Consider the following 227,842-nt stretch of genomic DNA (forward strand, 5'->3'; position numbering starts at 1 on the left):
CAGGATCCAGGTTGTGTTAATGCTGGCTCACTCTCACGCTCACTGGGATACTTGGAATACAACGGAGCCATCATTAGGGTCATTAATAACACCTGTGCTTTTCCCACTATGCCTATTCAAGGGGAATTCAGAACAGTAACATAGCAATTTGATGGACTGTTTTGTACAAATGTTTATAAATAGTTTTTCTTATGCTCTTATTTCGTTTCATTATCACACTGAAAATGCATATGCAACAAGATACCGTACATCCAATTACCGCTATAACAGTATTGTGGCAAAGCATGCTTGTCTACCTGAGATTGTATTCTGTTAATTAAAATCAAACTTGAATTCAGAACTGTGTTTATTACGAGGAGCACATGAAGGCAGCATTAGTAGTGACGCAATGCATGGGCGTGTTGTCATGGCTGTGCACTGCAAAACCTTTCAATTTAGTACCGTAAAATACTTATTTGTCCTAAAACAAGCCATGTCAGGGTCGGTGGCGGACAGCGACATGGACATATATTTCACCTCAAAGTGAACACTCCTGACAAAGGCCCGGTAAGTAGCCTCAACGTAATATAAGTTGTTTTTATACCAATAAAGGATGGCCAAACATGGGTTAGCTAGCTAGCGTCAATGTTAGACAAGCTAGTAGTACGCAATAATCCCACCGCCCTCCCGTAGTATACAGCCTTGTAGCATTCCATTCTCTATTTAATCAAAAATATTAATAGCTAGAGTATTGTTTTATGTTATAGCATATTTGTGGTTTATGATGCATTTACATGTGACCCCCCCCAGCTGGGTTTCACTTTCACTGGAGATTAAACGTGTCCTAATTTTAAGAAACTGACATTTGAGGTGGTTTTACGTTTGAATAAACCTGAGTTTCGTGTAACAATTAGCTACAAGTATGCTCTCTTTGTTTAGTGAAATGCCCTTCTCAATTAATTTGACACATTTTGAACGAGGTGTGACAACTTCTCAAAATTACAGAATAGGTATTTTCTAGGCTTTCACTAGACTAGCAAGTAGGCTAACTCAGGCAAGTGGGGAGTCATGGTTGTGTTACTGTACTGTCAGCCAAGTTGTCAGTCAGTACCATTGATGGTAGAAGTACTTAGATGTTTTTACTCAAGTAAATGTAGCAATAATAAATTGTAAAAATACTTTGTAACAAGTAAAAGTCTTGCATTCAAAATGTTACTTAAGTAAAAGTACAAAAGTATCAGTATTCAAATATACTTAAAGTACCAAAAGTAAAACTACATTTTATGCGTAATGGCCCATTTCAGAATTGTATTAAATGACTGGATTATGATGTGTTAGTGTGTTTATCACAGCTGTTACATGTTGAGCTAATTTAAATAACATGTTATACTGCTGCTGAACATCATAACCTATTATTATGACAATATTTATTTAATCATGGATTTATATGATTTATTAGCTTGTAATCTGAAAAGTAACCAAAAAAACTTAACCCACGATGACACAGATGTTAATGCTGTCAAATAAATGTAGTTGGATAAAAAGTACAATTTTGGCTTCCAAAATGTAGTGGAGTAAAAATGGCATTAAGTGAAAATACTCAGGTAAAGTACAAATACCTTAAGATTGTACTTGAGTACAGTACTAAAGTAAATGTACTATCCACAACAGGTCTGTACTTTATATTTTGTTGGATGGTAGGAACTGTTATTGTCACCTGTATGCTAAAAAAGTCAACCATTATAGCAGCAGCTGCCACACACACACACACACACACACACACACACACACACTGGAACTACAACTGGACATAGTCAGGATTGCTCTCAGCCACACCTACTTGGTAACAAAGTTTCAGTCATCTGCTGTTTCTTTGTCTTGTTGTCCACGCTTGGCTCCTCAAATCTTAATCACAATAATTAAGCGTGAAATGCTTCCTGGCTTACAACACAGACATGACTTGTGTTTTAGAGAAGCAGAGGTGAACAGCTGATTGCAATTGAGAAGAAATGGGGAAAATATTGTGGGGGAAGTCTCAAGGTAAGAGTTTTAAACACTTGGGATAACTTTTGGTCAAGGGTTAAGTCTGTGTTGTTAATTTGAAGGTACACTGTGTAAAAACAGCCTTTAGTAGTGTGGGGCCTGTTTTGATCTGTTTGTATTTTAGTGCTTTCCCATAAATACTTGGTACGCATTTGTCTCCACACATGTTTCTTTTTAGCAGTTTAAGGCTGCAAGGAAAATAACTTTTACACAATCCTCCATACTCTATGGATAGGGCATATTTTAAAAGATGTATTCAAATAGAATTAATGGACACCATAACTAAAGACTAGGTGATAAGATAATTTAAGCTTTTATTGATCCCCAGAAGGGAAATTGTGGTTGTTTCAGCAGCACAAAAACAAATAGTAAAGAATCCATCTTTTGGTGTATAGCAGCTTTTGGTTCGACTGAGAATGTTAACTGTGTTTCCAGCTCGTTCTTTAAACATGTAGTGTGTTTATGAAGAAAATGACCTGACTATAATTTAAAGGAAAAAAAGGCATTCCTGGCTGACAGGTTGGCATGATATTCCAACGTGGAGCTTGACAGCGGCTGCCTGTCACCACAGTGAATTGATGGTTTTTAATGTAATCAACATGCATAGCCGCAAGCCGAAACCAATGTTGTTGACTGATGAAGCAGGAAGCAGAATGTTTGCCAAATAGCCAATGGCTTTAAGTGTGATCATTTTGTACTAGTCAACTTTCCAGTCATTTCTCTTGGGGTGGAAAAGCAACCTGAGGCACTTGTATGAAACAAAATAACATGTTTTCGACACAAGTTTAAAGTCTAAGAAAACAACCAGTGATATTGATTACATTTTATGATTATGTATCAGAAAAAACCCTTCATATCCATTTTATCTCTACTGGATGACACCGATGGCCAATATTTTGTTGTTAAGCTAAGGTATTTGGGGCATTTCAAAATGTTAGCTTAAAGGGATGGCTTGGATGTTTTGAAGTGGGGTAGTATGAGGTAGTTATCCATAGTGAGTTTATAACCCGGTCCCACAGTTAAAAGAAGTTCTGCTTGCTTCTAGTTTGGAGAGGCAGACAGTAAGGACTGGGGGCAGCAACATTTTAGCCACATTCAAAGGCCAACCAAATAAACGCAAAATCTTGAAATTTTTCAGTGTGTTACTTTGAGACCAGACATAGACCTGCACACTATGGAAAGGGGACAAAAGCCGTTATATGCAGCTTTAGCCAAAGCCACCAGACTTTATTGACGAAAACTGTAACTTTACCTTGCAGGGCCCAAGAGTTGCTGCTTTATCACTGCCTTCATTGGTTAGTTTGTTTGAGTTTGTGTGACTTTGGTGATTTTAAACTAACAAAGGTCAAACAATAACCCTTGATTTAAAATGTTTATAAAAGGCCCAGTTTACACTAACAGTCATGCTATGATGTTGGATGTTAGAGGGACTGCGATAAATGCAAAAGCAGATCCCTCTGTTTGAACTGAGATTCTATGCATATGATTGTTTTCTTTATACTATTTCAGTCTTCCTAAAATAAGATGTAAGAAATCTAAATATATCGCCTTGCTTACAAAATCCAAATATTCAAATGCAAACCCCTGTATCATGATGCGTATCATATGGCCAATGCACAGCCCTAGTTTCCCTACCAAGATCTTCCCAGCTGGACTGAGGATTCAGACGAACCCCCTCTGGCCACATGCCAGTCCTGTAATAGTTACAAAGATGACAGTTTGAGTTGCAACGTGTTGTGCTGCCATGAGAGTCAGCACTTCAGAGTCATCCGGTTTAATATAGACTGAGTAAACGTCATTGATCTCTGTGAGAATATTCGGTGCCTGTAGCAGCAGTTTGATAGAGGAATGGTTCCAGTAGCAACACCTACATTTGAAGCAGGAGTTCAGATTAGATTGATGTCGTGGGGTAGAGGGTGACATGTTGAGTGTCGTGTGAATTCACAAGGATTTTGCCATATTTTTCGGTCTGATGACTGCCCTCCTTTGTATGATGTAGACTAAAAAGTCCATCACGCAGACAGCAGCAGCTTTGTTTACAAGACGGTGATGGTGGTGTAATAAACTTCATTATAAACCCGTGTCTCAAACACTTCCCTAAGCCCCCCCACGTTTATTCATTGGCTACCGCTCATGTCCTGGCTTCACCAGCTGTACATCCATGTGTGCCAGCCAGACGCTTTTTTTGGCTTCCATATTGGTGGGGTCTCCCACAGCTGTGGACACATTAAATTAGACACATTAGAGCATTGTTTAAGGATATTAAAGCATTTGGACACACACACACACACACACACACACACACACACACACACACACACACACACACACACACTCCCTTTTTCCTCCTACCTGTGTGAGCCTGCAGGAGACTCTGGTATTGCCAGTTTGCTACTAAAAAGGAGGATCATGGCGGGTGCCCATTCATCAAAAACCTGTTCCAGCCCTTGAACCCCCCTCCCGTGCACACACACCCAAAAAAAAAAAAAAATACAACATCCAGACCCTCCTCCCGAAGCATATTGCCCCTCCCCCCCTTCCCTCTGTCCTCTGCTTGTCTGCTCATTGGCAGCAGAGCGATGCTGTCCCAGCGCGCTATCAAAGAGAGGGCTGTACATCCTTATGTGGAGCTTGATGCGCATGTGTTTGTACATATTGATCAGTAAACACAGTGTGTCGGCTTAACATGCGTGTTACTGACACTTGGTGTCCTTGGTGATGGGATGTAGCGTCAGAGGAGTCTAATGCGGAGCACAGCCCACTGGCCTGTTTTCATGTGAGAGGAAGGGGAACGTCGACCTGAATGCGGCGCTCGTCGGGCAGCCGCTCTCCCCGGCCATCCTCTTCCCTCTCCTCTCCTCTCCGCCTCCTTCACCCTGGTAATCCTTGCTGACACGACCCACAAAGGACTCAATGCTGGCTGCATCCTCCAGCATCAGGGCTCTCTCCTCTCCCTCCTCCAGTTCTGATCCGTTACAGTCAGCCTGTACAGCAGCAGGACGCTGTTTCTGTAGAGCGGCTGTATATCACATCTCTGGAATACTGGCCTGGCTCTCCTCCTCCTCCTCCTCCTCCTCCTCCTCCACCCCCTGTATCCACTCCTCCTCATCCTCGTCGGCAGGTTCATTCAGGGAGTGCATCAGAACAGCGCTTCAGCCCTGAGGAGGCGTTTTTTTATCTCACTGGAAGCTGGTAGAACCGCTGGTAGCAGGAGGTTGGAGCTGCTTCCTCTCCTTGCCTATTTTTGTCGGCCTCTCTATTCACCATTCTGCACATCAATATACCAACAGGTAAACCAGCTAAACAGGACATGCTTTATTTATCAGGAGATGCAGTTTCCGTCTTTACTATTTGGGTAATCCTAGCACGTATTTCTTGTTAGACAGTGGAATCCATGTAAGGATGCTGTTCTTATTTTAGCATATAGAGCAGCATATTCTTTTTTTCGTCAGTTGGGAATCTTATGAAAATAAATTAGATAAGCCATGTCCTTCATCTTAAATTAAATATGGCTGCTTCCAATAGCGTTTTCAAATGAGCTGATTCCACTGTCTCACAAAGGTAATAGGATCATGTGCAAACACAACACGGTCGGTAGGCAGCCAGTCGCTATGCGTTCGTGACCATGCTACTACAATTGTGCCACATGTCATTGCAATCTGTAGTAAAGCTAGTGACGTGCTAAGCATGCAGGCATACATCTAGCTGCCGACGCTATCCCTGTTTGTGTAACAGACTGGTGACGATCGAAAAATCAAAAAATATTGTGACCTTTGCGTAAGGTGATCTGACAGTTGTGCAATAGTTTTGGGTTTAACATGTAGATTATTTATTGGAGGTAGCCCAAATACAACATATATTTTGCCCAGGCTTATTTGAGTAGCTATCACAGCATAAGGTGCTTGATGCAGACAATGCCCACAGTGCTGTGAGAATCAATATCAAAAGGATTTTATCATGGACATGGTAGTGTAGATTCAATTAAGGTGGGTGATTGCGTCGCTCAGATTACTTGATTGACGATCATCTTCAGGCACTGAATGAAATGATCCTATCCAGGAGCAGAGTAGATGAGACTGATTGATATGTTTGAGTCTGGTTAATTAAAACAAAATATGATAGAGAGCTCTAAGGGAAAGTATGCCCTCATTTCTGAGAAATGAATAGGGATAACAGCCAGGAAAACAAGTGGTGGATGTGGCCAGCAGCAAAACATATTTTTGAATCCTAAAAAACCCAATATATCTTTAAGTGTATTATATATTTTGTATTTTTTCCCAGCGTTAACTTGCAGTCGGTTTCTGACTAAACTGAACCTGCTATACAGTATATGATATTTTCAAAGCCACCAGACACCATTGACAAAGACAGTACTGCTTCATTGTGTTAGTTTACTGGTAGTGCATGGTAGACCATCTACTCTTGTGTTCTGCTTGGTAAGATCACTGTTTTATCAATGGAGTCTGGTGGCTTGGGTGAGGGCATGAATAAAGACTTCGGGTTAAAGCAGAGGAAATATTGAACTATCGCATACACTCAAATAGATATCAATTTTAGGTGTGCCGGGCCCCTAAAATAAATATGTATTGCTGTTGCCCTTGTCCACAGCAATACATTGAATAGCTTTAGTGCTGTTTTCCTGTTGGCTTCCGTGTCCCAACCACCATACTGTAGGTATATACTCTCACAAAGTATCTCAAATATCACTCTTCAAAACATTGGAACTATCCCGTTTTTGCGCATGTCACTCAATAATGACTTCTGAAATAATGTACGACTTGACATGTAACACAGGACTGATTTACAACTGTGTTAAATAAGCTCTTTTTACAAGAAATTAGCCTTAGCAAACCAAATAAATGTAAAGCTTCCTCCCACTACTGATTATGTCACATGATAATGCCCCATTATTATACAAAGTGATGTAATTACCAGAAACACAGTCCTTTGTAAGATAAGCACTTTGAATACCTTTTCCAGCCATGATGTTTATTTAATTCATTTTTTAAGATAAGGCACCAGGCAGACCTTGAGCAACATCTGTCAGACACAAAGAAAAATCTAGAACTACATGTTCCAAAACAAAGGGCAAAGTTCACAGCAAACCAAATACTGAGCCAGGAAGGGTTCACTCCCCCCTGTCAGTAGGATGACTGCTGCATAGTGCTCAGGACTTCAGATGGTCCTGCTGGTTGACCCGGGATAGCAGCATTGCAAAGCTTGCGATTCCACAGAGAACTGGAATCCTACAGCTTTTAACATGTTCAAAAGTGGACTTAAGATCATTGGGCGTGAGTATGCTATCCCACAATAATCTGATATGGTAATCTCAGCACAGTGTCATTAAACGTACAGCAAGTGCTTTTATGGCGCAGTTCCACTGCAGCGCGGAGCTCGCTTTAAGCGTGCCGTGTCGTGCCGTCCCCTTTTTTGGTTGTGCTTCCACTAGGCCTAGTTCCGGCGCGGCACGGCGCGGGGCCACTTTTTCACCTCTTTTCTGGCCCTAGAAAATTGTGGTTCTATCGGGGCCAACAAACAGGGCTGAGTCGGGCTGAGTATGCTAAACTAGAGAGAGGAGCGCTGGCAAGAGGGCTAGAACTACAACAAGATGGACATATTTGACCGTGATTTAATTGTAATACACGTTTCAAAATGATGCCGAAGTAACAACAGACTGATACCGGTTAGTAAAAACCATGAATTAATGCTTTGTCAAGTCTGCAGACAGACGGCAGGCGAAAAACCTTTTAAAATGCGTGTTTTTCTAGATGGAGATTGGCTAAGCTAACGCAGTATATGCTCTGACCGTCCACACTCACAACAACGGCCTATACAGACATAAATAAAGCAGCGACTGTATTCACCATGACACAGGCAGTCTGTGGTTTGTACTTGTTTAACTTTTGTCGAGTTTCTGAACATATATAAGGAGCTGTGAGCTCTGAGTGCTAACAGCTAACGGCTGTGTTGTGTTTCTGGACTTCTCATTGAAGATGACGTCACGGCTCCGCCTACACTGCGTTACTATAGTAACTACCCCAGTTCCTAAACTGTAATGGAAGCGCAGCATGAAGTGAGTCGGCCCTGTTAAGGCCCAACGCGGCCAAGCCGTACCGAGCCGTACCGAGTGTGGCCGAGGCCGACCGTGTAGTGGAAATGCGCCATTAGAGTATCGTGGGTTTGCTGTGGTTTTTGTTGAAGGCTCAGGGGATAACGCTTGCTGATAGGAAGATTTCTGCTGGTATCAAGTTGCTTTCAAATCCGTTGCCATTAAGCTTGTAAGAATGCTTGAGGACAAAGCTGACGACAAACATGTGAAGATGTTGACGTTTCTTAGATGCGATCATTATGAGATATTTTCCACGGTACACAGGGTTTGTTTGACCAGGATTTGAGAAAAAGAAGCTAGGACAAGCAGAAGCCTGAAATGGAAAAATTGAAAGTCTAATTTTAGGCCTGTTGCCCCCTCTGAAGAAATCTTTGTAAATGTGTTATTTACTCCTTATTGATTTTCCAGAAAGCCACCAGATGTTTCTGACACGAACCAGTTCCAGCAGGCTGTTTCTCATTTCTGATATTAAGGGTAAAGCCCGAGAGCCTGTGCTAGGATTGAACTTTGCTTAGCGTTTAGGTCCAGTGGAAGTAATATGTAGAAATCTGCACAGGCAAACAGCCTCTTCTTATTAGACATTAGAGAGGATATAATCCAGTCACACCACGTGTCACAGGACACAAGGCAAGCTTCTGCTGCTTGAAAATGAGTCTCATTGTTTTTTATCAGTGTGCAGATCCGGGTCTGCCTGCCATGCTGCGTAAACAATTATGAGATATTTTATCTGCGTAGTGAAACCATCAGCCTTGGTAAATAGCCTATGCCCATGTGCCCTATGTAACACTACCTTACTTAACCTGAAGCAGTGACACGTGCGCCAATATTGACTCTTAAACATGTTGTTTAATCACGTCCAACCAAACAGTCTGTGATGCACAATTTCTCAGGACTGCACCTGCACGATTCGCCATCATCTCACAGATTCATTGTTTTTTAATGTGCACATTGGAAAACATACTAAATCCCATGTTTTTGTAGTGTATAAAGTATGCAGTTTGATTGACCCTTTCCAGTTGGTACAAAATGGTACAATTCATTATGAACCGTGACTTTTTTTTTTTTATATATGGAAATTACAAGAACAATAACGTTTTCTGATTATAATTTGATCTAACCTAAAATATAAAGTGTTTTGCACTATAATCGCCAACAGTATATGGATCTCTAAAACCATATTGATAGCAGTTTACAGCAGCAAAATACTTCTACTTCATGGAAATTGCATAATATTCTGGAGCAGTCTTTGAGCATTTGTTTACGGTGTGTGTTTATCTGTGTTGTGGCCAAACGCCTGTCTGGTTGTTTGTGTAAAGGAGGTTGACGTTGCCCTCCCAGATTGGCCCTCAGCAGTGTGTATGACAGAAGCCAGCCCATCTGTTATTGCAGGCAGAGAGCAGTAATACTGCTGTCTCAGCCCTCAGTGATCACAATCTGTAAAACTGTGATTTGTCCCATCTTTACGATTTCCATCATCTGATTTCTAGTCCAGCTCGACTGAGTCCAGGTTACGCTTAGTACTTATTCGGGTGAAATTGCTTTTGTTGTTATTAGGGGTCAAATTTGATGATACAAGTCTGAACTGCAAGCCTTTGCTGTTACTGCAGATAACAATTTCATATTAGATATGGAAATGCACAAGTAAACACATAAGATTGAAGCTAGAGTCCACAATGTTCAGACCACAAGTGTGTGTTTTTGTTCCCACAAATGTACTTCTAAAACATAAAGAACAGTCGCATTGAAAGCTTTTAGAAAGCTTTGTGCTAGGGCTGCCCAATTCATCTGAATGTTATCAAGATTGATATACCAACTAGGACAATATCGAAATTGCAGTAGGCGATTTACCAAATATGGGAACCATCTGGCTGAAGTATCGTGGTGCTGCAAAGAAGTCCCGGCCTACAAACGGTATTCTACAGAATCCTACTTAAAATCCTTGTTTGGGTACAGACCCTTTTTAAAAAAACACACCATGATCATGTTAGTATATTTTTCAATGATTATTTTTGAATATCTTTCTGAAATGGTCATTCTCTCTTATATTACAAATCATATCTCAATTGCCATATCACTCAAAAATAATCACAAGTAGCTATTTTTTCCAAATCATGTTCTTCCCTATAGAACTGCTGAGTTGCGATTTAAGTATGCATTACTTTATACATTGGCGGCCCCACATTTTAGAGGCAAGAGCTTTATTGGTAGTAATCACTCTCTGCTGTTTAGGATACAACTTTTGGATTCATTCTTATTTTCTAGCAGTGACCATCTGTCAACAGAACTCACGTGCAATGGGATTTAGGAAGATAAGAGTCTTTTTTTACTTGATGTTTTTGCCAAATGCAGCTAGAGCTTTTTTCTGGGGTGTCCATATGTACGTGGTGTTGTATAGAGGGAAAAAAAAAGCTTACAGTAACACTAAGTGTCCCTGACTCTTGTTGTGTAGGTACAGTCATCCCCCAAATCCCCTGTGTTGCATCTACTTGTCAGTACCGGTCTTGGTGTACTCAATAGTGATTAGATATCAGTGTGTTGGTGGTGTGGGTAATGGTGGTGTGGGTAATGGTGGGTGTGTGTTTTTAATGTAGGCGGTAGGTTCTGTTTTTTTTTCTTTGTCTGCAAAACAGTTCCTCAATCTAGGATGCTACATTGTGGTCATACTTTACCGCAAATATAAAGTGAGCCTTTTTAGGTTGTGGGAATTATTAAACAAAATACCCTTCCCATCTTGTATTGTTTTTAGGTCAGAGAGAAATGCATTTAGATTGTATTGTGAATAACTCGTACACCAACTTGGCTATTCTTCATCCATCCACACCCAGAATGCTGCAGGAGCTGCGTGAAAGCCTGTGACAGCTCCTCAGTTTGCATGCTGGAATGTCGGATGATTGGCCAGGATATTATTTCCGTGCATAAAAGAGGCTAAGCTGTCATTTCTGGACAGAAAATGGAAGTATAAGTAGCCAACTTCCCCTCCTTTTGATCCCCTACATCCCATATGTTTTCCTGCTTAAGCAGATGCCTTTAATACCCAAATGACATTGTAATCTTGATAAGCGTGCAAGTGTAATCTCCTCCGCATTACAGACATCTGCCCGTCCTATTATTGAAAGTTTGAACCCTGTGCCTGAACCATCAGCCTTTAAGCTAAATAATCATATCGGATGAAAATCACCACATAAATGCAGGGTATTTGCCGATCTTAAGGCTATATTTAAACAAATATGGATTGTCTTTAAAACAATGTTTACGTATTGAAATGTTTCCTGTCTAAACCATCATTTATAGATCAATTATATCAACTTCCAACACTGATATCCCTGCCCTGCTATTGCTAGAAAGTGGACATTGGTGTCAATGTTTGTGAAAGATGTATCACTCGTGTTTTTGTCCTTTACACTACACCATGAGTCCTCATAGATAATCCAATCTGTATGGGTTATTATAATACAATACAGCAGGACACTGTCTTTACAGTGAAACGCAACACAAATGTATTGGATACATGTCATGTGGATACCTTTTAGGATGTGTGTGTGTGTGTGTGTGTGTGTGTGTGTGTGTGTGTGTGTGTGTGTGTGTGTGTGTGTGTGTGTGTGTGTGTGTGTGTGTGTGTGTGTGTGTGTGTGTGTGTGTGTGTGTGTGTGTGTGTGTGTGTGTGTGTGTGTGTGTGTGTGTGTGTGTGTGTGTGTGTGTGTGTGTGTGTGTGTGTGTGTGTGTGTGTGTGTGTGTGTGTGTGTGTGTGTGTGTGTGTGTGTGTGGTGTGTGTGTGTGTGTGTGTGTGTGTGTGTGTGTGTGTGTGGTGTGTGTGTGTGTGTGTGTGTGTGTGTGTGTGTGTGTGTGTGTGTGTGTGTGTGTGTGTGTGTGTGTGTGTGTGTGTGTGTGTGTGTGTGTGTGTGTGTGTGTGTGTGTGTGTGTGTGTGTGTGTGTGTGTGTGGTCATTATAGTAGCAGTGGCGTCCAGCTGCTCTCTCCAGCAATATGCCATGACACACAGCGAGGCCTTCAGTGAATGATCCACCAGCAAAGGGAGAACACAGCTCTGAAATTAATGAGACATATGGCGTGTTGCTTTGAGTCCCTCATCAGCCACTCACAGACTTGTAGTCAGACACAGGTTGCGTGATTCCTTTGTCTAAAAGGCTGTGGAAATAACCCAAAATGTACCATTGCCAGAGTAATGCCTTGAAATATTTATTGCATTAAAACTAAATTTGGACAGTGCAATATTCGAATTGACAAAGTATAATATTTGATGAATGGCATTTTGAATGATGGGCTGCAAAGTTATATATATTTTACAATGAGAATGATGAATACAAATCAATCCCTCCTATATCATAATTGCGATATCTGTCAAAATAATCGAAATTAGTTATTTATATCGTGTAGCACTTATCATAACTTTAGGGTTGAAACCCATTCCTCTACTTTATTGGTGAATGCAGTATCTGTGACTTTCCTGCTTTTAGTTTCCACATTTTCATTAAACTTGCATCTCTTCTTACCTCCAGTGACCCCTGACCTGTTCCCGGATACACCCCTGGTGCCCTCCCTGCCCACAATATCGTCGGCACGGGCCGGCCCCGCCCCTCAGAAGCCGCGGAGGCGCAGCAGCAGCGGGAGCGACAGCGCTGCCAGGCCCCGGCCGCTGCGCCCAGCCCCCAGGCCGGGCCCGAGCAGAGGCAGCATGGAGGTGGGCATGCGCGTGGTGCGTGGTCTGGACTGGAAATGGGGTAACCAGGACGACGGCGAGGGCCACCTGGGCGCCGTGGTGGAGATCGGGCGGCAGGGCAGCACTACTACACCAGACAAGACGGTGGTGGTGCAGTGGGACAGCGGCACAAGAACCAACTACCGCACTGGCTACCAGGGCTCCTATGACCTGCTGCTCTATGACAACGCTCAGATCGGTAAGCTAGAAAGCTAGGGTTATTTGTTTTTCAGATTTGAAATGTTAAAGATGCGTGTGTTTCAAAACCTGAAAATAGATTTGGTTATATTACATGAAAAACACATTTCCAACATTTCCACCCAACGTTTGATACCCAATACATTTATGCAGCCTATATTTTCAATTAATTTGCAGCTGCTTGCATGCTCTTGATCACAAAGACATTTTCCAGTGAGAATTTGGGACCTTAAAATTAGCTCTCCTAGAACCATGCCTTAACCTTATCAGACGTCATTGTCTTTGAAATTTGACTATAGGGTTTAAAACTCTACCGAAAGCAAAGTTAATCCAGAATTTCCAAGCACAAGCTATCATCTATTAACACGCACACACTCGCACACAAAGCCCATTCTGAGTAGGCATCTCAGCCTCCCCCCCCAAGTAGATTTCAGATCTGTGGGAAACACTGGGCATGGTACGTATCTCTATACATTAGCCATTAAGCTCTATACTGGACTCAAATGACACATACAGTAATGCAGGGCTCATTACCATTTTGCTCCATTTAAAGCAAAACTATTCTGCCTCAGAAGCTTGCCCTTCAGTTAATGGAGCGCAAGAAGAGAAGGGATGAGGGGGTGGGGGTATTTTTGTCATCATGTTTGTGCCTTGGCTCCTCCACATCCCATGATATGAGCCGCTGTGATAAGTAGTGCGGACATGACGTATGCCTTCACTGCTTCACTTGCACTATAGCAACCTCAGCCATGTTAAATTCATAGCCCCACTCACCTTTCTCCAACAACCTCTCCTTCTCCTGCAGGCGTGCGTCACTCCAATATCATCTGTGACAGCTGCAAGAAGCACGGCATCATGGGAATGCGATGGAAGTGCAAGGTGTGCTTCGACTATGACCTGTGCACCCAGTGTTACATGAACAACAAGCATGACCTGAGCCACGCTTTCGAGCGCTACGAGACAGCGCACTCCCAGCCGTGAGTACTGCACTGCCAGCACAATTGATCCTCATTTAAATTCTAATTACGGTGTCGTCCGTCACAATGTCTCCTCTTGACCGGCTTGCTCTATTCAAATCCAGTTTGACTCATAGGAGGTTAGACCTTATTAGTTGTATCCTCCAATTAACTTTCATTAATCTGGCTACACTGGCCAACAGCATCATCAGCTTTTCCACTTTTGTCTGTTTGATTTGCTGAGTTTCTAATGGTGATTTAATAATATTATCAGGGTTCATTTCCAGATGACAGTCATTTTATAAATGAATGGCTCGCCCTTAAGTCGGTTTAGGCAAACCACACTCGCCCCCGTCTTGCTGACTCTTAGTGTCCTACGTATCCTGCACTGGAGTGACTTGAGTTCTCCCTTTTAGAATCCACTCTTCTGCATCAGTTCACAGTAAAGCTCCAAACTGCTGCAGGCACCGTCTGAATGTCAGCTGGATGGCCTGTTCTCGTTTTAACGAGGTGATATGTATGACCCAGATTCCTCCTATAGTTCAGCCCAGTCCAGGTCCTATACGGTTCCATTTATTTTCCTGTGCTTGCTGTCCAATGAACTGTGCAATTGTGGGTAAGATTCAAGACTTGCTACTCTTTAGCTTAGCTTTGATTTGATTAAATATTGTAGTAAGCTATGACATGCAAAAAGGGTAGTTATTGTCTTCTAAAAAATGTCCAACCATGATTTGATTCAGTCAGGAATGATTTGATTCAGTCAGGATGAGCTACTATTTATATAAGAAGCAACATAGAGACAGAAGAGTTAAACAAATTTAAAACTGAATTGTTACAGCTCCTTAACATGACTTCAAACTGGCATCCTTGCTATCAATTTCTGTGATTGCATTCTCAATAGATATGAGAAACGTCTTTGCTAAGGCCATTTCAGGTTAAGGAGTTTTAATGATGTACTCTGATGGTTGGGGTGGAAATGGAGCTGCACACCAATTACACCAATTAGTTAAGCATACTGACAGGAGTTGGAATCTCATTTAGTCCCCTACCTCAGTTTCTCTTCACAAGTATTGATTGTCATGAGTCCCAAATGTTGGGCTCAGCAGTGTCCTTCATTATGGAGTTGTTTTTTTGGTGGAGCGAACACCTGCATGTAACCCTCAGGTCAAACCTGGCCTTCCCTCTGTGGACAATGCACAAATACTCATTCATTCTCACTGAAAACGTCATTGACTTTGGTCAAATGTCCGCTAAGTCACTAGCTAATGCTATTGCTAGCAAGACTAGTTTGGTACATCCATAATTAATGTTGTCAAATTAACTTGAAAGCCAATTCCAAAAATGCTCGCTACAGCAGTGTAATCATATTAGGAATCATAATAGCAGAGCATAAACTGAAACTAGCTTTTGCGTCCATAAACTTATTAGAAAAGTGTTTAATGAGGTAATAAATCAAGTGGGAAGCAGGGAAATGTTCTCATTGACTTCTATACAAACTGACTTCTCTTGGCAACCTTGGTGTTTCAACCTGCTGGCAATCAAAAAGAATGCAGGTTTAAAGCTGCTTTCAGAACATTTCCCCTCTGCTCACCGCAAGCAAGGGCCAGAGTCTTGGCAGCTGTCGGTTTTGTTTCTATGGTTCCCTCCCCTGTAGCCTTGTGTCACTTCTGGCTACATCACATGCAGATGATAACTAATTTGTTTTGCTTTGAAAGGTCAGACGCAATCAAGGCCAAAGTTGAAATAGTTGTACTCTTTGCTCTGCCAGTCTAGGGGCATATCTCCCGCCTAGTCAGGTGGCACTATCTTTCCATGGGAAGATAACTGCTATGGGCATCCAGATCTTTAATCTGAGTTATTTAAAGGTTTGTACAGTAATCCAAAGTAACACGTTAGTAAGATAAAATTGTTAAACTTGGAAAACTAGAAATAAGTCATCAGAAATATCCTACTTTTTCTGGGGTAATATCTTCGTACCATTGCCAAAATCGTATTTGAAAACTCAAACTTACTGTAAGAATTTGCTGTTTGGTAATCTTACACAGTCTGTAAACATCCTGTTTCACAGTGTGTGACATTGGTTGAGGTCACAATAGGAGTACAATGTGTATCAAATTACATCTACACAGCACATTCATTTAGTTTAGCAAAAGCTCATTTAAAATGAATCACATAAAATGCCAATTGAAAGTAATTTAAACCTTTGTTTCAGATAGATAACAATTCTGTATGAAACTCACAAGGTTAAGATTTGAAAGACTATTGTTGGACACCTTTTAATGCTACATTTCTTAAATGGATAAAATACTAACATAATTGTTTTCACTAATCTAAAAGATATTGAGAAAATGGATCCTCTTTCGTTTGTCTGCAGCCCTTCTGAATGGATTGACGTCACTGATAACACACAGGGTCTGTCTCAGTTATTGCTGCCAGGGAGATTATTTTAATGGAATCTGAAACATGAATGGTATACTGAAGTCCATAAGACTGGGACTCATCTAAGGTCATTCAGACAGCCTGTGAATAAGATCTTCAAACACAACTATCTTCTGTATATCATTGTGTAATAATGACTTTTTTAGACAGTGCTTAGGATGTGGGTTTAGTGTGCATAATTGACCCCTCTTAATGTGAAAGTTCCTTCTTTGGTTAATGATACAGTAGTCTGTCCTTTCGACAGACTTCTTTATTTGCTGCATTTCCTCAATCATTGCTTTAACTTCTCCAATATGTGGCCTATTTGCAAATATACCCTGTGGAGGTGACATTAAATAACATTTCAGCTTTAAGAAAATATGAACTATTACACATTAGTGAACAGATTTGATTTACTGGGTGAAATTATTTTGAAACGAAAGACTTTGAATGAAATAGTCCTTACTGCAAATATATAGGAATACATTTATAATAGTTATTTGATTCTGGTTAAGCTAGATCTTAGTTTTCAAACTCAAAGGTTTAAAATTAAAGGACATCGTTTTCGGTAGTGATTAAAAAAAAAAAAACATGACTGTGAATTGTGCGGGACAACAAAAATAAATCGGGGCCCTATTCTGTATTTTGGGGTTTTCTCTTTCCTGTAGTTTGTTATAAAGCTTTTAGTGCATTTAAATAATCAGCAAAGGCGGAAATTCTCTTTAAAAAATAAAGTTCCCTCCAGAGGGCGTTTCTCTAACAATATAATTCACTGCTCATCATATTAACATGACATTTCCAATTCATACCACATGGTCTTTGCTGTGCTATCAAATACATATTTGAATAATCTCAGGGAAATTGAGTTGTGACTGTCCCCCTGCAGTGGGACGCAGCGTACATGTGGGAGAACATCACGTGAAAGTCACTTCTTTCCTGGTCTGATGAGTGAAATAGAGGAACACTTAAGAATATTTGGTGCTTAACACAAAGTGCCTCTTTATATCCAGACCACGCTGACCCATATTTCACTGACAGCATTTCAAAAGACTCATTTATAATCTGGTAGTCATGGGACACACTTGACATTGCCTTCGAAAGGCAAATTTAGCCTGGTTTCATAATGAGTGGGGCTCGTTGTTTCAGCAGTGATTTATTTGAGGAGACCGGGGTTTTGGCTCAGCATAGTGAAGAGGGACTCCTTTCATGTGGACCAAACATCTGCGAGGGGTTTAATGGCTTTAAAGCAGGGTGGATCTATTTGTAGTTTGTAGACATACTTTAGGCAGGAAGTTAGTCGGGGTCCTGAGGGCACAATGGGAAGTTGTCAACACTATAAACTGGTGCGACTTGCTTACACTCCATCACAAACATGTTGTGAGCCGGATGGACCGTGAGTGGGTGTCCCTTTGTAATCACAACAGATTTGACTGGATTAGCTTGTTGACATTCTCAGCTGCGGAGGATTAGCAAATTAACATTTTCAACTTCCTAGACAACATGCATTGGATAAAAGGTTTTGGATAGGAAGGTGTATTTATAGCAAAGCATTAAGCTGTGTATTAGTGTTACTTCATTTGACTCTGTTGTGTGTTGTATCTACACGGAGTAGAGCATTTTTATTACCATGAATGTTTAAGATATACGATTTAAATCGATGTAATGCTATAAATGTAGTGTAGGGCTGCATTAAAAAATTAGACATATTGATTAATATAATAATTACAAATATCTTTGATTATATATTAATCGTTAAAGTGCCAAATTAGCAAAACTAATGCTGTTTTGATTTTGTTCTGCTTTCGGATGTTTTATATACTATTTAAGTGAATATAATTTGGTTTTGGACTGACGTTACTGGATGTTTTAAGACTTTGAGCAACAGTATGGATATTTTTCATAATTGTATAGACCAAAAAGATGTATCTAGAAAATGATCTGCAGCCCCTATGACATGTCACGCTGTAAGTGGCTGTTCAGTGATCTCAATGGCTTAAAGGTTTCTTTATTTAGTTACTGAGTTTACACAACATTGAGACGTGTGTGGTTATGCTGAGAGTGCTCAGGGCAGCATATGCGTGTACCATATGTTTACGATGAGATGGTTGGTGTGCAGCTGGTTAATCGGCTCCACACAAACGCCACACAGAAAGTTCCAGGGTATATATCCGGTCAACTCAATTCCTAATCCTTTTCCCTTCTGATCAAGCTACACTGCACCACCTAAATAGAAGAGGTCAAGTGTAGTACTCACGTCCAACCCAACGCTTCTTATATCATCCCGAGTTTTCCAGCACTTTCTCTGGAATTTCTAAGCTTGTTTGCAATATATGAACGTTTAACTCTCGTTTTCACTCACACAACTGCTGTCCTCCTGAATGTTTTTTAAAACATTTCATTCTGTTGGTACGTGAAGCGTCGACTAAAGCACATTTGTTAGACATTAAACAATGAATACATGCTTAAAGTGTCCTGAAAGGGAACTTTATTCTGAAAAAAGACAATAATCCTTATAAGCTTTTTACATGGCTAATGAAAATGAATATTCCACTAATATTTACAGGCAGGTATGCATACCCCAATTTCCTACCTTTTCTATCAATTTAAAAGAAGCTATGTTTTTCCTTCCGATCAGAAATGTGGGCTATTCTTTTGGTTTGTGTCCAGCTCATAGAGCTGACCGTAAATGGGCAAGGGGCCACTTTTCACAAACTGCTGTAAAAACCGGGTGACATTTTTAACCACGGCCATCTGAATTTTAAGATGAAGCCGTCAACCATCATTCCACTCAAAGATGGTACCATTATAATAGCCTAACCAATTAATGTGAATTCTTTTTTTCTGTTCCCTCCCTTTTGATTTCAACAAATAAAGCTTAATTCTGTTTACTTCACTGCCTCTCAAAGGGTAAAAGTCACTTGTCTGACTGTTGACCCAGCCGTTATGTCAGAAAGTGGCAGGTCCTGATCCTGTCTGGGAGCACTGTTGACATTCAGCCAGGCAGGATTAGAAATCTTGATCCCTTCAAAGAGCTGCTGTCTTTTTCGGAGTAGCTGCACCAGAACACGTGTCAAACACTGAGGTCATCTGTCTGTTTACACCCCATTTACCACTGATATAATTCATCGATCCAGTCTTTGGAAAACTATTTTTCTCTTACTAAACAGCTCTTCATCTTTCATTATAGAAAGTACTACTCTTGGTATCTTTTAGAGTCAGTCCTTCATGTCTGAACTTAATCAGGAAATTGGCACAGGTTGCTACATTCACTCCTTGACCCTTAATACTACAAGTTCAGGAAGTCTGTTACTGGAACTAGTTGGCCTTATCACAGTTGTTCCATTTATCAACTAAAATCCTTGAAAAGGTCTTAAAACCCAGCAACAAAATTAATGCATTGAAGCAATGAAGGAAAATATGTATACTTATCAAATTAACCACTGTTTTTTTATATATCTCTATTTATATTTCTCATATGACTGCATCTACATGCGCTATACTTTGCCCAGTGGTGGCCTGCTCCCTGATGGATCTGCTGTCAAGGGATTAGGCTCAAAGCTCTGTTTACAGATACACTCTCGGCACCGACATGTCAAAGCCCAGTCCCATGCTAGGATTTACTTTTAGTTGGCTCTAAGAGTCAAACGTCCTTCTGTTTTCTGCCAAAGCACCCAGGAACCTTGAATGTTTTTCCATTGGCGGGGGATGAAGTTAGCCAAGGCTAACTTGATGCAATACCCCGGCAGACAGACATGTGGAAGCAGCAAAGCCTCTATCAGACTCCCTGAGGACGACAGCTCTGACAAGGCTCTTCTTCTTTTGATCACACTGGATATTATATGACTTTGAGTCTTTTCAAAAAGCTGTTTGCCTTAAATGGAAGCCGGGGTTTGATCTCGTCAAAGTATGGGAATAGGCAGCTCCTTTGCGCCAAGATCTGATCAAATCTTTACCATAAGGTATGTCAGATTTTGAGGAAATGACTTTGTCTTAGATTGCCTGAATCTTTAATGGAAATGTAGGCTGTTAGTCAGGGTGTCGGCAGCTATGCATTGGTTTCCTATATGTTTATTTTGAGTTGAGCTTTTGACAGACGGGAAATCCCATTGGAAGAAATACTTTGTCTTAACTACTAGGTATTAGGTCAGGTATTTCCTGCTTATCTCTTGACCACTTGTGGAAGAACTGTGCCTCAATAAACAAAATTCAGCAAAGTAATGAGAAGTTGGACGTTAGGCAGAGGACACACACATGATAGGGGGATCACATGAGACAGGTTGCACTGTGCTAATAAGAGGAGAAAAAAGGCTGATTCACGTTTAACAAAACTTTAAAAAAAAGGTTTAGTTGGTTTCAAACATTTAGGATAATAATTAAACAAATGAAAGATAAACTTTAAATTGGATTTATGATTGATAGACTACATTTATTCTTAAAACCTTTTTAAAAAATCGTAGAATCTGAGTCCTTAATACTGACAAATGAATTATGAGGTAAATGCATTCACATAGAAATACTGTGATACTGCTTTTTCTTTGCTATTTCATGTTGTGTTGGTCTTTTTATTATTCAAATATTTTTATTGAGAAGAAGCATACAAGTGTAAGCAGTAGTATATATTCTTTGGGGTGGAAATCATGCTTCCCTTTTTCCAACATAGAAGACAAACATAACAGCCTGCAAGAAATAATAAGGAAGAAAAAACATAGCATGACAGGAATAGCATGATTAATGCCATACCTAATCATTGTGTTGGTCTTTTTAATATGGATTGTGTGACAAGGGTTTTCATATAAAGTCTCAACATTGTCTTTGATGGTCTGTCGAGCAGTTTGATCAGCTGTGTCTCCGTGCTCTTATCGCAGAGTGTGCTTGGCACAGAGGCAGAACCTCCCACGGATCATCCTCAAAGGAATCTTCCAGGGGGTCAAAGTGGTTCGTGGACCTGACTGGGACTGGGGCAACCAAGACGGTGAGTGGTGTTTGTGGGGGGGAAATGTTCTTAACCACCAGCTCTGTCCTGCTAACTCAGCAGGCCCCCCTACCTTCTCGAGCATGGAGCTGTATACCTCTTCAAAGTGTTTCTCCATCCACAGCCTATAATAACATCCCAACCTCACGTCTCATTAACCCGCACTATGTCCTGTTACTTTGTGTCTGCGTGCATTTATATTGCCTGTGACTCATCTGAGTCTGCTCCACAGATGTGCCTGTCTGAGTGTCCTTGTTTCTGTAACATGTATCTTCTTTGTTTCTCTTTTTCCTGTGTAGTGGCATAAACTGAGAAGCCCATTCACTTAAAACACAGTCTACCCTGCAAGTGTTGAGAAAGTAGAGAATAGAGATTGCGCATTCCTGGCTTTTAAGAATGTCTGCAGTCTACACTGTTGCCATTTTGAGACAGCCTGTTCTGCCTGATGTTTAAAATAGTTTTAATATTAAAGCGCTCTTCCACATTAGTGAGCTAAATTCCAGCCTTTGTATGTTCCCTTTAGGGAAATAAGGAATGCTACTACAGTATTTCTTCATCTTTCCCGGGTTGGGTTCATCTTTGTTTCTGAGAATAGCAACGCTTTTCTTTTTCTGGGCAAGAGCGAATGAGTCAAAATGTCCTTTTGGTGTCTTTGAAATCATTGCCCTGGGGTTTGGTGAAGTCACTCATCAGGCTTAAACTGTGCGTGCGCTCTGAGCATGCTCAGAAACCCCCAGCATGTAGTCTTACGGGTCACTGGTTTAGCTGGTGTTGTGGTTAGGAACTTTAATGGCTTGAAAAAGGGTTTTCTTGCATTGTTAAACCTGATGTAAAAATATTTAGGTTGATCCCTTAATTTTGACTTGATGCTATTGAAAATTGGAAGTGAGTGACACTTGTCAGCTTATGTCTCTACAGGGGAGCTGTTTCTCCCACACCTCTGTGTCTGTCTTCTCATTGTCTCATATGTCTACATTGAGCTTGTTGTCATTTTACACTGAATAATTTCATGTTTTCTCTCCTGATCCAAACACATTAACTTCACTCTCTGTCTCTGCATCTAATCATTTTTCCTTCTTTAAAGAGCCAATGTATTTTCACTGCCTTAATCTTTGCTTTTCTCCCAACAATGATACATTATTGTTTCTTGCACATTTGTCTGTGTATGTATGCGTGTGTAGGCGGGGAGGGTAAGGTTGGGAAGGTAGTGGACATTCGCGGCTGGGACACGGAGTCCGGTCGCAGCGTGGCCAGCGTCACCTGGTCTAATGGCACCACCAATGTCTACCGAATGGGCCACAAAGGAAAAGTGGACCTCAAATACGTGTCTGATGGTCAAGGAGGATTCTATTACAAAGAACACCTACCAAGGCTCGGTAAGAACAACAGATTCATGTTTCAAAAATATGATTTTAAGTCATTAATGACTCAGTTTTATAAGGGATAACACCGGATAGTTAGGAGTATATTGGACATATATCGGCTTCATGAACAATCTGATTCTTGTGCGTCATGTCATTTCTCAAGTTTGGACCACACAAGATCGTGGTTAAGTCCAAAATTCAACATTTATTGAAAAAATAAATCAATAAACACGACATGTTTTTATCTCTCTTGAAATATTATTTTTCAATCCATATTTGTTGCTGTTTAGCGTTAACAAAAACGGTTCACTGTGGTCAAAGAGAATGCAACTATACAGTATAAAAGAATCAGTCTAGATTCACAATTAAAAATATATAATTGTTCTTAATCCATATTTTTTATAGGGAAATGCATCATAAAAAAGCTAACAGACAGGTTAAGAAGTTAACCTTAATTGACAAAAAAATCATTAAGTCCATCCCTACTTCCAACTGATAAGTGCAGTTCAGCCCTCCATTTAATATTCAACCCTAACATAATTTCTCTGTACTGTAGGTATACAGAAAAACATTCTAAGTGACAACCTGTTTGCCCTATTTTCTTCTAATTATTTGACGTATTTTTGCTTGACATTTGTAAACATTACAACAATATGATGGAATGGAACAATTATAAACATGCTACCTTCAAACCGAAACTTTTGTTAATGTCGGCTTTGTAAAACCCTTGTAACTCTTTATAACAACGCCTGTCCATCCAGGAGAGCACGCAGAGCTGCAACGCCAGGAGAGCGCTGAAGGCCACTCCTTCAAGCAGGGCGACAAGGTCAAATGTCTCCTGGAGATGGAAATCCTACGACAGATGCAGGAGGGCCATGGAGGGTGGAACCCCAAAATGGCAGAGGTATTAAAGTCTTCCCTTCTGCCAGAGAGAGAAATCACACAAACATATTAACAAAAGAGAGCTTAACATAGCTCCCTGAGGAGTTCCTCTATAATGAAAAGTACAACATGAACTTCCCCTATTTTTTCCAACATGCTTCAATGAACTCTTTGTACTTCACCAAAAATATTTCTACAAATATTCCCTCAAACAATCATAACACACGTGCCTCTCAAGCCTGGTATACAGAATATTTATATAAGTGTCTCAGATGGACATTGGCGTGCAACAGAGTGAAAGGAAACGGAGCGTCCAACTTTCAAATCACAGCTGCTAAAGGGAACATTAAGGTCACGGGCGTGCACAGAGACACCCTGGGTGAAACGGCCTATTTGTGTTTGCAGTACATTTGCCGGATCGGGACTATTCACAGAATTACTGACAGAGGCGATGTCAGAGTCCAGTACAGCAACAACATCCGCTGGACTTTCCATCCTGGGGCCCTCACCAAGGTATAGTTACAGATATGAGGATCTCACATGCTTCAGAACTTCAGTTTAATTAGACTTTATCTGGATTATAAATATGTTGGTAGTTTGGTAACAATTTCTCCATCTTTCTTTCCACTAGGTGAACACTTTTGGAGTTGGCGAACTAGTAAAAGTATTGGAGGACATCGACAGTGTGAAGAGACTACAGGCTGGCCATGGAGAGTGGACAGACAGCATGGCTCCTGTATGCTCATTTAGCCTCATTATAGATGATAGCCTGATAACACTAACGCCGCATGGTGTTTCAGCGTTAGTTATACTGTAAAGGCTGAATTCATGCTCTCCTGGGGCAGAGGTGTGGACTTGAGGCACATGACTGTGACAAGAGTGTGACTGAATCTTTAGACTGAGGTCATGATTACTTTATAGCTGACTTTACAAAATAAAAATAACTACTTTTAACTCGATTGTAAGTAGAATAATAGGAAAGATAACAGAGCAGGAGAGGGGAAAACATGCTTGAATGTAATACATTTAAAGATGGAGAAATATACAAATGCACAAGCAACAAAACTTGAGTAATCTCTGAAATGTTATAGTCATACATTTGAAGAATATATAACAAATTAGAACAACAATTTTATTTTTGATGATGCTTATCTCTTTTGATATTACCATAATTTGTTGTTGTCCTAAAATGACCCTTATATGTTGTACTTTCACACCAATGACTCATGCCCTAATTTGGACTTAAGTCTTTTGACTTGGAATGGCCCCAGCAATGATTCATTATTTACTATATTTATGTAATTTTCTAACTGCTACTAGGAGATAGACACTCAACCTGAAAATCATTAACATGTAAATTAAATTAGATGGTTACTTGTTTAGGACATGAAATTAAACAACATTTTATTAAAGTTTTGACCTGGCACTTTGGACGTGCATGTCTGGATGTGCAACTTGACTTTCATAACTAAGACGTATCACTTGCAATAAAAGGACTTTGTCCCACCTCAGTATTCTGATATATTTATGTTACCCCTTGTCTGTGTGCATGATGTTAAATGTGCCAAAGTAAAGCCTTCATTTGGCTCCCTAAGAATTAAAAGTGAACTACTTCCCAAAAAGCGTGTGAACATCTGGAAGTAATCAAATTTAAAGATGCTTCTGTGAATTCAGCCTGGTTATTTGTCAACCTTCTCCATTGTCATCTACTATTCTACTCTTTCTTTCTCACCCACCCATACCACATCCACCTTACTCACTGTTTTTGTCCCTAGGTGCTCGGCCAGGCCGGGAAGGTGTTGAAAGTATATGCGGATGGTGACCTTCGGGTGGCGTTCGGAGGCCAGACGTGGACCTTCAACCCAGCGTGCCTCACAGGCCAGACGGTGGAAGTGGACGCCAACCTCATGACGGCCGAGAACCCCAACGAATCTGGAAGTAAGGCCTCTGCCGGGACGAGGGGGCTCATCTCTAACACTCCAGCTCCGGCTTTACCTTCTGCGGGCATTTTCTCATTCTCCCCTGTCCTCATTCCAGCTGCATGCTTTCACATTCAGGCTGTGGAAATGGTCATGGCCATTCCCTGTCCATCTGTTTTTCAGCAGTGTGTTTATGGGCTGTCATTTTTTGAAGTGTTCTTCTCTCTTGCATGTCATGATACTGCATGTTGACAGCGAGAGGCTTTGGCAGCACGTCATGACTAAATCAGCTCTGTGCATGTGTTCACCTCAGCGGGTGGGAGCTTGGCAACAGTGCCGTGTGTGTGTGTGGTCAGATTGGGGGCATTTTGACTCATTCCTGTGGTTTTGAATTGAGCTCATCTAACCTGTCTGTCTGCTATTTTAGCCCTCTGGAAGACTTTTCGACACAATTTTTATAATGTTGTTTTAGCTGATTTAACTTTATTAATCCTTTTGTCTCTCTTGTTTATCCCCCTTCTTTCACAACATCTCCCCCCTCCCTTCACCTGCCTATGTCTCTGTGCAGGTACAGTCATATCGGTGTTGGAGAAGCTGCTCTCTCAGTCCACGGAGCAGGACAATCCCAGCCGGCTGGTCATCGAGGCAGCGCACGGCAGTGCCAACAAAGTGCGGGAGTTGGTGCAGAAATATCCCGACAAGGTTAGTGCACCCCTACTCCTCTCTGCTGCAGTCCACTGCCCGTTCCAAGAGCTCTTTCTACCGGGACACCAAGACTGGGGGCGGGGAATTTAAGGGCCAGAGTGACATAACAGCTCTCATAACAGACAAACTCTAATGTATCTTTAAAGTATTGACTCTTTGACGTTGTAACGTCACTGAAAGAATCTGCAACTCCTCTCACAAATAAAGTTGTATTTGTTATGTATTATTATTATTATTATTATGTAATTTACTCTATTTATACATTTAATCTACAGAGAGAAATAAGGACACTATGGCTATTTAGGATTGCTAAATCAAGATTAAAATTATATGTTAGCCCTGTAAAAAAGACTTTCAGTACAAGTTAGTCACTGAAATAAAGGATTTATTTTAAATTTAGACGGGTGGTAATATAATAGTAGGAGTTGGCGATAATGTTCTTCGACCAAAAATATATATTTTTTATAATAAGAAAATTAAAGTGTTGCTTTCGTGAATCAACCATATTCATTTTCAAACTTACACTATTATTTAACTGACAAATTGCTATGACCTACAGTTGGTTTAAAATGTTTTACAACACGCTTATAATTGCCTTTACATATGACTTGTATAGTATAATCTCAGATGATTTTTTTTTTTATTCATTTGTGAGAAAAGTAATTACTTTTATGTTTAAGACTATATTTCTACCTGCTGATGACTGCACTACTTATTGAGATTATGTATTGAGTGTATGACCAACGTGTTGATGTTCACCTCTTAATGTCCAAGCTGTCACCGCCTCTCATGAGTCTTGCTCCACCTTTGTGTTGCCGTCAGGTGGATATAAAGAACCAGGGCAAGACTGCACTGCAGGTGGCTGCTCACCAAGGACACATGGAGGTGGTGAAGGCCCTGCTGCAGGCCAACAGCTCCATCGAGGTTAAGGATGAAGACGGAGACACAGCATTGCACTACACTGCCTTTGGGTAAGGACACACACAGTTTTCTTGCACACGTTTGAGTTCGTACAAAGGTTCTCCTTGTGTCTTAAAGAAGACTTGCAGACTGACAGATTTACAGTAGAGCTGTCTGTGTCTTTTCTTGTAATGTGATAATCCATTCACAGAAGTGACCGCATTAAAGTGTTGCCTAATCAGTCAGCTGTGTCTTATCCTCTCCTCACATTACCATATACTCGTGAAGTCAGCATTTTCTAAATCTCTTCAGGAATTAACACTTGCAGCAGTGGTGCACCATGCAAACAAAATGGCAGTTCTTAAAAGGGATATTACTGTCACTTAGTATGCAACCCTTGAGCTTTGTCCAGGATTTCAGAATAGGCATTTGAGATTTCAAATACTGGTTTGAATGAATTTGAATAGAGAACTGTTTGGAAATATTGAATCACAATAAATATATAACAGTGATGATTAATCTGCATCTTTTCCTATTTATTCTTCATCTCCGTTTAGTAACCAGGCAGATATCACCCGGCTGCTGTTGAGCAAGGGGGCAAATGTCAACCTCCTGAACAACTCCATGTGCACGGCCCTCCACATAGCCGTCAACAAGGGCTTCACGGACGTGGTGCGAGTGCTGACCGAACACTCTGCTGATGTCAATCTCCAGGTGAGAGGCCCTGACATGCTTCTGATTGGCCTTTCATTACTATTTTTCGCAATACTGAACAAATACTAGTGAAGATTTAAGTGTTTGATTCTTATTTTTCCACTCCTTGCATATTATTTATCTACATTAATTGGCATCTGTTGATTCTGTCATTAAAAAGTTACAAACCTTGAATATTCACTCAAGCATTGTAGTGTCTTAGTAGGGCATTTTCCAGACGGTCTCACATGCCTGCAACCATACCCCGAATTCACTAACAGCTTATTTTTTCTGCTTGAGTACTGTGTCTGCTCATCTAAACACATGGAGTGAAAGCCTAGAGGTTTTTTGTTTGTACTCTACATAATTAGAATGAACTGCAGCATCCATTACACTCTTAATTGTCTAGATTTCAGCCATTTCATTTTAAACAGTAATTTAAATGTTGCTGTGTCATGTCTCAGCATGACTAACAAATAGGCCCGGATATCTCGTACTGGCTTAATGTGTGAAAGTCTCTCTTACTAGGCCACTTTAAAAACCAACTGTTTCTCCCCCAATCAGGATTCATATGGGGACACACCTCTCCATGACGCCATCGCTAAAGATTTCCGCAATATCATTGAGATCCTGGTCTTGGTGCCCAACATTGACTTCACACAGCAGAACCATCGAGGCTTCAACCTGCTGCACCACGCTGCCCTCAAAGGAAACAAACTGTGAGTAGAGCATACTGTATGTCCAATGGCCTGAATCTCGAGAGCAAAAGTACCTGTACTAGCCCGTGCGTTTAGGCCGATCTAGTCTCAGTGAAATGAATGAAGAGGGAAAATAAGCGCAACACCCCATTAATTAACATAGGGGGCTATAAAAGGGGTCGTACTGGGTAGTTGATTTAGCTAAAAAAAAAAAAGAATATGCTGTACAGACATCTCTTTCTCACTCAATGAGAAAAAGTATTTTTGGGCCCATAAGTTGTAGTACCACCATTTGGCCACTAAATGTTGCATCAACGTCTGCAGACTTCCTGGGAGCTTGTCACCCAGGTGCCTAACATATAATAGGAAGTGACCAATGAAATCTATTGTTAAAAAAGATGTATCAAATTTTAATGAGAAGGTTATTATTTATATTTTTATTAGGGCTGTCAGTCGATTAAAATATTTAATCGCGATTAATCGCATGATGTCCATAGTTAATCGCAAATTAATCGCACATTTTTTATCTGTTCTAAATGAGGAATATTTTTCAAGTTTTTAATACTCTTATCAACATGAGTGGACAAATATGCTTTATGCAAATGGGACCTCTCTCTCTCTCTTACACTCTCTCCCAACCCTGTCTACTTCTTTGCACTGAGCCAGTTGCTCAAACAGACAAGCCTGTTTAAAGTTGTCGGCGAAATGCCGCTCCTCTGTCTTCATAACAGTCAAAGCATGAGACTGAAGTTCCCACCTAGGGTCAAAATAATGCGCTGTGATGTGCAGTCGACACGTTGGATGCGATCCGAATTATCTCGCACAGTCCCTCGTCCTCCACAATGTTAATTGTCCTGCAAGCTGTAGCCACTGCCACCCATTTAGCTATCGCTGTCGAAAGCTTGCTGCTCGTAGACGCCGTGTCCAGGCGTCTCCCCGGCAAACTTTCAAGCGTGGTCTGCCGCAAGCGAGCGGCAGGAGCGGGGCTGTCAGCATCAGCTGTGTGCTTGGCTTGCTGTTTAAAACACCTTTTCTTTTAACTTGACAGCCCTAATTTTTATATTAAGTCACTTCAATTAAGTGGAGATCTTCTTGGGGTCATTATCTAGCAGGATTAGTGCATTTATAGTACTTTCGTAATTACTACATTTTGTGGTTTTCCCATGGCAATTTTTTTATTTTTATTATTGCACATTTGTAAGCACCATTTATAAAAAAGGTATTTTTACATTCTTAGCTATTGAATTACAGCCAAATAAATACTTTGAAGATGTCTTTTCACTCTTCTAATGAGCGATAGTTAATTGTATTGCGTGTTTACACCAGACCTGCATTTGTGGCCTTGCTTTTGCTTTTTCCCAGTGGCCAATCGCATCATTTCAGCGAAAACACCCTTACAGTAGGTCCAAAAAACATTTCCCCCATTGAACACATAAAGAGATATTTGTTTAGTTTAGTTTTTCTAGAAGTCTTGGTGGTTTGAAGGCATATATTTGGCGTTTGTTCAAATGAGGACTCAAAGGTCAACTCTCAACAAATATCCATTACAGATAGAGAGCTCATCTCGCACACAGCTTCTGCTGCTGTCAGCAGGCTGGCTGCCAACTTCAGGGGAAAAAATGCACAAAATATTTACTTTTGCATCCTGGTTCCCTGCTGATGGACTTGTTCTTCCACATTTAGTGCAGGTATTTTCCATCAATGCAGGAACAGGGACTCAAATGTCAAATAAAAAAAGGTAAAACCAGCGAAGACCTACTTGTGAAAGCTTTTCATGACTTGTTGGGAGGTTGTTTGTTGAAGCACTTTTGAAGAGGGAGAAGGAAAACACATTTATTTTGGGGGAAAATATCAAACAAAAAATCCTTTCGGAAATTGCTTACTGAAATGAAGACCCCTCAGTGACACTAACAGGGATCTGATGAAGTTTCAGCTCAGCCATTTTCCACAACACTGAGGTGAACACCAAGGCTGGCTCACTGACACCTGGATGTTTCAAAGGCTCCGTTGTCTTCTGACTGTGTTGGTTTCGCCTGGTAAACACTAGAGGTGCTTAATCACAATCTGTGCCTTGATGCCGCACTGAGCAGACAGGCAGAAACACAACTCAAGGTTCTCACAATGATAAGGTTTCCTCCCCAAACACAACTCTCTGTCCCACATTCCCCGAATAGCCTGGAAATGTAGAGAGAACAAACTAAAAGTGATGGATCCTTTTGGACTCCATTGGACTCTTTTGTTTACTTCCATAACATAGTGACATCACTATTTAACACTAGTGCTTCTATTGGCTAGCGCTCAAACACATTGTATGTGAAAGGCTAAGGGGCGGGACATATCTAAACGGGTGACAACAGAGCCGGCCAGCTAACCAATCAGAGCAGACTGGGCTCTGGTTTCAGACAGAGGGTGAAAAGAGGTGACCTTTTTGAACATGAAAGCATGTAAACATGTCTCAGTAGAGGCACAACATACAAATAGAACCTGAAAATGAGCACAATAGGACCCTTTAACAAACCTAAATGTTATGTATTGGCCTAAACATGTTATATAATTCCACATTTTTTGCAATTTTTCAAACCAGCATCAGCAGTTGTGCACTTTGCACTTGGATATGCTATTTAAAGACTGTCTGCACTATGCAATGACCTGCATTGATTATATTATATATGTGTATTGTTTTATTCAGCATCATTGAATCATTACAGAAAAATGCTTTGAAAACGACCGTAAAAAAAATATGTATGCATTTTTTTCGAGAGGACATTTTATCTGAGTTATTTCCACTGCAGTCAAGGTCTTGAAACCAAAAAGGGTAATGAAGGTAATTCTGTTAAAATCATAAAAATAGAGTGACTATTTAGGGATGATATTTTTCTCAGTGCACACATTTCGCCTGACCGTGGTGAGGTTCCTGCTTCTTTGCTCCAGGGCATTTACGACCTCAAATGAACTTTCCTTCCAAAATTATAACAAAGCCATGTAATGGAAAATTGTCCCTGGCTCTTTTTAAAGAGGTGCCATGAAGGAAAAGGAAGCCGGAATGAAAATAACACACAGTCATCACCATAAACCCTCTCCCTGAAGCAATGCCACTTCATTTAGGGTTTCAATTAGAGATTTTTAAAATGTGTTTTATGTAATTTTCAGGCTGTGAGTAGATTACTATAGCTTTGCTCCTATGGTCATTTGCCTGCGGACTTCTACTTTTTCCACTCTGTAAGGTACTAAACCAGTGAATAATGACCATAAGTCAATCCACTTTTACTGCAAAGGAAAGCTTTATTCCGCCCTCCAAACTTCTCCTAGCAGTGACCCACATTTGCAGAATTGTACACAACTTGAAAAAGATCCTACAAAAAAAACGTTTTACTTAAGTAAAAGTAGCAATACTTAATTTGTAAAAGTACTCCGTTACAAGTGAAGGTCCTGCCTTCAAAATCTTAGTAAAAGTATAAAAGTATCAGCATCAGAATATACTTAAAGTACTTGTAAACCCATTTAAGGCCCATTTCAGAATTATATTAAATTAGTGGATTATGATCAGTGGTTGAAAAAGTATTCAGATCCTTTACTTAAGCAAAAGTAGCAATACATTAATGCAATACATACAGTCTTACGTAAAAGTACTAATTCTGCGGAAAAATTGCCTTAATATGTGATATATTATTAAATATATGACATTATCTGATATATTCATATTGTTGCATTAAGAAGCATTTTACTGTTGTAGATGAGCAACATTTTCTTTCACAAATTATCAATGTTAAGAACTTTTTGCGATATATTGTATAATTGTACTTTTTTGTACCTTAAACAGTTAGTACAAGTGTTTAATTCTTAAAGATGCATTATGTTACAAGTTAATCAATTATTTGAATACAAAACCTTAACCTGAAAAGTCACTAAAGCTTAATAAATAATACAGTGATTATTCAACGTAGTGGAGTAAAATTATATTATGTATTAAGTACAGTACTTGAGTATATGTACTTTGTTACTTTCCATATGGACAAAAGCCAACTGAGCAGGGTGGAATAAAGACAGCGGACAAGCGATAAATGTAAAGAGAGAGAGGAGAGAAGGACGGTAGTGGGGGCCGCAGTAGACGAGTCATTTAATAAATGTCCGATCTGTTCTGGCAAGTGTCATATGTGGGAGTTCAGGCTGCACTCCCCAGCATTTATTTAGCTTGACATCAGCCGCTGCGCCAGAAGCAGAGACACAGGATTCACAGTGTTCAGGACTGGCTTTGGTTCACCGGTTCCTTCATATATCACCGGCAGGACTACAGTACATTTATACAGCACAGGTGCTGCGCGTCTGTTGTCTGTATGTCCTAGTTTGTTCTGTCTTGAAAACAAATTGTATTGGATTTTGGGAAGGAATTGGGTTAAAGCTAAACACCTCATTGCTTTTATGTTGTATTTACATTAGACCAATCTTTGTCGAGTCAGTTATAGTTTTACTTGTTGTGCTTTTTTATTCTTCCACTGTTTTTTCCAATGTACACTTTTTACCTCTGCCTTATATTTTTCCCTTAGTTAGTCTATTGATGATTTCTTTACTGTCCTTCGCTTTGTACGTAAAGATCATCCTCAAAATGTAGGAGTGTATTTGTTCGATGCACCATTGTTTAAACTTCCTGCGAGCAGCTGTTGTTTTTTTGTGACAGATAGATGAGAATGTTTATTGGCGTATTATTTATTTATTGTGCGGAAATGGAAAAAGAGGGCTAGAGGCCATGTTCACAAACGGTGCCTGGGAAAGAAAAGAAACAAGGCAAGCAGCCAGATTTCCTCTGGACTTTAGTTTGACAGAACAGGCAAAGGATAGTTAAGATACTGAATATACCGTTTTCTTTTTTTTTTTTTAAAGAAGTGGCTTGGATTTCTCCCTTTTTCCTGGTAGCTGGTTTTCTTTCACCAGATCCCTTTTAGTTTCCCACCAGTTTCATTCACTCTGCCTTTCTGTGCTTACTCAATGCGTTTTGACAGTCCAACGTAAACTGTCTGACACACGACAGATAGATTTCACAGCATACTCACTCGTTTAGCAAATTATACACAACATCAAAAGCTTTTCTTTTTCACTTAAATCGTGCCTTTGAGAGTCAGAACAGTAACTCTTCATGGTACATTTCTTCTTCCTTCTTTTATCAAGCTTTGATCTGGAGGCAATTGGCAAAATGATACATGATACAAACTCCCAAAAATATCCAAATGATGCCTCCAGAAGAAAAAAAAGTCCCTAGATGCCCTCTGGCTGATTTGTGTGAAGTCATGTTAGTAAAAGAACTGCCCCAAAATGTCAGCCTTAATATGAATATTAATGAGTTTTTGGGATTAATGCAGAAAGACAAGGTGTAGTGGACACAAAGGGGACACAGGTCTGTGTTTGTCAAGGGTGTGCTCTTTAGCTAATGAAGAAATGATATTTCCCTCCATCAATACCTTCACCACACACACATACACACACCCACGGAGCTGCATTGCAGGTGCAAATGACCTCTAACATAATGTCTCCCCAACAGCTTTCATGCTTAGTAATACACCCAGAGGAGATGCCCACCATCATGCAATAGAGCAGCCTTTACCCTCCCTGTCCTCAGTATTGTATTTTAAATGTGTCTGCATTCTGCTGCTAATGAGCCTGTGAACACTGTCATTTTATGGTTATCACAATTAAAGCTGCAATATAAGTGCCCCGTTTTTTAAACTGATTCAAAAATAACTGCATTTATCAGGTTCCCTGTATTTATACAATGTAATATAGAAACGATAGCTCTGAATAGATGCATCATTTAAGACATTGATATACAACTGCCATTAAGTTAATGATTGTGTTATTAAGTGTTTATGCTTATAAAAGTTATGTGCAGAAACGATTTGTTATGTCCCAAATAACAGTTTTGTTATGGCTATAAAAAGCGTTCTTTTTTTACATCCAAAGCTTCTTTTGATGTTTCAAATGAAGGTTATTGTGGTTATAGTCAGAACTATAATGTATGGTGCTGTAAGATTGAAACACTAATAGATATGGGTTGAAACAGAATAATTCTTAAGATAAAAACAAGTTGGGATTTGTTTCTATACATTTTGACTTTGATTTTTTGGGAAGTGTTTTGTAACAATCCTAGTCAACCACCACTGGCATCTAATTCTACAGATGGTCCAATACTAATAATATTACTGTACCCTAATGTATTACTGTAACAGAATAACCAGGTTTAAAAGAACAAAGAAGAATCTGCACAGAATTCAAATGTTGATTTAGTATTTATAATCATAGTTATTAATTAAGCTTTAAGGTGGAGTGACTTTTTTTACTTTAAATAAGAGGTATAGTAGGTAGGACTAGGGATGCCAGCGATTATTCGATTATTCGATTATTCGTTACAGTCTCCATAATCGAATATTATTTTTAAAAATCGATTTTATTAATATATTTTTTTATTAATATTTATGTTTTTGGTTTCAACCAAAATATAGACTAATGCTAATAATAGTAATAGTATTAATAATTGTAAATGACCATTGATCACACCACCAGTTTGTTTTACTGTAAACTTGGAGGAAGCCAGCAGCGCAGAGTGCTGCAGCCTGGTACACACCGACCCCGCCCCTCCCCTCTCCGTCGTGGAAGGAGGCGGTTTCCTTGAGTTTATGGCAAACGTGGAACCAGATTACAGGGTCCCGGGCCGTACTCTTATCAACTGTCTCAAAGGTGTCGATAACCACCGACGGGTGGACGGCACTCACAACTGAATCCTATGTTACCATAACCTGACATTATATCGATAGTGAATGGGAGATGAAGAGTGCGGTTAATTTAGCTGAGAGGCTCCGCAGTGCTCTGTGCCCTCGGAAAGGGTTTTTTCGGCGGCAGGACTAATCCTTAACCGGCTGCGCTCTCGCCTACACCCATACATACACACATAAAGTAGGCTATTTATTTAATTTATTTCAATGATGCTATTATTAATACTGTTAATACTGAAGAGCCCTTTTGTACCATGTACACGTTCCAGTAAAAGAAAACAACGGAATACCATTTGTCAGTGTTTTTTTTTCCTCCTCCCCGGGGGGGGGGGGCGATTAATCGATTAATATTCGCCAGGGCTGTCCGATCTTCGATTTTGGTCATGGTCAGTTTCTGGCATCCCTAGGTAGGACATTGTCATAGTTACAGTTACAAAATTGTGCATAACAATTACTAAGAAGAGAGCCTTTTAAAATAACATTACATAATGAGAAGTTCTCAGGAAAATTCACATACAAGGTAAACAATTTGACTGAATATCTTAAATACTCTTGTATCATTTGCATGGAAAGTGTTTGCTTTTTCTATGGCTGGATTTGCTATTAAGAAGCTTGGATTGTATTATTGCTCTCAGTGATAAGTTATTTGTTACTCATTGGGTATGAATTGCTTTGATGTTGTGCAAGCCAGTTACCGAGCAATGCCTTTACATTGTTTAGTTTTCTACATCACTAAGAGGTAAGTAAGTAGCTGTTCATGTTAATCTGGGAGTAGTGAGCATCCCTTGTGTTCTGTCCAACCGTCTGTAACAAAAACCGACACCAGCGTCATCTTTTGACATCAGCATCACCAGTGTTTCAAAACAGTGAGCCCAACAATCCATAGAGAGGTTGGGTCACATCGCTCCGAAGCCTCCGTGGTGGCATGCCAGCTTCCTAGGTGCTCACTGAGCCTGTCAGCTTCAATTTCACACGTCATAAAGCAGGCCCAGCTTCAGAGCAGAGGACCACAGTGCTGCCCGGCCTCACACTGCAGCATCAGCCCGCTGCAGGAAACACAAGACAAGCTGCAATCACTTCATCAAATATCGTCATCCCTCCTCAGTTTAAAGAGAACAGACTGCTATCTGACCAAACTAAATGAGCACCAAAGCATGTTTAACATTTTCCACATTAAGAGATTTAATCGTTTAATGTGTGTTGGCTGGGAAGTTGTATTTTGTTGTTTAACACAGTGGTTGAATACTGGATATGATGATGGCAGGCTCAAAGGATAACAGTGATGTGCTATTTAAAGTGTAAAGCATGTGTAACTCTTGGGGTAGGGGGGGGTTAGTTGTGCATCAGGAGATCAGTTGGCTAAGTGAGAAGAGGCTGCCTGTTGTGCCTTAGTGTTCTCCTGTTAGATCGGCTTGTTAACACTTTGGCCCCGGCTCCACGGGAACCCATACGGCAAAACGCATCGGAGTAACGCAAACGCAACCGCAAAAAACCTTCCGCCCACACGCAATATACACCGGATTGTGTCAAGCTCCATGAGACGGCTCCGTTTACATCCAACCTGCTCCAAAAGCTGCAGTACATATGCCGAACCTGTAGTGGCGCTGTAACTTCCTCCACAAAAGCAGCAACTTCCTCCACAAAAGCAGCGAAGAAGAATGGTTGTCATGGCTGCACTTCTGTTTATTCTCCTTGGTGGGGGCCGACGGAACCGGGCAGAGTTTTTCGCCGGTCAACGTGTGTTAAAGTTTAAATCTTCCGGACAAAATTATAAAAGTGCCGGTCAAAGGTCTTCATTGTTATTTATTGAGCTTTAAAACAAATGAATAACGACGATATAATGATATATAATCATAAAATACACGGAGCCTGTCTCTTTTTCCTCTCTTCTGACAGCGTCAGTGTCTGTCTCATGCAGCAGCTGATCCAGTAATGAGTGACCCGACAGTAAAAATAAACATATTTATAACTAGTTTAGGTAGTTTGAGAGGTAATTAAAATAGCTAAGGGTGATGATCTGACTTGAAGTGTGTGTTTTGCTCCCGCTGCATCACAGCGGGAGGAGCTGCGTGTCTCCGTCCTGTCAGATTAGACTTCACTCGCGTTTATGTCCATATCGAGATCAAGATAAATAATCTGAATTCAGTGTACAGTGTACTTTTGCGGGGGTAAGCAGCAGAGGCGGGGAGAGGCGGGGCTATTGCGTCGTCATTATCAGAAACGGATGACCGTATAGGCGACTCCACGGCCCCGTTGGACCCCCCAGAGCGCTCCGTTCCCAGATCTATCCACCTTTGGACCCGTTGTCGTTTGCGGGGTCTGTTTCTACGTTTCTGTTACGGCGTCGTCGAGCTTAAAGGGCTATACGCATGAGAAATATGCGGATTCAACCCGTTTTCGTCCCCGTGGAGCCTAGGCCTTTAACAACAGCTGCGTCTCTGTCCCAGATCGTGTCAAGTACACCGCGACACAGAATGATGTGAGATATTCACATACAGTCTGCAGTGTGTTCTCCACTATAATGGATCTATGCTCGTGCTTTGCTTAAATTGCAAAAAATTAAAACTTTTCATCAAGGACTTTTTCTTGAAATCATACCTCAGTTACTCAAATTAATCCACAGACCTTGTGAGCACTTTCATATATTTCAGAACCCTTTTTTTATTCTCCTTGGCACTCTTTCTGGTGAGAGCAACATTCAGCAATATTTTTAAATTAGATGGTCCAGTAAAAAGCACTGTGGTTGGCAACTATCACAGATATAAATGTTCTTTATTTAAGCTATGAGCCTTGAGGAGTGTTGTGCACTCTCCTTAATGAGTGTTGTTTTTGTTGTCCCGGTTGCAGGGCCACAGAGAAGATCCTGGGCAGGGCGCGGCAGCTGGTGGACGTCAAGAAGGAGGACGGCTTCTCCGCGCTGCATCTGGCCGCACTCAACAACCACCGCGACGTCGCCGAGATCCTCGTCAAGGAGGTGAGCTGCAGCAGAGTCCTCTTTAATCTAATTGGATACTTTGCTTAACTGTGATCTTATTTGTTTTTTAAGGACAATTAACACAAACTAAGAGAATTTAAAGGTCACGACTTTTACGTTTCATTAAGATCAACTCGTCTCAGAGGCTTTAAGAGCAAATACTGGAAAGAGACTGAGAACGATGGTGTGATGAAGGGGAAAAGGAAGTGATGAAGGGCAGAGTCAAGAGGGCCCAAAAAAAGAGGACATTTTTAATGCATATCATACTAAACTTATTTTCTTAGAAATTATGAAGTAAATGAAATAATATTATTTGAATGTGTCATAAATAGAAAAGTATGATTTGCTTAAAAAATGTTCTAAATATATATTAGTATATTAAGTCATAACAATTAAATATTATAGTATGTTATAAAAATATAATAGTTTAATATGTGATAAATATATAAAGTATACTATGTCATTGAAATGTGATAGTATTTGATGTAATTTCAATATAATAGTACAATATGGCGGTACAATTTGTACCCACCATTATTTTCAACCTTTCCAATTTAAATAAAAAAGATGATATACATATTTCCTCTCCTGTCTCTTCCACAGGGACGCTGCGACATCAACATCCGTAATAACCGGAACCAGACGGCGCTGCAGCTGGCGGTGACGCAGGGCCACACGGACCTGGTGCAGCTGCTGGTGTCCGAGGGCGCTGACGTCAACATGGAGGACGAGGACGGAGACACGGCCATGCACGTCGCCCTGCTCCGCCCGCAGCTGGCCAGCGTGATGCTCAGCCCCCCCGTGGGGACCAGCAGCACCGAGGAGCCCAGCGAGGGGTGCTCCTCCACATCGCTCTACTGCAGGGTGAGAACCACTCTTTGTTTTATGTAACTAATGTTTTATTATTTATTTCTATATGAGCAACTAGATGTATGTATCTTTGGTCTAGCTGGTTTAGGGGAAAACTGTTGTTAAAATGTCAAACTGGCAGTTTTACATCATATTACTGAAAATACAGTATTTATACAAGAAATGATATATAAACCTAAAAAAACGTAGCATTTACAATTGACTATTCGTCGCCCAAACTTGCTGATGATATATCTGTCTACATTTACAGACCATAGCAAATAGTATTCATTTGATCTATTCAAACCTTAACTGACGTTATTCTGTTTGAGTGATGCTTCACCTTTGAACTCTAGGTATTGTTGGGACAGAATGAGCTGAAAAGAGACGACACAACTTTCAAAAGACCTGAAGGTTACACATACTTGAGACTGTTGAGGATCTAACTACAAACTGCATAGGTGGTTACTAAAGAGCACAACAAATCAAACACTAAAGGAGTATGTGAACATTAAAAGAGAAGTAAATATAGACTGAATGAAGGATAAACAGACACTAAAAAGCGGGTAGATTAGGATAAGAGGTAGAAAAAAGGATTAATGCACTTTAGAGACTAAAAGGAGCGTAAATAAAAGACTTAAGGGTTAAGAGCTGACCTTATATTGAAGGAGAGAGGGAATAGTAAACAAAAACAGAGGGAAGGAATGTAAAGGTGTTTAGTAATTGTGTGCAGGGTCAATTTAGGATAAAGGAGTTAGTCGGCTTTAGCAGGTACATGTAAACAGAGGATGAATGTGTAAGAGAAGTCAGGTAGGATTTCTCAAAGGTCTGGGTTAACTGAGGACAGAGGACATTGTTTAATTATGTAAACAACGCAAGAGAGAGGGGTTAACTGAGGAGAACGTCATTAAATAAAAGTGGTATTAGTATATAAGACAAAAGAGTTTGCTTTGTACTGCTTTGTTTTCTGGAGAAAAACCAACACAATTATTTTTTATATCCACAAGAATTTAAGCTATAAGGTCACGACTTTTACGATTCATTAAGATTACCTCGTCTCAGAGGCTTTAAGAGCAAAAACTGGCAAGAGACTGAGAACGATGGCGTGATGAAGGGGAAAAGGAAGTGATGAAGGGCAGACAGTCAAGAGGGCCCACTTAGTGTTGCAATGTAGATTTGGCAAAGACAAGCTCTCGACAATACATTTAAATTTAGAAATACTGTGTACACACACCATGTCAGTCTCTCCCCCAGAGGATGTCTTGAACTTTGATATGAACACACTTAATTAATTTGAGCATCCCATGCATCACAACTGCAGTCAACAACTAACTAGTATTGGCAGCGTTAATATTTATTAAGGCAAGCAAGCATAATGAATCATAAATGCAGCTAAACAAGCTCTAAATGAAAATAAGGTATGCATGTGATTATTAATTGGAGTTTAGTAACATTAACCTGGATTGAATAGATGTTTGCCTCTTGGGTTCAGCAGAACAAACTGTAAACACAACACTGACACACGATCGCCTTATAAAATCCCTATGGTGAATAATATCAGGTTATTAAGCTGCTTTAAATGCTTTACTTTTTTCAACAAACGTGTCTGATTGCTTTTTGGTGCTGAGCAGGTCCCATACAGTGGGTACATCTCAGGATGTGAGTCATAAAACCAAGACAAGAGGCTGAAAGCCACTCAAATTCTGTGTCAAGCTAAAGTTAGGTCATTTTTTTTGTTAATCATAACCAATTGGATATTTACATTTGAACCGGGATTATTGCCAAAAGTAAGACATGTAGCAAGAAAAAGGTAATGGTACGATTTACAAATGAACACCTTGTTTATGTTTTCTGAAGCTTAAATGCAACCACCAGAGGCCTGTACTACGAATCCAGTTCAACATACCCTGGATATGTTTGAGTTAGCCGGTTTACCTAATCCAAAACAAACGCGCTCTCGCTAAGCGGTCCTACGACGCTGGTTATCAACTCGGTAACTCAAGCCAGGGTTTCTCTCTCCGGCTGAGTGCGCGTTCACATGAAAGGGGCGGGGCTAGCAACATTTGACCAATCACAAACATGGAGAAGCGTACTGACAGCTCAGCGTCATACTTGCTGAATGAAAAGTGAACTATAATATTAGACATATGAAGAAGTTAAACTTTAAACATCCATGACTTAAACACTTTATCCAGGATCAAAGCCACATAGCTGCACCTGCAAGGTGAATACAGCTGGTAAAAGAAAAAGTGTTTGAATGCGTACATTAACAGGTTTATGAAATCACTGCCCCGTCCAAGACACGAGTGGATCTGACTTTAATTACATTTGACTCGAGTGTTTCGTCAACTTAATGTGTTGCTTAAAATAATACTTCTGCATACAGTATGTGACACTGTGAGTGTTGCACGGCCAGATACGGCTCAAGAAGCTGACTCAAATAAGGAAATATATGATACATTATGATGTGATATGATATGAATGATAATGGGACACATCGACGTCTGCACTCACAGTGCCGCGGACTGTACGTAATGTTACTCTGATGCGGTTACTTATGTTGTGGCAGATATTTAAGTAAGCTTTCTTAACGCTAATGTTATAATAGTCAGATTGCTCTGAAGATGGGAGGGGATATTCTATTCATTTTCACGTTCACACAGTCAGTTGATTTTGGCCGGCCGTCTTTCCTGCAACGGCAGTTTTTCTGTATTTCCTTTCTCCTGTAATATGACTTGATCGCTTTAAACTCCGCACACGGAGCTCTGATTGGTCAGCAGGCGGTGCTTTCACTGAGTTGATCTCTTATCCTGGAACCAAACCTGCTCCCGAGGAGGTTAGCCGTTCAGCATTAGTTACCATGGAGATCTAGCCCGCTAAGAAGTGAACCAGCGTCGTAGGACCGGAAACCCAGAGTTTTCCCTGAAGTTAGCTCGCTAAGCGAAAATCCGGCTTCGTAGTACAGGCCTCAGGAGAAAAAAGCTAGTGTTAAGCTATCCACATGACTCTTTGTCAACACCACTTTGCCAAAGGTATATTTTCTGTTATAGAAGGTTCAAATCTCTTAAACTTTCAACTAAAACACTTTTTTTTTTAAACCCATTGACCAGTAGTGCAGAAATGCTCACTGGATTTCAGGGTTGAGGAGTCTCTCCTGCAGCATTTTACAGAGGCACCTCTCACAAAGTACATAACATTTTGACTGATGACAGTCTAAACTCTAATATCCTACCACCGCTTTAATTTCCTTCATGCTTGTCAGAGAGTTTACAATAACTCATTAAATATTCCTCATTAAGATACCTTGGCTCCATGCGTTTCATACATCATTGTGGTTGATATCATTGATCCAATAAAGGACGTCCTTTGCTGTTGACATGACCGCAAACACTGCAGCTGTACTCAACATCCTGGGCATCTGCCAAAACAACACACACACACTGAATGCTCACACCCACACGCCCATGAAGGTGGCTAGACTGAAGTGCCCGGCCAATGTTGGTCACTGTCAGCAGATGAATTATTGGGGAATTAGTTTTTCCGTGCTGATTAGATTTAGGTTTATGGTTCGGCCTTAGCTGGCCTGTGCTGGTTTACTACAACTTCCCTTTTGTTGCTCACTAACAGCTGTGTCCTTGACTTAGTTCTCAAAGTATTCTTCTACCATGTACAGTTATTTTCAGCCTTAGCAAGAATACCATTCTAAAGCTCTGCCTCAAAAACGTCTCTTTTTTTTTATTTTCCATCCTCTCTTCCCGTTGTCATCATGTGTATCCACAGCTGAGCGCTTCAGGTCTTCTGGGGAATACCGAGCTGAGTGTTGGCGCAGCTCTCGCTTGTTTTTTGGCGCAGGAAGGGGCCGACATCAACTACGCCAACCACAAGGGAAAGAGTCCCCTGGACCTGGTGGCAGACGGCACCATGATGCAGCTCATCAAGAGCTTCTCTGAGAAACACAGGTACACGTCAGGAAGAGAAGTGCTCACACTCACAATGCCTTTGGATATTATTACTGAATACACTGGATTATAAGCCAGAGTAGGGTTCGATTGTGCCAACGCAGTACTGTATTATTAATTCAAAGTAAGTCAGAAATCAGATTTTTGCAGAAATAGTTTGTTTTGTGAGAAAAGAAGCCTGTATTCATCTTCAAAGACAGAATAAGCTCATAAACATAGTGAAGTTAGATAAATCTGTATGCGTTGTTATAGCTGTGTGTTGTCTGTCAGGTTGCAGCGTCTGCAGGCCATCACATGTGGGCAGGGTCTGAGCAGCGCCAGCCTGCGGCGGGTCCACACCACGCCCAACACCATGACCAACCTGGTTCTTCCCAACCTGCCGGGGCCCAGTGAATGCCTCATCTGCTCCGAGCTGTCTCTGCTGGTTCTCTTCTGCCCCTGCCAGCACAGCGTGGCCTGCGAAGGTGGGTTACGTTAATGGCAGCAGGGCCGCGGCTATCAATAGGCAGATAACTGACTTGTGTGTTCAAAGGAAATATACTGAATAGGGTTAGGGTTAACCCTTTCCTTAAGAAAACTTTTTATATATATTATTTTCTGCTTTACTGTCTATCTTGGATGTTAAATAATGTGGTGCTTTACGTGTTGTAATTTATTTTTGATCTCCTGCTGACCTGCATCTTCTCCAAACAGAGTGCGCCCATCGAATGAAGAAATGCATCAAATGCCAAGTCACAATCACCAAGAAAATTAGACAAGGTAATGAGAATCTTGTATCCTCTAACCCTCCTCTTTCATCTCAGATGTGTAAGATAATAAAAGTTGAATGAAATTATGGAAGATTTTTTGTCAAAACAGTAAAAGTCTTCTTTATATACTCCTATTCTGGACAAAAATATTCTATATTATTCCTTGGCTTACAGCATTGTTTTGAATGATGTAAATTATTATCTGCATGTTCTGTATTGTTATTTATGAACACAGTTGTAATGCGGACATCTCAGAGAAGACTTCAAAAATCTTTGTGATCCTTGATCACCAGTCGTCAGTGAGAGGCAACTTTGGATGGTAGATTAAAGCACCTGTGTCGAGGACGAGCCACCAATACAATTGTCTGGCATTTTGAGTCATACTAGACCCATGGTCAGGTGCTGTTATATGTGACCTTGTTATCTTTGAAGCAGTCCCACAGTGACACAACGGGACAGCCTGCACAGATTTATAAATGTAACTTCTGTTGACATTGGAAAACAATATGACATCACAATTTATTTAGCCAATGCTCTTATCCAAAGGAACTTATAATCGGTGCATCTAACAGTGAAGATACAAATAAAAAGTACATTAGCATTCAATGAGTCAAACCATTGTATGTGCTACTGCACTGGCTTTAAAAGGCCAAACCCTAGCCAAAAGTGCTTTAAACTGAAGTGAGAATTTTTTTTGATTCATTATTGGCCAAGGTGCAGTCTGAACAGGTTGTTTTTTCAGTATCTAATGGGAGATGTGTTACCTTTCTGCAGTCCTGATATCAATGTTCCCCAATTTAAAAGCCAGGATACATGTACAGTAGCTAACAGGCGTGTTTTTTCAAAGTGCACAATAATCTACAGTTATTTTCCAAATCTGTAAACTTCATCGCTCTGCCATCCCCCATATTGACCCCCCCTCTTCCCCCACAGACCAAACGGAGGTGGGCTGCAGCCCCGGCACGGAGAACTCGGAGCAGCACAACCTGCTGGAGCAGCTGCAGTCCCGCTACCGGCAGATGGAGGAGCGCATCACCTGCCCCATCTGCATCGACAACCACATCAAGCTGGTCTTCCAGTGCGGACACGCCTCCTGCATCGACTGCAGCGCCGCGCTCAAGACCTGCCCCATCTGCCGGCAGACCATCCGCGAGCGCATCCAGCTGTTCGTCTGAGTGACCAACCACAGAGGGGAGAGAGTGGGAAACCAGTGACCTGTGTCTGCTTGTCGCACCCTCCTGCTCATCCCTCTCTCCCCCCCCCCCCCCCCCCCCCCCCCCCCCCCCCCGATTGAACACTTACTCAGCCTGTAGGTTGCTTCTCCATAAGAGACACTGCTGAGAGTCCGTTCTTTGTTACATTCTGAGTAGTTTCCCTCTCAGATAATTTTTCGGCGTCAGAACTGATTGTTCCGCCAAAACCCGACGGGAAGCAGACGTCGTGAGGCCATGCTGCCAATTGTCTGTACTTTAATTGGTTAGCCATGAGAAAAATGTCCCCCCCCTCCCCCTCCTTTACCTCTTCTTTTCCCCGCCCTGTCTCTACCTCTAGTAATCTGTCCTATCTTTGCTGCTTTAAGTGGATGTCTGTTGCCCATCATCCTCTCTGGCTGTCTGGCCTCCCTTTTGTTTACAAGGCTGCGCTGACTCCTCCGTCTCCTCGTGAATTATGTTTGCTCTCATTTGTACCATCTCTTAATAATCAGTGTTAGTCTCTGCAGAGGGAGTTGGTATAACTAAAGGCTCTCTATATAGTCCCCCGACCACTCGCCTGTATGCAAGGGGAAATACACACTATATATGCATGAATATATGCATATTGTAAAGCTGGAAATGACCGTGTCGTCATGGGTGATTTGTCGTCGTCGTAGCTTTTATTTCTCTCTGGTTACATTTGTGGTTTTTAATGTACCGATCAGTACAGGCTTTTATTTATGTGTGAAAGGTGGTATTTCTTAGTAATGTCTTTTTCTTTTCAGTCGGTGTTTGCTTGGCAAAAATGTTCCTTTTTTTTGGGTTTCTACTGAACTTCACCCCAAGCCTATGTCCTCTACTCAGGGTATCAAATCATTGAAAGCACTTGTGATATCCATAACAGGTTAAAGAGCCCCCCCCCCCCCCCTCCCAATCCCCCACACACATTGTTACAGAGCTGCAGTGTACCAGATCATTTCAGTGGAAGGTCACTGAAAGAAAAAGGTCATTAATAAAACCAACAAAAGTTGTGCATAGTGATTCCAATTCACTAAAGCATCAGTTTATTTCTCATTAGTCAAATGAATGTTTGCAGAAAGGCAACAATTGTCTTCAAATAGAAAAGAAAGTTCCTGAAGCTTCCCGGTCAGCTTTGAAGCATTGTGTTATTGTCTGTTATCTGACTGGCGTAGTGAGCAGCGAGCAGCAGTGACTCTGTTCAGTTATTGATCCCTGACATGTAAGATTTAGAATCCGACGGGCAGAAACGTGACATTGTTGTGTTGCACCTCGAGTTCCCCGTCTCCCCTCCCCACGGAGTCATTTGAGCAGAACCCCTCTCTCTCCTCTGGAGTTTTGGATTGTACATCACCTTCATCCTTTCTAATGTTTTGGTGTGTTTTCTTGAAGGGCTTATGCATATAAGAAAAAAAAAAACGTATCTATTTTAATCGTTATTTAATTTTAATTTTCTATAATAAACATCCGGAGACAGGACGTTTTTTTGTCTTCATTAGATCCCTCATTTTTGGGAGAGCCAATGTTAAAGATGTACATTTGAATGTCGGGGAAGAAAAATGTATCCTGTCTAACTCTGCCTTTTTTTATGTGTAAAGAAAAAAGAAGGAGCCGGAGAGACGCGTTTACCGCATATTTTACTTTGAGGAAAGAACTTTTACATCTGTGCCAAATCGCATGAGGATGTGCATGGGCATGCACGCCCGAATTTATCTAGACGCACTATGCTAAATGCCTCCGACCTCAAGGGAGGGTTCAATTATTCGAGCAGTGTGAAGTAAACCCAAGGCAAACAATAATATTTAATTTAATTCAAAATAGTTGCTCACTGGCAGGGGCGCCCGCCGCCAGGGATTTTGGGCCCCATGAAAAGATATCACATTGGTTACTTAAACATTTTATTCTTAATGTTCTAAAATAGTTTGGGCCCCTGTCAGTCACGGGCCCTTAGAATCGTCCTAACTTTTCACCCCCTTACGGCGCCCCTGCTCACTGGTGTTAGAGCGAACGGTGTTAGCATCCTGACTTTAGCCGTCATGACGAGTGATGCTCACATCCAAAATGTTACCAGTCCCATATTGTTTGGAGCTTTCTACAAGTATATATATTTATATTTTGTGAGACATCAAGGGGACAAGCTTCGTAAAGGAAATTGTGACATTTTAAGGATTGTCCATTGGTGTTCTAAATTGATGGGTTTACACGCAAAGGCAATAATGTTTTAGAGAAGCAGTGATGTTTGAGTTCTTTATTTTTCTCCCCTTAAGGAGGTCGCTGTGAGGGCGGGAAACCATTTCTGTATAAAACACTATAAAATGTTACTATTGGTGTTTGTACAGTTCAGCTCTTGGAGTTCTGATGTTGGCCTTACTGTCCGTTCCTCTGTTGATGTTTTTTCAGTTGTATTCTGTACAAAAATATTTTGCAATAAATATGGAACTGTTTTCTAAGGACTTCGTGTTGATGACTTGTTTTTATAATTATTCAGCTTTTTACAGGATGTTCGCACGTGACATTTTGAAAGCGACTCAAATGTAGCACCATTGCAGATAAAATCTTCGAGACCTGAGTTTTACTTTTCTATTGCTCTTAAACTCTTCCTTGAAAATGTTTGAGTTTTAGACTTTTTTGTGTCATGTAGCGTGAATCAGATGTAGAGAGATTTTAGATCTTGAAATACAAGTCTGCCAATATATTTAAAACCAAGAAATGTTTTAGATCTTTATTTTATTGACAGGGAAAAGATAAACAAGTTGTAAGATATTTTAAGTCTCCTAACAAGTGTCCTGTGGCATGTGATGATTACTATAAATAATAAAGTAAAACCATTAAGCTTTGCTCTATAGGGAGTTGGGGAAAGAAAGACACACTTTCTGAATTCCCAGAAGCATGAATATTAATGTAGAAAGATTAACTTGAATTTCAAACAAGTGCACTATTAAAATATGTCACATTCACCCCCCTCCCCCTGAGTTCAGGTAAACAAGGTGAACAGGTGCCTGGTCTCTCTGCACGTCAGTTAAATGCTGCTGTGTGCCACTTCTTAGTCCTAATTGTCTTACAGCTCACATGGCTTTATGACTCAGCGCTTTACCCATGGCGTCCTCTCTGAAGACAGCATGACAGATTTGAGCAGGGGGTGTCCCATAGCATAGTGCCACTACAATCTCTATCAACAGATTGTGCTTTATAAGTTTGCTTTATATGTCAACGTTTTTCCAAGGTAAAATGACATTTCAGTATAGCTTAGACCTCATTCCTTGTATAAAAGAAATATTAAAAAACACAATTATGCAGATTTATGAGTTTACCCTTTTCACTATCATTATAAGCAATTGTCTGTTTTTATAGTCAAATATAAGCCTCTAATCATTAAATGTTACATAATCATACACAATAATTCATTATCACTGTCTTAAAGTCCTTTTCATTATACAATTTCACTGTTCTAAATGCATCCCCTTTTAGTGGCATTTGTATTCTGACTTTGTATTGGAAGTATTTATTTTAATACTTACAACAATTTCACAAAGAGTTAAATCAGCTCCTTTTAAAAAAAGAAGAAGATATTTCTAAATTTAACAAAAGTGATGTTGGCAGGTAAGACAGTCCTTTATTAAATCCACTTCGTGTGTCAGAGTAGCAGAGCTTGCATTGAAAGGATGGGATGAGAGCACCATCTAGTGGTTTCATGAAACAAAAGTGATAAACGTGATTTCCTGTTGTGTTGACTCATAACATAATCTAACCAACCAACAAACAACATTTTGGCAAAAAACACAATGATGGGAAGATTTTTTTGTTATGAAGGGTTGTCCATTTTGTAGCATAATTATGACATGATTTATATTTATACTTTTTTCTTAAGTGGAATGTAAAGTGAGTGACAACAGCTCCTCAGTCTCAGGTATCCTACAGGGGGCGCACTGGCTCACCAATCTGCTCTGTGAATGTGTGCTGAGGCTGCCTCATTTTCCTTGTACACAGGTATCAACATGTACTGCCCTCCTGCTCATTGCTTTCACATTAAGACTGACAGGCTTTTGATCATTTCACCGATTTATCTCACATTTCCCCTTTAAAGGGGACCTATCATGCAAAATGCACTTTTGTACGTCTTTTATACATGAATATGTGTCCCCGGTGTTCCAGGGAACTCACCAAGTGTCAGAAAACACAACCCTCTCTATTTTCCTCCATACCCAAATCTCTAAAAAAGGGGCTGCAACGGATCTGATAAAAACTGATCCAGATTTGAACACTGTCCTGACGTCAGGAAAGTGGCGCTACGGCTATTGGGCCAACTCTCCACCTATCAGGGGAATGTGGGGTTGGGCCACGGCCGGCCATTGCCGCTCGAAAGCGCTGGAGACGCTGTAGTACATATGCCAGGCCTGTAAGTGGCGCTGTAGTCTGCCACAAAAGCAGTGAAGAAGACTTGGTTACCATGGTTACCCTTCTGTTTATTCTCCGCTGTGGGTTTCTTTCTCCCTCCCCGAGGCAAGCGTTTGCTCCTGCTGCTTTAATTCAATGCAATCCCTCCCCGTCGAGGCAAGCACTGTAATTCTCTCCGGTTAGTCCACCAGCAGATGACAAACACCCACCTCTCCGCCTCTTCCAAGGAACGAGGGGACCGTGCGGCAGAGTTTCAGTTTCAGTTTCTTTCGCCGGTCAAGATGTCCGTTAAAGTTTAAATCTTCCGGACAAAATTAGAAAAGTGCCGGTCAAAGGTCTTCTTTGTTATTTATTGAGCTTTAAAACAAATGAATAACGACTCTATATAATAAAACACGGAGGACGGAGATCTCTTTTTCTCCCCCTCTTCTGACAGCCCAGCAGCTGATCAGAGCACGTCTCCCCTCTCCTGCAGGGGGGCGTGGTCAGCAGAATCAGACCCGTAGACAGCAAACAGCACATAGAGCGAAATGAGGCATGGCTAAAATGCATGATCTGTTTGGTATTTCGAAAACAGAAACGTATAAATATACCTTATATAGGTATGGCCCTACAATATATCATTTAAATATAGCATGATAGGTTTCCTTTAAACTGTGGGTTTTCTCCGGAAGTTTTTCCTTGTAGGCCTACGATGTGAGGGTCTAAGGACAGAGGGTGCGGTGTCGTATTGTCATACTGATATTCTGTACAAACTGTGAAGTCCACTGAGACGAATGTAACATTTGTGATATTGGGCTAGGCCTATATAAATAAACATTGATTGATTGATTGACATGCAGAACACACCCTTAGCACTTAAAGTGAAAAAGCCAGATTAGGAAGACGTGTTTCACTGTAGATGATTCACAAATAATAACATTTTTAAAAGTCATTTAGAAACCTTTTGGAAATGTAGGAAAATGTGCATAGACCTTTTTTTCCTCCAAAAGTTTGATGGAAAAAATGAACACTACTCTCTTTATGTTAAATATGAAGCTACAGTCAGAAGCAAGTGAGCTTAGTTTAGGCATCTTTTATGCACAATAAAAAACACAATCTCCCCTAAAACCACAACCTGTCATTTCAGGTTTCAGACAGATAAAAACAAACATTTAACCAGCTGGCTTTATATCTTGAATGACTGTATGAACTTTCAGACAGCAGGCTAGCTTTTTGTTTGGTTTACAACATTGTTTAAAGAACCAGAGGACGGTTAGCTTAGGTTAGACCAGAGCCCTATAATCTATACGGCGCTGGGTTAGACTAAGCTAACTTGTCTTTTTCTCTGCACTGTTTTACACTCATATTTTTAGGAGGATAAAAGATAATTATGTACATTTTAGGATGCTAATTTATCATTTTCATGGACTAAGCTAGGCTAGCTGTTTCCCCCTGCTTCCAGCTAAACTAAGCTCTGTTGATTATGGCTAGTACATCTATTGTGTGGACATGGTTAAAAAGTAGCTCACTTATTCATAATTCTGTCCATGGTTACACAAGCATTCATGAGAAACAAATAAACGTTTTGTTTAAAACATCATGTTCTGATGACGTTAACACATGCAGCACTACAGCTATTGTTTCTATGACTCCATTGGTTCCTGACTCAACAGGGAGGAAATGACTTCCTTAATGCTACAGGACATTGAATATTGAGAGTCATATTTAAAGCTTTTCTGAATGAGTTAACTGTCCGCTGGTGTTTTGTCACTTGTTCCTGTTTTTCTTTCAGAGAAAAAACTCCAACATAGTTTTTTATTTGATTTCCGTGTATTGTCTTAAGGTAATAAAGGGAAATCATTTATTCTATAGATTTACCATTTTCAATATAGGCCTACTGATGGTGAAAGGAGAGAAAGACCCTTCCTGTTTCACTTAACCAACTGTCTATTTCATAACATCCTATCACTACTGTTATAAGTAGGCCTACAGGATAAAAACCTATGATAAAAACCCACTGGGTGTTTAGTATATTCTTGTTTTTCACTTTTAAACAGATTTTGGGAATCATTGGCTCAAGTCTGCTAAACAGAGACAGACCCATAACTTCACAGTAATTACTTGTTGTTTATTTGTACTTTTTTAAATGAACAAAGGATTCTGGCACGTGGTTGGTGTTTAACCTAAATGCTTTCAGACTTGAAGAAGTGTTTTTCTAATCTTCTCCAACAAGAAGTTCTCTGTTTTTACATGGCAATAATCCATTACGTTAACCAAATGTATTTATTTCCTCTTCCACAGAATACTAATCCATGCAAAAAAAATTCCAACAAATACACTATTTATTATTGTTTGAGTAAAGGTTGCCAATAACTACAGTGTCCAGCTGATATGGATATGGTTTGGCTTTATTTTTTATTTTTGTACCACCGACAAAGTAGGACAGTTGGAAACCAGAAACATATTTAGGCCTGATTGATTTTGTGTCTTTTAAACGATTTGCTAATAATAAGAAAGACTATTTTGCCAGCTTTATTCTTTTAAGGTTCCCTGGGGATTTCTTGATCTCTAGGAGTGCTATAGAGCTGATGTGATCCATACACAGTCCTAAAGTACAAATGGTTTCACTCTGTTCCACTTAGGATCGATAGGTGGCGCTAACACACGAATATATGCTGCTGGCAGGGAAGAAGAAGACAGCAAGCTACGTAAATAATGTTTAAAGTGTTTTTTACAATGAAGAAAATTAATCCAACACGTGTGTAGACCTCAAGGATAATTGGTGAGTAACACTGAAAGTAAATTAACATTTTGGTTTGTTTACAAGCACATCAGAATACACTGACTGACTCGGGTGTTTCAGGTTGCTGGCAGGTGCGTTTGGTGGCTCATGAATATGTTTACACTGCCTAGTAACAGTGAACAGCCAGGTTAATGTACAGTGAGTCTGCATTTTGGATTAATTGTTGACTTTAGGAACACAGATTTGTGATAATATATTTTTAGGAAAATGTAAGTTCACTTACTTAAAAAAACATGTAGGATATGATTGAAAGATCCAGTAAGAAGAGAACCTTGAGTCTCACATAAGCTGCATGATCTGTATTAAAATCATCCTATCACAACAGTTAAGGGAAATATTATATTTTCATTTGTTTTACTCACACACATTTCTGAAAAACACAAGACCCTGATGAAAAAAGTATTCATTTTTTTTGGATTTTATTTTTATCAGACTGGAGGTTACCTATTATTCTGAGGTAATTGTTCTGCCTTTTGAGTAGACGTGTGCTAACTTCAGTTTTAGGACAAAACAGTTCAATACATTCACATTTCCTGAATACTGAAGGCTCAGTGCCACAAAGCTGCAGCCACACTCAGGCCCCCCTGAGAATCAGCTGTTTGTTTGAAGGTGTGGCACCCAGGGCGAGTCCATTTACTCCTTTATTCTTATAGTGTAAAACAAACATACAGCAAAATTAAACTAAACTTAATTTAAACAAAAAAAACAAGAAAAACAGGGCCAGTTCTTCCTCTAATCTCTTAAGTAATTAATCACACTGATAAAATGATATCTTTGCTCCTCTTTGTCCTCTGAATTTTACACAGTTATCAGGTTGTGATGTTTTGGTGGAAAATACCACTAAATGCCCGGAGTTTTCCGAGTTTAGGAGTCAGTGACTGTACTCCCCTGCAGCAGAGAGAAACCAGCAATTCAAGATGAGGCGGCTTTGTTGACACTGTCACTAAACACCTGTTGTTCCATCAACAAGTTGCGCCGCAGCGGTTGCTTTTCACTTCAAATACGGATGAAAAATCACCAGCAGTTGAACAATTTTCTGAGGATTTGCTGATGTGGTTTGTGTCCTCAGTGGGTGGAGGGACATGTTGCTATCGTTCCGTGAATGCAGCCACTGAGAGTTGCCCAAGTTTCATCTTACAGCAACTCACCTGGGAGAAAAGAGCAGAAGTTGGTTATAAAGAAATATGTTCTTAATGGGGAGCATGGTTTAAGATCGTATTTAAGGGAGGGTTAGTGATAAACAAAGAGAGACTGAAGTTATCTGATATTAAAGTGGTACATTTACAAAAGAAAAACGTTCAAATATACGAGAAAAAACTCTGTTTACTATTTTAAGTATTTTAAGTATAATCTCAGAGAACAAGTTTATTCTCATAAATTCACCACTTTGAATTCAGTAATCGTATTTTCCTCATAACGTTACCTCCCTACCCTACTCCCTATCCTATTTAAACCTAAAATGGATCTTATGTGCTTTCATACAAAACCATCTGGAAAACTTTTTTACATTACATTACAACCAACCCTACAACTCATACCCGACCTTCTATATAACCCAACCTAAAGCCACACCTTCACCTTAAACACAAGAACAGTGTGTTGTCATGATTGCCTTGCACAATGATTTTCAGAGAATAGGCCTTCTTCCCAACAGACATATTGACTCGTCAAAGTAGAATTGCACAACACCTGGTCAATTCATAAATGCAATAAGAAATCTGAGTCTGTTGTAGACAAAAGGTGCAGTCATGGCTAAAAATGTCCCTCAATTCTGCCAAAAGGTCCTCCACCTGTTTACTTCCTCACTCTGCTGACTTTGAGTTAATCTTAAATCTTTTAGTGTCACTGCTTTGTCGGACACATCTGTGTCCCTGGAGGTGAATGATTAATGACATTAAGGTTCAGGATGTTTTATTCAACCTTGTGGAATCCCAAAGAGAGAACTGCTACTGAATCAGAACTTCATGTAAGAAAGTTATGGAAAATGATCAGGAGTTTGAACGAACAGTAAGCATCTTGTTTTTCTCCATCTCCCTGTTCCCTCCATCCTCCCAGGCGCCTCGTTGCTATGCTGGGATTCCCACTGATGCAATATCATCTCCGCTCGGCTCAACTCTCTGGGTACGTGTGCATTGTCTAATTTTTACCTGAGGTGTTTTTTATCAAAATAAAACTGTCATGAAGTAACTACTTTTTATGTATTCCAGCTAACACCAATCATTGTTATGTGATTCCACAATTTACATTCTTTAACTTGCTCTAATATGTCTGAAAAAGCCATGTTTGAAGCCTAGCTTTATTTCAACTCCCAGCAGACTTACCCCACCTTTGTGTTTCTGCTTAACACTTCAATGGCACGCCCATGCCCCGACTTGTAAACCCCCCACCCCTCCTCTATATCCTACCCTCATTGTAGTCAACCTGCTGTCGCTTCGGCCCAGAGTGCCTCTATTTTTGTGGATTTGTTAAGAAGGTGGTCATTAGACTTCCTATAGGAGAATATAGCCCATATGTAGAGGGACTTACCACAGCAGATGGGTAAATTAGATGGGAAGCAGGTTCATTTAGACTTGATGACACCCGTCACATGTGTCCTTCTGAGATTACCGCTTTTAAACAGAAATATTCTGTAGGGATTTACACCATCTGTTGATATGTTTGTAAACCATAAATAAAATCAGATAATGTAATCAAGATTTCTTTCTTTATGGGGCATTTGTTTTCAGTTTTTTTTCTTTTTTTAAATACAACCAATTTTAAGGTATAGTAACACTTTAAAAAAAGATTCCCCTGTCCTTTAATGGCCTTTCAGCTCAGAGTTGTTGCTCCTCCTCTGTGTCCGTGTCCCTGTCCAAACTGTAGTAGTCAAAAGGTGTTGTCTTAGTTATACGTGCCAGTTTTGCATCTTGGTTTGATTTGAACAAAAGTCAGGAAGCGACCTGAGCTCGACACAGCAGCCTTGTCCCTGCAGCAGTTTCTGCATCCGCTCATTGAATGCAAAGTTATTTGCATAGGGAAATGAAAGCACAGGAGTGCCATCCAACGTTGGGAGGATTCAGTTTCTAAGCTGAATTTCAACTAATGACGTACACTGTTGTTTTAAATCTCTACTGTCTCGTGTAGACATTTTTACTTATTTTTATTTACAAAAGTATTGTAGCTACATACATCTGTGACTTCCTCTACTAGATTGACTTTCACTATTATTTGTGTATAAAATTGGTACGTTTAAGAGATTGATAAATAAAGGCCAAACTATTCAAGTGAATGGCAGTTAGTGTTTGTACAGAATAACACCATGCTAATGCTAATACAAGCTAACACCTCATATGTTAACCTCTTAAGCCCTGAGCCTGTTTTTCAGGTCTCAGACTCGAAAATGACATTCCCAGAACAAATGACCATATCTTCCCTTCTAAAAGGGTTAAATTAATAATCTTTATTCTCAAAGTAATGATAAACCTGTGAGTTGGATGTAGAAAAGTCAGAATCAATATAGATGTTTTTTATTTTAAAGAAAATTCAGATTTTACATGCGGAGCAGTTAGAGCTCTGCTGGTGCACACATCTCTCCCGCCCATAGAGGCTAGCTGATTTGCTTCTCATGCAAATATCAACTGAAGACGAGCTGCAGGGATGACGCAGCTCAAACAGCAAAGACAAAAAAAATGCTTCAGTCAAAGAGAGAGAGATTTGACTTTCACTATCTGACAGGGATTTTCTGTACACCTGCTCAAACTTTACACCCATTGTGAAAGCCTGGTCTCATTATTACATGGTCATTTTTAACCATTATTAATTAAATGATCATGCCTTGATATATTCAAGGGATCTGTACACTGTTTTTGCCAGTAAAAAGGTAATGTTTGGATCATCTATGCATTATTTGAAGGCAGTGTAACTACTTTTGTAACGATAAAATTGTTAGACTGGTTTATCTATTATCTGACATCAATTGTTCTACGCATTCTCTTCTTCTACTTCCTTGAGATTATGTCAGCCAAACAGTTTATCTGGTTCACCTGCTTGTCTGTGGTGAAATGTTTTTTACTTAAAGTTTGTCTAAAAAGGCATGGACTCTTAAAAGGAACTAAATACTTTAAAAGTCCCATGTCATGCTTTTCCGGTTATTACCCGCCCCCTTGTGTGTTATGAAGCTTTTTCTGCATGTAAACGGTCTGCAGAGTCAAAAACCCTCAAAGTACACCCTGTAGGGAGTACAACTCTAACACAGAAAAGACCTGTCTATGCTGCCCCAGAACGCCTCGTTGGAGATTTTTAGATTCTTCCGGCTACCAAGTGACGTAACGACGATCCAAATGGACCTATTGGTTCAAATGGACCAATCCGTGGAGCTCCTCACATACCAGGATCCCTTGGCGTCACTATCAAACGCAGTGACACACTTTAGCGTCGAGCATAGAGCTCCCTGAACGTTGGTAATAGACAAGTTGGGATCGCGGAGAAACACTCACTCAGCCGTATCTTTTCTCAGCCGCGATACTCCGCGGAGTTTCGCCGGCACACTCAGCTTTATCTTTTCTCAGCCGCAGCTGCGTGGATCTCCACTCACAGTTCGCCACACACTCACGTGTGTGCTCATGCTGAGTTTCGCCGTGTCTCGCTGTCTCGCAGACCCCACGCAGCAACCAGGAAACTACACCAGTAATACTCAAAGTCTCAAAGGGCGGAGCAGCGAGCCCCGCAACATCCCGCTAACACGGCACCCAGACCCCACGCAGCATGCTCATCTGTTTGTCATTACTGGTGTCATTTTCTGGTTGCTAACAAACGCCATTGTAACACATAATCACACATCAGAGCACAGTGGGCTCATATGGAGGGGGTGGGGGGGCAGGAGCTCCAACAAGCCGTGTAGGACAGAGAGTGAATACACATACTTTACAGAGATGCTGTATGAGAAACCAATGTGAGTTTGGAAAGTTGCACAATATAAATATATTCTAGTATACCTCAACAATGGAATTATGATCAGTAGAAATGGCCATGTCATGGGACCTTTAAAAGAACACACGTTTTCTGCTGACAAAATAGATAAATAATACATCTTGTAACAGTTACAAAGATGAAGGGTTTACAGGTTTTATACTGTTTAACACATTAAGGAAATAATTTTAGACCGCTTGCTGTAAAAAAAACGCTTGCAGAGCAACATCATGAATGCCTTTGCAGAAAGACATACCTGTCTATTTTGTCCACATTTAACATGATGTCATCTCTAACTTGACCTCTTAGACAGCAGTCTCAGAGAAGGTTGGCAGGTGGTCAATGTTGTGAAACTGGTGCGACTAGGGTTAGGCAGCAGAGCTACTGTACTTGTTCAAGTTTAAAAAAAGATCATGGTTTGGTTTAATATAAGTATGTTTTTTTACATTACAAGGTGGAGTCATAACATCACATTATCAGTAAAAAGTGACTCAACTATTGGTTTTGGCCCCAGTGAAACAAAAATCTAGGGCAACTTATATAGATACTTAAGGATATCTCGCGTCAATTATCAAGACTATAGCAACTGCCAAAGCGATGGTACTGTAGGCCTTGGAAATCAGACCAAGCTGTCACATTAGTTTGAATCATTGTGTGTCATAAATCTTTGTCATTCTGAACAGGAATAAAAACGTTGGCCAGTATACGTGGACTGATGTCACTTCGTACGAACTGTTTGGTTTCATCGGGGTTGCCAACAGGTTCTGTACGAGTAAATGGCTGTTTGTCAATAAATACTGTTTGGTAGTTGTGCTGTGTAACAGCTTTTAAAACCTGTCATTTTACCACCTTTATCTAGAGCATGTCATTAAGACAGTTGCTTCTGCTCTTTTTGCGTAATTAGTATTTTCAGTGTCTTTACTGGATACACAGACATAAAAGTGATATCTTCTTCCGCAGGGCAAAACAACAAACTAGGGTATTTCCCCAAAAGTGGAACTGTTCCTTTAAAGTTTGGGGCCTGTCCTAAGATCGGAAGTAAGCTTCTCACCCAGCAATACCGGAAACATTGTTAAGTACTAAGGGTGCTACACGCCTCCCATTTAAATAATATATTGTAGACATTATGTGATATAGGCAAGTCTGTTTACTTGAATAAAGTAATACTCTAAGATGATAATAACAGTTTGAACCTGTTCAGATAAGTTACACACATGCACATGTGTACACACACCTTTCTTTGAAGTGTGTGTGTGTGTATGTTGGCGTGGTCTTTGTCTGCAGTCCCCCGACATGAATGGAGCCGGGCCTTGTGCCGTCGACAGCTGTCTCCTTTGAACGCCCAAAGACAAAAGGCCTTAAATCCAGAGACCTCCCTCTTTCATGTGTTCATCTGATACCGCTCTTCCTCACTTTACTGTCATCCATTCAGCTCCAGGCCCCAGGCCGCAGCTTGTTACTGCGTTCAACCTCTGCAGTCTATGGATTCATTCGCTGCCTCGTATGAGAGAGAGAGAACAGCTTTCATTACGAACAAAGTGCAGCCTTGGAATAAGCAGTGCTTTAGTACCATCAGAATCTCAACTGCTGATTTAGGAGTTTATTTGGTCCTGTTTTGGATAACAACATTTCTTATTTAAGAAACAATTATAGTTATATCCACTATACATCCAAAATATCTCCTTTAGTTCTGATATGTCGGAGTAAGAGGTTGCATGTGAGCTTAAAACAGCTCTGCAGTGATAATAGATGGAAAATATGTCACATGCAGCCATTTTGGAGCATTTATTTACTGTTGTAGGGTACAGTATGTCAGTAAGTTATTGCAAGATTACATTTTGTAACTTAAGTTGTGCACTGTTTATTCAGCGATCCTGTCTTAAAATCAAGTTTTAAACCAGCAATGTTTTGTTTTATAACAGCTTTATTGTTTTATTTGAAGCTGCACATTTACCTAATAAATGCACATGTTTGCCCCCTGATCGATTTAAAATACAAATTTGAATATAATAAGAAATGGTAAATATATGTAGAATATAATGAACCGGTTAAGGCTTGTAGCCACGCATACAATAAAAAGCTCACTAAAACGGAAAATGTTGTAAATCTCTGCCACGGGTGGTGCTGAACTGTTCCAAAAGATACTTAGTTTGTTTTAAATTATTATATTATTATTATAAGCCTAAATAAAATTATACACTTGCAAAAGGACATCCTGATTTTTAGCATCCACTTATTCCTGATGGAGAGAAGAAACAGGCTGTAAATGCTTGGGTAATGTTTACCCAAGCATTTACAGCCTGTTGTCAGTTACAAAGTTATACTCAAACTAATGTCCTAACTTTACTACTTCAAACCTCATACCCTCTAAGAAAGGAAAGCCATAGATGAAAGCTAAAAATAGTGTGTATTTCAAAGAAGACCGGGGAGTCTTGGTCCACGGTGCGTCAGACTGCCTCCCATTCACTGAGGGTAATTAGAAAGGGCAGGATCTGTGTGTGTCCTTGTGTGCATGTGTGTGTGTGTGAGTGTGAGTGTGTGTTTAGCCTGCATGAGGAGGCTGAGGCCCAACACTGTACCAGGCAAAGGTTTCCACCGGCCCGTTCTTGCATAACTCACTGAGTGATAACAACGGTGAATTCCTCTTAACACACATCACAGCTGCCAACATCTTTGCTTTTGGTTTTTCCCTGCTTCAGATTGTAATACCCACAGCCCAGGGTGAGCTGGAGAGTGTACGTTGAAGATCTCCCCTGCAGCCTGCTTTGTCTTGAAGAGATGGAGGGATTGTGTGATCTACTGGGGCAGAGGTCACGTTCATCAGGTAGGTCAGCCGGGGTCAACGCTGAAGGTGTTCCCACATCTATTGTCTGTTTTTACACCAGGAAACAGACTGGAAATAGAGATGGGGGGTTTTACTTCAGAGTGATGCACAGGGCAGGGACTTCAATGGCTGGTATGAGCTATAGTTAAGGGTAGAGGTACATTATGTGAGTTATTTTGATGCATTTAAGCAGTTTTTCTCCCTATGCAGCATTGGAATGTGTTTTGTGCTCTTTTCACTGCAGTCCACCTACATTGCATAGCAGCTTGATTTAATCATACGATCCCGTATTCACACAAAAAACAATCTTAACATGCTTCAAGTATCAGTGTGTCACCAATCAGCGTTATTTTTGTGTTTGTGAGGAGATACTGGCAGCTACGGTTGTTGGTGCATGCTACAACAAGGAGAGGTGACTGCTCACTAAAAACAACAATGGCGGCTGCTAAAGAGGTTACATGCTACAATAATATCAGTTTTTTTGAGACTCGCAAGTATTTTATTTTTCTATTTGTATTGAAAGGAAGCAAAGAAAGGCATTGAAGGCTTTTCTAAAGATATTGTAGACAGTAAAAGATATTGCATTAAAGTTTTGACACAGTTTGACTAACGTTAACGGGCAGTGTTGTCAGATCTCACGTGAGTGTCTCGCTGAGATGGACAATTCAAAGTGGTCTCGAACTAAATTTGTTGTGCTTTGTCTTTTTGTGGTCTGTCAGAATGTTTGGAAGATATGTGGCTTATGAATATTCGATCCAGTACTTGTTTGTTGACTATTGGGCTAATGAATCGACCACATTCTCAGTTCACGGTCTGTTTCCCATTAGAGTTTATGGACCTGCCTCTAGATTCTAAAGCGGCGCTGTGAAAATACAGAAACAGGAAATAGACTCTCAGTGCGGCGTCTTTGTTCTGAAGTTTTGCTACTTTTCTCAACGTTTTTGCTCTTTTTCCCACTGGTTTTGGCAAGAGTTTGATTGACAGATGGTTTATCAAATCACCTGCCAAGTATTTTTTTAAAGTGCCTCCCTTTCTCAAACTTTTTCCAATGTTGGCTTCTCCGATGGTTCTGTGTAACAAACATCTGGGGCGTCAGGTTAGCAGTTGACTCAAAACTTCTTTAACACCAACATCTTCCTGAAGGATCAGATTAGACATAAACACTGCTGTGTGCAGAGCACTGGCAATAAAACATCAGCGTTATACTCTCCAACAGCTCACCTTTACCTCACACATCTCTGTTCAACAAGCAGCTGGTCTCCATGGCTCCTGCTCCCCCATAGGCTCTCGGGGGACCGTGTTGCACCTCGCTGCCTCTTTTTGATTGGCCAGAAGTACTAGATGAACCCACTGGCCGAGCGTCTGGAGACGGCATTGTTGACAGAGTGGCACCCAAATCAAAAGGGTGTGTTTGGAGGGTTGTAAACCCCGGCTGAGGTCTGAGAGCTGAGCGTGTTAATGTGTAGCTCTCTGACGGCTCTGAGGGGCAGAGAGACCCAGCTAATGTTTAGGCCCGTGGACTTTGATTCTCATTTCTTCCTGATTCATACAACAGAATGAAAAGAGCCAATCATTGACCTGCATACAGATTCACATGAGTTCAGAGAGTCAGTCTGGGTCAATGCTGACATGTTTTTTTTCCAGACTGTGATGCATTTAGCAGCATGCACTTCCAACCTTACTTCCACTTACCCCTATGTTTAAGTTGAGTGTTTTATTTGGCAAACTCTGTCACCATTTGAAGTATTTCTGCAAATTCTTCTTGCTCATTGAGCTCAGGCCTAATGTTCCTCAGCTTTATGGCGGCAAATTGCACAAAAGAGACAAACCACTTCACTGGAAAATGAGTTTATTTCACTATAATATCTACTCAAAAACCTCATCATTTTCTGTTTGATCCTTAGCTTTATCCGCATGAGGAACAAAAGCTACAGATGTGACCGAAGTCATTCACTTTATCTGAATAGATAAGATACGCAGCACCTTCACAGAAAGCCCGACATGAGGCAGGAAACACTTTCCCTTTTAGAATGACTTGTCTTGGAAATCATTGTTTTTCATTACAGATGAGGTTCTGGTTTACCATAATAAGCTTTAATAATGAACTCATTCAATAAGAATCTTCCTGCTTGTTAAGATATTTTCTCAGCAGGTTGGAGATCTTCATTTCTCCCTGGCTGCACAGCTCGCTGCTGAGGTCAGATGTATATGTTGGCCATTACCATTACAGAAAACAATAAATCTCCCTGAGGTATAGCTCCAATTTAATTGCAATCTTTTTGCATTGCTCAGCAGTAATTTACTGGCATCAGACAGTGATGAGAAACAATGCTTTTATGAGGGTTTTATATGCTGGGATACATAAAACACTTACGACAGCAAGAAGGAGCTTGTTAAAAATGTGATGCATCTATAGTTTGTGTAGAGGCAGTTTATTCTTCTCTGAAAAGGATTACATGAAGGTAATTATTATTGCAGCAGTTATAACTCAATAATATACTTAAGGGGATCCAGTAGATTAAATATTGGTCAAGTCTGTACAGCAAATAGAAACGTTATGTTTAATGGTGAGTACTGAGCCTGTTGCAGCGGCTGCATCAGGCGCATTTCCACCATGGCGCGGAGCGCGGTTTAAGCGTGCCGTGTCGTGCCGGGCCCGTTTTTGGTTGCGTTTCCACTATGCCTAGTTCCGGCCCGGGGCTACTTTTTCACCTTTTTCTGTCCCGACAAAATCGTGGTTCTATCGGGGCCAACAAACAGGGCTGAGTCGGGCTGAGTTTGCTAAACTAGAGAGAGAATCGCTGGCAAGGGGGCTACAACTACAACAAGATGAACATATTTGACCGTGATTTAATTGTAATACACGTTCAAAATGATGCCGAAGTAACAACATACTGATACCGGTTAGTAAAAACCATGAATTAATGCTTTGACAAGTCTGCAGACAGACGGCAGGCGAAAAACCTTTTAAAATGCGCGTTGTCTAAATGGAGATCGGCTAAGCTAACGCAATATATGCTCCGACCGTCCACACTCACAACAACGGCCTAAAGACATAAATAATGTTGTAGTATTCACCATGACACAGGCAGTCTGTGGTTTGTACTTGTTTAACTTTTGTCTAGTTTCTGAACAGATATGAGGAGCTGTGAGCTCTGAGTGCTAACAGCTAACGGCTGATGTTGTTTTTCTGGGGTTCTCATTGAAGATGACGTCACGGCTCCGCCTACACTGCGTTACTATGGATACTACCCCAGTTCCTAAACTGTAATGGAAGCGCAGCATGAAGTGAGTCGGCCTAACAAGGCCTAACAAGGCCTAACAAAACCGTACTAAGTCGAGCGAGGCCTGCGGTGGAAATGCGCTAGTTTTGTGAGGAGGTTGTTTTGGATAATGCATGTTCTACTATGAAGGACAAACTTTTTCTTCAAATGTTTTTTTTGGAAAATTCACAAATGTGCCTCCTAAGGGGAGACACAACAACTAAAACACTATCTAGCACTGTTCAATTCAATGTTTGGACTCTTTGACTTCTATTACATGTCTTAGAATTGGAGGATGAAACCCTCTTTAATTGTCACACATACATGCTGCACACAGCACACAGTGACATTTGACCTCTGCATTTAACCCATCCTATTTCTAGTGTCTTCTTTCAGACTAGTGGGAAAACATTTCCAAAACACACTATTTGGTCTTTATTTCCCACATTTATGTGTTTATGTTCCTCCTACCACAATGCCTCCTATTTCACCAAAGGTTAGCATTAGATGGAGCCTCTTTTGCATATGTTTTCAATATGTTTATACTTAATATAAGTAACCATGATTATAATGGTGATATCTTTTTGTTTTATAACTTTATTTACCTGTAGGAACTTTACAATAAATATATCCAAAGGCTGTTTTCTTAAGATGAATAGTGTTCGCGCACTCTAAGGCAGAAGTCTCCCCTTCAGGAGCACTCACCATACCTGTCCACAGTATTTTCAGTAAAAAAAGATATGCATAATGCCCTCTGCAAAACCCCTTTGACTCTTAATATCTCAAAGTGTAACATCATTTTAAACTTGTTCTATTCAATGGTCACATTTCTGATCCGGGAGAATAGACACATATTTATTTTTGATAAACAATTCAATTCAAGCATGTTTTTTAATGTTCAGTTTGACTTCCGGCTTTCTTCAGCCACCATAGGATATCTGATGTAGTCTTTGATTTAGTCTTTGTCATGGCCTCACAAACACAGGAGGTGGGGGGGGGTGGAGGAGGGCTGCGTTTCCTCCTTGGTAACTGCTCCCAGTGGGCCGTTTCCTCGCCTACCTTCACCTGAACCCCCCCTCCCCAGAGACCCTCCTCATCACAAACAGGTCTTGCATCATTAGCAGGACATGCTGTTCCCCTGCAGCCGGACCCCCATGATACACTCTGTGGGAGGGATCATCCTTACCCAGCTCACAGAGGCTGTACACGTGAAGACAGCTTTACAGAAATAATTATAATTGTATTAAATGAGCTTAAACTTTCCCTCATGTTCAGTATTTAACCTTAAATAACTGTAATGCTGATAATGACTTCCTTTTCTGGGGGAAATCCGCACAGCAGTTGTCTTCCTAGAGATCACCTTAAATACAAAATATTTCCAAACTGTTGTACGACCCTTTCAGAAAGCCAATATAAATCATGTGATGCACTATTGCATGTTCTATTATGGTATTTGCTCTTAAAGTTTGTCAAACCCACCTTGTTCACTTCTCATGACTTTAAGTGATGATGTGTTTAGCCATTTATTGTGTGTATGCACTATGCAGTGTATAAAAGACATGTCATACATATACTGATGTTAAATGGAGACAATACAGGTTAACCATATCACTGTGAATATGTATTGGAAAAGCTTTCTTAAAGCGTTTGAATATGCATATGAGGGATTATCTTGTAGAATATGTGCTTATTTACATACATTTTCCCAACAGAAAACTGAAAAAGGGATGATGAAGCCAGGTGCAATCTTCTTTCCCATTCTGTCCACTAGTCTAAAGGAGGACGTAAGCAAAATAGGCCAACTCTGACATTTGAGCAGTGGATCTTAAAACTGATGTTCTTGCCAGTGATGGTAACCATAGGGCACAGTTAAAAAGTAGTGAAATAAAGCTATGTCAACGTAAAAGATTTGTCACTGGGAACACATGTCTGCTGGTTTGACCAGTTTACCCAAAAAATACCTTGCTTTATTAGACTACTTTTAGAGGTGAAGATTAAAACAATCTCATATAGAAATAAGACATTCAAGAAGTCTGAAAAGGGGGAGCGATGTCTTTAAAGGTAGCACATGTTCATGGCCTAGGAACTGTTCAAACCAACACTTAAAGCTACAACTTCTTTCATACAGTCAGACCGCTCTACCTGCCAGCAGTATCAATATTGAGACTAGGGGAGGACACTTCTTTGAGACTTTATTGACATTTTAAAATTCCTAGTTATCTTCCTGTCAGTTGTGCAACAGTCCTCTACAAGAACAATATGATGTGTCTGCTCTCCAGTTTCCTCCTAAGGAAAATCCATGTTTCAGTCTTTTACCTATTTGTCTAGTTGTCACAGTTGTTGAAATGAAATGAAATTGATGTCAGTGCAGACAGGATCTCCAAAGAAAGACTTTCTCGGGACTCGTGAGTTGCTACTTGCAAAGAGCTACTGTAACTGTCAGCCAAGCTACTTGTAGTGCATAAACACATATTTCAACGTTAACAATTACAATTTTTATAAGACATGAGTCTGCAAAAATCGAAGGCGAGAGCAGTAACAATTTCTTATGATAAAATGGGATCTTACCATCACTTTTCTATACCTGTTAAGATTCTTTACAAACTGATTTGTACGGTGGCCGACGCGTTACAACGTCCCAACGCACAGCAGTATCAAAAAAGATGCAAACAACAAAAATGAGTGTCTTCAGTGTTTTTTTAATTGTGTATTTGCAGGGTCTGGTTTAAGCAGCACTTTTAGTGAACCCTGCACATGTTTCCTCAAGTGGGTGAAGGTTTTGTTAAATGCTGCACATGTGTTGTAAAGTTGGTGAATGTGTTCCTTCATCTGCACATTTGTGTTTTTGTATTTGCATCATCTTGGAAACTGCAGCGCGTTTCTCCTAATGGAAATGTTTTGGGCCGTTGAAGCGCGTTTGCACCTGTTGGCCACCATAGTTTTGGCATAAAAACAGTATACTGGATGGACCTGGACAAGAAATGAGCTCTTCCCAATGGAAATGTATGTGAACCCTATTACTAATAATGTAATAACTGTAAATTAATTGACAACTCACTATTGACCCAAACAATTATCTGCTTTCTGTGCAGCGACAGAGGATGACGCTTCCCTCCGTGCCTAATCTCAATAGGCCTGTGTAATGGGCCTATTGAAGACCTTCTGTTAGTGCCATTCAAAATGTTTTATGCTTGGATGAATTCAGCATAAGCATATACCTCATCCTCTGAAAATCATTGTCATTTCCTGCATGCTAATGCCTCAGCAAACACATTACACAGTGAGCTAATTACATGAGACCAAACAGAAAGTATTTGTGGAAGAACCGCACAGGTGTGTTTGGAGATGCTACGCTATCATGGCACCTCATAATGCCCTCAAACTGAACACACACAAACCCTTTAAAGCTTCTGACAATGCCACATTTTGTCGTTAGGCAGGCAGGGCTGACATGCTATTTAAAGTAGGGCACAATGAGCGGTGACCTTGAGGTCAGCATTTACACTCATTTCCTAAACAAACTGCAACGTCTCCTCTGTGAATGACTGAAACTTGACCTGACAGCAACTCTGCAGCTGTGTTTGACAGGCAACAAGTCAAACTCTGGAGGGTGTGTGTGTTTGTGTGTGTGTGTGTGTGTGCCTGCACATTTAAATGCAGACAGACAGGAGTATATTCAGAGAAATTGAACGTAACAACAAAAATCTGTTTTTCCTCATTTATGCTACTTATCAGTGACAAATGAAACAAAAGGTGTTTAAGGTGTTACTCCTTGTTTTCATGGCCGTCATTTGTATAGTTTGAATATAGTTTAATGTATTCATGTCTAAAAATGCTTTTCTGGGTTTTACTGTTGCATTTTCATTATATGTAGTATTGTTTTATTAGCCTAACATTATTGTATTGTTTACATTTGTTCTGTTGTATTTTCAGCTTATCAGTTCTGTAAAGCACTTTATAAAGCTCTAAGCTATATTAAAGGTGCAATTTGATTGATTGATTGTCATAGATTCTTAATAGTGTGTTAATCTATACTGGAGAGGGATGAACAGCATTACCTGATAAAAGGTTCTCCATCCCGTTGTCTTCAATAATGTTGGTGCAGAGCGCTGTCTGACACGTTGCTCATATTCTCCCAGAGGTGTTCAGCTGGACTGAGATCTAGTGACTGTGATCTAGTGACTGTGATCTAGTGACTGTGATCTAGTGTCTGTGATCTAGTGACTAGTGACTGTGATCTAGTGTCTGTGATCTAGTGTCTGTGATCTAGTGACTGTGATCTAGTGACTGTGATCTAGTGACTGGGATCTAGTGTCTGTGATCTAGTGATTGTGATCTAGTGACTGTGATCTAGTGACTGTGATCTAGTGACTGTGATCTAGTGATCTAGTGACTGTGATCTTGTGATTGTGATCTAGTGACTGAGATCTAGTGACTGTGATCTAGTGACTGTGATCTAGTGACTGTGATCTAGTGACTGTGATCTAGTGACTGGGATCTAGTGTCTGTGATCTAGTGATTGTGATCTAGTGACTGTGATCTAGTGACTGTGATCTAGTGACTGTGATCTAGTGACTGTGATCTAGTGATCTAGTGACTGTGATCTTGTGATTGTGATCTAGTGACTGTGATCTAGTGACTGAGATCTAGTGACTGGGATCTAGTGACTGGGATCTAGTGTCTGCTGTGATCTAGTGACTGAGATCTAGTGTCTGCTGTGATCTAGTGACTGTGATCTAGTGTCTGTGATCTAGTGACTGTGATCTAGTGTCTGTGATCTAGTGACTGTGATCTTGTGATTGTGATCTAGTGACTGTGATCTAGTGTCTGTGATCTAGTGTCTGTGATCTAGTGACTGTGATCTAGTGATCTAGTGACTGTGATCTAGTGATTGTGATCTAGTGACTGAGATCTAGTGTCTGTGATCTAGTGTCTGTGATCTAGTGACTGTGATCTAGTGATCTAGTGACTGTGATCTTGTGATTGTGATCTAGTGACTGTGATCTAGTGTCTGTGATCTAGTGACTGTGATCTAGTGTCTGTGATCTAGTGTCTGTGATCTAGTGTCTGTGATCTAGTGACTGTGATCTAGTGACTGTGATCTAGTGACTGAGATCTAGTGTCTGTGATCTAGTGACTGTGATCTAGTGTCTGTGATCTAGTGACTGTGATCTAGTGACTGTGATCTAGTGATTGTGATCTAGTGACTGAGATCTAGTGAGTGTGATCTAGTGACTGAGATCTAGTGACTGTGATCTAGTGTCTGTGATCTAGTGTCTGTGATCTAGTGTCTGTGATCTAGTGACTGTGATCTAGTGACTGAGATCTAGTGTCTGTGATCTAGTGACTGTGATCTAGTGTCTGTGATCTAGTGACTGTGATCTAGTGACTGTGATCTAGTGATTGTGATCTAGTGACTGAGATCTAGTGATTGTGATCTAGTGTCTGTGATCTAGTGACTGTGATCTAGTGTCTGTGATCTAGTGTCTGTGATCTAGTGTCTGTGATCTAGTGATCTAGTGACTGTGATCTAGTGACTGTGATCTAGTGACTGTGATCTAGTGACTGTGATCTAGTGACTGGGATCTAGTGTCTGTGATCTAGTGATTGTGATCTAGTGACTGTGATCTAGTGACTGTGATCTAGTGACTGTGATCTAGTGATCTAGTGACTGTGATCTTGTGATTGTGATCTAGTGACTGAGATCTAGTGACTGTGATCTAGTGACTGTGATCTAGTGACTGTGATCTAGTGATCTAGTGACTGTGATCTAGTGACTGTGATCTAGTGACTGTGATCTAGTGACTGTGATCTAGTGACTGGGATCTAGTGTCTGTGATCTAGTGATTGTGATCTAGTGACTGTGATCTAGTGACTGTGATCTAGTGATCTAGTGACTGTGATCTTGTGATTGTGATCTAGTGACTGTGATCTAGTGACTGAGATCTAGTGACTGGGATCTAGTGACTGGGATCTAGTGTCTGCTGTGATCTAGTGACTGAGATCTAGTGTCTGCTGTGATCTAGTGACTGTGATCTAGTGTCTGTGATCTAGTGACTGTGATCTAGTGTCTGTGATCTAGTGACTGTGATCTTGTGATTGTGATCTAGTGACTGTGATCTAGTGTCTGTGATCTAGTGTCTGTGATCTAGTGACTGTGATCTAGTGATCTAGTGATCTAGTGACTGTGATCTAGTGATTGTGATCTAGTGACTGAGATCTAGTGTCTGTGATCTAGTGTCTGTGATCTAGTGACTGTGATCTAGTGATCTAGTGACTGTGATCTTGTGATTGTGATCTAGTGACTGTGATCTAGTGTCTGTGATCTAGTGACTGTGATCTAGTGTCTGTGATCTAGTGTCTGTGATCTAGTGTCTGTGATCTAGTGACTGTGATCTAGTGACTGTGATCTAGTGACTGAGATCTAGTGTCTGTGATCTAGTGACTGTGATCTAGTGTCTGTGATCTAGTGACTGTGATCTAGTGACTGTGATCTAGTGATTGTGATCTAGTGACTGAGATCTAGTGATTGTGATCTAGTGACTGAGATCTAGTGACTGTGATCTAGTGTCTGTGATCTAGTGTCTGTGATCTAGTGTCTGTGATCTAGTGATCTAGTGACTGTGATCTAGTGACTGAGATCTAGTGTCTGTGATCTAGTGACTGTGATCTAGTGTCTGTGATCTAGTGACTGTGATCTAGTGACTGTGATCTAGTGACTGAGATCTAGTGATTGTGATCTAGTGTCTGTGATCTAGTGACTGTGATCTAGTGTCTGTGATCTAGTGTCTGTGATCTAGTGTCTGTGATCTAGTGATCTAGTGACTGTGATCTAGTGACTGTGATCTAGTGACTGTGATCTAGTGATTGTGATCTAGTGACTGAGATCTAGTGATTGTGATCTAGTGACTGAGATCTAGTGACTGTGATCTAGTGACTGTGATCTAGTGTCTGTGATCTAGTGACTGTGATCTAGTGATTGTGATCTAGTGTCTGTGATCTAGTGTCTGTGATCTAGTGACTGTGATCTAGTGACTGTGATCTAGTGACTGTGATCTAGTGATTGTGATCTAGTGACTGAGATCTAGTGATTGTGATCTAGTGTCTGTGATCTAGTGACTGTGATCTAGTGACTGAGATCTAGTGTCTGTGATCTAGTGACTGTGATCTAGTGACTGTGATCTAGTGACTGTGATCTAGTGTCTGTGATCTAGTGTCTGTGATCTAGTGACTGTGATCTAGTGTCTGTGATCTAGTGACTGTGATCTAGTGATTGTGATCTTGTGATTGTGATCTAGTGACTGTGATGTAGTGTCTGTGATCTAGTGTCTGTGATCTAGTGACTGTGATCTAGTGACTGTGATCTAGTGTCTGTGATCTAGTGTCTGTGATCTAGTGTCTGTGATCTAGTGATCTAGTGACTGTGATCTAGTGACTGAGATCTAGTGTCTGTGATCTAGTGACTGTGATCTAGTGTCTGTGATCTAGTGACTGTGATCTAGTGACTGTGATCTAGTGATTGTGATCTAGTGACTGAGATCTAGTGATTGTGATCTAGTGACTGAGATCTAGTGACTGTGATCTAGTGACTGTGATCTAGTGTCTGTGATCTAGTGTCTGTGATCTAGTGTCTGTGATCTAGTGATTGTGATCTAGTGTCTGTGATCTAGTGACTGAGATCTAGTGTCTGTGATCTAGTGTCTGTGATCTAGTGACTGTGATCTAGTGACTGTGATCTAGTGATTGTGATCTAGTGACTGAGATCTAGTGTCTGTGATCTAGTGACTGTGATCTAGTGTCTGTGATCTAGTGACTGTGATCTAGTGTCAGTGATCTAGTGATTGTGATCTAGTGACTGTGATCTAGTGATTGTGATCTAGTGACTGAGATCTAGTGTCTGTGATCTAGTGACTGTGATCTAGTGTCTGTGATCTAGTGACTGTGATCTAGTGTCTGTGATCTAGTATCTGTGATCTAGTGACTGTGATCTAGTGTCAGTGATCTAGTGACTGTGATCTAGTGACTGTGATCTAGTGATTGTGATCTAGTGACTGAGATCTAGTGTCTGTGATCTAGTGACTGTGATCTAGTGTCTGTGATCTAGTGACTGTGATCTAGTGTCAGTGATCTAGTGATTGTGATCTAGTGACTGAGATCTAGTGACTGAGATCTAGTGTCTGTGATCTAGTGTCTGTGATCTAGTGACTGTGATCTAGTGTCAGTGATCTAGTGATTGTGATCTAGTGACTGTGATCTAGTGTCTGTGATCTAGTGACTGTGATCTAGTGTCAGTGATCTAGTGACTGTGATCTAGTGACTGTGATCTAGTGATTGTGATCTAGTGACTGAGATCTAGTGACTGAGATCTAGTGTCTGTGATCTAGTGATCTAGTGACTGTGATCTAGTGATTGTGATCTAGTGACTGTGATCTAGTGACTGTGATCTAGTGATTGTGATCTAGTGACTGAGATCTAGTGACTGTGATCTAGTGTCTGTGATCTAGTGACTGTGATCTAGTGTCTGTGATCTAGTGTCTGTGATCTAGTGACTGTGATCTAGTGATTGTGATCTAGTGACTGAGATCTAGTGACTGAGATCCAGTGTCTGTGATCTAGTGATCTAGTGACTGTGATCTAGTGATTGTGATCTAGTGACTGAGATCTAGTGACTGTGATCTAGTGTCTGTGATCTAGTGTCTGTGATCTAGTGTCTGTGATCTAGTGACTGTGATCTAGTGTATGTGATCTAGTGACTGTAATCTAGTGTCTGTGATCTAGTGACTGTGATCTAGTGTCTGTGATCTAGTGTCTGTGATCTAGTGATCTAGTGACTGTGATCTAGTGACTGAGATCTAGTGTCTGTGATCTAGTGACTGTGATCTAGTGACTGTGATCTAGTGATTGTGATCTAGTGACTGAGATCTAGTGATTGTGATCTAGTGACTGAGATCTAGTGACTGTGATCTAGTGTCTGTGATCTAGTGACTGTGATCTAGTGTCTGTGATCTAGTGACTGTGATCTAGTGTCTGTGATCTAGTGACTGTGATCTAGTGATTGTGATCTAGTGACTGAGATCTAGTGACTGAGATCTAGTGTCTTTGATCTAGTGACTGTGATCTAGTGTCTGTGATCTAGTGACTGTGATCTAGTGTCTGTGATCTAGTGACTGTGATCTAGTGATTGTGATCTAGTGATTGTGACTGTGATCTAGTGTCTGTGATCTAGTGTCTGTGATCTAGTGATCTAGTGTCTGTGATCTAGTGAATGTGATCTAGTGACTGTGATCTAGTGTCTGTGATCTAGTGACTGAGATCTAGTGACTGAGATCTAGTGTCTGTGATCTAGTGACTGTGATCTAGTGACTGTGATCTAGTGATTGTGATCCAGTGACTGACATCTAGTGACTGAGATCTAGTGTCTGTGATCTAGTGACTGTGATCTAGTGTCTGTGATCTAGTGACTGTGATCTAGTGTCTGTGATCTAGTGACTGTGATCTAGTGACTGTGATCTAGTGATTGTGATCTAGTGACTGTGATCTAGTGACTGTGATCTAGTGTCTGTGATCTAGTGATCTAGTGACTGTGATCTAGTGTCTGTGATCTAGTGATCTAGTGACTGTGATCTAGTGTCTGTGATCTAGTGTCTGTGATCTAGTGTATGTGATCTAGTGACTGTGATCTAGTGACTGTGATCTAGTGACTGTGATCTAGTGATCTAGTGACTGTGATCTAGTGTCTGTGATCTAGTGACTGAGATCTAGTGTCTGTGATCTAGTGACTGTGATCTAGTGTATGTGATCTAGTGATCTAGTGATCTAGTGTCCGTGATCTAGTGACTGTGATCTAGTGATCTAGTGACTGTGATCTAGTGATCTAGTGTCTGTGATCTAGTGAAAGTGATCTAGTGACTGAGATCTAGTGTCTGTGATCTAGTGATCTAGTGACTGTGATCTAGTGTCTGTGATCTAGTGACTGAGATCTAGTGTCTGTGATCTAGTGACTGTGATCTAGTGTCTGTGATCTAGTGATCTAGTGACTGTGATCTCGTGTCTGTGATCTAGTGTCTGTGATCTAGTGACTGTGATCTAGTGATCTAGTGACTGTGATCTAGTGATCTAGTGATCTAGTGTCTGTGATCTAGTGAAAGTGATCTAGTGACTGAGATCTAGTGTCTGTGATCTAGTGTCTGTGATCTAGTGACTGTGATCTAGTGTCTGTGATCTAGTGATCTAGTGACTGTGATCTAGTGTCTGTGATCTAGTGTCTGTGATCTAGTGTCTGTGATCTAGTGTCTGTGATCTAGTGACTGTGATCTAGTGTCTGTGATCTAGTGACTGTGATCTAGTGTCTGTGATCTAGTGATCTAGTGACTGTGATCTAGTGTCTGTGATCTAGTGTCTGTGATCTAGTGACTGTGATCTAGTGACTGTGATCTAGTGTCTGTGATCTAGTGACTGTGATCTAGTGTCTGTGATCTAGTGACTGTGATCTAGTGATCTAGTGACTGTGATCTAGTGTCTGTGATCTAGTGTCTGTGATCTAGTGTCTGTGATCTAGTGACTGTGATCTAGTGACTGTGATCCAGTGTCTTTGATCTTGTGACTGTGATCTAGTGTCTGTGATCTAGTGACTGTGATCTAGTGACTGTGATCTAGTGTCTGTGATCTAGTGACTGTGATCTAGTGTCTGTGATCTAGTGACTGTGATCTAGTGTCTGTGATCTAGTGACTGTGATCTAGTGACTGTGATCTAGTGACTGTGATCTAGTGTCTGTGATCTAGTGTCTGTGATCTAGTGACTGTGATCTAGTGTCTGTGATCTAGTGACTGTGATCTAGTGACTGTGATCTAGTGTCTGTGATCTAGTGACTGTGATCTAGTGTCTGTGATCTAGTGTCTGTGATCTAGTGTCTGTGATCTAGTGTCTGTGATCTAGTGACTGTGATCTAGTGACTGTGATCTAGTGAATGTGATCTAGTGTCTGTGATCTAGTGACTGTGATCTAGTGTCTGTGATCTAGTGACTGTGATCTAGTGTCTGTGATCTAGTGACTGTGATCTAGTGACTGTGATCTAGTGACTGTGATCTAGTGTCTGTGATCTAGTGATCTAGTGACTGTGATCTAGTGATCTAGTGTCTGTGATCTAGTGATCTAGTGACTGTGATCTAGTGTCTGTGATCTAGTGTCTGTGATCTAGTGTCTGTGATCTAGTGACTGTGATCTAGTGTCTGTGATCTAGTGACTGTGATCTAGTGACTGAGATCTAGTGTCTGTGATCTAGTGTCTGTGATCTAGTGACTGTGATCTAGTGTCTGTGATCTAGTGACTGTGATCTAGTGACTGTGATCTAGTGACTGTGATCTAGTGACTGTGATCTAGTGACTGTGATCTAGTGTCTGTGATCTAGTGACTGTGATCTAGTGTCTGTGATCTAGTGACTGTGATCTTGTGATCTAGTGTATGTGATCTAGTGTCTGTGATCTAGTGTCTGTGATCTAGTGACTGTGATCTAGTGTCTGTGATCTAGTGACTGTGATCTAGTGACTGTGATCTAGTGACTGAGATCTAGTGTCTGTGATCTAGTGACTGTGATCTAGTGTCTGTGATCTAGTGTCTGTGATCTAGTGACTGAGATCTAGTGTCTGTGATCTAGTGACTGTGATCTAGTGTCTGTGATCTAGTGTCTGTGATCTAGTGATCTAGTGACTATGATCTAGTGTCTGTGATCTAGTGTCTGTAATCTAGTGATCTAGTGACTGTGATCTAGTGTCTGTGATCTAGTGACTGTGATCTAGTGATCTAGTGACTGTGATCTAGTGTCTGTGATCTAGTGATCTAGTGACTATGATCTAGTGTCTGTGATCTAGTGACTGTGATCTAGTGTCTGTGATCTAGTGATCTAGTGACTGTGATCTAGTGTCTGTGATCTAGTGATCTAGTGACTGTGATCTAGTGATCTAGTGATCTAGTGATCTAGTGACTGTGATCTAGTGATCTAGTGACTGTGATCTAGTGTCTGTGATCTAGTGACTGTGATCTAGTGATCTAGTGACTGTGATCTAGTGTCTGTGATCTAGTGATCTAGTGACTGTGATCTAGTGTCTGTCATCTAGTGATCTAGTGACTATGATCTAGTGTCTGTGATCTAGTGACTGTGATCTAGTGTCTGTGATCTAGTGATCTAGTGACTATGATCTAGTGTCTGTGATCTAGTGATCTAGTGACTATGATCTAGTGTCTGTGATCTAGTGTCTGTGATCTAGTGATCTAGTGACTGTGATCTAGTGTCTGTGATCTAGTGTCTGTGATCTAGTGATCTAGTGACTGTGATCTGGTGACTGATCTAGTGATCTAGTAACTGTGATCTAGTCTGTGATCTAGTGACTGTGATCTAGTGTCTGTGATCTAGTGTCTGTGATCTAGTGATCTAGTGACTGTGATCTAGTGACTGTGATCTAGTGATCTAGTGACTATGATCTAGTCTGTGATCTAGTGACTGTGATCTAGTGATCTAGTGACTGTGATCTAGTGTCTGTGATCTAGTGACTGTGATCTGGTGACTGAGATCTAGTGTCTGTGATCTAGTGACTGTGATCTAGTGTCTGTGATCTAGTGTCTGTGATCTAGTGACTGAGATCTAGTGTCTGTGATCTAGTGATCTAGTGACTGTGATCTAGTGACTGAGATCTAGTGATCTAGTGACTGTGATCTAGTGTCTGTGATCTAGTGATCTAGTGACTATGATCTAGTGTCTGTGATCTAGTGTCTGTGATCTAGTGATCTAGTGACTGTGATCTAGTGATCTAGTGTCTGTGATCTAGTGTCTGTGATCTAGTGTCTGTGATCTAGTGATCTAGTGACTGTGATCTAGTGATCTAGTGTCTGTGATCTAGTGTCTGTGATCTAGTGTCTGTGATCTAGTGATCTAGTGACTGTGATCTAGTGTCTGTGATCTAGTGTCTGTGATCTAGTGACTGTGATCTAGTGATCTAGTGACTGTGATCTAGTGTCTGTGATCTAGTGTCTGTGATCTAGTGATCTAGTGACTGTGATCTAGTGACTGTGATCTAGTCTGTGATCTAGTGACTGTGATCTAGTGTCTGTGATCTAGTGACTGTGATCTAGTGATCTAGTGACTATGATCTAGTCTGTGATCTAGTGACTGTGATCTAGTGTCTGTGATCTAGTGTCTGTGATCTAGTGACTGTGATCTAGTGACTGTGATCTAGTGTCTGTGATCTAGTGACTGTGATCTAGTGAGCTAGTGTCTGTGATCTAGTGACTGTGATCTAGTGACTGTGATCTAGTGATCTAGTGTCTGTGATCTAGTGATCTAGTGACTGTGATCTAGTGTCTGTGATCTAGTGACTGTGATCTAGTGTCTGTGATCTAGTGATCTAGTGACTGTGATCTAGTGTCTGTGATCTAGTGACTGTGATCTAGTGTCTGTGATCTAGTGATCTAGTGACTGTGATCTAGTGATCTAGTGTCTGTGATCTAGTGACTGTGATCTAGTGTCTGTGATCTAGTGATCTAGTGACTGTGATCTAGTGTCTGTGATCTAGTGACTGTGATCTAGTGACTGTGATCTAGTGATCTAGTGACTATGATCTAGTCTGTGATCTAGTGACTGTGATCTAGTGTCTGTGATCTAGTGATCTAGTGACTGTGATCTAGTGTCTGTGATCTAGTGATCGTGATCTAGTGATCTAGTGACTATGATCTAGTCTGTGATCTAGTGACTGTGATCTAGTGACTGTGATCTAGTGACTGTGATCTAGTGTCTGTGATCTAGTGACTGTGATCTAGTGATCTAGTGACTATGATCTAGTCTGTGATCTAGTGACTGTGATCTAGTGACTGTGATCTAGTGTCTGTGATCTAGTGATCTAGTGACTGTGATCTAGTGACTGTGATCTAGTGACTGTGATCTAGTGACTGTGATCTAGTGTCTGTGATCTAGTGACTGTGATCTAGTGATCTAGTGACTGTGATCTAGTGACTGTGATCTAGTGACTGTGATCTAGTGTCTGTGATCTAGTGACTGTGATCTAGTCTGTGATCTAGTGACTGTGATCTAGTGTCTGTGATCTAGTGATCTAGTCACTGTGATCTAGTGATCTAGTGACTGTGATCTAGTGACTGTGATCTAGTCTGTGATCTAGTGACTGTGATCTAGTGTCTGTGATCTAGTGATCTAGTGACTATGATCTAGTCTGTGATCTAGTGTCTGTGATCTAGTGACTATGATCTAGTCTGTGATCTAGTGACTGTGATCTAGTGTCTGTGATCTAGTGATCTAGTGACTATGATCTAGTCTGTGATCTAGTGTCTGTGATCTAGTGACTATGATCTAGTCTGTGATCTAGTGACTGTGATCTAGTGATCTAGTGACTGTGATCTAGTGTATGTGATCTAGTGTCTGTGATCTAGTCTGTGATCTAGTGACTGTGATCTAGTGTCTGTGATCTAGTGACTGTGATCTAGTGACTGTGATCTAGTGACTATGATCTAGTCTGTGATCTAGTGATCTAGTGACTGTGATCTAGTGTCTGTAATATAGTGACTGTGATCTAGTGACTGTGATCTAGTGTCTGTGATCTAGTGATCTAGTGACTGTGATCTAGTGTCTGTGATCTAGTGACTGTGATCTAGTGATCTAGTGACTATGATCTAGTCTGTGATCTAGTGTCTGTGATCTAGTGACTGTGATCTAGTGACTATGATCTAGTCTGATCTAGTGATCTAGTGACTATGATCTAGTCTGTGATCTAGTGACTGTGATCTAGTGTCTGTGATCTAGTGATCTAGTGACTGTGATCTAGTGTCTGTGATCTAGTGACTGTGATCTAGTGATCTAGTGACTATGATCTAGTCTGTGATCTAGTGACTGTGATCTAGTGACTGTGATCTAGTGATCTAGTGACTGTGATCTAGTGTCTGTGATCTAGTGACTGTGATCTAGTGATCTAGTGTCTGTGATCTAGTGACTGTGATCTAGTGATCTAGTGTCTGTGATCTAGTGTCTGTGATCTAGTGTCTGTGATCTAGTGATCTAGTGTCTGTGATCTAGTGATCTAGTGACTGTGATCTAGTGACTGTGATCTAGTGTCTGTGATCTAGTGACTGTGATCTAGTGATCTAGTGACTGTGATCTAGTGTCTGTGATCTAGTGACTGTGATCTAGTGATCTAGTGACTGTGATCTAGTGACTGTGATCTAGTGATAGTGTCTGTGATCTAGTGACTATGATCTAGTCTGTGATCTAGTGACTGTGATCTAGTGACTGTGATCTAGTGTCTGTGATCTAGTGATCTAGTGACTGTGATCTAGTGTCTGTGATCTAGTGACTGTGATCTAGTGATCTAGTGACTGTGATCTAGTGACTGTGATCTAGTGATCTAGTGTCTGTGATCTAGTGTCTGTGATCTAGTGACTGTGATCTAGTGACTGTGATCTAGTGACTCATTAAAGCTTTTTAGTTATTAGTACATTTCTAAAATGTCTGGCAAAATACAATAACTTGGTGTCTTCTGATCCGATCGATAGGCTGAGATGATGACAGACTGTGACATGTAATAAGAGTCCTGTGTTTGGATATTACACACTCCTGGCACCTTTCTGTCATTTATTTTTTAATATAAACAACTGAGAAAGCAAAAAATCTGTTTAGATAAGCCTATGCTGAATCAGCTCTTGTTCATGATCTAAATCCACCCTCTCGATGCGAAGAAACCATTTGTTGGCAAAAAACATTCTTGAATTTACAAGTTCTTTTTAATTTAAATGTTATATTATCTTGGCAAAATGTGACAAAAACAAGCTAATTGACATCAAGAAGTTATAATAAAGCAAAACAACAGCAATATAAGATTAGAAGCTAAACAGTGAAGTAAACTGGATAGTGAAAAGTCCAAGTTTAAGCACCTTGCTAGCGGTATAGCTCCAAATTAAGAATGTAAATAAATTGGATGGTGTACATACCAACATACACAAGTTGGACGGTACTGTAATCTGAACAGATATGGACTGTACTTTCAGAAAATGAAGCTTAAATGGATGTTTTTCCTTTTAAATAATGTAAGAGATACATTGAAATGCATCATCAAAGTGATGCAACAATCGGATAGGACACTGTGTGGAGGTCTTGGTCGTATTTTGCAAAGGCTAAATAGATGCTTATGTATTTCAAACAATATGATAAATACATTTAACATGTCATCATTAAAAAACATGTAGGTTTTGTTCATGTATGGATTCTGTGTATAAGCCGTTTGTTTCTAAAGCAGCAGAGAAGCCAAACAGGTGTGTTGTGGAATAAGATGCAGTAATAATTGGTGTGCCTCAATCTGTCTCTCTATGGCAACTGCCCCATTGGAGATTATGGGATACGACCGCGCCATCCTCACCCACCATCCCGCCCTAAATCCTCCGGGGCCAATTACCCTCCGCTGGTGTCAGGCCGCAAGTCAGAGCACGGCTGAGGCTGCTAGACCGCCTGATGCCCCCTCAGGGATCCTCCGGCTTTGTGAGAAATAAATCAGGATTGTTTCTCCTTACAACCATGATGAAAGTCCAAAATACAACTTTAAATATTAAAATGTAGAAAAACTCACCTTAAAGAATAATGTATGCCATATTTATTTTAATTTAAGGTGGCAATAGGGCTTTTTAGCCAAGGCAGACATGCAGCTAATTGGCGAGAGACTTGGTTGAAATGATGGTTGACTGCTGATCAGTGTAATGAGGGGCCTTTAAACATCACACCTGGGCTAAATCCTCCAATTTCCTGTAAGACAATGTGAATCTCTGTAATTATCCTATAGTCCCCTGAGCCAGGGAGACGGGTGGATAAAACAACAGAAAAGACTGAATGGACAGATGCTGCATATAGAGTGATCAGGGTCTGGAGGGTTCATTTAAAAATGTGTTGCGTTTAGAATACCTGTAAATCTGAGTTTCAAAATATAAAAGTAATGCAACCCGATTAACTTCCGTTACTTTTGAATGACCTCAATGTCAAACAATGCAAATAAATACAAGAGAAAATAAACAGTTTTATTTAAGACAACAGAACAATATGACCTTAGAAAAAAAAGCGTGTCCTCTGCTTTTATTTACAGGAAAACCTGCCTTTCATTAAGCATATTCACCACCAGTAAAACACATGACTAGAAAACACTGTTTAAAAAGCAGAAATAACATCTGAGCTCACAGAAAATGCTCCATTTTAGTTTAATATATACATTTAAGCTCAAACACAGTATTTTAAGAACTCATAGTTTCAGCTATACTGACTTAAGAAAATTAACACGTGAACCAAAGAAAGTGAAAACCATAAAGCAGATTCAGGCAGTAGGTGTAGAGACCCACACTTATTGTATCAGCCTTTCAGAACAGTAAAGCGTACACAAAATGAAGAAAGTCTGTTCCTTTACCAACAGACAGTTTTTGTTGTTTAGTAACCTTGTAATAATCACACATTTTTTTAAATGTGACAATAATCTGATTATGTCTTTTTTTTAATGTAACTGTAAGGAAAGTTACCTTTTATTTGTATACTGCTTACGTTATCTTCTTACCTGTATCCGTAAGTACCCAAGCCTAAAACACACAGGATAACTTATAGGAATATTGGACTTGTGTACAGCACAAGGTGACAGGACATGCACATAGTACCATGATTAAAAATGAGCCTGTTTTTCTCCTCATCCTCGATATCGTCTGCTCACAGATCTGCCGGCTTCGACTCCACATCGCTGTATTAATAAAATAGTAAACTCCTGTGGAGTCCTTATAGTCTTTCTTACAGTAGGACAGTGTGATGCGTGTGATGTCTTTATTACTTTATTTTGTGCATGCGGGTCAGTTCTGGACCGGTTCACACTGGAATCTGATATTATTATGATATTCGCCACTTTTAGGAGAAATATGTAAACGGCCGTCACAAACATGCAGTTTAAACGTAGCCCATCAGCCAGCTACACCTTGCAAGCCTTGCAATATTTAAATATTCAAATATATAAGCAGGTTGAATTTGATATAAGCTCATGATGCAGTATGCAGTGCTTTAGCCTATTTCACACAAACAAACTACTACATTACTTCTAACCAACACATTACACACTGTTTTATATATTTAAACGTGTGTCCTACTTTTCCTGTGGCACCTGGTCTAGTTTTTAAAAGTGTTGTACGAAAATCAACTCAAATAGACTTGTAAAGTCACTTATTTTCATATATATTTTGTACCTGATACCAACGCCTGAAGGCAGATAAACAGATTATCTTGTTCCTCGTCTGTACTGCTTTTGAAAACACAAACTATGTTGACTCATCTAGACTCTCTTGTGTTTCATACAGCCTTTTTGTGCCCTTCAAGGTCACCTCTTGTGTGTTGTGACTCTCGGTTGGCTAAGCACAATAAAAGCTACATCATGGCTTCAGTTGGAGGCCTGAGGGGAGACACATGTCCAGCTTTATAGTCTCCTTGGATACTGGATGCAGATTAGTAAAGGGCTACAAGGAAATTGGGAAGATGAAACAAACATGAGTCTTATGGCGCTTTTCCACTGCAGCAGGTTTAAGCTTTTTGTTGCTTTTCCACTAGGGGTAGTTCCGGCTCAGGGCTACTTTTTCACCTTTTTTCTGGCCCTCCAAAATCGAGGTTCTTACCGGGCCAACAACCGGGCTGAATATGCTAAACTAGTGACGTAAACACTCTCGACTGCTGAATGGTCAGAGAGAATCGCTGGCAAGGGGGCTACAACTACAACAAAATGAACATATTTTACCGTGATTTAATTGTAATACACGTTTCAAAATGATGCCGAAGTAAGAACATACTGATACCGGTCTGCAGACAAGACGGCAGGCGAAAAACCTTTTAAAATGCATGTTTTCTGAATGGAGATCGGATCGATCAGGCTAAGCTAACGTTGTATATGCTCCGTCCACACTCACAACAACGGCCTACAGACATAAATAAACCAGCGACTATTCGCCATGACACAGACAGTCTGTGGTTTGTACTTGTTTAACTTTTGTCAAGTTTCTGAACAGATATGAGGAGCTGTGAGCTCTGAGTGCTAACAGCTAACGGCTGATGTTTTGGTTTTGTGGTTCGCATTGAAGATGACGTCACGGCAGTTTTACGCAGCGTCGCTCCGCCCGCCGATCGCCCCGCCTACACTGCGTTACTATAGTTACTACCCCAGTTCCTAAACTGTAATGGAAACGCAGCAAGTGAGCCTGGCCTACCAAGGCCTAACCATACCGTACTAAGCAGTGCTAGGTCCTTCAGTGGAAAAGCGCCATTAGTTTCCTCTAAAAGAAAACACGTCTAGGTCTATTTAATGAAGAATCTCCCCACCACTCCTCCAACTATAAAAGCAGCTTTACAATACCACTGCTCATTTGTAAATACACTAAAGTACAATTAACGCTTTATTACTTTACAATTTATTTATAGTTGGTTAACTTTACCAGCGGTTTCAACACTATTTGATATTTCCTTAATTTTCTTTTCACCATGGTGTACTTTTGGTTTTTGCTCCTTTGTTAATAGCTGTTAATTAACGTTTGCTTACCTTTTTATTAACTATATATAAGTATACCCGTTCTTCTTTTGCCCTTCATCTGCACTGAACTTTTGCTGCTGTAACGCCGTACATTTCCCCGCTGCGGGACCAATTAAGAAATTCTGATTCTGAATCTGATCTGTGAGGTGTACTGTAGAGAGGAAAACAAAAATTGTTAAAACAATACGCTATGTTTTTGAGCTGATAGGAGAACATTTTTTAGGGTGTAACTCAGTCAACCAAAAGAATACATTCATGAAGCAATAAACTGGGTGACATTCACAGTATCCTGTAAAATGTGTTTGTTTGGATTTCAAGCACAACTTTAAATAGAAAATGAAATCCAAGCAAACCATATTCACCATGTAAAGGCAAGAAGTGACAGGAAGGTAAAAATGGTGCTAAACTAAGAGTAGGAATGATCAAATTAGGAACACAAATGAATAAAAACATGCACACAAATGATCTTTTTTATCCATAACACTTCCCCGGGCTCTGTTATTTTTACAGTGTCCCTGGAGCAGCGCCCTGTTAGCAGGTGGGACTGTGAGCATGTGTTTGCAGATGTATTTGCCTCTGTGTTTGTGTGTGTTGTCTGGGCTGCTGGGTCAGTGCTGCTGATGGATGTCACATCCTGAGTTGCGTGACCAGTGAGCCAGATAGCCATCAGTACCCAAATAAGCTCAGGCAGGCCCCTGCCTTCTCTCCAAACCTAATTTGGTATGCAAATGAGAGGCCTAAACAAAGCAAACCTTTCAGAGCAATTGACCAACTGCTGCTTTGAAGGTACTGAGTTAAGTGAAAGAAAAAACATTTAATGTTTAAAGGAATGCTTCACCATTAAAATGATCATTTATATGTCAATTACTAACCCTGTGTTACTTAATTTGTGAAGAAAAACATTGTTTATTTAGTTTCCACGCAGAAAAAAGAAAAATAGAATAGATTCTTGACAACAGCAAAACTATATGTTTCCAAACTCTTGTACATCTTGGACAGTATAATCTCATTTATCGAGATATATGGTACTTCACATGTTTTATGCCAAAAGCCTACAGTTTAAGACACTTCCACAAGCCTGCTACTTGTCCATGAATGAGTACTGTTTACTCCCTGTCAGTTCATCATGACTTTTCTCTGTTTTTGAAAACATATATTTCCTCACAAATAAAGATTAACATGTGGAGGGTTACTGATGAAGTTTTTGAGTCTTTTTTCAGTTGTTCTATCCCCACACAGCCTGAATCAGCTTATCATCTGAAGTACATCACTGAAGTTTAGCTTTATTGTAATACCTATTTTAGATTTTAAAGGTGTTTGATGAGTAGATAATGAGTGATTTTATTGCAGTTGGGATTAGAATTTCACAGTTTGTTTAAGTTAGAGCTCCAAATAATCGCCACCTTCCATCTTTGCCCACGTAGCTGTGCAGCCCTGTGGCACGCCCCTGCTGAAACAGGATCCAGCTCTGGCATTGTGCTCATTGTTGAGAGACTAATCCCGACAATTACACCTCGAGACCGAAAGTGGGCTGCCTTGCCAGGCTATGGATTAGGCCCCTGTTTGCCCCTGGGGGCCTTGAGCCCCACCAGCTCCCCCATCTCCCACCACTCAAACTGCTGGTGTGTCTTTCTCAAGTTTTACTCACCTGCACTTTGTTCACCTGTCGTTCCCGCGCAAACACAGCCGGGTTATTGTTGGGACATAAAAAGGTGTGTGGACACAAAGAGAGGCATGAGAGCAAAGGGCAGGTATTTCAGGTTATGGCGCGCTTATACAGCAGCCCAGAAGTAGGCAAAGGTTTATTCCTCACAGATTCATGTTTCTGAACACTTCACAGTGTGTCGGCCTGATGATATATTTTCCCTGCTTGTACAGGATGGGTGTGTTTCAACCGTTGAGGATGATGGTGCTTTAGCTGTTGTCTGTGTTGTAATAGGAACAGAGGAGGCTGTTCCCACAGAAGCCTGAGCTGACATCATAAAAAAAGCACACACACAACAAGGTACCTGGGGGCCGATGGGGAGGGCGGAGGTGAGCGTCGGGGGGGAATCGGCGGGTAGGAGGGTCGAGGGGGGGTTTGAACTCAACCACCATTGGCTAGAGGCAGCGCGGGGGACACACCTGTGAGCGCCAGAGGCTAAGGAGATTGGCTGCGACGTGAAAATTACACCTGTGGGGGAGAAGGGGAGGGGGGGGGGGGTCAGACTACATGTAAACCAAGCCCTTTACACATTCAGTCACTGTCTTCTGAGGAGCTTAACCGTCGAACACCGAAGACCAGAGCTCCTGGAAAAAAACAAGTTCTACTCGGGCAGCAGGAAGAGCACTGACGCGTTTCAAACTGGTTGGTTTTGTTCCGGGGTTTGGCCCTTCCTCCGATTCCACGGCTGCATCTACCTGAAAGGGACGACTCTTTTTTTCTTCCTAACCGCCACTCCAGAGGTCGACTGTCCTTCAGCGGGAGCAGGAAAGAGGAAGACTAGCCAACGGGGCGTCAAGAGCCCTCATACAATGATGCCTCTTGTCTTGGCTTTCTGGCTCGGTGACCACACCTGGGACAGGCTGGGTAAACTCACAAACGTGATCCCTTCTTTGTCTCCGGTCTCCATCTTTAAGACTTGAGCACGACCTGTTGCTCAGCCAAGGTAGGGTTAAAAACTTTTACGGACATTTGTTCAAGATCAGGAAATGTGCGGCAAACAAATTAGGTCATCGTACGAAGCCCTCTCCGATTGTTTGCTGAAACAGGAGGGTCTAGGTAGTTTCGATGGGAAGCATAAAATAACGTGTATCAAGTTCCAGCTCCTTTTAACGTGAGAGAAAGAAGAGGAAACAATAGAAGCAGACGCTCATTCCTAAACTGGATAGACCAGTTGGGGCAGGTAAAGGCAAACTGCCAGACTTGTCAAAGGATATGAAGACAGTGGCTGACTCCTTCTTTTAGAGCGTTTGAATGTGCTTTACAAGGAGACAACAACGGTATGAAACCACTTTACCAATTATTAGTCTAATAGTAACACCATACTACTTTAACAATCAGTATTGTTAAGTGTTGAGAACTAATTTGGCAACTTTTCTCTACAACCTGTTGAACTGCGAAGCCTCGGTTAATCTTATAAGATATTCTCTAGAGCTTTCCAGCTGCGGTAATATGTTACTGCTTTATTTTTTGGACTTTTTGAGGTAGATATTTGATAGAATAATGCGTGTTTCGAAAGCTTTTGAAAAAAAAAGGGGAAGTCTGTTATGAAGTGGATGTGCGTCGGACGTAAAATGTCTGCTCATCCGTTTTCGCTGCCCCTGAGGTTCGGTTAGGTTCGGACAGGCAGCAGCGTTTTTCAGAGCAGATAATGTTGATCGTAGGAATACATTATTAGGTCATCTGAGCACCTTTCGTGGTTCTTTAAACAACGAGGACTGTTGCAGTCTGGGAAAAAGAAGGGAAAATGGAGGGAAAATGTCGACCATGTATAGTGTACTGTACAGCGGTGACTGCAGAGCGAGGTGGAGGGTTGTGATTGGTGGAAAGCGGCACATTTGTTCATTTCTTTCATATCCCTGAATAGCAGCTAGTCACGTGAGTTGCACTGCTAGTGTTTGGCAGCAGGGCGGGAAGTACAGAGTAGAATTTCAACAGAAAGTGAGATTTAAAGATTTGGGGGCCATACAAAACGGTGGATGGATTTTGTGCGGTTTGCTCTTCTTTGAGTCAAGAGCTTCAAGTAAAAAGAGGCCACAGGCATTATCACCTCGTGGGGTGAGAGGTTAGGTTAAAGCTGCTGTTTGATTGAGCTGATAGGGTGAATGACACTGCATTATGGGACAGGGCCATTTTAAAAAGGTAATGCTATACTAACTTCTTAAAGATGCTGCTTACCTTTTACATTAAAGAACTCAGATTAATATATTTCAAGATATAACTTTTTAAAGGTTAATCATATTTATTCAATATAACCATTTCTTAATTTTTTTTTTACTTTACAGATATAAGGTTACATTAGTTGCCTTCAGGGAAATGACTCAGGGAATAAGGATTATTCTGACTTTTTTACAGATTTAACTTTTCTATTTCTTTTTAGATTTATATTGACATGTTAAGTCACCTTCCAGTATAGGGACAATTCTTAGGTAGCTTAAATTAAAACATGTTAACAAAAGACAAATTAAAAGTCCAAACCACTTTTCCTAATTTGAATATTTTTGTTCCTTATTTGAAATATTCAAAACAGAAAGGTGCAAGGACACTGAACAAAGGGGAGGAGCCACTGGCTTTTAAATGTAAATCACTAAGTATAGATTTGGAAACAGAAGCAAGTAGTCTGGCACATGGATGATAAGCAGAGTGATGGCCTAAATATTACCCTTTACAGGCCGCCCCTCCGTAGTATGAAGGCCCAATCGGGTGGCGCAGAGATAAGGTCAGCAGTTAAATAAGGTTTGGGGTTTCCCTGCCATTGTTTCCTCACAAAGACGGCAACTATTGATTAAGGGCCAGGCCAGTTTACCTATCAGGTTGTTGACTTCACAGTGGAGTCACATTCCAGCGCAGAGGGCAGAGTTACCTGATCACGCCTCACTTCCACAGGCAAAAAGTGTTGGCAGCCGTTAAACCTCCCACTGCACGAGCACCGTGTACAACATTGGGACATTTTTAAACCATGAGGAACAGAAGAAGAGGTTACATTTAGACAAGTTTGTTGGACGGTTAGATATTTAGTTAGGAACATGCTTCGATCAGGTATTGTTACTTCCTGGGCTAATCTTTTTTCACTCTTTCTTTCTCTCTCTGTCCCTCTTTTCTTCCTCAGAGGGCCTGCAGCACTGGTTTATAATGCTGATCATTAACTAAATAGAGTCTGGGAGAGCATGTCTGCTTGGCTTTCTCATTTCATGGGGGCCTGACTGACCAGGAGGAAGACGGAGCGTTCTCAGGCAGCGGGGTGGAAATTCAAGATCTTTTTTTTTTTTCTCTTTCTTTTTCAGGCCCCCCACCTCCCTCCAAAACGTGCTCACTTTCCTTTGGTTTTGTTACATTCTTTCCTTGGGGTACCTTTCATGACGGTAAGGTTACAGGTGCATTCTCCGTTTTCCTTCTCCAACTTCCAACTTCCCTCCCTTATACTCACTTTTCTTTCTCTCTCCCTCGCCCTCCCCCTCTCTCTCCCTCTCTCATGTGCTCTACTTTTGCATTGCTTGCAGGATGACTGGTAACCTGTTCTTTCTTAATGACCACAATAATGCCTTGTCTGTTGTAAAAGATTTGAAAAATAGAAGTATTTGTATTTGTAATCTTTGATGGAAAGAAAAGGGGGAACTCTATTGTTAACCGACCTGCCTTTGATGAAGTAAATGGTATTTTGACAAAATATAAAGTGCTCAAAGCTTAATTTAGAGAATATTATTGCGCTTCAAGATGGCAGTTCTGGGTGTGAGTATTTCACGCGGTGTACCTGTGAATGATCCACGTTATTCAGTTAGTGAGGGCTGTTGCAGTGACCTTCTGCACACACAGCGCCGGCTCAGGTCGAGCTGAGCAGCATTCCATCAGCCTTTCATCATTCAGCAAACACAAAGACAAGAGGTCGACCAACGGAAAACAGGAAAAAGAAAATGGGCTTTTCCATAAAACATCTGTTGAAACAGAATTGATAACATCGCTTTCTTATAGACAGAAGAGAATGTTGCAACACAATTACTCATCTGCGGGGTTACGATACAGAAATAACTCCCCGAGGCTGACGTGTTTTTTTACTCAGAGACATTTTTAAGTGAATGCAGTGTTTGAAATTAGTACCTGCCATGCATTGTGTGAAAAGCAGGCCTCCCAACCTTGCCGTGCCATAGATTTAGACTAGTCGGAACAGGTTTGGGCAATCATTAACAACCAGTGTGGCCCAGTCTTCTGTGACAGTGAGTTTAAGCTGAAAACCCCAACCACAACAAGGGCTCAGCGATTATACTATTGAGAGGTTATCTCCAAATATGGTCTTCCTAAGACCTATTTACAATGCTAATTTTGGGCTACAAAAGGAACCCTAACACTAACTTAACTAGCTATTTTAGGCTATATTTTATGTCAAATACTTATTTCATTAAAGGTAGAGTTCCCCTTTTTTCGATTGGACAAAAGCATGCGATTCGCTTCAGTAGACGTCATCATTCACTTATTAACCTGGCAGTGATAACTCATTCCTTTGTATGAGTGTAGATGTTTGGGTGATTATCTCCATCTTACGAGGCAGCATTGGATACTCATCACTCTCTCTAATACTGCCTGGTAATGATGATGATAGTCATCTGCAGACTTCAACCAGTCAAACCGCTGAAGCAGCGTCAGCAGCAATGTGCTCCAGGTCCGGGCCCTGGATGGGCTTCTATACTCAAGCAGCAGCAGCAGAAATGGCTCTCAGGATCCATCTTACCTTACAGTGCTGGATTGTACTTATGTGGTTCTAACACTGTCTGGTAACGATGTTTCCTGGGTGACTCTTTGGTCTCCGGCGAAAGTTGCTTATCGAATACCAAAAATGTACATGACTCATGTGTAGGACTCCTTAGCCATTGAAAGGTAAACTTGATAAGAAAGGTTGGCTGTGTTCTGCGCTGGCATGACTAAAAAGTATTTCCCTTGCTCTGAAGTCAAATCCAAAAGGAGGTTAGCTTTCTTTTGTTGTCTTGATGATGCCCATTGTTGACAGAAAGGGTGCTAAAGTACACTAACTTTTATATCTAGGTCTTTTATTCTGAAAAAACTGTTTGGTATTGTTCGAGAAGAGATTACAAAGAGATCTTTTATGCAGTAATGGTCCCAAAGGTCAGCTTTTCTTTTTTTTTCGCTTCTTACTTCCCTATCCGAAAAAAAACACTTTTATGGCAGCCTCACCCCACCCACGTTAAAGAATAGCAGTTGGTTGATGGTTCCACCGGTCCTGCAGGGCCCTGTTTCCTTGTTCCCTCCCCTGAACAGCGTAGGTCTTTGTGTTGTATGGCAGTGATTGGTCCGACTAGCATTACCTGCGTGGCACATCCTGAAACCGACACATGAACTCACCTGAGAGTACTTAACTGGTAAAAGCTACAGGTGGCCTCCTCCCAGCTTTTATCCACAAAAGACAATTAAATGAAACCTTAGTGTTTTAAGTAAAACAAAAACAGACAGTAGGTAGTGTTTAAAACTTAAAGTGATTCCTGGGAATCCTTTTGATTTAAAACTAATTAGAAAAATCTTCTCCAATTTCTTGACTACAATGTGAATTTAATGGGTAAAGCCCTCAAACAGACTTGAGAAAAAGGCAAATAATAGGCATGGAGCGAGCGGAGACCTAGTGTTTGTTTAAGGAGGGAGAATTACCCCGCAAATATTGAGCCGCACCTTTATTTGCCCACCTAGCTCCATTATCCAAGCCACAGAAACATTAAATAGGTTTTATTTCCTCTCCTCCAGTTGTCCCTTTATTCTATGTTGGCGTCACATATCAATGTACCATGCTTACTTTGCTTGGTGTGTTCACTCATGGCTTTATTCTTTCTCTGCATGGTCGAATGAATGAGCGTGAACAGAAGCTGTGGTTGCAACAAAAGAGGAACTGCTCATTTCAGTCTGTTTCTGCTAAACTGCTCTGTTCCCTCCGGCTCTCTTCTTCCTCTTTGCACAGGTGAAAGCTCAGAGGTCATCCTTCTAGCCTGTTGATAGGCGTCTTACCAGACATGGTTAGATGTAATTATTGGTGTCTAATACTGTCTGGTAATGCCGTCCATTAAATGGCATTACCTTCTGCTCTCTTACTTCCCCCTCTCTCTTGCGCTTCTGACATGCATTGTATTGACAAAGGGCAGTCAAGGGAGGCACATCAACATATTTATAGCCATGGCAGATGGGGCTGAATGATGATGACTATGGAACTATGATCCTTGCACTGGAAGATTGATTAATTTTACGGGGTTTCTTCCACGTGACATGAGTCAAAGTTTCTCCACTGAGCAGCGATCTGCGATTTCCTCACAATAGGCTTTCTCGATGAATGCTGCGCCGTGAATTAGTTTCTATCAGGAATGTTAATGTGAATGCCTTGTAAAAAAAAGAAAGTATTATAGAAAATGCTGTGACTTTTATCTTTTGAAAGATCTGCTTTCTTCCTCTTACCGCAATAACCAAATTCCTTCTGGGAACTTGGCTTTTCTCCAGGTACAGTAGAACAATGCCCACAGTTTTTTGGGACCTCATTATACATGACAAACTCTGTACATAATGTGTTTAATATGATGTGATTTTATGAAACGTAAAATATTCAATAAAATGGTGTGCAATATGAAATACTTCTCTTGTCCATTTTTGTTCTCTTTATAAACACATTTTCAGAATCGGTTTTGAAGAGAAATACATTTTGTTCCTGTTTCCCATGTGCTTTTTCTTCATAGCAGTTTCTCTAGTGATTGTGAACTCTTCCCTCGGACAGACCGGAATGCCGAGCCTCAGTCAGGTGTGGATCAGGTTACTGCTGAACAGAGCTTCTTTTTAAATGCCTCAATTTACCCATGAGGTCCCCCCATCAGCTAAGCCCTCATTGTGTCTCCGTCTATGGCAGCACACAGTAGGCTAACTTGATAAACCGAGAAGCACAAGGCGTGTTTTCTCTGCCAGGTCAATGGGCGACCAACAGTACAGTAGGCTGCTTTTGGCCACTGAAATCCATACGCTTCTTCTATATGGTCGTTGCATTAGCAGACTTTTATCTTTTTTTTAGCCAACAAAGACAATAGCATATAGCTATGGTGTTTAATTAGGCCTGTTAGCTCAGTGCTTCAGTTGACTGGTTAAACGCAGCTCTGATTTTATCAGTTGGAACACAAACAGAAAAACCATTTAGCCATTTTAGCATAACGGGCCCCAGGCCTCATTGATCTCCCATGCAGGGGTAGTTCACATGCTGTTCCACAAAGAAAGAGTTTGTCAGAGGCAGAAATGTTATATCCCAGTTTTTTTCTTTTGCATGTTATTTGCCCTTTATAGGGAATATGTTCAGTAAAACCTGTTCTTTAGACTTATCAAAGTTAGCATTCTTTCATGCTAGCAAGCTATCAATAAGTCAACAAAACAAATGTACACATTTTAAACTATGTTAAGAAAATGTGTGTTTGAAAAACGTTTAATTGGAACTGACATCATGATTTCTCATGTTTAATGAATGATTAAAAGGGTTTCCTGTAACAGCTTATCCAAATAAAGAAATCCTAAGAGGAAGACAAATGCCAACTTAATCATTAATTTGAAGCTTTCAAACAAGAGCCCCCTTTTACAGGACTGTGATCTATAGACAAAAAATGGAATCTATCTAAGAACATTTGGTCAAGTATGTTTGTGTTGGCTTTCATAATGCACTATTTAATGTATATGGTTGTTTTAATGACATCATACCAAGTTTGTCATTTTTTACATATTGCCCTTGGGTCAGTATATTGCTGGTGTTCAAAAGTGTTCAGCCTCCCAACGAATAAAAAAAGATTAAAAAAAGCTTTACAACATATATAGTTTGACACTTTGAAAACACATTTGATTATTTCTTTTTAGCTGAATGTAGTTTTAGAGTCTTGTTATTTAAAAATGTGGCTCACTGTCACAGCGGCATGTCTCCCTGGGACACCTGAATAAAAACATTGTTAGTGTCATTAGCAACACCTGTGCATTTCCTTCAATGACCAGTTGAAACGTCAGCTTTGAAAAGGCCTATAACTAAACCTTGGACTATCATTTACCCCCTTTTTTGTCGGGCAAGAAAGCTGTGCAGACCTGTTTTCAGTTTGACAGTTTCTCTCTTTGACCCGTATCAGCAACAGATATGTGTTATTGTCAACAAACAAAAGGTGAACAGCCATCTTGAATGTTTGCAACAACAGCATGTGGGAGGGACTAGAGTTCATAATTTTGTACCAAAAGAGATGTGAATTGCTGCCATAAAAATATTCATAGGTGAGTAAAAAACACACTTAATCACAATAAAATAATCTGAATGTGTCTAAAATACATGAATTCATATAATCTATGATTTAAAAAAAGCTTTTAAGAAATCCACATTGTTTAGTAGCGCTACTGCCAACACAGACTAGTCGTTTTAGTTGACTGGAGTATTTAACTAGCATTAGATAAGGCATAGTGCAGCCATTGCGGTTAAGATCCAATGTAACTGTCGCTTAATAAAACAAAAAACGGACCTAACATATGTCCTGAAATTGTCGTATTTCATAAATATTGTCACCAAATAGTAAGTTCTCCAGCCCCTGTCTGTCTTGGCTGGTTCTCAGGGTTACTTTTAGATGCATGTGGTTTCTTGCAGCAAAGAAACAAACGTTTATACATGACAGTAATATAGAAACACTCTACTGTACAGTTAGAAGAGGCATGAGCTTTGGTGACGTCACTTCTAAATCACTTACCTGACTGGTAGAGAGCCTAGAGGATTCCTGCGCTGGTCTGTGCATGCTTGTTGCAGTCAGACCAGATTCCTTTACTGCAGCCGGCTCTGGGTGACGAGGCTAGCTTCACCTAGCTGTGCTTGCTACTGTCGAGGAACAGGAGCACAACAGAGGCAAACAACTGTGACTTACCTGCAAGTGTGCTGATGCACTGTACAGTACATCTGAGTAGTTGTCACATTAATGCAGGGCACAGTCTGTAGAGTGGAACTGATTATAAGTTAGGGCAAAGTATCGCCACATTTAAGTTTTATTTAACTGCATTTTCTTCATTGGCACTATTTATGACCAGATGGTGGCCACAGTGCAGACCCCAGGGACAAACTTGAGTTCTGAGGCCAATGCCTTTGTCAAGGACAAAGGTAGGAGAATTTTGAAGCACTGCTGTATTGTTTGCCCTGCGTTAGATGTACAGTAAATGCTCTTTACACACTAATAGCACCATTTTATGTATTGCATATAAATGAGAAACACCAATACTTCCAAAACACTTGATCACTTTAATGCTTAGATTCACATAAGAGCCTCAATCTCAACCAAAATGTTCCTACACACTCAACCCACTTGCCCTATTCTTATAAAAAGTTATGTGGCATTATGTAAGAGGAACATTTCTATTTAAAATTGAAATTAGAGGTCCAGTGTAGGATTGTACATTGCCATCAACTGAATGGGACTCTTTCCTCCCTTTCCAAGCGTGTAGAGAACCTATAGTGGTCTTCAGGTAATGTCAAAGAGCCAGAGTTGATCTGGGCTATATACTGTAGAAACATGCCATTGCAATATAGTGGACTTGTAAAAGATGGACCTATGTAGATATGAAATAATTACTCTAAAATAACAAAAACAGGATTCTTAGTTTAAGGAGATTATTTCATAATAAAAACCAAGTTATAGTATTTTCCATTTCTAGTAATAGTTATTTTGTCATTCCTACACACTGGACAAGAAATAAGCAGGCTAGTTTATAAGTTGTCAATGCAAAACCTATGTGGTTCATTTGTGTTGTTTATGTTCTCACAGAAGAAAGAGAGATATTATGACCTTACTACACCCTGTACACACCTGCGTGGAGTTGGAAAGCCAGGCTATACTAGAGGGTGTTACCAGCATACTAGATGACGTTATATGAGAAGTTTGGCATCAGGTACATGTTTCTCTGCATTTGGAGGGACCACAGAGGCTCAGCTGGGTGGGACACAGCATTTCCCACCTTCATCACCTTTAAATGATGGTGTAAAATAACAAATCTGCATGGAGAACATGAATTATTTTTTTAGAGCTATATAAGTGATACATTTACATTATTTATATCTGATAAACTGCATCTTTTAAAATCAATAACACACATATTTTCCTCTAACCTGCGCTATTTATTGATCTAGAGACCTTATTATAGAGTTATAGTCATAATGTATGCCTAACTAACAGACATAATGCAACATTTATTGAATTTATTTTATTCACATATTTAGCTCAAAACTACTATCTTAGTACAAAAATCTGCATTACATTTTTCCATATTAAATGGTCCTAGTGAAATGTGATGTCTTTGTGTCTCAATCTTGCAGTTGTCACCAGTGGGAATGAATGAATACAGACCCTGGGAACAAAAGGTTTCCTCCCCCCTCTTCCACCGCCCCCTCTGCTTTCCCGGTGTAATTCTGTAAGGAAATCATGAAAAGCGGGAGACAGAGAGACCCTTTTGAGACGCGCCTTTCTTTACATCGAAACTTAACTCCATTCTCTGCACTATAACACCTTTACAAGGAGATTCCCTCCAAATAATGGGTTGTGTAGGGACACCATTGCTGCAGGCTGCATCCCTGTAATTGCTGAGCACTTCCTGGTGCAGGAGTCAGTTGAGATGACATGGGAATGGGCAAGTCGCCAAAGACAAACGCTTTATGTAACCGCCCTGAGACAGAGCACACCTACTTCTGGTCTAATGATATATATTCATTTCATTAGTTTCATTTTTTATAAAACAGTTCATATTTTATAAAACACATTACTGTTTGTGAAAATGCTCAAAAACTGTCTTGTCATTGTCTCTGGCAATGTGGTCTATTTTATGTTTGTGGTTTGGTTGGCCTGGCCTGTCAGCATGATGAGTAGTATGGGAAGAGTACCAACAGCAGAAACTCAAATAAAGTAAAGTTACCCATCCCAAGCATCCCAATGTGGCCCAACCTGTCTAAAAGACAATCCAAGATCAAATTAAAATAGTTATTAGTTAACATTTAGATCCTGAAAATGTTATTCACACACTACACACACATGTATGCAGCCTCTTGGCAGATGGTGAACCATGAGGTTGCCAGGGCTGTAAAACAAGCCTGTTCTCTTTGTCCACCTACGCAGCACTGTGCACAGTGTGTCTATCAGATGGCGGCTCTTTATCAAGGTGTGGCTGACACTGGCTCCACACAAAGCTCTGTTAAACAGGAACATTGGAGGCCCGCTTCTAATAACTGGGGTGATGCGGCTGGGCTCGCATCACTGCCAAGCAGCTCTCTGTAATGGCTGCCATTTAAAAAAAAACTAAACTGACATGACTTTCTGTAATGTCTTGTAAATGTAGTCATGCGTGAAATGTGTTTCAACACATTATTCTGGTATGTGTGACAACTACTTTGTACTCAGTTGTTGTTGTTTTTAGTTTGTTAAAGTTAGAATGCGTCATTTATCGACTTGTTCAGCTGCCAACAACTGTTTTATATATCCATGAACCATTTTACCGTATCACATAAAGCGTGATTCAGTTCAGATCTCGACTGTTTTAACTCTGAAAAGTTTGACTAACCTGCTCTAAATAAGATCTAGGCATGAATTGCTGCTTAAACTACAGGTGTTATGTGTATGCGTCACCCTTGGTTTCCCTGCTGTATGTGTGATTATATGGTTGCATGGATGCTGGGTCTAAGAGGCACCCGCCCCTGTCAATTATCAGATTTTTGAGAGGAAGAGAGGAGATTATGCATAATTCCCAACCGTGGTTTGGTCTGGGTGTTTCCTCTAGAATCACTGAGACAGAACGTGGATTTGCCAATGGAGACATACTATGTTGCTCAACTGCATACCTGTCACTGGATTTGGCTCTAGACTACATGATTTATGTTAATGTCTGCCACATACAAATAATGATTTAAACAATGATTTTGCTGGATGTGGTTAAGTTAACTTACAATAAAGTATTTTATTTTATAATAGGATCCCCATTAGCTGTGTCTTTCTGACTTACACCAGTGCCTTTTTCAACATAATACAAATCTCCATCTTATGTTCCAAGATGTTCCGTTATTTAATTAAGAGATTGATTCCTATGTTAAGATAAGATAAGATAAGATAAGATATAAGAATATAGTCAGAAACAATGGTAAATAATTCCATATGTTGCGCTCTTTGATACTGTGTGTTCTTAGCGAATAAGTGTTTGCCTTGGGGCGTCAAAGCCTTGTCTGTCTGACGTCATTGTGTTGATGACGCTAAATTGTGTTTTAATCGACTGAAATTATGGCATTTGGGCTTGTAAAACGTTCCATGTTGAAAGAAATACGCAGTATTCATCCCATCTTCAACTTTTGAGCTTGACATTTTGCACTTATTATATATTAAATTAGCGTTTCCCCTACTACATTACTAAATCTGTAGGACAGAATGTTGCTTGTTTCTATGAGAAGAATAACTGCTTATACTGTTATCACAACACACAACTATCTAAATTAAAAGCTACATTTGTCTGCCCTAGAAATGTATGTCACTTTGCAAAACACATGTCCCTGAGCCTTTAGAAAATATTATTTTACCTTTAGTGTCAGGATATAATACCCTGGAAATCCATTTTGATTGACAGTCTGTTCTCATGTTACCTTAGGATTCAAAAAACAAAGGCTAACAGGCAGTTAATATTGAATGAAGCTTAACTAAGAGGTGGGGTAGGTGTGGGATACATAATCTTGAGAAGTTTGTCTTGAGCTGCTGTTGTTGGATCTACAAGTGGCAACTGTTGCTAAGGGTCCCATTACCAGAGTAACCGGTGATTGTTTACTTTGGTCTAGCCAGAATTCCCTACTTGCAGTGTGGCAGACTGCGACTCATTTCTGTGGGCTAAACTGCTGACAGACTATGTGATTTCACCTCTGTCGTGTCTGTGCTTCAGTCTGTGGGTTTCTGTTTGTCTCGGCCTTGCCTTTGGAGTACAAGCTTGAGCGCACATGGCAGCAGAGGAACAGGCTGAGTGGGTTTTCATGGAGTCTGGCTGTCCCTGTGTGTGAGACACTGGAGCTACAGGTAAAACCCCCTCTAATTCTAAATGTTATATGTCATGGTTCAGCTCCTGTCCTCTAACACAAAATACCACATTTAATTAAATACTTGTTCTATTTCTTCACACTCGTTTGTTTGTATTTTTCACGTTTCAGGCTTGCCAAATATGATAATACATTTGAACTATAAGGCCTAAAGTCTAAACCTGCTTACAGGTGTGAGCAACCCCATGGAGATTAAATGTTAATTAAACCAAAGAAAATGTATACATTTTTGTGGTGAGCCCTTAAATGTACAGTTTGTTGTGATGGAAAGGTATAACAAGACGGTGCACATTTCTTAGCAATGTGCCTCTTAGATTGTGAGATTTTTTAATTTTTAATTTTTGTCTGATATTCAAATATCAAAGGGCTAAAGTAGCATTTGAACTCGTGGTGGAGGACATACATTCAATGGGTCAACAAAATCATTAGGAATAATCCTCTGAATACCATAAATACCATACACATCACATCATCATATCTGCTTCATATGGCAGTCTGGCCAGTAGCCAAAATATGTTTCTTATGAGCCAAACAGTTGTATGGGCTGACAGATTTACTGCTATGCTATGCTATGCTATGCTATGCTATGCTATGCTATGCTATGTTATACTTGTTTATTATATGTAATGAATAAAAGCTGCTCACAATTCATAATAATTAAGTGTCTATAGAAAAGCTATTCAGTCTGAACCAAAATGGTGGACAGACCAACCAACAGACAAATATCACCATCCAAAGGGAAACGATATAAGCATGAAAATAATATCATGTGACCGTACCAGACATGTACAGCACTTGCTGTTGATGAAGTAAACATTATCTATTCATCTTGATCCTTACACTAAATCGTTAGTGTATTGAACAAAACCTATAATAACAAACATCTCATTTGGGGTCTCATACAGTATCACTTCACCCCAAAGAAAGGGTCTCTAATGTTGCAAAATGTTCAGCCATCACCAGAAATCTGCACGAGCAGAGGTCATGTCTGAGTGCTGGGTGAAGTCCTGCAGTGAAGGCCCGGCAGAGGGGAGAGAACGGCAGAAGCCGCAAGGGGAAAACGGAGAGAAGGAGGAAGTGAAGGCTCCCTGTGGGGACAACATGCCTGCAGGAAGCCTGAGGCAGGAGGAGCCAAGGGGAGAACCGGCCTCGTCACCTGACCATAGGGACATGCAGGAAGTAGCATCAGGAAGTGGACTGGAACATGTCCAAAGGGAGGAGACGCAGACTCAAGAAAAGAGAAAGAAGTTTTCCCACATGACTTTCAACAAGGAAAATCCATATAGTGGGCCAGGTGTGTGGTGGGAAAGTGCGGCTCCACTGAGGGATGTCCTTTGCTATTCTTTCCATAGTTTAATTCAGCATGAAGAATATAGTTCATCAACACATTTACCAGTTTTAAAAAAGCCTGTGTGTTTGTGTTAGACTGTGTCCATGCCTGATTTCTTTGTGTTTGTGTGTGCAAAAGCATCAGGTGTGGACCTGGTGCGGCACCGCCGGAGGTCCCTCCCCAGGGAGATGTCGACCTGCTCCTACCCAGACAGGGACAGGCAGCGGCAGGTAGAGGAGCCCCGGGGGCCTGGGCCCTTCTACTTCGTCGGAGGAGCCAACGGAGCTGAAATGTAAGTAGAGGAATATGAAATAAAGGGGTACCAAGAAGAATCTATGGGTGGATTTGCTTTAAACATATTTCACTGGCCTCTTATTAGTCTAACCCTAGATTTACATATGACCCCTGACCTCTGTACTATTGTGTGATTGATGTGCTTTGGGACTTCTCTTTTAGAGTGAGCCGTTACTGTGAGAGCAGAGGATGGAAGAGGATTTACAACAAGCAGAGGGAGGATTTCAAACTCAAGTGGTGTGAGACTAAATCACAAGCCAACTACAGTAACTTCAGAGAAGGTGCCCAACTATATATATCTCAGAACATTTTCTGAATGCTGTATTTTACTAGAGACTATAAGATTTCCTAAAATAAATCCTACGAAAATGCCATAAAATAGGAAAGGAAAAATGCTAAATCTGTCTTTTTGTTGTTTCATCTTTCTCAATTCTATGGAAGCACCTAGAAGCAAATGAAAAAAAACAGTTTTATCCTTTTTTTAAATGTAGGATTAATTTGTTTTCCCCTTTTGTTCACGATTCAGGAACTGGACACATATTATTTTATCTGTGTAACGAATGAAAAAAGTAAGCCAAGCTAAGTAAGAAAAAAGGATTTTGCAAAGAAATGTTTTTCCGATCTAATCCAATTTAATTTAAATGTGTTGTTGTAACACTAATTTCTGCCACTCAAGCCTGCAGTGCACCACTACCCCATGTTTTAAATAAAAACATTTTAGATATTATAATAGTAAGAAAATGAATTATTGGTGCGTGCCCAGTTAAGTTCTTTGTCCTGTTTAGTGGTGCTCTTACAGCTAAAATGTGTATTACAACCACACACACTATTATACTGAAATAATGTACCTTTGAAACTGTTCCACTATTCCAAAATAATAAAAACAGCAGAGAAAGCACTTTAGATCACACCTAGAAAATGAATCACCATATATGTTCCCCTTTTTTTTCAGGTCAGGGCTTCCGTACATTTGCTTTAAGTAAAAAATACATGCATTGTTGTCCATTCACAGAAATACAAACATGAATTCCTCATGTGTGGTTCCCAGGTGAACAGTTGGTGTACCAGATCCCCAACAACAAGGTGCTCACCACTAAGATCGGCCTCCTCAGCAGCCTGCGGGAGTACGAGCGGGTCAGCAGCAAAGTCAAACACGGAGCAGGACTCAGGTTGTGTGTTTATAAAAGCAGACATATATAACAGCATTTATGGTTGTGTCACAAATCTCTTAGCAACAATCTGGTGCCATCAGAGAGGTTCAATAGAGGCCCGGCTCGGCAAATACTGATTGAAAGACATATCAGCCTCAGACAATATTTATTAAAACACCAGAAACCAGGCCTCTGAATCACACAAGCTTGGTATTTAGCATTGTTTTTGTCAGTTATATAAACTATTTCAGTGGTTAATTATTGATAGTATCGAAAACTGTTAAAACGTTTTGCAACCTTTTTTAATAGAAATAAGCATTTCTTATAATATCTCCTAGCATTGTTGGAAGATGTACTCGGATCCTTTACTAAAAAAAAAGCACAAATACTATGGTCTTAAAATACTCCACTGCAAGTAAAAGTCCTGATTTTAAAATTACGAAAGTAATTGTATCAAAATGAACTTAAAGTACAAAAAGTTAAAGTATTCATTCTGCACAATGACCCATTTCAGAATAATAATAGAAAGAAGGATTACCAGCTAAATGTACTTCAAGTATGTGGGTGAACATAATACTATTAAAGAGTAAAATACGCTTAGTTACTTGCCACCACAGTTTATTTGATCTAAATAAATTAAAAGTCCTGTACTTGGACAAAACATGCAACTTCACTTTGCTTTCACATGAACTGACAGCAAAGAAATAGAAGTATATGATTAATAACAGTGGAACTGTTTTGTTGATTCAAAACTAAAGCTGTATTTGTGTTAGATATGCGACACATATAAAAGATCATGCTGGTAACAAATCGTTTTTTTAATCAAATTCGAAACATTTTGACAAACTTTGCATTACTTCAAGAAGTAGTGTTTTCAATTTCTTCCGTCATCACAGGCAGCTTCCATTTTTGTGGGAAAAAAAAAAGATTACTGTAAACTTGCAATGAACATCATGTCGGGATTTTAAAGTCAATCTGCATCAACAGTACAGATGTCACACGTGTACAGATTTATGTTTACTGACAGAGTGAAATGTGTGCTTATCTTAAGTAACTTTCTCAGGCAGTTTTCATTTTCATCATATGACACAATCAGTTTCGAACAGCTCAAGACACACATCCGTTCATTGATCTTCTTCTTCTTCTTCTTGTGTCGTACTTCACAGGAGGCTAAAAATGGAAGAGTTTATTCCCACTACCTTCCGCATGGATGTGAGGGAGGAGAGGGAGGCTTTCTTTGCCCAGCAGGAGGGTAAAAGACATCTACACTGACCTCTAGTACAGCTCTACACCCGGATGCAGCGACAACACAACACCGGTTCCACTGGATTTGTGTTTATTCAGCTTACAAATATGATCAATCAAACTGTGCCCGTCATGCATCCCATAACAAAAAGAAAGACAATAGTTTGTGCTTGGCAGTGTTAAGACAACAGTTGCCTTGGTGATTGTTTAATCAAGAGGTCGGGGATGTCGGAAAATAATGCACTTCACCTCCCATAAGGCCCTGATTAAATCACCAGGGGAACATGCTGTTGCCATAGAGATGAGTCAGCAGAGGGCAGGGCTGAGACAAACAGGAACAAACGCTCGACAGGAGGACGATGTAAAGCTGCTGAGATCAAAAAGATGCATTTAGTATTACAACTGTAAAACATTTCCCCTTCATTTCTAGTTCTGGATATGAAACCATCTGATGGTTCCTCTATTGTCTGCAGTAACACAGACACACAGCATTATGATAAGAGGTGTGCAGGTTATGACAAACATGGTTATCACTGAGTAAACAGGAGAAAGACACAGACAGCTGGTTTAGATCTCTGGGTGACGGATGAATCTGTGGAAATGAAGACAAGAGCAGTTATATGACAATAAAAAAACGCTATGAAAGGAAACTCCATGATAGAAAAGTGTTGCACATGGTACTGTATGTAGAAGTCCTCATTATACAGTAGAATAGCCCCTGACATAGATTATGTTTGATTAGCGTTATCACTGACACATCCACATGGTGAGGTTCAACTAATTTCATTTGACTCATTAATATGCTGTGGAATAGTTTGATTGATAACAATACAGCATAATTATCTTATAGGCTAATCACATGATTTGAATGTCCATAGTCAAAGTAACATAAAGACCAGTGAAGGCATAAAAAACCGTAATGTAATATCTGATAACTGGACAAGGTGATTCACCTTTTACGCTTTTAATTATGTCATTATGTTATCGCATTGCATTTTATAATAAACATCTTGAACGCAATTATTTTATAAATGTTCATTCATTATGTAATACATTTTCATTTATTTTGTCGTACATTTTAACATATTGCAGTAGTTATTACTAAATGTGGGAGTTAGAATAAAAAAAAGGAAAATATAATAATACATGCAGTATGTAATATCAACTCAAATGGGTTGTCTTCATCTGCACACAGGTTTAAGAATACAGCGACGCTTGAGTTTGTGCCAAGTTTTAGGTTTGTGGCAATACAAAACAATATACTTATCTACCAAAGTAATTGTATCTTTTAAAATGTATTTGCGTCAATGTTATTGAAGGCATAAAATATTTGTTTTGCTATAGCTATTTTCTTTTATCATTAAAGACACCCAGTTTGCTATTTCATGAATATTAAGTTTCATGAAAGAAAGGGATAATATATGCCTTTTTGCAAAAACAACTGCAGTATGTTTTCATTTATTACAAAATGTGGGACATTTATTTAGATTGCGGCTGTTTATAATATAATGCAGCAGATCATTACAAAATACAGTCTCATAATGTGTTGGAAAAGAGCTCAGTTTTTCATACAGTTTATGTCATGTGTTTTTTCGACCTACATGATGTGATTTTCTGACTGCTACCAGGTGTGAGCAACAACGAGGGTCCCATGTGGATCTGTAAGCCCTCAGGCCTGAACCAGGGGAAAGGCATCTTCCTGCTGAAGAGCCAGGAGGACGTGGCGTCCTTCAGACTGAAGCTGCAGCACACGGAGGACAGCCAGGCCGACAGGAAGCTGCTCCAGCGCCCGCCTCAGGCTCGCATTGTCCAACAGTGGGTGGACATACTGCCGCTAAAATAAATATGATGACACAGTCAATGTCTCCAATAAGACATAACATCTCTTCTAATTGACAAAACTAATTTCCCTTTCATATAGAATCACTGATGGTGCTGTTTCTTTAAGCTCAGCTGTATTTTGCCCTCAGTTACATCCAGAGGCCGCTGCTCCTGAAAGGGAAAAAGTTTGATGTGCGCTCTTACCTTCTGATCGCCTGCACCGCACCCTACATGGTCTTCTTTCGTCATGGATACGTGCGACTGACCTGTGACCTTTACGACCCGAGTTCCAACAACCTCTCTGCCCACCTGACCAATCAGGTACACCTCAATACTGAGACAAAGTGCCAAAAATATCCAGGGTTAACTGGCAGGTCAAAGGTTAAAGTGTGCCTTCAAACAGTCATGTACCCATAGTATAGGGTTTGCTTGATGTAATCACATCCCCTGTTTATACTTGTCTTGAAAATGTCACTTTTCAATGCTCTATGTGACTTCCATATAGACTTCAACATGTATCTGATTCAGCAGTCTGATTTAGGACCCTGCTTTTCAGAACATGGTCAAAAATGATTTTTCTCGCACACTGATGGTCCAATCTCATTATATTTGAAGCAGATAACTGTTAACATAAAGTTGCCTCAAGTTGTAATGATTATATACCACTATGCCAACATTGGATAAAGACAATAACTGGGCTTAAATAACTTATTTTTAGCACCCATGTGCTGTTAAAGCTTTTTAAGGACTAATGTTGCCTTAAAACATTTACATTAAAAGGACATAACCGTTTAAGATAACACTTGAGAGACATTTGCATCCAGTCTTTGCTGTTCATGCCACACATACTTTTAAGGAGGTTGGGTAGCATTAGCATTAGCTGTGGCTAACTGCTGCTTGGTGTGTCTCTGGTCCCCCTGCTGTCTGTCTCCAGTACATGCAGAAGAAGAACCCTTTGTACAGCCAGCTGAAGGAGGACACTGTTTGGACCATGGAGCGCTTCAACACCTACGTCAATGGCAGGTTTCGGGTTGCCAAGGGTCTGCCCAGGGACTGGGTGATGGGCGCCTTTGCAGTGAGTGAGTGAGTGAGTGTGTGTGTGTGTGTGTGTGTGTGTGTGTGTGTGTGTGTGTGTGTGTGTGTGTGTGTGTGTGTGTGTGTGTGTGTGTGTGTGTGTGTGTGTGTGTGTGTGTGTGTGTGTGTGTGTGTGTGTGTGTGTGTGTGTGTGTGTGTTGTAGCTCTAAGGGACCAATTACTATTTTAATGGTGGTTGTTGGTGCTTGCAACTAATTGGGATTGCATATGTGCTTGCATGATCTCACTCCTGTCCGAGGATACATCATGTATACAATGAAACTCAATTTTTGTCCACAGTACAACAAATTGTACAATATGTATCCCCAAACTGCACCCACAAGTGAAATAGTATATAGGCTACATACACATAGTTTATATGTATATATATATATATACTGTGACTTTTTTTTTGGCATACTGTACACTATGTACTGTGATGTATTTTTGACTTAGAAAGCAATGGCATTTTTTATATATTTAATGATATTTTAGACATAGACCTAACATGACTATACCCTTTTTTCATATTTTAGAAATACTATTCCTAATATTTTTTTCGGAACATTTCTATATACTATAATACGTTGTTTCTTTTGCACATTTTACACAAACTGCTATTTACTTTGGGAATATTTTCTACATAAGTCGTTTTTTTTGCATATTTTCTACATACTATACTATGTTCGTTTTTGTTATGATATATGCAATAGCACATCATAAATGTTTGATAAGTGCTGGAAGAAGGGCTACAGGTATGTCACTTTGAAGTGTAATATGACCGACTGTTTTCCCTTCAATGCATCAGGAGCGCATGCAGCAGATCATGACGCAGTGTTTCCTAGCAGTCAAATCCAAACTAGACTGCAGACTGGGCTTCTTTGACTTAATTGGATGCGACTTTATGGTTGATGAGGACTTCAAGGTGGGTGAGACTTTGCTGAATATCTGAAAAGTGTTAATCTGCATGTTTTTGGACATGTTGTGTCTCTGTATGATTATGATAGGTGTGGTTGTTGGAGATGAACTGTAACCCAGCTCTCCACACCAACTGTGAAGTGCTGAAGGAGGTGATACCGAGCACCGTGGAGGAGACACTGGGTGAGCCCACATGATTACCAAAAAACTAAATTGAACACTACACCCAAATGTCAAAAACCTCTCATCATTTCACTGCATGTACGGAAAGTCTTAGTTCCCTTTATCACAAATGTAACTCTACTCATGTGAGACACCACCCAACATTTTGATTGACCTGCTGTCACTTCTTCATGCTCTAGATTTAACTCTGGAGATCTTCAACAAGTGTCGCCTCAAGCAGAGAATTCTTCCTCTGGCCAGTCAGAGGGACTTTGTGCTGCTATGCAACAAAGTGGCTCCTCCTGATTCGCTGCTGGGCTGCAGCAAGAGCAGCACACATACTGAAGTCCTCCAGAAAAGCTCCACAAAGACTGAAGACAAAACTGTCCCCTCTCCATCCCCTGATGATGTCTCTGGCAGTGTTCAAGGACAGGGGGGGACAAAGTCTGGCCAGCGCTCCTCCACCTCGGTTCAGGGACCTCCACATTTACACAGCAGGCAGACTGTTAAGTATAAGAACCCCAGGCCTCGGGTCGAACTAAAGCCGAGTAAATGTACTTTGCAACATTCAAAAGCTTTGGATGACGGGGAGCATCAGCAGAAGAAGAGGATCATCATGACGCTGTCGTCACCAGGAACCTCCGTCCGTGGATCACCATTCCCTCCTAATGCTGGATCTCCTGTGAGTGGGAACAAACAGGAACAAAAGCCCAGAGAGGATATTTAAGTTTATGCGAGTAAAGAGGAACTGTGATGCATCATACGCAAACAGCCGGGGTCTAAAAGGCCACATCTAAAAAAAGGCTTGAAGAAAGGAGGATCCACACTTCTGGTGCTGTTTGTCTGTGAGAAATAAACGCTTAAATGTGACAACAAATTATTTATTAATGCTAAGTGGGTTCATGTTATTGTTGCTTTGTGTATTATGTCATGATAAATATGGAGGACGGAACATGACTTAAGTATAAATAAATAAATAAATAAATGTGTAAATAAATGTATGAAGAAATACAGGAATAAATAAATACAGGAATAAATAAATGACGAAATAAATACAGAAATAAATAAATGTTGAAATAAATACACAAATAAATAAATAAAAGAATAAATAAATAAATAAATATGGAAATAAATACACCAATGTATAAATAAATAAAACAGAACACACGTTATTATATATCTTTCATATATTTCTACATTTACTCAACATACATTTATTTATTTATTTATGTGTCCGTATGCTAATGAGGTGGGCGGTCCTAACCTCAGTCTGAAGCAGGATTGGTTACAGGAGTGTGTGATCATTTCTGGCAGAGGGCTATACTAGCGCCTGGCTAACCGCGCTGATTCGAATGCAGGAGCTTTACTGTTTAGCCCTTATCTTTATACATCCATGGTTTATCCACAGTTGTAAGGATTATTTATGGGTTATAAAGAAGCCATTATTAGCGAGTTGCCGTGGGTGTACACTGTACACAGAATGAACAGATGTGACTTGCCACGAATCTCTTGCTTCTGCCTGGCTCCAGCAACAATTGGCGAATCCTGCTTCAGACTGAGGTTAGGACCGCCCACCTCATTAGCATACGGACACATAAATAAATAAATGTATGTCGCGTAAATGTAGAAATATATGAAAGATATATAATAACGTGTGTTCTGTTTTATTTTCGACTTTTATTTATTTATTTATACATTGCATGCATTTATTTATTATTTTATTTATTTATTTGTGTATTTATTTCAACATTTATTTATTTCTGTATTTATTTCGTCATTTATTTATTCTTGTATTTATTTATTCCTGTATTTATTTATTTATTTATGTATTTATTTATTTATTCCTGTATTTCTTCATACATTTATTTACACATTTATTTATTTATACTTATATATACAGGTTTGTCTTCTAATTACGGTAGAAGAAAAAGGTGTTTTTTTGCTGCTGCAACGCAAACATTTCCCAAATTGGGATCAATAAAGCACTTTGTATCTTCTTATCTTATTGTTTACGCTAATCAAAGCACAACATATATCCAGCGGTTGTGTTACGTCACAGAAACAGCTCCTGTGGAAGACACTCAGACATGATTGTGTACAAACCCTCCCACATACTGTAACTCTAACCAGTGAGATCAACACGGGACGTTTTTGTTTTGACTGCAGCGCTTCACCTCTCTGTTTCATAACTCATAATTATCTTTAGCACTCCTATTCATATTCAGGCTCCCTGCATGTAAACACAGGCAGGACCGGTCCCATCTTTCCCAACAGGCTTGCTACATCCACATGCTGAGGCTGGGAGCTTTAGATGACAATACAACTAGTTTGTGTTTGTAATGCTGAAGTGTCAGCAGGTTGAAAAAAAGGGAGGAAGCTGCTCAGTCCTCAGACAGACAGGAAGGAAGGAACAGCTACTACGCTGCAACGCAACAACAAACACTTGAATTCCTCTTCAAAAGCTTAGACACCTTTTGGTTCTCTATGGAAACATAAACTAAATGCTGGCAAAAAGGGGGAACTAGAGCTTAGCAGCACCATCCCCCCCCCCTCATCACCAGCACTCAATATCCTCTTTTGGAGTTTTGCTGTTATCTCTTTTGGTTTGAGCGTGGCACTCTCACAGCGGGGCAGATGGTGCTCAGTGTTCGGACTAGAAGCTGAGACAGGCCGTTATGGGATGCTGCAGTGTGACCCAGAGGAACACTGGGGTGGACGAGGTGGGCCCGGATGAGATCGAGCTCCTGGAACTCTCTGGGGACAACCTGGGGTAAGACACAAGTACAAGTTTATATTATAACGCTAAAACAGAGAAGATGGTGAATTTACACATATGACAGAACTTGGATCCTAGAACAAACTGCAATCATGGTTTACAGATTTATAGAAAGTACTTTTTAGGTTAGTTTAAATGTGGTTTTGTGTATCAAAGAGGAGAAAGCGGTGTCATTCTGTGAACATGAAAGCACTTCAGCTGCTTCTGTGTCAGTGGTTTTCTTTGGTATGTCATGCATCACATTTTGGAGCTGAACACAAGAAGAGGTAACCCTCCTTTTTAAAGCTGCAGTGTTTACAGGGTGCACACTACAGGCTACATGTTTAAAACATAATATAGTGAAGAAAATGTTCATTTATAAAGCTTTAGCTAGAATGAACACACGCACAGTACAACACGTTACGTCCATATGATTTGCCCTCATCAGAACCCTGAAAACAGCCAGGCAGGAAAACTGATTGGCTCTTATTTACTAACCATGAGCTAAAGCTTGGCGATGCTGCACTGATGTGATTAGCAGATTACTGTAAGACAATGGCTGGAGCATGGGGGGTTTATTTCAGGCAGAGCGGGACAATCCCAGCTCATTCTGAGGCGGGGGTATTAGCAGAGGTTAATCACAACAGTAGCTACTAGTCCTTATGTGTGGCTGTTTAATTATTACTACTGATGGTCACAGCCCACTCCTGCTTTTATTCAACAACACACACAAAGTGTTTGTTACAGAAATACAGTGGGGGCAGAACGTACCAAGAGAACTGATTCAAGTCATATAAAAGTGCATAAATACTCAAATAAAAGTCCTGTATTTACACTTTTGTCCAAAAGTACTAGTATCAAAATATACTTACAGTACCAAAGTGAAACTACACATTATGCAGAATGTCAGAATAATTAATATCACATGAATAATTGTAATTATTTACATATCATATTTGATTTTTAATTATATTTACTGCTTGGTAACTAATGGAGCAATTAAGTTGTATCTTTACCCATAATATTACAGCATGATGTATTTGGAGATTGTATTTTTAATAATCCAAATATATTATATGAAATAGAATCTGTAAAGTAACTGGTATTTACTGTGAGATACCAACAAAAAGAAATACGCACCATCATGTCACTGGTAATTCAGAAAACAACCATTTCTGTATTAATTTTGCATGCTTACTGATCTTTCTCTTTTTTGTGTATGTTCATAAACCTGCTCAGAATGATTTTTTGCAACATAGGCAACAAAACATGGCGGAGCAGGGTCAGCAGGTGTGTCTGTCTGTGTAATCTGATTATGTCTGTCTGATGGGGGGCTGCGGGGGGGGGGGGGGGGGGGGGGGGGGGGTCAATACAAGCATTTCAATTCTAAAATGCTGCTCTTCAAATTCTATCCATTGACTTTAGGGCTGTATAGTCTGCCGTAACACATAATGGGGACAATCTCTATGAAGACGACATCTACAGTGTGGTGCATCATGAAGGCATTCATAGTGATTCATAAATACAAATAATGCTTGAAATATTTTTAGTGGCATATATGCTCTTGGCTAATTATAAACCAGACTTTATCATCTTCATTTTTAATACATTTTAACTACATGCAATCGCCAAAACACACCTCAACAATTAACTGTATTAAGGACATTTAGTGTGCTATATAGTCCATGAAGTGTCATAAGTTTCATGCATTTAAATGAATACATGCTTCAATATAACTGATTATTATGTTTTATATATACATATGTATTTACTATGAATGCCTATCACTAAATGTGATCTTAATAAAAGGTGTAAAAGTGTCATTATGATGCATTTTTTCGAAAAAGGTCATAGTATGTGTTTCATTGAAAGGTCATAGTATATCATTCAAAAGTTATAGTATAGTATGTCATAAGGGAAAGAGTCATTGTGTATCCAGTCCATTAGAAAACATAAACATAGGCCTACAAACATAATGTTATGATAGCTTCTCTCCAGTAGGCCGTGTCTTTGCGCTGCAGAACCAAACAGAATATGAACGTAAACATGCGTGAAGCGGCACGTTCAGCACCACGAGCTGAGCCCACATCCGTGCTGCAGGGAGGCCACGAAGCTAACCATGCAAAACATGTCTGATGAAATGTGGTGACATGAATGTTTGATGAAACGTGTTTTCAGGTTGTGGAGTCTGGGAGAGACCAGACTGCAGCTGTCAGTGAGGAACAGCAGAGAGGAGCAGCAGCCCCCCCCGCTAAAACTACCTCCACCCCCCCCACCACCGCGCTACCCCTCAACACGACACCTGGAGAAAGAGGTCATTGCTTGTGTGGTGTGTGTGTGTGTGTGTGTGTGTGTGTGTGTGTGTGTGTGTGTGTGTGTGTGTGTGTGTGTGTGTGTGTGTGTGTGTGTGTGTGTGTGTGTGTGTGTGTGTGTGTGTGTGTGTGTGTGTTTCACAGTAAGAACTCAGGGTGTTTCTTATGGCTAAACACTGTAACTCTTCTCCATGTGGCTAGATGTGCCTCACATGAATATCAACAGTTTCCACTGTGCTGGTATTTGTGTTGAGGCCAGACTGTTTACACACTGTAGGAATTTCCATGACAAAGGTGAGAGATTCTGCGTTCCCTGTTTGGTGTGAGTCAATCTCTTCAGGAAATAATAGGAGAGGGGAAAGACTGCTACACAAACTGGAGTTTTTGCACTTCTTAAGTGCACACTTAAAGGTGGGGTAGGTAATTTTGGAGAAACCGGCTCGAGTGCACTAGAATTTGAAAATACACAGCCGGAAAAAAATCTGCCACTTCCTTACAGAGCCCCTCCTCCAACACACACGAACGCGCACATGACCAATGAGGGCACGAGATAAGTTTGTGCACAGATGGAAGGCTGACAGGCAGGTAGGCCATCCAGTTATTTTAGCCGGGCCGGCTCAGATGATTGGTCGTGCTTTTTACAGTACTACGGCTTCCACAGATGACATTTTTTTATGGATTTTTAAGCACTTAAGATATTCATTGCTATCGGGATGTTAAGAGCATTCCATGGAATATAACAAAAAGTGTATCTCGAGCCGGTTTCTCAAACTTACCTACCCCACCTTTAAACAAGAATTAGTTTCGGAAACATTCACACCCCTACAGAACCAGAAACCAGTCCTCACTGACGCAGAGATTTAACTTTGGATAAGAATCCTTCTCGTTGTGCAACATGTTGATCAGACAACATGACTACAGGCTTGCAACAGTTCAAAAAGCTCGATTTGCTGAGTAATGATGAGTCATCGCTCTGTGAAACGTGGCAATGGAATTATTTTTAATTTATTAGTTTAAAAGAAAATGTTTAATATCTATTATATCTAGTGATTGTTTTTAATTTTATATTATTATTATTTATTTATTTTCCTTCACACACAAAAAAGTTTTGATTCAAGGCATACCAATTAAAATGAAAAAATAATAAATAATAAAAATGTTTTATTATCACATATGTACATAGTTTAAACTAAGGACATGTAAGGGCATATCCATAAATACATAAATCCATTTCCAATATGCATAATCCTTACCATTCCACCAAAAAACAGCAACACACCAGGTTTATCAAAATTAGGAAACCAAAAGAAAAGCCACATAATATTAAAATCTACAAACGATAAGGAATGATGTGGCTGATGGAGTTGTGTGCCTGCAGGTTGTGCTGTGGGGCCGGAGCAGAGAGGAGCTGACCCACAGGATCCACTCCTCCCAGCCAATCAGGGAGTGGGAGGGCCAGCCTGCACACATGTATGGAGAGATCATCCACTCCTCCCTGGTGTCTCTCTACAACAGCTACACCCAGGTAACCCTGTGTGGCCTTATGTCTATGGCTCCATCAATACATTATCCTAAAGGAAATATTCTATTAATAATAGTCAGGCATTATTTAATGCTAACTTTTGGTAAAAGGACACAAACGATAGTAGACATGTTGCAAAATAAACACCTTAATGCGTATTCTGGATGTTTTTTTCCACTAGTCAGAAAGACGACATGTTATGGAAGCAAAAGCCCCAAAACAAATATTTGACTGCAGTGACTCACCTTCAATCTTTTGTCACTTATCTTCATCTCCCCCCCCCCCCCCACAGGAAACCAGTGAACACTTCCTGGTGCTGTTCTCTTTCCACCTGCTGATCCTCTCCCTGGATCACTCTCGACAAGACTTCAGCTATGAGGTACTCTTTGTGCATTTTCCTTTACAATGAAACTAAAAACGAAATGTCAGTTCGTGGCTAATATTCAACCATACATTAAAGCCACACTAAACATATTTTTAATTAACAACAGACCACATTTCTCTGTGCAATGTAAGATATTGTCGTTGATTATATGTATATCGACAGATCTATCATCAGCAGCAACAGTAAACAAACGTTTGATAAACCATGTGTCTATCTGCCCAGCACCAATTGCAGACAGAAAAATGATAGCAACAAGCTAATGACCATAGATGAGCATTTAGCAAATAAAGAGCTAAATATTGATCTCAGGAGTTGTGGAAAACATTACAGACAACAACAACTCAAATGTAAGGGAAAAGGGGCAGACACGCAGGCGCTATGTACCGCTGGGCTTGTGAATAGGAGATCAGATAGAGTAGTCCTAAGAAGCAAGAGTGATTAAACAGCTATCTATCTATTTCCTAAGTCTGATCTAAATAGATTTTTCTTCTGCGTTTATGACTTAAAGTGGACCTATCATGCTATATTTGAATAATATAGTGTAGGACCATACCTATATAAGGCATATTTATACTTTTTTTTTTTTCAAAATACCAAACAGATCATGCATTTTAGCCATGCCTCATTTTGCTCAATTTGACATTTTTTTGCTCTGCTCTGCAAGGGCAGATTCTGTGAGAACAGCACCATCTACTGGCCTGGCATATGTACTACAGCGTCTCCAGCGCTTTCGAACGGCAATGGCCGTGGCTGTCTCCTCCTGATTGGTGGAGTTGGCCCAATAGCCGTAGCGCCACTGTCCTGACGTCAGGACAGTGTTCAAATCTGGATCAGTTTTTATCAGATCCGTTGCAGCCCCTTTTTTAGAGATTTGGGTATGGAGGAAAATAGAGAGGGTTGTGTTTTCTGACACTTGGTGAGTTCCCTGGAACACCGGGGACACATATTCATGTATAAAAGACGTACAAAAGTGCATTTTGCATGATAGGTCCCCTTTAAGAAGAGATGAACATTTATTAGGATCTGTGAAAAATGTGATTTATTTTACTCAGGGACTTTAATATAATTTCCATAAATGTGTTTGTTGTTGTAATACCTATTTCGAACACAAGAACACATTTCTTTGAACAAAAATCACAGTTTTTCACCTTTCTTCCCAGATGTAGTTAAAGTAACTTGAAAAGATTAGCCTGGCAAAACAATTTTTTACCTATAATCAACAGAGAGGAAAAACAAGTTCTCTCACTTGCGTCGCATAATAATCCCTCCGGAGGAAGCTGTAGCACAATGACAGACATGATCTGTTCTTACGTGTTCTCTTATCTCGCAGGGCATCCTTCCCCTTTCTGGACTCTCCTTGGAGGCCGTCTCTCTGGACCATGATGCGTCACATTCACCTCACATGTTTGAGATCAGTGGTGAGTCAGCAGAAATGACCAACTTCACCCAAGAGACTCGAACACTGTGTAAAGTACTGAGTGTGTGGTTCCCTCTCTCATCCAGGTCCAATGGTGGACTCCAAGGTCTTCATATGTGCCAGTGCTGCAGAGCAACAGAAGTGGATGCAACACATAGAAGACAGGAGACACAAGTCAATGGCACAACCCATGAGTCCCTCCCACTGCGCTCTCTCCTATCTGGTAATGACTAACTACTGTACATCTGGTAACCACTCCACATGAATAAGCTGCATTGCTAATTTGAAAACAATACATTGATCATATGTCTAATTCTTCCCCAGCTACCCTGTGATGAGCACTGGAAAAGAGAAGAACTGAAAAAGTACTTACTGCAAGCCCCCATATGGCAGTGGGAGGGCTCGTCCATACAGCACATGGGTCAGCCGGGATACATATCTATCGTTCACATCATCAACTCACAGAGACAGGTGAGAACAACTCTTTAAACGGTGTTTAGAATCTGTAAATGAGCACAGGAGAGACAGAATTAAACACAATCCACTTTAAGTGTTATTGGCCTATTAAATTGCCATTATCAGGTTTCATCTGGAGCGTAGATTTAAGGTGGCTTTATGGCTCTTTTCTACTTCTTAGTTGGCTCAGGTGCTTGTTTTCATCGATTGGTAAGCTTGATCATGCAGAGAGGTTCAAAATCCATTACCAGCAGCCTCTAGTGGCAGTAGTTATTATGACTAGACAAAAACAGATCATTAAGTATAAAGAAGAGCAACAAAGTCAGTACAGGGAGGAATTTGGGTAGATAAATGGGTCAAACAAACACACTGCTGTTTGTGTCCAATTGAAATTAAAACCTAATGTTGACTTATTTTTACTCAGATAACGCACGTGAAAGACTTAATTGATATGACCTTACTAAAGTTACCTAACAAACCCACTCATTTTACCTGAAACCATCAACTATTCCAAAATCTAAACAAGTATTTTGTTTAATTCACGACATTAACCACGTGTCTACAATTGCGACTGTTTCACATGGTGGGGGAAGGTGCAGTTTGCCCTGTCTGAAAATGTTAAATGTTAAGGATAACAATTGATAACGACTACTCAATGGGCTGATAACATTCAAAAAGAGAGTATACACACAAGTGTTTTGATTGGTTTTACTCACGTATTCTCTGGCCTTCAATACTTACCACCAATAACCAGAGGAACCACTATTACAAGAATACTTCTTAGTATCTGAAACTCAATACCACATTTCCTTCAAGCCTAGTTTCCATCTGTTGCACAGAGATGTTATCTTAATATGTTTTCTAAAGTGGTTAAAAAGGTGTCACTTTTAACCAAGTGATGGTTTTATTGTAAATATGACTAGCACAAAATGTGGCATATACAGTAGAAGCTGCTCTCAATGATGGTATCATGGTATCTTCAATCAACATGACAATTATTTATGTTAAAGGCTAACTCAGGTTTAATAAGCTGTATTTTTATTCGCCTTCTTTTCTATAAAAGTGTAATGCTAAATTCGCTAAACTGGAATATCAAAGCCCAATGAGGCCAAATATTAGCCTTCTTCTTACCCCCTTTGACTTAGTAACATTTGTATCTATACTACTGTAAATTAAAGAGAACATTATTTCACAATATAGTATCTCTTGAGACATTGACAGTGACATGTTTTTTTTTTCTTCCAGGGTCTCCAAGAAAGATTGATGGTTCTCTTCCCTCAAGACGTGCTGCTACTGTCAGTCGACAACAAGCGTCTGAATATAAGATATGAGGTAGTGTAAAATGACTCCAGGGGAAAAATCCATAATAATACCCCCTCAACCGCTGTGGCATAACTCAGTCATCTTTAACTTGGTCTGTAGACACATGACATTAGGCATGTCCTACAACACTTGATGCATTTCAGTCAGTAGCAAATATGAGGTTCTTCTGGTAAAAGCATGATACATTTTTCAAAAATGTCAAGTATTTCCTTATCTTCTGTCATCTCCAACAGGGCCGGTTGCCCCGACAGAGCATCAGAGCGGTGGAGAGGTCAGCTCTGCCTGGGCGGCTTGAGTTTGAGCTGATAGGTATACAGAGAGCGAACACGTGACATCTATTTTATTTTTTGTTGTAAATACATTTTCTGTAAATCAGATGAGTAATACAGGTATTTAATGTAATAAATATTTCGTTTTAGGAGAGCTGGTTGAGCCCCTGCAGGTCTCTTGTACCTGTTACGAGGATTATCGGAACTGGATGTTTCAATTACAACAGGTCAGAACCGCTGTCTATATAACATTGTTTAGAATAATCCATTGGCTGTGAAACATTAGCTAAGAGGCTAAAAAGCTAAGTAGAGCTGAGGGAAACTTCAGAACTGGTGTATTATTTAAGGCTTTACAAAAACCTTTTTACTGATATATTAGTTGAACGCTTAACAGCTAATGGTAAATATATTTTTCTCAGTGGTTGGTGGAGCCCAAAACAAAGCTAAAAGAGAGTTATCATTTTTGCGTCCTATCAACAGGATGTGCCAATTCTGATTCAAGCTTCTTGCTTTGCATTGCTTTACCTCCCCATTCAGCCATACTGTATGTGTAATGCAGTCCATTAAACCTTTAGTATATAAATGGTGTGTATAGTTTGTTGCTATTGCCCCCAAGTGGCCACAAAATCTGTATGTTTAAGTTTTGGAAGCCAATTTGTTTGAAAACATACTGTATGTCCACATCCCCTTTCACACTGTACAAATGGGAACATGTGCACACAAAACTTGCACAAATACGTACATACACACCTTTAACAACTGCACATGCTTTGAAAATGCACACATGCCAACCGAAAACGTGCACATCTGTATTAAAAAATGTGCACATAAGCACCAAAAAATCCACAGCTGGATATACAATGGTTTCAATGTCTACGTACAAATTGGCCTTCCGAATTTAAGATTTGAGACCTCCCATTTTAACCCATTTACTACCCATCTTTTCATCTACTGCTGACAAATTTCTATTGCATCCTGCAGATTTACATTTCATTCCTAATGTTGGGCAGCCACTGGTTTGGATTAGTTTAGTTTAGTATGAAAATGAACTTGTAGGAACTTGTTTGGGATCAAAATCATTCTGGTTTAATCCAATGACTGTAAAGAGTGTAATGTCAATCGGGTCATTCCAACGTGAGGCATTACTTCTCAATTTGACACCGTATGAGTCAGTAATGGATTTATTGAGGTTGGGTTTGCATGAAATATTCATGTGTGCCAAAGGGATGTTGAATACCTTAAATCCCCAAAAAGCTCAACAAGATTTTCTGTTTGACCTGCAGCCAGACAGAAACAGCCACGTTGCAGCGAGTCACGCTCCTCCTCCCATCATGCCCAAGCTGCAGAGGAGCAGGAAGGAGTCCCAGGAACCGATGATAACGGCGGACCAACGTCACATCAACGGACGCAGCTGAGTTACCTGAAGGTGGAAAATCTGAAATAATGTGTAGATAGTGTGTACATATCACTTTGAGTAATGTTGATACGAAATGGAGACAACAGAGGAGGAGGGTCTGAAATATGATCACCGTTTTACAGTGTTCGCTTTGATGTGGGGACAAACAGGAAGGTCATGACCCAGTTTAACAGCGGTAGACATGTTAGTGTAGAGATTGTAAAAGTTACTGAAGAAAATAGTGTTGAGGAAATTGTACATATTAAGCTTGGATGTAATTAAAATGAAATGCACAAGGTTTGAATTTTTGACAATAAATTCTTTGATTTAAGTTTTGAAAGTCATTTATTCAACACATAAAATGAAAGGATCTGTATTTATTTCCATGGTTAAACATTTACAGTAGTGTGCAGAGATCCAGTAAACATCCAGTGTATTACAGTATTTATAATGTGGTATTAGAAATGAAAATTATAAAACAAAGTTTATAGTAGTGGAATGTAATTGTAAAATGTATTACATTTTTGTTCATATAAATTACAGTCAAAATAGTAACTGAACCATTTTCTACTTTTACACATGAAGCCATCTACAGTAAAGTACATTTACATCAGAATCTCCTTAGAGAACAACCAGCTAGAGGAGTATAAATACACATGCTGCAACAGCAACCACTTAAATTACAACTAACAACGCATATATAGAAATAAAAAGGGGTTATAAACATGTAATGTGCCACTGGAAGAGTTGATTATAGTGGTTCATTAACAGCAGGTCACAGCTCAGTTACACTGCGCTTTTGGACATTTGTACACGTATAAGGGGACCGATTTATACCGAAATGTCATTCAGTGCTTCGTGTATGACAGTATTACTTGGCCCTGTATGATTAGCACAACACAACATAGTCTAGCTTTTATTCAACTGGGGCTAAAGCTTAAAAAGTAGTAAACAGGAAGCACAATGTTGTACTTTCACCACAAAAATGGTGATGTTAATGCGTCAAGAGGTGATATCAGTAGGTGTCAATTTCCAGACATTTAGTTGTATTTTTTGACTGTCAACAAATACCATGAAATAAAAGAAAACACCAAGCCTCTGTTAACTGTCTGTGGCCTTCAGCTCCGAGCCAAACCGGTTCCTACTGGTGACCGAATTCTTTAAAATGAGACAGAAACACAAGTGGGCTTCTCAAGGGCTTCCTCGACTACCTTTTTTAAAAATATATTGTAGCGTAAATGCAATCTCCAGAAGCAAATAGCTAAAGTTATGTTATAAACAAGCTAAATCACGGATGCATGACTTGATGTTCCCACGGCTAATGTTTAGCATGATGAGGTTTAGCATGATGAGGTTAGCAGCCGCGGCTTTTAAGACACCACATCAGACATCCATGGTTTGGGTTTTTACTGATATATTTTATGTCGTACAACAACAGGAGAAATTCCTTGAGTTTTATTGAAAATAAAATAGAGAGATGAGGAAACCCCCAAGTGCTAAAATGCTAACTCGTTTTCTTGCACCACACTCTATATATAATTTCAATATTACAAAGGCTTAATTGTTCACTTAAACAGCTGGTCACTCTAGTTTTCAGCACATTTGACTGAAACTAAAGTAAGTAGTGCATTAGTTATGGACTATTTCTAGCGGTGGAGGAATACAGTGATCTAGAATCAGTAGTGGTACATTTGGGGTACATTCCAGTGTGTGTGTTCATGGTAATGATGTCACATACTGTACTGTACTAGTGTGATCAAGTTTGTGTTTCTAATGGAAAACTATGGAGCTTTATGGCACACAGGAAGATATCAGGAAGTAGCCACACTAATAATACTTGTCAGAAAGATAAAGTACATTGTTGTTCGGCAGTGGCTCAGTCAGTAGGGGCTTGGACTGGGAGCCGTAGGGTCGCTGGTTCAAGTCCCCGACCAGACCTAAATATGGAGTGTGGACTTCTACTTGGAGAGGTCCCAGTTCACCTCCTGCCCTGCCCTGCCGTGGTGCCCTTGAGCAAGGCACCGGACACCCCCCTTCCCCCCTCACTCCCATTGCTCCCCGGGCGCTGTACAATAGCTGCCCACTGCTCCTAGTACTAGACTCCTGGTACTAGGATGGGTTAAATGCAGAGGCCAAATTTCACTGTGTGTGCTGTGTGCTCTGCATGTGACCATTAAAGAGGGTTTCATCCCTCCCAATTCTATTCTATTCTATTCTGTTCTTTCGATCTGTTCGTGGGATTTCTTGACAATAATAAAAATACAGAATATAGACAGTGTAATGCTTTAGTCAGATTAGGAACAACAGAAGTTGTGTGGTGCAGGCTTGTTTAGAGGAAAGTCTGTCCTTCATTTGTGTTTCAAAGAATTGTGAAATCATTAGAAAAATTAAAAATAAACCATCATTCTGCAGCTGCCTTATCTAGACAACCATCAGAGTTCATGCAGTCTTAAAAAACCAGTTACTACAGACAGACATTGACAGTGCCTAAGGGGAGGGAGTCGTTCTCTTAATAAGGGGCAAACATGTTTTAACAGTCCAACATTTAACACGTGGAATTAATAAACTGTTGCACCAGGCTTTTATTTATTTCAGTAACTAGGGCACATGTTTGTTGAATACGTGGACTGCTTAAAAGGGAATCTGTCCATATGAGACATGACAGGATAAAAACTAACTCTGACATCAACCAAGGAATGATAACATGTATTTCTTGTGCTGGTAAATGTGCATGTTTCTCAGGCTTTTGAAATGGTGATGGGTGCATTCATAGAAAACAGTCATAAAGTGATTGAGTGGCAAAAATGTTAGAACTGTCCTGGTGGAAACGTTTGTCTACAAAGTCATTGTATAAAAACCTTTTAATCTAAAAATGGACAAGGGCATCAAAAGCTTTTTAATTTCCACTTTCATCCAGCATGCGAAAATGTTCTCACAAGGTAAAAAGTGTTGGATGTTTAAGCACCTGCGTACTCAACATATTTTCGGTCCCACATCCATCCACAACTTCCTCCCACATTTGTTGTTTCCAGTTATTTGTATTCCTCCATAAGTGTAATGTTTTACTTCTCTGACTAATTTGGATTTCTCGTCTTCTTTTTTTCTTGAGCAACAGTAAAAAACACAATCAAGAGGCCAAATTGGTGAGAAGATGCAGATATCACTAATTATAAGTCTTTCATTATGGTAAAATCTCTTTTCATGCAAAAAATGCCATAAGAAAACCTTTAAGATTCTGTGCACCACTCTTAAGCAAGTCCCTTAGCTAAGGATAAATTAAGCCCAAAGTGTAGGACTTGAGGAGGAAGCATTTGGAGTTTTGTGTAACTTTAAGTGCAACTCAGCAAGTGAAATGCACCTTCGACAAGCTGCAGTAGAAGCGTCAGTCGCCCCCCTTCAGTTTCTGCGTGACACATTTAATGCGGATATTTTCCCGGAGGTTGCGGAGGCGAGCGCTGCGACTCGTGATTTCCTCCACGTAGGTTTTGGGGAACCAGCCCCGCTCCCCGTCAGATAGTCTGATGCCCTCCACCCAGCCTGGAGAAAGATTAGATAACTCAAGACATTGGAGAAACCCCGACACACACACACACACAAAAGTGGAGTTGATCCCAATCCTTACCATCACTTGTAATGGTCTTAGCGTGAAGAATGTCGGCCTTCTCCAGGGTTAGCTCGTCGTGCTCCTGGGCCTGATAGCTTTTGATGCACTGAACTTGGGCTATATCTGAGAGGGGAACACACGAAAATGATGAACGACAGGATGAAAAGGTTTAAGATGATTCATTTTTAGGCGGCATCCGGAAGATCTTTGACATCCTTGTGAATAATTATTATTTAATATAATCATTTTTTGTCATTTGGAGGGCCAGGTTGTAATTGTATTATCTTTTTATATCTCTACACAACATATGTTGCACAACATCCTCCTTCGTTGCTCTTCCAGAGGTTTTAAAAAAATGTTGAGATCACCCCTGAGGAAGCTAACCCATTTAGCTCAGCTGTAGCATTTCCGTTGGAGCTGCCATTTTGTTGTTGATGTGTCATGTGTAAGTGTAATATGCGCCCGTCTCCATCACAAGATTACTCAAGTAAGACTTGTAGTTGAGTCTTGATGAGCCAAATAATACCAGAGAAAGACTTTCTGTTAAACAGCAGAAGGGTCCCAGAGGGTTATTCCATTTGTTTCCTATTCTGGGGATTTCTTTGGGAGTTTTTCCTATACACTGTATAGCCCCTTGAGACAAATGTTGAATATGTGTCATATTGGGCTATATACTGTAAATACAATTTGATTGATTGAAATAGCTTTTACTGACCGTCATTCTCAGTGGCGTGCCCGATGTCTTCCAGCGGATCAAATGGAAACATGGCTGTGATCCATCTCTGCTTCCCACTCCTTGGCAGACACAAATAAGGAAAGTTAGGGCATCCTGTGCTAAAGCATACTGTCGGTACTGAAGCTAAATGTTTCCGTTGTGACTCACTCGGTGTTGGACTTGAGCAGGATCTGGTGTTTGAGCTGCTGGCGTTCACACAGCTGCAGGTGGAAGATGAAGCCTGAGATGCCCTGCAGCTTCTGACTGAGATCCTTCACTTTCAGCTCTCCTATCTTAGCGTAGACAAACACCATGAACTTCCACGTGCTGCAAGAAATACACAGTTTTATTATCAAAATCACTAAGAATGTGCTTTTAAAAAATATATATTATTAACTGAATCTTTGAAGCCACCATGTGTAGAATTGTTTTGCTGTTTAAGCATTTTCTTAAGTCATATTGATGGTGTATGGAAGTATTCTATAATATTTTGTTACATGTAAAAGTCCCGCATTAAAAAATGTAACGAAAGTCAAGTTAGTAAGTTTAACTAGGAAATCGTACATAAAGTAATAAAAACAGTCTAATAGTAATCTCGTAAACAAATCATCACCAAAATGTGTTTTTTAATTAACTAGATAATGAATCAAAATAATTGGTTGAGTAGTTTATTTGAGAACAAAACATATTTTATAAAATATTGGTCTGTTTGCATGCAAAAACATTTTTTAACAACTACTACTAGTATTAACTGAACATGTAGATGAATCCAGTAAAGTAAAAATTACTATATTTATTTTTGCTGAACACTAATGCAGTCTTAATGTGGGGTGTGCAGTCTTTATAGAGGGCAGCAATGATTGGGACCCCCATTTCTCTTTAAATGTGCATATATGGACTTACAGTTTAACTTTCATTCAACCCATATTCTAAAATGCTGCTTTTGACCTATTATGACTCATTAAACAGTGCAATGTTATTATTAATATGTTTACGATCTCTTATAAGGACTGCAATCACTCACTCCTTCCTCCTGGACAGCAGCAGACAGTCATTGAACAGGTGGAGGTACACCGGCTTGGTGGGCAACTTGAGCTTTGATCCAGAAATACTCATCATCTGCGTGTCCACCTCCAGCAGCTCTCCGTGTTTCACCAGCCAGCGGGACTGAGAGATCAGAGGGAAGATCTACCAAGGAAAGAAAATAGTTCCGGAATATAAAAGATGCTAAATGTTAAGAACGCAGGTTAAAAAAAGGAAAGACAATTCATAAAAGTCACCTTTCCCTCAAAGTTGATTTTCTTATTGAGGTGAATCAGTTCCTCCATCCTCTTCATCGACTGCACGCTGGAGTTACATTCTTTGATGATCTAAGAAGACGCACACCAACATGGTTATTACTGTAATGCCTCACCACCGTGGATAATACTGGTGCTCATCCAACTGGCTATTACAGATGATAATCACCACCTTTTTTAGCTCATTGAAAGCTTTCGTGGCATTGTCCTCATCTCGGGAGCCCGGTGTCGTCCTCTTTAAGATGTTCTGAAAAATAAAGAAGTTTTTGAACCAAAAGAGAAAGACAATACTCTGTTGTTGGATAAAACCTGCTCTAAATATCATCCGTAATTGGGTTTCAAGTGCGGACATGAATCCTGCATAAATGTCTAAGCGTGTACCTCCACCAGCATTTTCAGCCGTGTGATCCTCTGAAACGGGAGGATCAGAAAAGAGGTGAGAGGAAGTCTCTGACAGACGGGGTCCTCCTCCAGACGAGCCAGGATCCCGGGGAAGCGAGGGTTCTCGTGCCTGAGAGGACAAGACGAGACACTTTAATGATTTTTTCTCGAGAGGTGAAGGTACATTCCAGCGTGAAACATCTGCAAGTTAAGTCATGCAGGTGTGAAATAATATCCGAACACCCTGAGAGGAAATGATGGACATCCAGACAATTGGATTTTATGCACAGCCCTGGATACATTAATATATATGTTAAGGTCTCAAACAGCTGATATGGTACACATGTGATGAAAGCGGTAACTCACAGCAGACGCTGGTACGTCTGCTCCTGGTACGCCTGGTTGGTCACATAAGGTAAATAAACCCTCCGCAGGGCCGGGCAGTGATCCAGGACGATGTCGCACACATCGAAACGCAGAATGTCTTCCTCCAGCCTGTGCTCCAGGTCCTGAAGGAACCTGTGCAATAGCAGAAAACCCCTTTAGAAAAAGGACATGCTCTGAGGTGTTTAATGTAGAATTTGAAGGGGCGTTTTTCTTCACCTCTCACTGACGCCTTTGACTTCAGGAAGCTTCGAGAAGAGCCACTGCTTGTTCTGAGCCCCGATACACTCTGCGAGCTCCTGCGACAACATGAAGTGGTCCACTGCAATGGTCAAACTGCGAATATACGACGCCTCTGATGTCACCAGCTCAAACTTGGCCTGAGTGTAGTGATACAGGGTTTGTTAACCAGTCGTTTAAAGCACATCAAACAAGCAGGAGGTCTCCTAAGTCAAACTTACTTCCTGTAATTTCCGCTCCTCGTTGCTGAAGTTGTCGAGCTGGCCGCTGGAGCGAACATCTGGGATGTCCTGCCAAAGGGCAAAGGCAGAGCCTTGTGAGGAGCGGAAGGAGCTGGACGGGGACAGATTGGACGGAGAGGGGGTCCCGTCTGACCCCTCGTCCCTGAGACCCTCCTCCTCTGGGCCAGGCTCCTTCCCCTGCTGCCTCTGGATCTCTCTGTTGATGGCCACGTCGCTGTATTCCTGGTACAGGATCGCTGCGGGAAAGTAAAAAAGGATGTGATAGTTTAATTAATTAAAATATATATATTCCTAGAGGAGAAATGTGTTTGTTACATCAACACAAAGACAACAAACGTACAGAAATTCAACTAATAACAAATGAGAAAGAATAAAATATGAAAGTAAATCAAAATCCCATTATTATTATTATTATGCGCCGCTTTCCACCTTCTTCTCCAGTAGGATTCAGATGAGGGTGTTGCACTTGTACATGTGATGTTTGGTGTTGTTGTTTTTTAGTTTTGTTTCTTTCCGTTAACTGTCAAGTGGGAAATAAGTCTTTTTTGTGTTTCTCTTATTATCCTACGATACTGTTATGTTTGGCTGTGAATAAGTTTGGCTGTGAAAAATAAATATAAATTATTTAGTTTTTTTTAGAAAGGGGCAGGTAATATAAGATTATTTCCTTCTCCCTGCTCCTTTTCGGGTATGGTGTGTTTACAGAGACATGTTTTGTAAACAATTATTATACATTAAGTTTTGCATACCATGAACGGAACAAATAAAAATGAAATGAAATACATTAATATAATAGTACAAGATGATACAGTAAGATGGTCTTGGATATGAGATATAGTACAAAGGTAAAGTTTGTTTTATAACATAACAATATATGTAGTAAGAAATATTACATTGGATATCATTGAAACCAAGAGCAAGCAAATATAGAACATAATTGAGTATAATACAAAAGGTTTGATGGCAAAACAGTTCTGAAAAATTCAGGGAAACTTACAGCTAGGCAAAAACCGTGATAAGCGATTAACACTGGTGACGATTGGAAGTGTGCAGTCTTCCTCCAGGGATTTCTTTCGCATTCTGTCAAAATAAAAAGAGTGACCTGACATTATTATAGGTCCTTCAATTGTTGCTGTGTATGTGTGAAAATATACAAAGTATATTTTTACCCGAGTTTGGTGCTCCACCTATGCATGCCATTGTCGCTGCCTGACAGAGTGGGTGGGGGTCCTACAGGACTGTGGGGGGCGCTGTCACTGGAGCCTCCGGAGCTGCGGTGCCTCGAGCTGGACTTATCTAGAGAGGATAAAAAGCACAAGGTGTGAAGCAAGCCCCCAGGAAGTGCGCCGGACTCTGTGCCCAACATTCGTTGTGTCCAAACGGCGGTACTGCAACTTCCGTATCAGTCCATGACGTCACCTGGCCCAAAACAACTTTTTCCCATTGACTAACATGGGGAAAGAGACGTCTGTAAATCAGCGGATCATTTTTTTTTAAACTAAATAAACTACCCAGTATTAACTATTTTACAGCCCTTATTATAATCATTAAGTCCTTAAAGTTGTAAAATGCACTAAAAGCCGAATCTAGATTTATTTTCTCTCTCCATTCATTCTAGTGAGCCAAGAGCTGGCCGAGAGTGGGAGCTCGGGGGGCGGGGCTTAAGGGGCAACTCAACTGCGCATGCTCTAGCCAGGCATGACGGGTAATCTGTGACGTTTCGCTCTCTCAAAAGTTGGGCCATTTTGCCTTCATGCGCCAATGAGCAGCTCTCGTAGGAAAGAACGAGACCCCGCCTCCCACGCTGTATCCAGTTCTTATTATACATCCATGGTGGGGAGAGGTGGGGAAGAAGCAATCGTCCTCATGTTGTAAAGGTTGATAAAACATTAACTCAGTTTGAACTTTCATGGATGTTTAGTGACTTTAAGATTCTTAAGAAGTGAAAATACAGCTTCTTGACATAATAAGCTTTTTCAAGCTAGTTGATTACTGTTAATCTATCAATCTTATAACTATATTATTTTCCCTATAATGTTTCAAATATTTGTATACTATATATACAGTAAAGAGGGAGAGAGTATTTCCATTTCCATCAAATCTGATAATAATGTTCTAGATCATTGATAATTCTGCACATTTTTTATTTTTTAATCTCTATATAATGCCATTTTTCTTTCAAGAGTTGTTCCTCTGTGTTAGATTTAATTTAATTTTATAGGCATGGATATTAAATCTGTAATGTTTTGCTTTGCTTTGTTTAAAGTGAGCTCAATAATCAATCATGATGTTATGAACATAACGTATCGAATCCTTTTTAATTGTCAGGATATAATGACAAAAAATTACCAGCACAAATACCCAGAACCATAAGTAATGGCATCCAATTGTTTTTTTTATCAACAGTCCAAAATCAAAATATATAGCATTTTCTGCCATTACAAATTAAACATTAATTGACAAAATATTTCAGCAATAAAGTTAAGAATTATGCAAGACTAGGCACAATACGTTAATGGATTATTTTTTTTCATACTACAGTTGGGTATTTATTTGAAAAAGGTTTTTATACAACAACTACTTGCTAAGCTGTGTTGATGGAACCACCTCTGATTGAAATGGACCGTGATGTTGGACCTGTTCTGGACTCACAGTCAGCGTTGGGCCCGAGGGTGATGGTGCTCTGTCGGTCTCTGGAGGCCACTCGAGCTGACAGAGACTTCCCCAGCTTCAGTGTGAAGGAGCTCTTCCTCTGAGACAGCTGCAGTCTAGAGATCAGCTCTGAGGCCGAGAAGCGCCGTCGCTCCTGATCCCCCTGACGGCTGCGGGACAAAAAGCTCCCCCCTGTGGCACTGGACGGCAGTGAGTCCTCTATTATGTGTAGGGGTTCTTCAGGTAGATTAAAAATATCCTCCTCACTGAGGTTTGGGAGATCTGAGAAGCCGTCTATGGAGGAGGGGCTTGAAATGGCCTCCAGGGAAGATAATCTGCTGAGGTCCTCCTCCAGGAAAGAAGCAAAGGGTCCTGGGAAGAGGTAGTCTGCGTCCAGGATCGGGCTGCTGAGGGATTCATCGCTCGGGCTGTCTGGGGAATAAATCTGCATCTTTCTCCCTGGAAACAGGAAAATAACTCCATGAGATTAAGAAGAATCATGTAAAGAGTTAGGTACCACTTTATAAAGACCTTATAAAGGATTCATAAAGGGTTTATAATTAGGTTGTAAACACTTTATTAATTATTAAGAACCATTTATAAACCAGTTATAACATACATCAACACAGGCCCACTATTTGGCAAGATGACTAAGCCTTATATTCAGGGGTGCACATAACTGGTACGCAGGTACGCATGCGCGGCAACAATCTGAAATGCGTACCGTCACTTGTGTCACAAAGCGCATTTGCGTACCGACGTACTTGTGAAGCTTTTCCAGAAGGTGGTTAGATCACCGGACGACAGAGTCGGTCTCCGTGTGCACAGACAGGGCTGCTGTTAACGTCGGTCTGTACAGCAGCCCTGCGCTAAAACAGCTGATCACAACGTTCACACGCTCCGCAGACATGAAGCTCTGCACTCCACTACCACCCCGTTGACAATCGCCAGAAGTTGGAGTACCAAACACTGACTCCAGGTACTCATCTGAGTACCTCACTGGGAAAGTTGTGTGCACCCCTGCTTATATAGCTTACCTCGTCTTCTTCATCAGCCAGCATCCTTGGTATTTTTGTTCACTGAGTTGATTCCCCCTTCCATCTTGATGTTTCTTGGCATCTCTTATGACCATTTATTTACGAGTTACTAACATTTATAACTGCCAAAAGGGAGCCTTATTGTAAAGTGTCAAACAAATCACCATTTATTAATGAGTTACTACCATTTATCATTTGTTTAAAGGGGACCTATCATGCAAAATGCACTTTTGTACGTCTTTTATACATGAATATGTGTCCCCGGTGTTCCAGGGAACTCACCAAGTGTCAGAAAACACAACCCTCCATATCCAAATCTCTAAAAAAGGGTCTGCAACGGATCTGATCAAAACTGATCCAGATTTGAACACTGTCCTGACGTCAGGACGGTGGCGCTACGGCTATTGGGCCAACTCCACCAATCAGGAGGAGACAGCCACAGCCATTGCCGTTCGAAAGCGCTGGAGACGCTGTAGTACATATGCCAGGCCTGTAGATGGTGCTGTTCTCACAGAATCAGCCCTTGCAAAAACAGGGGTAAAAAAGTGCAATTTGAGCTAAATGAGGCATGGCTAAAATGCATGATCTGTTTGGTATTTTGAAAAAAAAAAAGTATAAATATGCCTTATATAGGTATGGTCCTACACTATATTATTATAATATAGCATGATAGGTCCACTTTAAGTTATATTAAGCCTTAAAGTTATGCATAAATTAGGGCGTGGTCACATTGAGTGACAGCTCTGTCCAGTGACTGCTGTTGTTAGCTTCCTGTCTCTCTGCTAGCAGCTCCGTGATGCTACAGGGGCTCTGCTGCTCAGCTCATCCGGGGAACATAACTTGAACTCGGCCGTGTTTGTTGTGATGGTGCCTTGTGGACTATTCTTCATGCTTATATCGGACTATTGTGACTCGCTCTGCGGTTAAAACAGACGGTGCATGAATGCGGTTTTGCCGTAAGTGAAATTTGAGTACTTTATTTATGTGTTTATGTTTTTAGTCAGTTAACGTTAATGAATGTTAAGGCTTGGGTTAGCATGTAGTAAGCGAGTGGTAGCTACATCTGTGCTAACGATGCTAATAGTAGCCTCCAAGTTAAAACCTAATAGAGAAGTCTTAAGCATTAAGTGGGATAATACTGTAGAACAAACGGCTTCTGTTTGAGGTTAGTAAAATAAAGTCATCCTTGTAAGTTAGAGAGATATTTTATTATGTAGGTAACTTTATGCATTGATACAACCCAGTCTCACGGCATTTCGTGTTATAGTCACGAAATTAATCTATTGATTCGTGTTCACCAACACGATTTCCCCATTTTTTTCGTGTCACACAGAACGATTTTAAAAGCAATGTAAATAATAACAAATTAGAAAAGAAAAAAAGATTTAAAAAAATAGAGATTTCAGTATTCTGAGGCTCTGGAATGATGGGAGTTAAAGACGAAAGGCGGAAACTAGTGGAGAAACGATCAAGATGCCACCTTGTCCCTCTGATTAGACGGCATGTTAAGTCAAGAAGTAGCATTATTAGTGATGAGTGGAGAGCATACAGGAGAGTGCTGAGTAACATGGGGTACAACCACTACACCATAAACCACAGCAGGTAGTTTGTGAACCCCCAGTCATACCCAACATATAGAAAGAGGTAGGTCGACCGTCAAAGGACATGTCCGTAGACTGAGAGGAAACCGTACAGAGAGTTTGTTGGAGGAACACCTCAAGGTTCTTGAATGGTCATCTTGGCTTGGCTCTGCTCACCCTGATGGACTGCTTGGACGCTTGTTCAAGGATATACACAAAGCCTTTCCAGTCTGAGTACCATTATGTCTTACCAAGTCTTTAATGTATGTCTGAGAAAAGCTTTTATGTTTAAATATGTGTATCATTCATACTAAATAGTAGGGCTGTGCAATTAATCGTATTTTAATCGCAATTACGATTTTGGCCTGCCACAATTACGAAAAGAACATAATCGAAAAAAACAATTATTTTGCTTTTCTAGGTTGTGACAGTGCACTGCAACATATTTGATCTAATTAATTTTGGTCTCATTTATTTGTATTTATCATATTTATATATGTTACGTAGCTTGTGGAAGTGCGCTCCAAAATATTTGTTGATCTTGTTTATTGGTATTTATTATTTTGATATTATTTATTTAAATGTATCATTTATTTTTGTATTGGTTTTTCAGTTGAATTATACGTTCAGGGTAATCAACAGTTAAAAAGATACTGTTCAAATTATTATTTGTATTTGTTTTAAAGTTCAATAAATGGATTTTTTCAAAGTCAATGAATAATCGTATTTAATAATCGTGATATCAATTATTGACCCAAATAATCGTGATTATGATTTTTGCCATAATCGCACAGCCCTACTAAATAGTCATTACTTTGAGTCCTAATTTTCTTCATGTGTGAATAAAATGTTTTGCTTGGCTCTCTTGCATCTTACTTTGCATTTCATGTGAAAAATGTGTATTAGGTAAGCGTGAATGTTATAACTCATTCATACATGGACATGTGTATTAAACTTTAAAATAACGCACCCTTTCAGTAGTTATAAATGTTAGTGACTCATCAATAGATGGTGATGTGTTTCACACTTTACAATAAGGCTCCCTTTTACCAATTATAAATGGTAGTAACTCATTCATAAATGGGAATGTGTTTCACACTTCACAATAAGGCTCCCTTTCGGCAGTTATAAATTTTAGTAACTCATAAATAAATGGTCATAAAGAGATGCCAAGAAACATCAAGATGGATGGGGGGGGAATCAACTCAGTGAACAACAGATACCAAGGATGCTGGCTGATGAAGAAGACGAGGCAAGCTAAGTAGCCAATATAAGACTTAGCAGTACAGATAAATGTGGGCTCACTATTTGGCAAGCAACCGGTCACAGTTGCCCTGTTTATCTCATGTCTTATAAAAGCTTATTAATGATTTATAAAGTGTTCACAACCTAATTAATAATTTAATTACAAACTATTCGTAAACCCTTTATAAAGGTAGTCTTATTGTAAAGTGGTACCAAGAGTTATTATAGTGTCTCTGAAAATGACAATTTTTGTATAGATTACTCATACTGTGTTTACCTTGAATTATTAAAGAAAACTTAGTTTTTCTTGCACACCTACAGGTACAATAATGCCAAACATATGCATTTCCACTAAAATCACACTATTTTAAACACTTTGGGTTCTTAAAAACTCACAGTGCACCTGTGAAAGCGAGACTATTTACGCAAAAGGTTTTAGCAAAAATGCATGTGCAGGTAAAGTCCTTAAAATAAACCTTGATAAATGATTATATTATTTTTCAAGACGTATGAGAGTTGGTGAACGGATGATTTGATACGATTTTTCTGTAAGATGCGGACCACTTTTAGTTCAATTCATCAAGACTTTTCTGTTTTTGGATTCTTCGTTCAGTGTGGAGGTATTTGAGAAAAACATGCTTTTCTTAAAGAATTCAAGGTTAAACTGGGGGGTGAATAATATATATTGAAATAATGGTTTTGTGTATGAAGTATTCTTCAAGCCTGATTTTCTTTTTTCAAGTGTCTCCATAGTGAAAAAACGTTGCCTACTCACGCATAGACTTCTCCTTCAGTGAACCCTGGGACGTCCTCCTCTGAGGCTGGCAGGAGTCTGGGCTTCGACACTCCGGACCCTCAGGTAAGGATGAAGAGCAAGGTAACTGAGATTCCCAGGGGTCTGTGTTTGTGTAAAGAGAGGACAAAGGGAACGGCAGATCGAGGCTAAGAGCTGCGTGGAGAGGACGACATACTGTTGTGACAGAATGAGGCTTTTCTGTCTGCTCCTGCAAAGAAGTCCTGATGCCATTTAGACATTCAAACTCACAGTCACCTACAGATGTGTGACAGTTCAAATTCAGCGTTGTTTCCTGCTCATTGTCTGTCCTGTGGCAGCCCTTCTGCATGTCATTCAGTTCATTCAGTGTGTGTCTGAAACCATTCAGGGGCCGGGTGTGTGTAGTGCATTGTGCCTCTGGAATAGCAGGGGGCCTCAGAGAGCCAAGACAGTTTAGTTTAGGAGTCACTGGTGGTTGCAGCTCAATAAAGGCCAATGTCTCCTGCTGGCACACTGCTACATGCTTGTGGTGGCACGGGTGGAGCAAAGTCCTGTCCTCCTGGGCCTCGCTCAGAGCCTGGGACTCCCCCGAGCCAGGGATCCACATGCTGGGACTCTCTCCTCGGCAGCGAAAAGCGTGAAGGTGAGGTTGGAAGTCAGGAAAAGGTGAGAATCCATACCCAGGAAGCATGGCTGAACGAACACATGGGAGCTGCAAAAGAAGAGAGGGAAAATAAGTGTTCAGTGTTTTACTAAAAATGCTTGTCTGTTCCAACAGGCCCCTACTTCACAGGATCTTTATTATGGTTTTGTTTGATTTATTAATACTTGTTTGAATTATTAATACTTTGATTTATTAATACTTGTTTGATTTATTAATACTTGTTTGATTTATTAATACCTTATTAAACCCATTTAAATGCACATTTAGGAAATCAATGACATTTCTTTAAATGTATCAGTGTATTCCTTGATGGCAATAAACTCAACCCTTTGAAGAATATAAAAAAACAATGATGTAACAATAACCTTAACATTTTACATTAATACTGTAGGTTTAAAAAATGGTGATTTAATTATTTGTATATATAAAATAAACACTTATACATACAGCCTTATATAAACATTAAAGCTATTCTAGGAGTACACTCATTTCCTAGTAAACAGATTATAAGTAGTTGAGGCAAAAATGTATCAAATCCTGGAATAAATGAAAGACCTGGTCACTAAAACCAGCTGTGTAGGTGAGGAGACTGGGTTTTAATTACCTCTATGTATTCTGTAAATGCCTCTAAATCGAAGACACCTTTCTGAGATTACTATTTTAATATTGATTTAAAATATTGTTTTTAATTGCCATATTTCATCAGTTTTGAAGATTCAAAGTTCATATAGACAAAATGGGTAAGGAGGGTTGAACATCAAAACCCTCTTACACTAACCATATTTGGTGGACTGGACACATTTTACTGTTGGCAACTTGGCTCAGTGATGCTGTTACACATTAAGTTCAGTTATAATTAACAGTTAGTAGTGTTGTGTTAGTTAAATAAACCACTCAGACAGCCGGTTGATTTTGAACTGAAGGAGTTGGTGGAGGAATGACACACACACACACACACACACACACACACACACACACACACACACACACACACACACACACACACACACACACACACACACACACACACACACACACACACACACACACACACACACACACACACACACACACACACACACACACACACACACACACACACACACACACACACACACACACACACACACACACACACTTAAGTCTAGTGTCTCCTGATCTGTTTCTTCCTGCTCTAATTAAAGACCTCTACATATAGCATTCAGCCCCTGTACTTAACACACACACACACACACACACACACACACACACACACACACACACACACACACACACACACACACACACACACACACACACACACACACACACACACACACACACACACACACACACACACACACACACACACACACACACACACACACACACAACCAAGACACACACCCAGACAGACAGAGGAAGAGAGCACATCCTCAGCACTCTCACCTTTCACCTGTGATCCATACTCATCCATCACTCTGGCTGTTGGTGTAGATTCCTGTCAGCTAATGTTAGCTAGCAAAGCACACACACTTCCTGAAAAGATAATCCTTAACTTCTGACTAAAACACCAGGTAACAGGAAGTGTACAAATAACACAGATCTTATCATTTGAAATACTTTAAGTCCCGAGTCTTCCTCAACCATTGTGTTTTCCTGGAGCAGTAAGCTATCAATTGTAGCATTTAGCCTATGAATTAGCCTCAATAGCTTTTTTTTAAGTTGATATCCGGTCTGAATGTCAGGTTTTAACTGTGTATCTGTTTTTTTTACATTTGTTAAGAGGGTACAGACAAACACTCACACACAAAGGCACACAGCTGTCATTTAGCCACTCCCCCTTTTATGTAGAAGAGGTCATTTTTAGTCCCTCCAAAGTTGTTTAAAAAACAAAAAGTATAAAGCTTAAAGCTAAAGCTAGCTTAAGGTCTCTTAGGTCATATATCGTCATATATCGTAAATCTGTTGCTTTGTAATATTGAACAAAGTAGACTGGATTCACTGCACAATAGGTAAGCTTAGCCACATTAGCTTAGAAAAGGTAGCTATGTTTGCCCCCATGCCATACAGCACAGCAGTTCATTCTTGACCTTGTGAACATCATTCGATAAAAACACATTACACTCAGCAGCTGTTAGGGAGTTTTTGTCATATCACATGTTGTTGATCTGACTTGCAGTAGATGTTCACATTCCCACATTTCTGAGCACTTTAAACATCTAGTCCGTGTTCAAATTTGAATCTTCACAAATAGTAAACAAAAATAATTTCTTTATTTGTAAGCTGTTGCTAAAAGCAGTAGTAACACTCTCTGTTTTTCTTCTCTGTGAGCAACTCTACCATTATTTTTGTGTGTTGCATTTTGGGACAATACGACCAATTTGTACTGTAACTGTAAAGTGTGCAATGTGGGGTAAAGAGAATGTCGCACTGGGTGAATGTTAATTTGTAACCCTTTATCTATTTGTACTACAACAAGAGACTGCAGGCTCTTTGTCACAGATAATTCTAAAAGAAATATACCCTCCAGAGTTTTTTTTGTAACTAGTGTTTAACTCTACTCATCCTGACACATTGTACATCTTTATGATATTCGTATATTTTACATCATAGTAAGTAGTATCAAATTAAAGTGTACACCTGTACTTTACATGAACATAGAAGCATCTCTTATGACGGCATACTTCAAGGTTTTTCTTGGCAGTATAACTTTGTTTATCAAGATTGGAGATTCACAGACTTGAAATAATAGTCTACCTTTCTTTTCTTTATCGAGCGCATTTGGGCTGTATGCTGTGAATATGAGGCTGTGGAAAAGCCACACCTGCTCCTGTGACTGCCCCACACACACACACACACACACACACACACACACACACACACACACACACACACACACACACACACACACACACACACACACACACACAACACACACACACACACACACACACACACACACACACACACACACACACACACACACACACACACACACACACACACACACACACACACACACACACACACACACACACACACACAACACACACACACACACACACACACACACACACACACACACACACACACACACACACACACACACACACACACACACAGACACAGAGAGTAGAGTGCAGGCACAAATGGTTACCTGTTCCCTGATGCAGACAAAGGCAGCCTTTCTGTGTGTACCTCCAGGCCAGGCTGTCCCGAGAACACAGGACACCTGAGAGGGTGTGGGAATTGCTTATACTGATCCACTCATATAGTGCAGCTACTGAGCCATATAAACACATGCAGACCCCTGCTGCATACTGACACAAGTTTATTAATGGTGTCTGGATGTGATTACTGGCTGGTTATACTGTAATCCAGCTGGAGATGTAAAATGTTAACCAAACTTTACATCTGCAGTCTCTCCTATCAGATTAAATACAATTTATATCCTTGTCTGCAGTGTCGTGTTTTGCAAAAAACATATATTAGGTTCCATGATTACCTTGTCTTTCAATGCTATCCTAATGAACCAATGTTTACATAATCCTCCATCAACAGCCAAGTCGTCATAAATCAATTGTAGAAAATTAGCTATCTGCTCATTTCATCAAGAAATCTCAAAGATCCCAAAAACTGACAATAAACCTCACCACCACATTTATCAAAACATGAAAGCATCCGATTACTTGCACTGCACATTCCTCACGCTGATACAATTATACCGCGCTATTAACATTTCAATTCCAAAGACGTGTAATTTCCCTCGTCACAGCAGGGTGTTATTTGTGACTGTTATGGACTTTGCTGCCAGTTTCCCCCCTGTAATTTCACTAGGCTGCTCTAAGACGCCATGTCTGCATACAGCACTTAATGAATGGCACCATGGTATGCCTTTAATGCCAGCAGCCGTACTAGGAGCATTTTTAATTGCGATATATTTCACCCTGAGGGTCTCAGAATAATCCTTCAAAGGAGTGTATCAGATACATTTGAGCACATATGGAGTGCTGATTCAGCTTCATGAAGGAGCCAAATGTTGTGTAATCGCATAATTAGATTAAGTTTCCTGCTTGCCAGGGGCGAGAGGAGAGTGTTAAACATGGATTCACTGTTTGTGGTTCATGGAGGTGAAGATAAACATTTCTACACTGTTTACTTTGGAGGTAACACTGCTTTATTAAAGAAGTAGTTTGAACGGTTTCAGAAGGCTAAATGATCCTAATATATCCGTGCCTGGTTTATTAGAGGTGTGTGTCATTGTGGGTTTTACCGTTAATAAATAACTCAACAAATATCTGATGAGATGTTTTAGCCTGAAAACAGCAATCTACTTTGTTAGGTATTTTCTTTGGTTAGACATCAATATATTGTTGAACCATCAACAGGAACCTTTCCAAGACGAGTTTGAACTACAATATGCACACTTTGCAAATTATTAGGTTGTGGTTATCTGAAGCCGTTTGGTCTCTTTTTGAAACGAAGAATCTGCACACTGTATCAAGGCATGATTAGGCACGATGTGCTTCGTTTTTGTTATCTTTGCCACCAATGGGTTAATTAAACAAGATTCAACTTCTTTGTAGAAGGGAAGAGACAGAAACTTGGCGAAGATCTCCACACTAAAGTTTCACCTTTATAGATCGCAGTGCCTAACTTTTTGACGAAATCATTCAATTCAGAACGTTTTTTTAAGATGTAGAAATTCATTACAACATGAACAATCAATAGCCTTACGGTTTAATTGTGCCAAACCGAGTTTACATGTGTATGTCTCCTCCCTCAAGAAGTCAAAGATTGGCACTAACTGTTCATGAAGAAGATTTAGATCTGAACACAGTGAATATTTAACAGAATAAAACTAAGCTTGTGAGATTAAATCTTGGTTTGCCACGACAGAAACGTTGTTAAAAGTCCAGTATTCTGTTATATGGCACCCAAACATTCAAACCTGTTTTCATCTTGACAACCTTTTTAACCTCCCTACTTACCTTTCCGGCGGCGCAAACATGGAAGTGGGGCAACACATATTTGTGCACTCTGATGCCAAAGCTTTGTTTCTCAGTAGTTTGAACAGTGACGTAAACAATGAGTAACCAAGCAAATCAGAGCTTTTTATTCAAGATTAAAAAGCAGGGGCCATCATATTTTGGTTCAAGAAAAAAGCTCCATTGTCATAAGTCAAATCAAACAAATAGCAACTATAGCAAATGGTTGTAGTAACTACTGGCCACAGATGTGAGGTCAAACACATGATGTGTAGTTGTTTGCTGTGTTGAGGTTTGTGTGACTAAAATCTGGATATCCAAGCAAAAAGGAACGTTTTGTAAATCATAGCTTGCGTCCCCTTCCCCCGCTCAGAGTTTCCCTCCATGGGCGCAGGTCCGGTGTGTTTGGTCAGACAGACTGGAGTGTCCTGACAGTGTGGTGTGAGCAGCTCATGTGTGTTTGTGAGATCGCAGTTTAACTCGGTCACATCGGACCACTAATTGCCAGGCAGCAGACTAAAGAGCCTGGCATTGTCTGCCGAGACAAGACATGACAGCATTCAGCGTCACTTGTGGGAAAACCACCCCACAGCTCTCCGTGTTTTTGTGACATTTTCTATTTGAACATTGCCAACTAAAAGAACTTTTAGTTGGCAACAAATGTTTGTGTTTGACATTTTTGTGCCATAATTATCTTGTCTTTACTGAATGATGCAGCAGGCTGTGAAGCAGTTGTGGAAGATGTATTCAGGTATTTGAATAAAAGTAGCAATAGCACAGGGTAAACTACTGTTACAAAGAAAAACCCTGTTAGAAATATTTAGAAGTAGACGTACTAAAGTTATAGCACTCATTATAGAATGGCCCATTTAAAAAAATATATATTTTGTGTTATTGGATTATAATTGTTGATGCATTAATGTGTGGCTGCTGATTAGTTTCATCTGTATAACACATAATGATGTGTTATATTTTGTATTGTATTTTGTATTAAGAATTGGAAGTAACTCAAGCAGTTTCCTGCTTATATATAGTGGAATAGAAGTATAAAGTAGCATACATTAGATTACTTCACTAAATTACTCAAGCAATTGTACACAATTACTTTCCACCACTGATGTGTAGCCTCTAAAAATGCTCTTTAAAAAGTATTTTTGCATTCTTGTGCTGGTTCCAATCCAGGTGTTCTGATGCAAATTATGATGTGTAGACATAAAAACAATCAAGGGGCAACTCAGAACTTGTTGACAAAGTTCAGACACTATGCAACATATTTGTTGCTTGTTTGAGGTTGCCAGGCATCTTGTTAATGAATGATGTGGTTTTGTATTAGACAGTTACACATACAGTATCTCCCATAAATCTCCCATTATGATCAGCAGTTGCAAAGTGATTTTTACTCCACCCAGCTGATCCACGAAACTTGATAACCTATTTTCTTTATGCAGCATTTCAAATGAACACCTGAAACAACTGGATGGGAAGCCAAAAGGTGTCTTCTTGGTATTTTAATGGGCTTCATCTAAATTTCTCAATCAAAATAAGCTCAGCAGCGAGACTCGGATTCCAATCAGCGAAAGCGCTCCAGATGTCAAAGTGAAGCATTAAGCTGCATTTTGGGAAAATCAGACGGCTGAATGGTGTAAGAACGGTTGAGTGAATTCAGGTCAGGGAGTTTGTTGGTATTCGTTCCTCTTCTCTCCTCCAGCCACTGAGACAGGTGAGCACCCCAGAGGCTATTCGGGAGGCGGGTGGAGCTTACCCAAATGTTTACACGCGGTGCGGGCCCTCCTAATCCTCCCCTGCAGCCTCAGGGCAACCTAACCCGCGACCTTCGGAGACACAACGGAGACACAACGGAGACACAACGGAGACACAACGAAGACGAACACTGACAACCTGCCCTGCAATCACACACAACTCTGACACTCACAAGGCCCAGCTGACTGTGTGTCTGCAATCTGTTTTTGATTGAAAGCGACAAGACGTGGAGAGGCCTTCCCTGACCTCCTCACCCGCTGGGATTCCCTCTTACTTAAAACGGACAAACAGCAAACTCTCGTTTAAAAGCCTGAGAAAATGGCGCCCATGTCACACGTAAACGTTAAGACTTTTGGACCTTTAACCTCCCCTCCCCCGTTTCCCTCTGCCACCATAACAACTGCAGATAGGACTCACAGCCAGGATAGTAAAGACACAAAGGAACTATTGACAAACTTATGGAAATAACCTTGTGTAATTATGGTGCTTTGTCATAAGTCGCAAAAGCTACCGAGTGGATGGAGGGCCAAGGATCCAACGCGCTGTAAATCCAGAAAATCTCATAATCAGTACCCTGTGAGAGGTGATATTTATCTGTGTGCCATGAGACTCTAAGAAAAGGAGTGCTGATCTAGGATGTTTTTTCAGGTTACCAGGACATATGAAAGTCAATCCATCATCAAAAATGTAGTGTTACCATTTTATATTTCATACAGCTGTAATCAACAATTTCGCAAATAATGTATATCTCATGGATTTTATGTGAAGAGCTAGTATGAAGTGTATCAAAGTCCCACAAGTAAGGGTTTTGTTTGCTGTAATTTAGGTTTTTGTTTTTTAATGAACATACAACAATATTACAGAGCCCAGGGTGATGTCTTTTTTAAGAAGCAATTCCTGAGCAAATGGCAACTTATTTTGGCAATTTAGGTTGAAAAACAACATCAAGATTTATAGGGTGAGAATGGTGATTTTCTATATTTCTTTTGTGCTAAACCCTTCCCATTAAATGACCAAAAACCCAATCGTCTGTGGCATAGAGCTCCATTGTTGTCCAAAAACTATTCACATCAATGCACACACTGTTGCAGTGGTGACATTTTCCTTCATTACCATGAACACACACTGTACATTATTTTCAGTCAATCCTCCATACAACATCCTGCTGCTGTACATACTCCAAAGAGCACATCATATGTATTACTCCGCAGCCAAAAGTAGTACTAGAAAAATGAAATATGTATAAAAAACAACAGCAGTTTAAGGGAACTATTCAGCCTTTATCCAAAGTGAATCTTAGCTTGTGATGCTTTTATGTTGTTAGTAGGAACCAATGGACTTGGAGCTGAGAGCCGAAGACAGAGTAGGGATGAAGCAAGTATTAAGGGACGGTCTTATGCATTGTTGATTTTGTGGGACTTAAAGAAACATATAATATCCCCAACCTCCTCCTTTAACAGCTTGAGTCGGTCATAAATCAAAAGTGTCAAGCCTCATCCTTTAATCCATTCTCAAACTTACCGGCAATTATTTTTCTGCTGATGAAGCAATTATATTATTATTAGAAGCTTCGTAGTGATTAACATAAAAAAAAGGAGTGCCGTTCATGTCTCTGCTGTAGTTTCCTTCCAGGTTTTTACATTTCTGGTTGAAATTCATTAAAAAAGAAAACGTGTTGGTTGGCTGTACTCAAACTGTCAATCAAGCACTTTGATTCCAATGTGATCCTTCACCACTGGGCTCTCGAGAGGCTGACCCACTTTACAACAAATTGCTGATACATTCATCTGCTCTTGTGTTTACTCGCGCTCCCTTCCTCTCTGTGTTTCTAGCCCTCTGCTCCACTTTTCCCCCAGCTGTGCACCAGCAGTTTCTCCTCACCCCTCACCCCTCCTTCTCCTGCACCCTACTTCTTGCTTTTATTATGTGGACAGGTACAGACAAGCCGTCCACTGACTGGGCTGCTCGTTGTTTTGAAACGTGATCTTCTAAAAGTGGAACACAGCTGAAGAACTGACCATCCAGAAATGATTCCACTTTAGCTCAGAGCTAAAGCTATAAAACTGTTCAAAACAAACTCTGAACAGCAGCAGCGTTATCAAGATTAACTCCATGAATTAAAAGAAAGCTAAACGACTGAAAACAAAGTTGCTTTTGTTTCCAGAACAGCAAGAGGCAAAGAAAACCCACATTTTTTAAAGCAAAGACAATTCTTATCTTCCATGAGTACTAATGTGAAACACACACAGCGTCTTATTGGCCAAGTCACAATAACCTGCGGCTGCAGTGATAGACAGGTGTGCAGATACTCAGCCGGGGCCGTGCTCAGCACACATCGCCTCTGGGCTCCAGTTTCGGCTGTTTCAACCTTCATGCATGGGCCAAGTATTCTCTGACACGCAGATTAACCAATAAGTGACAGAGCCTGTGCACTGCTGCCTGAAAAGTGGGGTAGAGCTCTTTGTTTGTCTTAGAAAATCAACTTATCTTAAACAAATCAAAGCAGCCACATTACGGTATTATTAGTAGGTGAATGCACAGGGTTTTACTCAGTAGGTGGTCTCTTTTATAGCCAAGACAAGTTCACGTCCAACTTTAGAGATACAATTCCACATTCCCCGGATGACTCGCACGCTCATTCCTCTGAAATTGACCACTAAATCGAGGCAGGCGACAAACAAAGCAGCTCCACTATGCACGTGAAGTAGCAAGGGCTGCTATTATGGGCTATTAAGGACGCTGCAATTTTGCACGCAAGTTTTGGAAAGTGACAGGCCCTCCTCGAACAATTGGTATTTTAGCCAAGTGATGGAAAGAAAAAAGTTGCAACACTGTAAGACGCAAAGGTAACATTTGCATTATAGGTTGTGGGAAAAGAGCCTGGATGTAAGAGAAATGGATACAGCATTGGAGGTGGGGCCTCCCCATAGGTTCATTCCTATGAACATTGCTCAGTGACACAGGAAGCCAAAAATGGCCTGACTTGAGGACAAGAATGTCAGTATGATCTGGGTTCTGGACTCAGAGAGCATGCGCATCTGCGTGGCCTATTATGATTTTTGGGGTGTTCCCTTTTTGGGTGTGTAATATAGGTATTTGTGCATGTAAATGGTCTGCAGAGGCTGAAATCGAACCGTTCACTCCAGATGGAGTTTCTCTCCAACACTCCTGAAATGCCCACATTGGACTCCTTTGTTTACTTCTGTGACATAGTAACATCACTATGTAGCACTCACGCTTCTATTGGTTAGCGCTTTGCATGAGATTGGCTAAGGGGCGGGACATCTCTATGTGGTTGACCAATCACAACAGAGCCGGCCAGCTAACCAATCAGAGCAGATTGACATTACAATACATTATAGAGCATAATGTATCCTCTTTAAGCTGGATTCGGCTTGAAGCACTTTTTATGACTTTTAGGACACAATGGTTTATATTATGGCTATTCAAGAGTTAGTACTGGGTAGCTAGCTAAGTCAATGGTAAAAAGTAATTCAATGACTGGCATGGAAGTTGTAATATCACAGTTTGGCCAACTAAAGTTTCGGCTCACTTCCTGGGGGCTTTGAGAAAAGGGTAAGGTGTGGCATCCTGGGACGCTTCCCCACACCATATGCAAACGCAGACAGTGGCTGTCTGGGAGGCAGGTGATGGGGCAGGTGCTCTCCAGACATATGGGGGGAGGGAGGAAGTAGGATGAGGGATGGGCCATGTGGTGAGTTATAAACCTCAGGGAGGCGTGTGGCGCAGTGGAATAGTGCGTTGGTGTTCAGATCAAGGGAGCACAGGTTCAAACCCCACTGCAGTCAGCATGTCGTTGTGTCCCTGGGCAAGACACTTCACCCCAAATTGCTCCTGTGGGGATTGTCCACAGTATTGAGTATGTAAGTCGCTTTGGATAAAAGCGTCTAACAAGTAACATGTAATGTAATGTAACATGCAGAGAGAAATTAAATGTACAGGAATATGCTCGCAGGACATTAACTCAGCTAAAGCAAATCACAATCATAAATCTTCTTTTTTCCCGTCAGTGTTATGATTTTTCAGAAAAACTGTTATCAGAAGTCAGCCATCGCACAGGGGATCTCCAGCCTATAATAAAGTGTAGTAAAACAGTTCAAGGTCCTGATTTATGCTGCTACACGTCCGCCCAACGTGCAGGTGGTGCGTTCCAGTCCAGACATACCGTAGTAAATCAGATAATCCAAGAAAACACCCACAGCTGTCTATTTGCACTCCAGACAAAATATTTACCTACAGACTCTCAGTACAAACAGCAACTGGCATGACAATACACTGAGTCATCGGGACGGCAGACAGAAAGGGCAGCCGTCACCTCAGCCCTGATGTAGTTTGGAAGATGTCCAGAAAAAAGTCTGGAAGCTGGAAGGGCTGCAACCACACATTACTTTTATTATTTATTAACTGTTGACTATTTATTAATCGTCATTTGTTTTGTTAATAAAGCGTCAACGGAATATAGTCACAAATCAACTTCACAGAGCCAAACAGTGTGTCCCCAGGTGTTGTGTTGGTGTTTACATCGACCAAGAGTCCAATTACGCAAACATATTTTGTTTACAATGATATGTAAGACTGTAGATGCCAAGATAAGAGAATATTAGAATTGTTTCACTTTTTCTACTTGAAAAATGTATGAAAAGATGAGTTAATTATCAAAATATTTTCTTCTCAGTTAATCAAATAACTATTTTAGGTCTAGGTGTTAATGGGTTACAGAAATGTGTCACAACTGGCATGCTGAGAAGAAGTACCCGCCTGCTGTAAGTCATAAATGCGCTGTTGCTTAACCCTCCTGAAGTTGTGTAAACGCTCAGTTGTAGGCTCCACATGAGTTAACCATAAAAGAAAAAGAAAACGACAGGCTATTGCCTCCAGGAAACGCACATATGTTCATGTGCACACACACACACACACACCGATCTACATACACTCCCTTTTAACTACCTGAGGCTCTGTCAGGTGTTCTTAGGCTAAAGCGTCCCTACACAGCCGTGTACAGTTTTTTAACAACCCCTCATCCGACATACTGCAGACATGCACTTACCTGCCCCGCTCTGCAACAGCTCACTGCTGCACTGTAACCATCACAATCAGGGCTCACCTCAGTGTGCACTCGCCTAGGGAGCTGCAGGAAACATTAATCGATGCAAGCAGCGAAGACTTCCAACTGAATATATGAATAGTGAGGAAAATCATCCCACTGGCAGGACATGTGCATACACTTATGTTTGGTTTTGTGTTTCATGAAAGTGAGAACAATGGTAAAACTGTCAGATTTAATCCTGTAATCCACTGAATTGCACATGCATGTGTTGAAGTGATGTGTTTAAAAAGCTTGATTTGTTAGTTAGATAAAAACAATTTGCAGGCAAACAGCAGTCCTGATAAATGTTTCATGCTCTCTGAAACCTAGCTTTGTTTTCAGATGCTGTCAGATAAATGCAGTGCACCTGACAACCTGCAGAACACTACTTTGACCCAAGTGCACCACACGAAGCACTCTCAGGCATACACAGCTCAACTTTCACTCAGCAGCAGAAATCCTCAGATTTTTGAGTACTGTACCTCATCGGTGTTAGCAGCCTAGTGTGTGTGCTGGCCGGCCGCCAGCAGCTGTGTGTGAATCCAAGCTATCCCAGGGTCAGGCTGAGCCACTCTGCTATCCATTGCTGCCTTGTGTTCCTCCCGGTTTCCCTCGCCACCTTTTCCCTCTCCTCCTCTCCTTCAGTGTCTTTGTTTTCTAACCCAGCAGAAACTCTTTAAAATCTTCTGCCCGGTTCTTCTCCTTGTTCTTGTTCACCGTGCCGCCTCCCCCTGGGAAAACAAAAACAGGCTGAAAACAGCCACCACTTGCTGCTGCTCTCACAGCTACTTACAATGCAGATCTCTTCTCTAAGCTCCTCTGCTCTCCCTTCCCTCTCGCTCCCTCCCTCCCTCCCTCTGCTACTGTTGGGGAAGTGCTCTCTCATTTTCTCTCATTCTCCTCCCCCTCTCTCGCCCTTCCTCTAACTCCTAATAGTTATTTAGTGTCTCATTTCAGCACCTGCTTCAAGACAGAAAATGACACAGAGAGGAGGGAGCAGACAGACTCGGAGAGAAAAATGTTGCTCCTTGGTGGGAGTGTGCGCTTTATCAGCGAAAGCATTGTGTGTGTTCATGGACTGGTGAATGAATGTGAGGTGTGCATGTACAACAAGCACTATAATGCAAAAGTGCACATGTGCATGTTAGTCTTTGTGCATGTATATGTATTCGCATAAATGTGTGTGCAGATTCACTGTTTGAAATGCCTTTATGTTTTAGTGCAACTTACACTAACGGCAGTCAGTGAGTTGTTGACAGAAAAAAGCTGCTATGGCATGCTCTCTCATCGCTTGTGGTGATCTCCGATTGCTGCTGTATCAACTATGTTCACTAATCAAACATGAAAATAATGGGGGGGGGGGGGGGGGGGGGGGGGGGGGTTACCTCGGGACACTATGTTACACAGCTGTGTTGTCTAATGATGCCCATTTTTATAAAAAGGACACTAGAAGACTAAAGGGTTCAGAGCAATACTGATCCCAGTAGAGAATTTATAATATATATATATATATTTGTTGTTGTTATAATATATAGTGTAAAATAAAATTGTATTTTTCGGAAACTTAAATAATTAACATGGGACAGGTTATGCTATACAAAGAAATACAATTTTCTGTTTCATATTTGTATTTTGTTCCTCTACTGTGACATGTTTCCATGCTTTAATGTTCAAAAAGCTCTTTATTTGTCTCATACTGCCTGTGCTGCAGCACCTCTTTTCACCCTCTGTCCGAAACCAGAGCCCAGTCTGCTCTGATTGGTTAGCTGACTGGCTCTGTTGTGTTTGGTCAACTGCTTAGAGATGTCCCGTCCCTTAGCCTATCACGTACAATGTGTTGGAGCGATAGCCAATAGAAGCGCAGGTATTACGTAGTGATGTCACTAGGTGTTTCAGGAGGTGGAATGTGTGGGACAGAAATTCCCTCTGGAGGGAACTTTAGGATTTGTAGCCTTTGCAGACCATTTACACGCACAAAAACCTATAGAACACACTACAGGAGAGTGTTTTCCCCTTTGAGTCGCCAGTAAGCCTTAAAGCAACACATATTTTTATTTCAACAATGTCAACAGTATCGAATGATTGTGTTCAATGATATCCGTCACTTTGATTGTAGTCCCGGCTATGTGCTATTTAAGCCATTTCTCTTGGTTGTCTGTCATTTTTTACTTGGTCAGCAGTTTTCAACAGAAAAGCTCAAAATTGGCGAATGTTTTCATAGACCTCCGCATACTTTATTTAGTGACATTATGTCGGTGTCGTGTGTTATGTTTCTGCATGGGTTTTTTGGTTGTTGTGTTTTTTCCTGTTGTTTGCTCTTTTTACCCCTCACTACTCTGTCTCTCCTTCTCTGCAGGGCTGGTGTGTGACAGGGGGGCGTGGCTGGTATTCTCCTGGCTGCAGATGAGGCACACCTGTTCCCACTGACCTAATTAACCCTCTCTTTAAGAGCCTGGCCCTCACCTCACTACTCTGCCAGAGAATTAAATGCTGTTCGACGATCCAGAGTGACTCTCTGCAGCCCAAGCCTAGTTTTGTTCACATTGCAGTTTTTGAGCAACTTTTTGAGTTTTTGCCTGGGACGTTTTCCCTCTGCTTTGTTTTGGACTTTTCTGCAACCAGCCAGCTCCCTGTCTGCCTTAGCCTAGCTTTCTTTTTTAAAACACCTTGAAACTTAACTTGTGTCAGTCTCTGCTTTGGGGTCCTAAGTAGTATCTAAACGCCACAGTCGTGTATTTTAACCTTTTTTTGTTCAACTAAAGTCATTGTTTATTTTATTGATTTTTTTTTAATGTGTAAGTATTAATATATATATATATATATATATATATATATTTTTTTTTTTTTTTTTTTTTTGTTACTGAGTTTTGATGTATTGTGTGATTGCAGCTTGCGTAGCTTGTTGCCCAAGCTGAAAATGCCCCTTGCTGACAAAGTATTTTCATCCTGGTATCATACTGTTTTGTTGGCTGTTGTTTTGTTGCTAATGTTTATTTCCTTAAATCTGCAGATGGATTGTTATCTTTAAACATTATTGATTATCAGCATTTAGTGGAATTTAATCCAGATACAATTCTGATAAAATCCTTACATTTCATTACAATGAATTGCATTGCCTATGTTTGAGTCTTCTATGTGACTGCATATATTCTACACATTGTGATGTACATGATTTTGTAACATATCAGTTAGCTCTACAGAATATCTTAACATCTCAAAAAATGATCAATTTTTCATCAGAAATATAGACAAAATGATTTTAAGAACTAGTTTTTGTGCATTTTTCTGGCCGTATTGAAGTGTGTCGTTTGCTGCATCATTACCTTGTGGCTGATCTGGAGCCTTGCTCTGCAGCCCCTGCATACAAGCGTCTTCCTCCTCGCCCCAGCAGCCGGTGTCCACAGTGCATACCTGCGCTCGCTGACAAGTACTAACTCACTCTTCCTGCAAGCCCTGGCAGGGGAACGCACAGCAATCATAACAATCACAAGGTGAGAGAGATGAAAAGGGAGGGAAAGAGAGAGTATGTATTAAAGAAAATTTCATTTTTTGATTTATGTAAAAAAAAATGATAGAAAGAGGAGAGCATGCAGGATAGGGTGAAGAAAGGGTGAGGAGGAAGAGGAGGGAAGCTAAAATTCAAAGTCAGGAGTTGCCCGAGGCTACAGCTATTGGTGTAGTTAGTGAGGAAGAGAGAAATCATCAGCGAACACCTGTCTGTGTCTGACTCCTAATAAATCAGCGTCCTCTTTACCTGTCTGCAGGTCTCTTTGGATGGCTGTTTTGGAGAAAAAAGAGTCGAGATGGTTCAGCTTTGACATTTAGTTCCTCCCTACAGCAAAGTGAGAACAGCTGACACATCAGCATTCTTTTCAGAATCCCACGCTGAGGAGGCATACAGTATGCATTCATCAAACTACATTTATTTTGGTCTAAAAGGTCCTAAATGCAAAACAGCTCACACAAAATATTTCCTACATCGAGGTACTATTCCACTCCTTTTTACAGTGTGTTACAGTAGCAAATTGTCCCTATGCAACTCTGCAGAACGTTCAAGTAGAAAAAACAAACATGCTCATCTTCCGAAGACAGCAAACATGTACCGTATACGTGTATTTACATTGCATACATTGCATTGCATCATGAAGGTCTAGATATTTGCATGAGTTCTTCATCACATCGAAGACAACAGATAATGTTTGTTAATAACAGTTTACAATCAGTCTAAAAAAAACTGGGAAAAAGGTTTGTTTTTTGCTCTCTTACAGTATTTAAGAGATAAAAGGTAGTTTGCACATAACAAAACAACCAAAATGAACTTAAAGGGGCACCCCTGAATTTCAACATTTAATCAGACTTTGTCAAGTCTGAGGAAATAACGTTGATTTCATTGGGTTTGAGATTTTATTTTTAAATCAATCTGTAAATATTTGTTTTTTTATAATATCCTCAATTATGAGTATTTTTGATACTACAGGTTAATATAATGCCAAAAAGGTCAGTTATGCAGTATTATTGCTTAAAAGATCATGATAATTTTTACGAGAGTTTCTATGCAGCCAGCGTTTTTTGAAGTTTGATCCCCACCAGGACTCTGTCAGTCTTTGCTTCATTGCACCAACTTCACTTAAGTCACAGGAGTGCCCCTTTAAAATAAACTTAACAGCAGGCTGAGCAGCAGTGTTTAACTGGTCTCTATTGTTTACCTTTGACTACTCTTGAATTTCATAAAAAAACATAGAACATCCATGTATTATTATTGGCTCTACACTTGTGACACACATTGCTGCATGTAGGTGTTAGTGATTTTTTTAACTGGACCCAAGACAACTTCATATAGCATCAACAATTCATGCTGCAACTTTGGTTAGCCACTAAAAACACAACTAATCACAGCACTGGCTGCTTTTCATTTTCATTTCATTTCATTAGACAGTATTTTTTAATTTCTGTCATGACAAAAAACAGAGATGGGTGAAGGATTCAGCAAATTGGGGGCAGGGAATCATCAAACTAAATAACACTTTTTTTGTTCCATTCTCATAGGGTCTACTCAGGCTAGGGCCCAGTCACTGTAGGGTCATAACCTAGTATGTATAGGTATGTCATTTTTTGTATACACCTAGTATGAATACAAGTCTTACAATTTTAGTGGGTTGACCTGAAAACGTACTTTAGGGTTAGTTCAGCCTCCGTTACACACCAGCTAATCATCATTTCTGTGCAACGGTAAACACATTGGTGAAGAAAAAAGAAAAAGAAAAATTCCAGTGCAGAGACAGTATTCCACTCAGGGAAAAAGTTCACTCTTGTTATCCCAGATGGGAACAAGTGTCTTCAATTACTCCAACATCCCCTCCAACCACTGGTTTCCCACATCGTAGACCTAACTCATGTTTCCAAAGGACGCGTCGCTTCCTTCAGGGGTGCAGTGCAGTACAGTTTGTTTTGGACAGGAAAGAAACGGGGAAGGAGCAGAGAGACGGAAGAGAGAAATTAGTTCTGTCTGATAGACTTATACAAAAAAGCAGAATCGTTGCAACATGCTACTAAATCACAGCGGGCTGCTACTTATTTAATATTGAGGGACTGGGCAATAAGTCATATCGTTTAAATTAGTTTAGTTTTAAACTAATTGGTAAATATGGTTATTTATTTTCTGTCTGAGAATGACACAATAATATTTATTTCAATCTCATGTCTGTGTTAAGTATGGAGTTCGAGTCTGGAGGCAATTAGCTTAGCATAGCATAACTGCTAGCTTAGCTCAGTGTAATGTTAAAAATGCACCTGTAAAGCAAACTAATTAAGATATGGTATCTTAAATAACATATTCTCAAACGTAAACAAGACTATTTGTGGTTTTAGGGGACTTGTGTTAGAGTTGCTAGGTTTGCTAGCATTGTACCTTTACATTTATGTAGCCAGAGATGAAAGGAAAACAGATACTGGGCAGATGGAGCCAGGCTAGCTTCCTCCAGTCTTTTTGGTAAGCTAGCTATCTTAACATGTCCAGCGTTACCTTCATATTTAACACACAGACATGACAAACCTTACCGTTACTGTAGTATATTAAGCGTAAGGCTGGGTGAATGAGTGGTATTAGCTGTACCAAATAGATTGAAGCAAAATAAACAATGTTTTATCTGACAAAATATAATGATTTGATCTACATTTTTGGCATTTAGACTTTCAATAATGTTCAATCTGGTCACTGTTTCTTTTTTAGGGTTACAAATAATCAAATAATGACACATTCTCAGTTTCAGTCAGTACATCGATACAAGCCAAGTTCAAGTGTAGGATAAGAAGACATGCGGTCAAGCCATAATGATAACAAAATAATACTTATAATATTATAAATAAATTGCAAAGTTTTGGAAGTTTTGTGTGATTAAATAGTTGAACATTACACTAAATGTACTTTTTACGTATTACATTTATTTTTCAATATTTAAAAATACAGTATACATTAATATTGTGTTATTGATTTCAACTTTGTCATTCAGCCCTAGTCGAGGGGTTACGTTCTGTGATTATCTGATCTGGAGGAGGGGGTATTTAGAAGGTAGAGATTAAACTTGTACATTCGCATAAAAACTTGAACATTCTCTGACATTACAAAGTCATACATTCGTGAAGAAACTCAGAAATGATCTGAGATTAAAGAACATATAAAAAATAAATGATTTAGGTTTTTATGAATTACTCAACTTAACGTGTTAAAAACTTTTATCCATCTTAATTTGATACATTCCACTGTAATTATTTAAATAATGTCATTGTTCTTCAGAATTCCATTTACTTACGTGTATAATAATACTCACCTTCTCATCCAGCGACATTCACTACATGAGGCACATGACAACAGCATGGGTCAGAGCACAGGGACACACACACACACACACACACACACACACAGACGAGGATGACAATACAATCTGTGTATGTGACTGTATTCTTAACGGACAAAAAGTCAATGTAAAGGCTGTGTTCCTCGTGTGGAAAATGTGGAAACGTATTACTGTTCACTTCCTGCTGTTTTGAGGTTAAACATTAACAGCAGTGTTAAAAGAGGATATTGTAAACAATGCCAACAGCCCTTGAGAGGTCTTTGGAAGTAATTAAATTCATCTGACATTATTTGGCTCTGGTCCCGCAGAAATTACCATTGATTATCATGTTGCGTGCAGTGTTGCAAGTTTATGACAGTAAGTCAAGCCGCGGGTGCTTTGTAAATGCTCCTTTGAGTTGGGTGTGTGTGCGAGTGGTTGAGCTTTTAAAAAGTCTTTAAAATCTGGAATTTATTTATGAGAACATAAGAAAAAAGGGCCAGGTTTGACACTCTATCACCTGGGTGAGACTGAATGAGACAACAACGAACTGCGTGACATCAAACATGTATATTGTGATTGTGAACAAGCTAATACGGAACTAAGTGAGTGTTACTATAAACAGAAACAGCACAAGGAAGTGTGTATTATTAACAATAACAAGGACATTATTTGTGTTTATTCAGAATAAATTATAAAAGTTAGGAAAACCTTGATATATGTGTTTGATATATTACTTTTACTACTATTATCTCTGCATATAATTGAACTTAAACACTCGAATTCTCTTATATATGAAGTACACCCTCATCAAAACATTTGAGGATTAGCTTTCTCTTGGCTTAAATATTCAAATACAGAGCAAGAGACTCTTGCTGTATGAATGAGAATGTGCTGCATTGTGTGTGTGTGTGTGTGTGTGTGTGTGTGTGTGTGTGTGTGTGTGTGTGTGTGTGTGTGTGTGTGTGTGTGTGTGTGTGTGTGTGTGTGTGTGTGTGTGTGTGTGTCCCATGTTCTACTGACCTGGGCTGGAGCTGCCTGGAGAGGCGGGGGCGGCCCCTCGGCCTCGACTCACCAGCAGAGCCTCCTGATTTTCGGCCAGAGCCTGCTTGGCCAGGTAGCGCTCTCTCTTGATCTTCAGCTCAAGGGATCCCGGGACATCAGGAACGATCCAGTCGATGGCGCGCAGCACGAAGAATACCACGTGCTGGAGGAGGGAGGACGTGCAGACAGTGAGATGTTAAAGGATCATTATCAGAGTAAAATGAAAACAGCCTGTCCTGTTAGAAAATCTGAAGATAGAACTTACTTATAAATAAAATGAAAACAGTATGTTCTCCTCTCTCCTCACAACTGCTTCCTTCGTCCTGGCCTGACATGACGTCCAATTACTTTTTTAACAAATTGTCATCATTCCATGGTATTTTTAAACTTTACCCTCGGTTTTTCACTTGCTTTTAGTTCAATCAGAGGCTTGTCCATAGCTTGTGTAAAGTCCTCTTTTTAAAGGGGCCTTATTATGTTATTTAGGGTTCTCCCTTTCCTGAACTGTGTGATATAGGTTTTTGTGCATGTAAATTGTCTGCAAAAGCTAAAATGTGCGCCAGAGGGAGTTTCTCTCTCCCACACACTCCCCCTGCCTGAAAGGCCTCCATAGGACTCCTTTGTTTACGTCCGTAACATAGTGACTAACTACGTAACACTCGCGCTTCTATTGGCTGGTGCTCCAACACATTGTACGTGATAGGCTAAGGGGAGGGACATCTCTAAGAGGTTGGCCAATCACAACAGAGCTTGCCAGCTAACCAATCAGAGCAGACTGGGTTCTGGTTTCAGACAGAGGGTGAAAAGAGGTGCTGCAGCACAGGCAGTATGAGAAGAATAAAGCACTTTGTGAACATTAAAGCATGAAAACATGTCACAGTAGAGGCACAGCATACAAACATCAGCCTAAAAATGACCATAATAGAGATCTTTTAATTAATTTCTCTTGCCTGCTGGTTTTATTATATTTCTCTGAACATTCTCTTTTAACCCTGTACTATTGCTTTGTTGTATTACATTATGCATGATTAAGTCTCTGTCAATTAGAGACTACTACAAAATAAGTTACCATGGCTATGCGGATGACACCCACATTTACATAACCATTTCACCAGGAGATTATGCTCCAATTCAAACACTGAGTGAGTGCATTGAACAAATCAATGACTGGATGTGTCAGAACTTTCTCCAATTAAACAACGATAAAACTGAGGTAATGGTTTTTGGAGCCAAGGCAGAACGTATAAAAGTTAGCGCTGAGCTTCAGTCTGCAATGTTCAAAACAAAAGATAAAGCTCACTAAAAAATCCATTAGAAAGCTGCAGCTGATTCAGAATGCTGCTGCTCGAGTCCTCACTAACACTAAGAAAGTCGATCACATCACTCCAGTTCTGAAGTCTTTACACTGGCTTCCTGTGTGCCAAAGAATTGATTTCAAAATACTGCTGCTGGTTTATAAAGCTTTGAATGGTTTAGGCCCAAAATACATGTCTGACCTCCTGCTAAATTATGAACCATCCAGAACTCTCAGGTCTTCAGGGACTGGTCAGCTTTCTGTCCCCAGAGTCAGAACTAAACATGGAGAAGCAGCGTTCAGTTATTATGCTCCAAATATCTGGAACAAACTCCCAGAAACCTGCCGGTCTGCTGCAACTCTGACTACTTTTAAATCCAGGCTGAAGACTTTTCTTTTTGCCGCTGCTTTTAATTGATATATTCATATCTTAAACTGCACTGTAACTTTTATTATCTTTGCTTTTAAATGAGTGTTTTTAAATGTATAATATGTTTCTTAATGCTCTTAATGTCTTTCATTTTTGTAAAGCACTTTGAATTGCCTTGTGTTGAAAGGTGCTATATAAATAAACTTGCCTTGCCTTGCCTATAGTCCAAACCTGCTCAATATGAAAAGTGATAGCCCTAAACCTGTATTGAGGCAGGTTCTAACCTCACAGCCTCAACTGTAGAGCGCTTTGGTTCAACTCCTGTTCCTTTTAAATGTGCCAAAATAAACTGACTTGACTTTACCTGTCAAGAATGCACCTCTGAAATTCCAGTTTTTTTGCAAAACCCCATGACAGCCAAAAATGAAATATTACTCCTATTTCCCTCCTTAGTAATTACTTTGTCTATTCCCAGTACTTTTATCTGGCCACAGACGGAAGAGCAAAGTCATAAAACATATCCTATGTAAGAGTCACTTTAGCACATATTTATTTAAGAAAATTATTATGTTGGCGTGACAGATTATAGTTCTTGAATACAACTTAAATACATTTCCGACAGTTGTGTATATATTGATGGTGGACTATGCTAAGGTTATTTTTCTTTTTGCTATTCTTATGTTATCTAGTGATTTATTTTATTATTTACAAAAGGTGAAAACAAGCAATGTACTGATCCTTACAACATGCCATTATATCCTGATCCTCTGTGCAAAAGTGCTCCACTGTCTTCCAAAAACGATTACAAACACATGAGCAACACGTAATGAGCCACACTGTAGTACAGGGTGACGTTTTCCCTCATTACTTTAAGCTCCGCCATTATGGTCAATTACACATTCACCGTCCTGCTGCCGCAAACAGTCACTATGCACCAAATGTGAATAGATCTGACTCCTGAGCAATTCTGCATAAAACTACAGTGCCCAGTAGTTTTAGAGAATTGCTGACTCTTTTAAGGAATGCCAGGAACGCATATGTTAATAACAACAATGAGGAACAGAAGGAGGAATTGCTAAACAATCAGTTTGTTTGGAATAGTGGCCAAAATGAATGCAACTGAATAATATTAAAGAGGCCCTATTAAGCTTTTTGGGGTTTCCTTTTTCTCTAGTGTGTTATATAGGTTTATGTGCATGTAAATGGTCTGCAAAGGCAAACATCCCTGTGTTCCCTCCAGAGGGAGTTTCTCTCCCACACGCTCTCCCCCCCCTGCCTGAAATGCCTCTATTGGACTCCTTTGTTTACTTCTGTAACATATCACAATGTAACACCCCACTTCTATTAGCTAATGCTACAACACATTGTACATGATAGGGGCGGGACATCTCTGAATGGTTGACCACTCACAACAGAGCTGGCCAGCTAACCAATCAGAGAAGACTGGGCTTTTTGAACTTGGAGCTGTAGTCATGGTTACATGTCCCTGAGGCTCAAACCTTCAAAAGCAGGTGGTTCGAGTTTGACTTTGAAATGGCATCTTCTTAGTAATGTATTCTTCCTCTGTTGCAACACAAATCGCCTCAAAACTCTGTGTACGTGTCAAAGAAATCAAAGAGGTTTAACACAAGTCATGTGCTGGACTCTTAATTAAAGAGGCCCTATTCTATATAGGTTTTTGTGCATTTAAAATCCCAAAGTTCCCTCCAGAGGGAGTTTCTCTGCATCTCTAACTGGTTGACCAATCACAACAGAGCCAGCCAGCTAACCAATCAGAGCAGACTGGGCTCTGGTTTCAGACAGAGGGTGAAAAGACAGGCAGTATGAGAAAAATTAAGACCTTTTTGAACATTAAAACCTGTAAACATGTCACAGTAGAGGCTCAAAATACAAATATGAACCTAAAAATTAGCATTATAGGGCGTCTTTAAAAAAAGGAAGGGGTCTTTGTATTTGAGAAAAGTTATTGAAGGAGACAGTAACGACAGAAAAAGTGTGGAACTAGTAAAACAAGGACAAGTCATCTGCAAAATAACATATGGAATACTGATATGGGTAAACAGTACATAAAACAGAAACACTAAAACAAACACTGAAAGAGGGCTACGTTGCCAGTATGCACCTGGAACAGAGGCACAAGTTTGTATAGAGATGTGGGTGAAAGATAAAAATGAACAAAAGGTGGGCCGTAAATCACTGGAACAGCCAGAAGGAAAACAAATAGAGAGAAAGGCAACTCCTTTCATACCTCAAAAGCAATGATAAAGCCAAGTCTGACAGCAAGGAGCTCCCAGTAGAACAGTGAGTAGTTTCCATCGTTGTCTCTGTACGCTTTATATCTAAAGTTGGGAGAAAAAATACATTACAAAAGAATATAATGTGTAATCAGGGTGTGCGTGTATGCAGCAGCACATGACAACAAAGTAAACAATGTGTGAAACATCAGTAATGCTACCCTCTGTTGGTCAAGTCTGTGATCAGACATTTTGACAAGTTTGACATTTTGAAACCTTTCAAGGATTTTAGCAAAAAGGACAAAACAAAACATACTTGAGAAGCAAGATATGTAATTTCCAACCAAACAGATTTTTGCCACACTTGAAGAATAGGTCCAAACATTGTATTTGTCATGTGAACAATAGCTATAGCAAGTCGTGGCAACACAAATCATTAATGCCCCAGGATCCTCCACAAATATATAATATAAAAAAAGATTAAAAATAACGTAAAATGTACGAAAGAAAAACTACAGTCTATCAGTAAGTTGTGGCACATTCAGATAAGCATACAGTGTACCTGCACATTGGGTACTCTGTGTAGTTAAGTGGGGCGTAAGCCAAGGTGAAGTTGACATATCCGTTGAGATCATTATCAAACTTGAACTGGTACAGCAGCCGAGGTAAAAAATCTGATGTGAAGGCTATCAGGAAGGCCTGCAGACAACAGAGAAGAAGAATAAAGAACATGTCTGAGAGGAGTGATCAGCCTGCAGTCTGGTGCTAAGGTCATTTTTAATGGACTCACGTTGGCAATGACGGACAGGTGTGACAGGGCTTCAAGGATGTTGAACCACACTCCGATGTTCTGGGCGCGCTCAGCCACTGGTCGGCGGTACTCGCATGCAAACTTGTGTGCGTCCAGACGGATCTCCACCCAGTTGTTGAGGAGGGCGAAGAGCGGGGCGAGGGGGAATGCTGCCACGAAGATGGTGATGAACCCAAACTGGAGCACTGCAGGGAGAACAATGAGGCACTTTATTATTTCTGCAATGAAATACAGCAGAACAAATATCCTATTTTCTATATTCATATTAGACAGTTGAATGGCAGTGACATCCTGTATATAAGAAACAGAACAGGGTTCTTGCCCATGTCCTTAGTCTCAATACAAACGGTATTGTATACGAGCTATAACTTTGCTCCCAGATTGTTTTGGGCTTTGCTTTTCGAGAAAGTATTTGATGAAAAATGTGCCTAGCTGGCAAAAATGTTTTGTTTTTAGTAATAAAGTTAGAGTATCCTTTTCCTATAGAGCTTTATAATTAAATATGTCCTGCAATAAAACATATTTAACTATCATTTGTTTTATAACTGTTTGTATACCAGAATATTTTGGGTGGATTTTCCACGTTATTAAAGAAGGAAAACTGGACAAACATTACTATTTCAGGATAAAGATATTTGAATATGTTTTAAAAGTAATGAGAAAGAAAACTTTTTTTTCATCATAAACTGAATCAATATGGCACCGCAAAAAAGAAACCTTAAGAAATAGAAGGCTTATTATTACTTTTCCAGATATTTTAGATTTCTTTTTAATCCTTGTTTTAACTTTGTTTATTTATGCTCCAGGAAAAAATGAAAGAGATAGAATACTTGCCCATCTCCAGGTACTCTTCGAACAGGCCTTCACACTCCACCAGCTGGTAGTCTTCCTCCCAGCGCTGAGGCTCATGGGATGCCTTGTCCCCCATCACCTTGGCCAAAGATCTCTTCTGGTTCCAGGCCTTCACCTTACTGTCAGAGCAGAGACACAGAGCTTTACAATATGACACTTACACTGCATTTCCTATAGTTCCCTTTTTTTTGTCCCTAGTTTTGTCATTATATTCACCCTGAATACAAACTATAATTCATATTACACGGAGAACAGTTCTCAGTCAGGATGATTTGCTTCGAGCATGGGTTTTCATTTCTTTAAAGTCGGATTCACTTGGAGCTGTAGTCATGGTTACATGTCCCTGAGGCTCAAACCTTCAAAAGCAGGTGGTTCGAGTTTGACTTTGAAATGGCATCTTCTTAGTAATGTATTCTTCCTCTGTTGCAACACAAATCGCCTCAAAACTCTGTGTACGTGTCAAAGAAATCAAAGAGGTTTAACAAAAGTCATGTGCTGGACTCTTAAAGAGGCCCTATTCTATATAGGTTTTTGTGCATGTAAAATCCCAAAGTTCCCTCCAGAGGGAGTTTCTCTGCATCTCTAACTGGTTGACCAATCACAACAGAGCCAGCCAGCTAACCAATCAGAGCAGACTGGGCTCTGGTTTCAGACAGAGGGTGAAAAGAGGTGCTGCAGCACAGGCAGTATGAGAAGAATAAAGAACTTTTTGAACATTAAAGCATGGAGACATGTCACACTAGAGGCACAAAATACAAATATAATAAAAAATATATAAAACCTAAACATTTTGCAAAATAGTGCCCCGTTAAGAAAATCCAACTCAGTAGAACAGAAATGAATGACATCAAAGTGCTACTGGAACAGCTTGTGTGCTATCAATAGGATAAACCTTGTGGGGCACATCCTTCGAAGGATTCAGGCTCTGAACTTGGACGCAGCTACAGTATCGATCACAGAAACCACAAACCACCCTGACAAGCAGAACAAGCCCTGGCTGCCAGCGCGCACACTCTCAGCTCCAATCGATCACTTCATCAATCTTACAGCAGCCGCACTGTATCAGGGGTATCAGCGTAGATAGATTCATGATAGAAATGTGTGGCCTTTATTTCACCCTGCCAGCTTGAACAAGTAGCGTACACAATTATTTGCCAGAAAATGATGGACTATGGCACCTTGCAAGAAAGAAGGTCAAGAAAAAAGTGGATGGAAAGAAAAAGCAACACAAGAAGAAGGAACTCTCCATTTGTAAATGTATGGGTTTTCTTCCCAATTGATTGCAATAATCTTTTTTACTAAGCATTATAGTTCTCTTGTTGGAAGCCCTCTACAAACTGAATGTATTTCTGAAATAAGGGGAACACTTAATGATTTCTTTAAAGGCTACCTACTATTCCTTTTTGTTTACCAAAATCCTCTGATTCTCCCCTGTGTCTGTAGACATACACCCACCCACACACACTGTGCCAATGCTGCAGTGGAACAGAAATGAGCTTTACTGCACCAAACAACAGGGAGCTGAGCAGTCTGTTGCAACAGCAACACAAAAAAACTATGGCGATGTCTTATATCACATTTCTGTATAATGCTCATTATTTTTTTTTTCTGTTATATTGAGCTGGATTTCCTTTTTTTTTTTTTTTTAAATCCCTCACTTATGATTAAGCAGAAGTGTATGGCGATGTCTGCAGAGACTCTGCAGCCCTCTGCCTGTGTGTTCTCTTTTTAGTGGCCAGGTGCCATCCCAGCTAGCGGGGAACGTTCTCACAACTTTGGCTAACATTACCTATTGGTTCCAGTGGCGAGCCGTGAGCTTTATACCTAGGCCCTCTGACCCCCACCCCTTCCCTCGAAAAAAAAAAAAAAAAAATAGTTATTACGTCACAGCGTATACTTCAGCGGAATATCAAAACAACGGCCCAGGGTGCAAAACGCATCAATGACAGCGACCCTCTACCAGACAAAACAACACCTGTGAACCCAATTTGTGTTCTTTGACATTGAAAATGATATTGCATTGTGTTTGTTACTTTCGTTGCAGTTGTATGTCTTAAGTGTAATTTGGCATGCTTTTATTTTGAAGGTGAGTTCACGCTGTTGACAGGAAGTTGTTGTTGCTATGGAAACAAGAAAAGTTTCACAGCAGGCGGAACTTGTCATAAAGTCCGCGATAATAAAACCCACCCATTTAGAGGGAAGATATGATTGGTCAATTGTACTGTCATTTGACATTACTCTCTCGTTCAGTTACTATAGCGGGCCCTCTGTGAATCGCAGAGAGGGCCAGACAGCTTCTTTCATGTAATCCTTCACATTCAAACAGAGACTGAACAGGCAGATTCGAAGGATTTATTTCTTTGGAAATGTTATTTTAAATACAATTAAATCAAGTTTTATAACAAAAATAATATTAAAAAAATATATATTTAAAAAAAATATATTTTTTTTTAATGTTTTTAAATATTATTTTTTGGAATATCTTAGGCCCTCACAGAGGGCCTAGAGGGCCCTGACGGCTCGCCACTGATTGGTTCTAATAATGTTTTAAAGAAACGTTTTAATCTGATGTTCAAAGAACCTTTTTAGGATGTTTATTATTTCAAATAATGTTCCTATAAGGTTTAAGGTTAACTAAGACATAACATTTTAACTGCAACATTCAGAGGATGTTTTGAGGATGTTATTGAGGCCTGAGATGACAGAAAGTTTTTTTATAAAACGTTCCTTTAATGTGATATGTTAACAAAGGTGGAATGTTTTGCCTGCAACATTCTAAGGATGTGTTTTGGATGTTGTTGGGGTAACACATTAAAGATGTTCTTTATAAAACGTTCCCTCAATGTTACATGATAACAAATGAAGAACATTCTCCAAGGAACATTCTGAAAATGTTTTCAGGATGTTATTCTTTTTTTATAAAACGTTCCTGTGATGGCAAATATTAACACGGTCATGGTCAGATTTATTTCTAGAGCGCTTTAAAAAACAAACTTGTTGCATTTGTTTGAAAAGGAGGTTTTAAAAAATCTGATGTCACCATATTTTCCTTTTGAAAAAAACAAACAAGCACGTAATTCATGATAAGCTGTAAGCAGATATTGCATGTTTGCGGTGGCATGTGTGAGTTCCCAGCTAGACATTTTTGGTTCTCAAAAAATTCTGAGAATGTTACCATTCATTGTTCAAGGAATGTTTTCAGCGGGACGTTTTATTTTGGTTCCCAGAATGTTCTTCTGAAAGGTAGGATAACGTTCTTTAAAAACATTCTTGAAATGTTTGGTGATAACCTTCTTCAGATGTTTTTTATAACCTTCTTCAGATGTTTTTGATAACATTGTTAGAACATTATGCCCTACTGTTCTTAAAACGTTTTCAGCGGGACGTTTTATTTTGGTTCCCAGAATGTTCTTCTGAAAGGTAGGATAACGTTCTCTAAAAACATTCTTAACATTTTTGGTGATAACTTTCTTAAGATGTATGAGTGCATTGAGACAATGAATAGGACGTATAAAAACGAATTTGCATGCCAGTATTCACTCACATGCACTTATAATCACACTAAGGTATGTAGGCCCACAGTATTCATAATATCATATGTGCTGCTGCAAGACTTCTGATAAATCGGAACGATAAAGCACGTCATCCTACTCTAAAATAATAACATTCTGGCAACATAAAAAAATCTAACTTGCAGCTGAAAACGTTTTAAGAATAGTAGGGCATAATGTTCTAACAATGTTATCAAAAACATTTAAAAAAGGTTATTACCAAGCATTTTAAGAATGTTTTTAGAGAAAGTTATCCTACCTCAAAACGTTCTCCAATTAAACAAAGATAAAACTGAGGTAATGGTTTTTGGAGCCAAGGCAGAACGTATAAAAGTTAGCGTTGAGCTTCAGTCTGCAAAGTTCAAAACAACAGATAGAGCCAGAAATCTAGGTGTAGTCATGGACTCTGACCTGAGTTTCAACAGTCACATTAAAACAGTTACTAAATCAGCCTACTATCACCTAAAGAACATATCTAGGATTAAAAGACTAATGTCACAGCAGGATTTGGAAAAACTTGTCCATGCTTTTATCTTCAGTAGACTGGACTACTGCAATGGTGTCTTTACAGGTCTCACTAAAAAATCTATTAGAAAGCTGCAGCTAATTCAGAACGCCGCTGCTCGAGTCCTCACTAACACTAAGAAAGTGGATCACATCACTCCTGTTCTGAAGTCTTTACACTGGCTTCCTGTGTGTCAAATAATTGATTTCAAAAATATTGCTGCTGGTTTATAAAGCTTTGAATGGTTTAGGCCCAAAATACATGTCTGACCTCCTGCTAAATTATGAACCATCCAGAACTCTCAGGTCTTCAGGGACTGGTCAGCTTTCTGTCCCCAGAGTCAGAACTAAACATGGAGAAGCAGCGTTCAGTTATTATGCTCCAGATATCTGGAACAAACTCCCAGAAACCTGCCGGTCCGCTGCAACTCTTACTACTTTTAAATCCAGGCTGAAGACTTTTCTTTTTGCCGCTGCTTTTAATTGAACTATTCACATCTTAAACTGCACTGTAACTTTTATCCATGTATTTTTTCTTTTAATGTTTATTTTATTATCTTTGCTTTTTAATGACTGTTTTTAAATGCCATTTTCTTAATGTCTTTCATTTTTTGTAAAGCACTTTGAATTGCCTTGTGTTGAAAGGTGCTATATAAATAAACTTGCCTTGCCTTGCCTTACCTTACCTTACCTTACCTTTCAGAAGAACATTCTGGGAACCAAAATAAAACGTCCCGCTGAAAACGTTTTAAGAACAGTAGGGCATAATGTTCGAACAATGTTATCAAAACATCTTAAGAAGGTTATCACCAAACATTTTAAGAATGTTTTTAGAGAACGTTATCCTACCTTTCAGAAGAACATTCTGGGAACCAAAAGAAAACTTCCCGCTTAAAACATTCCTAGAACAGTGAATGGTAACATTCTCAGAATGTTTTTAGAACCAAACATTTCTAGCTGGGATATTGTAAGCATGCATGCCAGACTTTATGTTTACAAACATTAACCGACTCATTGTGCCTTCAAACTTTGAAATGCCTATAATTGTTTGTTTAATCGACAATTTCATTTCACCAAATTGTTCTTCTGTTTGGGTTTTGCAAAGTGAAGCCATTTTGTGAAAAAACATGTGATACCTTGAGATCTGTTGAGTAAAATCAGAAAATGAATGAATGATGTTCGATGCTGGTTTACATACGGGATAATGAACTCCTGAATGTTGTTGATGAGCTGCTTTCCCACCATGATGATGAAGAGTTGCTCAGCCAGCTCAATGAGGCAGCCCCCGGGTCCACACTGCAATAGGAAATACACAGAAACAGAGTTATTGAACTTGATACTTTTACATGCTTAGATGGAAATACAATAGCAGAGATCTAAAACACTCGCTCCTTCTGAAAATTATAAAGACTCACATCTTCATTTCTCATCCCAAACAACGTCCCGTAGTTGGTAGGGTACCCCACAAACCTGCAAAGACAGAGAAGGAGGAAAGGTTCAATCTTATTTGGCACAAAATGCTCTTTACGTCTTACTTTCTTTGTGTGTTGAGACTAACTTGTGTCTCACCTTCCTTTAAAGAAAGCTACATAGAAAGGGGACGAGTAGAAGTTGACAAACTGGAAGATGAACACCTTGAAGATAAAGGCATTGTCGTACTGGGTTTGTGTTCTGTGCATCTCTGGAAAAGAGAAAGCGAGGAAACAAAGTGTTAATGTCAGTAAAATGTAATGTTATACTTGCACTTAACTATGGCATTAACTGTATGGTCATCTACATGCATTTGTTTACAAGTTTAGGAATCTTAGCAACAACTTGGTGAAGGTAATGATACAGTATATTATCTGATGGAAACAATAGAACTACTGTCGCAAATAAGTGGTATAATAATATTTGTAGTTAATTTCATGTACCTATTTTTCTTTTAAAGGGGACCTATCATGCAAAATGCACGTTTTGATGTCTTTTATACATAAATATGTGTCCCCGGTGTGTCAGGGAACTCACAAAGTGCCAGAAAATAAAACCCTCTCTCTTTTCCTCCATGCACAAATCTCTAACAACGGAGTTGATCCAGATTTGCGATCCGATATGACGTAAATTACGTCATATCGGATGGCGGACCCACGGCACTATCAGAAACGTCACTGTATCAGAAACAATTCCCGACGTGTTTTGGACGTAATAGTCTTTGTTTACATTAGCAAGCATCGCTAACACTCGCTGTACTGTGTACTGAACATGTGTGTGAAGAAGCAGGATATAAAAAGGAACTCACCTAGTGATAAACCCGCAAGAGAGAAAGCCTTTGAGCTCCATACTGTTTCAGAAATAATCCTTAATCTAATAATCACTGCAGCATTTTAGACAGTATCTGCCAGGTCCCGCATGAGCCGGCATAAGCCCCGCCCCCCTCTTATTTTTATTTTTTTCAGTTAAAAAAGAAAAAAAGCTTTATACCCAGAATCAGCACTTTTGAAACAGGAAGTGAAATAGAGGGATATGAGGCATGGCTAGAATGGGTGATCTGTTTGGTCTTTTGACCAAAACACTTAATAGACATGTTTTTTATATATTTTTTATATATCTGAGACCTATGCTATTGCCTAAAAATAGCATGATAGTGACCTTTAACTCAGTGGATATTTTTTTGCCAATCTAGTGCAGTGGCTCTTTTGGACAACCTCTTTGGGTCAAAGATCTAACATTTATGTTCCTCACAAGATAATGTTTGTAATTACAATTCGCGACATTTTGTATTGTCCTATCATAAGTCAACATTTCAATTTGTAATGTTCTTTGGTTTGGTTTGAAGTACCCACTTTCATTCATTCCTGAGTTTGATAGTGCTGTTTTGCATGTCATACAGGGTTTGCATGCTAACAAGTTAAACAATGGTTCTGACAGTGGTCAACTATTTACTTGGTTGTGCTTAGCTGTTAGCCAACTAGCTAAAGTAAAAGTAGCAGCTAAGACATGAAAAATCATCACCATCTATTGAAGATACATGTAATGTTACATATTCTATATATTGAGGCTATATATATATATATAGTCTCAACTAGCCCAGAAAGCCATAACTTTAACGGGTTGTAAAGAATAATTTAGCTGCTGTTCATAAGTCTTTATGAGTAAGAGGATACAAATAGTTTGCTGTTTCTAGAGCCTAAAATGGAAATGTTATTACTGGTTTCTTCTTAAACCTACTAGCATAGTTCTTATAACTATACCTTTATTTGTCCATCTATGGTTCAGCACTGCATCATATGCAACCATATGATGCCGTAACTAAACAAGACACCTAATAATGTCAGAAAAAGAGACACTGTGTTTTACAGTTGCTGAGTGCTCTGTGTTACAGTTGCACACTCCCACTCAGCAAAGTCGTCGCCCACAATAAAAGATTATTCTTACCCTGGAAGCTGGAATCAAATTAAAGACATCATCTCGTCTTTAAGGAGTCTCATCGTTTAGTTAGTGGAGATCCAGTGAGAGGCTGATATCAATATATAGCATTAAGGCAGTATTGATTCTTACCCCATTTAGTGAGCTGCTCTGCTAATGCAGTGTAGACCCGGCCCATCAGCAGGATGAGGCCCAGACTCACTATACTGCTGCAGATGTTCGCTATGGTTCCTGCCTGAGGAGGAGAGCACACACTTGTATGTTAAGTATGAACACACACATACAAGTTCAGACGGTACAGAGAGTAGAAGGAGCTGATTTACACCTGTAGTGTAATCATGTAGTCGTCATTATACTGTCTATTATTAAAGACAGTTATTTCAACAAATCCCACTCAATTGTCTCTTAAGGCTCCCTTACGGTCGATATTGTTGCAAAAATAAACAAATAGGGATTTGTATTATCTTGTCTCATGTCTAATTTTAGTGGATCAAAAATGAATTAATTTGCAGATCATCTGGTTCACTTGTACAACAAAGGTGGTGAGGGTTGTTTTGAGCCTAGTTGAATGATGCTATAAAACGTTCAATAAAACAGATTTTTTCAGATTGTGAATGACTAGAGACACAAAATGTTCTAGTATGCGATATTAGCTTTGAACAGACAGATGGCAGAGATTATAATGTCCATATACAAACTGTGTATGCTCTCTGCTGCTTTGATGTACCTCTGTACGCAGGACGGGGCTCCCGGTGCGGAACATCATCAAGCTGATGATCCCGCGGCACATGACCACCGTCACCAGGAAGATCATCACCACGCACAGCTGAGAGGGGAGACACAGGAAGGCAGGGTGTAAAACATCACAGTTTGTGGAGAATAAATACTCTTAACATCTCAGAGTAGTAGTAGTAGTAGAAGTAGTTTTTCTTGAGGTTTAGGAGGTGGACTAAATGTATGCAGTTTACCCCACCTTATTTGCTAAATAATAATAATAACCAGCAAAATCCATAGTACTTTCTATAGTTGGTTGAATTTATTTTTCAACTGAATAAAAAAGTCACTTGATTGGAACAACTTTTTTCTCAGTCACTGCTCTTTGTTTGCTTCCCAGGTACCGGTAAGTGATCGTAGATACTGTTCTATTCAGTCTGCCTTGTGCCATTTTCAATTGTCCAGCTCCGTCATCTTTGTCAGGAGAAACTGATCATAACGTATTGTCCCAGGAACAAGTAAATCCTGAGACTGAGCATAAAGTGTACAGGTGAGATTATCAGATCAGACCCAGCCCTGTGGGCCAATGACCTGGTTTCATTATTAGAGAGAGGTTCAGTTTCCACTGTTAACTTTCAGGATTCACTGGAATAATACACAGAACCCCACCTCTCTTTCTCTTCAGGATCAAAACATTAAAAGCTCACATAGAGCAGAGCTCTACTGACCTCTTTACTGAAACTAAGAATAATTACAATGTTTGCAAGATTAGGAAAATGAAAATATGTTGATATCATATGTGATTATATCCATAGAAAACAAGCAGTGTAATTAAAAAGGAAATATTATGCTAATGTCCATGTTCATATTTGTATTTTGTGCCTCTACTGTGACGTGTCTCCATGCTTTAATGTTCAAAAAAGCTATTTATTTTTCTCATACTGCCTGTGCTGCAGCACCTCTTTTCACCCTCTGTCTGAAACCAGAGCCCAGTCTGCTCTGATTGGTTAGCTGACGGCTCTGTTGTGATTGGTAAACCGCTTAGAGAAGTGCCGCCACTTAGCCTGTCACGTACAATGTGTTGGAGCGCTCCCCAATAGAAGCGCAAGTGTTACATGGTGATGTCACTATGTTAGAGAGAGGGGAACTTTGGGATTTTAGCTTTTGATCACTTACATGCACAAAAACCTATATAACACACTATCGGAAAGAAAAAAGAAAATAAGCATAATAGGGACCCGTTAATCAAAGAACCTTCACTGTATTCTTCAGTGAGTTACATTGAGCAGCCAATCTGAGATGTATGCATTTTCAACTGATACCAGCAAACAAATACAATAAATATATATATAATATAATGTAACTGCAAATGCTGCTAAAATAAACAGTGTCTCACCATCATGATGATCACCATGGAGCCGGTGAACACACGGGCGAGTCTGGTCTTCTCTGGGAAGTACGGCTCTTTCACTCCGGTCACTGGGTTTGGCTCCATCGTCGGGGCCATGGCTGCAAACTCTGGACGAGGACGCTCCTGAGGGACACAGTGATGACATCAGCAACAATGGACACACTCTTTGCTGGCCAATTCAGAAACTATGGCCCAATCCCAAACCGCCCCCTACACCCTACCCCTACACACTACCCCTACACACTACCCCTACACACTACCCCTACACACTACCCCTACACACTACCCCTACACACTACCCCTACACACTACCCCTCCGTTTGCGCGTTCGCGCGGAGGGTCCGCCACATTAAGTGCTGTTCCAAACCAACGAGTGTGGAGAGGTGTGGAGGGGGAGTGGGCTATCAAGCCCTCAAACAGCGAGTCTGCATCGGTGCTGACTTGAGACCGGTCTCTACCTGACCGGAGTCACGCTGTGTGTGTCCGTCAGGAAACACGCTGTTTACAAACAGTTCCTGCAAACATCCACTGATAAACTGCGATGTTAACAACCTCATGATAACCTCATATTTTTTTAACTTAGGATCGTATACCTGTGTTTAGTCTAGAAAAAGGTAAATGTGTGCATTTTATTATAAAGTTGTGTATATTTACAGACTGTTGCAAAAACTAAGAAGCTTATAAACATCAGGTTTAAAACTAAAAGAGCTTTACAAAAAAGTAACACAATTAAAGATGTTTGGAGTTTTATTTTAGTTATTAATTGTAATGTTTTGTCTAAGAGATGCTGATTTGAAACCGTTGTTACATACAGTTACGGCATTTCCTGTTTCTGCCGGAGAGAGGGGAGTTTGTCCCAAAGCTTGCCGCTGTATTTACTCCCTCCATCTGACAGGAGGGAGCCTCGTTGAGCTGCGAGTGTGGCTACAGACGGAGTTCACTCCGTCACGGAGGGGTAGGGTCGAGGGAGTGGTTTGGGATTGGGCCTAAATGTTTAATCAAGACCTATCTAAGTGACAATAAGTGTATGAGAACAGTTTGGTCAAGAAAGGAAGGAAGGATTGGGAGACCTCTTCTTCATGGAAGTCCATGCAGTCCCAGTGATGGGCCAGGGTGGCCATCTTTCTCTTCCAGTACTCCAGGAAGGTTACAGCCCAGAAGGACATGAAGACACTGAAGAGGACGGTTCCTGGGTGGTCAAACAGGTAGCCCAACTGCAATGCAGAATAACATCATCAATTTTGCATTATGGTTACAAAATAAATAAAACTGGTTTAGTGAAAATGTTTTTTATTACCTTGGCCATGGTGCAGATATCAGACATGTTCCAGGCCTTGCATGTGTTACACAGAGGACACATGAGATAACTCGCTCCGCTGGTACAGATGTCCTTACTGTTGACAGACACATACATATGGATTAGTTACTAATGAGCAAACACATTTTAAAGCTTTCAAACTAGCCTTTCATATTTTGATGTATCAGGTGCCCAAGCACATTTGGCAGAAACTATAGTTATCATTGTCACAGATAAGGTGAATGAACTGTAGTGTATTTTGCATTCACATAAAGCCAGGGAATATTTATTGAGTGAGAAAATAGAACAGATGGAAGGTGTTAAAAACATTCACAAGCTACCGCACCTTCACTGCAGTTAATTAGTGACTCACTGCAACTATGATGCTGCAGGAATAAATGTTGGACCCACTGAGAGACGTCTATCTTCCATATTTATGTAATGGGAGGATTATTCTGCACTAATTGTCCATTATCAAATGAGATGGCGGCAGTTTGTTGCAGCTGCCTCGAGCTCTCCATCCGTTCTCCACAAATCAATGGCTTTAATCTAAAGTGTGAACTAATGAACATCATGAATCTGAGACGTTGGGTCGTTTCCTTTCCTGAGATATTGACTTGTCTTCCGTTTACTCTAACCTCCCTTGTTTCTTTATAGCAGGATGGATTTTCTGTCACTAAAACCAACAGAGAGGGAATGGTAAACACAACACAATTGTTTAGGCAATATTAGGGTACAACACTCGAAGAAAAGGAGTGACTATAATTATTTGTAGGGAGAGTAGAGCTTTCTGTGCTGTTAAATACAAATAATAAATTGGGCCAAACAAACCTCATGTGGTTTGAACAACTATGGAGTTTGTTTTCATGCAGAACAGACTATGCGTTGATGCTCAGGTTTATTTGGATCTCAAACTGTGCTTGCTTTACATAATGTGGAAATAGGAAAATATAATAGCATAGGTACAATTTTACAGTTCTGGTGCATTTTGAGAATGTTAATGCTGTGTTTTCGACATAAGTATGTCATAAGATACCCCACTTGTAAATGTCTGAAGCTTCAATTCAACATAAAATGGTGGTATAAAAGTGACAATATAAGATTAAAAAGCGTCATCACTCGGAACAAGAGTCAGACTTTAGATGATCAGTGATGCTCAGCCATGCGAGTGTGATTTCGTTTGTTTAAAGCCATCGTAGCTTTTTACTTCTGGCCATTGCATTTACTCTGTAACTAGTATAGAAGGAATGTTAATATGTGGAAATTATACTGCTGGACAAAATGTGTTTGCCTTATTTTCTGCAACGTTCCAAAATCTAATCCAGTCGAAGGAGCCCTAGCGATGCTAACTTTCAATGCTAACCTGTCCAGGCAAGATGGTAACAAATCTGGCAACCTCACTTCACCCAGTAGTTATACGATATGTCAAAAAATGGTTACATCAGGTTAATTCCTCGAAAATCACCCCAAAAAATGTTTATATCAAATAACTGACAATTAAATGTTTGCACAAGAATGACACATTGAATTTCGCTAATTTCCAAGACTCTCTTAAGCCAGTTCTTTCAAAGAGACAGTCAATCTGACCGAGAGTGAGCGGAATGAGACCTCAAACATACGGCCACTGATGTACAATCTGTTGAGTCAACACTTTTATGATGCAACAATTGACATTTTTATTATGTTTATCTGTGTCATTGTAAAACATAACACAAGCTACATTTGTGAATTAATTGATACAGAGACGACAAAAATGTCAGTAACATATCAATATACATCTTATGCAGAATTAAAACCCCTGACTTTACTGAAGTGAGCCATGGTTTGTTTCACTGCTTAGGAAGTCAAATTGTAACATGTAGAGGCAATATTGTGTACGATTTTTCACAAAAATAGCAATACTCTTACTTTAATGAAGTGTCAGAATGCTCAGTTGATCCAGCAGAAACATAATTTCTGATACTAATTCAATACTATCACAATCTCATACTAATTGATTGTACATCAATGACTGTAAAACTGGTGAAATTCCCCTCTAAGATTTGACCGACTTAATACATCAACTAAATCAACATAATGCTACACTCAACAGTCCAGCTTCACATGTATGTAATGCAATGAAACCTGTATTTCCTGTGGGGTGTGTGGACTCACGCTGGTGTGTTGGTACCCATGGACATGACTCCAGACACAAAGACCAGGGTCCCGACCACTGCGGCCGGCAGCAGCCAGGCTGTGTAGAAACCTGCAGAGACATAAAGATCCATTAGGGTGAGGCTCCCAGCTGATGCAGGGATGTGCTGTTTGATGCTGGAATGTCTTTTGATGAAGAGGTCGGAATGGCTTCGCAGAAGAAAACGTCTAATGATGAGGATGATAGTTGTACTATTCCCGCTAATTAGGTCATGTTTTTCGGTTTGTATTGCTTGTTTGTCAGCGGGATTACAACAAAACTACAGGCTATATTTTTTGGGAAACTTTGTGGAAGGGTGAACTATGAGCCATGGACGAATCCTTAACATTTTGGAGCAGATCCAAATCTCGGGGTAGAAACACAAATGTATCTAATGATGTCCATGCTACACCCTTTTCATTATTCAGATATTTTATTTCTTATGACAAATGCCCACATTTTACATTGATTTATCCAACATTTATCTACCAGGCAGGTGCGTAAAACACAAAAGGATTCCCTGGCTGTAGCATGGACTACTGCCTTAAACAGTATATTACAATGTTTTGGATTATTATTTATTACAGATTTAAAAGGGCATATCAAATAAGCTCCCAGTCTTTAAGAGTGAGGTTTTGTTACAAAATAAAATATTATCCTCAGATTAGAAAGGTTAGGATTTTGAGGGAATCACCTGAAACTAATAATCATTATGTTGTTGTCAGCTTAGAATGAGTAAATCCTGTCTACAAATTGTCTAATTAAGGCCACTGTAGTTCTCTAGTTGGAAAGGTAGGGGTATTATTCAGTTGGTTGCAATCTACAACCTTGTTGCTAGACGCTATTACATCCTACACACTGTTGTAGGATTGCTGAACCCTCTTTGAACAAGTTAGAAAACTCCATCTCCGGATGACGACCATGAGATCCAACTGAAAGCTCTTGAAAATGCTTATACTGTACATGTTTTCCACAACAAACTTCAAATCTCAAGGCAAAGTAATCCATGTTATATTTACCCAGCCAGGCAAAGTAAAGTGCAATCTTCTCTCCAAAGTACTCTCTGATGTGGTCCAGTGGCTGGTACTTGTACCATTTGCACCAGCGGCTCCAGTAGTGATGAAGAATCTGCCTCTGGTTCAGCTCGTCAGGACGAATCTCACACTTTGGAAGCTTGAAGGAGCCCTGTGGGAAAAGAAACATGCGTATTGTAGAGGACAGGCAGCAGAAGTGTTCCATCCGATTAAAGAGCAGATAAATCATTTCTGACCTCGTGCAGGGGGAAAGCCGCTGTGTACACGCCTTCATTCACAAGTCTGTCCACTCCAACCTCAGCCCTCTTCCTTTTGCCGTACACCGTTCTGGCAAGAATCTCATACACCTAAAAATAATACATATATTCTCCTTTCATGAGAGAACAATTTCACTGATTTCGTGCACTGAAGAGGAATTCCTGATACTCACAACACGGTGTCTCTGCGTGTTCGTGAAGTAGGTGTCATGGTTGTCACAGCCAAGAAACCTGAAGAAGAGAGACAGTCATTTAGCCAAAATAAACTTTTACATACCGATCCTGTTATCAACCATGGATGATTAGAACTCACCTGTTCATCTTTGACTTGCGAAAGGCACATGTGTAATAGTCCAGCGGCCTGTTTGGCACTGACTCCATCATCATGTTAGGTATGCATAGTCTCTTCATTACCCGAGCAGATGTGTTGAGGTCCAGGTTTTGCTGAGCCTAAAAGCCAAACATATTCTGTATGAAAAACATTTCATCTTACTTTTTTTTTTGCTGCATTTCAGTTATTTGGTGACACATGTGGTTACTGGTGGTAAAAGTAAGTTCATTTTACTGATAAAGATCCCAGAGTTTTAAAAGAAATGTAGATCGTGCTCAGGAAAGGCAGACTCTTCCAGATACCATAGAAACTGGTGTTCGATGTAAAAGCAACACGAAGAGTTCATGATCCATGCAAGCAGCTACTGTATGTAGCTTTGAGCTAAATTCAGCAAACTAACATGCTTGCTGAATGAAAGTTTGACTCAATGCTGCCATGTTGATGTTTAAGTTAAATATGTATACCATGTATATATGTGTGTTTGCGATTCTAGGCTGTGTGTCAATTTGAGTTTTTCCTTAACTACACTTGCCATACGTCAGTTTGAATACGAAACACCCGGATGGTGAGTCTAATAATAAACTCATAATAGGCAAAAGGTTAAGTGTGAATTTTCTCCATCTCATTTGTTGCCCTCTTCACAACAAAGCGGAAGGGGTGGGAACAGCGGCGGATTAGGATAAACTGTTTTTACTTAGTAATAACAGCCTAATGTTGTCGAATAGAAGCCAACAGTATGTTTTTAAGGTTAATTTTACAACAAAAGGGTTAGATTTTTTACTTCTCATCAATCAAAGTACATAACGTACATAGTGAGCTTCATCGAAGAGTACTTGTGTACCAGCCTAGCTTGTTAGCATTCTAATGTCCAGTACTAAGCACTAAACATGCACATGTTTTGCTGAGGCTGATGGCATTGTGACCATATTTTTTTGACAAGCCATCCAACAGTCCAAACCACAGCATGCCGCAAAGTTTAGAAATCTATTTCAAGTCAGTAGTCTGAGAACCAATCATTTCTGTACAAATTCCATGGTTATTTATCTTGTACATGTTTACACATTTTACATTGATCAGTATAAGTGGAACGGTAACGCATCTTGATGCTCTGAACACATTTGAAAGCACTCTATCTAATCATTGTTGTGAACTGACAAACAAGATACAAATCTTAAGTTTTATATCTTCAAATTAGACCTAATTGATTAACCAGCAGCACTAACCTGCAGTGGAGCTCTGAGACAGAGTTCCTCAGCGAAATACACCAACACATCCCAAGGAGCGCTAAGTTTAAGGAAGTGTATTGTTTTCTTTTCATTCGATGTTTCCTCCTAAACAGAACAGAGAACATTTGAATGAGAATCATCTAATTCAGAACAAAAATATGTGTAAAAATGAATAAAGATTAAAAGCAATAATCAAATTTACAGCACCTTTTCCATGACTAATCCAGCACTCTCCAGATTCTGAACAAACTTCTCCCTCCACTGAGCCAGCTGAGCCTTCCTGCGTTCAGAGCGGCTGCTCTCCTCGGGGGGCGCTGCGTCCCCCTCCTCACCCGTCACCTCGCTCTTCCCTTTTCCTCGCCGTTTCCTCCGCGAGCGAATCTCCCACACGAGTACGAAGTCTGAACCCAGATAAAAAGGATAAACGCAGGTCTGACTTGGTCATCCATCATTGAGCCTGTGACAACTAATACAATGTGAGACCCTGATTCACCTACCAATTTTGGTTTTGCCATCTCTGAAGTAATTCCCCAGCTGTGGAACCGACTGGTCACTTTTTGTATTACAGTGCATATAAATGGGATCATCATCATCGTCAGCAGCTGCAGCTGAAAGCTAAACGCATCCAAAGTTATTAAAATAAAAAGTGCTTGCAAATAATTACATTAAAAAATCTACTCACTGTTCTGTTTGTAAAACCTTTCTTCTTTATATGGACAGTTAATTAGCTCTTTATTAGATTTTACCTATAAGACCCCGTGCCATTACTCAGCAGCCTTCACTTTGCAATAATCCAGCAAGATAACCCTGAGCTTTTAACAGTATAATTGGATAGTTTAAAGCAAATGTTGAGTTTCACAAGACCTTTTTTCCCTAGTGATCTACAGTTTGTAATCCTGTGTATTTCAGATACACTGCAACATGTCAGAGAAGTCAGTGAGGTGTGAAGGGATGAGCGAGATAGCAGGGTCCATAGCCTCTTTTCAATCTGTGTGATGCCTAGATAAAAGGAAAACAGACCGCAGTGTTATGGGGGAAAAAAGTACAATTCTGCTTACACATCTAGGCGGGATATAGCTCCCGTTGTGCACACTCCCATATCCATCTGTGGTTTGGGCTTCACTCTCAGAGTGCAGATCCAGGAGGACCTCTCTGTCTCCCTTCCTCAGCATGATGAGGAGGATGGCAAAAGGTCCTGTGGGCGGTCACATATGCTGAGCATTCACATGAAATCGCACTGTTGAAGAGCTTATTACTGAAGTAAATCCCAGATACACACATGCTTTAAAGAAAGATACTCAAGTGAGAAAAGATACTATACCTGTGCTGTAGTGAAAATCAGCTGCTAAAGTGTGGATTTGCAGAAATATGTTCTTCCCTTCTCCTCTCCCTCTTATATCTCTGCGTCCGTCAAGCTCCTCTGCCAGATAGCTGTAAAATACCGTAATATACGTAGCGTGCAGGCAGCAGCTGCATTTCAGCAGAGGGAATCAGGACATGCAGCACAGCGCACATCCCCACTTCATAAATAATGTAATAGTCAGTCAGAGGCGGAGAATGGGAGAATACAATTCTAGCTTTCTCTTTAACGCTCATTATGCAGGATATAAAACGTGTGGGGGGGAATATTCTCATTGATGTTTTTTGTTTTTGTTTCTCATCTAAATCAAGCTGTTTGGCACATTTCATTTAATTGGTTTCCAGATGAACAGCACACACAATTAACATTCATTATTAACAGGGTTAGAGGAGAAGCTCCACCCCTCTTAGCTTTATTTCCTGCATCACTAGACAGAGGTTGTTCACGCCTTAAAATCCTCTTATTTGACAACGTCCACTTGCACTATCGGTAACATCATTGTTTTTCTCCAAACCTCCTTTTAAAGTGGACCGCTTTGCTGCAGTCAAAACACAGCTAGATGTAATTAGAGTGGGGAGAAATAAGAGCAGCTGACAGGGAGACAGGGAGATGAGTCATAGGAGGGAGGTATTAAAATTGCATTACGAACTGAAAAACTGGAGAGCAGAGCAAAAGAGGGAAAGCACGGCATGTATCATGGTATTACTGGGTAGAAATACAGTTTGCTGTCTGGATAATTCAAAGTATTATGCATCAAATACAGCATAATGGGACAGTTTTCTCCTGACAACTGCACATACGCTCAAAATTAGGGGTGTAGCGATGATTAGGGATGTTTATTAAGGTTGATTATATAGAAAAAAAAGTTAAAGATGAATTTGATTGACTCGACTGATTTTTTGAATCGGCAAGTAATCTTAATATTTTCTTAAAGGGGCCCTATTATGCTAATTGTCAGGTTCGTATTAGTATTTTGTGCCTCTACGGTGAAATGTTTACATGCTTACATGTTCAAATGTTTCAATTTTTCTCATACTGCTGCAGCACCTCTTTTCACCCTCTGTCTGAAACCAGTGCCCAGTCTGCTCTGATTGGCTGGCTGGCTCTGTTGTGATTGGTCAACCACTTAAAGATGGCCCACCCCTTAGCCTATCACCTACAATGTGTTGGAGCACAAGCCAATAGAAGGACAAGTGTGACATAGTGATGTCACTATATTACGGGAGTAAACAAAGGACTACAATGGTGGCGTTTCAGGCAGTGGGGGGAGGGAGTGTGTGGGAGAGAAACTCCCTCTGGAGGGAACTGTGGGATTTCAGAGGGGAACTGTTTCTATTTCTATAAATTAGGAGACTCGCTTTGCAGTGCCTGGTGTTTCATAGTTTTAACTCATTAAAAAGCTTTTGTAGTCAAATGTGTTTTCTTTTTTTTCCCTGGCCAAAGATTTAAGAATGAATGAATCATCAGCATATAGCTTTGATTCAACTGTCCTTCAGTTCCTCCAGCCACAGCTGATGAATGCATTTTTTTCTTTGTCATTTCATATCCTCCCAATCTGTTTCTTTGAACTTCTCAAAGAGACACAACTTAACTTAAATCCTTCCTCTCTATCTGACAGTGTTTATTTTTGATGTATCTACCCTTGCTGAGTCATTATGTGAGGACACTTTCCACTGACCATGAGTCTATTATATGTTGTTAATACTAATAGTAGGCCATGCACCATTTGCAGTACTGCGTCAGTGATCAATTTGAAACATCACTCTCTTCTAGTCAGTACACAGCATTTTTCCACAGTCAGCTTTTGCCCCCCACTGTGTTGCCCTGTTGCGAGTTAATGTACCTTTACCTTTCCCTCTCCCTTCTCTCTAATGAAGATCTGTAAGTGATGCAGTTCTGTATTGTTGTGCGCAGAGAAAACAATACACACAAGGAGTTAATGGTTCTAAGAAACCATGGAAACGGCACTAGTACACCCAAGGTGACATTTAATGCTGCTCCAATAATAAAAATGTTATTGAAATAGACCAGCAGTAACTTGTTGCCCTAGCAACTACAAAAGGATAATCAATAACACCAGAGGCAGTGAACATGCTGTATGCTCTATGCTGTGCAACCTATTGTCCTTTTTCACTAAGGACTCAATACAGCTGGTACCTAAGATCTTTAGTTGTAACAGTCTTAAAGTTAACTCAACTGTCTTTAAAGGGGCCCTATTATACTTTTGGGGGTTTTCCCTTTCCCGTAGTGTGTTTTTGAGGTTTTAGTTCATGTAGATGGTCTGCAAAGGCTAAAGTCCCAAAGTTCTCTAAAACACACTTCCCCCCCCTGCCTCCACACGCCATTTGTTTACTTCCATAACATAGTGACATGATGTCACTATGTTATGTAACACTCGCTCTTTTTGACTAGCTCTCCAACACATTGTTCGTGATAGGCTAAGGGGAGGGACATTTCCAACACATCTCTAAGCAGTTGAAATAAAGACCTTGTTGAACATTAAAGCATGTAAACATGTCACAGTAGAGGCAAAAAATACAAATATGAACCTACAAATTAGCATAATATGTCCTCAATTAATTACATTTTGTTTAAAAATACCTTAGAAATTGTTAGAAGCTGAAGTCTCCATACTTGAATTCCAAACAGTAAAATTTGCTCCAAAGTCAAAACTATATGATTAGACATAAAATAAACAGCTGGGGAAAATAATAGTTTGTTTTGGTAGAAAATAAGAAAATATACTTAAAATAATAATAGCGATTGAACTAGAAGGGCACTTTAAAATCGCAGACCTCCCGGCAAATCCAAATGACTTTTCTCACAATGATAAGAAAGGTACCAATTTCATTTGTATATCCACCCTTGGAGCCGAATCCACAAACATTTTGTATTGGTTCGTTCTTGGCCCATGCTTCACCCTACAAGTTTAAGGAACATTGTGAAGGAAGTTTTTCTGTTATCCTGCTGACAAACTCACCAAACAAACTGAAAACCGAACTTCCTTGGTAGAAGTAAAGCTTAGAGGAGCACTGAGCCTCAGCGGAAAACCATTTATTGGCCAACTATGTTCACTGGGGTTATTGTCATGTTGTCCCTTAACAGCCTTGTCCAAGCCATGAAAAACAGCCCTAAACCAAACATTCAATAATGGTAGTTTATGGTGTGAAAGCTAATAATAAATTGCTACAAAATTAGACCTTTTTAAGTTTATCAATACCACATACATAGTATGTACATTATCATAGACAGACCGCTCTTATGTTAAAAGGTTTAAAGAGGGACTGCATATCTGACCTGCCCTCTACTGGTGACGGGGAGGAACTGGAACCACCTCTGAAAGAGCACAGCATACAGCAGCTGCAAAGATTAGTTGATTGGTCATAAACTAATTAAATAATCGGCGACTATTTTTATAATCAAATCAGTTTGAGCTTTTTCTTAAGAAAAAAAGGCAGAAAAACCATTGCTCCTCTCTGACAGTAAACTGAATATCTTTCAAGTGAGAAAAAAAACAAGACATTTGTCATCTTGGGCTTTGGAAGAAAACTATTTTCACCAATTCCTGACTTTTAATAGACCAAACAATCATTCAATCAATTGAAAATGAATAGACGGATGCTTGACAATGAAAATGATCCTAAATTGCAGCCCCAAAGCATAGCTTATTCGACGAGAAATCATTTGCTTTTTCGGTTGGAAAACAAGGATTCAAAGTTCTTCTAGCCTTACTGTCTTTCATCAGTATTGGTTTAAAATATCATGTGGAGAAAAGTAATGTAGGCTAGAAATTGAGCTTTGAAAGTGAGGAATTAAGTTGGTTAATACTGAATCGTAAACAATAATCAGCAACAAAACAACTCTTACAGATGTATTACCGTCAGTATGCTGTTCTGTTTGTATTCTTTGTGCTGACAAGTTGACAACCATCCTTTAAGATGGATATAGCAAAAAAGGCCATTTGCAATAGACAACTCTCTTACCTGCGAATCTTCTATCCCTGCTCTAACATGACTGTCCTTTTGATCTGACTGACAGCTCTTCCCTGGATTCACCTAAAACAGAAATATAAGTGATAAAGTCAGAGATACTGGAACATATTATAGCACGCGGATCACCACAGGAGCCAATGTTTTCATCTCAGTTTATTCAGTTACGCTTTCCAATCACAAAGGTATATTTGTACATTCATTAACATTACAAAACCTTCTGGACATGCACGTTTTTATGTGCGAGTGTACAGTATGTTATATTCGATTAGTGCTCTATTTACAATTCAATAAACCGCTAAACATGTACAAATATTACATGCAGTATACATTTATGAACAAAATCGAAAAGGCGCTTTTCACTTAGAAGATGTCATCCATCATTGGCCAGCAATGTCCCACATTCAAACCCTCTGTTCCAAAAAGACGAACTTTAACCTTTTTCTTTATATACACTTCATAGGCCACAACTTTATTTCTTTTATTGATAATCCAACAAACAATTCAAGTAAGTCCAACTCTCCCTGGTCAAAAATACCTTAAATAATCCACTTGGTGAGCTACATCCTTTTTTAGATCTCACTGAATTATTAAGGACTTTTACATACCACCTTATCCATCATTTAATATTCCTTTGCAGCCTTGTCTGTTTAGGTGCGCAAAACAACTTCACAACGCCGCGTCGAAACAAAATAGAAAAAAAAGTGAGTGCTAAGGTTTCGGATGTGACGTACCTTTTTCACCTGAGATTAGATTTCTTTGTAAAAGAGCCGAAGTTGAATGGTAGCACTTAGAGAGGCTTAAAGCACTGATAATGTGGACATGAACATGTAGTGGAGAAAGACATTTTGCACAAACATACATTTATGACATAAGGCTGGGCATCAATTGAAGGTTTTTCTAGGCGTGTTCAAAACTTTGGGAAAAAAAATAGCAGAATGGTCATTATTTGGAGATATTTGGCTGAATAGAATCACATTTTTTGACACAAACCTGCTGAATTCCAACGGCAAAAATCAGGAAATGTGTAACTAAATAACAATGAGCATAAGGACCAGAATTCGATACAGACACCTTGATGTCTGTACTTAAAAACATTGGATACTCAGCCCTACATACAGCACATACTTTGACTTGACTTTCAAAAGAAACCAGAACTCAAATCAAAAGATGATTGTTTAAGTGTTCCAACACAGTCTGTCAAATTGTACAGTGTAAGGCAACAGATAATAAGGATGATTAGTGCTTCATTTAGTTTTAACAAAATTGGCCATTTTGTACAGTTTAGACATGGGTTGTCCAAAAAGGTGACATTGTCATTGCAAAAGAAACCTAATGCTGATTTCATACTCATAATGAGAGCAGAAACACACCGTTACACAGAGCAGCGGCACTAAATCAGTGGTAGTGTAGAAGGCAGATGCTTAACCCAATATCATTTTAGGCAAACCCTCTTATTGGACAATTATCATTATTACACCTTCTGGAAAATAAATAGATGCTGACATGAGCATTCTGTGGCAACAGCGTCACAGAAATGGCTGGCAATATGGAGAAAATCAAATATCACCATATCTCTGATCAAATACCTTGATATATATATTGGGACATATTATAGTGTTGACTGTGCTTGTACATTTTTAAATAATGCTTAGTTTTGTGGATATTAAGGCAAATAGTAGTATGGCTCAAACAAAATCCAGCCTTGAAAACCAAGAAAAGACACCATTACGCTCAGAAATGTAAGATGATATCTTGTGTCATATCACAATATCGATCTAATAACGATATATTACCCAGCCCTAATCACGGCCGGTTTAGGCTTTTTCAATTCTTATTACTTCTCCAAGTGATGCTTTAATATTAGATGATTTTACAGAGTACTTATCTGCTAAGAACAGATGATACTCTGCTCTTGGTTAAAAGGATATTTAAGGATTTCATAAACCTCAAATAGTGTCTTAATGACTAGTGCAGAAAGGCACTTTCAGCACTAGTCAGGTCGTACTGCACAGTACAGTATGATGCCACTCGTTTTAAACAAAAGGCAACTCCTAGCTCTCAGTCTGTAACATATTCTTCACACTGACTGACATTCTTCTTACTCGATACACTAAAAGAGAGGTATACGTCAATATCAGGAACAATAAAATGTCCGCTATGAATTAAATAATTTAGTAACACTTCCCACTTTCTCTACAATGGAAATTAAAGCATGTTATGATACTAACACATAACCACAACTGGTACTGTTGTGAAAAACAACAGCGAACACAATGTGCAAGTCTGCATGGAAGCCTCCGCTCGTCTCTACAGAGTGGAGAAAAAGGCAAGTCTGTTGCATTTCCTGATTTTAAAAAAATCTTTAAATTGGTTTAGCAAGAGTTCAGATAGACGACACGAGCATGTCATGCACAGTGAAACAGCTAAATATAAAGATATCCTTCATATTGAGATCCTCCTCCTCTCGAGCTTATGTGGCAATAATTCAGTGTAGAGGTATGTGCCCGCAGACAAACCAAAACGGAGTATTAGAAACCATCAGTGAGTATGCGTTGATGCTACACAGCACTGTTTTTTGCTCTATTTTGTACTTTAGTAGCACATCTTGTAGGGCACGTGTCCCCATAGCGCCTTTTTCTTGCGGAAAATCGCTGGCAGCGGACGTTCCCAGCGTTTCAACAATAAAACACTCCCTGCGCTTTTTTATTGTTTCTATGACAACGATATGTCAAAAAAGGGGTCGCAGCTGTTGACCGACAAGCATGGATTTCATCATCCGTTTGTGCTACTATATATTTGTTCACAATGTTTGTTTCTGCTCCAACCAATGGGCTTTACGGTCTCTTATGAAACTTATGATAGTTTCCATTTGACAGAAGAGCACTCGGACAAAACATACGCTTCCGACATCATGCGCTGTTCTCATTGGAATCCATTTAAATAAAAAAAAGACGCTGTATGGTCACGGGCCCTCACTAAACAAACATTTATGTGCGAAAATAAAGCGTTTTTTCTGTCTGTCTGCAAGGCATGGAGTGTGAACTTTCCCACGTCGCAAATAAGAGTCAACTGCCCCCTTAACATATGGCTTTCTCTACATAAATCCCAGATTTTTCATTTTTATTAAGAGAAAACATTTCTCTGTGGAGTGAACCTGCTGGTAATGGACCCTTGTCTTTCTTCAAACTCAGCTTCGTCAAATGTTTCTTTTATCTTATAAAGGAATATGTGTCACGAGCATCAAATAAAATCGGTTGTATCCATCCATTAGTCTTCGTTCATTTCATTTAGATTAAGAATGTCTGGCTGTTGCATCACTGCGATGTGATCTGCTGGATGCTTGCTACTCCTGCAGGCAGTTCTCTGATAGAGATCGGTATCTCAGAGGTGCATCACAAGCTCACGCTGCAGTGCAACGACCAATAACCACGTCTGATCTTTTTAGCTTTGAGCTCAGGTTACAGCGGCTGTTTGCCAGAGTTTAATCTATCTTTTCTGCAACTATAGCAAACCGTTTATCAGTACGTCTCAGTGGCGACCCACAGGTGAGTGTGTGAGTGTTTGTCTGTCAGCACCAGGGTTCACGCTGCGCTCTGCCTCGGGCCAGACTGTCTGCCCTCTGCCAGGCGCTGTGCATCAGGGCGAGGGCCTCGCTGCAGCGCTTCTGCACAGAGGGGTCCACCACCTCTCTGTGGGGGAGGTCAACCTGTGTGTGGAGAGGACATACGTGAGGGTTCAACTAAAAGGACAGCCAGAGACAATGTATGAGTAGTAGATCTGAAAAACAAATATTCTTTGGACAGCAAATAATGCAGCGTTACTGATTTGAATGACTAGTCTATCCTCTCACCTGGAAAATGGCCTTCCATGTGGTGCTTAACACCTCCATCAGTCGATCTCTCTCCTCACAGCCGCTGAAGTACAACACCCAGGGAGGAAGGAACTGTGTCCGATCTGAGGCAAACTCCTACAGAGGGACAAATGGGAAAGACCCACATTAAAAGTCCTAACAACAGGAAATAATATCAGTACTATAAACAGTTGGATATTCAACAGTTCACCTGATTTAAATACCAATCACACAGTCCAATCTTCGCAGTTGGAGGAAAATGTGGTAATGAAACATAAGATAATTGGATTCAAGGGCCACGTATATTTTTTGTTGTGGACAGCCCTAATAAACCTGTGTAATTGTTGTGCTGTCTGTTAATCAGTCATGCCCTCTTAGATATATAGAAAAAGGAGGAGGAGCTTCTGTTTTTTTTCTGTTCAGCATGTATTCACCCTAAACAAGAACCTGAAAACTTAATAACGGATAAGGTAAAACTGTACGTCATATATGCATCACACATGAGTACAAGTCTAATATAAAACCATATATTTTGAGCAGATGGCCACTCACAATGACGCAGTACTCCTTGTCGGTCTCCACGCTGACAGCGGTGACATCACAGATGTCGGCGCTGCCCAGCGAGCGGAAGAAGCTGGTCTGACAGTCCTGATGGCAGGTGAGCAGCTTCCTGTCTGTCATCACCAGGCAACATGGGATACAGGGAGTGGGGGCCACACCCTGAGGGATGACCTGCAGGGGAGGAGGCTTTCATTTAATTTCATCATGTGCATATAAACAGGGCTTGAATACATCTTTATTGACATTTTGCTGAGCCGTGGATCCTTCTTGCACATTATGAACATCAGCATTCCATAATTTTTCCCCTGCATCTATAAAAAGATATTGTGATGCATGCAATACTGGAAAAGTAAAACGTGCTGGCTAAACACATGTTGTATGCTCCTCACCCCTTTGGAGACGGACTGGCAGAGCAGCAGCATCCACTCGGACATGTCCTGCTCGTTGTTGGCGATGAGCTCCAGCGGGGGGCGCTCCGTCAGGATGACCTGGAAGGCGTGGGGCCGCTCCGTGCTGTTGGAGCGCCGGCAGCCTCCACAGTGCTCTCCTCTGCGAGACAATATATCAGTAAATAGCTATGTCTCAGAGTGTTTACTTCCTTTTAAGTGTTATTAGTAAAAAACTGTCCTTCTGCTATGTGCTTCTTACCCCATAGTGACGGACAGCACAGGCGTGACATCAGTTCTTTCTGCATACAGGTACAGAATCCCTTTGCTGCAAGAAAATAGAGCATTTATTTGTATTATCAGAAGCTAGACCATAAATGACATAAATATAACGTTTTTATTAATAGATATAATACAATCTAAGCTTTACTAGATGAATGCCAGCATCAGTCACAATCCACTCAAAACCACTAAAATATCAATTTTATTATAGCAATAGGCAGGACTACTGTCAGCCTCCTATACGTGTTGTGCTATACATTGTGTACCTCTGGACAGATTGGCAGGAAATCTGCAGGACTGTTTTGCTCAACGCACAACATTCACAGAGTCAGTCTGTCTGGAAATATGTTGGCATTTTTTACTTCAGCAGAAGTGTCAAATAGTTAACCATACATTTACCTTAATACTACGGATTAAGGTAAATGTGACCTACACTTTTGGCATGCAAAACACAATCATTTACAGACCCTCTAAGCCTTTTTATGATTATATATCTTAAATAGTTACTATAAATGCAATTGCACAAAATAAATGTCATAGTATGTCTTTACACCCCAGTGTAAGAAAACGTTTTTAGAGAGTACTTGTCCATGGACAAGTGAGTTTGGCAATTTACTTGTCCGAATACATTTTTCACTTGTCCAGAAAAATCGATCGGCATCGTATTTGACATTTTCCCATGTTTTTTTACGGTAAGATTTTACTGCATCATACATAGGGTTGGGTATCGTTTGGATTTTAACGATTCCGGTTACGCTTTTTGATTCCGGTTCTTTTTGGTTCTTTGAGAGGGTAAAAATAAGTCCCATGACAAACTGGGAGAAAAATATATTTATGAAAACATTAAGTCAAATCTGTATTCCTATTTACAAATCACTTCATACGGTTTAATTTTGTTACGGTTATTGAATACAATTATATAAAAATAATTGTTTAGTTAGTTCCAAGTGGTGCAGTTTGAGAATGTACAACTGGCCCAGTCTCCTCTGATGTTACACTGCAACCTGCCTGTGAGACAGAGTCCAACCACACAGTCTGTGTGTCCAACACATGTCCTGCTGCAATACACATGCTGCAGCTGCCCAGCTGCTCACTGTTTGTAAAAGTAAATAAATAGTATTTTCATTTCAATAATGTACTTTCTATACCCTGCTTCATAAACAATACTGACATCCCTGTGCACCTCCGAGTCTGGGGGTCCGGGGATGTGAGGACAGCGCGAGGACACAGACAGGGAGGTTGATTTAATTCATAAAGGAAATGGCAGTCAATATTAACAACACAGGAGCTAAAACGCTTAATAACCTTCATCACGTGTTAGAGAAAGAACATAAGAAAGTTTGACAAATATGAGGCTGTTAAACGGGCAGCGAATCCGCTGTGTGTAGAAAGCGATCAGCTGATACGGCAACACGATACGGAGCATAGGGACTCGGCCTCCGCATCCTGTCCTCACAACTCTTATTAATCCCGGTACCGGACAATTGTTATTTGTTCTTACTCGGAACCGAGTTTTGCTTCCCAAGCCTGCCACTGTGCTACACGTCCCGCCCCGTCTAACAGTACAGAAAGCGGCGAGATGCATTTCCTTAGGAATCGACAAGCAAAACCACAACAATGGCGGACACGGACAATTTGCGAATTAGTTCGCTGAATTTATCAATAATTTGTCAATAAATAAGGGCGAAAAACGTCACTTGTCCATCGGACAAGTCAATTGAAAGATCTACTTGTCCGATATTGTAAATAACACGTCCCGGACGGTGGAACGTGTGCTTTTTCCCACATCGATAAATGCTAATTTCTTTATTTTATTAGCTGTTCATATACATTTTATCTCCCGAATATTTTTGGTTTACATGCTTGTGTAGATATAACCAAGATTATGATTAAATCAAACATTTTCACGCTTAATAATGTTTTGAGAAAATGTAAACATTTAAATAAAGCATATTCCTGACCTTGAAAACAATTGAGCATTTTCCAAACTATCAAAACTTTTGTCTTTAACCCTGGACATTAATGCTTCTTGTGAGCCCATTCCATCTTGTTAATACAATGCAGGAAGGTTAATGTCCTATGTCATATGTTGTTCTCATAATCGTTGCAAGCCAAAATCGTAATTGCGATTAAAATACGATTAATTGAGCAGCCCTAGTCCAATGTACAAAATGTTGTATTGAACCTAGCTGATATATACATTGATAGCAGCTGAAAGGAGCTGCCCGTACCTGAGGACGAGGTAGCAGCTCTTCCACAGCTCCTTGCCCAGGTAGGTGGTTCCGGAGCGGTACTGCAGAGACCCCTCTTTGGTGCTGGCAGGCCGTCCAGCAGATGGTGGGCCAGCCTGGGGGGACAGAGTCATGTCCATGGGATCCTCCCAGTGGACCAGGGAATACAGCTGGATAGACACTTCATATGCCTGGAGACACAAGAAATAAGTATATGTTCTTTATGAGTCTGCAAAAGAATAGTGGGGTTGTTAAATAAAAGAAGAAAATGTTCTTCCTTTTATGTAAAATATGAAAATGGACTTATAGAGACTTAAGTATTTCTCACTGTGAACAACATGTTTGATTCATTTTCAATATAATGTTAATAATAAAAAGTCTGCATTGCATTACTGTAAGATGTTGTGCATGTGTGATCATTGGCACACACTACTTGTGATTTGTGATAACTAATTTCTTTTGAAAATAAGTTTCTATTTCAGTCAAAAGGCTGTCATTCTGAGCAAGTAAAACAAATTACTTTTATGTCAAAACTCTGTAATTGTATTTTATGATTAATAGTTGAATTGCTGCATTTATGTCAGCTTTCTCTCTGCGAAAAACAGAACTATAATGAAGAGCTAATGCAGTGTATGTCAAGTTTAACATGTCTGTACCTCACAGTGAGATTCCTGGGAGACAAACTTAGTGAGGGCCAGTTTCTCCATGGTAGCGTCCGTCAGCACAGAGGGGTACGGAGGCTCACGACATCCCTTCACCATGGCTGACTTCAGAATGGATAAGAAACACCTGTAAGTGAAGGAAGAGGAACTGGATGAGATCAGAGGAGAGACTAACAATCACCAAAGTGTCTAGTATGGCTCATATGTGAGATTTTAGAGGTATGCATGCTGGTTCTTTGCACACTGACACAATTACGGCTTGCAAATAAGACCATTTATTGAGCCAAAAAACTAAAACAAAGGTGCAGAGATATACAGGTTCACTCACAGAGTCAGAGAAGCATCAGCTGTGTCCAACAGGAACTTCCTTCTTCTGTTGTTGCAAACCACCATCACTGTCTGTTGGTCAAGGCCCACCTAAAGTAAAACAACATTACAAATAAGATATCAGACACAAAACGTTGTGCTCCACTACCCCAGCTGTCATGTCATGCTTAAGTCTACATGGTTCAAATCTTCTAACTTAACATGGATCACATTGAGGATCATGTAGACTGCAGGTTCAACCATGATGTGACAGTTTGGGTAGTGGAGCAGTATATGAATATGTTGTGCCACTGCTGGGACATGTTTACATACACTTACATGCACAAAAACCTTTATAACACACTACAGGAAAGGAGAAAACTTAAAAAGCATAACAGGTCTCTTTAACTCATACATCTTTGGTAATGTCAAAGAACCTTAAAAGATTTGTTATGCCTTATTTGGTTTGGATAGACTCACTTTTGGTACCAGCACTGCTTACACAGTGTGTGTATAAGCAGTTTTAAAGGACACTTACTGAAAGATAGTCCATCTCATTGTAAGAAACGGCGTCTTCTACTGTGTAAGGCTTCTCTGCTGCTCCTGTGGAGGAAAACAAGAGTCATCCAGTGAGAATATGTAATGGGAATTATTTTCCCATTCAAAATAACATTACTGAGATGTGTTGTCCACTTCCTTCAACATTGTGTCGATGTTATAGGACCCTTGCAATGGTTGAAACTCTCAGATCGGCGGGGATTTACAGGGTTTTTACAGTCATGATCAAAACTTTATTCTATTAATGTTAGGAAAGTCAGAGATAGAAACCGGACTTCCATATGTAAAAAAAAAAAAGGACTCAAGTGTTTGTGCAAAAGTCAATATTTGCTGTTGTTTTTAGCCATTTACCCTTCCTAAGCAGGTAGATGTAACAGTCCGTCAGCAGCAGGTACAGGGGCTGCAGGTCGCCCTCCATATGGCCTGTGCTCATTCTCAACATCTGAAAACATAAAGGAAAACTAAGTGTCAGCAACATCAATATTCGTCCTGATTAGGATAATTAAGATAAATAGTTAAGCGTGTGAAACATGGTGGATTTGAAACTACTAACGAAATACCAATAAGATACATTACTACAAGCGGAGTAAAAGCAGTTAAAAAAGGCAGTTAGCAAACTGAGCCTTTCAACACTTCCAATGAGCAACGGTCTCCAAACCACTGTGTCCATTTTGCAACATGTATGAGTTTTACAAGAATGGCTTGAAGACGTGCGAAAGACCTACATATTTGTTTTAAGACTTAAACAGGTCTCTTCTCTAACTGTTATCACTCAATTGTTAATATTACAGCTGAGCCATTACATACATTCAAATTTCCTCCAAATGATGCAACTTCTTTATAAAACAAATAAAGAACAACTGTGATTGCCTTCACCTTGAAAAGCTGCTCCTCATTCTCCCTGAACACGTGAATCATGAGAAGAAGCAGGTGATTGTTGTCCACCCTGAAATATGAATAATGTTAGACACACTTTTAAACAACAAAATAAGTCATTTTTAATTACTTACAATAACATAATAATAGGTTAGAATATTCTATATATAGACCAATTTACTACGACTTAAAACAAATATAGATACAATTAGAATACAAAATTATAAAAGTGTGCAAAGTAGTTGCAGGTTTTTCTTGTTTTTTTAAATGCAGTGAGCTAGTGATGCAAACTGTTCAGTGTTATTGAAAGGGAAAAACTAAAGAAACCTAGAAGCTGTGAGTTCTCTGTTAGCCAGAAGTGAGGTAGGATTTTGTAGAAGTTTCTTACTTAAACTCAGCAGGATGAGAACTCTCTGCCTCCTCATTAAATGTATTCTTGTTGTTTTCTTCTTCTTCTTCTTCTGTACCTTCTTCCGTCTTTAACTCTGGCTCCTGTCCTTCTGCTGTTTCTGCCTCTGCTTCATCTTGAGGGCCACCTGGAAGATTCTGCGGCTGACGATGCTCTGCAGGGTCATGGTGGCCACCACCCGTGGGAGGAGAGCCTGGACTGTCAGCGGTAAAGCAGCATAAGTCTGCGGGCGCAGGAGAGGCAAGCAGGAAGTGGTGGTTTGTGGGCAGAGGGGAGCGAGGCGTCTCTCCTCGGGCCGGGTCGGGGGGCTCGCCCTCTGATGCCTCTCGAAAGGGCTGCAGGGAAGGAGGTTCGGGGCCCCTCTCGCTGTCTTTACTGCTTTTCTCCTTCTCTGTCTCCTCTCGATGCTCCCACACATCCTCCCTATCCAGAGTGCCGTTTATCCGGTCCATGACATCACGCAGGGACTGACCCACGGTGTCCATGGAGGTGTCCGTCATCTCCGGGAGCCGTAGGAGGCCTTCCGTTCCTTCCTCCTCTCCTTCCTCCACAACCTCTGATCCCACCCTACTTCTCCTCATCTCCGCCTCAGCATCCAGCTGAATCAGGGTCCCGTTTAGTGACTCCACATCCTCTGAGGGCAGATGGTGGTGGTCCAGTTCCATGTGCTCAGAGGATACAGAGTTGTGGATGCTGCTGAGAGAATCTGTGGAGCCCCTCCCTCGACGCTTCTTGGCTGGTTTCCTCCGCCTGGCCATCCTGGAAGATCAGAGTGGTTAGCTGTGGTTTCATCGTTATAATACAAACGTATTAACTGTATATAGAATGTGAGACTACAAGCCATGGACCAGATGCACAAAACACCTTATGTTAAGACTTTACTTTGTGTTAAGGTTTCCTTAAAGGTGGGGTAGGTAAGTTTAAGAAACCGGCTCGAGATACACTTTTTGTTATATTCCATGGAATGCTCTTAACATCCCGATAGCAATGAATATTTTAAGTGCTTTGACAAAAAATCCATAACAAAATGTCATCTGTGGAAGCCGTAGTACTGTAAAGAGCACGACCAATCATTTTAGCCGGCCCGGCTAAAATAATTGGATGGCCTACCTGCCTGTCAGCCTTCCATCTGTGCACAGACTTATCTCGTGCCCTCATTGGTCATGTGCGCGTTCCTGTGTGTTGGAGGAGGGGCTCTGTAAGGAAGTGGCAGATTTTTTCCGGCTGTGTATTTTCAAATTCTAGCGATCTCGAGCTGGTTTCTCCAAAATTACCTACCCCACCTTTAAAGAAGCCTCTAGATGGTAAAAAAATAAACATCTCACTAAATATTATAGCAACCAATTAAGGGAAAATCCTAAGGTACCTCATCTTAACAGCACAATGGCCCAGTTCATGGCAATAAATACACAAATATTAAATGCATCCTGAGAAGAGGAGAACCAAATGGAAATGCCTAATTATGAGGAAATGATACAATACTGCTATCTGTAAAATAGGAAAAATAATTTTATAATAAATGTATAATGTTTCTCTCCTCTGACCAACTTGCTTCTATGTGTTATTTTCTCCTTATTTGTCTACTATCTATAGCCCAACTTTGTGGGAAGATAACAAGCAACAAGAGCGCTAGTTCAAGCAAACGGTCTCCATGGAAACTGTAGGATTTTACCATCACAAAATGTTACAAAGCAGTAAAGGTAAATGCATTAAAGGGGCCCTATTATGCTTTTTGGGGTTGTCCCTTTCCTGTATTGTGTTCTATAGGTTTTTGTGCATGTGAATGGTCTGCAAAGGTTAAAATCCCCAGAGTGAGTTTCTCTCCCACAGAATCCCCCCCTGACTGAAACTCCTCCATTGGACTCCTTTATTTACTTCCGTTACATAGTGACATCACAAACAAACAAAAAAACTAACCCTAACCCTAAAACATTAAAACATGTAACAGTAGAGGCACAAAATACAAAGATGAACCTGAAAATAAGCATAATAGGACCCCTTTAAGGGATTCTGTGCCCTCAACTAAGAAAACATTAAGAAAACTTAAGGTGTTTTGTGTCTGGACACAACAACTAAAGCTGAGGCTTCTGTACCTGATGACCTCCAGCTCGTTGCCGGTGCCCTCTGTGTCCTCTCCAGCTGTGAAGGAGTTGTGTCTGCTGGCCACGTGCACTGGCGTGACGTCGGCTGAGGTGTTGGTGTCCGAGTCCTCGTTGAAGGGGTTGTGTCTGAAGGTGGGGCTGTGAGGAGCTAGATGAGATATTACCTTCATCCTCAGACCGCCGGAAGAAAGGACCACGGTGTCGCTGATGACCGTCTGCGGATCGGAGCTGCTGGAGCGCGGGCAGCTGGCCTGGTCCGTCAGGTCGCCCTCTGAAAAGTAACACAAAGACTTAACGGAACAGTCACCCACATTTAGTTCGAGGAGATGTACACAGAGGTGTTGGCGTTGTCTTGTTGGTAACTTGATAATGTTAATAAGTAATATAGGATTAGGATTGTTTCTATTATGAATGATATGAATTGCTGTATATGCTTTTACCACCAATGGTGATAACCAACAAGATTATTTGGAAAACCTTTGTGTATTTCTTCATCAGCGTCACAGACAAACACATGTTAGGGGCTGCAGCGTCCTTCACCGCAGTTCTTTGGCAGGGTCAGAGGCACAAACGCATTGCAGAAGACCTCGAGTGGGTAAAGTAGCAGCTTTTTTGCAGTGGCACAGGCCTAGGTTAAGCATTAATTACTGCAGCTAGAGATGGGTCATACAGATATTCAAATAAAATATTTTGCAGTAATCAGCACTTTTGATTCAACGTGAGTTCAGTGATCCAGCTATGGAATTGATCAAATGTGGAGATACTCCAATTGCATAACATTTTTATCCACCAATAATTCACACTTAATACTTTAATAGACAGTTGTGTGTTCGTTAAATAACACTTATTGCAAGCAGATGTTGAAGTTATAACAAGGATTGTGCACTCTGTGAGCTTATGCAGATTTCTTAAATGTCACCTCTCACAGCAGTGGAGCTTAATTTAGGCCAGTGCCAGATACACATAGGAAGAGAAGACTTTACATAAAAACGATACACCAGACAAACAGATAACACAGTGTCATGGAGACAGACTGGACGAGGTGAGTACCAGGCAGAAACCAGGCAGGCGTTTATGTTGCTGTGGTAAATAATAATGCAGAGTCAGCGTTAGGATCATTCCTCAGATGAGTAACACATGCAGAACAGGACACATATAAGTTCCCACAACACCCGTTCCCAAACTTACCAGTCAAAGCATTATTATGCATGATGTCACCTTTCTTTCATTTAACTTTATGTTGATCTAACTGTGAAAGCTTAAAATGTATATAGATTTTACAGCAGTCTTTTGCACTAGCTAGCTACACTTTACATATTAGTCTTATTTCTGACTAGAGTACCAAGCATGCTTTAAGCACAAACTGCAGGATGGCCATGCCAGATAAAAGGGAGGGAGGGGTCAAATGGGAGTAAGGGGAGTGGTTGACCAATGTCCCACCTTCCCAGTCTGCACTTGGCAATGACTGCAGCACGGGGAAGATGTCACCGAAATCATAATCTAAAAAAAAAAGGAAGGATAACATTGATATCATTAGAGAGAGATGTAGTGGAGACAGGAGAGAGGAGATGGAGAGACAATGGTACAGAAATAGTCAAACAAAAATAACATGATATATGGTTATATGGAATAACAGAACTGATGAAAAACAAAAAACAAAGTAGGAAGGGAACTAAATCTAAAGCAGGGAACTGACTCTGTGCTTTGTGGAGAGTGATGGGGAAAGCATTGGGCGAGTGCTGCAATGAGGACATCCTGTAGCTCTGCACGTGAGTGATGCATCTGATAAGAATGCTCTTTGGTTTCCTTTAGTCACTAGAGTCTGCAAAGATGAATCCAACTTCTGCTTCAACATGCCATTAACAGGGTTTTGCCCCCCTCAGCATGCTAGTTGTATTTGTCTAGTACAAAACATTGTGTTGGCAGCTTCTCATTTTAGCTGCTGTTACATGGGCAAATGTCACAGACGCCAGGGCATATCATCTGTCACTGATTCAAAATGAATTCCAGTGTAACTTTATGACAGATCGAAAAATAAACGTGGCTGTTTTCCGTGTGTGCTGTCTGCAAGCCTGTGGTTGTAAAAAAAAGAAAAAGGATAGATCACACTGTACCACCACTACGCAACATTTAGTGGACTGTCAAGAGTGATGCCTCTTCTCTTTGGCTGAGTTTGTCACGTCAATTTCAAGAGTCATTTTGAAAGTTTTATTCACACCATATTGATCATTCAAACTAGGGCTGCTCGATTATGGCAAAAATCATAATCTTGATTATTTGGATCAATAATTGATATCACGATTATTAAAAACGATTATCCATTTACTTTGAAAACATCCATTTATTGAAAAAAAAATGTTGAACAGTATGTTTTTAACAGTTGATTACCCTGAACTTCAAGTATAATTTAACTGAAAAACCAATAAAAAAAAAAAAATAATAATAATTGTTTTATTTCGATTAGGTTGTTTTCATAATCGTTGCAAGCCAAAATCGTAATTGCGATTAAAATACGATAAATTGAGCAGCCCTAATTCAAACTGATCAACGTCTGAATCAGGACCTTCACTATTTGGATGAAAAGATTGTTAAAATACATTGATACAAATTTAGAAGGCTACAACAGTGATTTCAAAGTGTTGGATACATATTTAATCACATTTAGGTAAATATGATCAGATCAGACGCTATGTATTGTTAAGAAACTCTGATTGGCATCAAGGCTAACAAAACGTTGTTCTGGACCCCCCTACTGCTTACCTTCACTGGAGGGGGCTATGGCGCTGTCGTCCCACTCCAGGTTGGTGGAGGTGAGGGAGGTGAAGGAGTGCAGGGACAGGCTGTCGGAGCTGGGCAGCCGCTCCTCAAAGTCCAGCAGGTTATGGGGTTTGTAGTATTCTGGCATGTAGGGGGCCACGTCCAGATAGGGCACATCCTGAAGCAGCACGACCAAACAGAAAGGTTACAAACACGCTGGTAGGATCTGCATTTCTATTTCTATTCTCATTGATTATACTGTATGCTGACCAGCTCCAGGTCAAAGCGGATGAACTCCAGGCCGGACACCAGCGTGAGGAAGAGTGTGAGGTGGTCATGGCTGCAGACTAATGCATTCCTAGCAGAGAAGAGAAGACATTTACAAATAAGTCTGCTTTCTATCCCCAGAGTCAAACTCAACATGGAGAGGCAGCGTTTAGTTTTTATGCTTCATAAATCTGAAAACTGCAACGCTCACCTCTTATAAATCAAGGCTAAGCCTTTTCTGTTGCCTAATAAATCAAATACCAATATATATAACACAGCATGGTAGCTTTTATTTTGTATACCGGTCTTATGTTTAAGCTTGATATTAGGTCTATTCTCTGGGCTTTTCATGAAATTTTTTTTATGTATTTAAATGGAACTGTCTTAATGTTTCAATTTTTTTTTTTTCAAGCGTTTTGAATTGCCTTGCCTACAACACAAATGTTTTGTAATTATGAACTTATCTAACAACCACAGAATGTTATCCCTAAAATTCAATATAACTTCCACTTATTACATGGAACAATTTGTAAAATTCCTCATCATCAACATCAGGATTTCTGAATGACTTACTTGAAATAATACTTCTGCAGTAATGCGTGGTTCTCCTGGAAGAGGCGTAGATAACTCTCCAAAGAGCTCTCACTCAATGCAAGGTATAACCATGCACGGCCTGCACAAAGAAAACAAGTTGTTTTGAAAAATTCAACCCAATCTTACCCCCCAATGTTCTGTACATGCGAGTGTGTTCCATTGAGCTTCAGAGATGTCTTACTTCGGCCGAGGTTGGTTGCTATGTGCTGGAGCTCATCTATCTGACGGACAGCCTCTTTCCTGGTGAAGTGAAGGACCAGGACCCAGTAGCCTGAGGAGATGTCCTGCAGGCTGTAATGTAGAAGAACAGACCATAATATCACATGCATGATGTCAAAAGGGGAAAGCTGAGTAGAGTGATGGCACAAGAGATAAATATTCACAGAAATGTAACAGAGAAACAGTAACAGAGACAGAGCGCAATGCATTAAGTCCTGCACACACTGAAGTGGAAAACAATTCATTACTCTGAATTTCCTTTGTATTACGTGATGGTGCCTTCTTGTCACATTTGTCTGCCAGCAAACAACAACACCATGCCTAATAGCTTCACTGTGGTGCACTACCAACAGGATAAAGAACCCATCTTTTAGCTTTTAGGCTGCAGATTGGAAAAACTGAGCCATTAAGAAGACAAAAATGAAGCATTAGTAGGTGAATTGGGAAAACTGTGGCTTACTGACACTTTGCATTTTGTCCACATGTCAGCTTTAGGCTAAATATTTTTCCTGTAAATTAAGCTAAAGCATTTTGAGAGTATGTAACACATATGTAATTTCATGTTTGAGAGTGCCGTAGCCAACAATATTAGATATTTAGCTCGTCCTATCATCATTTATTTATCAACATATTTGAAATCATTTCCCAATTTGGGATTAATAAAGTATATATCTATCTATTTCCATTGCTGACATGCTGAAGTGAATGTTTTTAGCTAGCTTCAGGCATGTTGTACGCATATCCGGTCTTGGTTGCATAACTTGCGGCTTATTGTTTCCCCTATAGTGTGGTGTTGCGTTCTGTCCCTATATACTCTGAATGATCCACACCTAGATCAATAATTGAACCAAACTGTAACTTGAAAAGCATGGGTCTAAAAGGTATAACAAATTGTGACGGTTCAGATAGAGGGACATGAGCAGGATCCATAACTGAAGACTTATTTACAGAATGCGCCTCAACTCTTTCCAGTGTGTAACTGATGTGCGGTTGGCCTCTTACCCGTACAGCAGAGCATGGTCCAGGTGTTCACAGAGACGCTGAAGGACCCGGTCGTGATTCCGGATAGCTGGGGTCTCATCTTCACAGGCCGCAAAGTAACTCTGCAACTGTACATGGTTTAAGTTATCACAAAATTAAATGACTATAAAGTTTTATTTTTGCTTTGGGGCATGGCTCTTGATAGAAATATTTGTATCATTCATTATGCATATAACCAAAACCAGCTGGGAATGAAAAACGTTAGCCAACTTGGCATGATGATGATGATGATAAGGATGATGATGATGATAAGGATGTAGGTAAAAAACATTCAAAAACATGGAAAACTGGTAATTACTAAATCAAGAAATTGCTTTAATGCAAACAAGCCAAACAATAAAGTTATGTGTTGGATGTAATGCATTAGTAAACTAATATCAAGGAATGTTTTACTTTTGTCTCTGAACTCCTGCAGACTGGACTCGAAAATAAATATCTTCAGTGCGATAAGACATGGTGTTCACTTCAATGTGGGATGAACAATGTAGGAATTGTAGCATGTTTCTACATGTTCCATGGTTAATGACATGCTTCGGGACTTTATAATCCTACAGTGCCCTTACAGTTAAAGCAACCAAGAATGTTGTGCCAAGTATTGGAATGTCTCTGACCTAAATCCAACTTAAGCCGGGCTGAGACTAAGGAGGTTTTGGGTCAATGTATCTACGGTTCAGCACTTTAAAACATGTTTGATATTAAATCCAATGTGCTGGAGGAAAAGCAACAAAAAAAGGTCACATTTCATGCGATGCTAAGTGTGTTTTCATGGTCACCCTCTTCCTGCAGAGACCTACTGATGCACCCAAGTATAGGTCAGAATAGCTTTGAGGATTGTGCCCCCGAAGAAAGACAATTTATATCTTGTGACTATCTCCACGTGACAGAGCAATGTTTGTTGAGGTAACACTTTCTTGGGAGCTTGAGACATACCATTTCCACTACTTTCACGGTCCTTATGCAGTACAACAGAGATACTGTGCTGCACCACTGTTCCTGTTTTGTAAATACCCTACATCTGCATTATTTTTGGTCAACGAATGACAATAAACGATTCTTAGCCGCGTTCACACCGGAGTACTTTTCACCGTACTTGAATCCTTGTGTAACCAAATAATAATGTATTAGACAAATAGGAGTTAAGGAAGTAGGTCAAAGTACTGGGCGTATTGCATTAAACACTGGTGTACTAGAACTGAGTTAAAGAAAGACAATGCAAAACTAATAACTAAAATGCACATAGTTTTAAATCTACAACATTACAGGGAGAGCAGGAAGACAATACAATGTTGCCTATCAGGTTATGAGACAGGTAGTTTCACAACATCAGGCATAGCTGGGGAAAGAACATCTATAATGTTTTCAAACTTCAATGGAAAATAGAAGCAAATATCTTCCTGCTCACCCTTATGTTGCAAGATACTGTCCCCCGATATAGTTGCAGGTGTGTTTACAACACATGCCGCAGTTAGCAAACACAAGGGCTATATGCCACTATTGTTCCCAATGGTCAAGAGGGAAAACTAGAACAACATGACAACCCTTAAAGGTTGAATTGAACATTCGATACTGTATTATATCAATAAGGTAAAGGCCCTCCATTAACAGGGAGCTGGTAATGTCCCAACGACTTAAAGTTGGGCAGACAAAAGATGACCTAATGTTTGCTACAGTAACTCATTTAAAAAATAATGTAATTCTCTGACAATGTTTAAATGTAAGGACAACGCTTACCTTCTTCACAGACAGGGATATGTTTTCCAATATGCGATCCTTTACTTTCAGTTGATCCATCACTGGTCTGCTGGCAGCTTACAGCAGGCTGTCAGCTGACTCCCAAGCGCAGCTATGTTATGCTAAAGCTAATGCCGCCCGTCTTATTAGCTAGCTAGCTAACATTTTCTTTACCTTCAATGCTGTTGGCTGCCAAGGTAACGACACAGCTCGGTGTGTCAAGTTTACACATTCAGTTTGACAGTGTCGGTAGTTCACATTAATGATGTTAATGTGAAGTACTTGACAAGCAAAACACTGTCAACGCGTCCGGTTAGCCAAGTAATGTTTGCCTAGCTTCGCGTTAGCTTAGCCACTTGACTTTTTTTCAACGCTGGACTCAAGGTGGGGGTGGCTAGCAAATTTTAGAGCCCAAACATGGACTTTTAGCAGGAAATGTAATTATCTTATTATCCGTTTTTCACTGTGTAAGCTATTGTGAATTAATTTAAGTTACATTTTTCGCGAATTTCTCTATTAAAGCAAGGTAATTACATCAAAGTCACGGATGCTAGGGTTACTTTTTGTGCTACTGACCTAACTGTTCTCAGGCTGAACTCCCACTGTCAGAACATTACGTCACTATTAGCCTCAATACGTACAGATTGAACAGCATTCAAAACGGACTACTTTAAAGTTGGATTTATGCGAAAACACAAATATTAATAAAATATGACTGGATTTGTAATCGTCAGAACTTGCTCCTCAAATCGGCTAGGGTGCATACTGCCGGTTTTAACTTATTATAAATAAATACAATTATAATTGGTTCACCCGGTCATTCATTCAGAAAGTAAAAGTAGCTAAAGCATGTTTATACAAATGTCACTTTTCATTGTCACTTCAGGGTGTCACTACAATGTACATCATTATCTAAAATTGCAACCAGTCTTACATTATTGATATGGCTTGTAACACTTCAAAGTTGAACTTTAAACATCTGTAATTCATTTTGAATAGAAGTCAATGATACAAGTTGAGTAACTTTAATTAAGTTCCTGATATCTACAATGACCATTGACACTACAAATAAATTAATCATTGATAAGGAATTTACACTTTGACTAGTGAGGAATTAAGTGTAGATATGTTTAATTAGAATTGTTACCTTTCAAAATGACATTATGGAAGGGTTGGCTTGGAATTCTCATTACTTAAAAAGCAATTATTGATATCTACTGTATTACCGCTACTGAATTAGATGCAAACAGGCCTTACATAAAGCACATTTCCCTTTTGCAAAGCATCTGAAGATTTGAATGACCATATTTTGAGTTTGGCATGAATACTCTCCATACCAAGAACATCATGCCAACCAACAACACTATGTCAGTCATAGCATATAGCATTATGAAGTAAAATACCATCAATTAGGTAAAGAAAGCATATACTCATGCAGTGTTAAAATGAAAGTACACTTATGTCAGGTCACAGAAAGGACAGGAATTTGTATTTAGTGGAATGTCAATATTTTATTGTTAAGATGACTCCAACTTTTTTGGAAACACTTATCAAAAAACAAATTAGCAGTTGGCATATTCAGTGCATGTAGTTACCACAATAAACTTCCCAGACTGAGAACATGTGGGTCAAATTTAGATATGGATTCCTTTCAATGTTCCAGGGCAAGTGCTTTACTTAGGAGATATTTTTATCAAATGTAAAGCAACTTAATACAAACGCTGACTGACTTCAGTACATTTATCAGGCTTTGAGTGATTCCAGAGTACAAAAAAAAAAAAAAAACCCAACCACTGCATTACAGTAACCCCTTTTGGCTTTAAGCCCCGATTTATTAAATAACCCAATAACCGAACAGAAAGTGTATTTTTTCGGAGGACTGCTGTCCAAGTCCTGGCGTGAAGATTCAAGACATTCAATTTCAGCTCTTCACACCACATGTTTTCTATAATCTCGTTATGCCTTCACCGTTGTCTCTCTGCATTAGTCTGACTTCTCCTTCTCTTTCATGTGCAGGAACACTATGCTGAAGATAAAGAGTCCGCCCATCATGGAGAACACGCTGGCGTAGTATGGGTAGGCTGAGGGGATGAAGCGCTCGTACTGAGTGTGCTGCAGGGGACGCACAGAAACCTGCGATACAAAAAAAGATAGACATTAAGCAAAGCAATATAAGAAAGAGGAACTATAAATGATTAAATCTCTGGTATTTTAGCCCATTTGCCACTTCCCTCAACCATACCAGCATTTTGATTTAAGTAGACTTAAGTGCAAGAAAGCTTCTGATTAACTTGCCTGAGTGGTGGAGTAGAGGTGTGTGAATCCCAGTCTGTTGTAGTCGACCTTGAACTGGAAGACTCCGTACACATCGGGCAGCTTGAACTGGACACTGTATTTATCTCCTTAAGGAAAGACGACAAAGAATGCATACAGTTAGTGACTGCAAATGTACAGCTGCTAACCCACATATTCAAAGCAGACTGTTTCATAAGAACAGCAACATACCCTTTCTCTTGAGATAAGTCCTGACGAAGGGATCGATCCTCACAAACTCGAGCTGAATATCATCTCCGTTGAAGGGAACCCAGCGGCCCTGGGACAACATCTCGATGACGATGGTGTACTCCTGCGTGGGAAAGTTTTGCACTTCAATGAGATAAACACGTAGAGAATACACACACTTTCTTTCAGGCTAAAATAAAAAAACATCTTCCGGGGATGATTGTTCACATAAACTCACCACAAGGTCAGTGATTGTGTACGCTGCAGGAGGAGAGACCTCTCCAACGGTGTGGTGGGTGACAGCTCCCACCCTGAGGACTCCGGCCTCCTTGAACACCCAGCGAGACAGAGCCTCGGCCAGCTCCATGTTCCCTGTCTGCTCATGCCTAACAAACACCACAAGAACTTTAAAAATTGATAATTGGACAATGTCTATGTCTTCATTAAATAACAATGTAACCAGTTAGAGTCGATCCCCCTTTGATGGGATGCAGCATGTTTCTTTGCATCATTTACAGTAGAATTGATCAGGTCAAGGGTCAGAACGTCATGGAGGTCATTGTGACAGAATCTGTATTAGCAATTATGATCAGTAAGTCTTACCTTGGGGAGCCGGGCGTGGCTTTCTGCACTGCAGAGTTGAAGAAGGCATCACTGAAGAAATCCAGGGAGCCGCTGAAAACCACTCGGGCATTGTTTCTGGCCTGAAGGCCGGCGATCATGAGGGTGTTCTTGCCAACAGCATGGGGGTACTGGAGAAGTTAGGAAAGTTAAATACCACAAAATCATGTTACATCTTTTGAATTTGCTAAATAAAAACAATTATCCATGGTTTCTGAGACTCCACAGAAAGAAATGTGCATCTCCGGCATAAATGAGGAAACGGTAGGGTATATAAACACAATGATACAGTTCTTTATAAATTAAGAATCTAACATAACTTTTATGTTCAGTCATCTTACCTGAGAGATTGGTCTGTCTGGGAAAAAGGAGTAGGCAGTGGAGGAGCCGGTCAGGATGTCCAGGACAAGAGGGTTCTCTGGGTCTGCCACCATGCTGCAAGGGGGGGGGGGGGGGGGGGGGGGGGGGGGGGGGGGGGAGTGCATGTTTGACTTTATATGGCTTGCATTTGCTGTTCATCTTTTAATGTTAATATAAAGCTGCAACACACCATCTCTTTCTTCAAAAGTCTCACAATAAAACTTTCCCAGTTAATAATTCACATTTAAACAATTATTTTTGGTATGACAAGTTTTTCAGAGATGTTGCCTTTTACTATACAAATGGGGCTTTATCTAATGCAAACCTTTGTTTAATTTAAGGGAAATCGAATTGAGGTAAAAAACAATCACCTAAATTATTAGTTATTTGTTTTTTCTCTTTCTACTAGTCTGAATAAAGACATGGCATGAAAAAAAACTAGCCCAAACTCCCAAAACGGACCGATGCATGATATATTATCCTTATTCTTTTTTTTTCCTATAGCGTATTAGCTATGTAAAGTAATTATTTAAATTGTGTAAACAAGTAAAAGAGTGAATGTCTCAGAATATCAATGGCGTCAACATACTAAATGTTAGAGTGGAGAATTGCTTTATCATACTTTCAATACTTAGTTATCAACATGTAAATCATGTGCTTCTGTGCTTACCCGACACCCTTGAATAGAACTGGTTTGTTGGTGGGTGTACCAACAATAGTTTGAGCTTTCATCAGGTTCTCTGGGTCAGCGACAATCAGGGTGTGCTGTAGAAGAGAAGGATCACTTGTAAATAAACACACAGACATGGAAATCTAAAGGCTTGATGTGAGAAAAAAAGTGAAGGAGCCTTCTGTCTGATCAGAACTCTGTTTACCTCTCCAGCATCAGACACGTCGTAGTTGTGATGGTCGATGACGGCGGTCTTCTCTTCATCAAACTCGACGCCACACTCGCTGCCCAGCTCCCTCAAAGGGTCACCTGTAAACAGGAGAAGACCATCAATTCAGTATATGCAATAATATTGTGTTTTTTCTAATATTACAAAAAAGGTGTTTTTTACTCACCAATATCTGAGTTCGCAGCAACCAGGACATTGCCTCCACCATCAATGAAGGATGTGATAGTCTCCACGTTTATGTTTCCTCCAAAGTCTGCCGAAGATCAAAACGTGATTCTTTTATCAAATCAACAAGTCAGACATAAGTCTGTCAACATGATTTTAACTGAAGAGTGTTAGACTTACCCTCAACTGATGGTGAGAAGATGACTAAATGGTCGTACAGGAACTGGCCGTATTTGATGAGAGATAGGGAGGGATCGTCAGCCGTCTTGAATGTGATGTCAAAGCCTCGATCTGAATGGGAGAGATACATCATGATGAAAAAGTTAAAAAAAAAAAATGTGTTGTGCATTACTTCCATACTTTAACTCCTTTACATTTAGCACAACATGTGAAAAACTTCCTGTCAGTGGTTATTGTCAAGGGTCATGTGAAACCACCAGAATTGTATATGTTTTGTTTTCAAAATAAAGGATTTTGGTTTCTACAGTATACATGAAACCATTCAAAAGGAAAGTGGGTTACCCCAGTGGTGGAAAGTAACTTATTACATTTGGAGGTACTTGTACTTTATTCTTCAACACTAGGCTACTTCATTTAGGAAGCCAAAACTAAACTTTATGGAAAGATGTTCAACATTATTTAAATAATAAAGTATTGCAATGATACTGTAAAAATGAATGGATCAATACTTATAATCAATGCATTACTTTTCCTGTTTTATCAGTAGTAGTAGTAGTAGTAGTAGTAGTAGTAGTAGTAGCAGTATTAGTAGTAGTAGTAGTAGCAGAGTGTTTCTACCCTGTGGCATTGCTAACTTTACTCAAGTAGATGATCTGGTTTTCGCTTTACATAATGCACCTGCTTGACATTTTCTAAGCAAAAAAGCTGGGAATAAATTGGCAAGTCCATTTACAGTATGATGGCATGCAAATCCTTAGTTAGCTCAGGAAGGAATGTCAACATACTGTTTATAACTTTATATGTATTCAAATCAATGTAGCCTTGATCAAATCCATAAGTCATATCTGCATGTTTGGTTGATGACTGCTGAATTGATCATAAAGTGCTGATTGTGTCAAATGATTAATTATTTTTGTCGTGACGCTACTAGAAGTACGCCAAATTCAAGAGTGTCCCTGTGTCTATTGAATGCAATGCAAGTCTAAATTAACAAGCACTTAAACTATCATTAGTTAGGTACAAATAGTATAAACTGCTAGCGCCTTGAATTAAGTTTGGCAAGACACAGCGAGCATAATAAAGCTAACGTTAGCCTAGCCGTGCTGCATGAAGCTAAAGTCTACAACAGGCTCAAGTCCTAAAGTCTCTAAAGTCATGTTACCTACAAGAGACCTGTCAGCAATACAAGGGGTGGTATAACAATAAAGTAAAGAGCATTTATGGATGAAAAAAAAACATGTCTTACTGACCTGCCAGACTGCGGAAGAAGATTGAATGGGTGTCTCTGATGTTGAGGTTGTCCAGTAGAACCAACGTTTTGCCGTCAGCCAAAGCACAATGCAACAAAGAGGATAACGCAAGCAACACAAAGACACTGTTGTCCAAAAGTCTGAACCTCCTTTGCGACATCATTCCGCTCCGTCTTTTGGAAGATAATAAAGAACCGGGCTGGCTCGTCTGCATGACTGCTGTCAACGACGCCATTTTGCTGCAGAAGTCGACGTCAGCGTTAGGAGACTACTTCACTTTGACCCCGAGCTGCAGCCAATCACAGAGAGGAACGCGTCTCTCCGGCTGACTCTCCGCCAATGGGAGGAAAGCTTTATTATAAGGCTGACCATCACGGAAGAAGTCCAGTTTGGGGAATGGATGAGAACTAGGAAGCGTATCTCTACAAATGTAAAGCATAATCATAGCTAAAGATAAATACTTCCATGACTTTATTGTATAAGGAGGTGCATTGCCTGAATCTAAAAGTTGTGTGGATGTTTGTCTTAAGAGATGTATTATGTTGGGAAATCATTTTAAGGAAAACTATGTCAATCCAATGAATATTTAAAGTAATATGCCATATTACTGGAAAGTGACTGTTCCTTATAATATATGAATTGGTTGCCCCACATACCTGGAAAGTCCCTTTCTCAGACATTCTAGGTATTCTGTGAACAATGTAGACTTAAAAGGACACAAGTAATAACAAAACGTTATTATAAAAAAGTTAAAATCAAAGCACAAAACAATGCGAGTGAGACTGTGATGATTTTTTATTGTTGGGATGTAAACTACTACCAGTGAGTGTAAGTTACGGATATCTAATACGAATCTTTCAGGTGTTAATACAAACAAAACAAATAATAACTTAAAAACATTGGTGTCAGTCTTTATACAAATGTGATCATTTTAATGCAATACCAAAAGAAGATGTCTTGGTATCACCAAAAATGGCAAATTGTTAACCAGGTTATCATCTCCACAAATGTTCCTTTTATCTTTTATCAGAGGTATTAAGACTTTTTCAGAGGACAAAACAAATATACAAATAGTATACAAGCAGAATTTTAGGTAGGACATGAATCCACTCTTCCTACTTCCTAGAAAAGGAGGTGGCAATGAACCCCCAAATAACTCTTTAGTCCCACCTCTGTATATGTAAATAATCTCTGTATAGGGTGAATTTCATGAAAATACTTACAACTAAGTACAATAAAATAGTTGGACTATTTAAGAAAAATGTACATATCTCATCCGAGAGAAATGGAAAAATAACGACAAGGTCATTTTTAAGGGGAAATGGGTAAAACAGGATTGTGATATCCTAATACAAAGGACAGAGCAAAGTCCAACATTTCAGTCAAAAAATAAACAAACTACAAGACATAGAATCCTGGAATAAGGATGCAAAATAACAACATTTTTGACCCAAAAAAAGGTTATATTCTATGTTATAAATCCAGTTTAGATTCACTTGTAACATTTGCAATCCTCACACGTTATTTCTTATATTTCCATCTCCTGTTAAATAATTACATTTATTTCCAGCAATATTTAATATTCAATATTTCTTTCTTCACAAATCTTCCCCCCTATGCCTAACTCTCACATTCCATCTCCTCTTCTTTTTCCTTCTCCTCTACTTCTGCTGCAGCTTCATCCTTTCCTTCTGTGTGGAGCTCAGTGTGGGTTTCCTCCTCTTCCTCCTCCCTCCTCTCCTCATGAGTCACCCCTTCAGTCTCTTCTTCCTGTTCTTGTCTCTCCCCCACTATCCCCCCCTCTCCCTCTCCAACTGTCGTTCGGAAGATCAGCTCTCCTCCTTCCTGGATGACTTGCTCCGCCGTGGGTTGCCATGTTGTGGCAGAATCCCCCTCGGCGGCAGTGGCTGTGGTGTATTGGTAGAAGTCGGAATCTGCCTGGAACATGACGAGGGCCTGAGCTGTGTGGATGCGAACGTGCTGGGCGAGGGAGCTGGCGTCCAAGAATTTATCCCCGCATGAATCACAAGCGTACAGGATCTGGGTGTTGGGGTCTGGGAACAAGAGAGGAGTTGAATTAATAGACTGATACCAATGTGTTTTTCAGTGATCTGGCATAGAATAAAATCCATTAAGTTCTTTAAAGGGGCGCTTTTATGCTCATTTTCAGGTTTATATTAGTATTTTGTGCTTCTACTGCAACATGTTTACATGGGTTAGGGTTAGGGTTGTCTATTTAATTTGTTTTACTTTCTATACCCTGCTTCATAAACAATGCTGACTTCGCTCTGCTCCTCCAAGACTGTCTCACATTCCAGGAATGTGACAAAATACATTGGTGGCACTTTTTCAAGACTTACATTTTAACCAAAACTAATAGGCAAGTATGGATGAGAAGTAAGTATAAGCTATTATATAAAACATACATTTGAACATCTACAATTCAATGACAACTCTTTCTGATGATGAAAACCACGTAAGACCATATAAAGCTCCAGAACAGCTATCAAATAGATCTGAAGTAGAGTTTTTATTTCAACATCCTGTCATTTTTATCTCTTTACCAAACTTGTTATCGTGTTGTGATGCAGATATTCAACTGCACATTCACACAAAAGTCCATTAAGCAAAAAGCATTTGTCTGCTCTGAAAATAGGTTTTAAAGCATTCATTGATATTCACAAATATTTGTGTATCCATGCCTATTTTAAATGTATCATTAATACTTTATGCAATAATACTGTTGATTGGAATTCTTGTGTTTTCATTAGGAAATATACAACATTTAGTCCTGATGCAGTATTAGTGAATGTGTGGATAGCTGATGTTGAATATCATAATAACTCAACCACTGTACCAATTCTGGCCATATACAAGAGGATCAGTCTGTAAAAATGCTGATCATTATTCCCCTGTGGCATCTTAAACCCCCACCACAGCTTTCCCCCTCAAATTAAGTTGAATTACACATTCCTACATTTAGTTTAGTATTTTTCTGTTACTCCAACTTGTGTCTAATATCCTGTTAAATGCAATTCCTGATCGCATTGTTAGTAGGATCTCCTAAACCAGTGAGATTATTCCATTATTAAAATACAGATGTTTGTGTGCATACTGTAATGTATTTTCCAAACACATTCTTACCTGCTTCTTGCACTTTCTCCACTGCCTTTGTGATTTCAGCCTTTAAAGCCTCAGTCTCATCTGCAGACCCTGAAGCAGCCACAGGAACTACTGTAAACAGAAACAACATAAACAAACACTCCTTAATGTGTGAGCCCTTTAATCATAATTCTTCTTTTATTATGTGCAGAAGTTCATGGTGATAAATACAGCTTTTGTCAAAGACAAGGGCATGATATTTCCACTAAAATCCCGGAACCCTGCGTTAAGAATTGTACTTGATTTTTTGTAAACCTTTGAAGGCTTTCATAAGATTTGTAGTTATTTTGCCATAATGTTTGAGGTTTTTGACCATTATAAGCTCCAATCATGCCCTCCCACTCTAACTAGTTTGGTTTTCCTGTACCTTGTCTGTATTAATAGTGAATAAGTTGAATACAAAAAAAGATGCTGTCTGACCTCTCAGCTGAGCCACGATGTCCTCCGTAGTGACGGTAACTATGTTGATCTCGCCGTCAGAGGTAGACGCGCACCCGTCGAGCCCCTCGTCTGCGCTGCCCCCGGCTAACACCAGCCGCTTCATGCCGGCCTTCCCTTGGTGCACGGTCTTGACGTGTGAGCGCAGGTTGTCCACCCGGTTGAAGCCTCGGCCGCATTTATCACACAGGAACGGTTTCTCTCCTGAGGGAGGAAACGAATGAAGTGAAAATGTAAGGAGGAAAGGCAAAGCAACTTTATTTGTATATTACACATTTTTACGCAATTCAACATGCTTAACAGAGTAATTAAATACAGCAAAGACAAACTATTTACTTTATAATTCTACTGCTTGATTTTGTTTTTTAACATAAATCTGTTATTTTCTTGATTTTATTAACGTGTGCTTGTCTCTTCATTTAGTGACTTTCTTTTGCTGTAAGATTGTAGATCACCCCAAAGTGGGACAAAAAAGGATTTCTGCTTCGTGGTTTGAATGTGAAAGAGGACAGACAAGACTTGTGTAGTTTAAATTAAAGTGGACCTATCATGCTATATTTGAATAATATAGTGTAGGACCATACCTATATAAGGCATATTTATACTTTTTTATTTTCAAAATACCAAACAGATCATGCATTTTAGCCATGCCTCATTTTGCTCAATTTGACATTTTTTAGCTCTGTTTTTGCAAGGGCAGATTCTGTGAGAACAGCACCATCTACAGGCCTGGCATATGTACTACAGCGTCTCCAGCGCTTTCGAACGGCAATGGCCGTGGCTATCTCCTCCGGATTGGTGGAGTTGGCCCAATAGCCGTAGCGCCACCGTCCTGACGTCAGGACAGTGTTCAAATCTGGATCAGTTTTTATCAGATCCGTTGCAGCCCCTTTTTTAGAGATTTGGGTATGGAGGAAAATAGAGAGGGTTGTGTTTTCTGACACTTGGTGAGTTCCCTGGAACACCGGGGACACATATTCATGTATAAAAGACGTACAAAAGTGCATTTTGCATGATAGGTCCCCTTTAAGTAAAATATTTATTAAAAAGATAACTTTGTCCTTACCTGTGTGGATGATAATGTGCTTGGACAGGTCTCCCACGTTAACAAATGCCTTTGAGCACATCTGACATTTGTGGGGCCGGACATTGTCGTGATGCCGAATGTGATTGGCCAGCTGACTGGACTGCACGAACCTGTCCGGAGAGAGAGAGAGAGAGAGAGAGAGAGAGAGAGAGAGAGAGAGAGAGAGAGAGAGAGAGAGAGAGAGAGAGAGAATTTATTCACTGGTCATCTTGTTTCCTACTCATTCACTGGCATTGCAACTAGATTTCTTCTAGCTGCAGATTTTGTGAAGACATTCTTGGCAGTATTTCTTTAATATGGTACATTGCAAATGCCACATGCCTAGGCCATAAACATGGTATGGGCTTCCTTACTATTCCTTATGCAAGATCTGCTTTGAGGCTCTTAATACATTATATGTCTTGAATAATTGTCTGTTTTTTTTACCACAGGTTGGTGTTTGCTCATATGTTCCTATATAATGTGTTTTCTGCTAATGTCAAGTCTTAATGCAGCAAATATCAACAACATTTTACAACAATAAAGTAACTTTAAGATACAATTTTAAATCACAGTTTATGTGCTCGGATCTCTCTTTACATATTTTTAAATCTTCTTATTGGATTCAGAATCATAACACTTCTTTTAACCCATGGGAAATTGGGTTTTGTAACAGTTTTATAAAGAAATTAAATAAAAATATGGTATAATGTCAGTTTATATTCCACAGATACAAGTCTTTTTGTTATTGTATTAACCTTCTGTAACAGCACAAATGCATCTTCATTTTTTTATCATACCTTTTGCCGCAGCGATCGCACACGTAGGGTTTCTCTCCGGTGTGCTGGCGGACGTGAGCGATGAGCGAGCTGGCCTGTGTGAAGGCCTTTCCACAGATGGGACAGACGCAGGGCTTCTCTCCTGTAAATAAGGATTACAGCATCAACATGGTGTCAGGTGAATACAAATCGTATAGTGTTCAAACTGAAAAAGGATTAAATGATGATAAGTGTCATGGCAGTACCTGTGTGGATGCGTTCGTGCCGCTGCAGAGCTCCGGGGTCACTGAACGCTCTCTGGCAGTGCATACAGATGTACGGTTTCTCCCCACTGTGGACTCGCAGGTGTCTCTTCAGATTGCCTAAAAAAAGAAGAAGAAGATTCCATCACAGAAAGATTAGGTGAAATGCCTGGAAGCAAAGACAACTAAGAGAAGACAAAACATGGATTTAAACTGAAGCAGCTAGAATTGTGGTTGCTCCAGATAAAATGTTCACTGTACACGTTGGGCATTCTTTGAGTTGGTGATAACTATGTATTTTTTATTCTATAATAGAATCATTTTATTCTTGTAGCTACTGTGTAACCACCACTCGTAGATCATTTTAATTCAAATCATGATTAAATGGTTCAACTTTTGAGCCCTCTCCTGGCTGCCAAAGTGACTGACTTCAGCACATTTCTTACAGGTAAATATGACTGTATAACAGAAATAAACTAAATTCATGGAAAGTATAATCCATACTGTCTTCTTACCTGATGTAGTAAACTGTTTGCCGCATTCCTTGCACTTGAGAGGCCCGTCTGCGATATGGATCTTTAAGTGAGCCTTCAGATTTCCAGGCTAAAGACACAAAAAGTAAACAAACTCAATATAATTCACTCAGTAACACTTCACTGGTAATTATATGGTAATGGTGGCAATCTAACTAAGCTTTTCTAAAGGTTTAAAACTTTATGACATTTCCCTGAAAAGTCTACAATTAACCTCAACCTGTTCACCAACATGCTGTTACCTGGTTGAAGCGCTTGTCGCAGTAGGGGCAGCGGTTGCCCTTCTCCGTGTCGTGCGTCTCCAGGTGCCTCATCTTGGCGGTGGGGTCGGAGAAAGCCTTGTCGCAGAAGTCGCAGTGGTACGGCTTCTCCCCGCTGTGGACCAGCTGGTGCCGCTTCAGGTTCCCCGACGTGGTGAAGAGTTTTCCGCAGACGTCGCAGCTGTAGCGCGCCTCGCCCGTGTGACGCTTCCGGTGCAGGTTGAGCAGGCTGATCTGCCGGTAGCTCTTCCCACACGTCAAGCAGCAGTACGGCTTCAGAGGGCTAGGGGGAGACAAGAGCACAACTAATGATATAAAACTGACAGAGCTTAAAGGCGGCCTTTTATGCTTGTTTTCAGGTTGATATTTGTATGTTGTGCCCATACTGGGACATGTTTACATGCTTTAATGTTCAAAAAGGTCTTTATTTTTCTCATACTGCCTGTGCCTGGCAATCAACTGACGTTTATAGTAAAAGTAGCAACATAGCCTAGATAAGAGATCCATGCGCTTTTTAAAACTCTTATAAAACAAGCACACGTAATGGATTTCAGGAATAAGATAAGTCTACACATCTTCCATCAAGGACTGAAAACGAACCTGTTTTGCCTGAACCTTGGCCATTAAACACAAAAAAAAGTAAAACTTAAAAGGGGCATTTTTATGCTAATTTTCAGGTACATATTTGGGTTTTGTGCCTCTACTGTGACACGTTTAAATGCTTTAATGTTCAAAAAGCTCTCTATTTTTATCAAACTGCCTGTGCTGCAGCACCTCTTTTCACCCTCTGTCTGAAGCCAGAGCCCAGTCTGCTCTGATTGGTTAGCTGGCTCTTTTGTGATTGGTCAACAGCTTAGAAAAGTCCAGCCCCTTAGTGTATCACGTACAATGTGTTGGAGCACTAGCCAATAGAAGTGTTACATGGTGATGCTATTTTGTACAAATAATAATGCTGAATATAATAAGTCACTCACCTGTGTGTTTTCTCATGAGCTTTACAGGCCGCGGGGTCAGAGAAAGCCTTGTTGCAGTCCCGACAGCTGAACGGCTTCTCTCCCGTGTGAATGCGCATGTGTCTCTTGAAGTTACCCGTGTGCGTGAACTTCTTCCCACAGTCCTGGAAAAGAAAGACGAAGTATGTCATTAAGACTTAGCTGACACAAACGTTTTAATGAAAATATATTTATGCAAAAGAAACCAATATCTGCTTGAATGTCACCAAGATGTTCACCATGCTATCGACATTATTAAATGTTTATGTTTAAAGCAGCTATTTTAGCTTTAATGCATCTGCACACTTTATCAGGTTAAACAGCTCAGTATCTCTGGGGATGTTCATACTTTGACCGTGATGAGCAGCTCTATTCCAGATATGGCCACAAAGTTGGTGATATTAAATGTGCAATATGTAATTTTCTGCCCAGTAAAGGGCTTTCTCATTCAGTGGTTTTTTGTTTGTCATTGATCTAAGCTTTTCCAGTTAGGATTACTTGTTGTTGGATATTCTTCAGGATGTTATTACCATGAGCTAAATTATCCAAAGATATCTACTCCTCTCAAAAACGCACTGATGGAATGATTAAAACTGGTAAAAACACTGAATAAAACTGTTTCACGTTAGAAATCTGTGTTGCTCAGCAACTTGTTGGCTGCTGCTTATGTTACCTCATCTTGTTGTTTTAATAATTTCAGATCCAAAAGTCAATTGACTCAAATCTTTCATCCGTTTTAAATAAATAGTAAGAAATTACCAATATCTTAAAACTGTATTGTAAAAAAATCGGCTTAAAAGTGGAAAAGTTAGTTTATGGCAACTAATGTTTTTTGTCTCACCTCACATTCGTGTGTCACGGAGCTGTAAGGCTTCGACTCGGACCGGCTGCTCATCGTCGATGAATGAGTTTGTCTGCCTTCTCTGTCGCTGCCTGAATCGTCTTCTTCCATCTCGTCTTCAATATCATCATCATCTTCCTCCCCACACTCCTCTTCATCATTATCTTCTCCGTCGTCCATCTCCTCACTCTCATCCTCCTCATCCTCCTCATCCTCCTCTTCCTGCTGTTCTCCAGCTTCTTCTGCTGGCTCGGAATCTTTCTTCTCAGTTTTTGTCTTTGATGGGCCTTCTTCCTCTGAGTCATTGTCTACAAAGGAGACAACAGAGAACTCAGTGACATAATGTCTGAAATATGACGGATAATGCAGTTTGTATAATAGTCATATTTATTAAGCTATGTTTCAGAAAGCCTTGAATGTAAGGTGCACCCTAGAATAATTACACTAGTTATATTAAAACCTTCCTATTTTAGATATTATTATACATTACATTATTTATTCCACTGGAAAGGATTTAAATGTTACATTCTCTTTCATCTTATTCCATTTTATATGTTTATATTTTACTTATCTTTCTTGTTTTCCTATATATCCCTGCATCTTGCACCTGTATGTCTCTTGCACAATTGTATTTCCTTACTTCCTTTTATGTCTTAAGGATAGTATTGTTGGGGGATTTCATAAAAGAAAAATACACTATAAATATCGAAAACAGACTAGATTTGTTTGTTTAACTTAAAATAATAATAATAATAATACATTTTTTATTGCGCTTTTCCTAATGCTCAAAGACGCTTACATTTTATCAATATATACTCATTGAAAAAGGACATCGTTATTATTACCATAACATACACCAACGTATCTTAGATAATCAGATTTTGCTTGTTTAACTCGTCAATAAATAGTAAAACCCACTTTTGGCATGTTAAAACCTTTTATTGTAGAAGATTCTCTCAGAACTGTTACAGGATGTGTATTTTAATTAATTTAAATTTGAATAATTGTGTAATTCTTTTTACCTTTAATACTTGTTATCTTTTATACTTCTTATGCAAGCTTCTTGGTTCAAATTAAGCTGTCTTTGGCTCTTTTCTTGCTGTAACAAATGCAAATTTCCCCTCTGTGGGACAAATAAAGGTATTCTGATGATTGAGAAGAAAAAACCTGAAAATGTATCTTTTGTACACACTGTGGACTGTAACGGACCGTCTACACAGCAGCGTTAAAAAAATCTTGGAGGTGGGCGTATCTGAAGCTTGGGGATTTTTTGCGAACAACCAATCACATGAATCTCCCGCCCGCGACATACGAAGCAAAAAAGTTTGAAGTAAACTGGATATAAACTCCCCAAAACAGGCGAAAACATACCACTGTCTCTGCCACCTCCCTCCATGCCTGGCTCCTCCGGTTTATATCCCGGTAGGTAAATAGGGACTGGTCATAAAGCACCGGGTGATTCCCTACCGCTAATTTCTCCTCCATTTTTTGGAATATGAGGAAATGACCGGCGGTATGTCTCTCCCAGCATACACGCGGTTTGATTGGCAAGCGCTTGAACTGTCAGATTTGCATATACGGGATTTGATTGGCTGACGCTTCCACCTCAGCTTCAAAAGTTGAACATTGCTCAACTTTGAATCCTGAAAATCCTGAAAATCTCCGCTCGCCTGCCCACAATGCAGTTCGGCGAAAAGTGAGGGAAAGTGACGTCACCCCATTCAAAGTGAATGGGCAGAAGCGTTTCAAGATTTTTTTAACGCTGCTGTGTAGACGGTCCGTAAAGGTGAATTAGCCTAAGTATTTTCAAAAACGACAGTGTACTTATTTGCATGTAACAATAATCCCTTTGAATCTTTTCTGTCTGGATTTTGTTTGTCTACAAATTCAATAACCAGTGGAGGCTCAGAAAAAGCTGTGTTGTTGTTTGGGTTAATACCGCAGAGTAAAGCAGTGCAGCGTGCTCACCTGGTGGGAAGTTCCGTCGAGGAGGTTTTCTGATTCTTCTCCCCCGAGAGCTCATGTAGGAGCTGCCAGCGGATTTCAACTGTGATTCTTTACAGAAAAAGAGCAAAAACAAATTCCTTGGTCAAATAAAAAGAGTTAACACTGGAATGCATCTATTAGACATCATTTTGTAGTAAAGCACTGACTGGGTGTGTAGTCAGCGTCTGGCGCCTGTTGTGCCGCTCCTTCCTCCTCCACAGGAACCTTCGTTGGAGAGGGCAGGGCGGGGGGTTTTGGGGGTCTTCCTGGGCCGGGGGTGGTTTTGGCGGGCTCGGGCTCAGTAATAGTTGTCTGTGGTGTTTCAGGGGAAGTGTCTTCCTTTAAGTTTTCCTCATTTTGTGTGAGCTTTAGATCTTCTGTGGGGGGGCTACTGTTCTCCTCTGCTTGAGATGCTGCTTCTGCCAGGTCACTCTCTGGTTCCTCTCGCTGCTCCTCACCTTGCTTTTCTTCTGGTTTGTAAAAAAGAATGAGAAGTTAGTGGAGAAGAGAATTTAATACACTGGACAATAACAGTTTATAAAGCTCAGTTTAATACTTTGACTATATTATATTGTTTAATTAAAATGTTGAATTCACTTCTGTTACATTAACGCAAATCATGTGAGCCATTCCTCATACAAATACTGTGAACCTTGCACATTCCTTTGTATTTTTTGCAATGCTACCACTTTTTAAACTGCACAGCTTTGTCACTTTAAATTCTTATAAAGATTAAAGTCACCTTTATTCAGTTTCAGTTCTTCACTCTGGTGTTATTTTATAATTACACACATAGATCCGAAATACACACACATGAACAAACAGGCCGTATATAGTCATGAACTGATGAGAGCGAAGGGGCTGCAAGTAGGGCTGCTCAATTAATCGTATTTTAATCGCAATTACGATTATGGCTTGCAACGATTACGAAAACAACGTAATCGAAATAAATGATTATGTTTTTATTATTATTATTACTTTTCTTTTTTCAAATTACATTTTTTTTTTATTGGTTTTTCAGTTGAATTATACTTAAAGTTCAGGGTAATCAACTGTTAAAAACATACTGTTCACATTTTTTTTCTCCAATAAATTGATGTTTTCAAAGTAAATGGATAATCGTTTTTAATAATCGTGATATCAATTATTGACCCAAATAATCGAGATTATGATTTTTGCCATAATCGAGCAGCCCTAGCTGCAAGTGATCCGGGGCTCTCAAGCACCGGTCCAAACTCCATATTTTTGCACAAAAAAAAATACTTTACTAGATGTGAATTTCAAAAAAGATTAATATCAGTTTAAAATTACAACATTTAACTCATATGGATGCCCAAACAGCAGTTTAAAATGTAAAGCTTGGACTTCCTATTTCTTTAAAATGCAGGTAAAGATTCCAACTATGGAAATAGTGGAAAATACCTTATGACTAACAATATAAACAAAAGACACCTCATGCCATTAAAAGTGACGGTTAAGGTTAAATACATTCGATTGTTGAATTTATTCCAAACAAAAAACGTTTCTTGTTAACCTCGACTGCCCCTTCCTACACCAGCAGTGATAGATTGACCTGGTTTAGCATTCGGGAAATTGAGGGCACCGGTGACTCACCGACGGCAAAATCCAGAGTTATGAGGGACGGAGCTGTAGTTGCCATGGACTGGTACGCAGAGCACGCATTCACAATTTCTTGCATCTGTAGAAAGTTAGCAACAGCCAAGACGTCTTCCACGTTCTGTGGACTCAAACTCAGCTTGGCTGTGTACATGAACTCCAGGACCTGACCCAAACCTGCAACCAGAAACAACAATCAAATAAGTCTGGTTATTATTATTACCAATTTTCCACATTGAAAGACACACAAAAAGGATAACAAGAACACAAAAAATAAAACAATGCAATTATAAACCATTAAATATAGAAGACATAGCCTGACATGGCATAACTTAAATTAAAGTAAATATATATAAATAACTTTAAAAAAAAAAGAAGGTTACTTTCCCTTGCTGTTCAATCAGAATCAGAATCAAGTATATTGCCAGGTACGTTTATACACATACAAGGAATTTGCTTTGGTTTCTGGTAGTGCGAACATAAACAATCTAAGAAAATAAGTTGCAATAGTAGGTAAAAAATATAAAGATGATAAAAAGAAACACTGATTTAACGCACAAAACAAGACAAAACAGAGCTCGTCACAACACTGAAGCAGCCTTCATCGGCGCCATGTTATTGCTACATATCCTAATTTTCCATGAAATGCATAAAAGACTGCCAGATCGAATTTTTTGTGTCTTTTAAGATTGTAAGTTATTTTCTCCGCATAGAGCAACAAGTGTAGTTGTACAGCAGTGAAAACACTGTGATAGCGAGGCAGAACAAATATATAAAAAAAATGTAATGCATAAATACGTAGTGCGCACACTGATGGAAACCCACCTGCTGCATTGCTGATGTCCAGATGTACCACATCTTTCTGGTCCAGGAAGAGCGTGCGGAAGTAAACACTGCAGGCTGCCAGCACAGCTTTGTGGGCCTTAAAGTCCACCCCGTCCACCACAAAGGTGCAGTCACACAGCAGGCCCTGCCGGCGCTGGCGGTTCAGCTGCTCCAGGACCTTCCCACTGTGCCACGGGAACTCCATCGTACCGAAGGACGCTTGAGGGTGATGGAGGAGTCTCTGTGGAGAGTGAAAAGCAGAGAGTCAAATGGAGCCCCGTAGGAAATGCTCAAAAACGTGGACAGTCAGCTTGACCAGTTGTGTTTTACAGTGACATGACATTCCTGGACCTTTATTTTAACAATACTGGAGGATGATTGAAAATAATTGGCAAAATTACAATAATTTTTTGTGAGCCTTACAATGATCATTCATAATGATTACTCATTGACTTTGGCGACATTACGTATTTATTTACCTTGAACTTTATATATAATTTATTGAAAAACATCTAAAAATTGATTCAAAATATATACGGTTCAAAATATTAAATACATTTGATATAAATAAATAAGATTAACTATTTAGTAACTTGATACCTAATATAACATCATTTTTTAATCAGTATCTGAATACTATTATGACTGACCAGAGCAGTCATACCAATAATGTTCAGTGTGAAACAAAATAAAGACTTTTGGCATTCAAAAACCATGTAACTCCAACATTAACAAAGTAACATAGAGTTAAAACAGTTGTCAGGACATAGATTTTAACCTTTACCCTGTCTTCCATAATTGCAATTCAATGAAACACTATGAGCTCAAAAGATCAGTAGGCTACAGTTACACGTTTATGCTTAAAAACTATCCTCATTTGGAATGTATTCGACTCGTTAAAAAAAAGGAAAACAAGGTAACTTCATACAGCATATCACTCGTTTGGTTTGTTTGAATGAATAGCACCAGTGTTTTAGTCAAGTCTGTCGAAAAGTGCATGAATTGTCTGTAAGGTATTTTGGTTGTATGGTCAATAAACTTAATATAAACATGTCCTAAATGTTTTGTTCCTGTAGGTTAGTGCCTGTTCCATTTCTTACAAGATACTGCAGGAAATACTCCAAACAGATATACAATTTAAAACCCAAGATCATTCGAAATATAGCTACGTTAGCTAATAAACTAAGTGCGTAGTAACAATATTGTACAATGTAACGTCAGAAATTAGAAAATAATGACGCCAGACTTTTGCTTCATTATGGACATGCAGCATTACACAAAACACGAGAATATTAAAGTGCAGTAAAGATGTTTAATGACTGGAAATAACGTGTCTCTAAAAGTTTTTGACAGCTTTGGTTTGACAGTGCAATGAATCGATTACAATTCCTCCATCCTTGTAGCTTTGTTATCAGGGATTAATTTAGCTTGCCTTGACATGCATGTAGTGAAGGGACAAGATGGCGGAGCGGCGAGTCCGGCCTGTCTTCACCTCTTGTTGTTTTCTCTGCTAGCTCGCTCATTTCGCTCCCTGCAAGCGCCATGTTCATATAAACTAAGTCCTGAATTACCTCTTTGTTGCCGCTTTTCACTCCGGGTCCAAAATGCAGCTCGGACGATGATTCGGAATGTTTGACTCAGTTAGGCAAAACAAATCCAATCGAGCTTTTCGGTGATCGATCATGCTCCACTCAGTCCATCCAGCGCCATCTTCCTCTCTCTGATCGATTGATATAGGGACCGGCCGGATGTATAACTGGAGCGTGCGCAGTGTGAACACGGGCTGTGCACATGATGACCGTGTGGTGGCGCAATACGCTCTATTCATTCAAACCAGCGCCGTATAGATAGAATTATAGTAGGCTAGTAGTAATAGATTCTATTATACGGCTCTGATTCAAACCTTTATTTAACCAGGTCAGGTGGTCCCATTGAGATCATCGATCTCTTTTTCAAGGGAGACCTGTCCAATATAAACAATTTCAGTGTCTGGTTCCAGAAGATTAATGTCATATTTTTTATTCTTGTCCAAAGTCTTGTATTTTTTGGCAAGCTGTCTTTACATTTAATTCCAATCATTTTTTCTCAATTTTCCCTTTCATACAAAAATATAGGCCTATTGTTTTGGTTTTGCCTTTTAACTTTTCTTCTAACTTTTAAACTCTCATATTTATAAATCTATATGTTCTAATCATGAACCATCATTTTTTAAGTTTTGAAAACGACATAAAACCACCAAACGGCATCAATCCTATATTCTAAAAAAATAGGAAAGGTAATAAAACATTGAATCCACAATGAATAACTTACAATTTTTGTGAGCTGATTTATTATGTATATCAGTGCTTTAATCCCCTGGCTGGTATTATCTGAAGCAGCAACACGCTATTAATCTGATTCATAAATGTGAAGTTGAAGCCATCAATGTAATGAATGGCAAACCCCTCAAAAACCTATAGGCTTTTGTATTAAGTATCCTTTCAACTAAAAAAAGCATGCTCTATTATATGCTAGTGCCGATGTAATGAGTATAAAATGCAATGAGAATTGTGAACGTCCTATAAGAATAATAATTCATAATCATTTCCCCATCACTCTGAAAATAACATATATCATTAATTTCTACGCTGCTTCACAGTCTAACATAAATCATTCTGTTATGTGGTCTTTCACAGGGAAAAGCTTTCCAAAATGCAAAGGTCACAGCCTGGCTCGAACATAAAGTGAATTACAGCCACATCACAAAGCTGTCGAAATTATTTTAGATTGAAAAGAGCCTTCGAAATTATTTTCTCATGGAAACAGGACAGACAAAACACACAAAACACTGAATAGAATCACCTCTGAGCTTTCGTACTGATTTTCAGAACAGAAAAGATTGCCTTGTGCTGTTTACTGCCTACTCACCTTCAAGCCCATATTTGTTTTTTTTTATTTGTATTACCATATTGAATTTTCCAATTATTTACACTTTCAGCTGTTTAAAAAAAAAGAAGATTTCTCCAAGATGAAACCCTAAATGTTGTTTAAAAGCCTTCTCTATAAATGCATTCATTATACACAAGGGAAGAAATACTCAAGCCATTACCAGCTATATTCGCCCTTACAAAAAATTTAAATTTAAATACCCAAGATTTGTACGTTTCTTATAGATTGTCAACTCTCCATTGGTAGCTTAAACTATACTTTAGTCCCGATCTAAATCAATGAAATAGCTCACATGTTTATGTCAAAGCAGGATTACTTTATTCACACAAATGTGATATATTACAAATTATTATTAACGTGGTAACCATCAATTTGTTAGGTGAGTCTTCATTTTTAGTAGTGTGTGTGTGTGTGTGTGTGTGTGTGTGTGTGTGTGTGTGTGTGTGTGTGTGTGTGTGTGTGTGTGTGTGTGTGTGTGTGTGTGTGTGTGTGTGTGTGTGTGGGTGTGTGAGAGAACCTGCAGGTTTGACCTACTGCTGCTGTGTATGTTGAACTAACTCAGAATATAAATGAAGAGCAGCATTGTTGCAGACATGGAGATGGAGGACCTGGCATGTTTTATAGAGCATAGTGCCAACTCTCTGCTGAGTTTTTAAAGTAGAATGGTTTAAGTAAAGACAGAAAATAAGGAAGAAGCATAAGAACAAAAAAAGTGAGAAATCTGTGATGAGAAAGCGGGTCAGTTCTTTAGATCTTGATCTCGGTGCGGAAGGTCTGTACGAGCTCGTGTTTGGCCGGTAGTCGCCGTGCTTTGACTGTTAGGGTCCCTTCTGCGCCCAGTGATGATGTCACTGAGGTGGGGTCCACATCCTCAGGTAGTTGGCACTTGTGTGTGAACGTGTTCATCACTGAACCATCCTGTGCCAACTGCCAGAAGAAACAAATATTTAGAATGACTTCATTGCAGGAATTACGTACTTTGTAGTTCGACATTCGACAAAAAGTAAATGGGATTTTTCATGATGGCATGAATAAAGCTCTTTGGCAAACTTTATGATACCTTCATGTTTGGTTCAGCAAGTTCATCTTTAAAAATGAAAATTCATTTTAAGATTCTAAAGCATAAATTCAATTTATGATTTGGTAAATAAGGTTCCTGGTGTTAAGCGTGATCTTTGTCCCTGACACTCTCTGTAATCCAATTTAGCCATTTGTTAGCAACTACTTTTTTTTAAGACACAAAAAAAACGTCTAAATCATGATTGGGGTAATTACCAATTTGTATTTTATGTTGTAGAACAAAATGTCAAAATCTCTTAATTTTGACTTTAAAAAAAATAAACCTATTGAAAAAACGAATTGACTTTGAGACAAGGGAAACAGATTTTAGTTTTAACATCTTGGAAAGGCTAATATTGTCTTACGTAAAGACATAAGGTAAATTCCATATTCATTTCCAACAAAAGGCTGCCCACCTTTTCCGCATGAACTTCAATCTGGTTGTTGGATGTGGTGACGATGACATCTTCAGGGGAGAAGTCTCGCACGTCAACTGTGAACTGGTACGAATCCCCAAGAGTCTTGATATTTCCAGAGCCACCTAAACCCAAGACAAGATAAGACATCATGTAAGACCACAGGGAAGCACTACTATCATGAAAGTATTGACATTATAAAATCACACAGTATGTAGGCTAATTATGTTCTGTTTCACTAGGTCTTTGTATAACATAGGACTAGGAGCGAGCCTACTTGGCTGTGTATTATTATGGTATAAAGTACGTAGAGTCATTGTAGAGTCACTGTTCAGATATATAAACAGCATGGTTTCAGTTTTTAGTTCAGTTTTTTCCCTCAGCAAGTTGCAAACCTTGCTGTTTGGTGCTGTGCTGTTACCTTATAGACATTTCACCCAAACTAGCTTCCTGAAAGATGGAGTAAGTGAGCGCAGAGTTTGAGGAAATGGAAAACAAAAACAATGAGCTACAGTGACTAAAATGGCGAACTGTAGAGCGGGGTGACATTTTTCTGGTGTTGTCGCAATGAGTGAGACCTTTCACATTACACTAAATCACATGATCCAATTGTTAACACCCATTTAAAACTTTAAATAGCCCATTAAATGGCTGTTATCAGTTGTTATCACTAACAGTTGAATGTTTCAAATGGGCAACTGCACAAACCCCGCACATTGGGAGGTTAAACTCATGGGTTATATTATATAGGGTATTTACTGATCCATACACCCTGACCACTTCACTACGCAGATTTTGTCGCTATTTATACTGACTCACTTCTCTTTGCTTCTGTCAACATGGTTTTGTATTCTTTACGGTTACCATTTGAATAAATGAGAACAACCTTCTGAATCTTCCAGTATGTGGAGCAGGCCCCTTCTGAGCAATATCTATGACACTGATAACCACTGATAACGCCCATCCAATCCGATGATAACATTCAAAGAGAGTGCCATTACTCTGAGCTCAGTGAAGAACTACGTGGTAACACATGACCTCACACACTGACTAGAAATTAGTGTGTGTGAGATATAGCTCTGATCTCACGCAGGTCAGGTTGACTGGGTGACATCATTCCGATTGTTTGTGTATGTGCATGTATTTAGTGTGTACACCGGTCACTGGGCAACCATCTGGTCATTCCTTATGCAGGCGCCATTCCAGATACTCAGTGTGTGAAGTCACGGTGCTGGCAGTCAGTCCAGCATTCCCCAGAAGGCTTGTGTGCATGTGTGTGTGTGTCTTGCTTTCCCATTAGCTGCTCCCACCCTCAGGATCTAGCACTGCACCTACGGGGTACCAACAATGGTTCCAAAACAGTTAAGCTCTCCCCCTGAGACACTGTGGGCCACACTCTGAGTCCATTTAAAGTTCAGATGTCACACATTCACAGGTCTGTGTACGCCAACAGGGAACCAATACAGAACAGTTCACACCAGCTGCACACATTACTGAGCTAGGAGATGAAGCATAAAGTGAAATCTCTGTTGAATTGAATAGGTATTTGAAACACGAAACATCTGAAAATCCTGAAAGAATTTGCCAATATATTCTTGAAAAAATCCAACTCCAATTTAGAGTTTGTTTCCTCATCTTTTTAACCCGTTGGTGACCCTATCAAACTACTCTCTTGCTGAGAAAACATATGTGTCCACACATCTATCACACGAGAGTCCTGTCTGTTGTCTCCTTCCTCTGAACTTGGACTTCTTTTATCTCACATTTATGGAGAAAAACACCACACTTCAAACAAAGCACAGATATAAATCTACCTTGTAGTCAAAGTTGTCTCTTCACCCACTGTTGCTACTACTTTCACACCACTTTGTACATAAAAAAAGTGACCTACAAATTGCTCCAAACTTACTGGAAAACCCCAGAGCGTCGCTCCCAGGCCTCATGAAGGAGCCAAAGTCCTCGGCAAACAGTCCCCGGCTCTTCTCCATGTATGGGTTACTAGAAGATGAGGATGAGGATGAAGTCTGGTGAAAACTACGCTCCGATCGATAGGCAGAGGAGTTGGTCCCACTCATGGATGGCTGAGTGTTCTGGGTTAGGCAGAGGAGGAGAGTAATGGGAGGGAAGAGGGAGGCGGAGAGAGTTGATTCTTCTGCTCTGGGACTCTTCCAGAGGCTTAAAAGTAAGAAATAATTCCCACAGCTCTTCTGTCTTCTTTCTTACTTTTTCTTTATATTGTTTTTTTCTTGTTTGTGTTAGGTAGAATGATTCAAATTCCCACCCTGATGCACTCACCCACCCTTATATACTGTATGGTCCCTTGGGCGGTGCGCACGTGTGTCACAGCTCATTGGGAAGGGGTCATAGAGATCTATATTTATCATGAGACGCACAAGCAATGGAGAGAGGGGTCTGTTGTTGGAAAAGTTCTGGGCATTGAAGGCTATGAGGTTAAGAGCTAGTGGAGAGTGGGATTGAGGAGGGGGGGGGGGGCAACAGTTGTCATTGACGCACCATCCCTGAAATAGCTTCCCTTATCTTCTCTCTTTAATGTCCCTGCACTCCAGGGATACATCAGCCAATTATTTCAGTCAATTTTTTAAAGAAATAAAAGTACATGTTCTTCCTCTTAGCTGTAGATATTTATCAGTGCAGATAGTTTTGGTGTGAGTTGCCAAGTGTTGGAGCTATTGACTGTAGAGGTGTCTGCCTACAATATAACAGAACTAGATGGCACTCGGCTTGTGGCGTTAAAAACACAAAAAATCAATTTGGAAAAACTCAACAGCAATGTCTCATTCCAGAAATCTTGACCCACCTACTCAAAATAATCTACTGACCTTGTTGATGGCAGTTAAATGTAAAGTAATTTCATTCTACCAAGCTACACTAGCTAACCATTTTACCGCGCAGAAGGAAATGTTAGCTAACCTAGCACCACTCAGCTAGCTTACACTACAGCTCATATCAATCAATCAATCAATCAATGTTTATTTATATAGCCCAATATCACAAATGTTACAATTGTCTCAGTGGACTTCAGTTTGTACAGAATATCAGTATGACAATACGACACCCTCTGTCCTTAGACCCTCACATCGTACAAGGAAACACTTCCGAAGAAAACCCACAGTTTAAAGGGGAAATGTGAGAAACCTCAGGGAGAGCATCAGAGGAGGGATCCCTCTCCCAGGACGGACAGACGTGCAATAGATGCCGTGTGTAAATTGAAAAGATGATACATTTGCAACATAGGTAGTCCAAATGTTTGGAAATGCATGTGTCTATAATAAGAAGATGAATCCACGAGGATATCCATCCAGGACTTATGATCCAGGACCACAGCAACAGGCACAGCCACGACTCAAGATCCAGGGCTCGCGATCCAGGACTCAGGACCACAGCAACAGGATCAGCCACGACTCAGGATCCCGGCGTAGATAGACACCAAAAAGAAAGAAATTTGGGTGAAGCTGGGTTATTCGGAACATGAGAGTACACAGGTACAGACAGAGAGAAGGAAGAAGTAAGGTGTCCCCCAACAAACTAAGCCTATAGCAGCAAAACTAGGGGCTGAATCTAATCAGCCCTAACTATAAGCTTTAACAAAAAGGAAGGTCTTAAGCGCACTCTTAAAAACAGATAGGGTGTCTGCCGCCCGAACACAAACTGGAAGCTGATTCCACAAAAGTGGAGCTTGATAAGAAAAGGCTCTGGCTCCTATTGTACTTTTACGGTGCGTCTACACAGCAGCGTTAAAAAAATCTTGAAACGCTTCTGCCCATTCACTTTGAATGGGGTGACGTCACTTTCCCTCACTTTTCGCCGAAATGCATTGTGGGCAGGCGAGCGGAGATTTTCAGGATTTTCAGGATTCAAAGTTGAACAATGTTCAACTTTTGAGGCTGAGGTGGAAGCGTCAGCCAATCAAATCCTGTGTACGCAAATCTGACAGTTCAAGCTCTAGCCAATCAAACGGCGTGTATGCTGGGAGAGACATACCGCAGGTCATTTCCTCATATTCCAAAACATGGAGGAGAAATTAGCGGTAGCGAATCAACCACCCGGTGCTTTATGACCAGACCTACCGGGATATAAACCGGAGGAGCCAGGCATGGAGGGAGGTGGCAGAGACAGTGGTATGTTTTCGCCTGTTTTGGGGAGTTTATATCCAGTTTACTTCGGGCTTTTTTGCTTCGTATGTCGCGGGCGGGAGATTCATGTGATTGGTTGTTCGCAAAAAATCCCCAAGCTTCAGATACGCCCACCTCCAAGATTTTTTTAACGCTGCTGTGTAGACGTACCGTTAGAGACTCTAGGAACAACCAACAACCCTGCATTCTTGGAACGCAATGCCCTAGTAGGACAGTAGGGTATAATGAGTTCTTTAAGGTAAGATGGCGCCTGCCCATTAAGGGCTTTGTAGGCGAGAAGAAGAAGGAGGAGGAGGCAATTCATATTTACATGATTTTGGCTGTCACTAGCTTCTTGTCTCATGCTCCAGTAGGTGCACATTTTCTTCTGCGTGTTGATACAGGTGTAGTTAGGTAGAAAGTTGTTCCAACATAAAACAACTAGGTTGGAACCTTGGTGGATTATCAGGAGTTAACGGGTAATGTTTTTCAGAAAGAGACATACTGTTGAAGGGCCCTATTACTTACTATTACTTTTTTCTTTGCTGTAGTTGGTTATATGAGTTACAAAGGCTCCCAGAGATCCCTCCAGAGGGAGTTTCTCTCCCCGTCTGTAATTCCTACATTGAACTTTAATAACTTCAGTAACATGGTGACCTCCTTATTTAACACTAATGCTTCTTTTGACTAGCACTCCAACACAATGTACGTGATAGGCTAAGGAGCGGGAAATCTGTAAGCGGTTGATCAATCACACCATATCTGGCCAGCTAACCAATCAGAGCAGACTGGGCTCTGGTTTCAGACAGAGGGTGAAAAGAGGTGCTGCAGCACAGGTAGTTTGAGAAAAATAAAAAGCTTTTTGAACATTAAAGCGTATAAACGTGTCACAGTAGAGGCACAACATACAAATATGAACCTGAACATTTGGATAATATGTCTTATAATGTTGACATTTTGAGCACCAAAAGCCAAGTGCCATCCTGATCATTATATTGAAGAAAGAGCTGACATCTCTACAGCTGATATCCCCAACACTAAACAACTCACACCAAAGCAATCTAGATTGATAAACAGCACTACAGGTAAGAACAATCAGTATTTTTGACTTTGGGATGAACTGTCCCTTTAAAATTCAGTAAATTCAGTGCCATGCCTTTGTCCTGTAATGTAATCCTCAAATGGTTCTGCCAACAAATGACACCGTGTCCAACGTTTTCACAGCATTCTGTTTCATATTATTCAATAGATTATTGCCATCTGTTCATCTATTCAATCTCTCATAGCATGTTAAACAGCTAATGAGTCACCGGAAAAAGTTGTTTTCTCCCGTTGAGGGATTTGAAACAGGAAAAAGGGGCCTAGCCTCTTATCACAGTTAATAAGTTAAGAGAAAAACAAAGATGGAAAGAATGTGCTTGGAAACAAAGCCGTCATCGGGTGCAGGGGACTTAGTAGTGACATTGCTTTGTGGCTATTAATATCTGCATGGAGAGCACAGGCCACGATTAGAAAACACTCACCACTTGTCTCTGTAGTCGGTTTTGCTGACAGCAAATCCATTGATATCCATTTATGGGCTCATTGATATTACTGAACGTATTTGACTTCTGCTTCGTCTTTGGATGCCTATAATTTACAGATGGCGTGATATATGTCATTCAACACTCATTTACTGACTGGCAGTGCAAGCATAATGTCAAACATTAAATATCTGCCATCAGTCATGTTTAAATTGAAATTCTAGGCATTTCAAAGGTTGCCATCTTTTGTTTTGATGCCCTGTTTGAAAGGTTATAGCACCACAGAATGATATGTGCTTCCAGTCTTATCAGTGTAGAGCTCGGAGCCCCTGCTGAAGGTCTAAATCCAGCCCAGCAACTCACCGTGTTCCTGCCAGGGAGCACACAGAGCCTCCTCCCCTCCATAGTAACAGCAGCGTTGATTTATACTGGCCTTTTATTCAAAAGTAGGTTACGTTTTGCTACTCTGTTGCATCTCTCATTGAGACCATAGCTATAGTAGTCTTCAAATTGTGTTATGAAATGCCATTGATGTAATTAATTGATTATTCCTTCATCTTCAATTATACATAAATACAGTGTGGTTGTGGATGATGAGCAGGTTGCTCTAGAGCTTTAGGGTCGTGGCAGAATATAAATGGCCCTCTTTACATTTCAATATGATTGTTAGAATGTGAATAAGCTCTTGATGATAACATCTAAGATAAGTGTGTGTTGGAAAGTCAAAATGATCAATGATATTCTAGAAATACCAAGAAAATGACATTTACGCTTTAAAAAAATGCCCTCACGCAGTCAAAAACAGACAACTAAAAAACACCCTGACAAGATTTTGATGCCGAAATGGGTTTATTTGTGTGTCTTACATGACTGCAACTACAATGAAGGAATTTAAAATGGTAAAAAATATAGTGGCTTGACGATTTCTTGTTTTTTTCCCCTTCTATATATCCTTATTCAAAGATCACCTCAAACCAACTCTATTTTAGTCCAGGAAGTGCTCCTACCCTAATGATGTTATAATAATTGAGGCGATACACCTTAAGGCATTTAAATATGCAACTCAATAGATGAAGATACACGTAGAAACTAAGTGTTCTCTTGTTGTAATATAATCAAGATATATAACAATTAGGGCTGTCAAGTTAACGCGTTATTAACGCGTTAACTTGACAGCCAAAAAAAAATTAACGCCACTAATTATTTTAACGCGATTAACGCATGTGTATTTTTTGTCCTCGGCCGCCGTAGTTTCAGAGCGCATCGAGTTTAAAATACCATCTACAAGCTGATGCTGACAGCCCCGCTCCTGCTGCCCGCTTGTGGCAGACCACACTTCCACGCTCACCGGCAGGCCCGGACTGGCCATCGGGAGGACCGGGAGGGTGTGTGTATGTGTGGCGCGAGCGAAGCACACCT

General features: G+C 40.0%; 9 protein-coding genes across 18 annotated transcripts; 3 read left to right on the forward strand and 6 right to left on the reverse strand.

Moving 5' to 3' along the window:
- Positions 1–393: 393 nt before the first annotated feature.
- On the forward strand, positions 394–47,508 carry mib2 (mindbomb E3 ubiquitin protein ligase 2). 4 transcript variants are annotated; one of them, XM_034144824.1, is made up of 19 exons: positions 394–546; positions 12,648–13,046; positions 13,851–14,022; positions 21,285–21,391; positions 22,573–22,767; positions 23,517–23,659; positions 24,043–24,150; positions 24,269–24,373; positions 25,413–25,575; positions 26,125–26,258; positions 27,084–27,232; positions 27,719–27,875; positions 28,419–28,573; positions 38,161–38,287; positions 38,891–39,151; positions 42,917–43,095; positions 43,366–43,559; positions 43,789–43,854; positions 44,778–47,508. In XM_034144824.1, exons 2-19 carry the CDS (start codon positions 12,824–12,826, stop codon positions 45,017–45,019), a joined length of 2,880 nt encoding a protein of 959 aa, XP_034000715.1. In that variant the 5' UTR covers positions 394–546; positions 12,648–12,823; the 3' UTR covers positions 45,020–47,508. The 4 variants fall into 4 exon arrangements, with proteins under 4 accessions (XP_034000715.1, XP_034000716.1, XP_034000713.1 ...); XM_034144825.1 differs by lacking the exon at positions 394–546 and adding an exon at positions 5,124–5,312; XM_034144822.1 differs by lacking the exon at positions 394–546 and adding an exon at positions 7,268–7,313.
- A 37,612-nt stretch (positions 47,509–85,120) lies between these two features.
- ttll10 (tubulin tyrosine ligase-like family, member 10) lies at positions 85,121–106,620 on the forward strand. 5 transcript variants are annotated; one of them, XM_034144941.1, is made up of 12 exons: positions 85,121–85,498; positions 98,590–98,930; positions 99,105–99,258; positions 99,423–99,541; positions 100,309–100,429; positions 101,578–101,663; positions 103,285–103,471; positions 103,627–103,798; positions 104,412–104,552; positions 105,360–105,476; positions 105,559–105,652; positions 105,832–106,620. In XM_034144941.1, the coding sequence occupies exons 2-12, from the start codon at positions 98,621–98,623 to the stop codon at positions 106,356–106,358; spliced, it is 2,028 nt and encodes a 675-aa protein (XP_034000832.1). In that variant the 5' UTR covers positions 85,121–85,498; positions 98,590–98,620; the 3' UTR covers positions 106,359–106,620. The 5 variants fall into 5 exon arrangements, with proteins under 5 accessions (XP_034000832.1, XP_034000833.1, XP_034000830.1 ...); XM_034144940.1 differs by lacking the exon at positions 85,121–85,498 and adding an exon at positions 89,196–97,616; XM_034144942.1 differs by lacking the exon at positions 98,590–98,930 and having other exon boundaries at positions 85,125–85,498; positions 105,832–106,619.
- An 847-nt stretch (positions 106,621–107,467) lies between these two features.
- Positions 107,468–117,797, forward strand: LOC117494504 (pleckstrin homology domain-containing family N member 1). Its single transcript, XM_034145449.1, has 11 exons — positions 107,468–108,401; positions 110,565–110,700; positions 112,077–112,223; positions 112,513–112,599; positions 113,936–114,023; positions 114,109–114,245; positions 114,347–114,493; positions 115,724–115,810; positions 116,035–116,110; positions 116,221–116,297; positions 117,354–117,797. Exons 1-11 carry the CDS (start codon positions 108,307–108,309, stop codon positions 117,483–117,485), a joined length of 1,209 nt encoding a protein of 402 aa, XP_034001340.1. The 5' UTR covers positions 107,468–108,306; the 3' UTR covers positions 117,486–117,797.
- Positions 117,798–119,687: 1,890 nt separating this feature from the next.
- arhgef19 (Rho guanine nucleotide exchange factor (GEF) 19) lies at positions 119,688–144,936 on the reverse strand. Its single transcript, XM_034145447.1, has 16 exons — positions 144,604–144,936; positions 131,620–132,331; positions 126,983–127,441; positions 125,500–125,626; positions 125,328–125,410; positions 124,310–124,566; positions 124,068–124,228; positions 123,831–123,983; positions 123,465–123,594; positions 123,256–123,330; positions 123,066–123,155; positions 122,810–122,973; positions 121,954–122,112; positions 121,786–121,865; positions 121,089–121,193; positions 119,688–121,003 (listed from the first exon to the last, which is right to left on the reverse strand). The coding sequence occupies exons 2-16, from the start codon at positions 132,308–132,310 to the stop codon at positions 120,849–120,851; spliced, it is 2,889 nt and encodes a 962-aa protein (XP_034001338.1). The 5' UTR covers positions 132,311–132,331; positions 144,604–144,936; the 3' UTR covers positions 119,688–120,848.
- On the reverse strand, positions 144,761–174,901 carry ano11 (anoctamin 11). The gene is made up of 26 exons (XM_034145448.1): positions 174,784–174,901; positions 174,521–174,657; positions 173,960–174,077; positions 173,670–173,863; positions 173,460–173,567; positions 172,219–172,355; positions 172,079–172,136; positions 171,885–171,995; positions 171,634–171,799; positions 170,596–170,686; positions 168,442–168,538; positions 168,215–168,358; positions 167,130–167,267; positions 165,747–165,845; positions 165,152–165,254; positions 163,184–163,295; positions 163,030–163,084; positions 162,813–162,910; positions 157,542–157,678; positions 156,687–156,892; positions 156,459–156,595; positions 155,911–156,001; positions 151,978–152,161; positions 147,876–149,539; positions 147,445–147,574; positions 144,761–144,852 (listed from the first exon to the last, which is right to left on the reverse strand). Exons 2-24 carry the CDS (start codon positions 174,632–174,634, stop codon positions 149,508–149,510), a joined length of 2,730 nt encoding a protein of 909 aa, XP_034001339.1. The 5' UTR covers positions 174,635–174,657; positions 174,784–174,901; the 3' UTR covers positions 144,761–144,852; positions 147,445–147,574; positions 147,876–149,507.
- Positions 174,902–178,947: 4,046 nt separating this feature from the next.
- On the reverse strand, positions 178,948–198,231 carry plekhm2 (pleckstrin homology domain containing, family M (with RUN domain) member 2). 2 transcript variants are annotated; one of them, XM_034145450.1, is made up of 20 exons: positions 197,647–198,231; positions 195,877–195,983; positions 194,837–194,946; positions 194,635–194,734; positions 194,065–194,152; positions 193,798–193,972; positions 192,478–192,537; positions 191,029–191,308; positions 188,915–189,694; positions 188,527–188,596; positions 188,002–188,092; positions 187,631–187,695; positions 187,115–187,203; positions 186,781–186,913; positions 186,125–186,315; positions 183,874–183,939; positions 183,615–183,774; positions 183,217–183,396; positions 182,665–182,781; positions 178,948–182,520 (listed from the first exon to the last, which is right to left on the reverse strand). In XM_034145450.1, the coding sequence occupies exons 1-20, from the start codon at positions 197,704–197,706 to the stop codon at positions 182,383–182,385; spliced, it is 3,060 nt and encodes a 1,019-aa protein (XP_034001341.1). In that variant the 5' UTR covers positions 197,707–198,231; the 3' UTR covers positions 178,948–182,382. The 2 variants fall into 2 exon arrangements, with proteins under 2 accessions (XP_034001341.1, XP_034001342.1); XM_034145451.1 differs by lacking the exon at positions 192,478–192,537.
- Positions 198,232–199,380: 1,149 nt separating this feature from the next.
- ddost (dolichyl-diphosphooligosaccharide--protein glycosyltransferase subunit (non-catalytic)) lies at positions 199,381–203,885 on the reverse strand. Its single transcript, XM_034144983.1, has 11 exons — positions 203,624–203,885; positions 202,374–202,484; positions 202,195–202,281; positions 202,005–202,108; positions 201,800–201,894; positions 201,111–201,204; positions 200,752–200,900; positions 200,387–200,534; positions 200,152–200,272; positions 199,942–200,048; positions 199,381–199,779 (listed from the first exon to the last, which is right to left on the reverse strand). The coding sequence occupies exons 1-11, from the start codon at positions 203,856–203,858 to the stop codon at positions 199,630–199,632; spliced, it is 1,401 nt and encodes a 466-aa protein (XP_034000874.1). The 5' UTR covers positions 203,859–203,885; the 3' UTR covers positions 199,381–199,629.
- A 513-nt stretch (positions 203,886–204,398) lies between these two features.
- zbtb17 (zinc finger and BTB domain containing 17) lies at positions 204,399–218,098 on the reverse strand. Of its 2 annotated transcripts, none has more exons than XM_034144982.1 (15): positions 217,936–218,098; positions 216,365–216,605; positions 215,537–215,716; positions 214,090–214,389; positions 213,905–213,991; positions 211,937–212,244; positions 211,078–211,220; positions 210,086–210,386; positions 209,826–209,913; positions 209,314–209,430; positions 209,090–209,210; positions 208,290–208,420; positions 207,206–207,427; positions 206,768–206,857; positions 204,399–205,677 (listed from the first exon to the last, which is right to left on the reverse strand). In XM_034144982.1, exons 2-15 carry the CDS (start codon positions 216,567–216,569, stop codon positions 205,244–205,246), a joined length of 2,727 nt encoding a protein of 908 aa, XP_034000873.1. In that variant the 5' UTR covers positions 216,570–216,605; positions 217,936–218,098; the 3' UTR covers positions 204,399–205,243. The 2 variants fall into 2 exon arrangements, with proteins under 2 accessions (XP_034000873.1, XP_034000872.1); XM_034144981.1 differs by having other exon boundaries at positions 214,090–214,392.
- A 592-nt stretch (positions 218,099–218,690) lies between these two features.
- hspb7 (heat shock protein family, member 7 (cardiovascular)) lies at positions 218,691–223,036 on the reverse strand. Its single transcript, XM_034144674.1, has 3 exons — positions 222,677–223,036; positions 220,768–220,892; positions 218,691–220,219 (listed from the first exon to the last, which is right to left on the reverse strand). The coding sequence occupies exons 1-3, from the start codon at positions 222,840–222,842 to the stop codon at positions 220,040–220,042; spliced, it is 471 nt and encodes a 156-aa protein (XP_034000565.1). The 5' UTR covers positions 222,843–223,036; the 3' UTR covers positions 218,691–220,039.
- Between the last annotated feature and the right edge of the window lie 4,806 nt (positions 223,037–227,842).

Source organism: Trematomus bernacchii, unplaced genomic scaffold (genome assembly GCF_902827165.1).
Source record: "Trematomus bernacchii unplaced genomic scaffold, fTreBer1.1, whole genome shotgun sequence".
NCBI classification, from domain to species: domain Eukaryota; kingdom Metazoa; phylum Chordata; class Actinopteri; order Perciformes; family Nototheniidae; genus Trematomus; species Trematomus bernacchii.

What these genes read in the sequence shown, in the direction of transcription:
- mib2 (XM_034144822.1), top strand. Translation starts at nt 7,283, where the DNA reads ATGTTCAAAAGTGGACTTAAGATCATTGGGC. An exon ending in CTGCTGATGTCAATCTCCAG is followed by an intron (nt 27,876 to 28,418) that starts GTGAGAGGCCCT and finishes TCCCCCAATCAG; the next exon opens with GATTCATATGGGGACACACC. An exon ending in CACCAAGAAAATTAGACAAG is followed by an intron (nt 43,855 to 44,777) that starts GTAATGAGAATC and finishes CTTCCCCCACAG; the next exon opens with ACCAAACGGAGGTGGGCTGC.
- ttll10 (XM_034144939.1), top strand. Translation starts at nt 98,582, where the DNA reads ATGTTCAGCCATCACCAGAAATCTGCACGAGCAGAGGTCATGTCTGAG. An exon ending in GGAGCCAACGGAGCTGAAAT is followed by an intron (nt 99,259 to 99,422) that starts GTAAGTAGAGGA and finishes CTTCTCTTTTAG; the next exon opens with AGTGAGCCGTTACTGTGAGA. An exon ending in CTGCCCACCTGACCAATCAG is followed by an intron (nt 103,799 to 104,411) that starts GTACACCTCAAT and finishes GTCTGTCTCCAG; the next exon opens with TACATGCAGAAGAAGAACCC.
- LOC117494504 (XM_034145449.1), top strand. Translation starts at nt 108,307, where the DNA reads ATGGGATGCTGCAGTGTGACCCAGAGGAACACTGGGGTGGACGAGGTG. An exon ending in TCATCAACTCACAGAGACAG is followed by an intron (nt 114,494 to 115,723) that starts GTGAGAACAACT and finishes TTTTTCTTCCAG; the next exon opens with GGTCTCCAAGAAAGATTGAT. An exon ending in GGATGTTTCAATTACAACAG is followed by an intron (nt 116,298 to 117,353) that starts GTCAGAACCGCT and finishes TTTGACCTGCAG; the next exon opens with CCAGACAGAAACAGCCACGT.
- arhgef19 (XM_034145447.1), bottom strand. Translation starts at nt 132,310, where the DNA reads ATGCTTCCTGGGTATGGATTCTCACCTTTTCCTGACTTCCAACCTCAC. An exon ending in AGGAGCGGAAATTACAGGAA is followed by an intron (nt 124,229 to 124,309) that starts GTAAGTTTGACT and finishes CACTACACTCAG; the next exon opens with GCCAAGTTTGAGCTGGTGAC. An exon ending in CTGCTCAAGTCCAACACCGA is followed by an intron (nt 121,866 to 121,953) that starts GTGAGTCACAAC and finishes GTGTCTGCCAAG; the next exon opens with GAGTGGGAAGCAGAGATGGA.
- ano11 (XM_034145448.1), bottom strand. Translation starts at nt 174,634, where the DNA reads ATGCTGAGGAAGGGAGACAGAGAGGTCCTCCTGGATCTGCACTCTGAG. An exon ending in CTGGATTAGTCATGGAAAAG is followed by an intron (nt 173,568 to 173,669) that starts GTGCTGTAAATT and finishes TGTTCTGTTTAG; the next exon opens with GAGGAAACATCGAATGAAAA. An exon ending in ACCTGTCCGTCATTGCCAAC is followed by an intron (nt 156,596 to 156,686) that starts GTGAGTCCATTA and finishes TGTTGTCTGCAG; the next exon opens with GCCTTCCTGATAGCCTTCAC.
- plekhm2 (XM_034145450.1), bottom strand. Translation starts at nt 197,706, where the DNA reads ATGGATCAACTGAAAGTAAAGGATCGCATATTGGAAAACATATCCCTG. An exon ending in CATAGCCCCCTCCAGTGAAG is followed by an intron (nt 192,538 to 193,797) that starts GTAAGCAGTAGG and finishes TTTTTTTTTTAG; the next exon opens with ATTATGATTTCGGTGACATC. An exon ending in AGCTGCTACCTCGTCCTCAG is followed by an intron (nt 183,940 to 186,124) that starts GTACGGGCAGCT and finishes ATTTTCTTGCAG; the next exon opens with CAAAGGGATTCTGTACCTGT.
- ddost (XM_034144983.1), bottom strand. Translation starts at nt 203,858, where the DNA reads ATGGCGTCGTTGACAGCAGTCATGCAGACGAGCCAGCCCGGTTCTTTA. An exon ending in CTTCTTCCGCAGTCTGGCAG is followed by an intron (nt 202,485 to 203,623) that starts GTCAGTAAGACA and finishes TCTCCCATTCAG; the next exon opens with ATCGAGGCTTTGACATCACA. An exon ending in CTTCTCACCATCAGTTGAGG is followed by an intron (nt 202,282 to 202,373) that starts GTAAGTCTAACA and finishes GATCTTCGGCAG; the next exon opens with ACTTTGGAGGAAACATAAAC.
- zbtb17 (XM_034144981.1), bottom strand. Translation starts at nt 216,569, where the DNA reads ATGGAGTTCCCGTGGCACAGTGGGAAGGTCCTGGAGCAGCTGAACCGC. An exon ending in TGCGATCGCTGCGGCAAAAG is followed by an intron (nt 208,421 to 209,089) that starts GTATGATAAAAA and finishes CTCTCCGGACAG; the next exon opens with GTTCGTGCAGTCCAGTCAGC. An exon ending in GGAGAAAGTGCAAGAAGCAG is followed by an intron (nt 205,678 to 206,767) that starts GTAAGAATGTGT and finishes TCTTGTTCCCAG; the next exon opens with ACCCCAACACCCAGATCCTG.
- hspb7 (XM_034144674.1), bottom strand. Translation starts at nt 222,842, where the DNA reads ATGAGTGGGACCAACTCCTCTGCCTATCGATCGGAGCGTAGTTTTCAC. An exon ending in CGACGCTCTGGGGTTTTCCA is followed by an intron (nt 220,893 to 222,676) that starts GTAAGTTTGGAG and finishes TCTTGGGTTTAG; the next exon opens with GTGGCTCTGGAAATATCAAG. An exon ending in TTGAAGTTCATGCGGAAAAG is followed by an intron (nt 220,220 to 220,767) that starts GTGGGCAGCCTT and finishes TTCTTCTGGCAG; the next exon opens with TTGGCACAGGATGGTTCAGT.